Genomic DNA, 288,358 nt, shown 5'->3' with positions numbered 1-288,358 from the left:
CTTTTATCTCGTGGCTGGTCTTTTCCAGCAGGGATCATTTACCTGAAATGTGAATAAAATTCACTAATGTGAAGTTAAAATGTACTGAGCCTATGTATCCCTGATCTCTTTATCCTTGTTTTTTGTTGCATTTCAAGTGGTTAATTCATTTTAGTTTACATTCTCACTAAAATTATCCATCACTTGCTGTTTTTTTCATCTGATAAAGGCTAGTTACCACATTAGCTAGTCGTAAACATTTACACTTGATGGTAGCTTTGCATTAGGCTAAATCTAGATTTATTTCTTTGTATTTGAGTAGTGACATTTATGAAATCTATGAAATCAGGGTCATGGGTAATGTTCTTATAATTGTAAACAACCACGCTAGCAGGCAATAAACAGCAATAAATTAAAATGGCAATAAATTAGAAAATGAATCTGCATTATCAGTTGGTACCGCAGTAACTTTTAACTTGACTCAACCTTATGTATACACATGCAGCAATTGTATAATTATTAGTGTCTTGTTGGTTGTGTTGTCCTGAAAAGCTCCTATTAGTTTCTTGTTTTTTATCCAAGCATACAGTTTTTCTTTTTATATAATTGCAATGCAGCTCAGGTTAAGTACCTATCTCAAGGGTACAACAGCAGGGCCCTCTACTGGCACTTTAAACTAGAACCTTTCCTTCTCAATTCAAGTTCTTTATCTAATATGCTACCTGCTGTCTCTACTGTCGGATTAGCATTCTCTGTGACTCTTTATGTGAAAAGGGAGCAAAAGTCTGAGGGATGGAAAAGACGCTTTCCAGCTCTGTCTCTGCCCTTTAGAGAAGGTTTGAGCTCTCCAAAAACCTTGTATGAGTTGAAGACGTTTTGTTAACACAAGACAGAGATCACAGACAACCCTGGTTACTCTAGTTTTTGTTCCATTCAAATCCCCCCCCCCCCCCCCCACTGTCAGTTTCGCTAAATTATAATGCAGGGGAGACCAGAAATACAATAATATTTAAAAGGCACTGAGACAAGGACAGCAAAAGAGGTGAAGAGCTGCTATCGGAATAGCAGAGAATGGTACATGGGCCCTGTTGGTGGACATGAAAAGCTGCTCAGTCTCAGGTTTGCGTCTTATTAAATATCAGCATGCTGTCTGCTTCTCAAGTCCTGCCTCCTGTGTTGTGAAAATACTTTCATCTCCTGCAGTGAGATGAAAAGGGGCAATTTGAGAATGAGAAAAAATGGATAATTATTTAAGCATAATGAACAACAGCTAATATTTATCTCACTAATGTCTGCACATAGCAAGGCTAAACCTTGCTGATTTTTCTTTTGAGAAAATCAAAAGATGAACATATAAGAAGTAAATGAACATTTAGAAAATAAATTTTGGTTTGGCCAACTGATCTCTATCAGATCTCATTTAATTTTCTCTGTGACAATAGTAATACATTTTTACTTGAAAATAAGCAAGATATACAATGTGCCCTTACGCTTGACAGTGAGCATACTCGTCTGTTACTTACTGTGTAATTGCACTATTGTACTAATAAACTAAATTCATTTATTCACACTTACTGCAAGCCTTTTGGTGTATTTCCTGACTTTGTGGCTACAATAAGTTAAAGTTCAAACAACAGCTTATATTACATCTGATATCTGCTGACAACATAATTTTTTAAACCTGCCTGTTATTTTAATAATATTAATATGGGTATGTGAGATTTTAATTAACAATAGCTTCCCTTTTGAATAACTCTTACAATTTAACACAGCTCAATAACTCAAGAAAAACAGGAATGGAAGTAATTGATGACAAACACAACTATAAATATCCTTACAGCAGAAATACATTTTATTATTATGAAATGTAACAGAGCAACACAGTTAATGGCAGGATAATACTTTGCAAGTGACAGTTTTACTTGCAATGGTTTAAAAACTTGCCAAAAGCTTTCAAGAAGTGACTTCTCACTTTCTTATACAAACCACAGCTAATATATTCAGCCATTTTGTATGTTGTCTAAAAGAACTATACTGGAATCTCCACACATATGCTTACCTCTCCTTTTATTCATCCTTTTGTGCTTTAAAACCCATTCCTGAACCAATTCCAAAAGGACAAACATTCCTCCTTTCACAGGGTATTTTTGAATCACTAATGTAGTTAGTTTAATTACACATGCAGCAACAATTGTACTCTATAAAGCCCATATAGATGCATTTGCGTCCAAAATTTTTTACAGCATGGTACAAATGGTTGCATGGTGTTACTGGGGTCTATCAAATCTACCTAAAATCTGATGAGTTTAGCATATCGTAATCATTACAATTGGGTCGAAGGGCCATTTGCATGCTTACAAGTACTTACATGAGCAACAATCTGCACCCTTAAAACAGGCACCTTTTCATCAAACATGAAGTCAGTCACAGGCATTATTATGCAAATCCTGCTGGTGGTAATCCTGTGCTAAGATTGCTAATTATTGTTAATATGCAAATGAATTACAAAGATGCTTTAATGAACTTGGGCCTCCAATCATCACAAGAGCTACAAATTATGTCAGCTGGACATTAAGTGACAGAACTGAGCAGTGAGTAGTAATGTCTCTGTGATTCAGTGACAAAGCCCATCAGCTTCCAGTAGCTCAGTAGAAAAGCATGTACGGATCTATTAAAAGGGAACACAGCCGCCAAGTGAGCTCTTTGAACCTTCAGTCGTCCTCTTTTATGTCAACTAATTATCTGTAATAAAATTTCACTATAAAATGAGTATTACATCAAATTACACTGACATCAAACTACACAAGCATGATTTTATCTACACAAATCTGGATTAATATGGATTAATTAATATGATGTGCATTCAAAAACTGATTTTCTTTCTTTCTGAGATATATATATATCTTTTATGCTAATTTATAAATCTATTGATTATTATTATTCCATACAACTATTTGTCTTCCAACTTAAGGAACCAGGTACATATAAATAATTATATATGTGTATATATGTGTGTGTGTGTGTGTGTATATTTAGTATGCTGAATTTCTATTTCCATATTGAAATAAATATAGAACTATGTCATGATTTGTCTTTGGTTTATCTTCAAAGGACTAAGAAGCTTTGTGAAATAGCACACAGTGCACTGATCAAAACCATCACACAAAATTAATTTGCATCCCTTGAGTTCTGCAGTCTAGATCTGTGGGAGTGATGAAGAGTGTTGTTGATCTGTAAGTGTTATTACCATACACAACACCTTCGCAGGATTGCATTCAAACAACTTTTTAGGCCAGAAAAGGGATGGGTATTCAAAAAATGAAGACATACAAAAAAATGTATAATTCACAATTTTATTGGCAAAAAAAGCTGTAAATAAATCGCTGATACTGTCTTGAAAGTCAGAGTGTATTAAGTGAAACATAGCAACAAATGGTATAAAATACAAATTAAATATTTTACCTTTAATAGAGTCAGCGTTTGTTTGCACATTAAAAGCAGGCAATTAAAACTGATCGGCAAGTGTATAGAGTGAAGCTCCCATCTGCTCATCTACACAGTTTTTGTACCGAAACACAAGGCCTGAATTACATGTCACAATTACAAAACCTCATCGTCATCCAGCGATGTAAATTAATTATACTTAGACAGCGTCAACGGAAATCCCCTTTTTTTTTTTTTAAAGCTTCAAAAGCCAGACAAACCTTCTGGCTCCCAGAAAGTCTCTGAAGTCCTCTCACTCCATTTACAAAATTATTTTCTTTTCATGTTCTAGAAGCAGTGAATTTCAGTTACAAACACACTGACACATAAAAACATGACGTGAGCCAAATCAAGTAGGATGTTGATAAACTCCAGAGCACAGGCAAGGAAAACAGCTGCCTTTTTTTGGTCTCAGCATTACTGGGTATCTGCGTTTCTTGCTTTTCCCCTGTCTACATTATGTGATAGATGAATAGATATGGGACAAATGGGAACAACAGGAGGTAGCTCTCACACTTACATTCACTCTATTGTTTTCCTTGATATAATTTTTCTCCAGGATATTCTGTTTTGAGATATTATAGGTATGCAGGTTATTGCTCACAATTCATTTACATAAACTAGCCAGATCCTTTCATGTTATAAAGAATGCAAATGTGGACAGTTCCTTATGTGTATAAACATTACCTGTAAAGTCTAGGTTTTAACAAAATGAAAATGTTTAGTGTTTAGACATTAAAGGGAAATTCAGATGGACTATGCTTGTAAATTTAATCATTTGTCTAAAGATCCATCCATTCAGTTTTTTAAAAATATTTGGTATATTTTTATATAGCATCAGAAATCAAAGTAGCCTCTGTGAGTGGAATATTGAGTATATGAGTTTTGCGGAAATCAAATGAAATTGCGACATGGCCAGCCCCCTATTAGCAAGTGGAACAAAGCAATGTAATTGTAGGGAAACCAAAAAGTTGAATTATACCAACAATGTTTCATTAGTATTCCACAGTTTGCACTTAGCGACATATTAAAGGGTAGTTCACAGGAATAATAAAATGTGACGATCGTCAACTGTTAATATTGGTATTTTTGGTTAAGATTAATAGAATGAGAATAACCACCAAAGGTGAGTTTCCTGAAGCCTTCTTAACGCTACGGTGTTCGCAAGTTCTATGTTACAAGATAGAACTTACGAACGACATAGCGTTAAGAAGACTTCGGGAAATTCACCCCAGATCAGTTGTAGGAGACACCCTAGCAGGTTTTGGAAACAGATACTATGTTCTGCATCGTGCATCTGCATACAGTATGTGCTTTTGGCAGAATCTTAGTCAGTGCTGCCTCAAGGCACCACAACCTCTGCCTTTATTTAAATACTGTAGTACACTTGCATGTTAATTCAATTCAATTCAATTCAATTCTTTTATTGTCATGTGTAAAGGTACGAGTGCCGTGTACAATGAAATGCTTGCTTGCATGTGCTCCTGCAGACAGTGAACATAGACAACAGGATGACAAGTTAATGTAAAGATGAAGTGAATTATAAATAAGTAAATAAATAAGACCAGAATCCCAGGAATAAATAAAGACTTAAACAGAGGCTTCTATTCTTACTGGAACAAATAAGGCAAACTAGCTGTATTTCAACATAACCTAAGGCAGCAGTAAGAACCAAAGATTGATGGTTATATTTTGGTTGCAACCAAGATTTCCAGAATCTCCATGTCCAATCATTGAGTTGAATGCAATCATATATTTGTGTATTCGCTCCTCATGTCTAATACAACTAATGCGCTCTTAACAGTAACTTAAACATTAAACTCGCAGAATTTTGCATCAGTATCTAATAGTTTCTTCCAACTTGAGGGTACAATATCATGCACACTGAAATAACAAGGAAATACATACTACAGAAAGGCTGTTTTTATGAATGAGACCATCATATACTGTAAAGAATTGAGCAACTGTCCAAACTATGTGATTTATTGGAAATAAATTAGACAGCAATGCCAATGTCCCTTTGACGATTATAAGACACATCAAGGTTGTCTGCTAAAAACTTTGATATGTCAGGCTAAACTAGAATCAATACCTTGCGCGTGAATTAGTGTCTTCTTGTACAGCCTGGGGAATCCATGTCATTCAAAAAAAAAAAAAAATGCTATGTATAGTTAATGAAAATCTGTTTTAAATTACTACAGTTATTCAATGAGCCTTCGGAGATGGTTGTTATTAATAAATCATATTAACCAAATATGAACTACTTCATATAAAGTATGTCACTGAAATTCAAATATTTATTTCAAATTTTGCATTTAATATAGTGTAAATAATAATTTTCACCAGAATATTAAATCCATAACAAAAAGGATTATATATATATTTTTCTGTTGCTTGCTTTTTTAATTAAGAGACTGTAAATATTATGTTCTAAATATGCAGCTTTTCAGATAATATGGTTCCAAATATTACTAAAGAAAAACAAATACATTAAAAAAACTAACATTGAACAGCCGTCTTACAAACTAGTAACTCATTTATATTTAAAAATAACTGTTCCAAATTGATATAATAACTATTAAAAGTACTCAGGGTTAGTAACTTATGTAAAAACCATTAGAAAACTTTTGTTACCCTGTTGTGTTACCCTAACAAAGGCTGAAATATTCCAGTAACATTAAACGCACACAATTTTCTCAGTATGCCTGTCAAACCTATAGGTAACTGTACCTCACTTTAGATAGCTGTGAAGCTGCTTGGGTTTGGCCCTCTTGGAAAGGCCGACTCTTATTGGCCGACTGCAAGTCTTCAAAGGCTCCAGCCTTCTGGGCTGTTCAGGCAACACTGGAGACAAAAACAATATCAGTTTTAAAAAGCACCTGTGGTACTTGCTCTTGTCATCGAATTTGTAGCTATTTTATATGTCTGAATATATAATTCTAATAACTTGTAACAGCAAAAGTGATGGTAATTATAAAGTATGTAATAGGAAATATAAAGTAAGAGACTGTGTTAAAAAAGGCTTCACTTGCCAAATTTTAATTTATATTTTATTATTACTAAGTAGCTAATGTAATTACCACTCATTAAACATTAAAATAGTTTAATCATTCGTACATAAGATGAGATTTTAGTAACGTCACCTACTTTGATTCTGTCCATTAAAGGAGGCAAGAGATATGAAGGCAGGAGTCCATTTTTTACGTTCATCCAAAACCTTCTTGCATCCTGATACAGAGAATATAATACCGACCATCAACAATGATGGTTCCTGAATAATGGTTGGATGTAGTTTGAACTATTTCTTAATTCCATAATAACCTCATCAGATATAGTACAATTGTAAGAGTAAACATATAAAAACACACCAAACGGATATGACATTTGCTGGTCAAAACTACTGTCAATACCCAATGTAATATATTACAATATAATTTATCTTATTTTATTTATAAGATAAATTATCTTAAACCTATTGATCACTGCATTTATTTCTTGCAAGAGGGATATAACAAGATAAATGTTCATAGACATTTAATCATACACACAGACAAAAATTCTTACAACACAACTAATATTTACCCTTATGCTTGACAGTGGAGTACATTGAATCTTCTAACTCTGTTGTTAGATGGCCACATTCCAAAGGCACCTCCTGCTCATATTCACAGCCATGTCGGTCAGGTGTAGTTTTTTTCTGCCTTCTAAGAGCTGTCATATTACAGCTATTCATCTCTTTATCTGTGCTTTCTTTCTTTTCCTCTACAGGGTTCCTCAACATGGGGTCAATTTGCTGCTCAGAGACTTGCTCCTCAGGCCCTTTAATCAATAACATTTTACAAGGCTTCTGTCTTAATAGCATATGTGTGTCCGTATGTTTTTCTAGAAATTGAAGTGGCCCCTTCTGTACCAAGTCAAAGTTTTCCTTAGCTTCAAATGTAGGTGTGACATTGTCGTCAGATTTTGAAATGCAATTTTTCCCTTCCAACGGTTCTGTTCTACCTTGTCTGACTACCTGCTTCCCCAACCTTATGTCAAAGATGTCATTGTTTAGGGATTTTTCATAATGGACACTTTCAGTGGAGCCCTTATTATTGATGCTGCAAAGGGTGGATCCATCCTGAAAAATAACACACTCATTTTCTGCAACTGTGTTAGTCTTATGTAAATCTACAAGTGGCTTAGTATGATTCTGAATAACCTCTTGTGAAGGCTGAGCTACTTCAGAACGAGACTGTAACATTATGGTACATTCTCTGACAGTTGATTTGTTGAGAAGAGGGCTGGATTCTATTGGTGTTTTAGGAGTCAAGTGGGAATCAAAAATTGCAGGAACCAAGTCAGAGCTGAAAGGCACAGGTAACTGAACATGGTTCTTCAGACTGTTCTCTTGTTCATTCCCTTGACGTGAATCCCACTTAGGTACTACTGCATCATTGGCAGTGGCAGCAGCAAGTAACTCTCCTTCCTTATGTTTGTCAATAGTTATATCTCTGTGTGTTGACAATAAAAGCTGTCTATTTTTTACTATACATCTCTCCACAAAGGACAAACCATCCAATTTATCTTTCTTATTGATACCAGAGATTGTTTTAATTGTCACTATGTCTGACAAAATATGTTTATCCAAATATGTTTTTTCCTGTGTTTTTTTAAACCGATGCTCCATCAACACCACAGTAGAATCTGATGCAACAGGTTTATTTTGTACTATTATGCCAGTTTCACTGTAGATGAGGGACTCAGTTACTTTTGCTACATTCATTGCATCATCTGGAATTTGTGATTCGCTCCAAGAGTCCTTTCCTGGTGCCTGTTCAGTGCATTCAGACAAACTTTCCGTAGCTGTACAAAAAGCATTATCCCATTGCGCTCTAACAACATAGTGCAGATCCACACTGTTTGCACTTTCCTTGCTTTCTAAATTATTTCTTAATCCCACATCAAGAGTTTCAGTAGCATTGTTGATATGGTAAGATGTCTCAGTCACAGTTCTCTCAGGATGCACATTGCAATGGTTAACTTCAGCTTTTGCTTCCAATTTAATTTCTACAATGTCTTTCTTATCAGCCTTCAGTCTAGCTCCATTTCCCTTGTACTGTAATCCATGCTCCTCCATTTTTGAAACACTCCATAGCATATCATTCTCAATGAGAGATGGCAGAGATTTTCTGTGGTCACTAAACAATGTGCTCACCATTGGATACTTTTCAGTCATGTTATACTGATGTACATCAGGCTTCCTATCATCTTTGGCTCTTTGACTCCCTGAAAAGCTTTTGTCCAGACTGGGTATGGCTGCATTTAGAATGACATTTTCAAAAGCACGGTCTGAGGTCTTATTGTCACATCCAGATTTGGAGAGCTTGTTCATCCTTCTGATTGGCTCCACTTCATCCAGAGTCACAATATAATCAGGCTCTAGTAAACCCATTTCAAAATCTCCCACTGTGAAAGTCTCGTTTTTCCTGCCAGCCCTATTGTTAACTATTTCTGAAGTATCTTCTGTATCACGTCCAAAGGGAAACAGATATGGCACATCTATATCCCTCAGAAACGTTTGCTTTTTGGTTTCTAATTCCTGAAAAATATTTGCATTGTTATTTACTACATATAAGCTCAAGCCTGATACCTTATTTATTTGAGTTGAATTCTCGTTAATAAAGTCTGCTGCTTCTACAGTTCCAAATTTGCATCCAGGATATTTAATACTTTTTTGTATTAAATACTGTTCTTCGGAAGTTTCATCTTGCAGGGTATTTTGAAATAAAAGATGCTGATCGTTACAGTCTAGTGGAAAACCATGAAAACTTGGCAATGGAAAATCTGGTATAGTATTTTTGCTTTCAAGATATTTTTCAGGCGCAAGTAACTTTGACCGTTTAGGAAATGATGGTCCACAATCATATTTAAGATAACTATTCTCTGTTATATCTAAGTCTTCCATCTCTTTTGTATTCTATTGTGAACAATCTGTAACATAAAATATAAAAGACAAAATTATTGTCTGAGCTTTCCAGTCCCATAACAAACTTTTTTATACTCAATTACCCTTAAAAATAATGCCTTAATCTTTTTAATCAGATAAAATTAAAAAGCATAAAATAGAATTTAGAAATGCAAATAGAATTCCAACAATATTTGGCACAGTCTGGCACAGAATCAAAGTAAGAAGAAATATTCATAATACCATATCAATATGTTTTTACATTATTAAATTGAATTTTACATGTCTAAAAATCACTATGACCCTCTACTGTATGGACTGTTATGGAAGATAAATGGATCAATAAAAATCCATTGTCGCTTGATTCTTTAATTTCAATTAATCCTTTTTTTTCTCATTGAAAATAAATTTTAAAGACATACTTGAAACTACATGAAATCTTCAACATGAATCCACCTGCAAATAAAAGAAACTTTAATGATTTTAATTTACAGTGTAGATTGTGACATATATTATTACCACACCCTTATAATATAACAGTGGGTGATTATAGTAGCATTATTGTCCATAACACTTAAAACATGGCTAAGGATTTTGAAGACAGTCTCAGAGTCTGCAGATGTCAAGCAGAGAGTTTAATGGGCCTAATGAAGAAGTACCTCATGTTATGTTTTGTGTCAGAATAATGCTAATAGGCTATTGCGATTTCATTAGCCATCTTTTACACTGAGGTTTTGTTTATATGTATAATTTCCGTTGATAACTGCATAAATTTACCAAAACATTGATGTTATATCAAACTACAACTATATATTATGTCTTACGTATAATTTTCGAACTAGAAATGAGGAGAATAGCTTCAACGGATTGGCTATTTGACGATTACTTACGATACTCGAACGTTACAACTCTGTAGAGCTTAAAGTAACTTAAATGTAAAAAAGTATTGTCGTTCTCTCTACTACGCTACAGCTCACTTATAATACCATTATTTAAGTACCAAGCAGCATGTTGTATCTCGTTTATTATTTCAAAATAGCGCTCCGAAGAAGGCGTCACGTGACGTTATCTGCACGAGGATGGTGCTGCTTATTTAATACACTGCGTAAGAGCTTGTCATACAATCAGATTTAGGCAAAATAATGTCTTCCAATGTTTAAATGATTCAAAATGCTTAGTTTTGCTATTCTATATAATAATGTTTGTTTTTATGGACCATATAACACATTTAAAGTATATTTCATGCAAAATAAATAAATACATGGATTCAATATAGAAATTCAACATAATAATGCTATGTTTTTTTTGTTAATGTTATGTTTTTAATGTTATGTTATGTGTTTTTCTGTGATTTAATAAGGTATCGCGTACTTTAGAACCTCCACTTAGTCTAGACTTTTAGACTGTTAGAAATCTCCGTGCATTAGGATGTTCCTCCTTTCCTGCTGATCACCGGTACCCCCTACACGTCTGGTTGCTGGTGTAACTTTGTTTTCATGCTTGGAAATGTAAGGTGGATGCAGAGTAGGAGGCGTATTTTAGCTCGCGCATACGCAAAGGGCACCGCGTCGTGCAACAGCGCTGCTTGGCGAAAATACTGGGTCCGCATGAAACAAACGTGTGATACTGTCTGACGGGGCGCACCATTGTGTCACATACCCTCAAACCGACATCGGATCGCTTCCCGCTGCATCCTTTGGAGCAGATTCTCCACATTTTTTGTTTTCCCCCCCTTTTTTACTTTGAGCATACTAATATATCAAGAGAGCCTTTTCATTCACAAGTATACGCAAAACAGACCGGTCCTCCATTTGCTCCGCTTTCTTTTAAGGTAAGGCGCGACAATTCATTCAAATGTGGGTAAACATGAAGGGGGTGTTTTTACTGTGGTGTTTTTAAATTGATTAATGAACAAGTATTGTGTATTCGCATGTACGACGATTAATGAATCAAATGGGATGCCTTTCTGAAAACTAATCAATGCAGAACCACTTATTAACTTTTATATTTCTGACCACATACCATGAATTACAGGTTATCCAGTGCCAAAAACATTATCAGAGGAATTTGCAGTTGACGTTGTGTGCTGTATATTGTATGGTTAATTAAAACAGAATTATTTCAGGTGCAAACACACCGGAATTTAACACACAATGGATGGGAAAAATCATAGCGAAATGGGATTTCCTTTGAAAACTAAAACCTGCAGTCAGGAACCATTTGCATTACTACCAAAAGAGTAGGAGTTCCTTTGGAGCTTGTTTACGGAATGATGCCCTCGATATGATTTTGGCAACACTTTTGATTTTGCAGAAAGCTCTTTTTCGAACAGTGAATGGGTGGATCGTAAGTTGAAGGACGATTCAATGGCAATTTTCATCTCTGAGCGAAGAGCTAGTGTTTCCCGAACCAGTAAGACGGCAATTTCAATTGGTATGACAGCGGAGCGCAAATCGATTTCCCTGTTCGCACTGTTGCCTGTGTCTTTTTTTCTCTTCTGGCACGCTGACATGCGTGCAACAGTCCTGGCGACCCCGCTGTTATTTTAATGACAGGAATGTAAATTTAACGAGAATCATTATGCAGCAAGATTTGGGGGATATATATTCCATTATTTAATAAGGAAATCATGGAAATGCATTATTCACCAACATTTTTTCTGGTAGCACGTGGTGTCAATTTATACCATGATCTGTTGTGCATTAATCTATTCTTTTGTCGTTTCTTTTAATCAGTAACATATAGCATACATTAAATTACTCTCGTTTTTGACTGTCAAGGTCATTCCCCGGTGGATAATGTTGGGAATAGGACCTTCGCGGGCGTTACATAATGCCCCAGCACAACAGTAAATGGATCTGGTTCATTATGTACTTAGCGACTGTTCAGTAAAGCTTGACCAATCGAATTTAGCCTTATGTATACATGCGGCAGCATTTGTGGAAATACCATTTTATGCATAGCATATCAGGACTCTTCGATCATTCATTAAACGTACGTATTTGACAGACCGAGCTCTTTGGTGCTTCACAGATATTCTTAATTGTTTTGACATTTGATTGTAGTTAAACATTTTGCGTTAAAGTTAGATCATTAAAACGGCAAATTATGAGTATTTTTTATAGGAAACGGCAATTTGCCCGATGTTTTAGCAAAAGAAAATTTGTTTAGTTTAAAAATGTGCCGATTTTGTTTTTCACTTTTGGGATTTGACCATAATAGTGATAGGGTGTATTGTAAATGAATATGTAATGGTATATTTATATATAATCATTTAGATTACTTAGATATTAGACCATATGTAATTACTTGACAATTATGCAGGCAAGGCAAAGATGTGCATTGGTATGGGTTATCTCTGTAATACATAACACATTGGAAAAATACCTCACAACAAAGAACTAAATAGGATTTCCAGTAGCACAAACAAATTATTATGTTGCGTAAATGTTATTATTGTATGGTATGTTGAGTAAACAGTATTGTGCAACAGATGCTTTCCGATACAGTCAGAATGGTTGAGTGCCAGGTTTCCGCATTATGGACAGATGTATGATTAGAGCAGTGTGCAGGCAAATACATAGATGGCACACATGTAGTGCGTACTTGGGAGTGATGCAGCCGGGACTACACAGAAATGTCATGTTTTCATTCGTGTTCTGGAAATTTTCCTCAGATTGTCTACTTTTAGGACTGATTTGAGATTGAACTGCATTTTCTGACTCCAAGCGTTACAAATTTTCTGACTCCAAGCGAGCTCGATGGGCCGAATGGCCTCCTCTCGTTTGTATAGTTCTTATGTTCTTATGTTCTAAATATAAAAATGCTTATTAAATATAAGGTGAAGCGATTCAAAACCAATCCATTCAAATTATACTCAAATTCAATGATTGTACACCAGTAAGAAAAATGTATAATTTGATTGTATTTTTTTGTGATTTAAAGGATGATTTGATTTTAAAATTTGAATATTTAATGTTACGTTTACACATATAATCCATCAGTCGGGATACCACTAAATTCAGTGTGCTTGTATAGCATTTACTTTTGAGTTCAAACTCAAAGTTACAACGTTTGGAAGAGTTATACAGATAAAGGGAACATTTAATGCAGTAATTATACAGTAAGCTAGTCAAACGAAACACAGAATTTTGATCCTGAGAGCAGATGCAAGCTGTTTCTGTGTACACTAAATCACATCTTCTTCCTCTGGGGTCAGTAAAACAAAGACTGTTAACCTTTCCAGGTCCAGCTCCTCAGATCTGTCCTTCTCTGGAAAATGCAGTTCTTCCAACATCCTCTGACAAGCTCTCTGTTTGCTGCAGAAAGAAATCCCCACGCACTTGTCACCATCCTTTGTCTTTCTGTCTGTTTCCATAAGTACAAAAACAAGTCCTTTACATACTGTACCAAAGTAATTGGTACCCATTGAAAAGGAGGAACGAAACATACTGGTTACTGTTGAAAGCCAATTTTATGTATGTTTCTATATTATCATGCAAAAAATACTTTTTATAATGTTATTTGAAATGCTCTCTGTGTTTGGGGAGATTTTTATGGGTTTATTTAGATTGAGATGTTGACTTATGGAAACTACTGCAGGGTTGTCCATTGTTGATTCCACTTCCTTACATCAAGCAAAAAACTTCCTTTTAACAGCAGCTATGAGCAGAGACAGCAGAACTCCTCTTCCTTTTGGGGTGCATGCGCGTGCATTTGTGTCGGGGCAGAGAGCATAAATGATCTCGCAGCAGTGTTCCTCATTACATGTTCATTCATCATGCATTTGATGACTGATGGTGTTTATTTGCTAACAGGAGACTTTAATATAGGTGTTTAGAATGTACTAGAATCTGTTGATTATCCCGCAGCATTGATGCTGTTATTCCATTTAGACTAGACCTTCTGCAGTTTCCATTGCTGCCTGAGGAATCAAAGTTTGATTATCTTGAATTCTTTTGCCTGAAAAATGATAGAAAAGTACATAGCATTGCGATTTGTTTATAATGTGATTGTGTTATAGATGATCTGAATTGTGACATGCAGTTTAAAAATACAGCTCTATATCTTAGCAGGGAAGCTAGATTACTATATGCTTATGGGCCTTGCAGATGCATCCATTTTCTGTACTTGCGTGTCCTATGGAGAGATCCATAGCCTGTAGGACTGTGAATGTCCCGTGATGGGGTGTCAGCTCATTGCAGGGCACTCATGCCATTCACACCTATGGACAATTTGGCAACTCCGAGTCACTGTAGCATGTTTTTGACCTGTACAGGGCAACCCTACAACAACACAGGGAGCCAGGGCAGTGTCTTGAACCCCAGTCCAAGAGGTCTGTGGCAAAAGTGCTAACCACAGCGCCACCATGCTCCTATGGGTTCATATGTACTGATCAAAATGAAATATAACATAAAAAATAAAAGTGGTCCCTGCAAAATTATTTGTTAGCGTGATAACTGGGTTCTATTATTGAATGATGGTTTAATAACAGTAAGGGTCATAGTTAACTTCCATGTTAACTTCCATTACGCTCCAGTAACTTGATATAGTTATTAGTACTCGCATTGCTTTAGTGTAATTCTCCTCAATAATTACTTTGGATTAAATTCTTGGTGATTGATTTCCCAATTATAGAAGCTATTTGTAGCAACAGGTACAAAACACTTTTAAAAAAAGGCCAGACGTACACAAGTCATTGCCAGATACAAGTGCAGTATTTTAAAAATCAATTATATACACTAACTTCTGTTCTCTAAACAACATTAAATCTAATTTAAATACTATGATCTGCGATAATTATTTCCGTTTTTTTCCAGATAAATTCTATCCCTCAGGATGTATGTTTAGTATTTGATTATTCGCACACATAATATAAACTGTATTCCACTGATCTGTCTTGCATAGCTACTTATCCAGTACAAGATCATAGGAACCTGGAGTCTGTCCCAGGAACCACAGCGTACAGGCTGGCTGGGATGTCACTTATGCCAGTCTCTCATGGGGCACATATTCAGCCACCATCACAGACACCGGGCAATCTGGAGATGCCCATTCACCTAACGTCAAGTTTTACAACTGTGGGAAGGAATTGAAGTCCCCAGAGGAAACCCATGTCGACATGTGGAGAATGTGCATGCTGCAAATACAAAGAACATTCTGATTAGGCAGCCGCATTGTTCAGTTGCTTGCCTGACAGATCTATCCTACTAACGTGCTGAGCAACAGCAGTTTGCTCTTTCGTATTTTAATGATAGGTATCCTTCCAAAGAATCCTGCAACTCCTTCATGGGACTCAAACTTTTGGTTTGTCTTGATTCTGATTTCCTGTTGACGTTAGAATTCCTTCAGGTTGTGTCAAATATAGGAAGTAGGAAAGTAAGTACGAAGAGGAAGTGAGGGCCACATCTGAATGATACTCTGCGCATCATTATTCAGCGTTCATTTTCAAATCTTTGGGGGATAGGGATTATCTCATGTCAATTCCTGTCAGGGTTTATGTCAGCCAGCAAAGCCTGCCTTCCAAAGAGCTAACAGTGGACCTTCTCCCAAAGGATGCAAAACACACACCACACCTCATAAATCAGCCAGTGATTTATTCTGTTCCTCAGGACATCTGGGGTTCTCCGAATGAGTAGAGTGAGATAACAGGAGTTGCTACCCTGTTCAGAGGAATTATAGGAGGTCAGACCAAAGAACTGTGATGTGTGTGTGTGTGTGTGTGTGTGTGTGTGTGTGTATATATATATATATATATATATATATATGCAGACAGACAGACACACAAATACACACACATATGTGTGTATGTGTATGTGTGTATTTTTAATTTCTATATTTATTTGTTTATGGGTAGTTTTCATGTTATCCCTGTGTTGCCTGGGATTTTCACTCCAGTTTCCTTGGCCAGTCGAAACACATACAGTTTGGCTAAAGGTGTACCTATATTTCCTGTAGCGTGCATGTGACTGCGTGTGCGTGTGTGTGAGTGTACACACACTGGGTGGACCGACATCCCATTCAGAGTGCGCTGCCAGCCTTTGCAGCCTGACCAGCCTATGTGGATGGAAGGTACATAACGATCACTACGTTGTTAATATGGTTTTCAACTTAGCTTTCCTCTTACAGCATCGTTTATATTTCTAAGTGTGCGTTCCGTCTGCAGTGTTGTTCATATTAGTAAGCTGCTGTACCGCTGGCTTTCTTGGACATAGAGATGTCAGATTCCAACCAGCAGTGATAATACTAATGATGATTTGGCTTGTTGATTTCATCCCGCTATCCGTGATGTTTGGTGGGGATTCAGAGACAGCAGAAAGGAGGTTCAGCAGGCCGACAGGTAGGTAGCTGTACTCGAGGTAGACAGGGATCTTAGAAGTTGGAAACATGGTTTGACAGGATCACAAATAACTTGTGCAGGGACAGAAAAATTGAAGTTGTGCAATTCTTAAAGCTGTGATTCAAGGATACTATCAGAGGGAGAGAGAGTAAACCAATGTAAAGCACGGAGTCCTTACAGTCCCCTTCGAAGAGGTGATGGAAGGCCTTGCTTTATTGTGCTGTCCCAGAATTTTTAAAACAATGTTGATATCTCATCCAGTGGAGGCCTTTATGCCATTTTATGACATTTGTTTTTATTTCGAAGGTAAAATGAGTGAGCTTCCCCCTCCGCTACCTCTCTGTTGCACACACAGGCGCATACATGCATTTTCCACAGCTGAGGGAGTCTCTTCATAGTTTTACTATTCTGCAGGAACAATGGGGAAACAGAACAGCAAGCTGACCCCTGAGGTGATGGAGGACCTGGTGAAGAATACAGAGTTCAATGAGCATGAACTCAAGCAGTGGTACAAGGGTTTCTTGAAGGACTGCCCCAGCGGCCGGCTCAACCTGGACGAATTTCAGCAGCTGTATGTCAAGGTGAGTGCTTGCTGCATGATCTAACACACGGCCAACTTCCAAAGCATCTACCGTTTGCTAACGCAGCATGTAGGTCGAAACATTTGACCAAATATTCCAGGGGAACTGTTGTCTTAAATTTTTTTTTCCTTTCAGCTGCTTAACAGATTGAAGATAGGAACACTGTTTGCAGTCTTATACTGTGCAGGTATCTAACTGAGCATTTACTGGCACGTTCAGCTTAACTTTCTCGAGCCTGCAGAGAGAGAGATCCTTCTGGGACGTGGCCTGCAGTCATTTTGGTGAAAAGTAGTAAGCCAATAGGATTTTTGACCATAGCAATTTCTTTCTAAAGTTAAAATCAAGTAGTATATTAATTACCCTAGAAATAAGAATGGCAAAGAAAATATACTACACTTTTGACATTTCTATTGCCAGAGAGTTATCACAAAATTTCTAGTGTACATTGATTTAAATAAACTGTTAGGATTTCTGAAAACCCTTGAAACTTATGTAAGATGTTTTGAAGCATCATACCCCTACGTTATGCAGAGTTACAGCATATTTTATTCCAACCTCCTGCTCGTCTCAGCTATATTATTGAACCACTGTGAATGAAGTGTTTTGATTCTAATGAAAAAAGTGAAATAGAAAAGCTGCTCTCTGATCTTGATTACAGTAATTATACCCACAAAATCTTAGCAAAGGCAATAACATTTTCATCTACTGAATCCACTGCAGGCAATATCCAAGTGAACATGAGGCATTAAATACCCCAACCAACATTATACCATGAATAACTATATTCTCTCAAACACAGGAATATTTCTATCATCAGTCCAGCAGTCTATTTTGCGGTGGTCAAGTATAATTGGCTTAATTCATTTATTAAATGTTTAAATATTTGGCCAAAAATATTTTTGCCAATCACTGTATTGCTATCATATTTTGCATTTATGCAAATCATCAAGATATGCATTTTTGTTGGTGCCTCCTAAAGAAATATACCTGTGAATAGGCTAGGTAGTATATAGACTTTTTACATTATATTGATATATTTTCAAAAGATATATTGGATGAGACAATAATATTTATATCGATATTATTTTCTTTCATTATTGTGTCACCATACCGAAAGACAAAAATATTGTTATACATTAAAATTAGGGCTGTTGAAGTTAACATAACACAGCACTAATTTTATCAAAATAACGTTGTTATTTCTTTGATCGCGTTAACCCGTGGTATTTTGATACCCACTTTGAGGAAAAAAATTTAATAGAGACTTATCACTGTCCCAGTGCTGTTTGTAAACGCCATGAGAGCTTTGCTTGTTATGTTGCACAGAATTCCAGAATTTACTGCTAAAATCAAAACATTCAATTAATGTCACAGGGGAAACTGATGGAGGGGAAGGAATCATTGGCTCATTTGGCTTTAAAAAACTCACAGACGATTCAGAGGATAAAAATGGTGTCATTTGCAGTATTTTTTTTAATAAAGATGCTTACCTTAAAATTAGGATCTTTCCAGTTCTTAAGTATACTTTCTATGGTTGTCAGTCTTCTGTTTTTAGAGGTAGTTAAATTTAGTTTTTTTGTTCCTAAACCGTCGTGAGAGTGGAGTGCACTTTTATGTCTTGGCTGCTTATTTTGACCCTGTCAACACTGATATAGACATCATTTATTTTTGTCTTTATTTTGAGTTTTCTGTTTGGAACAAATCGGTTTCTATACTGAATAGTTGTGCTTGCATATTTGCAAACAGGGAAGGAAACCATGTATTTACATTTCAATTTGACTACAATCTGTTTTAATAAAAGTGTTTGTCATATGTCACATGTGACAGTTAGCCCACTTTCAAGAAAACATCAAAGATACAATGTGTATTGCTATTCTGCCTAAAAATACAGTGATATGGTTTTTGGTCCAGCTATGCTGGATGTATCTGCTCACGATCTTCGTATACAGACCTGTGTTCCCTGGCAACAGTGTAGCACTGATGTGCTTTTGTTAAAATTCAATGTGCACAGATCACAAAGGTGGAGAGCAACAAATCTGCCGCATCTGAATGGCTTTATTTTCACCATTGCTAATTGAAACCATAATTACAAGCTTGCTTTGCTGAACTTTGTTTGATTTTTGCTCTATCAGTCTCATTTTATTTATGTTTTTCACACTGATGGACTAGATGGTAATTTGGTAATTAGTCTTTCGAACTTCTTGTTTGCTGTATTGGTTTAAACAATTTAACAATGGCATGTCTTCCTAGCTGTGTTAGAGCTGTTGTAGAATGAGAGAAACAGGATTAATTACATATACCAACTAAGGGTTGGTGTATGAGGTGCAGCTAATGCTGCATCCAATTTTGGTGACACATCAGGTCCCCACAAATTGGAAGTAATCTCTGTTAACAGCTTTGCAGAATCCATCCAGTCCTGGTTGATTCTATGGGACAGAACTAAACCAGCCCCATGCTGTTCTTTCACACATTGAGAATTATAGGATGTCGGACGCAAGGGTCAGATTGTCCGCCCTCACGTTTATTGAATGGAACAATGGAAAGTATCCAGAGGAAAGGGGACAGTGTGGCAAGCATGCAAATGCAGGCTGAAAAATGGAAAATGGTTAGGTGTCAGAAGCAGACAGACTGGGAAGAATCGCGAGACATGATTGATAAACACAAAAGCTCGATGCAATCCCCAATAGATTAGGCATTTTTAGCATTACAGAAATTAGAGCTACAAAATCTGCATCTCAGTATCATCTACTTTCCTAAATGTGGTGGGTAATCTGTTTCTAATTCGGTGAGCCATTTTCAGAGTTATTAATAATGCTAATCCAATAGGGCTATTAATAATGCTGAGTGATTAATAATAATATTAATACTGTATTCCAATGTAAATGGATTTGACTCAGGCTCTGCTCGTGTCAGACAACAAGTATGTTGGTTTCTGTTTCTGTTTTGATGTTATTGGTAATTTCATACATTGTGTGCATATTCTTCAAAACAGAAGCATCACAATAATGTTCCAAAGGAAAAAAAAAACAGGCTAGCACCTTAATTTGTATTTATCTACCTGGCCATTGATGATTATAGGACAACATAGGTTTTATAATCTAAAGAATGTACTGGAATGTGTGGGGGGAAAAAACACAACAGTTAATTGGAGAAATAGGTAAGGTCCTGGATATATGGGTATTAGCCAATATGATGGCACTGATGCATAGATGGAATTGGTACCATCTATCAAGCTGTGCAGTAGTCAGGGTGATTCTGTCTGCTCTGGTCTGGGCATCAGAACACATTTCACAAGCCTTTGAACTGTGAAGTCCTTCTCTGTTAAAGGTAATAAGGTCGCTCTGATAAGGTGCTCTGTGGGCACTAACAGTGTTACTGCAGCTGCTGGGCTGCCAGTCGTGTAATTTCTGATGCTGTCGTTGTCTCAAACTGTGAGAAAGAGCAGTGTAACGAACTTGAGGTTTCGTGCTGTTGAAAGCTATTTTGCACTGCGCCACAGGACAAAATGGTGTTGTATGCGGTGAACAAAACACTATGGCCAGTTTTTTATTGTTTTGTTATTTGCCTATAATCTCAGTATGTATTGTCAGCAATAAAATCTCGACACTTGCAGTTATTTTGGACATGGATCTGCAAAACAGTTCTTAACAAATGAAGTCCCTGAAGAGGCCTTACTGTAATACCCATGAGGAAGGTGCTTAATTTGAATATGTGCAGTACAAATAACAGCAGTGCAATTATATGCTGTTTTATATACTGTACATTTGTGTTTATGTGCATACATACTTTATTTGTTCGATTATTTATTGTTGTTCCATGTGACCCTCTACTCAGTCTACTGGATAAGCAGTATGTTCCAGGATAATCAGTCAATACAGGCTATCATGATGTCCCAGATCAGAGATACGTAAACGAACGAGAGACACGGATCCAGGGCTTTGCTTAAAGGCAGGAAGTGCCTAGGGAACGTACACCAGAAACGCGGGATCATAGTGCCACCGTACAGATCCCTGTGAAGGGATGGTTGCATACTTGGGCGGTTGTCTTCCTGTTCCAAGGGTCTAGCCAGCCAAACTGTCCCTGATGCTTAAATTGTTGTCTCTATTTTTACTGCTAGTTAGTGGGGGGGGGGGGGGGGTGACTCATTTGGGCTATATTTGAGTTCATGTGTTGACTGAATTTCATTCAGCATATTTCATGAATTGTTTTCAGCGACAGTAATGTAGTGATGACTACATTATTATTATTATTACTTAATGGTTAATTAAGTTTTAAAGAAAACACAAGAAGACCGTCTGATGACATGCAGCATGTTACATACACACCTTAAGGCAGGGGTGTCAAACTCCAGTCCTGGGGGGCCGGAGCCCTGTGTAGCTTAGTTCTTTCCCTGTTCCACCACAAATGATTCAGCTCAAGAGCTGTGTGGTAATTAGCACAAGGAGTTGAATCAGGTGTGTTAAATGAGGGGAAACCAAAAACTGTGCAGGGCTCCGGCCCCCCAGGACTGGAGTTTGACACCTCTGCCTTAAGGCCTGGTTTCCGGCTGTCAAGCCCAGCAAACATTCAGTGGACTACCTCTGTAACTTTAACATGCAAGTATTTCACAAACCTTGCAGAGGACTGCAAACCTGTGCTCATGAATCGACAGTTTTGCCACAATTACCTTGAGCAAAATTTGACAAAAGAACTGAAAAATGTTATATAATATGTTAGGCATTCAGCCTATGTTGATTAATTGGTTGGCAGAGTTTTATCTGTTGGTGTCCTTCGGAGTGGCACTCTCTATGGGCAATACTGATTTCCTATGATGATCTCTGTGATTGCGAGGTGGTCACTGCCAGTCCAACACCACTCTCCTCAGTGTCATCCCAAGGTCTCCCCTTAGCCCATAGAACAGCTGTGTTATCTGTGCTTCGCGCCCCGAGGGGTTGTCTGTAGGGGATGTGGTAGGGGAGATGATGGGTGTTGGTTACACAGGAAGGAGAATTTGATCATTGTTATGCAATACAGGGAAACCCTTTCTTCAGATTATGCTTCATAAATCAGGATTATACTTTTTTTGTTTTGTTACGGTCTTTACCGTCACTCAAACCACATATTTGTGTGAGGCCCCTGAGACCACGGGCCACAGTCACTGCACTAGGGCCCCATGGGGACAAACCCAGTTGTAGGATCGTATATCTCAGGGGTTGCTGTGTTATCCTGTCAACCGAATTCATTTTCTTTCATCTGAAATCCTTGCTGAACCCATTCATCCTGCCCAGTCCATCACGGGGCTCATACATGCACAGACAGAGACACTAGAGAGACCTTCTGAATGTCTCGGGATTCCAAATTAGCCACAGGAATCCTGCAGCACCCAGGCAGGTCATGCAGACTCCACATTCAAACTGTATAAACTGAAGCAACAGTACAACCAACTGTACTGTGTTGCCCTCTCCTTACTGTGCTCAGTTAAGAAATTTCCATTGAGGATTGAGGCAAAATATTGCTGTGTACCTTTATCAGAATCGGCTTAAAATTGCCGAGTACAAACATATACAAGGAATTTGTTCTGTTGTGTCTGGTCATACATTTTCCACATATTAGTAAACATGTTATTATTATTATTATATTCATTTGTTTGTATAAGCTGCCAATTTGTATACATTACTTCTGTAACTGTTGTGTAGGTGATTATGGCAATTCACGTGAAAGTAATCACACTTTCAATATCCAGTTTCAGTCAAGCGGGTTTGGATACACATATTTATCATTGTTAATCTTTTAGTCTTTCTTGTAAGTGAGGTATTTTGAAATAGATTTTTTTTTTCCGAATAGTCCAATGTGGATATGTTTATAGCAGTATTCACTTCAAGGGAACGGAAAAGCCAGTTACATAATTGTGTTCGAGAAAAGCTGTGCCAGTCAGTGTCAGCCGGGCGTAATTACCCTACAGCAATCTCCCCCATGAGATCGAATCGCTTGAAAAGGGCAGCCGCCTGACCCCGCTAGCTGTAACAAAAATTGTTTGCAGTGCATCATTACTGATGATGGTTCCACTGTGTCCGTCTACTTCACTCTGTAATTCCTCATATTCCTCGTTCGAAGGTGCATTTCCCTCACTCTAATCATCCCACTCCATGCTGGCACAGTGGTGGGGGGTTGGGGGGAGATGTTAATTTGTCATGATTAACTGAAGAGCCTGTTCCTAAATACAGAAGCAACGTCTGCATTTTTAATGGCTGCTGCCAAAAACGCCTGAGCGAAAATTAGTCTGAAAGAGAAGTAGGATAATTATTAAAATTTTGCACACTTGTAATATGGTGCATTGTTATGCTGGGTACTGTAGGCACATATACCTATGAAATTTTCCAGCCAGTGTACCAGACGAAACTGTTCTGTTGATCATTAGCTGATCATGCTTCCTTGTGAACCTGAGAGATGTATGTGACTTTCCCCTGTATAGCCCCCTCTGCTGGGGAATAAGGGGCATTGAAAACAAAAGGAAATGATTCTAAAACCGTCAGAACTCCATATTTCAGTAAAGAAATAATTGTTAATTCATTACTAAACATTAATTATTAAGTAATATAATAGTGCAGTCTGTTTTTATTTGCTCTGCCAAGAAGTCATACTTTTAGCCATATTTTAAACGTATTTATTCTTATATGTACTATATCCTACCGTGACCCTGTGTTGAATATGAGCATATGAAACGGTAGATAGATGCATACTGCTGGTGTCAGGTTCCAGAAGTAGCAAAACTACTTGCGATAGATTTTCTTGGACTGAGACACAAGAAGTCATTTGGAATAGGGAGAGAGCAGTTATGTCATTACAAGAAAGACTACTCAGGTGCAGATGGCTCTGAAAGAGCAGAAGATGGATGGATGTATGGATGGAGGGGGAGGGAAGACCAGATCTGGAAACCTAACGGACTGACCGACGTCCTGTCAGCAGATAGTGAGCAGGATACGAATGCTGGAGAATACGGCAATGCAAAGCTGTCTTAGTAATCTTACTAAGCTAAGTTTTTCTTTAACAACTATCAACCTGCCTTGAGGCACTCTCTGTACGGAGGCCGTGTGCTGAAAAAATTTGGTCACATGGCTACCAGCGGCTGCAAAATTGCAAATGTCATTGCAAGTATCATGACGTTAAAAAAAATCCCAGTAAAAATGAACGTAGATGATTTTGAGACGTAGATGGTTTGAGAAGAATGCTGTTAGGTTGCTTGATGATGAGGTTCAAGGTAGTAGAAGAGATGCATGTCAGAAATATGAGCTGACCTGGATAATATCCTCACCAGGGATAAAATGTTTGTCATAGACAGATGTTGCGTGATGCCAGTTCTGCAGTCTGTTTATGTATTTTGTATTTGTCATGTAACGTCGAGATTTCTTTGAGCTTTCTTAGCCATGTCATTAATTAGTCATTTGTTTGTTCGTCCTGTTTTTTCTGGTAATATCTTAAGCTCCGTTTTGAGATCCTGGATGTGTTTCTACGAGAAATCCATCTATGTCGATCCTGCACATTACAGCGCATCCAACAGTAATGAGGAAAAAAAAAAAAACAATCCACTGAGCAGAATGATTTTAAGCTGCGGGAGAATAGCAATTGTGACCTACAGATCTATGCAAGGGTTTGGAAAATTCTCAGGGTCCAGTATTCAGATCTTACTGGGAGGGGTTATGTATTTGTTTGTTTTTGTAAGCTTTGAACTGGCTTTAATGGACTGTGCTTTAATAGTACTGGGTTAGTAACTGCACACAGCGGTGAAATACACAGCGATACAGTCCTTTAAAAAAACTGCTTAGCTGCCGTATCTGTTGCGTTTGGTTTGATTTCAGTGAAGCGTCCCTAAATTTAATTGGTTTGGCAGTGCTGATTTATAAAATGCAGTGTAATGGGGCTGGAAAAGGAAATGAGGTGCTAGGAACATAGATTTGTTCACTTCAAAAGACCAACCCACATTGCCCGCATACCCACTTCTTTATACACATTGGCTTGCGGTAATGCAGGAATACAGCTGCTTCTTGTGTTTTATTGGTATGTAGTCGAACAAAACTTCATTTGTTCTGTCCCCCGTCAGCATCTTGTTTTGTTCGTTTCGTGTGACTGTCGGGGCAGGATCCAGCAGGCTCCTCTTTAATTAGATCCATTGTTTTGAGACTTTACATCTGTTTTATCTGGTTATTGCAGGCAGCAGCACCCCTGCTCGTTGCGGTGCCGCTTCCGAAGACAGCGTCGGAGGGCTCATTTTCCCAACAGAACTGTTTTGTTTTGTTGGAGCCCCAGCCGCCTGAAATACTGCAAACTGCCGTCGAGTTAGCGGAGAAGCACTCGGTGTATCGCTGCCTTTGCCTGAAGGAGAGCAATGGCTGTCTGCTTCCACTGAATTCACAAAGAGTTATGCGAAAGCAGTAGGTGGTAGGACCTCTCGGAGGTGCTCACCTCACAGCAACGGAACAATTTGTCTTACTGCTGGCTTTATCAACGGGCAGCGATTTGGGAGAGGAGAAAACCCTGGTGAGATTAGCGACTAGCTTTACTGTGCACACTCAGCCCACTGGCTATTATGTCATTTTTCTATTATTACATTTTCTTGGAGGGGCTGGAACCATGATGACTGGGTAACAAAATGGCATGATACACTCTGATGCACATGGAAAATGTTTGATGCCCTCCCAAGAAAATGTGGTAATGCAGGAACAGTAATTGGTGAAGCTCATTACAAGTTAATAGCCTGTAGCAACCACCGTTGCCTTTGGGGAAGCCCTCGGTGAGACTCGAACCATGCTCTCCCACCCAGAAACAGTAAGCCGAACCACCTCATCGACTCCATGGCTTCTAGGATTGCCGTTAGTGTGGATCCTGTTAAGCATTGGCTTAGCTCCTACATATGTCCTGACATATGGTGACTCCTCTGGGAACTGGCTGCATCGAGACTCAAACCCGAGCTACCTGCAGTGTAAGGATCACCACTAACTGCAGTGACATCATTGCCACAAACCTTTGTGCTTAGACTCTCAGAAAAAGAGTAATAATTTGCTGGTCACTGGGGCTGTACCCTCAAAGGTCTGCCAATTGTACCCTTAGCTGTAGGTAATTGTACTTTTTAAGGTACAGAAACGGACTCTGATGAGCATTTCTGTGCCATTGATGGTACTTTAATGCTGTTTGTACCTTTGGAATGTTCCTCAGAGTTCATTTCTGTACCTTAAAAGGTACAATGACAAGGGTACAAACCTGGGGACAAACAAAGGTACAAATTTTCCCCCTTCTTTCTGAGAGGGTAGAGGATGCGACCAAGAAAATCAGTAATTCAGTGTGTATGTTGCAGCCACTGTTTGCCTATCATAATGCACCTGCTGTCAAAAATGCAATGTGTCTTTGGCCAAGGCAGAGCATATTAGATCTTTAAACACTATCTTGATTCCCCGATAAGTTTGCCTTTCTTTGCCAGTACAAAATCAAAGGAAATGTTTCCTTATTCCATCTGGCATGTCACCAGATTACTTCCACTGAAGGTCCGAAGGCTTTGGCAGATGACGTAAGAAGATCACCGCGCTATTGCTGAATGGGAGCCGTTTGGCTGTTCTTAGCGGCTGTTGTATTCCACTTAAATCTGGATGATTTTGGTCGGTACCTGGAGAGCTCTTGGCTTTGCCTTTTGCATTAAATCACCACCCGGGCCCATTGATTGAAGGCTCTCTGCACTTAAGGGGCCAGGTCAGTGCACAGTTAGTATTCATTTGTGGAGACTAGAGGGACACTAAATTAAAATGAATCGCTTATTTATGTGTGCGACAGGTCATGGCATTCAACAGGGTTTGCGCTGGACTTAAGTTAGGTGAGGCTGCTATATGTTTTATCTGGGTTGTTCATCCAAACAGAATAGTGGCATTGAATTTGGAGACATGGATGCTTTTCCCTGTACACGAAACTGAAATGTCCTAAATCACAGCTTCAACAGAATATTTTAACATAAAAAGGGCTCTTTCTTTTGGATTTAGTAATACATGGGTAATGGTAATACAACGTATCTGCGCTAAGTAAAGAAAAAGTAATATATGATCAACATTACATACATTATCATAAACATTTGTGCACAACGATACTGCTTTCTGGGTGCATAGCACTAAACCAGACGCGTAAAAGCGAAATGTAACTTCACTGGCTTGTGGCTAAAGCCTGAATGTTTTTCTAACATCTTTCTCTGCCTTATGTAATGGCATGTTTCGTAAGCCTGACAGATTTTCACGGAGGAACATGGCGCAGAGGACACGCAGCGGCGGCTCGCCTTCATGACGACTTTCCACGTTTTGCCGTGGCCGGGTTGAACAGTGCGACCATATGGCACACAAGTCCCTCCCTGTAAGACAGTCAGGTCACATTTGTGCATCGGACATCAGTGCCCCTGGCAGCGCATGTTGTGTTATGTTTTTGAGTATGTTTAACCAAGACACTTTGGCCCCTTTCAGGGCTACGTAACTCGTTCCCCTTCGGCTGCTAAATCACCGATTTGTCACAGTCACCGTGGGTTCAGGGATACTGTGCAAGGTTGCCAGTCACTGCACTGAAGGCCGTGACTGTCATGGAGCCTTCGCCAGCCAGTCTGGGACTGAATCACTCATTAGCAGGTACAGAGAGGTTAATGCTGCATTAGGGGGCTGCATGTGGTATATTGCTTAAAGTATCGACCCTTTTGCTGGTTCAGGTGACAGGAGGATAATGGAGGAGTCACCCTCCAGTAGACATATAAACCAAAGTACAAGATTAAATCAGCTGGGGAATGTGTCCGTGCCAAACACCTTGGAACAGACTGGGCATCGAAATCAAGCAGCTTTCTATTTTAAATTGTGGTTTCTTCGCCTTTTATCCTTTTTTGTTCTTCGAACAAAAAGGATTTTAAAATCATTTTTAACTGTGTTCAGGGCATGAATTCTTACATGAAAAATAACATTATTACATTTTTTCATGACTAAGAATTTTTTTTTTATATTGTTATAAACTGCTGGCGGGACATAAACAAACTAAAAAAAAAAAAAAAGCATCATCAAATCCCGAAAAGCTTACACCCCCACAGGCGTTTTCCTGTGGGGCTAAAGGTTAAATTCCTTTAAATGGTCCTCCTGCCTTGAGCCCGCGAGCCCCCGCGCATCGTGTGACTTTCAGGTCCGTTTACCCCTGACAGCTGTGTTTTCCCAAGGTCAGTTGGTGCTCACTGACGCTGCTGGAAACATAAGGTGATCGTGTTCGGGCGCGGGATCGTTTTCCATTCCTTCTTTGAATGGAACCCCACAATGGGGCTTAATGGTATCTCAGATACAAGTTGTGAAACTAATGGAAATTAGTCTAATGCAGCTTGCTGGCGTGCGTCCTGCCAAGGAGTGGGGCCAGGAGAAGGTCACCTGCGTATTAATTAGCTGCCTCCAATAGGCTGTTGAGGGAAGCGCTTGGCGGCTTGGCCTCATCAACCTGGGTTAAAATACAAGTACTTCTGTTTGTCCTTGTACACCGTCAATCCAAACAGGAGGGGACAATTCCTGCTTTGTATCAGTGCGCCCCCCCATGAACACAGCATCGACGCAGAGGCAAGGAGCATAAATGGGGGCGTGCCAGTGGCTCAGCAGTGGCCCATGACAGCTCCAGAATTGTAAGTGTGGGCCAGCTGGTTTCTAATGGGTTTGTGTGGAATTCCTCCAATTGCTGGATTGCTTCCCCATCACTGGTGACTCTGGATTGTCCACAGTGTGTAAACAAGTGTGAGTGTGCAGAGATGGAAATATCCTCTGTTGGCCCAGTGTCTCATCAAGGGTGACACAGTGTGCTCTGCCTTATCCCCAGTGCATCCTAATATACACTTCTGATATGTCCTACTCCAGCATAAACAAGTGGTAGTAATGGATGGATGCTTATTAGAGTTTCACTTACACAAAAATGTTCTGAGGACAGAAGGAAAAATGATTGGTTCAGAGAGATAACCAATCAGATTATAGAGGAGGCGGGACTAACAAATCAGATGTCTTGGTCCCACCTCATCTAGTTGCTTAGACCCACCTCCTCTACAATCTGATTGGCTATCTCTCTGTACCATTTTTCCTTCTACCCCCAGAAGATTTTTGTGTAAGTAAAACTCCCACAAGCTGGAAGGATGGATAGACTGAACTCAGGGATCCATTTATCACCTGAAATTTTCTTTTTATATAATATCCTCACAGTGGCCACTATCGTCCATATGAGACAAATAGTCAGGGTCGTGATTCTTTTGTGTGTGCTATACATAGATTTCCAGCCATGTCAATGTGTATGGCTCATGAACAGCTCCAGAAATATTTTACTTGGAATATGGGAAGGTTTAATTTCTGGCACTGTTAATACTTCTGGTTTTCAAATACGAGTGCTTACACCTCGTAAGTAGATTCAGCTGAAACGTGTGGCTAAACAGCATGATCGATACCTGTTGTTTTATATATATTTCTCTTGGTAAAGCATGTCCCCAAAGAAAACATTGCAGATTTCAGGGACTCCAGATCAAATTTATTTCAAAAGCTGGCAAATTTAGAGGAGGGAAAGCGGGAGGGGTGCCCCTCCCCCCCACCTGCCTCTGAGGAGAGGAAGCCCCCACCTGGTGCGAAAGCATCTGAGGGCAGAACCGTGTCCAAGAGAGGAATGTGATTTCCAGGGAAGGTGAACGGCTTGTAGGCCAAGCCTCGGCCCCGGGGGCAGATTCCGCATTGCGGTCGCCGCTGGGTGATTATTCCGAGCCCGCGGCCCTGGATGAAAACACCACGCCACTCACAATAGCTCCCGCGCATTTCCTCGCCTCTAATCTATATCTAACTTCTAATCTTTATGCGCTTGTGTGTTTTCTTTCTTTTGCCCCATTGCAGTTTTTCCCATATGGAGACGCGTCCAAGTTTGCCCAGCACGCTTTCAGGACCTTTGACAAAAACGGAGACGGCACCATTGACTTCCGGGAGTTCATCTGCGCCCTGTCCATCACGTCCCGGGGCAGCTTTGAGCAGAAGCTCAATTGGGCCTTTAATATGTATGACCTAGACGGCGATGGCAAAATCACACGGGTGGAGATGCTGGAGATCATAGAGGTACAGAATTCGGTGCTGCTTTTGCAGCTGACATAGGAGGGGCACATTCAAGAAATATGAGTATATTATTTTGCATTGCGGTTATGCAGATTGACTTAAATTGACATTTGCAAAATAATCTCCATCCATCACCTGACTGCTGGACAGAGTTATAAGTGGCCTGGAGCCATAGGTAGCAAAGGGCACAAGAGATCATTGTGAAGTACAATTAACCACAAGCAATACTTGTAGCATAACCACATTAAGTAAATGTAAGTTTGTGGATGCCTCACATTAAGAATTGATACTTTTAGGCCTTATGTCAATTGGGGTGGAAAAATGGCTTTGAAATTATATTGCCTTTTAACATGAGAAACAATAACCAAACTGAGTGCATTTCTCTGCACAGGCAATTTATAAGATGGTGGGCACTGTAATCATGATGAAGATGAATGAAGATGGCTTAACTCCTGAGCAGCGTGTGGACAAGATTTTCAGCAAGATGGATAAGAACAACGATGACCAGATCACGCTAGACGAGTTCAAAGAGGCAGCAAAGAGTGACCCATCCATTGTACTACTGCTGCAGTGTGACCTCCAGAAATGAAGGGGGCATTCAGGCGGCCATGGACTGCACAGAAGTTTAATGTTCCATCCAGTTTGCAGCTATTTCCACTGAAAAATATTGCTTGGACTATCTTTCAATGGATCTGCTTTTTGTGTTTGAAACACTTGTGTGCATGAGAATGTCATTTACTGAAGAATTTACACATAAACACACACAGATGTGCAGACACAAACTTGCCTAAAATATTTACATGCATCGAATTTCTAATATATATATATATATATGTAATATTTATAAAATGATAAAAAAAATGCCAAAATGTGAAGTGTATAATGTAATTCTCATCCATTTCCCTTCCTCTGGAGCTTCTGCGCATCTTCGATGTGCTACGTTAGATTATGCTATTAATTGTTCATGTTTATTGACGCTAGCTGTGTGTTTCATATACTAAGCAATGTTAACCAAATCAAGTTTCCATGGTAATGTAACTGTTTCTAATCAACCATGTATCCGTTTTCCTACCAATTAGATGCGGACGTACAGGGGCGTGGTTCCCGATTCACCTGAGCGCTCCCTTCAAAACGTGCTTGTGCTGTCGGTGAATATAAATGTGGTTAATTTGCATGCCGTTAGGTTCTGCCTTAAAAACTATTTTGTTTTGCATCGTATAAAATTATTCAAGACAAAGCCTTATCAAACAAATGCAGTTTTAAAAGTTCATGATGAGAAATAAAATAGCAATTGTCACATTGCACTAGGTAATGGCATTAAAAGTTTATAAGTGTAGTTTACAATATTGTATGGGATATATATTTGTGATTTGTAAAGTCACTTTTACTGCTTTAACTGTGGGAGCATGTTTCCATATTGATTCCCGTATGTGACGCTAAAATTATCCTAACACTCCGATTTAAAGTATGTCCCTCTGAACGCCTATATAGCCCACTGGACTAATACAAAAATAGAACTAGTCACGTAACAGAAAACCAGCAGTAGCTGGGTACAGAACACTAGCACAAAAAGGAGGATACACACACTTTGCACATTATGCAAAACTGCCGTGATCAAAGAGCCAAGGATTAAAATGCCTCTTATCAGGGCATAGTCTGTTACGAGGACCAGGTAGAATTCCTCCAAAGGGAGACGAGGAAAAAAAACAGGTGGCTTTTCAGGTTTAACGTTACGTGCTAACCAGTGCTGGCCATCTGATAACCAAGTGCCAGCACTGACCAGCAGGCGGGGTGTACTGCGATCGTGATAAAAACCACAATCATTCATTGCCAGCGAATGGAACACGTGAGAGGAAGCACAGCAGCATGCCTTCGGAGTGCAGCCCCATCCCTATGTTTGTCTCGTTCTTCATTCCAACATGTATAAGGTATCCCGGGCTGAAACACCTGCTGGGCGCCATTCCCCGTTGGCTTCTTACGACGGAAAACTCCACATGCCATTTTATTCTGGTACGCAGCCCGTCCAAATCCTAGTGCGATCTTATTACGTAAGTGTCTATTTTTTCAGTTCCCTTTCTAAGTATTTATATGCGCAACATTACTGTTGGCTCGAAGGAACCATCCAATATCGTAGGAGAGAGTTTAATATTTGGGGGAGGGCATCCGCCCCCCGGGTTCGACGCCCCGGGAATCATCCAAATCATTTTGCAGACCACGGTGTAATGAAAATTAAAGAGTTAAAGATGAAGGATATTACAAGCTTTCCAAATTCTCGGTGAACTGATCAGACCACAGTTACTGCAATTCTCCATGCTCCTTTCGTTTGGTGAAGGATTAATGTTGAGCAAGAGAGAATACTGTCTAGAACGACATACCAGGGATCCAAACCTCATCTATTATCTTTAATTACAACAGTTCGTAAACAAAGCATAACATGAATATTGATACAGAAACAGGCTGATACAAAATGTGAAAAGGTGTATTTTTCAATACAGAATTTCAAATCACAACAGCTATGGGAAATATTTTGTACATTTAGCATGTATTATTGCCCCAGATAACATGACTGAACTATTTCTTGTGTCGTGATTTAAATAAAACATCAACGGGCTGCTTTCTGAGCTGTGTGCATTGAATTTAACTGCATCTTCATACATTAGCCACAAGTGTTTCTCGTCATGGCTTGAGGGACATATTCATTTCTTAATTATTCTTAGTTTATGAAAAACAGGACATACGCCTTTCCTGAGAGTAGCTCATCAGGGGCGGACCATGCATCAAGCTGGAAGAGCTGGGATTGTCACTAGAAATAATGTTTGTGCCATTTCAAAGTAAACTGCAGTATAAAATAACAGATTAAATGTGATCCGTCTTGTACATTAGACATTTGAATTAAAGGCATTAACATCTGGGTTCACTCACAATTTGGTATTTGTTACTGACATTTGTTGGGGACTTTCTGATTAGCTATTCAAAAAGAATTATCACAAATGTGTGTTTTGGCATACAGAGACCCATACAATTTTAAGTGTACAGTTTTGGCCATTTTAAGAAACTTTAAATGTACTGTTACATGCAAATTAGATGAATCACGAAACAGTAAAATGTACCCAAACAGAATTGTTCTGATAACTTAGGGACAAGCATAACATTTTTAAACCAAAAGGAATTCCTGTAATTCCATTATTTGAAAAGCATCCATTACTCTCTATTCCTTGGTCCACATCAAGATTTTCTTGACTAGACGAAAAAGACGCACAATAGAAGAGTTCAAAAACTTTCAGCTGAATTTAGCTCATTTCAAGACATCATTTTATTCTGTTTGCTGACTAATCATTTACATGCAAAAACTATTAAAATTTGGACTGTGACTTAAAAAAACCCCATAGCCTCGGTTGGGAAAAAATGAAGTTTAATACAGAAATTAAATACAGAAAATCAGCAAGACAAGAACACTCATGAGAATCTTTAGAGTAATAAAAAAAAAATGTACAAGTGTCAGGTTTAATTTATACATCCGATCAAATGCTCCCTCAGACGTATCATCATCATCATCACTTTTTACACATTGAAAAATATTACTTACAATAGTGAAATAAGAACATTTCTTACAGGAAACTGTCGTATATAAAACATCAGCTGGTGGGAATGGAGTTTTATAAGATCTACTTCGGTGGGTCTGTGTTGATGCCATATTTTTCCTTGAGAAGTTTCAGTTGTTCTTCTTTCTTCTTTGTGTCCATTTTCTGGAATGCCTGAACCAATGACAATACAAATCATAAATATACAAAAACATATAAACAAATACAGAAGTCTAAGAAAATGTTATTGTTTAGTTACATGTATTTGTCTAAACTTGTCTAAACCTAATACTTACTACCCAGATTCATTGACAGTGAATTAAATGTAGATCTTGAAAACAGATACCACTACCAAAGGAAACTGTACATACCCTGTTTGCGTTGTAATACAAGACAACAAGGTATCTGTTGCAGACATTAAATCCAGACAAGTGGTCACAGGCGTTTTTAGCATCAAATATGTCTTCATACACAACATAGGCAGTTCCTCTGGTCTCTGGTGTGTTTCCACTGGAGGGGAGAACATATTCACAAAAATGGGTTTCACGTGATGCAGTTACTACGATACATGCGCTAAAAACTCATAAATCATTAGATTGATATGTGGACATGTCACTTGAGGTAATACTGCCACATACTGCTCTGAACACTTACACTCTGATTTGCCTTATAGGTCCATATTTTCCAAATATATCATACATTTCTTCCGCGGTAATTTTATAGGGCAGATTCCGGATGTACAGTATTCTGTTCACTTCCGGGGGCAATCGTATCTGGGAAGAAAAAAAAAATCAAGCAGCTCGTTACATCAAACACGTTAAAAGATAGCTCTCAGACTTAAACAGCCACTTAACGCTAATTATCCGTAGTGATATAATAGTCGAATATCCAGTCATATAAATACAGGATAAACGGATAGTTAATCTTTTCAACATATCCGTAAAAGATACCCAGCTGCTTCACCGCATGATAACAATGGGTTTTTAACTTAACTCTATATATCTACACACACTCACGAAATGCAGAATTTTGTGATATATTAGTAACAAAATAAACAACTTATAGCAACTAATATCATTCACATCCAGTGACTAAAGTAGCTCCGCCAGCCGAGGCCTACTATCATGGCGCAATACAGATAAGCCTTTCTATAACGAATAAAAACACTAAATAGAGCATTGTACACGATTACAAACACTTAAAACATACGTTCGCCCGTTTTGCCGCTTGCATAGCCATGGTGAACGGATTCGGGAAGGTTTCCTCTGGGTAACAAAGTAGCTAAGTGGAAGCACGTCTCCACACTAGCTCAAGGGCTGTTAAAATGGCGGCTCATTCCACATTCAGAGGATCCTCTAGCGCCGCTTACTGTACGGGAGGAGTTAAAATATCTGGGGTTTCCGCCTGTTTCTTCGTCCTATGTTCTCCGGTGTCCATTAACTTCAGGGCATTACATTTTGTCCTAACCAAAGAAAACTGCCCTTTGCCTGTCTCAAATGTTTAAATGCCTGGTTGTATAAAATGAACTGAGCAGTTTGTATTAACATTGAACTCTTATTAGCACTAAATTTAACATCAAGCAAGCTATCAGGATACTTCATCTGTAGTTCTATTTGGTTTTAAAAATTAATAAATAAGAATTTAAAAAGTTCCGATTCTCCTGAGGTCTCTTTAATCTGTATACGAGGACTCAGGCATGGCAAACCTTTCTTGGCAGATATTTGCTTGTTTTCAGTGTCACTACGCCTCATAAATAATTATATATTACTACACAACTGAACAAAATGTATTAAGACCGCAATCAATATGATTTTTTCACTCAAATTGTGTTAAGGTATCCATCCAACAGTCAACTGGTGCTATTTATTAAGACGGAGCTCATTAGGTGCAGAAAACACCTTATCTTCAGGAACCTAGGGCAGGTCTTTTGTTGTCTCCTGCTACCCAAAAATGGAAACATTGGTTTTGCTGCACAATGCAGAAGTTAGTCCTTCACATCTAAGCCTATAACAGCTTTTAAAATGTTCTTTGTCATGCCAATAGTACATATGTCAAATTTTGCATTATTGATACATAAATTGAAATAGCTTGTGGTCCACCTGTCTAAAGGCCAGTGGTATCAAAATATATTCTCATACATTTGAATGGTACACATGTGAATGCTTGGTAGAGTGTATTTGCTTGCTTACTCACAAATGGAATATTTGTAGAAATTGTTTCTAATATTTGACCTTATTGTGGACTTGTATTTTAATGCCCTTTTTTTTTGTTTTATAAATTTTTGCATTTTTTAATGTGCCCAATATAACAAAGAGACTTCTTCAAACTTGTTGTGCAAAATGCAGTCAAAAATAAAGTTACTGTTGCTGTTACTGTAAAATCTGTTTTTCACAATTCTTTCCTTTCTGTAATCTCCAGAGCTGGTGTAGGGAGTTGGGAGGTCAGAATTGGAATGATTTAAAGTCATTTTGTTCCGGGAGCATTATTTGATAAGGAAAATTTTACTTTTGAAATATGCTACCCTTAGTGTAATAAGAAAACCTAAATAAATATGTAATTAATCTTGATATAGATTAATCAGGGGGAGTGTGTGGCTCAGTGGGCTAACCCAGCCTCAGCATGTCTTAACCGCCAGCTGCCTGGGTACCGCTATGGGTGGCTGCCCTTCGCGGACAGCTTACTCTACAAAATAGAGCAGGTTGATGGAGGCGTAAAGACAATTTCCCCATGGGGATCAATAAAGTATTGATTATTATTAATTTAAAAAAACTAACAAAATATACTTCCTACACCTTTAGAGTGCATATGTAGTCATGGCCTAAATAGAGACAGTTTGTACTGGAAGGAATATTTGACTACTGAAATATGCTACCTTTGGTGTAATTAGATAACCTAAATAAATACAATACATTATCAAAATATACTTCCCACACTCTTAGAGTGCACATTCAGTCAGATATAGTGTAATACAGTGGTACCTCAGAACTCGAATTTAATCCATTCAGAACTCCGGATCGAATCCTAAAAAGTTCGAGCTGTGATCGAATTTTCCCCATAAGAAGTAATGGAAAATCAATTAATTGGTTCCCGGCCCCAAAAAATTACATTGAAATATGTTGTTTTTTTAGCATTTAAACACAAAATGAACCGGATAAAACAAGAAGAGCCTATACTGTACTAAACACATCTAAGCTCATTTCCCCAGTACAGATACATGGTACTTTGTTATCCAACACCCACTGCATACATTTTTTCTTTGTATAAAGCAACTTGATTCAAATGTGAGGCTTTCAGCCAGGCAAACTACTACTCAAGCAGCATGCTTTATGGCATCATATACAGTAGCAAACCTGCGTTCAGGAAAGCAAGCCTTACTTTTGAGGGTTTAATTAATGTGATTTCTCTTCTCTGAGATGATTTGTTCAGTCTTGGGTCCTGTTTCAGAAAGCAGGATTTATTACTTAACTGGATAACTTATTGGATTTAAGATAGTCTAGGCTAAATGTAATTGAATGAAGTCCATTTATTATCTTAAACATAACAAGTTATCTGGCTTAGCAAGAAATCCTGCTTTCTAAAACAGGTCCCAAGATCTCATCTCTTGTTTTTGTCAAAGCTGCCCAGGTATAAACACCCCAGGAAAGTTCACTAGTCCATTGCAAGGTTTATACTAGTAGTGTCTGTATAATTTTCTCTACTTTCTATAATACATGAAATATTATACAGAAATTGGGTGCAGTATGGGCCTATTGCAAAAAGTATTATTATTTTGGTATAGTATTTTACTATTTGTTTTTAAAACTTTTCTTTAACTTTTCTTTTAATTGTGTATCTGATTTGCACTAAAATCTGTTTTGCACATTTTTTTTTAAATGTTTTCTGATATTAAGTGTTACATGAATTGCATTCAAGGCAAGGCAACTTCATTTACATAATACATTTCTTAATTAGGGTAAATTCAAAATAGTAAATTCATTAACAAAGCAGTATAATATTTACAATGGGATGTTCCACAAAGCAGGATTTCTTGGTCAACCGGACAACTTGTCGCAGATCTCAGCAGGCCTTCAGCTCCATTGTCCTCCTGCTTTTGTTGTGCAAACACACTAATTACCTATGAACCCTGGCACATTTGCATTTATTTACTCAGACTACTAGCTGAAATCCAAGGCAGCCCAAACCTATGTGTGACATGGAAACCTGGAGTTTCACTCCAGGAGAACACATGACCATAGACGAACAGCTGTTCCTGACCAAGGTTCATTGTCCATTCACACAGTATAACGCATCCAAGCTGGACAAATTTGGGATCAAGTTCTGGATGGTGACGGATTTGGAGACCAAATACGTCTGCAATGCGTCCCCTTACTCGGACAAGGACCCCAGTCATCAGAAGGGGGAGAGGCTGGCAGAGAATGTGGTCATGAGTCTGATGGAGCCATTTCTGGACAATGGGAGAAATGTCACAACGGACAATTTCTTCACCTCACTGTCATATAGACCAGGGTTTCTCAACCCGGTCCTCGGGGACCACCAGACGGTCCATGTTTTTGCTCTCTCCCAATTCCCTGCCAATTGGGAGAGAGCAAAAACGTGGACCGTCTGGTGGTCCCCGAGGACTGGGTTGAGAAACCTTGATATAGACTGCTTCAGCGCAACACGACTCTACTGGACACGGTGAATAAAGTTTGCCGTGAACTTCCTCCATCGGCATGCATGTATTCAGTACGAGCAGCAACACGCAGGTGGCCAGTAGCTGTATTTTACAACATGCTGGACCTGGTGGTGGTGAATGCCTCCGTTCTATATAAGGCATGGACAGGGTGGAAAGGCAAAAGAAGATTATTTCTGAGTCTTCTAGCCAAGGAACTCCGTCGCCGATTCATGCTGCAAAAGGCAATGGAGACTGCTGCTGCAGCATTTGCTGCTGCTGTGCCAGGACCTGTACGGACAACTCAGTGCCAGGTACAAGAGAGCTGCAACAGAAATCACAGCTGGTTTGCCTGCGTAAAGTGTCACAAATTCACCTGCGCCAAATGCAGGGAAGATAGTCACTGGGTCTGCAAACGCTGCAAACACAGACTTTGAAACAGACAGACAGACAGAGAGACTGTGTGAGAGTAACCACTGAGACAAAAGGCAGAAAGATGATGAGATGAACACAGATGGGCTGATACATTTTTTTTTATTTTACTTTTTACAATTTTTGCTATTTTTACATGAACAGCCAGAGGAGAGAACATGCAAAGCTGGAGAGATCACACAAAACAAAATTCACTTTTGGTTTTATAATTCAGTGATGGCCAATCAAAATTAAATTAACATTATTTAATTCTGTACGTGTACGAACATGTTATCAACCATGGACCATGACTTCACTCAGCTTATGACATTTGTGTACAAACATACATTGGAGACTGATGTGTTAGCATATTTTCATTCTATTCATTTTATTCTATTAGCAACTTTTCATTCTATTTCCACTCTATTTTTTTGTGTTTCCATATATTTTGTGAATGTGTGTCTTTCATATTTGCAGGTCAGTCAGTGTGTGGGATATTTTGTATAGATATAGCAGGCTTTTGTGAAGGTTTCCATGTCACAAACAGGTTTGGGCTGCCTTGGATTTGAGCTGCCAGTCTGAGTAAATAATTGCGCAAATCTGCGCAGGCTTAGTACGTAGTTCTAAGTATTTTTCATCAAAAAATAAAAAGCTCAGCAGTAGTCTGGGCTAAATTGACTTCATCTTCGTTAGCTTACATTTAGCCCAGACTACCTTAAATCCCAAAAGTTATCCGGCTAAGCAAAAAATCCTGCTTAGTGGAATAACCACATATCTGGCAATGCCAGTAATTTAGTGCTGCAAAACCTAGTCCACATGCGAAATGAAATGATGAAATGTCAGAAGGTGTGAACCCTCTATATCTGTTTACTTCTCTCCTAGCTTTTGTACTCAGATTTTAATACAGTCGAATATCCAATAAAGCTGTTATCATTTACATTTTTCTGTTGTCAGACAATGGAATAAGTATGAAATAGTGACTGATACCTCAACCCATTAAGGCTACATGTTAACCAGAAGTCACTTCCAAACCACCGCCAAGCTACTGTCTACATTGCTAAAATTAGTGATTTTATAACGTCGTCGGACAAAAATCACCGTACATAATTTGAAGACAACTGCTGTGCTGTGATTTCGGCTATATGTACACGTAAAACGTATATGTATGTGATAGTTTTATTTCGTTGTATATAGTCCGTAGGGTTTATTACTCCAATGCTTTTGATGTAGCTAATTTTAGGTTTATAACGGCGATTTGCCGTAAAATGTCTCGCGTTAGCGTCCCGCTAGACGCGTGTTAGCAATTTGCTTAACCCCAGATTGATGGACATCATTGAAGGTAGAGAATGTTAGTATTGTCCAAATAGTCGCTTTTTAGGGATAAATAAATAAATACTTAAATCAGGAAATAAATGGATACTCGCTTAACGGTTTTAAAAAGCGGCTAAGTTGGCGACACTGAAAACAATTCCAACTACGTCGTTGACGTAAAGCGAAAAACGTAAGGGCACGTACCATTCCTAAACTCAACTTAAATAAAAATGTAATTACTTTATGTAGCTGTTGTGTCTGCTTTATTACAATGTGGTGTGGTATTGTAATATTTCGGTTATTTTTCTAATAAACGATTTTGGCAATTATGCTTGTAAAATACATCTGAACCCTCTTTTTTGGGTTGAATGGAATGACCAAAGGCGGTAAAGCAAAATGATCTGGAACGGTTATTTAATTAGTTAGTAGCTATACCTTGTTTCCTTTCCGTGCTATGCGGTGAGTATGTGCGACATTTGCAACACATTGCAACTTTACTTAAAGTTGTAAAATTAGCTATAGGGTGTAGAACCAAATTCGATTTCAATATGTAAACACACATGCTTGCATTTACATTTGTAAAGGAATCATCGTCGGGGACTCTACGTAGTCCTATTTATAGATCCAAATCCGCCGCATAAATACGTTAAAGGCCCGCTTTTCCACATCACACATTGACTTACCTGGAAAATACCTAGAACTGGTGAGTGTTTCTGTAATCCGTTAACTTGTTTATCTCGATCGGTTGCCAGACTGACTGAGGGTTTAACGTGAGTATGTACTAGCTAGCTAGGTCCTAAATCTTTACAGAATGTTTGAAGGAACGATTAATAATTCAAAAATATGTCAGTGTTCCCTCGAAAGCGTTTCAAATAAAAATAAATATGGCAACTGTCTTGGGCATCTAATGAGTAATTAAGTACATTGAGTGGATCCGCAAATGTCGTGATACCGATTTGTTTACTGCCAAATTGTTGTTTTTTTTTTTGTGGTGGATTTAACTACATTTCAGTTTAATTTGTCCGAGATGTTTGATGTTGCAAGTACCTCATTTAATTTTGGAAGTGACTAGATTTTTTTTTTTTTTTGGCGGGGATGGCTGTTCTTACTTGACAGTAATGACTGTGAACCACTAGATGGCGATAAAGACATCTAGGTCGCCTTTGCCAAAGCATACTATCTTTGTATCTTTTGCTTTCTGAAATCTTTGTGACGACCGCTCGTTGCGTTATTTTCTTGGTAGTGGAACTTTTTTGATGTGTGAGACATTAACGTAAATACTCCATTGTGGCTCTCTAAGTCTGGCGGTTATTTTTCATCAGGATTCATGTGTTCAATGTTCATGTGTTTCTTTTAATGACAGCAGTCAATATAACAACTGAACTAAACATCAGAACATTTCTTTTTATGACCGTTATCCACAAAGTGTGCAGCTTTTGTCACTGCAATGTATCTTTCTGGGTACGCAGATATTTTTATCTGCTTTCCAGGTGGTTGACGCGACATATTTTACGACATGCGCCCTCTGTCCGCTGGTGGGAGTGAGCTCACCTGTGTGTACGCGCACGTGTCTGTGTGCGCGCATCGGGGCGGAACTCCGCCGTGCGCGATACAGAGAGCAGAGTATAATTGTAAACGCGCGACCGTGTAGAGACAAAAATGACAAGCTGCTGTGTAAATAAGATAAATAACATAAGGCTATTTAGTTTGTTTAATAAAAGGACAATATATAGACCTGTTCTATAGGAAAGAAACTTAAATTACTTATATTGTAATCTGGCGCTATTTAGAAAATAAAATTAACTTGACCTTCAAGGGGGGGCGGGGGGTGCCGGTGGGGGGGGCGAGGCACCCCCCTAATATAATGGTAGGGGAAACACTGAATTTCTAGTTGTTTATCTTATTTACACAACAGCTTGTCATTTTTCGTCTCTACGCGGTCACGCGTTTACAATTCTCCTCTGCTCTCTGTAGTAAAAATGGAGTTCCGCCCCGATGCGCGCACACAGACACTTGCGCGCACACAGGTCAGCACACTCCCACCAGCGGACAGAGAGCGCGCGTCGGAAAATATGTCGTGTCAACAGGGGCGTCAGAAGCATTTTGAATGTGGGGGTTACACACCGGCATAAAACTAATATTTTATGTTAAATGGGGGGGGGGGTTCCACGTTCCCCTCAGACTTAATGGCGCCGACGCCCATGCGCGTCAACCACCTGGTCAGCAGTGTAAACTGTGAGAGGAATTTCTCAACCATGAACAGGGTAATAAATATGTTTCACAATGGGGTTTTCTACTTTAAACTATCACTATTTTAAGCTATCAGCTATCACTTTTAAAGCCTAACAGTTAATGTACCATCTTGCTGCCTGCATGCGGATCTCAATAAATGGGCCAGACATTTCTGACTTCCCATATCATGAGGCTCTAGAAATGTTCTTCCAGAAGCCCATAAAGATATACTACAGTGACAAAAGCTGCACACTTTGTGGATAATTGTCATAAAAAAAGAAATGTTCTGATGTTTAGTTCAGTTGTTATATTGACTGCTGTCATTAAAAGAAACGCATGAACACCATGAATCCTGTCCGTTTCCATCTGCCCCCCCCCCAAGCTGTAAACCTAGGGGAAACACTGAAATTGATCATATGTTTTTATTAAATTCGACTTTAATTGTAATAATGCCATTCTGTGTTGTCTTCTGCAGTTTATGTGAATGCCTGATCATCCTTGCAGCAAGCAAACTGATTTAATTTGCAAAAATTAATGAGAGTTTTTATTCTGTTTTTAGATATCTGCCTCCTTGGGATTTGATGGAAGGCTACATTTAGAAATTTCTTCACCATGTGCTCTATTCCTGGACTTCCGACACCTGGTGCAAGTGTAACTGTCCTAATTACTAGGGTAAATTTAAACCCACTCTGTATTCTTGTGGAACTCTGGGGTAATTTTTACCAAGAAAGAAAACCTAGTTACCAACTACTGAAAAAAGAAATCCAGTTTCCAAAAGAGCGATTTCGGGAATTTGATGGAAATCCTGGAGATCTGTGTCTGGTTCAGGTTTTTGAGACTTGGTATAGAGGTCGTGTTGTTTCTAGAAATGGATCCAATTATAGTGTGTTCCTTATTGATGAAGGCAGAACCATTGGTGGCACTACCTGCACTTTGGCATGGGGTTCCAATGACTTTTTCCACCTTCCTCCTGAAATTGAGTTCTGTGTTCTAGCTAATGTGCTGCCATTATCTTCTGAAAACAGGTGGTCTCCAATGGCTTTAGAATTCCTGAAATCCCTCTGTGGTAAAACTTTTGACGGATATATCCAAGATGTGTTGGTGCCTCACAGGGCATTCCTTGTTGATATCCCATCCATCTCTAAACAGATGTATGAAATGGGATTTGCTAAAAAACTGTCCATCGAAAAGTTTAAGCTTTTTGTTTCAAGGTCATTGCAGTCCATCAGTGGAGATGTGGATTCTGTTGATTGTCATAAAGAAAATAGGCAAGGAAATGAACAAGTTGGAAATCACACTCAAGATGAGAAATGGCAGTGCTATCTTTATCCAGAGCTGCAAACTGAAACTGTTGAAACTGTAATTGTCACTGAAGTCACCAATCCACTACGTATTTTTTGTCAGCTGAAGGTTTTCTCTCAGGAGCTGAGGAAATTAACTGATCAGATTACTCAGCATTATGAAGGAAGAATCAGAATGGAGACAATGAAAGCGGAAATCTTGGGTCACCCATGTGCTGCTAGAGGAAGTGATGGAAAGTGGTATAGATCGGTCTTGCAGCAGGTCCTTGCATCTAGTAGTTTGGTCGAAGTCCTTCATGTAGATTATGGAAAGAAAGACTTCGTAAAAATTGAGAACATCAAGCCATTGGCAGCGGAGTTCTTTAAAATGCCTGTTGTAACATATGTTTGTTCCCTCTATGGTATTTTTGATAAAGGTGTTGGCTGGACAGCTGCTCAGGTTGAATACCTAAAATCTCTACTTCTGCACCGTACTGTAATTGCTAAATTTGAGTACCAGAGTCTGTCAGAAGGTGTGCACTATGTAACACTCTTTGGAGATGAAAATGCGAATATCAACATTCTGTTTGGTACGAAGGAAAGATGTCTGCTTGAAACTGAAAAATCTTTGGAAGAATTTGCAGTTCAAAAACCAGCCTCTTCACAGATATCTCAGGGTCCACTGGAACGTGAGAAAATGAGTTCTTCAGTCCATGTAAGTGCTTCACAAAACATTGAGACCGAACATCTTATGATGAACTCCTCCCACGTGGGAGTTGTACAGTACATTAATAACCCATCTGAATTCTGGATTCAGACGCAACGATACGGTGCTGAATTTGATAAGCTAATGCAGGATATTGATGATCTTTATAATCATTCAGTAAGTACTGAAGGACTTGTGAATAACCCCACAGTTGGACTTTTTTGTGCGGCCAGGTCGCAGGACAATGATTTTTATAGAGCTGTTGTCCAGGAAGTCATTGGTAAGCACATTAAGGTATATTTTGTGGACTATGGAAACGTGGAGGTGGTTGATCGATACAACTTAAAAGTCCTGCCTGACAAGTACCAAGAGTTGCCGGCGTTGGCACTAAAATGCGCGTTGTCTGGTGTCAAGCCAAAAGATGGGAAATGGAGCCAGAGTGCAATAGTTTTCTTTTCTAAAGCAGTTGAAAACAAGCTGTTACATATACATGTTATGGAGAAGTCTCAAGACGCATTCATTGTGCAGTTAACTGATCCCACTGTACATGGTGAAAGAAATATTGGCAAAATGCTTTGTGGTGCAGGTTTGGCTGAGTGTAATGATTCTAAGAAATCTTCAACAAGATTTGTTAAAAAGCCTGTTGCAGAGGACTCCGTTGTCCATTGCTTTGAAAGGGACAAGATGAAACATGAAGGGACTCCAACTTTTCCCAGAAGTCCTCCAACTACGGTGACTGATGCCAGGTCTGTTTTTAAGGAACACTTGTTTCCAATTGGAAGTTCAGTGGAAGTTAGTGTATCGCACATTAAAAGTCCAAATGACTTTTGGTGCCAAATTGCCCAAAATGCAGGGAGCCTGAAGTTGCTCATGGAAGACCTTCAGAGGCACTATACTAACAGTAAACCTCAGCAGCTTGTGGAAGCTGCATGTGTTGCTAGGCTTCCCGACAGTGGAATGTGGTATCGGGCACTTATAATTTCCAAAGATGCATCTCCACACGTTGATGTGCTCTTTATAGATTTTGGGTGGACAGAGAAGATCCCCATTGAAGACCTTCGTCCAATTAATCCAATCTTTCTAAAACTAAAAGGCCAGGCTTTTCGATGTAGCTTGTACAACTTGATCCATCCCATGGATCATTCTACTTTAGAATGGAGTGATGTAGCTAAGTTAGAGTTTCAAAATTTTGTAGATTCTGCAGCTTCCAGTCACCTGAGCTTGAAGTGCACTATTTATGCTGTGATGTGTGATTCTCAAAATGTTGTTTTCAATGTGGCTGATCTTGAAACTCCCTTTCAAAATGTTTGCAGTTTATTGGTACAGAAGGGATTAGCTAGTCGTGGCCTTCCAAAAAAGGTGCCTCATCCCCCATTCCGCCTGGATACGTACTACTATTCGACACATGATGTCAAAACCGGAGCGGAGGAGATGGTGCAGGTTACCTATGTGAAAAATGTGAACCATTTTTATTGCCAGCTGAGGAGAAATTCAGATATAATCGAGAATCTGGTAGAAAAAGTAAATTGTGTCTGCCGTCAGCTTCAGTGCCTCGACTGTCCTAAAACATTTGGCACTGTCTGCTTTGCCAAGTACACTGACGGACAGTGGTACAGAGGTCAGATTAAGTCTGTACATCCCAGAATACAGGTGCACTTTGTGGACTATGGTGACACATTAGATATGGATAAATCTGACCTGCTTCCCATTCCTATTGAAGCAGGTGAGATAATGTCTGTGCCTGTCCAGGCAATCGAATGCGCCCTCTCTGATGTCCCAGAAGAGGTATCCTGTGAAGTCAATAGGTGGTTTGAGAAAAATGTCACTGACCATTGCTTCACAGCACTAGTGGTGGCAAAAGAGCCATGTGGAAAACTGATTGTGGAGCTTTATAATGGCAAAACGCAATTAAATTTGATGATCAAAGGGAAGTTTCACATTGAGACCCCTAAAAGTGGGTGTTTTTCATTTGATGGATATGAGAAATCTGATCTGCCCTTCAGCTGTAGAGCAACCGGTCAAAAGAGGAGTTACCATAAACAAGTGATTGAGACAAAGTGCAAGTCTGCTAAATGCATGCCAAATATTGGAAGTGGTGATGTAGTAGTTGTACAAAATCAGCAAAAAACAAAAATGTACAATAGTGTTGGAATTCAGTGGGAACCACTTGTTATGACAGAACAGTCAAATTCACTTCAAGAACTGGATTCATACAGTGAATCACCTGCAAGAAATCTTGCTGGAGAATGTGAAAGGAACATCCCTGTATTTTCAAAAATGGAGGGAAAGAGCTTCCCAAAGCTGAATCAACTCCCATTGAAGGCCATTGAAGCAGGTTCGATATCTGAAGTCTACATATCGCACATCAATAATCCATCAAGCTTCTTCGTACAATTAACTGAGGATGAGGAAGAAATATATTCACTTTTGAATAAAATAAATGGTAACCAATCTGCTGTCTACATGGATGCATTGCAGGAAGGTGATCTGGTGAATGCAGTTTTCCCAGATGATGGCTCTTGGTACCGTGGGGTAGTGCAGAATGTGTTTAGAAATGGCACAGTATGCATTGAGTTCATAGACTTTGGAAATACGGCAACTGTTTCACATTCGGAAGTATCAAGAGTTGATGATGAATTACTGGCTCATCCACGGCTAAGCATTCATTGCTCCCTTAGTGCACTTCCTTTTGTCAGCAAAGAGGTAGCGTGGAACCAGGAAGATGTAGCAAATTTTAAAAAAACTGTTGGTGATAATGAGAATAAACTGATGTGCACGTTCATTAAATGGGTGGAATCTGTTTGGGAAGTCTCACTGGAGGATCAGGGTATGGTTCTAGCCGATGTTTTGTTTAAGAATTGTGCTCCTGTGACAGCATGTGACACTGTACTCGAAGACCCACAAACCACCATTACACCTGATAAATCTAAAAAGTCTGAAACTGTGATTTCTTCATACAAACTACCTGAAATCTTTGAAGGGCAAGCCTTTGATGTTTATGCATCCTGTATAACTGGACCTCACTATTTCTGGTGCCAGTATGCAAATACAGATGAGCTTCAGAGAATAGCAAAAGCTGCTGAAGATTTTGGAAAGGCTGCCGAGCAGAAGAACTCTTGGGTTGAGTCTGTTAGTCCAGGAAGCCCATGCCTTGCTTTGTTTGAAGATGAACAGTGGTATCGTGCAGTGGTAATAACAAATACTGATAAGGCCTTATCTGTTCTCTTTGTGGATTATGGGAATGAGTGTGATGTAGATATAAACAAAGTGAAACAAGTGCCACCTGAACTCATGGAAACTCCTCCTCAGGCCTTCTTGTGCCTCCTAAGTGATTTTGATGCCTCATTAGGATCCTGGGATGACAACGCATTGGAGCATTTCACCTTTATGATAGATGATCTGTTGAAAGTCACTATTGTGAAAGCGGACGACTTTGTGGACTATAGAATACCACCATTCCAGGTCAGCCTTGAATGTAAAGGCCAAGTTATAAATGATGCAATGAGACCTTACTGGAAGATTTTCACTTCAGTTGTTGATTCCATGTATACGTGCAGTGAACAGTGCTCTCCTGTAGAAGCTGCAGTTGCACATGTCAGCTCCTCCATAGCATTGCTTGGTATAGAATCGAATGGGGAGAAAACGAATACAGATGCAAGTCCCGAGGAAAACTGTGACAAAAGCAGCATCTCCAGCACAGAGTGTATCCTTTACAGTCAGTCAAATCTAAATGTGCCACCACAATCCCTTCCTGAAAATAAACCTGCCGAAGAACACAAACAGAACCCAAGTATTTTGGTAGAACTTCAGAGTGTAGAGGAACAGAAGGAAGAGAATGACCTGCGTGTAAATAGTTGTCATGAAGAGGATCTTGAAAATAGTTCACCAGTGTTTAGTGTACGGAATAATGAAAAAGGTGAGGAGGGAGAATTTATGGAAGAAAAGGAAACTGAAGAGCCTAAGAAGGTCACAGAGGAAAACCCAAGTGTAGTGTCTGAAGTCCTTTTTGGTCAAGAGGAGCCAGAAATGTCCCCTTTGGAAATGCTTGCTAATGAAGGTGACGTGTGTAGGTGTATTGCACAGATGAAAGCAACCAGTTTTTCTTTAGAGATGAATACAGGGGAAGACACTATGGGTTCTAATTCACCCACCAGTGACTTATTGCAGGACGTAATGGAAGGGGAAAAGTGCCATGCACATGGGAATGAAAATGAGAGTCATATGGAACAGGCTTACCTATTGGATGGACTGAATACTCCAATCTGTCGGGACAATGAAACCGTTCAGTTGGTTGAAGAGGATAAGCAGCCAGACCAAGGGATTTTCAAGGAGAGCTCAAGAGCATTTGGGGAAGATGTGAGACAGCTCTCCATTTCTGCCTGTGAAGATGCTGAAGAGTGCATAGTGACTCAACCGAACTCCAGTAGTCAGTCACGTAAGTAGTCTCAAGTAGTAAGTATCCCCCCCAAACTCCTATTCACAACCTGTTTTACTTATTTTCTGGTGTTTGGTTTCACACAGTCATACTTAAATGCTTATACCATTGATGGAGTAAAATGGCTTTCATATTCTAGCTTTTGGTAGACTGAAAATCTCTGAAGACCAGCCTGTCCTTGGATTGGAGTGCATTATTTGGTCCTATGTACACAACACTTGGTGCAGAGCAAAGGTTTTCGAATTATTTGATGATTCGGTGAAGGTGAGCTCAGCTGGGTATTCTGTATGTTGATTTATAAGCAGTTTTGTTCATTCTCCAGGAATCAGGTGTATGAATGTTGTATGTTTAAACTTATGAATAGTTTTAAATGTATATTTTTGGCTTTTGCTGTGTCTAAAAGACTAGCAATATACCCAAAAGCATAATTACACATGCTTTATGAGTAATTTTTTGTAATGCTACCTTAAAAGACTCCGAGACACACTTCAATAGTAGTTTTATAATAAAACACTCTCATATTTGATATTTTCTAGGTTCTTCTATTGGACCATGATGGTGATGCAATCGTGGACTTGCAGAACATCTTCAGAAAGGCACCCGAAGATGCATCTCAGGTTCCTATTTCTTCTACTGGTCCCTGTTTGTGCTCTTTATATTGTTTCTGTTTTGTTCTACATATAGCATTTTAAAGTGTTTTTGTTTTTTTTATATAATATATATATATATATATATATATATATATATATATATATATATACCTCTGAAATACCCCAGGAATCAAGTGTCCTTGACTCTAATGGACTCCAGCAAGGTAGGCATGCATTCATTTCCACTAACCTTTTTGCAGAAATTGAAAAACCATGTCCCTCGTTCTATGTCCGGACAATTGTTGCACATCCTTATCACATGCCTTGCCACTATAATGATACAGCAACATGTGTTTCACTTCATCAGTAGATTGTTTTAAATACGTGAAAATGTTTCAGCCTGAGCGTTATGCTTCTGCTGATTCGATAGGGCAGCTACTGAAAAATCTGGAGTGTGTAGTCTTTGTGAATGTCAACATAGGAATGCCTGAAACTGTATTGTCAGATATCTTCAGGCAGATCTCAGAAGGTACTAGAAGGATTATAACCTCCAGTAATAATTACAAAATTAAATTCATTAGTATGTTTTCAATCACTTGAGCCTTCTGAACAAGTGATGTTGGCAACTGATGTGTAAAAGAGCACAAATTACTCAATTTGAATTACAAGCTGAATACATCACTGTATAAGCTGGATCTGTAGGGTGGGAACAGTATATTTGTGGATCATGTTGCACTGTATTTTAATAAGGTAATGCGACTAATGGACAAGGCCTTTTTAGCAGGTTGGAGGAGCTTCTTTGACCAACATTGATCATTTTATTTTTATTCTTCCCCCCCGCCCCCAAAGAACCCTGTGATGGGGATGGAACTATGGGTTCTGCCAGTGATCTGTCGACAGCAGCCACTTCCAAGGAAGAAGTGATTATTATTATTTTTTTTTTACTTATTTTTCTTTTTGGTTTTTCCGTTTGTCTGTAAAGACGATGCTTTAATAGTCTGATTTGCAGGTGACGTATGATTCCATTAAAGTGGCTTTATTTGCTGAAAGTGAAGAAACAGGTATGTGTTTTTGCTTAATGCTAAAGTGCTGGTTCCCATTGACGGCATTTAGGATCGCGCCTGGTGCATATCTATAGAGGTGCATGACCTTGCTATGTGTACAGGACTGGAAGAACAAATCGGAAATGACAGGGATGTGACTGCTTTGGATGTCAAATCAATGGTAATTTGTGTTATGCTACTTATTAACCATTTTTGTCTGAATATCTTATTTTCTGTGACATGCAAATTCCAGAAAATTGCACAACTTTCTTGCAGGCTGGAACAAAGCCTGCTGCGTATGGGTCAGGGGACGAGACATTTGGTAAGTCTTTTGGTTGGTCTGTTGGTCATACTCAAAGATACTTTTTTTGTAATGCAATCTTATTTAAAAGAACAGATCTTATAAAATGGTAAATGTCTTTCATGTCGTTTCAGTTCTACCCCAATGCGGTTAAATTTAAATGAATTAAAACGGTCTTTTAGTGCAATGAGGCTCAGAAACACAAATCAGTGTTTAACAGATGCCTTGAGACTGATAAATACTGTAAAGCAAATACTCTGGCAAGAAGTCCTGTTGTTCAGCAGTGTGGAATTTTAGTTCAGATTTGAGTAACACCAGCAGTTTACCTAATAATGTCAATGACGGCTATAACTTAAGGGATGTGTGAAGCCAGTTGGTCAGAGAAGAGTATGATGAGGGGGAAAGAAAATGGTACTCTGGAAATGATATAGTAAATAACGTTCCCCCACCCCTCCAGGTGAACAGCTGTCCAAGGTGATGCATCTAACACTAAAAATCGAAAAGCTGACCGATGATGACGTGTCTGTGAAGGAGAACCGAATGGGTGGTGAAAGGAAGAAGTGACCTGCAGACCAAAGGACTTTACATGCTGTTTTTGAGTATAAGGATCTTTAAACCCATGCTAATTGGTGGGAAATTATTCACCTTGTTGCTTTTTAAGTTTATATAGCGTCCAGCTATCTACAAAAAATGTTTTGTTTGCTGTACTTTCTTGCTTTGGGGAAAAAAAATAAATAACTGTTTCATTGAATGAATTTTTGTAGTCTTTCCAGAGTATTTTCTGTCATCCTCCTGCAGTCTTCAAGGGTTGTTTTACATGTAGTTTGATTTGTGTTGCACAAATTAGTTGGAACAGCAAAGGCACAAGAAGCCAGTAGCTTTGTTAAATTGTGGTGCCGTACGGAAGGCTGCTGGAGAATTTAGCATTTTCAGTTTCACCTGAAATGTATTAGCAGACTTAAGGAAGTTGTGCATAAAAGTAAACATGCATTTATTCAAGTAAAGTACAACCTAGGGATGTGCTGATCTGCATTTTTTGAGTTCTGATCCGATTCCAATACACAACTGCCGATACCGATAGATTGTGATATGAGCTCTTTTTACTTCAGTAATATATAAAGTATAACTATATTATGTATGTGTGCGTGTGTGTGTGTTTTAATATGCTAGTAAATAAATTTAAAAATGTATGCCAAAAAATCTTTTATTATGCTATTAGAAACATGCATATCGTACTGTTCCACCTCACTTGTACATCCTGTTTTAAGCATTTTTGAGGCATTTGCAGTTCAATTTGAATATCTTTTAGGAGAGTATACGTATACGTAAGTGACGAATGCTTAAAATGCCCCACAATGTTTCTCCCACTGGAAACAGTGTCACTTACACTTCGCTGCAATCGCAGCCCCTCATGTATCATAAACTGTAGCGAGTGTGCAGAACAACCCATGCTGGGATGGGGGAAATTGTGGGTGGTAGTTGTACGTTTCCCCAAGGGCTGTGAATTGTTCAACATCAGTCTATTTCAGCTTGTGCTCCATATGAACAAGGAGTAATCCTTAGTGTGTGGTGCTCAATGGGCCAGAAGTATTTCCTTTAGTTTGTCTGAAGGTTGCAGATGGTTTCAAATGCTATATGTCCCTTCCTTCCTCCTTGCTTACCACCAGTGTGATATAGCATGTACAAAACTGCAATTACAGACTGTCCCCAGCTTGCAACCTGTTTTTCACACATTGCTTTTCATATTGATAAACTTGAACTTTTGGCCAGCTGCGTGCCTAGCAATGTCACATTACTTGGTGTGCACTGTATGGCAGGATCTTAAGAACAAAAGAAACAAAGAGAATAAAATGGAAAAACATTTCATTTGAAGGGTAATTTACCATAATTTTAATCACTAATTTCAGCATATTGAATCAGCATTACAGAATACATTACATATGGTAAAAAGTCCATTTTAATTCATGATTGTATTAATCATACCTCAGTTGTTTTGTAATATAGGCCCTTTGCCTATAAGCAAAGTAGGAGAAAAGACTATTAAAGTTAATGCCTTTGAAATTTCGTAAAGAAATGTAGTGTGAATACTTAATTATATAAAGTTATCTGATAGAAAACATACTTTTTAAAAAAGTTGCATGAAATCATTGATTAATCATTGCTTAACCTTTCTGTGCAAGACTTTTTTTTTCCCTCACAGAAGGGGACATTGTGTAAGTGCTGGTGCTGAGAGCATGAAAGTCACGTGTCATTTACTTGGCCGTCATTCAGTGCCACCCGATGCTTATATAGTCACTCGGCTGTCATAAGAAGTATGACCACATACTTGCAGTGTTCTCCAGGCATTGCAATTTGCTGAGTTCTGAACAACATGGAAATATGGCAATATAGCTCAGGACTGACACACTGAAACTGCACGACAGTGTTGTGGCTCATCTCTGCCACGTCAGGTTCCCGTTCACAGTGATGATGGAGGAAGTCAGGTTCCCCTTTACAGTGAAGATGGAGGAATGATGAGGTTGGTGCCTGGAATCAGATTTTCATCCTTTCCATCAATTAGAGGGTCCCACTGATTGAAGTCTTTTTCCAGTGCTGCAAAAAGCAAGAATGCAAATTAACTTAGAAATTCTATTTTCTTACTGTAAAACTACTCACACTCAAAAGCTAGAACTACTACATTTTGCACATTTTACCATTCGTAAAAGTTGCTAATTACTGGTAAGAAAGACGTTTATTCTCAGGTTAGGAAATGTAGATGATTAAAAAAATGACGACATGAGTACTCACACAAGTGTCTCTGAAGGAATGCCAAGGACGCCTTATTAGACAGATCAAGTGCTACGTGGGGGTCAATCTCGCCCTTCAAGTGTATCATCTTTCCGATCCAGTTGCCAGTAAGAAAGGTGAAATCTGGGAAGCTCTGATGAACAGATCCCCTTCAAGAGCAAAATAATGCAAAACATACACTTACAAGCTTTATTTATCAGATGTTTTTTTTTTGTCCAAAGTGAGGATCACAGATCAGGGCTAGTCAGCATTCCTACTCTTACTCAAGGGCCCAGCAGTGATTTGGGTACTGTACCAGCCATGGGATTGGAACCCACAGCCTTCCAGATATGGGCAGCGATCCCAATCCTGCTGAGATACACACCACCCCAAATATCTAGCTTGCTAACTGCCTAGCGATTACAAGGGAATCAATAGAAAACGCTACACCAACATGATGATAAACTAGTCATTCAATGTTTCTCATGTTCTTTTTCACCATTTGCTATCGGAATATCTAAAAGAAAGCATCTCATTTGTGGGCTTGGCACATGAACATGTTTCACGGACCACACCTGATAGTGATCATTTTTCTTTGTACAGTGGTACAGTCCAGTTTCTTCATGCGAATGATGTTCCCTGCCCACTGGAACTTCTCAGAGTTGATGAACAGAATCGGTTGTTTGACCCTAGGGAACATTTCTTCATCTAAGGGGAACATCCAACTATCCAAAGCAATGCCACATCTGTGGAAGGGTAAACATACAAAGGCAAGTTGTCAGCTATAGTTCATCTATATTTACTTGTACTTTGCTCATTCAGTTTTCTAGAACCACTTGTCCGCTATCCAAAGGAGCATAGCATCCAAGATGGGATGCAAGAAAGACACAGGAAGCACAAACAGAGAGAAAGATGCAAGTGTCTTTGTGCGGGAAAAGCACTATTAACATGAGAAGCACACCGAGTTGGGGTAAAACACACAACTCTGGTTGTGTAAGGGTACACTGCTACATCCTGACTCACAAAGCACTTCTTCCAAGTGACAAGTTGAATTTAAAAAGTGTCAGAGAGTGAGGAGAAGAAATACCCAGCTATCCAACACACGACTCCGACCTCCTGATCAGAGAAAGCAGAGTGATATAGTGGGAATGAAATTTGAATTCCCACCTTAATACACAGGTTCCAATTTCATTAAAATGTTGAGGGGAAAAAAAGGTTTTCGAAAGCACAAAAAAGTGCATTAATTACAAGTCAGTTATGCAGAACGTACTTGAAAGTGGGCTCCTTGCTGAGGGTTTCAATCACTGTGGCTCCCCCGAACGAATGGCCCATTATGGCTGTTTTACACAGATCGACAGAGTTCTGTGAAAGAGCACAGACATCTCATGACATACTGTACAGAACGTGTGACAAGGCCACCAAACAAAGACAGAAGTACAAACCAAACTTCTTGCTTATCTCCCTAAGTGCAAAAGGGGAAGTTTAGCCTAACTAGATAATAATCTGCCACTGTAGACATTCTCTTCCTCCTTTCTTCAAGAAAACGAAACCTGTACCAGTTGTATCAAAGGCTTATAGGGTTAATTCTTATTTCCAAACACATTTACTAAAGGCAGACAAAAGTGTCTGTCTTCAAAATATCCACCATATGCATTGAATCTACCAACCATAAAATACCCCAGTAAGGACACTATTTGAACATACATTTTTAAATAAAAATAAGATTGTTATAACGGTTAATACCTTTAATGTTGACCAGTCAAAATGTGACTGCAAGACGTTGTTAACAGTACGTCCCGAGTTCATTTCAGCAATAAGTTTCAAGGCTCTCACACATTCGTCTGCTCTCTGCAGTACCTACAGAAGAAGAAAAGCACAAAAACAAACTACGCTGTTGGCAGTTTTATTGGTCAGATCAGGAAACATGGTTTCCACTTCAAATCAGCAAATCAGAGAGCATATTTCACAAAGGCAGCAGTGCGAGTTTCAGCAGAAAGCATTACCTGTTTGTTCCGAAGAGGAAATTCATTTTCCCTTGGTTTTATAGGTCTGTAGTACATCCAGACCTGCTCCAAGTCGTCAGAGGCCTGGTCATCCTGTTGCTCAGTCTCACACTTTTTATTGAAATAATATGTAGCAGAGGCAGATTCATCCCTAAAAAAGAAGCAAAAAACATAAGTTGTTGTTTCTACAAGTAACTCACAGTTATCAGTGCCTTAAAAGAAAAAAAAAACAAAGAAAAAAAAAAAGAAGACTTATTTTCATTAAAAAACACAAATGTGTAGTTTTTATAGAAAATTTTCCACTGATAACTTCCTTGGTGTACACTAGCTTACACAAAAGGTCTAGTTGATAACTGCATTGTCTTGCAGTTCGAAACAAAAGACGCGCTTGTGACTCATTCATTCCGATGAACGAGCTGAAACAAGCATTACAGCCAAAGGCTGAGCACTTTTACATTGGGGGCAAGTCACTGCCTGTGACGACTGACATTTTCCCTTTATGCTGCCCATGTAGTCTCTCTGGCCCATACAAACAGAAATGTGATGACCTAACCCTACCATTGTTTATTACACCCCTCACATGCTATTGCCTGCATTTCCTTCTCGACCATTAGCCTTAAACAAGAGCTCTCTGCATGTACTGCACATTTCAATGCCCCTCCCCCCCCCAACAAAAGTAGGGTTAACTCTGCCGTACCTGTGTTCCACGGCTGCGACTATGAAGCCCTGGGATGCAATCTCAATACATATGCCCGAGTATAATGTCCTGAAAAGGGAAAAACAACTGCATGGTATGTGATTCCATAAAAGACCAACAAAATGCAATTTAGACAGCCAACATACATGTTTGTAATATGCCAGTTTAATAATTTATACATACCGGAAAGCTCCGAGCCCATGAGAGAAGATAACTAGAGGATACTTCCTGTCAGACTTCAGCGGTGCTTCCCAAAGGGCAGGTATTTTATAGCGTCCTAACAGTGCAAGAGCAATCTTACAAGAACAGAAGGTCATACTTTAAATAAAGGCCCTACAACGGACCTTCATGAATAATCTATAGTTAGTATTTATACAATGGCATATAAGCCTGGCCAGAATCCATTTTTTCATACCGTCATGCCTTCCAGACATTATACCGTGGTACACAGTATTTTGGCAGAAATATTGTACCCCCCCTAGCTTGGCAAAATTTTTTTGCAAAGATTTCAAAATATACTATATAGCTAATTCTGCCCAGCCTAGCAGTATAAATACTAATTGAGTTTCTTAAGACTATATACTGAAATTTAATGGGGTTTATTACTGTTGCATAGCCACAATTGTTTGTGAACAAAACATATAATTTTAAAACAGTGAGCATATATTACCAAACAGATAACTGATAATCCTAGTGCCCACGACCCTGTTCATCTTCATGAAGTCAGAAAGACCGCTGAAATATTCTGTGGCTGGTATCCAGACGGGCTGTTCAGAGTCTGATGACGGTTCACACGGGTAATACAGCCGAAGAAAGGTTCCCTGATCATAAGAACATAAGAAATTTACAAACGAGAGTAAAGGCATTTATTTTTTTAATGGTAAAGTATGCAGAATTACCTTCTACTGCTATGAAGCTAATAAATGGTATTAAACACTCTTCAGTTGAAAATAAAGACAAGAAGATAGCCACTGTTACAAGAAGGCTTTTAATTATAATCTAAAACTGCTAATTCCAGGGGACTGTATCAAGAAACTGGATTTTTTGCCTAACCGGATAACTTGTCGGATTTAAGGTACCCCAGTTTAAATGGACTTTATCTTCATTCACTTACATTTACCCCATCATAAATCTGATCAGTTATCCAGCTAAACAAATGCTTTGTGATACAGGTACAAGGGCAAGTTCTAAAACTTGCAGTGATTGCTCTGTTCACACATTTAACTTAACTTCACTGAACACATGGTTTAAACAAGCAAGATCATTCATGGGGAAAAAGTATGTCAACCCTCATATTTAGCAACTAGTGGAACTTCCTTTATTGATAACCTCAACTAAATGATTTCTGTAACTGCTGGGAATTAGGTCTCTGATTTGGCATTTCTTAAATACAGAATTTCTTCTGTTTAAGTCACTCTAAGGCGTAGGAGAGCAAAGAGTCCATAACGACTTTGCTTCATAGGCGAGTTAAGGCGAGTTAAGGGGAGAATCTCAATACCAAGAACACAAAGATCATACTAGTGATCTTAGCAAGACCGGTCTTGCTAACTTGTCTTCCAAGAGCAAACTTGGGGCACAATGAATCATGGGATCGGTCTCATTTGGCGAGGATGCAACCGATGTACTGTATCCTTGATTTTTAGGATGGAGCAAGACCAACATCCGGGGATTTTTACCGTCCTCTGTACTTGTGTTCTTAATATTGGAAGTGGTCTTCGGCAATGGAAGATGATGTAAAATGGGTTCACGAGAACACAAGTATGGTCAAGTATGCATATTGAGATTCGCCCAGAATTTTCAATAACTTTTGTTTCATCAGTTATACCGGAAAACATCCAGGTTTAAGTCTAGAAATTCACAAACTTTTCCCATCAACGACACTGATCATTTAAACCAGGTGTACCCAGCTGTTTTCCCTATGGACCAAATTCCATCAGCAACACAAAGCCAAGTCCACTGCTTTCCCGGATCATTAAATTACACACAACTGTATTGTACTGGTTCAGATGGAGAAGCATCCTTGTCAGTGTAGGTATTTGACAAGCTTTGAAAGGATAACATATTTAACAAAAAATAAATAAATAACACAGGCATGTGTTTTCTTTCCTTTAAGAACCATGTATCCATTTACCTGTATGGTGTGATCCACCATGAGGTCAGCACACCCAACCTGATTGGGCCCTTTTCCAGCGGGAATCCCCAGGCTGTGGCCGTGATTATTTCCCATGGTTAGTCGTTGCTAACCAGCTCCTTGATTCCAAACAGAAAGGCCACAGGGAATCTACAAAAGAGACTTTTTAAATACTCAGATCAAACTTAAAATGTAGCTTTGAAAAATAATCTTGTTTAATCCTAGACTCCTGCAGGACGCCATGCCCTGGGGGGAAAAAGCGATTTCATTGCAGTTACAGTACAATATGTGAGCACATGAGAACATACAAATGATAACATGTCTAACAGGCTAAATCCCACAGTACTGCAGGGTCCTGAATGTAACCGCCTGCTTTCAGCAGTCGTGCTTAGGACCTATTAGGGACTCGTCTGAAGGTCATTATTGACAGCAACTGTAACGACGTTATGGTACGTTTACACTTAAACGGATGCAAAAGTGAATTATTATTCTTAATAATAATAATATGTCTACCCCAAAAAACATAGAAACTGGTGCGAGAAGGTGAAACCCTACCAAATAAAGAACGGGAATACTGTACTTATAAATGACAGGGTTAACAACTTGCTGACTGGAGAGAAATATTCAATTATTTTATTATTTATTTTTTATTATTTTATTTAATCCGAGACTATTCTGCACACACATGCACGCGCATTTACATGTATGTAAGAGTTTTATTAACTTGTAAATAGTCTGTAGGGTTTGCAAACTACACGTACGCTTTTGATGTATCTTTAGGTTTGTAATGGAAAATTATGGATTTGCGTAAGATTTCTGGCATGCGAGCCTGGCATCGTGAGAGTCACGCCAGATGAGTGAGTTGGCAACTCTGAAATTAAAATGCATTAATATGTGGCGAGAACAATAACAGCGATCAGGTTTATAAATCACTTTTAACTAGGTTACCGATATGGTAACGGATAAGTATTTCGTGCCTGTGTTACACTTGTCTAGTTTACATAAAACGACCGAAGAAAAGCACCCGGAAATATATCCAGGTGTATGCACCGCGGCGGATGTTACTGTCGCACCGGTCGGCGTACCGTCAAGTTCTGCGGGTTGATCGGCTGACGCGGGGCTGAACCGATCGCTCGCCAGCCATCCAGACAGCTTCGCAGCAACAGGCTAGCTTGTAATAATCTGCCGGGAGCGGCCTGTGTGTGTTTTCGGCTTCCTTTTTCAGATGCGCCTGCTTTCACGCGGCGCGGTTTCCTGTGGGAACTTGACGGTTCAGGCAGCCAGACACTGGTGGTTGGATTGAAAGCACGGGAAGGTGCGTAGGCGAATGGACTGGAACGGCCGGCTAAGCAGGGGCGTCGCTTTTTCCTATTATCTAACCCGTTCCCTAGACACTAGATCCAGCGTCGATGTCGCAGGAACGCAACACTAGCTAACAACTAGTGGTTAACAGCAGATCGCTGTTAAACCGCGCTGACATCGCAGTCTTCCTCTGCAACCTACTTTTTCAGTTTCATGCATTTTAAGATGTAGTGTCTCCCCCAGCACTTCTGTCTGAAGGACAGCAGCCCTAGGGATGCATTTCGCCATAATGACAGGTAGATGATCAGGTGTGCGGTATGCGACCAGTCACGCTTTTAGGTCCCGGAAGTGCATCAGGCCATTGCATTGTTTCTAGAACCCGGGACAGGCACCACTTAATTTGACATGAAATGTTCAGCACGTTAACAGCTTTGGAAACATGCGAAGCGACATCGCCATGTTGACCAAGTGAAATGTGCAATGAGAACCGCGCGCCGACTTACAGGATAAAATACGTTTATACTTCACTAATACATTTGCGGCCATGGAGTGAGCAACGCAAATTAATCAGACAAATAAAAATGTAAGTGTAAATGTAAGTCACATTACACCAATTCCGTGAGCCGTCCCATCGGCTACGTAGCGGTGCCACTATTGGACAAAGGCTGATTTCGAGAATCGCGAGCCAATCAAAATGTCTCATTCACAGGCAGTGGGCGGGGCATAAGTGACACTTATTTGCGTATTGTTTAGGAATCACAAAAGCAGTTATTCTGCCCTTATCCGAATTTATGAAGCTGCTGCCGGGTGACTAAGTTAACACTTGACAAAAAGTAAATGAGGAAAGATAAAAACTACTATGATTCGCAGAAGTAAATATCCTTAAATGTTTATTTATCAGTATATCCGAAGTTTAATAATAATAATAGATACTTTATAATTGTTTTTACGCCTCTCTCAACTTGTCCGCGAAGGGCAGCCACTTGTTGGGGCGCCCAGGGAGTTGGGGGTTATGGCCCTTGCTCAAGGACTCACAGACGGGCTGAGGCTGGGTTTGAACCGGCGACCTTACGGGTACACAGGCTTAGCCCACTGAGCCACACGCTGCCCCCCTTAGTTAGTAATTGAAATTACTGTGCACGAGTCTGTTTTTAAAATAGTTTAATCAATTCCTAATTTAATTCAATATAAGAGTCGTTATGGCCAAAATACAAAGAACAATTACATTGGGTTTGGAAATCGTGGGCTGCTGCTCGTTTTGAATGCTTTGGATGGTTGCGCCCTCTTGTGGAGCACCCGTCCATTATGTAGAAGCTTAAAATTACGAAGGGAATTTAATAGTTCCTTGGGCTGCAACTAATTCCGAAATCATACCATAATAAATAGCAATTTGTGTAAATAAGATGCACAATAATAATGCCACATCCTATTTGAAATTTACTCACCGCCTAAGATCTGAAACTAAATTGTTATCTTGTTATGAGTTGTGATTTTGGTCATATGACGCTATAAATTGTTACCGTATTGTTGAAGTACAGGCTTTCTCGTTATAACCTTTGAGATCGTTGTGAGATCATTGGAGTTATAACTGAGATTGCAATCACTATTGTAGTAATTATGTTTTTCTTTCGGTCAAAGGCTGAAGTTCCCTTTGGCTAGTTATTTAAACATAAGTAAAACATTCAACGTTAGTCATTTTCACCATGAGTTCGTTTTGGTTTCTTCTCAGCAGTGGGCTGGTTTTATTCTCCAGTGCGTATACTGTGAGTGTGAAAGTTGTTCAAGTTGTATTCCTTCGGATTTAATATATCGTTTAGATGCAAAATTGAACTAATGTGTAACTATATAAATACAATTATATTATTATACAACTACAGTATATATCTCTTCATGTTTTCCCCTGCAGATCCCTTTGTCATCCCAAAGGACTGGTATGTTTCAACATCCGATGCACATACATATATAAAAAAAAAAGATACTAAAAAAAGTGAATTATAAAAATCTCGTGAAATTACAAGAAAACACTGCGTTGTAATTCATATTTCTGTTCAGATGTGTATACAGACAAACACAGCGATAGATTGGAAAATCCCTACCTTAACTTGGGTAAGTAATACTGATGTTTTGGTATCACAGTTATTGCACATTAGAGGTAATTCAATGCTTTGAAATTTATAAGAGCTTGATACCCTCAAAAAGGTTGCTGTGCTTTAAGAGTGTTTACAACATGCAGAGAGACTGATAGTAGGATGGATTGGACTGTCCCTGGCATATTTTCTCTCTATTAAATCGCAAGTGTGGTTATTCAAGAATATAAACAAATATAAGAAAATAAAGTTCATTTTTATTTCTAATCTAGGAGCAAAAACCCCCCTAATTGAAGGTGACATTGCCATCCCTGTAAGTAAAATTGTTTTATTGATTACTTTGTGTATTGTGCAGTCTAATCAATTGTTCTTGTCAATCAGTTATTTGTAAAACTGTTTTGAAATTTCAAATCCATATGTAATTGCTTTAATTTCTTCAAGCCTGGAAGGAATGCACTCATTAATACTACGTTCAGATGGAAGTTTCCCATACCTTATATTCTGGCTGATAGCCTTGGTAGGTATATGATGTTACATTTTCCTGCAATAACAAAGAGACACGTTTGTAAGAAACGTTTCAGCTTTCAAAGTTTTTGCAGAGGGACTTAATGACTGAAGTATTTGCGTAATGTTTTTTGGGTAGGTTTTCCAAACCACCCCAAATTATTCCAAAATCATACTCAAATAACTTTTGTTTAAATTTTCAGATCTTAATGCCAAGGGGGCCATTTTCCAGGCTTTTGAAATGTACCGCCTTAAGTCTTGTGTTGATTTCAAGCCATATGAAGGAGAGAAGACATACATCAGATTTCAAAAATTAGATGGGTATGGAATATGAAGTTTGTACAGTATTATATGGCATTTTTATATGAATGTGTTCTAATGTTTTTAATGAATTGTTGAAAGTTGGAGCTCTTTAAAAATCTTCAACATCTTTTTATTCCCAATTTTGCTTCAGATTACAAAGAACAGTATTGTAATAATATGTTTTCAGTACATAACTGTTGCTCTTTTGTTAAACGAGTTCCAACAACTAACCAAAAAGGTTTTGGAACGGCCATCTGTTTTTGCCTGGCTTACGTTCGCTTGTTGTTCCTGGGCCGTCAGGTGCTGGTCTATGGTGGGAGATCAGCAGACTGGCCAGACACTGTCCTTGGGAGAGGGATGTGACCACAAGGCCGTGATTGAGCATGAGCTGTTGCATGCGGTGGGCTTCTACCACGAACAGTCCCGCAGTGACCGTGATGACTACGTGGACATTTGGCTGGATGAAGTGCTCCCAGGTGATGCTCATGTCCTGGTGCTCTTGTCCTGGTGTCCTTCTGCCTTGGTAGCTGAGTTCCAGCCTTTTTAATTGCAGATTAGTTGAATCTATAAGTACTTTATTCTGGAAATAATTTAGTCTTCTGTGGATGGTCAAAATTAATACCACTATGACAATATTTTCTTGAATGTTTCCATTCAGATTATTCATTGTTCATTTCTCACAGACATTATGTATGCATTACATTACATTTTCCAAATATTGTTTTTTGATCTTTAATAGTACTGTGTAATGTGTAGAAGTGCAAACAGTGATCATTATAACCTTTGTTACACTTGTCAGGCATGGGTCACAATTTTAATAAATACGACGACAGCTTCGTCACTGACCAGAACACCGCTTATGACTACGAGTCCATCATGCACTACCGTCCATATTCCTTTAACAAGAACGCAAGCTTCCCAACTATTACAACCAAGATCCCTGAGTTTAACAACATCATTGGCCAGTACCTGGATTTCAGTGCCCTCGATGTTCTGAGGCTGAACCGAATGTATAACTGCTGTAAGTGATGTGAGAACTTAAGCATGAGATATTTCGTAGCCTTGGATTTGACTGACAAAAATGTTCACAGGAAGAAATAACATTTGCTATCTCTGTTAATTAAATACTGATTTGTGTGTTATGTTTGCTGTTGCTCTCTGTTCTGCTAGACTTCTTAGCGGTAGCTTCTAGTCACCGTGACGGTTTCCCTCCAAAATCGTGGATCTCCAACCACTCTTTTTTTTTTTAGCATCCTCTCTTACAATGCTGGACCAGTGTGCTTTTGAGTACATCAGCATCTGTGGGATGATCCAACTGCAGGCTGACAATGGGGGCTGGGTCCACACCTTGAGTTCTGTGGGGAAAGAGGACCACACCCTGAACGCACGCTGCAGAGGTGTGTCCTTTTCTGCTACTGCTCTATTGGTTGAACATGTTGAACCTTTGTATTACATCATTTCACACACCATTGGCTCTTATGACACAGTATAATAGTTCTGTATCTTGCTTGTGGAAGAGTGACCCAATCAATTCAGAACAAAAGAAATATTTATTTACACTAAATGGGGTGTAAGTAATTTTGAAAAGGCTTTCTAGTAATATAGAATACAAAATTTCACTGAACATCCACTGCAAAATGTTTATATTACGGAGGTGGCCTGAATGGCTTCTTCTGATTTCACATGTCTCTTGTGTTCTAATTAGCAGTTGCAACCTTCAGATCAAGCTAATTGCTTCATACTGTTACAAGATGTTTACAGCAATGGCCAATCTAATGCATATACTGTTTGCACACCTGTGAAATGACCAAATAGCAGGCTGCCATTTGTTTTTGGCACCAACATCCAGTTGTGTGTTTAATTTCAGATGCGGGCTATTTCATGTATTTTGACACTAGCCTGGGAGCGGCCGAGGAGTCCGCCCTTCTCGAGTCTCGGACTCTGTACCCAAAGAGAAACCTGCAGTGTCTGCAATTCTTCTACAAGATGACTGGGAGCACTAAGGACAGGCTTGTGGTCTGGGTGAAAATGGATGATGGCACGGGGACGGTTCGAAAGCTGAGGAAAATACATACGTTTTTTGGTATGCCATTGAAAATTACTAATGCACTTCGTGAGATGGTTTCGGTGTGCCTGTATATAGAAATGCATTTGAAATTATGACGAATGATTAAGGAAATACTGATAAACTAATGAAATACAAATAAACAGTCAATTTTTAATGGATTTAGAAAAGGAACTAAAGAGACAGTGATTTATACATATATGTCTTCTGTATATATGTGAGAAGGCCATACGACAGCTAGCACCCAGGACTCCAACCCACTGAAGGGTAGATTCGGGTCACCATATCTTTGGGTTATGGACAAAACCTGAAAAGTTGTCAGAGAGTTAATATGTACAGTATGTAAATATAATTATATATAATTCACATTATGCCTATCAGGAGTTGATGCCCAAGACTGGAAGATTGCACACGTGCCCCTAGAGGTTGCCGTGAAATTCCGCTACGCCTTCCAAGGAGTCCGGGGCGACCCTGGCCAATCGCGTGGTGGGATTTCCATCGATGACATCAGCCTGACCGAAACGCGCTGCCCCAGTGGGGTCTGGCAGATTCCAAACATCACTAAGCTCTTGGAGACCTCAGACAACGATACATATTTACAGAGTCCACGCTTCTATAGCCCTGAGGGCTATGGCTATGGGGTCACAATGCAACCAAGGTCCAACCATCAAGATTACACTGGGGACTTCACTGGCTTCTTCTTTCACCTGGCTAGTGGTATAAATGATGGCGCCCTCCAGTGGCCGGTGCTGAACAGGCAGGCCACCATCACAGTGATGGACCAGGACCCTGACATCAAACTCAGAATGTCATCCGCTCGCAGCTTAACCACGGATATGAGGCAGAGTAAGTGACGACAATCTAACATTTTCTAGTCACAAACCATATAAGCAACAATACAATCCAGTAATCAATGCATCTTCCAACAAATTACCTAGAACAGGGACTTAATATCACCACCACCACACCATTTGACATAGCTGCGAAAATGGTATTAATTTTTGCATGCATTAACTGTTTAAGTTTCAGAGGGCAAGCTGTTTTGGGACGACCCTTCCAAGACGGGCACATATGACACGTCATGTGACTGTTATAGAGGAAGTTCTTGGGGCTGGCAGTCCTTCATTCGTCACTATGACCTGCGCCGACGGAGCTACACAAAGAATGACAACCTCATCATTTTCATTGACTTTGAAGGTAAACGGAACCTGGAATAGCCTCACAAACCCTCACAGACCTTTTTGGCACAAAAGTCTGTATTAATATCCTGAATGTGCTTCATTTTAAAGATATAACGAGCCTTATTAAAACTGAAGTGCCTGTTGAACCAGCGGAGTGATTTCAGCAAAATGTTCATGATAACAACCGAAAAGGTAAACGTCAGCTGTTTTTATTAATTTCTCGCCATATATGTTTTTATATTTGAAATCTTTCTTGCTTTTCACATAGCAGTTCAAAGTTGTGAAGATTATTTCAATAGCTGTCCTTTAATAGCTGTTCCAGTTATATACACTTAACCAATTAATTTTAACAATGTAATTTTTTTTTTTTTACTTTTCCTACAGGCAAGTCAGGAAGAGACTTTTACAAGAAAAATAGGAAAACTTTGAAAACTCCAATAGGAGCAAAAATATATGATAGAAACAAATAATTATCGATTTTATTAATAAATAATATTATTATTGAAAAAAAAAAATTTTTTAGTCAGCAAATTAATATACACAATTTAAAGTCTACTTTAACACTTAGAGGTCGCTTCAGTTTTCTCTTCATTGCTATCACATTTTTGCTCTATAGAACGATGTGAGCAATGAACAACAGCAGAACGTTCTTGTCTACAACAGGAAAATAAACAGTGAAAACAGATTCAGAAAATCAGCACAGAACACACAGTAAAACCTGCTATTATTCAATTAAATTTTTATTTGTTGAAAGTCTTCTTTGAAAAGCCTGGAATGTCATGCTGTTGCTGCGTCATGACAATCAAGATGCACTGGGTCTGTTGCTTGTGCTTCGTGAAAGTCATATTTCGTCACAAGAGAAAGCCATCATCTTGTCACATGCCATTTTGAAACGTTCGTGGACGGGGTCTTCGTTCCCATTCTTGGGGCATCTTCTGCAAAAGTCGGTCAGGTTGTTCCGCAGCATCTGGAAGAAGCACTCTGAAAAGGCTCATGGTCTTTGCTGTCACAACTACAGACATTTATTTAGCTACCCACAAGGGAAATTCCAACAGTAATAACAAAAAAGTGAAGCGTGAAATCGTACAATTGACATTACCCTGCTGACATAGGTTTACATGCATAAAATAGCTTAAAACTTAACATCATGTCATTAAATGCTGCCTTCGATTTAGGCTACATCTAACTATGTTTGGGCAGAATTTAACGTTTCATACCGTCTATACATTATAATGCAGTATATAGTATTTTGACAGTATTTATCAAAGCAACGCTATTTATTAACCAAGCGGGGGCTGCCCACGATAAAAATTGCTGGCGAAATGAAGAGTTACAAGACTTTACTTCTTATGGTTTTGGGAATTACTGTATCACCATATTCATCTTCTGATTCCTACATTATTTTACTATTTTTCTTGATAGCTGGTTTCCGCCATTTAGGCCAGCTCATTTAATTTATGGAAGTCTGCCCCTAGTGGCAGATCCCATATTTTACATTAAGGCACAAACTGGGCCAAAACAAAAATGAGGAGATGCGTGTTAGATTACTTAATGGTTGCCTGCATAAATCTACAGAAAACTAGAACTTGGATTTCTGATATCGAATATGCAAATATTTCTAAAATTCGAATGTTATTCGAATAGCAAAGTTTGACTTCCCAGGAGTGTCTTGCAGGGAACTGGGAGGGAGCAAAATCATGGACTGTCTGGCAGGGAGCAAAAACATGGACCGTCTGCGGGCCCAAGGACCAGGTTCAGAAACACTGCCTTAGGCTTACTTGGGGGAAAAAACTCTGGAGGTCCAAGGTTTTCTCTTCTAACCACTTCACATACATGTTTGTTTTGTCAATTTTGTTAATCGTCTTAGGCTAGGAAGTGAAAAACCAATGTGAGCTCTAAACAGTTTTGCTCATTTTGCTAAATAAATGTAGGATTGCAATATAGTGTCAGGTAAATGAATGTTCTGGATTTTGGAATGACCAGAAAGGATACCCTGAAAGATAAACAAGTGTTCATTTACTGAATAAAGCCCCAATGAATCCATCAAAACACTTAATAATCAAAAACTAATTTGAATCAGTTAATCTATGGAAATCTAAAGCGCAAACAATCTAAACAGACCACGAAAGAAACAGGGACATAGTGATGTACTGCAAATACAGTATGTGACTGTTGTGCTGAAACACATTCACAAAATTACATTTAACACAATAAGGAGAGAAGTATTGCGTTGATTTTTATGACGAGTCATGATTTATCATTTTAATCACATTTGCTTTCCTGTTAATTGTGGTTACATTGAGCTCAATGAAAGGGTTTGTATCCAAGCCTGTAGACTCTGTAAACTCTGTAAACTGTGAACTTGCTTACAGGACTTGATTGATATCACAATTTTATTTGTTTTCTTAATAAATGAAAGTTTACATAAATTGTGTTTGTGTTAAAGAATGTTATATATCAGATGTCTTCCAGACTGGCCCAGATTTGCTAAGACACAAGGAAATTGGTTAAAAATGGAAACTGGTTTGGTTGGTACCATGGCGCTTGCTTACTACCTTTCAGGAAGTTCTAGACAAATATGTTTCTCTCACATCATAAGATGTTCCTTCAGACTGGTGTGCTTGCCGTGTTTTTTTCCCCATCAGCATGTGGCAAATATAATTAGCAAGTGAACAGTTCAGCAACACACATCAGGTAAGTAAGGGATTATTTACATCTTTGCAACATGACTTGTGTAAATGTAATAACTACATACTATATGTCTCCATTGCCTGAGCAATGTATATGTACTTTGTTGTCAATGAAGTAATGAAATATTTCTGTTAATAATGCTGTTACTGGGGAATTAATAGAATTAGACATTTCGAATAGTATTTACTACTATTACACTACTACTACTGTTGCTGCTACTATACACTACTACTGCTACTACTACTAACAATAATAAGTAAATACATCTATGAATTTTAAATTGGTATACATTTTATTTAATAAATAATATATAAATACTAGATATATAAGACTTCAAGATTCAGGATTTTTATTTGTCACATGCACTATTGTGCAGTACAATGGCAGTGAAATCTTATTGTGGCAAAACAGCTCTGTTACTTTGCATATACATATATAAAACAAAAGGGAAAATAGTTAAGATAAATAACAAAATATAGAATTAAAAGAAACTATTAGAAAAGGCAAAATAAGTAAAAATATGTATGAATGCATTATAACGCGCAAAGTTAGATGCAAAATCCTTCCACAGCATTAATGTTAAGTGCAAATGCAGTATTCGTGGAGTAATTATCAGAATTTGCAACCTGTCTGTGAACGTGTATAATTTGCACTTTTTCCCTTCTTCACGTGGATTTCCTTCTGCGGTATAAATGCACACATTTCTTTGTAAATTACTGATAAAAACTGATATTCCATAGTGTACAGCCTTGTGCCATTTGCTCCCTGGGATAGATTCCCAGCAGTAGGAAGATGGATGGTTGGGAAATATGGGCACATTTACCAAAATTCAAGGAACTAAGACAGAGGTGTGTCTGCTTGGAGTTTTATTGATTTTGGAGGCCGATTTTGGTAATTGTGACCAAGCAAAGTGTGAGGTAACTGGCAGTGGTGCTGGGTATCTATGATTCTTCCATACTGTTAGAATTGCTTGTGCAGGCTGGTACAGAATCAAATTCACGTGGTATGTTACCAGTATTGAGTTTACAACAAAGCATGGGAGCTTTGCATAGAATTTAGAGCAATTTGAGTCTTTTCTGCTACTTGCAAGCAGCTCGTTGCATTTTCTGCGTAGAATAAACCTGGCAAGATCTCCTCAGCCATTGTTCAAGTGGGAGCCAAAGCCTTCAGCATCTTGTAAGTTTCCAAAGAAATCCAAATCTGTCCGTATCTTTGCCAGAAACGATTGAAGAAACACATGTTAATGTTCCAGTTCTAGAATTTTAATGAACTTTGGGATTCTATCTATAGTATTTGGATAGTCTGCACTGCTCTCTCTCTCTCTCTCTCTCTCTCTCTATATATATATATATATATATATATATATATATATACACTCACCTAAAGGATTATTAGGAATACCTGTTCAATTTCTCATTAATGCAATTATCTAATCAACCAATCGCATGGCAGTTGCTTCAATGCATTTAGGGGTGTGGTCCTGGTCAAGACAATCTCCTGAACTCCAAACTGAATGTCAGAATGGGAAAGAAAGGTGATTTAAGCAATTTTGAGCGTGGCATGGTTGTTGGTGCCAGACGGGCCGGTCTGAGTATTTCACAATCTGCTCAGTTACTGGGATTTTCACGCACAACCATTTCTAGGGTTTACAAAGAATGGTGTGCAAAGGGAAAAACATCCAGTATGCGGCACTCCCGTGGGCAAAAATGCCTTGTTGATGCTAGAGGTCAGAGGAGAATGGGCCGACTGATTCAAGCTGATAGAAGAGCAACTTTGACTGAAATAACCACTCGTTACAACCGAGGTATGCAGCAAAGCGTTTGTGAAGCCACAACATGCACAACCTTGAGGTGGATGGGCTACAACAGCAGAAGACCCCACCGGGTACCACTCATCTCCACTACAAATAGGAAAAAGAGGCTACAATTTGCACGAGCTCACCAAAATTGGACAGTTGAAGACTGGAAAAATGTTGCCTGGTCTGATGAGTCTCGATTTCTGTTGAGACATTCAAATGGTAGAGTCAGAATTTGGCGTAAACAGAATGAGAACATGGATCCATCATACCTTGTTACCACTGTGCAGGCTGGTGGTGGTGGTGTAATGGTGTGGGGGATGTTTTCTTGGCACACTTTAGGCCCCTTAGTGCCAATTGGGCATCGTTTAAATGCCACGGCCTACCTGAGCATTGTTTCTGACCATGTCCATCCCTTTATGACCACCATGTACCCATCCTCTGATGGCTACTTCCAGCAGGGTAATGCACCATGTCACAAAGCTCGAATCATTTCAAATTGGTTTCTTGAACATGACATGAGTTCACTGTACTACAATGGCTCCCACAGTCACCAGATCTCAACCCAATAGAGCATCTTTGGGATGTGGTGGAACGGGAGCTTCGTGCCCTGGATGTGCATCCCACAAATCTCCATCAACTGCAAGATGCTATCCTATCAATATGGGCCAACATTTCTAAAGAATGCTTTCAGCACCTTGTTGAATGAATGCCACGTAGAATTAAGGCAGTTCTGAAGGCGAAAGGGGGTCAAACACCGTATTAGTATGGTGTTCCTAATAATCCTTTAGGTGAGTGTATATATATATATATAGAGGGAGAGAGAGAGAGAGGCTATTCATTTTTTGGCCTTGCAATATTTATAAGCTAAAGTATACACAAAAATAGAGCAATACACTATCCATATTACGTCCTCCGGTTAACAAGAGTTTTTCCCATGTTGTTAGAATTTATAGGTAGATAGCTGTAACCAATTCACATTTTTTATTAATTTAAAGCATTTGCTAGGGGCAGGTCAGTAAACTTATGCATACATTTTATATTAACGTAAGGTGTTGACTAGTGGAACATTTATGAAAAGAGTAATGGTGCATTTTTTTAACCAAATATGGAAAGTACGGTTATCAGGTTTCTCTACGTGCTGAAAACGATTTTTTAAATATGAGACAAACCACATAAAGATAGGTCTAGACAGGTTTATGCAAGCCTGCCTCACGAAGGGCAGCGTTTAGGTTTACAGACACAATTGTTACTTTTGCATCAGAAGACAACAATACATTGTTTTTGCTGTTTCTGGGCTGTATGGAAATCCAAAGAAAATATTTACGAATATTATTATCATCTAAATAGTTGTTAACTTACCAATGATGACAAAGTATGTACCTCAAGGCTATTTTTGCACAGGAATTAGATGTAGTGATAGGTAATAGATTCAATACAAGATTCAAGGTATTTTACTTGAAGTGTATATAACAGTGCATATTCATTACGCAGCTATTCTTTTCTGTAAATTACAATGTTAAATTTCCATTTTCGATTGCATACGGTACAGTGACCGATTTTCGAATCAGGAATAATAACATGAGTAATGTTGTATGAGGCAGAGAGAAAGCCTATAAACTCTTGTACTTGAATTCTGTACTTGTACAATTCTGTAACTAGTTTAAGTTTGAACAATAGGGAAGTAGCAGAATGTCAAAATATTTTTTGTAGTGCATGCAGTGGTGATGCTCATGTGCCACGATGACTGGTCGACCTCCAATCTTTCACTGTTTATTTCCATTTATGCTTAGCTGTTGGGTTTTAAGGGACCTTTCCATGCATTCCCAATGGGCTGCACGTTGGGACATAAATGTTCTTGTTCTTATGTTACTTCACTGTGACTTTTCTCTTGTATGGAAAGGTAATTAAATCATTAAAAATGATTGTCGTCTTTCCCAGGCTTTACGAGTAATATGTGGCTTTTCAAATAGTTGTTCCTGGGGAACTAAACCTTTCACATTCCCTTTGCTTGTCTGACACAGCCTGCATGTTACGCATTTTACAGAACAATATACCCTCTCAACTCCTGTCCGAGAACAACAGGACACATTTAATGATTTCCCTCCAAATTGCAAAGGAATGTCTTATGGATCCGTGAACAAAGTGATATATGTTTGTAACCTCCTTATTTATAGGTACAGGGATGGAAGGTCAGAAACTGTTATTCATAATCCTCCTGATGGTAACATGCACCGTCTTTAAAGCAGGAGAATTTGCTGAAATCCCAGACTACTTTGGCACAGTAAGTCATTTTATTCTCTATGTTACCAAGCCTTTCTTTTATGAAACAATATAATTGTATATTTTGTTTTTTAATGTGTATTTCCCAATTTATATGCTCCTATAAATTTGTGTGTGTATGTATGTGTGTGGGAGGCTTTTAACAGTTATATGCAGAACAAATATTAAGGTAATCAGGGTTGATTGCTGCAGACTGAACTGCTCCAATTAACAAAAGTCAACTAATCTTGAAAAACAGATTTGGTAATGATGATATGAAAAAGCAATAAATCAGTCCAAAGGTCCGAGTTCAGAGTAGACTCTTTAATGGAACAGCAGAGTTCATAAGCAAAAGTTTGAATAAAGCAGTTCGAAAATGGAATAAGACAAAACAAAGGTTCAGAACAACAAGCACAATATCTCACAAAGCAGTGAGAACACATAGTCTTTACATTATATGCCTCTTAATCAGTAAACGAGTTACCATGTGTTCAATGACTGAAGAAGAACTGACACTATTTTCATTTAATCCAATTTATATGAATCAGTAAATAGAACATATTGCTAATTCTTATGTTTATAAAGTAGTATCTGAAAACACTATGCACAGTATCTTAAAGGTAGCTTGCCAATGAAAATAACCTGTACCTGTAATTACTTTTAACCCTTATCTGTCATCAATAAATCACATAAAATAGACTCATTGTTTCAGATGAATAGAGGCTATTTAATGCTGAGCTGTCAGAGTCCCAGAGAGATCATTTCAATGCTGATGTACAGCAATCCGCTGTGCAAAGTGTCGCCCAGAAAGGGTTAATCCTTAGCAGAACTTATTGATATTACGCCACTGGCACCAAATGAAGAATTCACATGGGTGTGCCAAGGAATGCTAGACATCTACTACATTTATATTTGTTAGCTGGTCAAGTTTCACTCTCCTGGAAAAATAGTCAGACTTGGAAATGGTTTATTGTAACACTCTTATTTATTAGTTCATTTCAAATGCTCCAGAAATATCAGAAAAGGCACATCCATATTTTTCTAATGTCAAACATATTCTGCAATAATATTTTACCTAAAGTAAAAAGCATTATAGTGTGTCAAACAAAAGGTTTTGCCTTTTAGATTTGTACCGATTAGTGGGTATTTTTTTTATTTTAGATAGACAACAAGGAGGCAAACTCATCCCAAGTCCAAGTCAGGCAAAAAAGAGTTGGTATGTTTTTATTAATCTTGTCCAGATTACATATAGAAATAACTCTGCTCAGAATAAGTGATTGGAATATGGATGGACTGATACGGAGCCCCCACCTCCTCTTTTACAGAACTAACAACGCTTTGGAACATCTCTTTTGATATTGAAGTTAAGACTTCAGGCCAAGATGACGCTAAAGAAATGAGATCAGCACTGAATGCAAGTATTTTTCTTTTCCAACTTGAAAACACAGTTAACATCACTGAAGTTAACATTACTACAGGTAATTACACTTTTGTGACATTTTGAATTCTGCTTCCGATCTTTGTATGGGGATTTGCATGGTCTCCCCATGATGCATTGGTTCCCCCCCCACACTCAAAAAGACCAGCTGTTAGGATAATTGTGTGCAGTGGTTAAATCAGTTACAGAGCCGTCCTGTTTACTTATCATACATATTTATGATCACACCCTTAAAGATGCAGCACATCCATTTGTTGTTATGTTGTTCTACCATTTCAAAGGCGCACAAAGTAAAATTTAAAATGTGATCAAAAAGTTTTTTTCCCCATATTGGTATTGTACATGTTGCATGGTTAAAATGTACTTGGAAATTTTTTGAAAAATAATGTTTAAATCAAACTTAAAAGTGCATCAAAATCGCTACAAGTATTACGCTTGCTTATTTATTGGCAATGTCCACGTGAAAATGTATTAAAATATCAAGGTACATACACACGTCTTACCTCTAGCAGGGTTTAGCTAGTAAGTGAAGTTTTGACGGCAGACCAGAATAAGTCAACATACAGAAACACAGGACAGAAATCAAGACATCCTGTAGCAATATCTCATTCACCAGCTACTAATGAAAATTAACATTAAGGCTGATGAAAATACATGAATTTTAGCTCAAAATTGACCTTTTATTAAACCATTCACTTGGAGTCTTCCACTAAATTTTGGAGCATCACGTAAAAAAATGGTTAACATTGAAAGGGGAGGATCTGCGCTTCTGCAAGATCCCGTTTAGACATGAGGACTTGGACCTGGGCTGGTTGCATGTATGTGACCTGAGATGGATTACGACTGGCTGCAAGTGACTCTAAGGGGTCAAAAGATGGATGGATTAATTATAGCCTTTCAATTACATTCATACAAGCGGTGTTTGCTTTGTACCCAAATGCTCTCAATTCATCCTCAGTGTGTTACCAGAATGGTACGGGATTCCAGTGCAAGTGTGAAGAACCGCTAACCTGGTCATACAACAGCTGTGTTGCATACACCCCTTGTGATGACATCATTCAAGGTACATGCAGATGCATCAATGCTGTACCGTCTGATGGACATCGCTGCCAACTACAACTATGTAAGTACAATCAATCCTATTTATGTTGTCATGTACAATTATGCAACTAAAACTTCTAAAGAAAATAACATTTATTTTTCAGAATTATTGACTTAAGTATTATATTCTGTTTAGTATATCTTATGCTACCAAATTCCAAAAACTACTTTTGAAATGAGTAGTAGAACTAGACCATACATGACGAAATGAGATGTAATACACCAAATTAAAGGTAAACAGACTTTCTGTACATAACTGACAAAATATAATCAATTGGATGGTTTAACAATTGCTGTTCTATCTTTGGAGCTTTTATCTTTGATGCCATGCACATAGTTGGTTTTTTAGCTTTAATAGTACTTGAAATTCTCCTTGTGTACTTCTTTTTGCTTCTCATACAGCTACCAGAATTGAATTGGACTATGACATTAACATTGAGGTGACCGTGTCAGATATCGCAGTGATAAATGATCTGAGGAACCTGCTTGCAACAACACCATTCCCATATCCACTGACTGATACCATTGAATTAACTGGGGTGAACTTAACAACAGGTAAAAGCAATCGCTCGGAGATTGTTTCTTCACAATTTCTTTCAAATTATCTAACGGAAATTTTAAGATACACTACTGTTCACCATTTAGAAGTTTGGGGTCACTTAGAAATTTCCTTGCTTTTGAAAAAAATCTAGTTTTTTTGTCTGTTAAAATAACATCAGATTGATCAGAAAGACTGTATAGACATTGCTAATGTTGTAAACAACTATCAATAGCTGGAAATGTCTGCTTTGTAATGGAATATCTACACAGGTGTACAGAGGCACATTATCACCAACAATCAGTCCTGTGTTCCAGTGGAATGTTGTGTTTGCTAATGCAAGTTTATCATTTTAAAAGGTTGATTGATCATTAGAAAGCCCCATTGCAGGTATGTTAGCACAGATGAAAATTGTTGTACTGATTAAAAAAGCAATAAAACTGGCCTTCTTTGGACTAGTTCAGTATCTGGAGCATCAGCAATTGTGAGTTCGATTTCAAGCTCAAAATGGTCAGAAACAAAAGAACTTTCTTCTGAAACTCCTCAGTCTCTTGTTGTTCTGAGAAATGAAGGCTATTCCATACAAGAAATTGCCAGGAAACTGAAGATCTCATACAGTGCTGTGTACTACTCCCTTCACAAAGCAGTGCAAACTGTATCTAACCAAAACAGAAAGAGGAGAGGGAGGCCCTGGTGCACAACTAGGCGAGAGGATAAATACATTAGAGTGTGTAGATGGAAAATTAGACGTATCATAGGTCTTAAACTGGCAGCTTCATTAAATAGTACCTGCTTCAGACCAGTCCCAACATCAACAGTGAAAAAGCAACTCCAGGATGCTGGCCTTTCAGAAAGCAGACACATTATTTTCCTTATTTGAATAAAGTGAACCCACTGATTACTTCTGACTATCTCATTCTTGCTTCCTCAGTTTGTTACCCGAATGGTCCTGGATTCCAGTGCATGTGTGAAGAACAGTTTGCCTGGTTGAACGACAGCTGTGTTGCGTACACCCCTTGTGATGACATCATTAATGGCACATGCAGATGCATCAACGGAATACCGGCCGATGGACAGTTCTGCCAACTAACGCCAAGTAACTATCGTTCAAACACTTTTCCTATATGTGCCACATACTAGATCTCATAAAACTTCTTTGCTGTAATAGAAGTATTTGTGTGGGCGGTCCTTAGTCATTCTTGTAGTGATCTTGATTTTATCTAAGGGAAAATATTGAAGTTCCAGTGGATGGAAATGTATGACATAGAAAATAGGAAACAAAAACATATGTCATACATAAATCAAACTAAAGAAGTGACCATACCTTTGACACTTTTGCAACTATAACTGCTCAAATACAATTGGTTGAAGAGATTTTTTTACATGACTAAAACACTCTTTGTTTTCAATCCAGTTCATATTGTAATTCAGTAATTTCCCCACAGTTAGAATAGCTTTGCTATTCTATTATTTATTCTCCTTCTGAAGTAATGAATGTTACATTTACTCTTTTCAAGACACCAAAAGTGCTTTACAGAACCAATGGTGAGCCACTTGAACCACCACCACTGTGTAGCCCCCACCAGGTTGATGTGACAGCAGCCATTCTGCACCAGTACGCTTACCACACAGTAGCTAAGGTGGTGAAGGGACAGGAGAGATTTTAGCAACTAGATACAGGTGATGATTAGTAGGCCGGATTTGATAGGGCCACAGTGGGCAGTTTTAACCAGGGCATTGGGGTACCTCCCCTACTCTTTCAAAGGATGCCCAGGGATTTTTTATGACCTCAGAGAGTCAGGACCTCGGTTTTGCATCTCATCCAAAGGATGGTGCCATTTTTACAGCATAGTGTTCCTGTCACTGCACTAGGGGATCGGGGTCAGTGGTGGGCAGGGTTCTGCTAACTGCTAATTATAAAAGCTCACTTCTTCATTAGCAAAACATTGTTCCTGCTTACTCTGAAAACCATCAACAGACCAGTTAGCTTCCTCTGGATTTATTTCCACTAACTGTAAATCCACTAACGGTGTTTCCCAGGTAAAGTAAATCAAATTTAACCTCAAAAAAAAAACATTTCTAGATCCTAAAATCACACAAATTTACTCCAGTCTGTTGTGAGCTTTCAAAAGTCTATCTGGTATGCTGTTGGCTGACTACATGTAAACACAAAACATGACTGATCGATAACGTGTATTTAAGGTAGTCTGGGCTAAATGTAAGTGAACAAAAGTAAAATCCATTTAAACTGGGGTACCCTGAACTAAGCGGAGAACTGGGCCCTGTATCATGGCACTGGATTTCTTACTTAGTCACACACCTTGTAGGATTTCAGGTACCCAGCTTAAATATACTTTATGTTTCTTCAATTATATTTAGCCCAGTCTACCTTAAATACCACAAGTTATCCAGATCAACAAGGAATCCTGCTTCAGCACCAACACCACTTCCAACCACAACCTAGCTTTCGCAGTTGGTCTCCCATCTAACTACTGGCCAGGGCCAAACCTGTTTAGTTTCAGTATGGATTACCTAGTCCAAGCTGCAGGTGGTATGGCTATGTGTGTCCTTTTCACCCGAAGTTCTCATTATGAATGTATCACTTTAGTTTTCTTCAGGAAATTATGCATTCAAAAAGCACCAATTTACAGTGTAATGTATAGTGGACATCACAATCTTAATTCAGTGACAATTAAGTACTTCTTTTACAACTAAGCCCAAAGGATTTTTACCATTCATTTTATTATAATAAGGTTACTGAAAATTTTAATGTGTTTTTGTGGCCATATCATTATTCCCCTATTTGTTTCAATAGATGAAAATGCTACAATATCATCACATCCAGCTACATTGTTAGGTATTGTGGGTGGTTCATGTGCACATTAATGTATCAAGATCCATCCGTCTATCGTCCATAACCACCATATCACCCAGTGCACAATTGTGGTTAAACCTGGAGGCCGTCCTGGGATGCAGAGGGAATAAGGCAAGGGCTACGCTGGACAGGATGACTTAGCAGGATGGACAAATCAAATGTTAATTTTAATAGTGCAGTATGATGAGCTATAATTCCAGTTGGGTGCTTCCTCGTATGTGGTTATGGAAGATGGATGGATGGAATATATGAAACCCTACACTGCAAGATGGGGCTTCCCTTGAGAATCTGCCCTCCCCCCCGACAAATTTCATTGTGCCCCTCGCACTCCCCCCAACCAATTTTATGTGTAATTTCAATGATCTGATTGTGCCAAGGTATCCATTCCCCTACAACATCCATTTTTTGTGGGGTAGAGATGTTGTCTTATCGAATGGATCATGTAAATGCAGTATCCAACATCAACAATGTAAACACAGTTTAAACTGTTTTTCTTCTACAGATTCTACCACAGTGGGGCTCACAATGCAGAATATAACATCTACCGGTATGTGTATGTGGACACATTTCATGTTGGTTCCAGGGAACTTTATGCCGTAAAGCATTTTTACGTTGCTGTGAACTTATCAAGTACACGAGCCTGATTTTTATCGTGCCTCCTTTGCCTTTACAGATGCTGCCACCACCTACACTGCTGTGTCATCTGGTGCGTACAGCTGATAAACCTTCCGGCTCTTGCTTATGCTGCAGACATATATTCTTTGCTTTTTATTTTCTGTAGATTCTGCCACAACAACGCTCACAACAGGAATGTCCAAGATAGAAGTCCTAGTATGTCCTGGCAATGATTTATAATTAAGTCCCTTTAATAATAATTTCAAGGAGCTCATCATGGTAATTTAATTGTCAACATGCACATAGAGTCAAGAAAGAGCTGTACCCATGTCACTGATACGTAGGCGATAGAGCTGTGTTTGTACTGTATAGTTATATAGCTCAATAACCCACCTTACCTTCTGTGCTAACTGGTATCGCTGTTTAGTCTTGTGTTACCAGTTAACAGTATTGCTCGAATTTTTCATGGAACTATGGGAATTGATACTGGCAAATTGTGCCAGGACATTGCAACTGAATGGACTGTATTAGTGAGTATATCCTGCAAGCTGTTTATAAGTCCTTTGTAACCCAACCCTTTTTGACCAAATTCTTTGTCACCATGGTAGCTGTGACTGGCTCGATTACGTCAAGCTCTACAATGTCACCCATAACCGGCCGTAAGTGCTGTTGTGCCATTTGACTTTGTGTACCTGTTTTTGTTTTATTAGGTCCTATTAATAGAAATATACGCTCCATTACGAAGCTTCTGTCTTTCCTATCTTGGATAAAAATAAGGTTAACCAAAAGGTTAAAAATAAGGTTTATAAAAAAAGTTTATACAGAGCTGGAATTACATTTAATTTATCCTGCATCCTGTATGGACACTTATTTTATGATTTTTTTTTAAATATAGCATTTCAGGGTTTTATATTTTTTGATACAGTGGAATCACCCCAGTTTGGTAATCAAAGTGCATGTATGGGGTAGAATGGCAGACTGGCATCTGGTTAGATGAATACTGGCAGTAAATTTCCTGAGGAAAGCAAGTCACATTAGAAAAACTGTTCAAAACAATCTCAGTCGTTTACCTGCGAACCGCCAGTTGAGAAGCAGTTAGCAAGATAACTAACTACTAGCTAATGCCTGTTGTAGCAGCTGGATAATGTGGTTTGTAAGGATGACCAGGACATTGATGGACTATGATTCTTTTGTAGCTGGGAAGATGTGATGGCTGATGGGCAGGATCAGTGGTAATTTAACTGATGATGTAATCATTTTAGACTGGTCTGAGCCCAGCAGAAGTCGTCTCAGGTCTATCTACAAGTTCCTATATTTTAGTTATTGTTATAAGTGGTATATATACTGAAACTTTTTTTAATCTTTATATTTTTATCTTATTTTTTATAGGATTTAAGCTGCAGATGTCATTTAGCATGTTACGGAATTTCACAGAGGACTTAAAAGACCCCGCAACAATGATGTACAAAAATTTAAAAAATAACATTGAATCAGCAGTAAGTATCAGTAAAAAAACTACTGTACTGTACAACGTTATCATACCTACTGGTTTTATCTTAAACCAATAAAAGAAAAAAATAAATGAAATCACACAAATAAACATAATTTTTTAAATTTTGTGTCATATAGTTGAAGAAAATGTATGATATCACTCTAAATTATTTTATGCTTCCATTGTTAATGCTGTCTCATCCAGCTCTGTGAAAAATACAAAGCTATATCGGGGTTTATTCGAGTAGAGGTAACTAACTTCAGGTAAGTTTGCTCATTTATTTGTTTATTTTTACATTTATTTTCTTGAATCTTAGACTTGGAGACATATTACTACAGATTTTTATGGCTGATGAGCCTGTTCTGTTCTTTGTTTGCCTTTTTTTTTTAAACAGGCCTGGAAGTGTGATTACTGACTTCTTATTACAGACCAACCAACTGAATTCCACTGAAATCGCAACAGCAAATGATAAATTTGTGGCTGATCTTGTAACCAAAGGGTTTAATGCTGACTCTGATTCTTTTCAAGGAGTTCTTCATGGTAAGATGAAAGTGCTATGCCCTTAAAAATTAACTGTAAGAATGGACAGAATACAAAAAATGTTTATTCATAGATAACTAGATGTAGTGTAACTAAACATATACGTATATTTGTTTTCATTTTTACAATACAAAGTGAAGTTAAGAACATTACTTTAAAGGTTTTGACTGAAGTATTCAGTGTGTGTGTGTGTGTCCAGGGGGCTTTCCTCTGGATCCTTCCCACTCCTGAAAGACAATTTAGTTTGGGTGTATTTCTCTCCGTGAATTGACATTAGTCATTTTGTCCATCTTCTCATTCATTTAGCTATATTTCTTGCTGTTCATTTTGATTACCATTTATTCTTATTATTGGAATGTGCTTGTCTGTATATACTGACAGCATATTTCCTCCATTCTTCAAGGACCAGAACCTTTCACAAAGAACTATGAGATGATATATCCTGGTAACACCATGGAGCTGACATGCATGGTCCCAGAATCAATGCAAAAAGGAAGCGTGTCGTGGTTTGTGAATAATGTACCAGTGTATAATGATACAAAGTACACAATCACCAGCTCAACTCTAAAACTTACCGTTAAGGATATAAGCACTGATGACAGTGGTAAGTGGATCATTCATTTATTATCAATCCACCATCCATCCATACAGCCATACATCCATCCTCCAACCAACAAGGAGTTTTTCTCAGGCAACACAGGAAAAACAACAGGGGTACATCCTGGAGAGATGCCAGTCCATCACAGAACATATTTACACACACCCTGTCAAACAGTACAGCTGACTAATTAATATGAGGAGACCATGAAAAAAATGCAAATGGGACTCAAACTCCCAGCCCCAGTGGTGTCATGAGGCTTCCTGCCAACTGAGCCACAGGCTGACCTCCCCCCATTATATATTATTAAAAAGCTTAAAATATCCCAGTCGTGACTGAGTATTAATGCCACGGCGAAGAGCAATGCAACATGTTGGCTCTGTGACACATAAAAATCTGTAGCTCTATTGTTAAGAAAACTGTGATGGTGTAAACGGAGAGGACTGATGGTGAAATAACGCAACTACACTGATAGGGGCTCAGTCATCAGTTGCTTTCTAAATACCATCTTCTACCTTAATTGTAATACATAACTCTCTAATTATCACAAAAGGTAACAAAAAAATATTTCAATGAATGTTTCCAGCATCTGCGTGATTTTTGTAGAATTGCCCAATTTAAAATTATTGTCTGTAGATGATCAGCTGAAACATTAGCCTTCATTCATCCAACCATGTTCTAACTGATGTCCAGTGCAGGATTGCAGTGCCACTGCCTTCAATATGCCCATATTTACTAATTATTTTCAGACATTGTTATACATTCCAACAAATTACGATAAAAAGTTGGTACAGCTTTTTTGGAAAGCACATACACCTTACCACTACTGCCAAATATACTTATGCAAATAATTACTTTTTACAGGGTTGACACAGATGTTATAGCCTTTTGACCTTATTTCCTGTAAGTAAAAGTCATTTTCTTAATGGTTTTCCTCCTTTGAATCTCCTCAAAGGAACATACAGATGCAGCATGAAGGATACGATTTTGATTTTCCTCCATGAAGAACTCATTAAGGTGACGAATGTTGTCGCTCCAATGGTCAAACTCAGCAGATGGCAATTGAACAGCCCGTGTGACAGTACGGAAGAAATTAGCTTGGAGTGCTGTGTCACATACAACAATATCGATGACATTGAGGCCAAATGGATGGCCAGTGTTGAACTCTCAACCAATGGTAATATTTATTTAAGTGTCTTTCCGTGACTGTAAATAACCTTCAGTTTTATTTGCAGCGTGTTGCATTACTCTTATTGTTAAATGCAATTCTCTTATCTCATTCAGAAAAAGGTAAAACTAAGTCTTCCTCAAACTTGCTCATACAGAACATTCTGCTTGAGCTTGTATGACAGAAATTGAACTGGATAATTCATACCCCCCCCCCAATTTATATTTAACTGCAGATTATGAATGTTGTTGAGTAGCTAAAGGCAACTTAATAAGTTACCAATCAGAATGTATATTTCCAGGTTTTCAATACCTGGTCTAGATGATGGATCAGTGTTGGGATATTTGTGCATCTGCATGTACCAATAGCAGTTATATATGCTCTTTTCACAGTTCACCCTGAAAGCAACATAAAATGTTTTGTCCATTCTTTTAACACTGAACAAGGAAAATGTGACCCAAAAACTTTTACCTGCCAAGTAAAAAACAGAGGAAAAATCATCAATGAAATGAAGGCCACAGTGAACTTTTTCTCAGGAGGCAAGTTTTTGATATGTTGGTTTTGGGAATAACTACTGACTCGCAATGAATCCATTAACAGAAATCTGTTCCAGAAAATGCAAAAGTCAAAATCAAAAGTTGCTCATAAAATATGATTTTGATTTCCAAATCAGAGTGAGCCTCTTTCCCCTGTGTTCCCCATGGTGTAGCACTAACGAGCCACACCTGTTCCTCGTTTAACCCCGCCTCTCGTTTCGGCACTCGTGTGGATGATCCCCAGGTGTCTCTCGTCTGCTCCCTCATCTGTGGTATATATAGTGCCTCCTTGTCCTGAGCTCCCCAGTTCGGTCATTGTATTGTTGTGTGTGTGTGTGGTCCTGCTGCTTCTCTGTGCTACCCTTCTGATTACCCTGCCCCCTGTGTTTCCCCCCTGCTCTCCCAGCCTGGTTTTGACCCCTTGCAGTCTGTTTCCTTTTGCCCTTTCTATTGTATTTTGTTGGAATAAAACCCCTTCCACTTTCCCCAACAACTGCCTTCGCCTCCCTCCTTCCCGGGTTGTGATGGTGATCGTATATCTGTTGAAAATTGTACACGTCCCTCTAAGAGTAGAGTAACAGAATCTTCTGGTTTTTAGAAAAAAAACCAGAAGCCATTTGTTGTTACATAACCACCTCTGCATTTGTTCTGTCCATGTAGCGTTTCGCTGAGTGTTAACTTCTTCCATCTGCTCCAGCACCAGAGTGTAACAGCATTCCCTATGGTTCTGGGAAGGAAGGAGACACAGCTGTTGTGTGCTGCAGGGAAAACTTTGAAGGCACCGTAACAGCAAGATGTTTACAAGGAGTTTGGGTGATTGTAGCTGATAACTGCATTTTGAGTGAAATTATCAGACTACAGAATGTATCCAAGGTAATACAGTTAAAATTAAGATAACTGATGTATTAAATTATATGTGTGACCAGCATGAAGTATAGCATCTTTCCAGTGTTAATAGTGGTATTTTTTCAGTGTAAAACTACTTTTTCTATCTGATTAACTGCATTTTTTATTTTTTTTATTTTATAATACAGTAAAACCTCGGATTGTGAGTAACTTGGTTTGCGAGTGTCTTGCTAGATGAGCAAAAATTTGATAAATGAGCAAAGTCTTGCAATACGAGTATTATGTATATGCTTTGTCTGCCGAGCGTCACGTAATCATACCTGAGCCAATGGTTCTTCTCTCTCTCTTACGCTGCTGGATTGTGGGTAACCATTTCCCATGCTCGGTGTCAGTCAGCGTGCCTCACTCGTATAATCAAAATTTAGTAGAAAAGCACTACAAAAAAGGGCTACAAAATAACCCTCCTCTTCTCCTCTCTCTCATCTCCCTCACACCATCCATGATTCTTTTCAATGGTAAAGTGCAGGTTAATTTGTTTTATGTATTTTTACTTTATATTTTGTATTAATCATTTTATATGAATATTTTTTGGGTTGTGGAACGAATCATCTGAGTTTCCATTATTTCTAATGGGAAAATTCGCTTTGATATTCGAGTGCTTTGGATTACAAGCACGTTTCCGGAATGAATTATGCTCGCAGTCTGAGGTTTTACTGTATTTATGACATATGAACGATCAGTGAAATTTATATTTATAATGGATATGTTTATACTTGGGGTGTCACGGTGGTGCAGTGGTTAACACTGTTGTCTCACTGTTGTCTTCACCAAGTTTGTATGTTCTCCCTGTGTCATTATGGGGTTTCCTCCAGCTACTGAAGTTTCCTCCCACAGGCCGAAGACATGCTGAGGCTCATTGGAGTTACCGAATTGCCCATAACATGGTTATGTGAGTGAATGGTGTGTGATTGTGCCCTGCGATGGGTTGGCGCCCCATCCTGGGTTGTTCTCTGCCTTGCGGCCATAGTCTCTGGGATCGGATGGACTGTGCTGCCTGGACATGGCAAGATGTTTAGAATCCATCCCTGTAGAGCCACATCCCAGCTGGCATCAGTGCACACACTTCCACAAAAAAGCTCCATCATTTTTGAATGTCCTCTTTTCTTTGCTCCTCTATTTCTCCCTGAAGAACCTCAATGAGATAACTGTACCAGTGTTTTTGGAAGAACTGAAAAACACCACAGAAAACCTTCAAAACGAAATAGAGAATTCAACTGCCACTATTTCTGCTATTGTCGACATTCTGAGCAGAATTTCTGCCATTACACAAACCATCAACAGTGACGTGATGACAGTAAGTGGAACTTAATACGTTTTGGGGATATAAGGGCAGATACATCTAAAGAGAAAACTGGATGGTTTCATTCAAAAGAGAAATGAAAAAATTTCATATTACATGAAATATGTTAAATCAGTTTTTATTTTTCAAGGAAAAAATCCTATTAAATTTCACTCAGATTTTTGTGTTTTTTTTTCCAGAATGTTTTGAAAACAGTGACAATTTTAGTTTCAGACCAATCTGACAAATCCTGGGCAGAACTGAACAGCGATACCAAAACCCAAAATACAAGCTCTGCTTTGCTGGAATCAGTAGAAAAAATTGCAGAAAATCTTTTAAGTGACTCCTTTAAAATAAGTACAAAAAACATTGAGTTAAGCAAAACAACATTTACAAGCACTTTCAGTACAAGTTTGAACTCATCTCAGATATTCATCCCAAGACAAGGTCTTCCCATCAACACGGGTATCACAGTTATCGTCTTTACGACTCTTGAGTTTGTCTTACCTCCACGGAGCACTGGAAACAGAAAGAATGACTCCATCAATGGAATTGTCATGTTAGTTTATGTAAATGAAACCATTAATAACATTTCAATGACGTTCGACAAAATAAGTAAAACAAAAGGAAACAACCAGTGTGTTTTTTGGAACTTCAAACTTTTTCAAGGCATTGGAGGCTGGGACGCTACTGGATGTGAACTGCAATCTGAAACGAATGACAGCATCACCTGTTCCTGTAACCACCTGACTTCCTTTTCGATGTTAATGTCACCTTTTGTACCTGAATCCATTGAGGTTGCTCTAAATTACATCACGTACTTTGGAGTCGGCATATCAATGGGATGCCTGGTCTTATGCCTTATAATTGAAGCATTTGTATGGAGAGTTGTCACTAAGAACAGCACGTCACACATGCGACACGTCGCTATAGTGAACATTGCTCTGTCTCTGCTGATTGCTGACATATGGTTCATCATTGGAGCAGCAGTGTCAGACGTAGGCCAGAGCACACCGAAGAATGCATGCAGTGCTGCAACCTTCTTCATTCACTTCTTTTACCTTGCCTTGTTCTTCTGGATGCTGATCTCAGCTCTCTTCCTCTTCTACCGTACCATGATGGTTTTCTCCCGCATGTCAAAGCGCACTATGATGGCCATTGCCTTCATGGTGGGTTACGGAGCACCATTCATCATTGCTATAATCACCATTGCAGTCACTGCTCCCAAAAATGGCTACTTTAGGCAAGATGATGCATGTTGGCTGAACTGGTACCAGACTGATGCCCTCTTGTCATTTGTGATTCCGGCCTTGATCATTGTTGTTGTGAACCTGTTGATTCTAATTGTGGTTCTATATAAACTACTGATGAGGGGTGTTGGTGAGAACCGTCAGTCTGAGGAGAAGAATGCTCTGGTGGTCATCGCAAGGTGTGTCGCTGTTTTAACTCCCATCTTTGGCATCACCTGGGGACTTGGCGTAGGGACCATGGTGGCACCTGCTAATCCCGGAGTCCACATTGCATTTTCAGTCCTCAATTCACTTCAGGTATGAATAATGGGTAATGTAATTTTGTTCCACAGCTTTTATATATTCAGTCTTCTGTAATTTGAGTCTATTGACATACACTACAACTACTAAATTTAATTGATCAAGGTTTTTACTCTTAACACTTTCACCTGAATCTACTGATCCTCTTTGTGTTGTTTAATAAGTCCAGAAATGCACAATCATTCTTGCCACCTGTACTTAAGACATACTTTTTAATATTTACATTTTCAAGGGATTCTTCATTTTAATATTTGGGACTCTCCTAGACAGCAGTGTAAGTATTGACATTTTTTCCCCATAAATGCAATTTTTGTGCTAATTCAGTGACTGTTATAGTTAATTAAGTTTTGCGACCTTGCCAGTCCATGTTTGTTTCATTGCATACAGGTTCGAACAGCCATCATGGGAAAAATTTTGTTTCTGCCAAAAACATGTAACAGAATAAGGGTATGTGCTCATTTGTACTTTTAAACAATACTTGCATAGCAAAGTTTTACCTAAAATTAAATGTAGCTTTACATTTCCTATAGCTGTCTATAAAAAAAATCACATTTATGAGGAAGATTTTTTGCAAAAATATCTACATATTTGTTTTGAATGTAACAGATTAATTGTGGCCAACTGTGACATTTTCTTTTTCAAAAAAATTGTAATGCATGTTATTTGTTATATAGAGTACAGGTGCAGGTGCATCTTCTTGGGCTGCCCATTTTAGAAGAGGAAGAAAAAGTGAGCAACCATGTACATTCTGTTCTCAACACTTGTGTGTACAACGTTTTTAAAAATGGAGATATTTTAGATGAAAACAGTCTGATAGTTCAATGATGAACATTTGGTCATGTGAGATGCATTTACATGCTTATTAATGAATGGAAAATTTGCTTTGCTGTTTACCTGTAAAGTATTGAAAACTTTATATAAAAATATTTGTATCAATGTATTTTCAGACTTCTACAATGTTTCAGAAGCTACAAGTTCAAGCCAGTCATCAGAATCATTCATTAATTTGTAAATATTTCTGAGGTATTTGAGTATTTGAAAATCAAAATTTTAAAACAATGTCTCTGTAGTGTCATTGTAGATGGTAGTGTAACTTATTGAACTATTATGAAATAGGCTGAGATTTAAATGTTTATGCTATGTAATGATCCATTGATGCTTGTAAATTGAAATACAAATTAAGGACGGAATGTTCTTAATTTGCTAACATACAACACTCTCAAGTGGTTGAATAGATGTGACTGTTTGAGTGAATGCAAAATTTGCTTAAAGACAAATCAGTTTTTTTGTACTTTTCAACTTATATCCTGGAAAGAGTTTAGCTTTGAGAAAATGTGATGAAGAATATTAGGTTTAAAGTTATGTTTTTTTTATTTTATTAATTTAGATTAAGTTTATTCATTTAGGGGCTGTGCAACATTAAACATAATAAATAAACCAATTTTATGGTCATGCATAAATGTGCAAATTACCATTTTTAAAAGTATATTTTTCTTTTTAGTTTCTTAGTACTTTGGTAATTTGACTGTTTAGTTATGAAACTTTGCAGCTGAAACAGTGGTTGAAAAGCATTGCTGTTTATTGTTAAAGAATCATTCATACACCTCCATTAACAGGCCCTGCTGTTAGTTTTGTTCTGCTTTCTTAAATAAAAGTTACAAGAACCACATTAAGTGTATGAGTTTTTTAAGGGTTGGCATGGGATGGGCGTCGGAGGTATGGTCTATTGATGGTTGTCCTGATCACATAATTATGGTGAGGCAGTGATTCTTTTCAACAATCTAACATCAGGTCTTGTGTAAGTAGCTGTTATAGTATATTCAGTATTTCATTTATTTTAGGGTCTGTTGTCAAACATCTTATTTCAGTTATTCTAATGATAAAACTTTACAAGCTCAACCGATATCAGAAAATATGATCTCTAAATAGATATTTCCTCATTCACATTGCATAATGTATGTCAGCCATATGTTCATTTAGGATTTTTTGGGGAGCAGGAGGTGATGTTACTTGTCAAGAGCTGGTTTATAAGAAAGCCTTTGTGTAAGAAATAGCATATCATTCATCATATATTGTAGTACTCTATTTTTAGATAATTCACCAACTATAGCCTGATTTAGAGAATGTGGCAAAACGGTTCATATTGTTTGATGGCATCTAACTAAAGCTTCATAGCTTATTAATTTCTAACAAACAAACCACCGAGATGGTGATGTATTATTGTTTATTTTCTATTCAGTATTAATCCAAAATGGACAGAAATTAATGGCATGTTTTGTGATCTTTACCTGTAGCATGTGAGAGAACAGTTATCATTTCTTATCTGCATTGCTGTATCTTTTATCACAGTCATAAGTGGTCAAAGGATGGATACGTAACATTGATGTTATTATTGATGCCGAAATTTATTCAATGACATGCAGCCCAAACTCCAGCCTCTTTCAAAATGACACTGTTCAGTCTCTTTTGTGTGGTGGGACTCAGTTCACTTTCATCCACATGCACGGTATTAAGGAGTGAAAGTTTTATATCTTATGTACAGATAAAGTGTCACATTGTTGTAAAATAAAATAAGTACCGGCGTGCGGGCGAGAGAGCGGTAAAATGCGGGTAGAACGGGGTTTAATTGTGCAGACAGGACTCAGGGAAGCACACGGCGAACTCACGTTACACTACGACAATGACAGATCTGGGGAATACTGACTCAGACGCGGACTAAATACACAAGACAAGCAGAAAATAACAGGCAACAGGTGATCACAATCGGGGTAACACGCGTAGGTAATGAGGGGGCGTGGCACACACGAGGATCGTACGAGCAGGTCATGACACAAATGTATTTACTTTCCATCAAATGTTGATTAATGATACACTTCAAAGAAATTGTGAGAAGTGTAATCAGTGTTTACTTGCCTTGATAAAAATGCTATGAATGATACTTTCCTGTGTATTTTCCTATGTAATTCTGCAACGTTATACTGACATTTATGTCATGTTTTATTACCTTGTATATACTGTACTTTAGGGTTTGCAAACTACCCCAACGATTTTGACGTAGCTATTTTTCGGTTTATAATAGAATAGTATAGATTTGCCATAGGATTTCTTGCCTGAGCGCAAGTCTGAACACGTGAGTGTCACGGGAGATGCGTGAGAGCTGGCAGCCCTGTGAATAAATAAAGTCCATGGTTGAGTAATACATCCCAGATAGCAAAATGACTCCGCGCCAGACGTATCACGAGCTCCGGAACAGATCCGCACAACAGGTCCGGAACAGAGTCCACTTGCACAACGGGACGGATCCGGAACAGCTAAAAATCACGGATTCAAACCGGATCCGGTACAGACTCGCCCCATATCCGCCAATATATTGATTCATTTAAAAAATGAGACTTCAAATTGTACAAACATAATTTATTTAAGAATCAGAACTTCATATTTAAACATATAACATAGCTTTATTTTAACAACAAAAACAATTACTGGGCACTCAGACATTTTGAGGCACAGGCACAGTCTTCCTATTCATTTTATCTAAAAGAAATATACAACACAAAAGACATGTTCATGTTGTACGTCAAGGAATGCTGGCAGCATCGTTTGATATATTTCAGGCTAATGTACGTGCTAAATCACGACCAGTTTACCACACTGTACGTAAATTAACTTACATTTTAAACAAATTTTAAAGCAAAAAGTCGCGTTCAGTTGTTTAATTATTACCGCCACAATCTGTGGCTGATCCCATGCAGTTTCGGAGCGGTCACGATACCCAATTCCTCCTCACAGAGATTCAGCTACCTCCCCTTAGCCAATTATGTTAGCGTTAACGTACCTGTCTGATAATGTAGCGGCCCGTTTACCAATTTGAACTTTAAAAATGTATTTTAATGAAGTTGATGTTACGTTTAGTTAAGTTATTTAAGTAATAATTAAGTAACTTTAAGTATATTTAACGGCATTTACTTCACTGCGTTTGTGCCTGCAGATGAATCTTCAGTGAAGCTTCAAAATGAAAAACGCGCGTTAGGTGTGTTGATCCGCCCAGCTTCTGTAACGAGTCCGTGTTTGGACTGGGTGTTTTCTGTGGGCGGGGCCTCACTCTGGCAGGTTAATAAAATTGAATGCGACTGTCAGGCGGATCTGCCGACTTGAGGGCGGATCCGCCCCGCAGTCCGCTGCTATCTGGGATGCTTGTAATTGCCATTAAAGAATACAATTTATGACAGCCTGGATGCAATGCTCTTGTGGTTGCAGGAATTAAGCTGGTGGAAATTCCCAATACCTTACATATGCATACATAGTGAGATGAGACAGCATTTCTCTATGGACAGTGATGCAACATACAACAACATATAACAAGATACAATACAATGTGCGCCAGGACAAAAGAACACTAAACAGTGTAACACTATACAATAGGGCTTGCTGTACAGAAATTTAATATATAACTAGCATAATGAACAGCATGTTGGCCGTCAATTATTGCACAAATGGAAATATTAGCAGCTTTTGTTGAGTGTTATAGGTATAGTGCATGTGCCATTGAGATTATAATGGATCTATTGGGAACTGTCACGCCCACTCGGGCGGGACCAAGCACATACGGGCGATCAACACCTGATCGCTCCACTATTTAACACCGGCGTAGCATGCAGTGCGATGTATTGTTGCCATTTCCTAATGCGCCGTACAGTACCAAGCACTTTCTTTGTCTTGTGTCCTCCCGGTTTGTCCTACCCGCTGTCTCCTGCCTGCCCGTCCTGCCTGCCCTGTCCTGATCCGCTCCCTCATCGGTCCCGTTCCTCCCGTCCCATCGGAACTCCGTCTCGTCCGTCTGTGTAGGACTGATCCCCCCGGCTCCCGACCAACGCCTGTGACCCGACCACGATTTTGGAACATCCCTTTCGCACTGTCTGCTCCCGGCTTGTTAAATAAACAAGTTTGCTTCCGCATTCCGGGGTCTGCCTCCACCGTTATAGCCTGTCATTACAGGAACCACTCAATGAGGTAGTGTACTGGAATGCATTTGACTAGGCAGAGACTTTAACATACATGAACGTTAAAAATTCTGACTTAAAGGCAAGGTTATATGACTAGCCAGTAAGCTACCATGTAATCTGTCCTTATCTTTCCAAGATATAAGCAAAGGAAGAATGCTGACAAGTATGAGATCACAGAGCAGTACCAGCCTCTGCCAGCATGGCAAAGTGAGAAGGGTTACATAAAAAAATCGCCTCTGGTAAGAATTATTGCCTGGAAAAACTAAAGTCCAAAGTATCATCTAGCCCCTAGATTTATGGCAATGTTTGGAGTCTCAGAGAAAGGTGTCTTGTATTGCTGGATCTAAGATGGGCTCCTTCAGCTCGCCGTTAATGACGATAGTTTTCATCACTCTGCTCTGTCACCTAGAGGTGTGTTACCTTTCAAGGAATTTTAATTTTAAATTCGTGTTTTTAACCTGAATTTTTTGTTCTTTGTGTGTGTATAGAATGTAAATTGTCTCTTTTTTAATATTGTAGGTGCATGCCATTCCAGCTGTTTTTGGTATGAAAAACTGTTTGGACATTACATTATGCAGCTTGAATCCCATAACAGTAACAGTTATAAGCATTAAATGATCTAAAATGATTATATACATAAGTATATTATATTTTAAAAATATTCAGGTTTTTTTTTTTTGATGAATAGGAAATGATGTTGATTCTGGAGAGCTTCGAGAAGATATTCTGGAAATCAATCTTGGTAATGTTTCCTCTGTTTTTACCAGCTGTTAACTTGATTAATTTGGTAAATTAGGTATTAAAGCAAATGTATTGAAATGCATGAAGCGTCTTCTGCGTTGAAAAAACACATGCCAAGCTGGATTCTCCTGTTACAGAATCGGAAAGAGCATTGTTTGAAGGGGATATTGCAGGTGATGTAAGTGATCATTTCAAAATGAATAAATATATGTGCATGTAGACAATACTGGAGGAGCTTTATGTCTGTTTTTGTTTTCATAGCCAAAAAGAAATGCACTTCTGGATGAGACATCAAGGTGGAAGTTTCCGATTCCCTACATTTTAACAGACTCTTTGGGTATGAATAATATTTCGAAAACACATTGCTGTATTAAAAAGAAATAACAAAACTAAAGAAATGCACTTTTCATGATTTTTGGTTACATGAGATGATTGCTTTTCATGTTTTTTGTTCATTCTGTACATTTTTTAGATTTGAATGCAAAAGGTGTGATTCTTCAAGCATTTGAGACGTATCGCCTGAAATCCTGTGTGGACTTCAAGCCCTACAATGGAGAGGAGACCTACCTTTCCTTCACCAAGCTGGATGGGTAACCATTTATGGAATCAGTGACTTTATGGCATCATTTAACTACAAAGTCTTTAGGATAACAGATAAGATTATGATGAGCTAAGGCTGGTCATGGTATTGTTTTAAAAAAAAAATTCACGGTGCCCTACCATATGTATCCTATATCTAAATATTTTCTAAATTTGTCATGCCAGACTACCAGTCTTCACACACTGTATTTTTACATTTAAAAATATATTGTTGCTTTGCAATGCAATGCACGGTGTCTTGAAAAAGTATTCAGGCCCAAATCCAGTACTCCACCACTCACAACTGTTTTAGAAAGTGCTCTTTTTGGACAAGTGTCTATTTTGCACAACATGAGAAATATTTGAACATTTCAAATATGCTATGCTAAGCATATTTGCATATGCTAAGCTATGTCAGGTTAATGAGGGAGTGGGGGACAGACAGCAACTTTTAGGTCTCACCACAAACATTTCATGAGTCACGCCTGGAAAGAGGGACGATCTGAAGAGCTGCATTCTGATATCATAGAGGCTTTATTGAACACCAAGCATTAAACCATGCAAGAAACAAAACAACAACACCAAATTTATGTTTGTATAGCACGTTGTCACAACATTACATCGTCTCAAAGTGCTTTACAGCATCCCCGCCCAAAGCCCCCCAGTGAGTAAGCCATAGGCGACAGTGGCAAGGAAAAACTCCAGAGAAGGAGTTAAAACCTTGGGAGGGACCAGACTCAAAGCGGGAGCCCATCCTCCAGGGTTCGGCAGGGAGAGTCAAATTGGAGAGATGGCTAAATGCCAAGTCACACTGCCTAAGTCATAAGATGCAACGTACAACCGGGGAGCAGGGAGGTGATGACAAGCCGGTGCCGACGCTCCGTCAGATCACCAGGCAACCAGTAGTAAGCAGCGGGTCATACATGGAGGATGACACAGGCAGAACGGCAAGCTGGATGCAAGGACGTCATGGGTAGTGGCGACATCACATGTAGCCGGGTGTGCTGGATATCTTGATAGATTCTGATCTCCAGGCAGCACATCCCAGGAGGAGCAGGGGAAATAAAATGTGCAATTAGTCGAAGTAGGGGAGACTATAGGCAGCGCTAACAGTTAGGTGAGTGCAATATGAAGTGCAATGTGCAAGCTCCAGCAGATATGGCTATGGCAGCATAAGTAGGAGGGAGAGGCAAGTGGGAATGCAGGCATGGGGAGTCCCTGAAATATTAGCACTCCAATTCCACAAGGGGGCGAGAAGCTAGAGTTACAGCACTGATAGCTCAGTTTATCCAAAGCCAATGGCACCGATCCCCCCCCAGCTCTACACCTCACACTATAGGTCTAACTGGGAGTGAGGAGTTAGCTAGAGCTAGAACTAGTGTCCCTATAAGCTAAACTAAACAGGTGTGTTTTTAGTTTAGACTTGAATATTGAGAGTGAGCCTGAATCCCGCACATTCGGTGGAAGACCGTTCCACGGCAGAGGAGCTCTATAGGAAAAAGCTCTGCAGCCTGCCCTAGGTACTAACAGATATTCTGCGCCCTGAAAGGACCACGAGGGGTCAAAATACAGGCAGGAGGGTGATTTTAAACTTACAGGGGCTGGAACTTAACAAACAGGGAGCTACAAAGAAAACAAAACTACAATGCAGAAATGGATAGCCAAAACATGATGGGACTGGCAAGGGCAGGTCTTCAAGTCATTCCGTAAATCTGCGGCAGCATCCTCTGCATGTTTCATCACTAGCAAGCACCCCCCCCCCCCCCCCACCCCAACCTACCTGACGCTCAACACGTGGCTCAGATGTTATCAGTCAAAATACATATCTGTTATCTGTAGCTCACTACTTACAATATGATCATTACTGAAGTGGAACTGTCACATGAAAGGGCCCACTCCTGCTTTTTAGCAAAATGTATATACACATAACACATCGACACATAACCCTCATTTGCTCTTTATTATCATAACTGTTTTTTCCCCCCTCTTTCTGTCACGTGGTGTAAAGTGATCCTGTCCTTTATTGATGCAGCAGAGGAGGATTATGGGAGCACTTGGTTTGTTGCAATGGTTCTCTTGGCTAATGTTACTAGTCATATGATAATATAGTAAATAAAAAAGATTGACTTGTAATCAAATTTAGAAATGCATTCTTGTAATGATTCTTCTATTGGTCACTTTGAAGTGCTTATTTTTTCTATGAATAAAAAAACCCTTCATTTTCTTCAGGAAGTAACATTTTAATATTTACATTAACAGATGTTGGTCATTTGTGGGGGACTTACATGAGGGCCAGAATGTCTCAATTGGTGACAGATGTGACACCAGGGCAATTGTTGAACATGAGCTTCTTCATGCCCTGGGGTTTTACCATGAACAGTCGAGGTCTGATCGGGATGACTACGTGAAAATCTGGTGGGACCAAATCATACCTGGTGGGTGCTATTCCAAACCCAAATTCTGCATTTGACAAAGTGACGCACAAAGAAAAGCAATCTCAACATCCAGTTTCTGATAATGTTTGGATGACAAATGTAATCTTTTGCAGGGAAGGAACACAACTTTAACAAGTATGCAGATGACGTCATCACTGACCTGAACACGCCATACGATTATGAGTCAATAATGCATTACAGGCCACTGTCCTTCAACAAGAATGCCACTGTGCCTACCATCACTACTACCATCCAGGCATTCAGTGACATAATTGGACAACGCCTAGACTTCAGTGCCATCGACCTGGTCAAACTGAATCGCATGTACAACTGCAGTGAGTAGCAATTCACATGAATTGGTCATGAAAAGACTGGAATTGTTTCTGCCTTTGGATGGTCATGTGTCTTAGCATGTGCAATCATGCTATAATTAAACTAGCATGTTCACCATAACTGCTACCTGTGTCTTTAATCAGTCATCTTTCATTGTACATTTACACTGTATATCATGTTCCTTTACTGCCATGATCTGTACACATGTCTATCATGTCACCTTTATGTAGACATTGTTCCCATGTACATTTGCATTGCTGTATTGGCTCACTCATTTTCCAGCTGATACATATACCTTGCTGGACCAGTGTTCATTTGAACTGATAAACATCTGTGGCATGATCCAGAATGAGCAAGATGATGCAGACTGGGTTCAAACTCTAAGCAGCCCAGGGACAGAAGACCAAACCCTTGTGGGTCAGTGTAAAGGTAAGACAGACATTCAGACAATAAAAGGCAGGCGAATTTGTTTCCGAGGCATTATGAATCACAATAAGAAACGACTTTTTTCACAAATTTTGTGAAAATTTGTCTTTCTGCCATAAAAATATTAAACGTAAAATTTTGTAAATTTAACCATTCTTTATTTAGCAAATGAGTTCCATTCCAGTGACCAGGTTGTTGAGCAAAATGGTCGCTATGTGGAAATCATGGTAGCCAAAGCATGACCACGACTGTCCATTCGATTTTGCTTCAGCCTCTTAATACACAATTTCATTCTTCATTAAGTGAACATTTTAAATAACATTTTATACATTCTACTTCAAAATTCTCTCTTACTCTGGCATCCATTGTTGTGAGCGTATGAAATTTGGTGCGCACATGGGTTTTTATTAATTCCGTATTTGCAAATGGTTGCTAATCAAGTTAGTTGCAAAATGGTTAGTGTTTGCATAAGGTTAGTGGCCATAGTGCACCACGTGTAGCTGGTGTGAACAAAGCGATTCTCCAGCCAACCATATAACGTTAAATAAACATAATATTTGATAACGATAAGAAACCTCTATGTATTGCATTTATGTATTTACTTTACTGTACTTTTTATTATGTACTCTTTTTGTATTGTATCCATTAGTCTCATGAAGCTTGACTATTTAGGCAGTACTGGTACAGTAGAGGTACAGTACAGGTACAGTATATCATAGTATTGGTTTGTATACAGTATATATGATGATCACATACTGTGCAAGTCACCTAACATCCTATTGGGCAAAATGCAACCTGGATGTTAAGCGCACATACCTGTATATTGTTTCAGACTGAGGTTCCAAAACTGTCACATGTAGTGTTTTAATATGTAACATGAGGCTTTGTTTCTTTAGCACCATAGTGTAATGTATTTAAAGGAATACAGACCCTAAGTAGCCCAGGAATATTAGGACAATAGACAGAGTGTGTGTAGCTGTTTTTGCAATCAGTTATTGGCTGAAATATTTTGTTTAGTGTTTTTTTCGTTTAACTCAGTTATGTTCTTTACACGTTTAGTCAGATCTGCCCCAGACTGAAACCAGTCCACATTTTTTTTGTAGACGCTGGCTATTTCATGTACTTTGACACCTCTGAAGCAGAAGTGGGAAAGAGCGCTATGCTGGAATCTCGTATCCTCTACCCCAAAAGAAACCAACAGTGCCTTCAGTTCTTTTACAAGATGACAGGAACCACTGCTGATAATCTGGTCATCTGGATGAAAACAGACGATGGGACTGGAAATGTCCGTAAAATGAAAAAAGTCTATACCATCCAAGGTGTTTCCAATTTCTTTTACTTCCTACTTTACTTTTGTGCCTACAGTTTAATTCACATAATATTCCAAATAGAAATAATTAAAAAACAGTGCAACTTCTGTTGTGTTTATGCTTTGTATATTTACCTTTAATTTTTTTACTGCTTTTCCATTGAAATGCATGTCTGCCATGTTGATTCTGGATTTTCATTCATGCTGGATAATGTTGTCTTTCAGGTGGTAGCAGTGAAACATGGAAAATTGCTCATGTGACCTTGAATGGAAAAGACAAATTCCGCTACATCTTCCAGGGCATAGTGGGATCAAACAAGATGGATGGTGGAATTTACATTGATGACATCTCCCTCACTGAAACCCCGTGTCCCAGTACCACCTGGCAGCTAAGCAACTTCACACACATTCTCCAAACCAGTCCTACTGGACACAACATCACAAGTGAACGGTTTTATAGTGCAGAGGGCTATGCCTATGGGGTTCGTGTCTACCCTAATGGCAAGGACAGCTCCACGCAGGGCTACCTAGGTGTATACTTCCATCTTTGCAGTGGGGAAAATGATGGGGTGCTGGAGTGGCCTGCACAGAACAGGCAGGTCACCGTCACTGCTATGGACCAAGACCCTGATGTGAAACTAAGAATGTCTTCCAGCAGGAGCTTTACAAGCGGTAATTTCCTGATCTCCCCGTAAGAAATAGGTTCTACAGTACCAGTCAAAAGTTTGGAAATGCCTACCGATAGAAAGATTTCTTTATACTATCCTTTACATTTTAGTATAAAGACATAAAAACTACAAAATAACATATATGGAATTATGGACTGGCCAAAAAACTTCAAACAATTAAATAGGATTTTAATTGTTGGGGGCAGAGTGATTCCACCATTGGGTACTTAAGCAAGGCCTTTTAACCCCAATTGCTCCAGGGACTGGATAACCCAACTGTCTCCTCTAAGGCAGTTTGATGAGGTGGCCAACCTGCGATGCCTTTCCAGCTGTCCATATATGCTGAGCACTCATAGGCCACTTTTCCTTCACACGCTGGTCAAACTCCTCCACACTACAGTGCTTCGGTCAGGTGGCCAGGTCATGTGATGTGATACTATTACTCTCCTTTGTAGACAGCTTGGTGTGTCCAAACTGTTGACTGGTACTGCACATTTTTTCAATGCAAAGTATTGTTTAATGCATTGATATTGGACTGACATTATTTAGCTGGGCGTGGCATCAGTGAGTATCATTTTCAATCCCACCTCTGAGTATGGAGTTTGCATGTTCTCCCTCAGGTTTACAGGGTACTCTGATTTTATTCTGCAGTCCAAAACATGCAATTAGGTTAAGAGGTATCTCCAAATTGCCTGTAATATATACTTGTATGTATGAGTCTGTATGCCCCATGGAATGGTATCCTGTTCAGGTACACCTGCCTTGTGTCACCTGAAATGCCCCCGCATCACCTGGACCAGAACAATCAGCTGGAAGATGGAGGCCTATTTAGTTGCTAGTTGTGTCCAAATTAAATTTAATTCAGGAACTTGAAATAGTATTAGTTTCATCTCAGCTGTAGACCGTATTAATATACACATTCTCTAATTAAAATTCATATATGTTAATAGCATGATGAACTTACGTAAGGTACTGTAACTGAATAGTACATAAACTGTAAACAGTAATAGGACTGTAGCTGTTTTATATCTGTATGGATCTCTGTGTTGTGTGTCAGAGGATGATTTTGCATTGGGAAGAACAACTGTGGATCTTTTTTAATGACCAGATAACACGTGGGTCAAACCAATCACTAACGGAGAGTGGGATGACTCCTGTGAGTGCTTCAGAAGTCAGGAATTTGGATGGAGCACCTTCATCTCACATCAGCAGCTACTGAGGAGAAATTTCCTTAAAAACAACAACCTTATACTGTCCATTGACTTTAATGGTAAATACCTTGTCTCAACACATTGCAATGAATTTAAAGTAATGGAAATGTGGAAAAAACATATTTATCTGTTTTTTTTAAGATTTGACAAAATTGATTAGGTCTGAAGTCCAGGTCAGTCTGAAATCTACTGAGACAGTGAAGGAGATCCAGGAAGGACCCGGCATATCTGACAGAAGCTTTGCTGAAACGCCCAAACTCCGTGTGGCCAGGTCGGCTTCGGGCAGCCCTTGTCAGCCTAATCCCTGTCGCAATGGAGGAGCTTGTGTAGACAGACATGGGAAAGCAGTCTGCAGGTTACCTGCCGCAGCCATAATACTGAGAATATTTTTTTAAATTTCCACTTAAAAAAATAAAAATAACAAATTTTGGCATTATTCAAATTGCACATTTCACTGCTAATAATGTATTTTGAGCAGTGAAGCTTTTGCACAGCTGAGAGCTAAACCTGACATATTTTCCCATTCAGGTGTGCGTCTGGAAAGGCCATTTTCTACACTGGCATGAGCTGTGAGACACAGCGGATAAGTGGAGGTATGGCAGGCGTTCTGATTGGTGGAGTGGCAGGCGCTCTTGTTTTTGCTGTAATTATAACAGTAATTACGAGACGCCAAGCACATAAACCTGGACTCTAAGCTAACATATGCCCAAAGTCTAGCAACAGTTAGAAATGTCTATTTCATGTTGAGGTTGTATAGGTTTATTACTAGGCTTCTGACACTAAGGTCGAACATACCTTCATTTATTTCTTTTTATGTCCAAACAATTTATCGTCAGGTTCCCATGGTTTGTAACAGAAAACACATTGTTTACAAACTGCATAAGTCTCAAAAATTGTACATTTGGTATTTTTATTTGCTTTACTTTCCTACCATTTTTGCTATTACAAATATATTAATCTAAATATTTCATGGTTTTCACCAGTTTGCACTTCATAGAAATACCCTCATAATTTCATTTGATTTTATTCCCTAATATTCATGTATTCAGATATTATTTCCCTTCTAAGCATATTTGGATAGTACAGTACATAAGAGTTCTGACAAAATGGGCTATATCATGCATCATTGTATAATTCTATGGATAATTTCTTTGTCAAAAAATATATAATTGATTTTTGCCTTCATAACATGTAATAAAAAAACTTTTTATAAATGGTAATATGTTCATCTGGAGCATTGATCTGTAGTTGAGAAAGTGGTACATTTTTAGAAATAACACGATTCTATACATTAATAATGTTTTCAGATTTCTCTTGTTATTCATATAGAAATATGAAAAGAGACATTCAGACATTTGAATGGTAATCATTTTATTATGTATAATGTTACACAGCCCAAAATATGAAAAAGAAAATTGCTTATTTTATTGTTACTATATTACACTATTAAAATATGCTGAATAATGACCGCAATGAGATGAACAAGACAGAATTATACATATTTCATTGTACTTCATCAAGACGTTTCTTTTTGCAGAATTTCCATTTTAGAAATCTAGACAGAATAACATTGCTGCTAAAATAAGTGATTGAATAGTGTTTATGTTCACAGAAAAAATAGATAAATCTGTAACTGACTTAAAGTAATAAAAAAAACAAAACCCATATAAAATCCTATTTAATTAAGAGCTGGTGGGGGAAAAAAAATCTAAAAATCCTTTTATGTTATATGTTAAATCATTGTTATTATTTTTTAGCTATTATCTATTATATTTTGAAAAACCATTTCAGATATTCACAGCATCAGTTGACCAGCCAGGCAGCTAAGCACTGATAAACGCCTCAGAAGCCCTCAGACTTGTTGAAGAATCAGAAGCAAAAACATCTGAAAAATAAAGAGAATTGTTTGTTTTGCTCAAAATGGCAAATTACACAGATTATAGTTCACATGTAGCACCAGCATAACAAATGAGTTGTTTGCTAGAACCCAATGAAACTCTTTTATTAAACCCTGGTGTAAACGCAACATAAAAATATTTCAATGTCGTTATAAAGAAAAGCATCCTAATCAGAAAGCAGAGTATATCTCAATAAAAACATTTATAAAATAATACAGCAGAGCAGTTTAACTTACTTTGTCTCCTTCGCCTAAAACGTTCAGCCAAAGAGGACAAAGATGGACCAGCACTTGTGCTCTGTTAGAGAGACAAACCACACATCATTTATCATCTCTGATACTGGAAATTGCTAATTGTGTCATATTTACCTAAAGCCATACGATTTCTCAGTTAAATAGAATACTTGTTGTTCTGAAAATGTATTATATACAGTATCATTTATGGTTAAAAACATATCTGCTACAGCCACATAAAATCCCCTGAAAAAATGTACTGTTTATATGAAAAAAAAAATCATAGTGTAAGTGGTTTTGCGTGTCTGTGGAACATTTCAAACGAAAAAGGGAAAAAAAAAATGATGCAAAAAGTGTCTGCTGAAAACTGCAATCGAGAGGCGGAATACAAAGATGAACATACCCTTGTTCGGCTAGATAATGAACGCAAAAATGAAAATCTTCCAACAACTGCTGATCGAATCTGTGCACAAAGAAAAGGGATGTATGATGGTGGCTGGTACAATGTAACATGTGTTTGCGTTACAATGTATAATAATACACAGCCAACAATATTCCAAATACAATATTAGTACTTACTTTGCTGTCTAAAAGAGTCCCAAATACTAAAATGAAGAACCCCTTGAAAAAAAGTAAAAAGAATTATTAGTATTTACTTCAAAACTTCAAAATAATTTCATTCTGAGAAATATTTTGTTATTCTACTTTTCAATATTGTTCTCTATCACGTTACAACTATGAGTGAATTATGAAAGTGTAGATCCAAAGAATTGTCACAATGAAAAAAAGGATGGTGAACTGGCTTTTTTGTTTGGGGGGTCGTCCACCAGAGGCTACCAAATCGCTCTCTGCCGTCATACCCAACACTTCCTGTTGTGGGTGCAGAGGTGTTTGCGTCAATGTGTGTGATGTGTGCTTGTATTTCTTTCTTTCCATTTTATGAGACTTAACAGGGTGAATGCTTTTTAAGTTAACTTTTCTCCTGTTTTTGTTTAGGAAAGGGAGCTGCAGTTGTATAATACTTTTTGTTTCGCTTAGAGAGGTTGTTTTCATCTAGTTAGTACGATTTTTGGTTTGCTGTTTTGGCTTCACTGACCCCCCGAACACCTGGATTCCCTTGACTAAAATAAAACTCTTTTTGTTACTTATAATTAAACATTGCATGGTCTGACAGCTGGGAAGTGAGGGAATAGAAAACATTATTCATAACCTTTTCATTCTGACCTCCACTACACAAGTCATACCACATTTAAATTTGATACCAAATTTTATTTCAGAAAATAGAAACAGCAGAAAGTACCTAATTTTTACTCATACCTGAAGTGAATTGAAGATTGAAAATGTAATGTGGATTCCGGGATTTGCGGGTGCCACCATGGTCCCTATGCCAAGTCCCCAGGTGATGCCAAAGAAGGGAGTCAAAACGGCGACACACCTTGCGATGACCACCAGAGCATTCTTCTCCTCAGACTGACGGTTCTCACCAACACCCCTCATCAGTAGTTTAAACAGAATCACGATTAGAATGAACAGGTTCACAATGACAATAGTCAAGGCTGGAATCACAAATGCCAGGAGGGCCTTAGTCTGGTACCAGTTCAACCAACATGCATCATCTTGCCTGAAGTAGCCATTTTTGGGGGCAGTGACTACAATGGTGATTATGGCAATGATGAGTGGTGCCCCGTAGCCCACTGAGAAGGCGATGGCCATCATAGTGCTCTTTGACATGTGGGAGAAAACCATCATGGTACGGTAGAAGAGGAAGAGAGCTGAGATCAGCATCCAGAAGAACAAGGCAAGATAAAAGAAGTGAATGAAGAAGGTTGCAGCACTGCATGCTTTCTCCGGTGTGCTCTGGCCTACGTTTGACACCGCTGCTCCAATGATGAACCATATGTTAGCAATCAGCAGAGACAGAGCAATGTTCACTACAGTGACGTGTCGCATGTGTGACGTGCTGTTCTTAGTGACAACTTTCCATACAAATGCTTCAATTATAAGGCATAAGACCAGACATCCCATTGATATGCCGACTCCAATGTACGTGATGTAATTCAGAGCAACCTCAATGGATTCAGGTACGAAAGGTGACATTAATATCGAAAAGGAAGTCAGGTGGTTACAGGAACAGGTGACACTGACATTCGTTTCAGAATCCAATTGACATCCAGTAGAGTCCCAGCCTCCGGTGCCTTCAAAAAGTTTGAAGTTCCAAAAAACACACTGGTTGTTTCCCTTTGTTTTGTTTGTTTTATCAAATGTCAGCGAAACATTATTTATGGTTTCGTTTATATAGGCTAACATGACAATTCCATTGATGGAGTTATTCATACTGTTTCCAGTGGTCCTTGCAGGTAAGACAAAGTCAAGAGTCGTAAAGACGATTGTTGTGATAGTCGTGTTGTTTGGAAGACCTTGACTTGGGATGAATACTTGAGATGAATTCAAGATTTCATTGAAAGGGAATGTTAATGTTGTTTTGATTAACTGAATGTTTGTTGTACTAATTGTAAAGGAATTGCTTGATAAACCATGTGTAATGTTTTCTATTGATTCCAGTAAAGTAGAGCTTGTGCTTTGGGTTCTGTTGTTACTGTTCAGTCCTGCCCAGGATTGCTGAGTTTGGGGTGACACCAAAATTGATACTGTTTCCAAAACATCCTACAAAAAAGAAAAAAAAACAGAATATAGATGGATAAAATGTAATAATTATATCAAACAGTAGACATGATTTTAGGATTTAGGGTATACTTTTTTCCTGGAATATTTTTCTCAATCTGAAGTTCAGATGTTATAGCTGATAAACAGTATCTTTTTAATTAGACCTTGAAATCATATTTTTATTAAACAACACAACAGAGCATATTTGTAAGTAAGATGGTGCTAATTGTTAAATTAATAATGTATGGTCATTACAAAACAAATAACTAAGAAAGTCTAAACCTTAAATTCCAATACGATCCCCCCCACACACACACATTGGCATTTCAACATACTTGCATTGAAGTTTTGCTTAAATTTTCTGAAACTTTTGCAGTGTTGTCAAGTATGTTCACAATAGAGGAAATGGTGGCTGATGACTGTGTTATGCTTGATTTAAAACTGGTAGTGGTTGTCTTAAGGTCATTCACAAATGATGATACATTAGTTGAACTCAGATTCTGTGGACAGGTAAACAAGAATTAAAAATGAACAGAAGAATTTTAGACAGATTTTTTTTTAAACAAATGTTCTTACCAAGATACCAAGTACCAATGCTTTGAAATAGTCAGTAATTTCCAATTAATTGTGTACAAATAGTATGATTTGTTGAAAACAACACAGACTTACAAATTGCTAACTCACTCTGAATTTGTTGATAATGAACACATTGTAATTTTTCTATAATTTATATCTAGAATTTTATATGATTTTAAGTTTTATGATTTGATGACAGATAACAGATAAGCAAGTGGTCTAACACGTGGTCTAACAATATAGCTAGTTCCTTTAAACTGAGTTTTAGACAAAACATCAAGGTCTTTCCCTATAAATAGTTTCCTTGAAATGCAATATATAATGTAAGCTTAACCTATATGAAATGACACGGTGGCTGAGTGGATAGTACTGCTACTTCACATCTACAGGGCTGGGAAATCAAATCACATCTACGCCCTGTGTGTGTGGAGTCTGCATGTTCTCCTTATCACTGTATTATCATGCATGATGTGTGGAAACATATTGTAGTTCTTCAGAATGACACAATGTATATATGATTAATGTACTCTATCACCTTATACTGGCTAAGCAGTATGACAACAGGTGGGTGGATGGATGATTAGTATTCAAAATGTGCTACCTCAGAAAACAACGCTAGTGTCACTATTGGGCTGAAGACACAATTGTCCTCCTGAAGGTTCCAATTCCCATTTTCACAAACTGCAGTCCTGTTTCCTGTAAAACTGGCTGGGCAAAGCACAGTAGCCGTATTTCCATTCATACCAGCACCGTATGTTGTGTCATCACAGTTAGTCGCTAGAATAAATAAATGTGAAGTTGGATTAGTGCTTTAAGTTGAAAAGCAAACACATGCGTCGCACTGTGCATTTTTAACAAAGGGAATGAAAATTAATTTTGAATAGGGCTGCAATCTGAATAGGGCCTCTTGTTTTTAAACACTCATTAACCTCGTACCTCCACTGAAAAACATTAGCGTTACATCATCTGTGAATGTTTGAGTTGTAGATGCTTTCTTGACAATCACTTGGCATGTGAGTTCCTTTGTATTGCATTGCTTTGGTACTGGGTATGCAGCACTGACACATAGCATGTTTGTTGTGGTCTGTACTGTAAAATGAAAAACATCAAATGTACAATATTCAGCTGCAATGTTCAACAGATCGAATATTCAAACTGGATATTAAATCAATTTAATCTTTTAAAGAAAATGATGCATACACTAATATCAAATAATTACTGCTTATGTAAATTATATATCTGTAGGACAATGTACAGGAACTTGACAAAGGACAATAAAACATATTGTAAAATAAATTAGACATTTATTTTAAGTAATAAAAATTACCAGAGGGTATTTCGACAGAACCGTCCATCCATTTTGCTGTAATGTTTTTAATTAGGTAGTATGTAACACAACACTCCAATGGGATATTTTCATTTGCTCCACATGGAACATTAGTTGCTAACATGTTCAGCTGAATAATGGGAGGAACAACATCTGTCACTGAAATGGATTCCGTGCGGGTGAATGTCAAGGTCGACTGAGTCATTGTGAACGTGTATATTCCTAGATTATAAAGAGAAAAACAACGGCAAAAAACATGGATATTATTCACAATTGACAGCAGGATAAAAGTATTACCAAGCACCTTAGCCAAGGAGCTCATTTATAAAATATAAATTTCAACTTTTCACATTGATGTATTCCTGAATGTCAGGTTTCCAAACCAGCTTTTTATTTCATAATGCTTCTTTTCATAATAATGGTGCACTCTGTCAGTCACTTTCAGGGGGGTGGAATTGAGCTTGTGATTGGATAAAGGTCTCTCGAGGAAACATTGGTTGAAATTTTTCCCAAATTTTGAGTTTAAGTGGTTATGATTAAAAGGTGAAATATCAATATAATGCAGTACAGATTGAACCCTTGAATAGATTAGCATTAGTCTGTTTATCTTAGTACTGAAAGACCTTTTTTACATGTGCATGTGTTGACACAGTACTAAAATGCATATCTACACGGGTTTTTTAAACAGGAATGTTTACTGTGTCTAGTGGGTGAAAAATGCCATATGGAGACAAATAGAGGGGAAAATGCCATGTGAAGGTATTCGTAGAAAAGTTGGTTCATAGAACTGTCATTGAGAAATACAGCTGCAGAAAAAATTAAGAGACCACAGCACAATTTTTTCTCTCATTTCTCAATTTATGGGTGTGCATCTGTGAATAATGGTTTTTTTTATTTTGCAAACTGCAGCCTGGTTCTTCTCTGTTTCTCATTAATGAACGACTTCTTTCTTGTGTTTTGGGACTTCAGTCCTGCTTCTAGGAGCCTCATACGAACTGTCCTAGCAGTGCACTTCCCACTTGCACTTAATGTTTTCCATTCCTTTTAAAGGTCACTTGATGCCGTCCTATGATTCATGAGAACCTGTTGGACAAGCTAACGGTCATCTCTAGCATTAGAAAGTCGCTTCTACCCTTTAACTGTCTGGTTTGTGGTTGTTCCCAGTGTCTCCTGCTTCACCTTATTCTTGTGTACTGCTTTTGAACCTTGAAGCATCCTGCTGCTCAGCGTAGCTTTCCGCCAGCAGAACCAGAATTAAACTGGGATTTAAGAATGCAAAGTTATTTAAAAATATCGAGTGGTCTCAATTTTTTCCACAGCTGTTCATCAATGTAAAAAGCTGACCTTTATTGTGAAATACAGTTTGAATGATTGAAGTAATCACATTTGCATTATGTAAAATAATACAATAATTAATATATATGCAAAGTTTTGAAATACAGAGTATACCATGTTACTCATTATTAAATACCATCACTGTTGGCACTCTTTACTGTGCATTAATACTCATCTGATTTATTTTAACCTAAATATCATAAGTTAGTAATCTACTGTACTTACCGCTGTCGTCACCGCTCATGTCCTGAACAGTCAGTGTGGGAGGTGAATTGGTGATTGAATACTTTGCATTGTTTGACACCGGCAGACCATTCACGGACCATGACCCAGTTCCCATTTGCATAGTTACTGGAACCACACAAGTCAGCTGCAAAGTGGTACCAGGATATATAATATCATAGTTCTTAATAAAAGGCTGATTTCCTTAAAGAAATAAGGAGGGGAGAAGCTGTTAGCATGCAATCATACAGTAACAATCAGAGCTGCTGGTGCGTCGCACAAACCCCCCAGCATCCAGCATCCCTGGAGTAGCTGGGGTTAATGGCCTCGCTCAAAGGGTCGACAGTGATATGGTTACTCTGTTGGACATGGGATCCAAACCAACAACCATCTGGACACAAGCATTGACCTGCCATAAGTAAAATATTACTGCACTGTTTCTCAGTCCATTTCTTGTTCCCTCTCAGCTCCTAACACACCTGTACTGTACCAGGTACTTTGTGTTCTTCATTGGCTGGGAGCTGGAAGGGAGCAAAAATGTGGGCTGTCTGGGGCCCCCCAAGGACTCGGTTGGGAGACATTGGCAGACTTTATTCTAGAGCCCCCACAGGTCTGAAATGTCAGCTTGAACCCATCCCAGCCCCATGGTATGTCTGTCTGACCCGAGCCTGAACATTAATGGAATGAATGTAAATTTTATCTGATAGTTTGATTTTATATATTTATTCATTGGGAAGGGAAGTATGACAAAATCCAGGAGATTCCATTACTTTTTATGAATGTGCATTGTGTTTTATGGGGAGGAGGACAAGAGAGTGTGAGAGCGGGTGAGGGAGAGAAGAGCGAGCAAGAGGAGTCGAAAGAGTGGACAAAGGAGAAGATTGAGGGATAAAATCATAAAGACAACAAAACCTTAGTCTTAAAAGTAAAAATAGATGAATTTGGTAAATTAAACTGAAAAGGGTCTATTGTCATCAATAACAAAATTAAATCACTGTAATTATTGTGATCCCCGTAATCAACAGCTTTTCTTTAAATTATCATTTCAGTGTGGATTGCATTATGGACCAGCTAAATGGAAAAATTGTCTAAGGTGAAGCAGTTTCAATTGTTTCAAGTGAAACTTCGTATATCTGTCTGCAGTGACAAACCATTTAGTGCCTGTGATTTTCATCCTACCTTGAACAACTCCACCGAAGGAACTTCGGTCAACACTGTAACCCTGGGCCTGAAGATCCACTGCAACCTTACTGTTCATTGTGGCAATCTCAGTGGGACTCACACTGTTTGCCTCCAGTACAAAGTCTGTAATCACACTGCCACTCCTGTCAAACAAAATTCAGGAATATCGTCTAAATTACAGAAATAATGATTAATAATGTGTTCTGAGTATTTAGAAAATGTATGTTATTTTTCTTAAATTCCCTACTGCTATATTTGCACTAATAGTATTAGTACTACTGTTGAAAATTTTACTATTACTACTACTATTCTACTAATAATAATGATAAAGAACAGCAAAAACAAGCAGACTACCTAAATATACTGTGTTTAAAGGGGAAAACTTACCTGAAGCGAATGACATAGACTCTAACAAAACCATTTAAATTCTTGTAATTTGCAGTGAGCTGGGTAAAAGAACAAATTTTATGTTAATCAAAATGCCTGCTTAGTTAACTGCTTTTGGCAGCCTCTTCAAACAGTAAATTGATATGTACTATGCTGATAACATGCTGCTCTTCAGTTGTATAGCAGAGTAATACACAGAATTATAAACTGAAAGGTTTGTTTAAAAAAATTGAAAAAATATAAATTACATTTAAAATTATATTTAAGGCAATGTGTGTATTGCATGTATCTGAATGTTGGAAGTATTTTAAGAATGTATACTTACAATTGCTTCCATTTCTGTTTTTAATGATTTGAATTTTAAGCTTGATGAATTAGCCAAATCTTGGTCAAAGGTGAGTAGAATTTTAAATGACATCGCCAGTGCAAATTCTTTAAAAAGATGAAAGACAAATGGTAATTCATTGAGAATTAATTATTTTTTTATGATTAAATTGTTCTCCGTAATCACTGATCATTAGGAAATGCATACATGCAGTATTGTAGGAGAGAGTTTGAGGTCCCTCATGATGCACTACGACATTTTGCCAACTGGGAAAGCCCCCCCCCCCCCGAGATTGCAAACAATCTTTGACTTTTACTGGACACAGCAAAACTGGCCTAAAACCATGAGTTTCATGGGCAAAATACAGAAGCCTACACAATAAAAACATTTAAACAAAGCTGTTGTTCATTCACAGTTTTTTTCTCATTCCAATAGCAGAAAGCTATTAGTTTGTTCACTTAAAACAGATTTTTTTTACATTGGGGAGAACATACTTAAGAGCAGAAAATTATGCTGATACTGACATTTCTGAAAGTAACACTAAGCCGAGGGGATATTTCAGGCAATAGAAACACAAAATACAGAAGCCTACACAATAAAAACATTTAAACAAAGCTGTTGTTCATTCACAGTTTTTTTCTCATTCCAATAGCAGAAAGCTATTAGTTTGTTCACTTAAAACAGATTTTTTTTTACATTGGGGAGAACATACTTAAGACCAGAAAATTATGCTGATACTGACATTTCTGAAAGTAACACTAAGCCAAGGGGATATTTCAGGCAATAGAAACACAAACAAAATGAAATTCCCTTTAATTGACAATGTTCTCAAATCCTTCATACCCAATGTTTCACTTTCTTTAAATTTAATCGCTAAGGAAAAAATATTTGCATATGGTGAATGATGGTACATACCAGCATTAGGACTTGGGGTCACGGGAGAAACTACAAATGGAAGGAATAATGTCAAATTTGGCAGGACTAACCATTCATGTTTCTTAAATACAATCATTCAAATTAATAAGGGAAAGAATCAGAGAATGTGTGTGTATTTCAGTGGGGAAAAATAGGGAAGATTGAAATGAGACAGTGATATTTAAGAAGTTACAAAGTGACATAGACAAAAGGGGATATTTCAGCCCATAGCCATTCTTGCAAACAAAACTAAATTTCTGCTTAACTGAAAATGATTAGCTAGTAGGAAATTCTAGGTAGTTTAAATGGATGTGGATGGAAAAGAACAAGTCTGGTTAGCTAATAACATTCTCATACATACAGAAGACATGAATAAAAAGCTGATACTGAGGCTTTCTGAAAGTGACACAAGGTCAAGGGAATATTTCAGGGAACAAAAATGTCTGTCTAGTCTGTCTACATGTCTGTCTAGTTAAGAGCGTTCTTAAATCCTGTATGCTTCACTTTTTAGATTTCTTAAATGTAAATATTTCAAATTATCCTAGAGTCAATGAGAGGATGTGAAGAATGACATACATACCAGATGTTGATAGGGTTGGAATCGGTGTTGCTATTGGTGAAGGTACAGAAGACAAAAACAACAACTGGAAAATTAGCTCAGAGGAAATCCTAGGTAATTTAAATGCTTGGCAAGAAATAAAACAAAAGGTCTGGCTAACTTAGAGCATTCTCAGATACTGGGCAAGAAATATTTCACATTGCACAAAAAAGAAAAACAGTACTACTTTAAGTTATAATGAGGGGTACTTTAGCGGGAGAACATATAGAAGACAGGATTATTTTGCTAACACTGAGGCCTTTAGAAAGTGACGCAAAACCACGTGGATGTTCCAAGTTGAAAGAATCGAAAGCTGAAGCTATCAGATATGTTTTTCTTGTATTCACAGTCAATCATTCTAAAAATCATAAGCCAAGAAGTAATATTCCAGTTGTATAACAAAAACATGTAAAGATCAGAAGACACAACAGATATTGTTTGCTATGCTATGCCACTGGAAACAGGATGCGAGTTATATTCACAAAGCCTGTTTTGGGTTAAATTGGTTTAAGGGGACATATAGTGGTTTATTGTATTCGGGATCTTATTTGGGGGACTTTTATTTTGATGGGTGTGCTTCCTGAGAGGGCTGAGGTTATCGAGGTTATCGGTCTCCCGCATGTATAAATAACCCGGAAGTGTAATGGATAAGGGAGTTCGGCCGAGCTTTCTGTTTTTGGAGATGAGCGCTGGTAAGACGCGGTTAAAATGGCCAGGTAAAGGACTTCACAGACCAAACACGGCGCGCACTGTGCTGCGCTCGGAAACCTATTATTTCCTATGGATTGCGCCGCGCAAGGACGATTTCGCGCTGCGCCGAGCAAAATCGCAAGCGCAGCGCCAGTGCGGTACCGCGCGCCACTAGGGGAGCTTGTGCGAGCACCGCGGTCAAAGTTGAATTTTGTTGAAAAGCGCGCATGACGCATTGTCGCGCGATCAATAGAAACAAGGCACCGAACCGGGCACAGATATCGAAATGGAGGAGCAACTGATTTTTAGTGCTAGTGCTTTTTTTTTTTAGCATGCGACATATTCATCAGCATGACTGACCCCCGGTGCAACAACAAAATGAAAGGAGAATGTTCTGAAAACCACGCTCACTTTCCCCGCTGAAGCCCCGCAGCGAGCGCGACGCATTGAGCGGACACCGCTGTTGTTTTGACTGGATGCGCAAACCTCGCGGCGTGCACAACGCATGCCGCGTTTGGTCTGTGAAGCCCTTAACGCATCTGATTGGAATTGGCGGATGTTTTTCCAGCTCTTATTCTCGTCTATGGTGAAAAATGTTTTTTTTTTTTTTTTTTTTAACTGTTGTAATTGTGAGTCTATAGAGAGAGTGTTTGGAACACCATTGCATGGTATTGCTGTGTTTTAATGACTAATCCTATGTGTGTGCGTGTATCATTGACTTTACTGTGTTATCAGTAGTCTTGTGTATTTGTAATTAAGTGGTTTATTCGTAAATGGTTATGGTTTGGTTTTATCGAATGTGCATATATATTAAATGGCACGGATGCTGCGTGCGAGTGCCTGTGTGGGTTGCCTAATGGTGTTCAAATAAACGCAGCTGTGTTTTAAGTTTTTGTTGTGTCCTTCCTCACCATATCTGCATTGTCTCCCAAGTTGGTGGAACGAATTTATGTAGTGGGGGTATATGCTTGTATCGGGAATAATTAGCTTTTATATCTTTTATTCGAGTGATTTACATTGCATGGTGTAGTAGCTCTAATTTAATCAAGAAAAGTCTAGGATTCCTTTTCATTTCAATTCTGCTTCTATTTATAAAATATGCAACATTACAATACGAAAATGTTGTACAAAGTGAATTTCAGTCATTTTTAAAGTGGGAAGCCAATAAATAACATTGTCAGTTGTATCCAAGGGCATAACTTTGGCTGGAACATTAGGGGAGGGGGGTTTATATTAGCTGGTTTTGATTTATTGGGGGGGGGGGGCTACAACCCCCCATCCCACCCGTAATTTACACCCATGATTGTATCATCAGGAATTCTGAAGGTCGGAATAACCAAAGACATATTTTTGCCTATGCTATACTGTTCATAACAGAATACTAGTTATGGTTTGAAATTCTGTTTAGAATAACTTTGCTGCACTACACTGTAAAAAATTATTTTTTTGTGATTGTAAATAAAGATAGTATAATTTAAGTACATTTTACAAACAAATTCTGTTTTGTCCTTTTATTTGAAAATGTTACATTTAATTCAATAAACTATTTGAGGTTTTGATGTAACTTTTTTGCACTTGAATACATAGTATTCAAATAGAGTCAACTCAAATGGAAATTCCCAAGCATTATTTACTTTGTATTTTGTCATTTAATGAACTAATGCAAAAATGGCAAACTGAAGTAAAGCTTACTCCACGAAGCCAGGCAATCTATGCACATGCTCCCTTGGGTCAGAAGTGGCGCGCAGAAGCAAAGAAAATCAACAGATCTTTTCTCGAAGAAGGTTTATACACGGTAAGTTATGAAATATTTGTTTATTGATCAATTTAGTTACGGTTACGGTTGCAGTAAAGTATAGAGCTATTAAGCTGGTTAAAGATTTAGCCATAGACTGTAAATTAGCGCATTGATAAAGTTGAGTTTGCTAAACAACCGATTTGCACAAACATAAGTTATTAGCAAATAGCATCTGTGTCGAAAACAATTGTCTTGTATTTTACATGTAATCTACGGAGAACTTTAATGTACAGTGAACTTTGAAATTAACTTTGCCGGATGCGAGCGGAGCGGCGCATCATGACAAACGGCAATACAACCCAATTGCTTGTGTGTTCACCTGTGTGAATAAATAATCTATTAATTATAATATTAAGACCTGCTAAGGACCAGATTATTTTCTATGGTGTCCTGATACATAAAACCTTAGAATTGAGAAACTTTATTTTTCACACGACTGCACCTATAAATAGTAAAACCAGAGAAACTGATAATTTGCAAAGTAAAAACCACAACATAACTTTAATTCTTAAGTTATGTTGTGGTTTTTACTTTGCAAATTTTTGTAATTTTACTTGTCTTTTCTGAGTGAAAATTGTTTCCAAGCTTTTTCAAGTAAATCCTACTCCAAATTTTTTTCAGTGTATACTTCGTATTTGACCAAGTAAGTCTATAGGCCCATTAAAAAAGGAAGAAATAAAAAATATCAAATTCGACGCGACTAACCATTCCTGATTCTTAAAAAAAAATAATTCAGACTAATAAGGGAAAGAAAATGTGTATTTCAATGGGATAACATACAGAAGATCGAAATGAGACAGTGCTATTTAAGATGTTACAAAGCCACGAGAGTACTTCAGGCAATGTAAATACAAAAACAACGTAAAATTCTGTTTAATTGACAATACAAATATTGCATACCTGATATTTCAGTTGCTTTAAATTTAAAGACTAAGGAAAAATTATTGCACATGAGAAATAATAGTAAATACCAGGTTTTGGTCTTGGGGTCGTAGGAGAAACTGCAAAAGAAAGGAATAGAAATGATATAAAATTCTTGTTTGTCATAGGATATACAAAAGACAAAATGGACAACTGGATGATCAGCTATGAGGAAATTCTGGGTTGTTTTGGAGGGAACAGAAAAGTCTGACTGACATTCTCAGATACTGATTACTTAATATTTCATATAGTAATAATGACAACATTGCTACATATTATATGGTGTATTTAGGGTTACATTTGGGAGAAAATACAGGAATAATTTCCTTTAGGATTTCTTTAGGTTCTGATTTTTTTGGATTCTGATTTTAAGTTTGCAATATAAAGAAAGTTGATATTTTACGCCATAGGATTTTCTATAAACAAAAGCACATTTCTCAGAAACATTACATTCTCGACGCATAATGTTTTATAATTCTGAAATGTAATGATTCAGACAGGTCTGAAAATCAGTGACAGGATCTGATGTAGACTGATACATACCAGTTGCTCCTTTAGCTGCTGGAGTGGTGCTGTTTTTTATGGAACCTAAGAAGACCGAAAGGACAACTGGATGATTAGCTAAGAGGAGATTATAGGTAGCTTAAAAGTTTGCGGAGAGAAGAGAAAAAGTCTCGGTAGCTAAGAACATTCTCGGACATTAAAGGGTATATTTTAGGCCGAACATACAGAAGACATGAACAATAAGCTGATATTGAGGCTTTCTGAAAGTGACACCAAGCCAAAGGGATATTTCAGGCAATAGAAATACAAAGAAAAGAACTGTCAGTTTAGTTAAGAGTATTATCAAATTTGGCATATCCAACGCTTCAGTTTCTTTAAATTTAATAACTATGGCTTGTGAAGGAAATGACAAAGGAAGAATATGAAGAATAATGATAAATAGTGAATTTTAGACTTGAGGTCATGGGAGACCCTACAGAAGGAAGGAATGAAAATATAAAATTCTGTTGATTGTTACAGAACCTACAGAAGGCAGGAATAACATCTGAATGATTAGCTAAGAGGAAATATTGGGTAGTTTTGGAGGGAACAGAAAAAGTCTGGTTAGTAGATCACCTGTAGATCTAACCAATTACATTGGCATTGTTTTTTTGCACCATCACACTAATTTGTGGTGCTGAAAAATGATACGAATTCAGATGATCTGGGAATCAATAATAGTATCAAATGAAGACTGATACATACCAGCTGTTGTAATAGCTGTTGTAGTTGTGCTCTTTGTTACAGAACCTATAATAAAGAAAGGACAACTGGATGATTAGCGATGAGGAACTTTTAGGTACTTTTGGAGTGAATAGGAAGAATCTGGTTAGCAAATCACCCAGAGATCTGGCCAATTCCATTGGCGCTTTTTGAATTGTGCCACCAATTTATGCTGCTTAGGAAATATACAAATTTAGATGATCTGAGAATCAATGATATTGATCTGTTGAAGACTGTTACATACCTGTTGTTACATGAACTGGCGGACTGGTGCTGTTTCTTGCAAAACCTACAAAAAACAAAAGTAAGCAAGGATGATAAGCTATGAGGAAATTCTAGATACTTCTGGAGAGAAAAAAAGAATCTGGTTAATAGATCACCTGCAGACCTGGTCAATTCCACTGGTGCTTCATTTTTATACTGCCCGCTTGCTAATTTACTCTGCTTAGTTAATGTACAGATTCAGATGATCTGGGAATCAATCACAGAATCTGATAAAGACTGATACATACCAACTGTTGTACTAGGTGTTGAAGTGGTGCTGCTTGTTGCAAAACCTACGAAAAAGATAAAGTAAACCAGGATTATTATCTATGAGGAAATTCTAGGTAGTTTCACATGTAGATCTAGCCAATCCCATTGGCATTTGTTTTTTTTTTTTGCATGCTCACGCTAATTTGTGGTGCATAGTAATGGCACAAATTACGATCTGGGAATCAATGGAAACATCAAATGACGACTGATACATACCAGCTGTGGTATTAGCTGTTGGAGTTGTGCTCTTTCTTGCAAAAGCTACAAAAAAGAGAAGAGTCTGGTTAACAGATCAACCGTAGACCTGCCGAATTGCACTGGTGCTTTATTTTTATTGAGCCCGCATGCTAATTTACGTTGCTTAGTAAATGAACATATTCAGATGATCTGGGAATCAGTGAAGGCATCAGATGAAGACTGATACATACCAGCTATGGTTTTGGCTGTTGGGGTTGTGCTGTTTGTTACAAAACCTACAAAAAAAGAGTGAGTAAACCAGGATTCTTAGCTACAGTATAAGGAAATTCTAGGTAGTTTCAGAAGAGAAAGAGAGAAGAGAAAGTCTGATTAACAGATCACCTGTAGATGTAGTCAATCGCATTGGCATTTTTTTTGCACTCTCACGTAATTTTGTGGTTCTTAGTCATAGCACAAATTAAGATGATCTGCGAATTAGTGACAGCATCAGATGATGACTGATACATACCAGCTGTTGTATTAGGTAGCAAAGTGGTGCTGCTTGTTACCAAACTTATGAAAAAGAGAATGTAAACCAGCATTCTTAGCAAGGAGGAAACTGTAGGTAGTTTTGGAGGGAATAGAAAAAGTCTAGTCAATAGATCAACTGTAGATCTAGCCAATCACACTGGTGCTTTATTTTTACTGTGCCCGTATGCTAATTTATGTTGATTAGTAAATGAACGGAATCAGATGATCTGGGAATAAATGACAGAATCAGATGATGACTGACACATACCAGCTGTTGTGTTACGTATATAAGTGGTGCTGCTTGTGGCTAAACCTACAAAAAAGAGAAAGTAAACCAGGATTCTTAGCTAAGAGGAAATTCTATGCTGTTTTGGAGGGAATAGAAAGAGCCTTGGTAGGAGATTACTTGTAGATGTAGCCAATCCCAATGGCATTGTTATTTTTTTGCACCCTCAAGTTTCTGCTGCTTAGTCATGGCATGAATTATGGTGATCTGGGAATCAATGAAAGCATCAAATGAAGAAAGATACATACCAGCTGTTGTAATGGCTGTTGGAGTTGTGCTGTTCATTGCAAAACCTACAAAAATAAAAAGTAAAGCAGGATTCTTAGTTATGAGGATATTCTATGCAGTTATGGAGGGAATAGAATCAGTATGGTCAATAGATCAACCATAGACCTGGCCAATCGCAGTGGTGCTTTATTTTTACTGTGCCCACATTCTAATGCTTGCTGCTTAGTAAATGAACGGATTCAGATAATCTGGTAATAAATTATAGAAACTGATGATGACTGACACATACCAGCTGTCCTCTTAGGTATAGAAGTGGTGCTGCTTGTTGCTAAACCTACAAAACAGGGAAAGTAAAGGAGGGTGATTAGGTAGTAGGAAATTCTATGGAGTTTGGGAGTCAATAGAAAGAGTGTGGTCAATAGATCAACTGTAGATCTAGCCAATCACACCGGTGCTTTATTTTTACTGTGCCCGCATGTTAATTTATGCTGATTAGTAAATGGTTGGATTCAGATGATCTGGGAATAAATGACAGAATCTGATGATGACTGACACATACCAGCTGTCGTGTTAGGTATTGAAGTGGTGCTGCTTGTTGCCAAACCTACAAAAAAGAGAATGTAAACCTGGATTCTTAGCAAGTAGGAAACTGTAGGTAGTTTTTGAGGGAATAGAAAAAGTCTAGTTAGTGGATCATCTGTAGATCCAGCCAATCCCATTGGCATTGTTTTTTTTTCTTTGCACCCGCACTCAAATTTGCGGTGTTTTGTTGTGGCACAACTTAAAATTAATTGGGAATCAGTGACAGCATCAGATGATGACTGATACATACCAGTTGTTGTGGGAGCTGTTGCAGTTGTGCTATTTGTTACAAAAGCTACAAAAAACAGAAGATAAACCAAGATGATTAGCTATAAGGAAATTCTAGGTACCTTCAGAAGGATCAGAAAGCAATGAGCCTTGGTAGGAAATTACTTGTAGATGTAGCCAATCCCAATGGCATTGTTATTTTTTTGCACCCTCAAGTTTCTGCTGCTAAGTCATCTCATGAATTATGGTGATCAGGGAATCAATGAAAGCATCAAATGAAGAAAGATACATACCAGCTGTTGTAATGGCTGTTGGAGTTGTGCTGTTCATTGCAAAACCTACAAAAATAAAAAGTAAAGCAGGATTCTTAGCTATGAGGATATTCTATGCAGTTATTGAGGCAATAGAAACAGTGTGGTCAATAGATCAACCATAGACCTGGCCAATCGCAGGTGGTACTTTATTTTTACTGTGCCCACATGCTAATGCTTGCTGCTTAGTAAATGAACGGATTAAGATGATCTGGGAATAAATGACAGAATCTGATGATGACTGACACATACCAGCTGTTGTGATAGGTATAGAAGTGGTGCTGCTTGTTGCTAAACCTACAAAAAAGGGAAAGTAAAGGAGGGTGATTAGGTAGTAGGAAATTCTATGGAGTTTGGGAGTCAATAGAAAGAGTGTGGTCAATAGATCAACTGTAAATCTAGCCAATCACACCGGTGCTTTATTTTTACTGTGCCCACATGTTAATTTATGCTGATTAGTAAATGGTTGGATTCAGATGATCTGGGAATAAATGACAGAATCTGATGATGACTGACACATACCAGCTGTTGTGATAGGTATTGAAGTGGTGCTGCTTGTTGCCAAACCTACAAAAAAGAGAATGTAAACCAGGATTCTTAGCAAGTAGGAAACTGTAGGTAGTTTTGGAGGGAATAGAAAAAGTCTAGTTAATAGATCATCTGTAGATCCAGCCAATCCCATTGGCATTGTTTTTTTTTTTTTTGCACCCGCACTCAAATTTGTGGTGTCTTGTTGTGGCACAACTTAAAATGAATTGGGAATCAGTGACAGCATCGGATGATGACTGATACATACCAGTTGTTGTGGGAGCTGTTGCAGTTGTGCTATTTGTTACAAAAGCTACAAAAAACAGAAGGTAAACCAAGATGATTAGCTACAGTATAACGAAATTCTGGGTACCTTCAGAAGGATCAGAAAGCAATGAGTCTTGGTAGGAGATTACTTGTAGATGTAGCCAATCCCAATGGCATTGTTATTTTTTTGCACCCTCAAGTTTCTGCTGCTTAGTCATGGCATGAATTATGGTGATCAGGGAATCAATGAAAGCATCAAATGAAGAAAGATACATACCAGCTGTTGTAATGGCTGTTGGAGTTGTGCTGTTCATTGCAAAACCTACAAAAATAAAAAGTAAAGCAGGATTCTTAGCTATGAGGATATTCTATGCAGTTATTGAGGCAATAGAAAGAGTGTGGTCAATAGATCAACTGTAGATCTAGCCAATCACACCAGTGCTTTATTTCAACTGTGCCCGCATGCTAATTTATGCTGATTAGGAAACGAACGGATTCAGATGATCTGGGAATAAATGACAGAATCTGATGATGACTGACACATACCAGCTGTTGTGTTACGTATAGAAGTGGTGCTGCTTGTTGCCAAACCTACAAAAAAGAGAATGTAAACCAGGATTCTTAGCTAAGAGGAAATTCTAGGCTGTTTTGGAGGGAACAGAAAGAGCCTTGTTGGGAGATCTCTTGTAGATGTAGCCAAACCCACTGGCATTGTTATTTTTGTTGCACCCTTACATTTCTTCTGCTTAGTCATGGCATGAATTATGGGTGATCTGAGAATCAATGAAAGCATCAAATGTAGACTGATATATACAGTACCAGCTGTTGTAATAGCTGTTGGAGTTGTCCTGTCCGTTGCTAAACCTACAAAAAAGAGAAAGTAAAGGAGGGTGATTAGGTAGTAGGAAATTCTATGGAGTTTGGGAGTCAATAGAAAGTGTGTGGTCAATAGATCAACTGTAGACTAGCCAATCACACCGGTGCTTTATTTTTACTGTGCCCGCATGTTAATTTATGCTGATTAGTAAATGAATGGATTCAGATGAACTGGGAATAAATGACAGAATCTGATAATAACTGACACATACCAGCTGTCGTGTCAGGTATTGAAGTGGTGCTGCTTGTTGCCAAACCTACAAAAAAGAGAATGTAAACCAGGATTCTTAGCAAGTAGGAAACTGTAGGTAGTTTTGGAGGGAATAGAAAAAGTCTAGTTAATAGATCATCTGTAGATCCAGCCAATCCCATTGGCATTGTTTTTTTTTTTTGCACCGGCACTCAAATTTGTGGTGTTTTGTTGTGGCACAACTTAAAATGAATTGGGAATCAGTGACAGCATCAGATGATGACTGATACATACCAGTTGTTGTGGGAGCTGTTGCAGTTGTGCTATTTGTTACAAAAGCTACAAAAAACAGAAGGTAAACCAAGATGATTAGCCATAAGGAAATTCTAGGTACCTTCAGAAGGATTAGAAAGCAATGAGTCTTGGTAGGAGATTACTTGTAGATGTAGCCAATCCTAATGGCATTGTTATTTTTTTGCACCCTCAAGTTTCTGCTGCTTAGTCATGGCATGAATTATGGTGATCTGGGAATCAATGAAAGCATCAAATGAAGAAAGATACATACCAGCTGTTGTAATGGCTGTTGGAGTTGTGCTCTTCATTGCAAAACCTACAAAAATAAAAAGTAAAGCAGGATTCTTAGGTATGAGGATATTCTATGCAGTTATGGAGGCAATAGAAACAGTGTGGTCAATAGATCAACCATAGACCTGGCCAATCGCAGTGGTGCTTTATTTTTACTGTGCCCACATGCTAATGCTTGCTGCTTAGTAAATGAACGGATTCAGATGATCTGGGAATCAATGAAAACATCAAATGTAGACCGATATATACCAGCTGTTGTAATAGCTGTTGGAGTTGTGCTGTCCGTTGCTAAACCTACAAAAAAGAGAAAGTAAAGCAGGATGATTAGGTAGTAGGAAATTCTATGGAGTTTGGGAGTCAATAGAAAGAGTGTGGTCAATAGATCAACTGTAGATCTAGCCAATCACACTGGTGCTTTATTTTTACTGTGCCCGCATGCTAATTTATGCTGATTAGTAAATGAATGGATTCAGATGATCTGGGAATAAATGACAGAATCTGATGATGACTGACACATACCAGCTGTTGTGATAGGTATTGAAGTGGTGCTGCTTGTTGCCAAACCTACAAAAAAGAGAATGTAAACCAGGATTCTTAGCTAAGAGGAAATTCTAGGCTGTTTTGGAGGGAACAGAAAGAGCCTTGGTAGGAGATCACTTGTAGATGTAGCCAAACCCACTGGCATTGTTATTTTTTTGCACCCTCAAATTTCTGCTGCTTAGTCATGGCATGAATTATGGTGATCTGAGAATCAATGAAAGCATCAAATGTAGACTGATATATACCAGCTGTTGTAATAGCTGTTGCAGTTGTCCTGTCCGTTGCTAAACCTACAAAAAAGAGAAAGTAAAGGAGGGTGATTAGGTAGTAGGAAATTCTATGGAGTTTGGGAGTCAATAGAAAGAGTGTGGTCAATAGATCAACTGTAGACTAGCCAATCACACCGGTGCTTTATTTTTACTGTGCCCGCATGTTAATTTATGCTGATTAGTAAATGAACGGATTCAGATGATCTGGGAATAAATGACAGAATCTGATGATAACTGACACATACCAGCTGTCGTGTTAGGTATTGAAGTGGTGCTGCTTGTTGCCAAACCTACAAAAAAGAGAATGTAAACCAGGATTCTTAGCAAGTAGGAAACTGTAGGTAGTTTTGGAGGGAATAGAAAAAGTCTAGTTAATAGATCATCTGTAGATCCAGCCAATCCCATTGGCATTGTTTTTTTTTTTTGCACCGGCACTCAAATTTGTGGTGTTTTGTTGTGGCACAACTTAAAATGAATTGGGAATCACTGACAGCATCAGATGATGACTGATACATACCAGTTGTTGTGGGAGCTGTTGCAGTTGTGCTATTTGTTACAAAAGCTACAAAAAACAGAAGGTAAACCAAGATGATTAGCTATAAGGAAATTTTAGGTACCTTCAGAAGGATCAGAAAGCAATGAGTGTTGGTAGGAGATTACTTGTAGATGTAGCCAATCCCAATGGCATTGTTATTTTTTTGCATCCTCAAGTTTCTGCTGCTTAGTCATGGCATGAATTATGGTGATCTGGGAATCAATGAAAGCATCAAATGAAGAAAGATACATACCAGCTGTTGTAATGGCTGTTGGAGTTGTGCTGTTCATTGCAAAACCTACCAAAAAAAAAGTAAAGCAGGATTCTTAGGTATGAGGATATTCTATGCAGTTATGGAGTCAATAGAAACAATGTGGTCAATAGATCAACCATAGACCTGGCCAATCGCAGTGGTGCTTTATTTTTACTGTGCCCACATGCTAATGCTTGCTGCTTAGTAAATGAACGGATTCAGATGATCTGGGAATCAATGAAAGCATCAAATGTAGACCGATATATACCAGCTGTTGTAATAGCTGTTGGAGTTGTGCTGACCGTTGTTAAACCTACAAAAAAGAGAAAGTAAAGCAGGATGATTAGGTAGTCAGTGAGTGTGGTCAATAGATCAACTGTAGATCTAGCCAATCACACCGGTGCTTTATTTCAACTGTGCCCGCATGCTAATTTATGCTGATTAGGAAACGAACGGATTCAGATGATCTGGGAATAAATGACAGAATCTGATGATGACTGACACATACCAGCTGTTGTGTTACGTATAGAAGTGGTGCTGCTTGTTGCCAAACCTACAAAAAAGAGAATGTAAACCAGGATTCTTAGCTAAGAGGAAATTCTAGGCTGTTTTGGAGGGAATAGAAAGAGCCTTGTTAGGAGATCACTTGTAGATGTAGCCAAACCCACTGGCATTGTTATTTTTGTTGCACCCTTACATTTCTTCTGCTTAGTCATGGCATGAATTATGGGTGATCTGAGAATCAATGAAAGCATCAAATGTAGACTGATATATACCAGCTGTTGTAATAGCTGTTGGAGTTGTCCTGTCCGTTGCTAAACCTACAAAAAAGAGAAAGTAAAGGAGGGTGATTAGGTAGTAGGAAATTCTATGAAGTTTGGGAGTCAATAGAAAGTGTGTGGTCAATAGATCAACTGTAGATCTAGCCAATCACACCGGTGCTTTATTTTTACTGTGCCCACATGTTAATTTATGCTGATTAGTAAATGAACGGATTCAGATGATCTGGGAATAAATGACAGATTCTGATGATAACTGACACATACCAGCTGTCGTGTTAGGTATTGAAGTGGTGCTGCTTGTTGCCAAACCTACAAAAAAGAGAATGTAAACCAGGATTCTTAGCAAGTAGGAAACTGTAGGTAGTTTTGGAGGGAATAGAAAAAGTCTAGTTAATAGATCATCTGTAGATCCAGCCAATCCCATTGGCATTGTTTTTTTTTTTTGCACCCGCACTCAAATTTGTGGTGTCTTGTTGTGGCACAACTTAAAATTAATTGGGAATCGGTGACAGCATCAGATGATGACTGATACATACCAGTTGTTGTGGGAGCTGTTGCAGTTGTGCTATTTGTTACAAAAGCTACAAAAAACAGAAGGTAAACCAAGATGATTAGCTATAAGGAAATTCGAGGTACCTTCAGAAGGATCAGAAAGCAATGAGTCTTGGTAGGAGATTACTTGTAGATGTAGCCAATCCCAATGGCATTGTTATTTTTTTGCACCCTCAAATTTCTGCTGCTTAGTCATGGCATGAATTATGGTGATCTGAGAATTAATGAAAGTTTCAAATGAAGAAAGATACATACCAGCTGTTGTAATGGCTGTTGGAGTTGTGCTGTTCATTGCAAAACCTACAAAAATGAAAAGTAAAGCAGGATTCTTAGGTATTAGGATATTCTGTGCAGTTATGGAGGGAATAGAAACAGTGTGGTCAATAGATCAACCATAGACCTGGCCAATCGAAGTGGTGCTTTATTTTTACTGTGCCCACATGCTAATGCTTGCTGCTTAGTAAATGAATGGATTCAGATGATCTGGGAATCAATGAAAGCATCAAATGTAGACCGATATATACCAGCTGTTGTAATAGCTGTTGGAGTTGTGCTGTCCGTTGCTAAACCTACAAAAAAGAGAAAGTAAAGCAGGATGATTTGGTACTAGGAAATTCTATGGAGTTTGGGAGTCAAAAGAAAGAGTGTGGTCAATAGATCAACTGTAGATCTAGCCAATCACACTGGTGCTTTATTTTTACTGTGCCCGCATGCTAATTTATGCTGATTAGTAAATGAACGGATTCAGATGATCTGGGAATAAATGACAGAATCTGATGATGACTGACACATACCAGCTGTTGTGATAGGTATTGAAGTGGTGCTGCTTGTTGCCAAACCTACAAAAAAGAGAATGTAAACCAGGATTCTTAGCTAAGAGGAAATTCTAGGCTGTTTTGGAGGGAACAGAAAGAGACTTGGTAGGAGATCACTTGTAGATGTAGCCAAACCCACTGGCATTGTTATTTTTGTTGCACCCTTAAATTTCTGCTGCTTAGTCATGGCATGAATTATGGTGATCTGAGAATCAATGAAAGCATCAAATGTAGACTGATATATACCAGCTGTTGTAATAGCTGTTGCAGTTGTCCTGTCCGTTGCTAAACCTACAAAAAAGAGAAAGTAAAGGAGGGTGATTAGGTAGTAGGAAATTCTATGGAGTTTGGGAGTCAATAGAAAGTGTGTGGTCAATAGATCAACTGTAGATCTAGCCAATCACACCGGTGCTTTATTTTTACTGTGCCCACATGTTAATTTATGCTGATTAGTAAATGAACGGATTCAGATGATCTGGGAATAAATGACAGAATCTGATGATAACTGACACATACCAGCTGTCGTGTTAGGTTTTGAAGTGGTGCTGCTTGTTGCCAAACCTACAAAAAAGAGAATGTAAACCAGGATTCTTAGCAAGTAGGAAACTGTAGGTAGTTTTGGAGGGAATAGAAAAAGTCTAGTTAATAGATCATCTGTAGATCCAGCCAATCCCATTGGCATTGTTTTTTTTTTTGCACCCGCACTCAAATTTGTGGTGTTTTGTTGTGGCACAACTTAAAATGAATTGGGAATCAGTGACAGCATCAGATGATGACTGATACATACCAGTTGTTGTGGGAGCTGTTGCAGTTGTGCTATTTGTTACAAAAGCTACAAAAAACAGAAGGTAAACCAAGATGATTAGCTATAAGGAAATTCTAGGTACCTTCAGAAGGATCAGAAAGCAATGAGTCTTGGTAGGAGATTACTTGTAGATGTAGCCAATCCCAATGGCATTGTTATTTTTTTGCATCCTCAAGTTTCTGCTGCTTAGTCATGGCATGAATTATGGTGATCTGGGAATCAATGAAAGCATCAAATGAAGAAAGATACATACCAGCTGTTGTAATGGCTGTTGGAGTTGTGCTGTTCATTGCAAAACCTACAAAAATAAAAAGTAAAGCAGGATTCTTAGGTATGAGGATATTCTATGCAGTTATGGAGGCAATAGAAACAGTGTGGTCAATAGATCAACCATAGACCTGGCCAATCGCAGTGGTGCTTTATTTTTACTGTGCCCACATGCTAATGCTTGCTGCTTAGTAAATGAACGGATTAAGATGATCTGGGAATAAATGACAGAATCTGATGATGACTGACACATACCAGCTGTTGTGATAGGTATAGAAGTGGTGCTGCTTGTTGCTAAACCTACAAAAAAGGGAAAGTAAAGGAGGGTGATTAGGTAGTAGGAAATTCTATGGAGTTTGGGAGTCAATAGAAAGTGTGTGGTCAATAGATCAACTGTAGATCTAGCCAATCACACTGGTGCTTTATTTTTTCTGTGCTCGCATGCTAATGCTTGCTGCTTAGTAAATAAATGGATTCAGATGATCTGGTAATAAATGACAGAATCTGATGATGACTGACACATACCAGCTGTTGTGATAGGTATTGAAGTGGTGCTGCTTGTTGCCAAACCTACAAAAAAGAGAATGTAAACCAGGACACTTAGCAAGTAGGAAACTGTAGGTAGTTTTGGAGAGAATAGAAAAAGTCTAGTTAATAGATCATCTGTAGATCCAGCCAATCCCATTGGCATTGTTTTTTTTTTTTGCACCCGCACTCAAATTTGTGGTGTCTTGTTGTGGCACAACTTAAAATTAATTGGGAATCAGTGACAGCATCAGATGATGACTGATACATACCAGTTGTTGTGGGAGCTGTTGCAGTTGTGCTATTTGTTACAAAAGCTACAAAAAACAGAAGGTAAACCAAGATGATTAGCTATAAGGAAATTCTAGGTACCTTCAGAAGGATCAGAAAGCAATGAGTCTTGGTAGGAGATTACTTGTAGATGTAGCCAATCCCAATGGCATTGTTATTTTTTTGCATCCTCAAGTTTCTGCTGCTTAGTCATGGCATGAATTATGGTGATCTGGGAATCAATGAAAGCATCAAATGAAGAAAGATACATACCAGCTGTTGTAATGGCTGTTGGAGTTGTGCTGTTCATTGCAAAACCTACAAAAATAAAAAGTAAAGCAGGATTCTTAGGTATGAGGATATTCTATGCAGTTATGGAGGCAATAGAAACAGTGTGGTCAATAGATCAACCATAGACCTGGCCAATCGCAGTAGTGCTTTATTTTTACTGTGCCCACATGCTAATGCTTGCTGCTTAGTAAATGAACGGATTAAGATGATCTGGGAATAAATGACAGAATCTGATGATGACTGACACATACCAGCTGTTGTGATAGGTATAGAAGTGGTGCTGCTTGTTGCTAAACCTACAAAAAAGGGAAAGTAAAGGAGGGTGATTAGGTAGTAGGAAATTCTATGGAGTTTGGGAGTCAATAGAAAGTGTGTGGTCAATAGATCAACTGTAGATCTAGCCAATCACACTGGTGCTTTATTTTTTCTGTGCTCGCATGCTAATGCTTGCTGCTTAGTAAATAAATGGATTCAGATGATCTGGTAATAAATGACAGAATCTGATGATGACTGACACATACCAGCTGTTGTGATAGGTATTGAAGTGGTGCTGCTTGTTGCCAAACCTACAAAAAAGAGAATGTAAACCAGGATTCTTAGCTAAGAGGAAATTCTAGGCTGTTTTGGAGGGAACAGAAAGAGCCTTGGTAGGAGATCACTTGTAGATGTAGCCAAACCCACTGGCATTGTTATTTTTTTGCACCCTCAAATTTCTGCTGCTTAGTCATGGCATGAATTATGGTGATCTGAGAATCAATGAAAGCATCAAATGTAGACTGATATATACCAGCTGTTGTAATAGCTGTTGCAGTTGTCCTGTCCGTTGCTAAACCTACAAAAAAGAGAAAGTAAAGGAGGGTGATTAGGTAGTAGGAAATTCTATGGAGTTTGGGAGTCAATAGAAAGTGTGTGGTCAATAGATCAACTGTAGATCTAGCCAATCACACCGGTGCTTTATTTTTACTGTGCCCACATGTTAATTTATGCTGATTAGTAAATGAACGGATTCAGATGATCTGGGAATAAATGACAGAATCTGATGATAACTGACACATACCAGCTGTCGTGTTAGGTTTTGAAGTGGTGCTGCTTGTTGCCAAACCTACAAAAAAGAGAATGTAAACCAGGATTCTTAGCAAGTAGGAAACTGTAGGTAGTTTTGGAGGGAATAGAAAAAGTCTAGTTAATAGATCATCTGTAGATCCAGCCAATCCCATTGGCATTGTTTTTTTTTTTTGCACCCGCACTCAAATTTGTGGTGTCTTGTTGTGGCACAACTTAAAATTAATTGGGAATCAGTGACAGCATCAGATGATGACTGATACATACCAGTTGTTGTGGGAGCTGTTGCAGTTGTGCTATTTGTTACAAAAGCTACAAAAAACAGAAGGTAAACCAAGATGATTAGCTATAAGGAAATTCTAGGTACCTTCAGAAGGATCAGAAAGCAATGAGTCTTGGTAGGAGATTACTTGTAGATGTAGCCAATCCCAATGGCACTGTTATTTTTTTGCAGCCTCAAGTTTCTGCTGCTTAGTCATGGCATGAATTATGGTGATCTGGGAATCAATGAAAGCATCAAATGAAGAAAGATACATACCAGCTGTTGTGATAGGTATTGAAGTGGTGCTGCTTGTTGCCAAACCTACAAAAAAGAGAATGTAAACCAGGATTCTTAGCTAAGAGGAAATTCTAGGCTGTTTTGGAGGGAACAGAAAGAGCCTTGGTAGGAGATCACTTGTAGATGTAGCCAAACCCACTGGCATTGTTATTTTTTTGCACCCTCAAATTTCTGCTGCTTAGTCATGGCATGAATTATGGTGATCTGAGAATCAATGAAAGCATCAAATGTAGACTGATATATACCAGCTGTTGTAATAGCTGTTGCAGTTGTCCTGTCCGTTGCTAAACCTACAAAAAAGAGAAAGTAAAGGAGGGTGATTAGGTAGTAGGAAATTCTATGGAGTTTGGGAGTCAATAGAAAGTGTGTGGTCAATAGATCAACTGTAGATCTAGCCAATCACACCGGTGCTTTATTTTTACTGTGCCCACATGTTAATTTATGCTGATTAGTAAATGAACGGATTCAGATGATCTGGGAATAAATGACAGAATCTGATGATAACTGACACATACCAGCTGTCGTGTTAGGTTTTGAAGTGGTGCTGCTTGTTGCCAAACCTACAAAAAAGAGAATGTAAACCAGGATTCTTAGCAAGTAGGAAACTGTAGGTAGTTTTGGAGGGAATAGAAAAAGTCTAGTTAATAGATCATCTGTAGATCCAGCCAATCCCATTGGCATTGTTTTTTTTTTTGCACCCGCACTCAAATTTGTGGTGTTTTGTTGTGGCACAACTTAAAATGAATTGGGAATCAGTGACAGCATCAGATGATGACTGATACATACCAGTTGTTGTGGGAGCTGTTGCAGTTGTGCTATTTGTTACAAAAGCTACAAAAAACAGAAGGTAAACCAAGATGATTAGCTATAAGGAAATTCTAGGTACCTTCAGAAGGATCAGAAAGCAATGAGTCTTGGTAGGAGATTATTTGTAGATGTAGCCAATCCCAATGGCATTGTTATTTTTTTGCATCCTCAAGTTTCTGCTGCTTAGTCATGGCATGAATTATGGTGATCTGGGAATCAATGAAAGCATCAAATGAAGAAAGATACATACCAGCTGTTGTAATGGCTGTTGGAGTTGTGCTGTTCATTGCAAAACCTACAAAAATAAAAAGTAAAGCAGGATTCTTAGGTATGAGGATATTCTATGCAGTTATGGAGGCAATAGAAACAGTGTGGTCAATAGATCAACCATAGACCTGGCCAATCGCAGTGGTGCTTTATTTTTACTGTGCCCACATGCTAATGCTTGCTGCTTAGTAAATGAACGGATTAAGATGATCTGGGAATAAATGACAGAATCTGATGATGACTGACACATACCAGCTGTTGTGATAGGTATAGAAGTGGTGCTGCTTGTTGCTAAACCTACAAAAAAGGGAAAGTAAAGGAGGGTGATTAGGTAGTAGGAAATTCTATGGAGTTTGGGAGTCAATAGAAAGTGTGTGGTCAATAGATCAACTGTAGATCTAGCCAATCACACTGGTGCTTTATTTTTTCTGTGCTCGCATGCTAATGCTTGCTGCTTAGTAAATAAATGGATTCAGATGATCTGGTAATAAATGACAGAATCTGATGATGACTGACACATACCAGCTGTTGTGATAGGTATTGAAGTGGTGCTGCTTGTTGCCAAACCTACAAAAAAGAGAATGTAAACCAGGACACTTAGCAAGTAGGAAACTGTAGGTAGTTTTGGAGAGAATAGAAAAAGTCTAGTTAATAGATCATCTGTAGATCTAGCCAATCCCATTGGCATTGTTTTTTTTTTTTGCACCCGCACTCAAATTTGTGGTGTCTTGTTGTGGCACAACTTAAAATTAATTGGGAATCAGTGACAGCATCAGATGATGACTGATACATACCAGTTGTTGTGGGAGCTGTTGCAGTTGTGCTATTTGTTACAAAAGCTACAAAAAACAGAAGGTAAACCAAGATGATTAGCTATAAGGAAATTCTAGGTACCTTCAGAAGGATCAGAAAGCAATGAGTCTTGGTAGGAGATTACTTGTAGATGTAGCCAATCCCAATGGCACTGTTATTTTTTTGCAGCCTCAAGTTTCTGCTGCTTAGTCATGGCATGAATTATGGTGATCTGGGAATCAATGAAAGCATCAAATGAAGAAAGATACATACCAGCTGTTGTGATAGGTATTGAAGTGGTGCTGCTTGTTGCCAAACCTACAAAAAAGAGAATGTAAACCAGGATTCTTAGCTAAGAGGAAATTCTAGGCTGTTTTGGAGGGAACAGAAAGAGCCTTGGTAGGAGATCACTTGTAGATGTAGCCAAACCCACTGGCATTGTTATTTTTTTGCACCCTCAAATTTCTGCTGCTTAGTCATGGCATGAATTATGGTGATCTGAGAATCAATGAAAGCATCAAATGTAGACTGATATATACCAGCTGTTGTAATAGCTGTTGCAGTTGTCCTGTCCTTTGCTAAATCTACAAAAAAGAGAAAGTAAAGGAGGGTGATTAGGTAGTAGGAAATTCTATGGAGTTTGGGAGTCAATAGAAAGTGTGTGGTCAATAGATCAACTGTAGATCTAGCCAATCACACCGGTGCTTTATTTTTACTGTGCCCACATGTTAATTTATGCTGATTAGTAAATGAACGGATTCAGATGATCTGGGAATAAATGACAGAATCTGATGATGACTGACACATACCAGCTGTTGTGATAGGTATTGAAGTGGTGCTGCTTGTTGCCAAACCTACAAAAAAGAGAATGTAAACTAGGATTCTTAGCAAGTAGGAAACTGTAGGTAGTTTTGGAGGGAATAGAAAAAGTCTAGTTAATAGATCATCTGTAGATCCAGCCAATCCCATTGACATTGTTTTTTTCTTTTTTTGCACCCGCACTCAAATTTGTGGTGTCTTGTTGTAGCACAACTTAAAATTAACTGGGAATCAGTGACAGCATCAGATGATGACTGATACATACCAGTTGTTGTGGGAGCTGTTGCAGTTGTGCTATTTGTTACAAAAGCTACAAAAAAACAGAAGGTAAACCAAGATGATTAGCTATAAGGAAATTCGAGGTACCTTCAGAAGGATCAGAAAGCAATGAGTCTTGGTAGGAGATTACTTGTAGATGTAGCCAATCCCAATGGCATTGTTATTTTTTTGCACCCTCAAATTTCTGCTGCTTAGTCATGGCATGAATTATGGTGATCTGAGAATCAATGAAAGTATCAAATGAAGAAAGATACATACCAGCTGTTGTAATGGCTGTTGGAGTTGTGCTGTTCATTGCAAAACCTACAAAAATAAAAAGCAAAGCAGGATTCTTAGGTATTAGGATATTCTGTGCAGTTATGGAGGGAATAGAAACAGTATGGTCAATAGATCAACCATAGACCTGGCCAATCACAGTGGTGCTTTATTTTTACTGTGCCCGCATGCTAATTTATGCTGATTAGTAAAAGAACGGATTCAGATGATCTGGGAATAAATGACAGAATCTGATGATGACTGACACATACCAGCTGTTGTGTTAGGTATTGAAGTGGGGCTGCTTGTTGCCAAACCTACAAAAAGAGAAAGTAAACCAGGATTTTTACCTGTGGGGAAATTCTAGGTAGTTTTTGGAGGGAATAAAAAAAGTCTGAGTTGGAGATCTCTTGTAAATCTAGCTAATCCCTTTGGCATTGGTCTTTTTCTACCCTCACTAATGTTTGTGGTGCTTAGGAATGGTATGAATTCAGATGATCTGGGAATCAAAGACAGCATCAGATGAATACTGATACATACGAGATGTTGCAAGAGCTGGTGCAGTGGTGCTGTTTGTTGCAAAACCTACAAAAAGAAAATGTAAACAAGAATGATTAGCTATGAGGAAATTCTAGGTACTTCTGGAGAGAATAGAAAGAGTCTGATTAAGAGAAAGTAACCCAGAATGATTAGGTATGAGGGAATACAAAGAGTCTGGTTTATAGATTACCTGTAGATTTAGCCAATCCTATCCTGATGTTTATTTATGACACAAATTAAGATGATCTGGGAATCAATTAAAGCATTAGATGAAGTCTGATACATACCAGCTGTTGTAATAGCTGTTGAAGTTGTGGTGTTTGTTAAAGAACCTAAGAAAAGAACGGACAACTGGGTGATTAGTAGTGAGGAATTTCTAGGTACGTCTGGAGAGAATGGAAAGAGTCTGGTTAATAGATCACCCTTAAGACCTGGCCAATAGTTTCCCCAATTCCTTGTCTCCTTGCTCCTACCTTCCTGCTTCCCTGGTCCGTGCTCACGTCCACTTGTGACACCTGCCTTTTGTTAGTCTTGTTACTTGTGTATTTTAGTGCCTGCCTTTGTCTTGTTTCTGAGTCTGCCACTATGAATATTACTGAGCATTTGTTCCTCTCTTCCACTGCCTCTTCCTATTCTCTGTGTTTTTGCTTGGCTTCTTAGTTGTGCTTTGTTTTATGGTTTTAGTTAATTCAGTATTATTGCCTTTTTGTTATTTCACCCCCCATGGTCCTCTTGTTTTTTACACTGTGTGTCCAGTTTCTTCAATAAACCCTTGTTTGTCTTGGGACCGCAAGTGGATCGTCACCTTCTGTTCCCCGCCTGCACCATGGCCTGTGTCCATAACACCCTCACAGTAATTTATGCTGCTTAGTAAATGTACCGATTCAGATGATCAGGGAACAAATTACAGGATCTGATGAAGAGCGATACATACCAGCTGTTGTATTAGGTGTTGAAATGGTGGTGCTTGTTACAGAACCTATGAAAAAGAGAAAGTAAACCAGGATGATTAGGTAAGAGGAACTTCTAGGTAGTTTAAATGTTCGTGGAGGGACGATAAAAAGTTTGGTTAGGACAAGAACATTCTTAGACATTAAGGGGTATATTTTAGGCCGAACATACAGAAGACATGAAAAATAAGTTGATACTGAGGATTTCTGAAAGTGACACAAAGCCAAGGGGATATTTCCGACAACAGAAATACTCAGAGACAAAACTAAATGTTGGTTCAGTTATGGATGTTCTTGAATTGTGCAAACCCAGTGCTTTAAATTTAACGACTAAGGCTTGTGAATGAAACAACTAGGGAAGAAAATGATGGCTAATGTGACATGCTGGGATTGGGACTTGGGGTTGTGGGAGAAACTAGAGAAGGAAGGAATAAAAATGATATCAGAACATGCATAAGACAGACGAATTAAGCAGATTCAAAGGCTTTCTCAAAGTGAGAAAGGAGAGAGAACATTTAAAAGACGGGAAGAGTAAAGTGTTGTTATGAAATCTGAAAGTGACACAAACGCAAGGATACATATCAGGCCATCCCATTGTTGCAAACAAAACGAAATTTCTGCTTATCTGAAAATGTTCTTGAATTGTAGATGGACAGTATTTTACAATTATTAAATGTAATTATTCTGACTAATCTGGGAGCTACTGACAGAATATACTGAAAACCGATACATACCAGGTGTTGTATTAGCTGTTGGAGGGGTGCTGTTTGTCACAGAACCTAGAGAAGATCGATGAGACAACAGGACAAAGGACAAAAGTATGCAACTTACAATCTGAAATTCTGATTAGGGTACATTTGGGGTAATGCTTCATATTTGATCAAGGAAAGTCTAGTATGCATTTTAATTACAAATCATGTAATCATGTAATTTTTATAAGATAGATAATGTTGTGATCATGAAACAATCCAAACATTGCAAGTTGATTTATATATGGAATGGCAAAAAATTATAGCCACAGGTGGACTTTACCAAATACCTGGAGAGAACAAAATTAGGAGAAGACACAAAGCATACTTACGTGGCTGTGGTTGGCAAAACTGTCCATCAGACGGTATTCCATTGATGCATCTGCATGTGCCTTGAATGATGTCATCACAAGGGGTGTACGCAAGACAGCTGTCGTTCAGCCAGGCAAACTCTTCTTCGCACACGCACCGGAATCCAGTACCATTCGGGTAGCAAACTGAGGACGCAAGAATGAGATAGTCAGCTGAAAGCAGTGGGTTGAATTTATTCATATCAGCAAAGTTATGTTTTTCCTTTGGTGATGAAAAGAAGAATTTTTTCAAATGTTTGTAAACCATCAAAATTATTCCTAAGTGCAGATAGAAGAACATGTTTCCTCCCACTTAGAAAAAGTATCTCAAAATATCCGTTGGATCACTTGAAAGAAATTGTGAAGAAACAATCTCCGAGCGATTGCTTTTACCTGTTGTTAAGTTCACCCCAGTTATTTCAATGGTATCAGTCAGTGGATATGGGAATGGTGTTGTTGCAAGAAGGTTCCTCAGATCATTTATCACTGCGATATCTGACACGGTCACCTCAATATCAATGTCATAGTCCAATTCAATTCTGGTAGCTGTATGATAGGCAACACGAAAAAGTTACACACACAGAACGTCGATTATACTTGAAAACAGAAGCCAAAAAGTAACCGTCCGTTATGTCATGAGGAATTCTACACAGCGGAGGACACTAAGGCTACTTTTTGATTTGCCATGCTACTGAGAACAGGAAGGCAGTTCGGGTCTGAAATTGTCTTTAGTCTAGGTTTGCCGTCACAAGACATGTTTGATTACGAGACGTCTACTATGCCCATTCATTTCCCATCTTCTTCTTCTCATGCAATATTGAAACCATAAAAGATCCTAAATGTTACAGGGCATTTACGAAAGTATTACCCAGAAATGCCTGTGATTCAACAACTGGAAAGAACGATATTAGAATAAAGAAGGATCGTTCTTACGTGGCTGTGGTTGGCAAAACTGTCCATCAGACGGTATTCCATTGATGCATCTGCATGTGCCTTGAATGATGTCATCACAAGGGGTGTACGCAAGACAGCTGTCGTTCAGCCAGGCAAACTGTTCTTCGCACACGCACCGGAATCCAGTACCATTCGGGTAGCAAACTGAGGACGCAAGAATGAGATAGTCAGCTGAAAGCAGTGGGTTGAATTTAATCATATCAGCAAAGTTATGTTTTTCCTTTGGTGATGAAAAGAAGAATTTTTTCAAATGTTTGTAAACCATCAAAATTATTCCTAAGTGCAGATAGAAGAACATGTTTCCTCCCACTTAGAAAAAGTATCTCAAAATATCCGTTGGATCACTTGAAAGAAATTGTGAAGAGACAATCTCCGAGCGATTGCTTTTACCTGTTGTTAAGTTCACCCCAGTTATTTCAATGGTATCAGTCAGTGGATATGGGAATGGTGTTGTTGCAAGAAGGTTCCTCAGATCATTTATCACTGCGATATCTGACACGGTCACCTCAATATCAATGTCATAGTCCAATTCAATTCTGGTAGCTGTATGATAGGCAACACGAAAAAGTTACACACACAGAACGTCGATTATACTTGAAAACAGAAGCCAAAAAGTAACTGTCCGTTATGTCATGAGGAATTCTACACAGCGGAGGACACTAAGGCTACTTTTTGATTTGCCATGCTACTGAGAACAGGAAGGCAGTTCGGGTCTGAAATTCTCTTTAGTCTAGGTTTGCCGTCACAAGACATGTTTGACTACGAGACGTCTACTATGCCCATTCATTTCCCATCTTCTTCTTCTCATGCAATATTGAAACCATAAAAGATCCTAAATGTTACAGGACATTTACGAAAGTATTACCCAGAAATGCCTGTGATTCAACAACTGGAAAGAACGATATTAGAATAAAGAAGAATCGTTCTTACGTGGCTGTGGTTGGCAAAACTGTCCATCAGACGGTATTCCATTGATGCATCTGCATGTGCCTTGAATGATGTCATCACAAGGGGTGTACGCAAGACAGCTGTCGTTCAGCCAGGCAAACTCTTCTTCGCACACGCACCGGAATCCAGTACCATTCGGGTAGCAAACTGAGGACGCAAGAATGAGATAGTCAGCTGAAAGCAGTGGGTTGAATTTATTCATATCAGCAAAGTTATGTTTTTCCTTTGGTGATGAAAAGAAGAATTTTTTCAAATGTTTGTAAACCATCAAAATTATTCCTAAGTGCAGATAGAAGAACATGTTTCCTCCCACTTAGAAAAAGTATCTCAAAATATCCGTTGGATCACTTGAAAGAAATTGTGAAGAGACAATCTCCGAGCGATTGCTTTTACCTGTTGTTAAGTTCACCCCAGTTATTTCAATGGTATCAGTCAGTGGATATGGGAATGGTGTTGTTGCAAGAAGGTTCCTCAGATCATTTATCACTGCGATATCTGACACGGTCACCTCAATATCAATGTCATAGTCCAATTCAATTCTGGTAGCTGTATGATAGGCAACACGAAAAAGTTACACACACAGAACGTCGATTATACTTGAAAACAGAAGCCAAAAAGTAACTGTCCGTTATGTCATGAGGAATTCTACACAGCGGAGGACACTAAGGCTACTTTTTGATTTGCCATGCTACTGAGAACAGGAAGGCAGTTCGGGTCTGAAATTCTCTTTAGTCTAGGTTTGCCGTCACAAGACATGTTTGACTACGAGACGTCTACTATGCCCATTCATTTCCCATCTTCTTCTTCTCATGCAATATTGAAACCATAAAAGATCCTAAATGTTACAGGACATTTACGAAAGTATTACCTAGAAATGCCTCTGATTCAACAACTGGAAAGAACGATATTAGAATAAAGAAGAATCGTTCTTACGTGGCTGTGGTTGGCAAAACTGTCCATCAGACGGTATTCCATTGATGCATCTGCATGTGCCTTGAATGATGTCATCACAAGGGGTGTACGCAAGACAGCTGTCGTTCAGCCAGGCAAACTCTTCTTCGCACACGCACCGGAATCCAGTACCATTCGGGTAGCAAACTGAGGACGCAAGAATGAGATAGTCAGCTGAAAGCAGTGGGTTGAATTTATTCATATCAGCAAAGTTATGTTTTTCCTTTGGTGATGAAAAGAAGAATTTTTTCAAATGTTTGTAAACCATCAAAATTATTCCTAAGTGCAGATAGAAGAACATGTTTCCTCCCACTTAGAAAAAGTATCTCAAAATATCCGTTGGATCACTTGAAAGAAATTGTGAAGAGACAATCTCCGAGCGATTGCTTTTACCTGTTGTTAAGTTCACCCCAGTTATTTCAATGGTATCAGTCAGTGGATATGGGAATGGTGTTGTTGCAAGAAGGTTCCTCAGATCATTTATCACTGCGATATCTGACACGGTCACCTCAATATCAATGTCATAGTCCAATTCAATTCTGGTAGCTGTATGATAGGCAACACGAAAAAGTTACACACACAGAACGTCGATTATACTTGAAAACAGAAGCCAAAAAGTAACTGTCCGTTATGTCATGAGGAATTCTACACAGCGGAGGACACTAAGGCTACTTTTTGATTTGTCATGCTACTGAGAACAGGAAGGCAGTTCGGGTCTGAAATTCTCTTTAGTCTAGGTTTGCCGTCACAAGACATGTTTGACTACGAGACGTCTACTATGCCCATTCATTTCCCATCTTCTTCTTCTCATGCAATATTGAAACCATAAAAGATCCTAAATGTTACAGGACATTTACGAAAGTATTACCCAGAAATGCCTGTGATTCAACAACTGGAAAGAACGATATTAGAATAAAGAAGAATCGTTCTTACGTGGCTGTGGTTGGCAAAACTGTCCATCAGACGGTATTCCATTGATGCATCTGCATGTGCCTTGAATGATGTCATCACAAGGGGTGTACGCAAGACAGCTGTCGTTCAGCCAGGCAAACTCTTCTTCGCACACGCACCGGAATCCAGTACCATTCGGGTAGCAAACTGAGGACGCAAGAATGAGATAGTCAGCTGAAAGCAGTGGGTTGAATTTATTCATATCAGCAAAGTTATGTTTTTCCTTTGGTGATGAAAAGAAGAATTTTTTCAAATGTTTGTAAACCATCAAAATTATTCCTAAGTGCAGATAGAAGAACATGTTTCCTCCCACTTAGAAAAAGTATCTCAAAATATCCGTTGGATCACTTGAAAGAAATTGTGAAGAAACAATCTCCGAGCGATTGCTTTTACCTGTTGTTAAGTTCACCCCAGTTATTTCAATGGTATCAGTCAGTGGATATGGGAATGGTGTTGTTGCAAGAAGGTTCCTCAGATCATTTATCACTGCGATATCTGACACGGTCACCTCAATATCAATGTCATAGTCCAATTCAATTCTGGTAGCTGTATGATAGGCAACACGAAAAAGTTACACACACAGAACGTCGATTATACTTGAAAACAGAAGCCAAAAAGTAACCGTCCGTTATGTCATGAGGAATTCTACACAGCGGAGGACACTAAGGCTACTTTTTGATTTGCCATGCTACTGAGAACAGGAAGGCAGTTCGGGTCTGAAATTCTCTTTAGTCTAGGTTTGCCGTCACAAGACATGTTTGATTACGAGACGTCTACTATGCCCATTCATTTCCCATCTTCTTCTTCTCATGCAATATTGAAACCATAAAAGATCCTAAATGTTACAGGGCATTTACGAAAGTATTACCCAGAAATGCCTGTGATTCAACAACTGGAAAGAACGATATTAGAATAAAGAAGGATCGTTCTTACGTGGCTGTGGTTGGCAAAACTGTCCATCAGACGGTATTCCATTGATGCATCTGCATGTGCCTTGAATGATGTCATCACAAGGGGTGTACGCAAGACAGCTGTCGTTCAGCCAGGCAAACTGTTCTTCGCACACGCACCGGAATCCAGTACCATTCGGGTAGCAAACTGAGGACGCAAGAATGAGATAGTCAGCTGAAAGCAGTGGGTTGAATTTAATCATATCAGCAAAGTTATGTTTTTCCTTTGGTGATGAAAAGAAGAATTTTTTCAAATGTTTGTAAACCATCAAAATTATTCCTAAGTGCAGATAGAAGAACATGTTTCCTCCCACTTAGAAAAAGTATCTCAAAATATCCGTTGGATCACTTGAAAGAAATTGTGAAGAGACAATCTCCGAGCGATTGCTTTTACCTGTTGTTAAGTTCACCCCAGTTATTTCAATGGTATCAGTCAGTGGATATGGGAATGGTGTTGTTGCAAGAAGGTTCCTCAGATCATTTATCACTGCGATATCTGACACGGTCACCTCAATATCAATGTCATAGTCCAATTCAATTCTGGTAGCTGTATGATAGGCAACACGAAAAAGTTACACACACAGAACGTCGATTATACTTGAAAACAGAAGCCAAAAAGTAACTGTCCGTTATGTCATGAGGAATTCTACACAGCGGAGGACACTAAGGCTACTTTTTGATTTGCCATGCTACTGAGAACAGGAAGGCAGTTCGGGTCTGAAATTCTCTTTAGTCTAGGTTTGCCGTCACAAGACATGTTTGACTACGAGACGTCTACTATGCCCATTCATTTCCCATCTTCTTCTTCTCATGCAATATTGAAACCATAAAAGATCCTAAATGTTACAGGACATTTACGAAAGTATTACCTAGAAATGCCTCTGATTCAACAACTGGAAAGAACGATATTAGAATAAAGAAGAATCGTTCTTACGTGGCTGTGGTTGGCAAAACTGTCCATCAGACGGTATTCCATTGATGCATCTGCATGTGCCTTGAATGATGTCATCACAAGGGGTGTACGCAAGACAGCTGTCGTTCAGCCAGGCAAACTCTTCTTCGCACACGCACCGGAATCCAGTACCATTCGGGTAGCAAACTGAGGACGCAAGAATGAGATAGTCAGCTGAAAGCAGTGGGTTGAATTTATTCATATCAGCAAAGTTATGTTTTTCCTTTGGTGATGAAAAGAAGAATTTTTTCAAATGTTTGTAAACCATCAAAATTATTCCTAAGTGCAGATAGAAGAACATGTTTCCTCCCACTTAGAAAAAGTATCTCAAAATATCCGTTGGATCACTTGAAAGAAATTGTGAAGAGACAATCTCCGAGCGATTGCTTTTACCTGTTGTTAAGTTCACCCCAGTTATTTCAATGGTATCAGTCAGTGGATATGGGAATGGTGTTGTTGCAAGAAGGTTCCTCAGATCATTTATCACTGCGATATCTGACACGGTCACCTCAATATCAATGTCATAGTCCAATTCAATTCTGGTAGCTGTATGATAGGCAACACGAAAAAGTTACACACACAGAACGTCGATTATACTTGAAAACAGAAGCCAAAAAGTAACTGTCCGTTATGTCATGAGGAATTCTACACAGCGGAGGACACTAAGGCTACTTTTTGATTTGTCATGCTACTGAGAACAGGAAGGCAGTTCGGGTCTGAAATTCTCTTTAGTCTAGGTTTGCCGTCACAAGACATGTTTGACTACGAGACGTCTACTATGCCCATTCATTTCCCATCTTCTTCTTCTCATGCAATATTGAAACCATAAAAGATCCTAAATGTTACAGGACATTTACGAAAGTATTACCCAGAAATGCCTCTGATTCAACAACTGGAAAGAACGATATTAGAATAAAGAAGGATCGTTCTTACGTGGCTGTGGTTGGCAAAACTGTCCATCAGACGGTATTCCATTGATGCATCTGCATGTGCCTTGAATGATGTCATCACAAGGGGTGTACGCAAGACAGCTGTCGTTCAGCCAGGCAAACTCTTCTTCGCACACGCACCGGAATCCAGTACCATTCGGGTAGCAAACTGAGGACGCAAGAATGAGATAGTCAGCTGAAAGCAGTGGGTTGAATTTATTCATATCAGCAAAGTTATGTTTTTCCTTTGGTGATGAAAAGGAGAATTTTTTCAAATGTTTGTAAACCATCAAAATTATTCCTAAGTGCAGATAGAAGAACATGTTTCCTCCCACTTAGAAAAAGTATCTCAAAATATCCGTTGGATCACTTGAAAGAAATTGTGAAGAGACAATCTCCGAGCGATTGCTTTTACCTGTTGTTAAGTTCACCCCAGTTATTTCAATGGTATCAGTCAGTGGATATGGGAATGGTGTTGTTGCAAGAAGGTTCCTCAGATCATTTATCACTGCGATATCTGACACGGTCACCTCAATATCAATGTCATAGTCCAATTCAATTCTGGTAGCTGTATGATAGGCAACACGAAAAAGTTACACACACAGAACGTCGATTATACTTGAAAACAGAAGCCAAAAAGTAACTGTCCGTTATGTCATGAGGAATTCTACACAGCGGAGGACACTAAGGCTACTTTTTGATTTGCCATGCTACTGAGAACAGGAAGGCAGTTCGGGTCTGAAATTCTCTTTAGTCTAGGTTTGCCGTCACAAGACATGTTTGACTACGAGACGTCTACTATGCCCATTCATTTCCCATCTTCTTCTTCTCATGCAATATTGAAACCATAAAAGATCCTAAATGTTACAGGACATTTACGAAAGTATTACCCAGAAATGCCTCTGATTCAACAACTGGAAAGAACGATATTAGAATAAAGAAGGATCGTTCTTACGTGGCTGTGGTTGGCAAAACTGTCCATCAGACGGTATTCCATTGATGCATCTGCATGTGCCTTGAATGATGTCATCACAAGGGGTGTACGCAAGACAGCTGTCGTTCAGCCAGGCAAACTCTTCTTCGCACACGCACCGGAATCCAGTACCATTCGGGTAGCAAACTGAGGACGCAAGAATGAGATAGTCAGCTGAAAGCAGTGGGTTGAATTTATTCATATCAGCAAAGTTATGTTTTTCCTTTGGTGATGAAAAGGAGAATTTTTTCAAATGTTTGTAAACCATCAAAATTATTCCTAAGTGCAGATAGAAGAACATGTTTCCTCCCACTTAGAAAAAGTATCTCAAAATATCCGTTGGATCACTTGAAAGAAATTGTGAAGAGACAATCTCCGAGCGATTGCTTTTACCTGTTGTTAAGTTCACCCCAGTTATTTCAATGGTATCAGTCAGTGGATATGGGAATGGTGTTGTTGCAAGAAGGTTCCTCAGATCATTTATCACTGCGATATCTGACACGGTCACCTCAATATCAATGTCATAGTCCAATTCAATTCTGGTAGCTGTATGATAGGCAACACGAAAAAGTTACACACACAGAACGTCGATTATACTTGAAAACAGAAGCCAAAAAGTAACTGTCCGTTATGTCATGAGGAATTCTACACAGCGGAGGACACTAAGGCTACTTTTTGATTTGTCATGCTACTGAGAACAGGAAGGCAGTTCGGGTCTGAAATTCTCTTTAGTCTAGGTTTGCCGTCACAAGACATGTTTGACTACGAGACGTCTACTATGCCCATTCATTTCCCATCTTCTTCTTCTCATGCAATATTGAAACCATAAAAGATCCTAAATGTTACAGGACATTTACGAAAGTATTACCCAGAAATGCCTCTGATTCAACAACTGGAAAGAACGATATTAGAATAAAGAAGGATCGTTCTTACGTGGCTGTGGTTGGCAAAACTGTCCATCAGACGGTATTCCATTGATGCATCTGCATGTGCCTTGAATGATGTCATCACAAGGGGTGTACGCAAGACAGCTGTCGTTCAGCCAGGCAAACTCTTCTTCGCACACGCACCGGAATCCAGTACCATTCGGGTAGCAAACTGAGGACGCAAGAATGAGATAGTCAGCTGAAAGCAGTGGGTTGAATTTATTCATATCAGCAAAGTTATGTTTTTCCTTTGGTGATGAAAAGGAGAATTTTTTCAAATGTTTGTAAACCATCAAAATTATTCCTAAGTGCAGATAGAAGAACATGTTTCCTCCCACTTAGAAAAAGTATCTCAAAATATCCGTTGGATCACTTGAAAGAAATTGTGAAGAGACAATCTCCGAGCGATTGCTTTTACCTGTTGTTAAGTTCACCCCAGTTATTTCAATGGTATCAGTCAGTGGATATGGGAATGGTGTTGTTGCAAGAAGGTTCCTCAGATCATTTATCACTGCGATATCTGACACGGTCACCTCAATATCAATGTCATAGTCCAATTCAATTCTGGTAGCTGTATGATAGGCAACACGAAAAAGTTACACACACAGAACGTCGATTATACTTGAAAACAGAAGCCAAAAAGTAACTGTCCGTTATGTCATGAGGAATTCTACACAGCGGAGGACACTAAGGCTACTTTTTGATTTGTCATGCTACTGAGAACAGGAAGGCAGTTCGGGTCTGAAATTCTCTTTAGTCTAGGTTTGCCGTCACAAGACATGTTTGACTACGAGACGTCTACTATGCCCATTCATTTCCCATCTTCTTCTTCTCATGCAATATTGAAACCATAAAAGATCCTAAATGTTACAGGACATTTACGAAAGTATTACCCAGAAATGCCTCTGATTCAACAACTGGAAAGAACGATATTAGAATAAAGAAGGATCGTTCTTACGTGGCTGTGGTTGGCAAAACTGTCCATCAGACGGTATTCCATTGATGCATCTGCATGTGCCTTGAATGATGTCATCACAAGGGGTGTACGCAAGACAGCTGTCGTTCAGCCAGGCAAACTCTTCTTCGCACACGCACCGGAATCCAGTACCATTCGGGTAGCAAACTGAGGACGCAAGAATGAGATAGTCAGCTGAAAGCAGTGGGTTGAATTTATTCATATCAGCAAAGTTATGTTTTTCCTTTGGTGATGAAAAGGAGAATTTTTTCAAATGTTTGTAAACCATCAAAATTATTCCTAAGTGCAGATAGAAGAACATGTTTCCTCCCACTTAGAAAAAGTATCTCAAAATATCCGTTGGATCACTTGAAAGAAATTGTGAAGAGACAATCTCCGAGCGATTGCTTTTACCTGTTGTTAAGTTCACCCCAGTTATTTCAATGGTATCAGTCAGTGGATATGGGAATGGTGTTGTTGCAAGAAGGTTCCTCAGATCATTTATCACTGCGATATCTGACACGGTCACCTCAATATCAATGTCATAGTCCAATTCAATTCTGGTAGCTGTATGATAGGCAACACGAAAAAGTTACACACACAGAACGTCGATTATACTTGAAAACAGAAGCCAAAAAGTAACTGTCCGTTATGTCATGAGGAATTCTACACAGCGGAGGACACTAAGGCTACTTTTTGATTTGCCATGCTACTGAGAACAGGAAGGCAGTTCGGGTCTGAAATTCTCTTTAGTCTAGGTTTGCCGTCACAAGACATGTTTGACTACGAGACGTCTACTATGCCCATTCATTTCCCATCTTCTTCTTCTCATGCAATATTGAAACCATAAAAGATCCTAAATGTTACAGGACATTTACGAAAGTATTACCCAGAAATGCCTCTGATTCAACAACTGGAAAGAACGATATTAGAATAAAGAAGGATCGTTCTTACGTGGCTGTGGTTGGCAAAACTGTCCATCAGACGGTATTCCATTGATGCATCTGCATGTGCCTTGAATGATGTCATCACAAGGGGTGTACGCAAGACAGCTGTCGTTCAGCCAGGCAAACTCTTCTTCGCACACGCACCGGAATCCAGTACCATTCGGGTAGCAAACTGAGGACGCAAGAATGAGATAGTCAGCTGAAAGCAGTGGGTTGAATTTATTCATATCAGCAAAGTTATGTTTTTCCTTTGGTGATGAAAAGGAGAATTTTTTCAAATGTTTGTAAACCATCAAAATTATTCCTAAGTGCAGATAGAAGAACATGTTTCCTCCCACTTAGAAAAAGTATCTCAAAATATCCGTTGGATCACTTGAAAGAAATTGTGAAGAGACAATCTCCGAGCGATTGCTTTTACCTGTTGTTAAGTTCACCCCAGTTATTTCAATGGTATCAGTCAGTGGATATGGGAATGGTGTTGTTGCAAGAAGGTTCCTCAGATCATTTATCACTGCGATATCTGACACGGTCACCTCAATATCAATGTCATAGTCCAATTCAATTCTGGTAGCTGTATGATAGGCAACACGAAAAAGTTACACACACAGAACGTCGATTATACTTGAAAACAGAAGCCAAAAAGTAACCGTCCGTTATGTCATGAGGAATTCTACACAGCGGAGGACACTAAGGCTACTTTTTGATTTGCCATGCTACTGAGAACAGGAAGGCAGTTCGGGTCTGAAATTCTCTTTAGTCTAGGTTTGCCGTCACAAGACATGTTTGATTACGAGACGTCTACTATGCCCATTCATTTCCCATCTTCTTCTTCTCATGCAATATTGAAACCATAAAAGATCCTAAATGTTACAGGGCATTTACGAAAGTATTACCCAGAAATGCCTGTGATTCAACAACTGGAAAGAACGATATTAGAATAAAGAAGGATCGTTCTTACGTGGCTGTGGTTGGCAAAACTGTCCATCAGACGGTATTCCATTGATGCATCTGCATGTGCCTTGAATGATGTCATCACAAGGGGTGTACGCAAGACAGCTGTCGTTCAGCCAGGCAAACTGTTCTTCGCACACGCACCGGAATCCAGTACCATTCGGGTAGCAAACTGAGGACGCAAGAATGAGATAGTCAGCTGAAAGCAGTGGGTTGAATTTATTCATATCAGCAAAGTTATGTTTTTCCTTTGGTGATGAAAAGGAGAATTTTTTCAAATGTTTGTAAACCATCAAAATTATTCCTAAGTGCAGATAGAAGAACATGTTTCCTCCCACTTAGAAAAAGTATCTCAAAATATCCGTTGGATCACTTGAAAGAAATTGTGAAGAGACAATCTCCGAGCGATTGCTTTTACCTGTTGTTAAGTTCACCCCAGTTATTTCAATGGTATCAGTCAGTGGATATGGGAATGGTGTTGTTGCAAGAAGGTTCCTCAGATCATTTATCACTGCGATATCTGACACGGTCACCTCAATATCAATGTCATAGTCCAATTCAATTCTGGTAGCTGTATGATAGGCAACACGAAAAAGTTACACACACAGAACGTCGATTATACTTGAAAACAGAAGCCAAAAAGTAACTGTCCGTTATGTCATGAGGAATTCTACACAGCGGAGGACACTAAGGCTACTTTTTGATTTGCCATGCTACTGAGAACAGGAAGGCAGTTCGGGTCTGAAATTCTCTTTAGTCTAGGTTTGCCGTCACAAGACATGTTTGACTACGAGACGTCTACTATGCCCATTCATTTCCCATCTTCTTCTTCTCATGCAATATTGAAACCATAAAAGATCCTAAATGTTACAGGACATTTACGAAAGTATTACCCAGAAATGCCTGTGATTCAACAACTGGAAAGAACGATATTAGAATAAAGAAGAATCGTTCTTACGTGGCTGTGGTTGGCAAAACTGTCCATCAGACGGTATTCCATTGATGCATCTGCATGTGCCTTGAATGATGTCATCACAAGGGGTGTACGCAAGACAGCTGTCGTTCAGCCAGGCAAACTCTTCTTCGCACACGCACCGGAATCCAGTACCATTCGGGTAGCAAACTGAGGACGCAAGAATGAGATAGTCAGCTGAAAGCAGTGGGTTGAATTTATTCATATCAGCAAAGTTATGTTTTTCCTTTGGTGATGAAAAGAAGAATTTTTTCAAATGTTTGTAAACCATCAAAATTATTCCTAAGTGCAGATAGAAGAACATGTTTCCTCCCACTTAGAAAAAGTATCTCAAAATATCCGTTGGATCACTTGAAAGAAATTGTGAAGAAACAATCTCCGAGCGATTGCTTTTACCTGTTGTTAAGTTCACCCCAGTTATTTCAATGGTATCAGTCAGTGGATATGGGAATGGTGTTGTTGCAAGAAGGTTCCTCAGATCATTTATCACTGCGATATCTGACACGGTCACCTCAATATCAATGTCATAGTCCAATTCAATTCTGGTAGCTGTATGATAGGCAACACGAAAAAGTTACACACACAGAACGTCGATTATACTTGAAAACAGAAGCCAAAAAGTAACCGTCCGTTATGTCATGAGGAATTCTACACAGCGGAGGACACTAAGGCTACTTTTTGATTTGCCATGCTACTGAGAACAGGAAGGCAGTTCGGGTCTGAAATTCTCTTTAGTCTAGGTTTGCCGTCACAAGACATGTTTGATTACGAGACGTCTACTATGCCCATTCATTTCCCATCTTCTTCTTCTCATGCAATATTGAAACCATAAAAGATCCTAAATGTTACAGGGCATTTACGAAAGTATTACCCAGAAATGCCTGTGATTCAACAACTGGAAAGAACGATATTAGAATAAAGAAGGATCGTTCTTACGTGGCTGTGGTTGGCAAAACTGTCCATCAGACGGTATTCCATTGATGCATCTGCATGTGCCTTGAATGATGTCATCACAAGGGGTGTACGCAAGACAGCTGTCGTTCAGCCAGGCAAACTCTTCTTCGCACACGCACCGGAATCCAGTACCATTCGGGTAGCAAACTGAGGACGCAAGAATGAGATAGTCAGCTGAAAGCAGTGGGTTGAATTTATTCATATCAGCAAAGTTATGTTTTTCCTTTGGTGATGAGAAGAAGAATTTTTTCAAATGTTTGTAAACCATCAAAATTATTCCTAAGTGCAGATAGAAGAACATGTTTCCTCCCACTTAGAAAAAGTATCTCAAAATATCCGTTGGATCACTTGAAAGAAATTGTGAAGAGACAATCTCCGAGCGATTGCTTTTACCTGTTGTTAAGTTCACCCCAGTTATTTCAATGGTATCAGTCAGTGGATATGGGAATGGTGTTGTTGCAAGAAGGTTCCTCAGATCATTTATCACTGCGATATCTGACACGGTCACCTCAATATCAATGTCATAGTCCAATTCAATTCTGGTAGCTGTATGATAGGCAACACGAAAAAGTTACACACACAGAACGTCGATTATACTTGAAAACAGAAGCCAAAAAGTAACTGTCCGTTATGTCACGAGGAATTCTACACAGCGGAGGACACTAAGGCTACTTTTTGATTTGCCATGCTACTGAGAACAGGAAGGCAGTTCGGGTCTGAAATTCTCTTTAGTCTAGGTTTGCCGTCACAAGACATGTTTGACTACGAGACGTCTACTATGCCCATTCATTTCCCATCTTCTTCTTCTCATGCAATATTGAAACCATAAAAGATCCTAAATGTTACAGGACATTTACGAAAGTATTACCCAGAAATGCCTCTGATTCAACAACTGGAAAGAACGATATTAGAATAAAGAAGGATCGTTCTTACGTGGCTGTGGTTGGCAAAACTGTCCATCAGACGGTATTCCATTGATGCATCTGCATGTGCCTTGAATGATGTCATCACAAGGGGTGTACGCAAGACAGCTGTCGTTCAGCCAGGCAAACTCTTCTTCGCACACGCACCGGAATCCAGTACCATTCGGGTAGCAAACTGAGGACGCAAGAATGAGATAGTCAGCTGAAAGCAGTGGGTTGAATTTATTCATATCAGCAAAGTTATGTTTTTCCTTTGGTGATGAAAAGGAGAATTTTTTCAAATGTTTGTAAACCATCAAAATTATTCCTAAGTGCAGATAGAAGAACATGTTTCCTCCCACTTAGAAAAAGTATCTCAAAATATCCGTTGGATCACTTGAAAGAAATTGTGAAGAGACAATCTCCGAGCGATTGCTTTTACCTGTTGTTAAGTTCACCCCAGTTATTTCAATGGTATCAGTCAGTGGATATGGGAATGGTGTTGTTGCAAGAAGGTTCCTCAGATCATTTATCACTGCGATATCTGACACGGTCACCTCAATATCAATATCATAGTCCAATTCAATTCTGGTAGCTGTATGATAGGCAACACGAAAAAGTTACACACACAGAACGTCGATTATACTTGAAAACAGAAGCCAAAAAGTAACTGTCCGTTATGTCATGAGGAATTCTACACAGCGGAGGACACTAAGGCTACTTTTTGATTTGCCATGCTACTGAGAACAGGAAGGCAGTTCGGGTCTGAAATTCTCTTTAGTCTAGGTTTGCCGTCACAAGACATGTTTGACTACGAGACGTCTACTATGCCCATTCATTTCCCATCTTCTTCTTCTCATGCAATATTGAAACCATAAAAGATCCTAAATGTTACAGGACATTTACGAAAGTATTACCCAGAAATGCCTGTGATTCAACAACTGGAAAGAACGATATTAGAATAAAGAAGAATCGTTCTTACGTGGCTGTGGTTGGCAAAACTGTCCATCAGACGGTATTCCATTGATGCATCTGCATGTGCCTTGAATGATGTCATCACAAGGGGTGTACGCAAGACAGCTGTCGTTCAGCCAGGCAAACTCTTCTTCGCACACGCACCGGAATCCAGTACCATTCGGGTAGCAAACTGAGGACGCAAGAATGAGATAGTCAGCTGAAAGCAGTGGGTTGAATTTATTCATATCAGCAAAGTTATGTTTTTCCTTTGGTGATGAAAAGAAGAATTTTTTCAAATGTCTGTAAACCATCAAAATTATTCCTAAGTGCAGATAGAAGAACATGTTTCCTCCCACTTAGAAAAAGTATCTCAAAATATCCGTTGGATCACTTGAAAGAAATTGTGAAGAGACAATCTCCGAGCGATTGCTTTTACCTGTTGTTAAGTTCACCCCAGTTATTTCAATGGTATCAGTCAGTGGATATGGGAATGGTGTTGTTGCAAGAAGGTTCCTCAGATCATTTATCACTGCGATATCTGACACGGTCACCTCAATATCAATGTCATAGTCCAATTCAATTCTGGTAGCTGTATGATAGGCAACACGAAAAAGTTACACACACAGAACGTCGATTATACTTGAAAACAGAAGCCAAAAAGTAACTGTCCGTTATGTCATGAGGAATTCTACACAGCGGAGGATACTAAGGCTACTTTTTGATTTGCCATGCTACTGAGAACAGGAAGGCAGTTCGGGTCTGAAATTCTCTTTAGTCTAGGTTTGCCGTCACAAGACATGTTTGACTACGAGACGTCTACTATGCCCATTCATTTCCCATCTTCTTCTTCTCATGCAATATTGAAACCATAAAAGATCCTAAATGTTACAGGACATTTACGAAAGTATTACCCAGAAATGCCTCTGATTCAACAACTGGAAAGAATGATATTAGAATAAAGAAGAATCGTTCTTACGTGGCTGTGGTTGGCAAAACTGTCCATCAGACGGTATTCCATTGATGCATCTGCATGTGCCTTGAATGATGTCATCACAAGGGGTGTACGCAAGACAGCTGTCGTTCAGCCAGGCAAACTCTTCTTCGCACACGCACCGGAATCCAGTACCATTCGGGTAGCAAACTGAGGACGCAAGAATGAGATAGTCAGCTGAAAGCAGTGGGTTGAATTTATTCATATCAGCAAAGTTATGTTTTTCCTTTGGTGATGAAAAGAAGAATTTTTTCAAATGTTTGTAAACCATCAAAATTATTCCTAAGTGCAGATAGAAGAACATGTTTCCTACCCACTTAGAAAAAGTATCTCAAAATATCCGTTGGATCACTTGAAAGAAATTGTGAAGAGACAATCTCCGAGCGATTGCTTTTACCTGTTGTTAAGTTCACCCCAGTTATTTCAATGGTATCAGTCAGTGGATATGGGAATGGTGTTGTTGCAAGAAGGTTCCTCAGATCATTTATCACTGCGATATCTGACACGGTCACCTCAATATCAATGTCATAGTCCAATTCAATTCTGGTAGCTGTATGATAGGCAACACGAAAAAGTTACACACACAGAACGTCGATTATACTTGAAAACAGAAGCCAAAAAGTAACTGTCCGTTATGTCATGAGGAATTCTACACAGCGGAGGACACTAAGGCTACTTTTTGATTTGCCATGCTACTGAGAACAGGAAGGCAGTTCGGGTCTGAAATTCTCTTTAGTCTAGGTTTGCCGTCACAAGACATGTTTGACTACGAGACGTCTACTATGCCCATTCATTTCCCATCTTCTTCTTCTCATGCAATATTGAAACCATAAAAGATCCTAAATGTTACAGGACATTTACGAAAGTATTACCCAGAAATGCCTCTGATTCAACAACTGGAAAGAACGATATTAGAATAAAGAAGAATCGCTCTTACGTGGCTGTGGTTGGCAAAACTGTCCATCAGACGGTATTCCATTGATGCATCTGCATGTGCCTTGAATGATGTCATCACAAGGGGTGTACGCAAGACAGCTGTCGTTCAGCCAGGCAAACTCTTCTTCGCACACGCACCGGAATCCAGTACCATTCGGGTAGCAAACTGAGGACGCAAGAATGAGATAGTCAGCTGAAAGCAGTGGGTTGAATTTATTCATATCAGCAAAGTTATGTTTTTCCTTTGGTGATGAAAAGAAGAATATTTTCAAATGTCTGTAAACCATCAAAATTATTCCTAAGTGCAGATAGAAGAACATGTTTCCTCCCACTTAGAAAAAGTATCTCAAAATATCCGTTGGATCACTTGAAAGAAATTGTGAAGAGACAATCACCGAGCGATTGCTTTTACCTGTTGTTAAGTTCACCCCAGTTATTTCAATGGTATCAGTCAGTGGATATGGGAATGGTGTTGTTGCAAGAAGGTTCCTCAGATCATTTATCACTGCGATATCTGACACGGTCACCTCAATATCAATGTCATAGTCCAATTCAATTCTGGTAGCTGTATGATAGCCAACACGAAAAAGTTACACACACAGAACGTCGATTATACTTGAAAACAGAAGCCAAAAAGTAACTGTCCGTTATGTCATGAGGAATTCTACACAGCGGAGGACACTAAGGCTACTTTTTGATTTGCCATGCTACTGAGAACAGGAAGGCAGTTCGGGTCTGAAATTCTCTTTAGTCTAGGTTTGCCGTCACAAGACATGTTTGACTACGAGACGTCTACTATGCCCATTCATTTCCCATCTTCTTCTTCTTATGCAATATTGAAACCATAAAAGATCCTAAATGTTACAGGACATTTACGAAAGTATTACCCAGAAATGCCTCTGATTCAACAACTGGAAAGAACGATATTAGAATAAAGAAGAATCGTTCTTACGTGGCTGTGGTTGGCAAAACTGTCCATCAGACGGTATTCCATTGATGCATCTGCATGTGCCTTGAATGATGTCATCACAAGGGGTGTACGCAAGACAGCTGTCGTTCAGCCAGGCAAACTCTTCTTCGCACACGCACCGGAATCCAGTACCATTCGGGTAGCAAACTGAGGACGCAAGAATGAGATAGTCAGCTGAAAGCAGTGGGTTGAATTTATTCATATCAGCAAAGTTATGTTTTTCCTTTGGTGATGAAAAGAAGAATTTTTTCAAATGTTTGTAAACCATCAAAATTATTCCTAAGTGCAGATAGAAGAACATGTTTCCTCCCACTTAGAAAAAGTATCTCAAAATATCCGTTGGATCACTTGAAAGAAATTGTGAAGAAACAATCTCCGAGCGATTGCTTTTACCTGTTGTTAAGTTCACCCCAGTTATTTCAATGGTATCAGTCAGTGGATATGGGAATGGTGTTGTTGCAAGAAGGTTCCTCAGATCATTTATCACTGCGATATCTGACACGGTCACCTCAATATCAATGTCATAGTCCAATTCAATTCTAGTAGCTGTATGATAGGCAACACGAAAAAGTTACACACACAGAACGTCGATTATACTTGAAAACAGAAGCCAAAAAGTAACCGTCCGTTATGTCATGAGGAATTCTACACAGCGGAGGACACTAAGGCTACTTTTTGATTTGCCATGCTACTGAGAACAGGAAGGCAGTTCGGGTCTGAAATTCTCTTTAGTCTAGGTTTGCCGTCACAAGACATGTTTGACTACGAGACGTCTACTATGCCCATTCATTTCCCATCTTCTTCTTCTCATGCAATATTGAAACCATAAAAGATCCTAAATGTTACAGGACATTTACGAAAGTATTACCTAGAAATGCCTCTGATACAACAACTGGAAAGAACGATATTAGAATAAAGAAGAATCGTTCTTACGTGGCTGTGGTTGGCAAAACTGTCCATCAGACGGTATTCCATTGATGCATCTGCATGTGCCTTGAATGATGTCATCACAAGGGGTGTACGCAAGACAGCTGTCGTTCAGCCAGGCAAACTCTTCTTCGCACACGCACCGGAATCCAGTACCATTCGGGTAGCAAACTGAGGTCGCAAGAATGAGATAATCAGCTGAAAGCAGTGGGTTGAATTTATTCATATCAGCAAAGTTATGTTTTTCCTTTAGTGATGAAAAGAAGAATTTTTTCAAATGTTTGTAAACCATCAAAATTATTCCTAAGTGCAGATAGAAGAACATGTTTCCTCCCACTTAGAAAAAGTATCTCAAAATATCCGTTGGATCACTTGAAAGAAATTGTGAAGAGACAATCTCCGAGCGATTGCTTTTACCTGTTGTTAAGTTCACCCCAGTTATTTCAATGGTATCAGTCAGTGGATATGGGAATGGTGTTGTCGCAAGAAGGTTCCTCAGATCATTTATCACTGCGATATCTGACACGGTCACCTCAATATCAATGTCATAGTCCAATTCAATTCTGGTAGCTGTATGATAGGCAACACGAAAAAGTTACACACACAGAACGTCGATTATACTTGAAAACAGAAGCCAAAAAGTAACTGTCCGTTATGTCATGAGGAATTCTACACAGCGGAAGACACTAAGGCTACTTTTTGATTTGCCATGCTACTGAGAACAGGAAGGCAGTTCGGGTCTGAAATTCTCTTTAGTCTAGGTTTGCCGTCACAAGACATGTTTGACTACGAGACGTCTACTATGCCCATTCATTTCCCATCTTCTTCTTCTCATGCAATATTGAAACCATAAAAGATCCTAAATGTTACAGGACATTTACGAAAGTATTACCCAGAAATGCCTCTGATTCAACAACTGGAAAGAACGATATTAGAATAAAGAAGGATCGTTCTTACGTGGCTGTGGTTGGCAAAACTGTCCATCAGACGGTATTCCATTGATGCATCTGCATGTGCCTTGAATGATGTCATCACAAGGGGTGTACGCAAGACAGCTGTCGTTCAGCCAGGCAAACTCTTCTTCGCACACGCACCGGAATCCAGTACCATTCGGGTAGCAAACTGAGGACGCAAGAATGAGATAGTCAGCTGAAAGCAGTGGGTTGAATTTAATCATATCAGCAAAGTTATGTTTTTCCTTTGGTGATGAAAAGAAGAATTTTTTCAAATGTTTGTAAACCATCAAAATTATTCTTAAGTGCAGATAGAAGAACATGTTTCCTCCCACTTAGAAAAAGTATCTCAAAATATCCGTTGGATCACTTGAAAGAAATTGTGAAGAGACAATCTCCGAGCGATTGCTTTTACCTGTTGTTAAGTTCACCCCAGTTATTTCAATGGTATCAGTCAGTGGATATGGGAATGGTGTTGTTGCAAGAAGGTTCCTCAGATCATTTATCACTGCGATATCCGACACGGTCACCTCAATATCAATGTCATAGTCCAATTCAATTCTGGTAGCTGTATGATAGGCAACACGAAAAAGTTACACACACAGAACGTCGATTATACTTGAAAACAGAAGCCAAAAAGTAACTGTCCGTTATGTCATGAGGAATTCTACACAGCGGAGGACACTAAGGCTACTTTTTGATTTGCCATGCTACTGAGAACAGGAAGGCAGTTCGGGTCTGAAATTCTCTTTAGTCTAGGTTTGCCGTCACAAGACATGTTTGACTACGAGACGTCTACTATGCCCATTCATTTCCCATCTTCTTTTTCTCATGCAATATTGAAACCATAAAAGATCCTAAATGTTACAGGACATTTACGAAAGTATTACCTAGAAATGCCTCTGATTCAACAACTGGAAAGAACGATATTAGAATAAAGAAGAATCGTTCTTACGTGGCTGTGGTTGGCAAAACTGTCCATCAGACGGTATTCCATTGATGCATCTGCATGTGCCTTGAATGATGTCATCGCAAGGGGTGTACGCAAGACAGCTGTCGTTCAGCCAGGCAAACTGTTCTTCGCACACGCACCGGAATCCAGTACCATTCGGGTAGGAAACTGAGGACGCAAGAATGAGATAGTCAGCTGAAAGCAGTGGGTTGAATTTATTCATATCAGCAAAGTTATGTTTTTCCTTTGGTGATGAAAAGAAGATTTTTTTCAAATGTTTGTAAACCATCAAAATTATTCTTAAGTGCAGATAGAAGAACATGTTTCCTCCCACTTAGAAAAAGTATCTCAAAATATCCGTTGGATCACTTGAAAGAAATTGTGAAGAAACAATCTCCGAGCGATTGCTTTTACCTGTTGTTAAGTTCACCCCAGTTATTTCAATGGTATCAGTCAGTGGATATGGGAATGGTGTTGTTGCAAAAAGGTTCCTCAGATCATTTATCACTGCGATATCTGACACGGTCACCTCAATATCAATGTCATAGTCCAATTCAATTCTGGTAGCTGTATGATAGGCAACACGAAAAAGTTACACACACAGAACGTCGATTATACTTGAAAACAGAAGCCAAAAAGTAACTGTCCGTTATGTCATGAGGAATTCTACACAGCGGAGGATACTAAGGCTACTTTTTGATTTGCCATGCTACTGAGAACAGGAAGGCAGTTCGGGTCTGAAATTCTCTTTAGTCTAGGTTTGCCGTCACAAGACATGTTTGATTACGAGACGTCTACTATGCCCATTCATTTCCCATCTTCTTCTTCTCATGCAATATTGAAACCATAAAAGATCCTAAATGTTACAGGACATTTACGAAAGTATTACCCAGAAATGCCTGTGATTCAACAACTGGAAAGAACGATATTAGAATAAAGAAGGATCGTTCTTACGTGGCTGTGGTTGGCAAAACTGTCCATCAGACGGTATTCCATTGATGCATCTGCATGTGCCTTGAATGATGTCATCACAAGCGGTGTACGCAAGACAGCTGTCGTTCAGCCAGGCAAACTGTTCTTCGCACACGCACCGGAATCCAGTACCATTCGGGTAGCAAACTGAGGACACAAGAATGAGATAGTCAGCTGAAAGCAGTGGGTTGAATTTAATCATATCAGCAAAGTTATGTTTTTCCTTTGGTGATGAAAAGAAGAATTTTTTCAAATGTTTGTAAACCATCAAAATTATTCCTAAGTGCAGAAAGAAGAACATGTTTCCTCCCACTTAGAAAAAGTATCTCAAAATATCCGTTGGATCACTTGAAAGAAATTGTGAAGAGACAATCTCCGAGCGATTGCTTTTACCTGTTGTTAAGTTCACCCCAGTTATTTCAATGGTATCAGTCAGTGGATATGGGAATGGTGTTGTTGCAAGAAGGTTCCTCAGATCATTTATCACTGCGATATCTGACACGGTCACCTCAATATCAATGTCATAGTCCAATTCAATTCTGGTAGCTGTATGATAGGCAACACGAAAAAGTTACACACACAGAACGTCGATTATACTTGAAAACAGAAGCCAAAAAGTAACTGTCCGTTATGTCATGAGGAATTCTACACAGCGGAGGACACTAAGGCTACTTTTTGATTTGCCATGCTACTGAGAACAGGAAGGCAGTTCGGGTCTGAAATTCTCTTTAGTCTAGGTTTGCCGTCACAAGACATGTTTGACTACGAGACGTCTACTATGCCCATTCATTTCCCATCTTCTTCTTCTCATGCAATATTGAAACCATAAAAGATCCTAAATGTTACAGGACATTTACGAAAGTATTACCCAGAAATGCCTCTGATTCAACAACTGGAAAGAATGATATTAGAATAAAGAAGAATCGTTCTTACGTGGCTGTGGTTGGCAAAACTGTCCATCAGACGGTATTCCATTGATGCATCTGCATGTGCCTTGAATGATGTCATCACAAGGGGTGTACGCAAGACAGCTGTCGTTCAGCCAGGCAAACTCTTCTTCGCACACGCACCGGAATCCAGTACCATTCGGGTAGCAAACTGAGGACGCAAGAATGAGATAGTCAGCTGAAAGCAGTGGGTTGAATTTATTCATATCAGCAAAGTTATGTTTTTCCTTTGGTGATGAAAAGAAGAATTTTTTCAAATGTTTGTAAACCATCAAAATTATTCCTAAGTGCAGATAGAAGAACATGTTTCCTACCCACTTAGAAAAAGTATCTCAAAATATCCGTTGGATCACTTGAAAGAAATTGTGAAGAGACAATCTCCGAGCGATTGCTTTTACCTGTTGTTAAGTTCACCCCAGTTATTTCAATGGTATCAGTCAGTGGATATGGGAATGGTGTTGTTGCAAGAAGGTTCCTCAGATCATTTATCACTGCGATATCTGACACGGTCACCTCAATATCAACGTCATAGTCCAATTCAATTCTGGTAGCTGTATGATAGGCAACACGAAAAAGTTACACACACAGAACGTCGATTATACTTGAAAACAGAAGCCAAAAAGTAACTGTCCGTTATGTCATGAGGAATTCTACACAGCGGAGGACACTAAGGCTACTTTTTGATTTGCCATGCTACTGAGAACAGGAAGGCAGTTCGGGTCTGAAATTCTCTTTAGTCTAGGTTTGCCGTCACAAGACATGTTTGACTACGAGACGTCTACTATGCCCATTCATTTCCCATCTTCTTCTTCTCATGCAATATTGAAACCATAAAAGATCCTAAATGTTACAGGACATTTACGAAAGTATTACCTAGAAATGCCTCTGATTCAACAACTGGAAAGAACGATATTAGAATAAAGAAGAATCGTTCTTACGTGGCTGTGGTTGGCAAAACTGTCCATCAGACGGTATTCCATTGATGCATCTGCATGTGCCTTGAATGATGTCATCACAAGGGGTGTACGCAAGACAGCTGTCGTTCAGCCAGGCAAACTGTTCTTCGCACACGCACCGGAATCCAGTACCATTCGGGTAGCAAACTGAGGACGCAAGAATGAGATAGTCAGCTGAAAGCAGTGGGTTGAATTTATTCATATCAGCAAAGTTATGTTTTTCCTTTGGTGATGAAAAGAAGAATTTTTTCAAATGTTTTTAAACCATCAAAATTATTCTTAAGTGCAGATAGAAGAACATGTTTCCTCCCACTTAGAAAAAGTATCTCAAAATATCCGTTGGATCACTTGAAAGAAATTGTGAAGAGACAATCTCCGAGCGATTGCTTTTACCTGTTGTTAAGTTCACCCCAGTTATTTCAATGGTATCAGTCAGTGGATATGGGAATGGTGTTGTTGCAAGAAGGTTCCTCAGATCATTTATCACTGCGATATCCGACACGGTCACCTCAATATCAATGTCATAGTCCAATTCAATTCTGGTAGCTGTATGATAGGCAACACGAAAAAGTTACACACACAGAACGTCGATTATACTTGAAAACAGAAGCCAAAAAGTAACTGTCCGTTATGTCATGAGGAATTCTACACAGCGGAGGACACTAAGGCTACTTTTTGATTTGCCATGCTACTGAGAACAGGAAGGCAGTTCGGGTCTGAAATTCTCTTTAGTCTAGGTTTGCCGTCACAAGACATGTTTGACTACGAGACGTCTACTATGCCCATTCATTTCCCATCTTCTTCTTCTCATGCAATATTGAAACCATAAAAGATCCTAAATGTTACAGGACATTTACGAAAGTATTACCCAGAAATGCCTGTGATTCAACAACTGGAAAGAACGATATTAGAATAAAGAAGGATCGTTCTTACGTGGCTGTGGTTGGCAAAACTGTCCATCAGACGGTATTCCATTGATGCATCTGCATGTGCCTTGAATGATGTCATCACAAGGGGTGTACGCAAGACAGCTGTCGTTCAGCCAGGCAAACTCTTCTTCGCACACGCACCGGAATCCAGTACCATTCGGGTAGCAAACTGAGGACGCAAGAATGAGATAGTCAGCTGAAAGCAGTGGGTTGAATTTATTCATATCAGCAAAGTTATGTTTCTCCTTTGGTGATGAAAAGAAGAATTTTTTCAAATGTTTGTAAACCATCAAAATTATTCCTAAGTGCAGATAAAAGAACATGTTTCCTCCCACTTAGAAAAAGTATCTCAAAATATCCGTTGGATCACTTGAAAGAAATTGTGAAGAGACAATCTCCGAGCGATTGCTTTTACCTGTTGTTAAGTTCACCCCAGTTATTTCAATGGTATCAGTCAGTGGATATGGGAATGGTGTTGTTGCAAGAAGGTTCTTCAGATCATTTATCACTGCGATATCTGACACGGTCACCTCAATATCAATGTCATAGTCCAATTCAATTCTGGTAGCTGTATGATAGGCAACACGAAAAAGTTACACACACAGAACGTCGATTATACTTGAAAACAGAAGCCAAAAAGTAACTGTCCGTTATGTCATGAGGAATTCTACACAGCGGAAGACACTAAGGCTACTTTTTGATTTGCCATGCTACTGAGAACAGGAAGGCAGTTCAGGTCTGAAATTCTCTTTAGTCTAGGTTTGCCGTCACAAGACATGTTTGACTACGAGACGTCTACTATGCCCATTCATTTCCCATCTTCTTCTTCTCATGCAATATTGAAACCATAAAAGATCCTAAATGTTACAGGACATTTACGAAAGTATTACCTAGAAATGCCTGTGATTCAACAACTGGAAAGAACGATATTAGAATAAAGAAGAATCGTTCTTACGTGGCTGTGGTTGGCAAAACTGTCCATCAGACGGTATTCCATTGATGCATCTGCATGTGCCTTGAATGATGTCATCGCAAGGGGTGTACGCAAGACAGCTGTCGTTCAGCCAGGCAAACTGTTCTTCGCACACGCACCGGAATCCAGTACCATTCGGGTAGCAAACTGAGGACGCAAGAATGAGATAGTCAGCTGAAAGCAGTGGGTTGAATTTATTCATATCAGCAAAGTTATGTTTTTCCTTTGGTGATGAAAAGAAGAATTTTTTCAAATGTTTGTAAACCATCAAAATTATTCTTAAGTGCAGATAGAAGAACATGTTTCCTCCCACTTAGAAAAAGTATCTCAAAATATCCGTTGGATCACTTGAAAGAAATTGTGAAGAGACAATCTCCGAGCGATTGCTTTTACCTGTTGTTAAGTTCACCCCAGTTATTTCAATGGTATCAGTCAGTGGATATGGGAATGGTGTTGTTGCAAGAAGGTTCCTCAGATCATTTATCACTGCGATATCCGACACGGTCACCTCAATATCAATGTCATAGTCCAATTCAATTCTGGTAGCTGTATGATAGGCAACACGAAAAAGTTACACACACAGAACGTCGATTATACTTGAAAACAGAAGCCAAAAAGTAACTGTCCGTTATGTCATGAGGAATTCTACACAGCGGAGGACACTAAGGCTACTTTTTGATTTGCCATGCTACTGAGAACAGGAAGGCAGTTCGGGTCTGAAATTCTCTTTAGTCTAGGTTTGCCGTCACAAGACATGTTTGACTACGAGACGTCTACTATGCCCATTCATTTCCCATCTTCTTCTTCTCATGCAATATTGAAACCATAAAAGATCCTAAATGTTACAGGACATTTACGAAAGTATTACCTAGAAATGCCTCTGATTCAACAACTGGAAAGAACGATATTAGAATAAAGAAGAATCGTTCTTACGTGGCTGTGGTTGGCAAAACTGTCCATCAGACGGTATTCCATTGATGCATCTGCATGTGCCTTGAATGATGTCATCACAAGGGGTGTACGCAAGACAGCTGTCGTTCAGCCAGGCAAACTGTTCTTCGCACACGCACCGGAATCCAGTACCATTCGGGTAGCAAACTGAGGACGCAAGAATGAGATAGTCAGCTGAAAGCAGTGGGTTGAATTTATTCATATCAGCAAAGTTATGTTTTTCCTTTGGTGATGAAAAGAAGAATTTTTTCAAATGTTTGTAAACCATCAAAATTATTCTTAAGTGCAGATAGAAGAACATGTTTCCTCCCACTTAGAAAAAGTATCTCAAAATATCCGTTGGATCACTTGAAAGAAATTGTGAAGAGACAATCTCCGAGCGATTGCTTTTACCTGTTGTTAAGTTCACCCCAGTTATTTCAATGGTATCAGTCAGTGGATATGGGAATGGTGTTGTTGCAAGAAGGTTCCTCAGATCATTTATCACTGCGATATCTGACACGGTCACCTCAATATCAACGTCATAGTCCAATTCAATTCTGGTAGCTGTATGATAGGCAACACGAAAAAGTTACACACACAGAACGTCGATTATACTTGAAAACAGAAGCCAAAAAGTAACTGTCCGTTATGTCATGAGGAATTCTACACAGCGGAGGACACTAAGGCTACTTTTTGATTTGCCATGCTACTGAGAACAGGAAGGCAGTTCGGGTCTGAAATTCTCTTTAGTCTAGGTTTGCCGTCACAAGACATGTTTGACTACGAGACGTCTACTATGCCCATTCATTTCCCATCTTCTTCTTCTCATGCAATATTGAAACCATAAAAGATCCTAAATGTTACAGGACATTTACGAAAGTATTACCTAGAAATGCCTCTGATTCAACAACTGGAAAGAACGATATTAGAATAAAGAAGAATCGTTCTTACGTGGCTGTGGTTGGCAAAACTGTCCATCGGACGGTATTCCATTGATGCATCTGCATGTGCCTTGAATGATGTCATCACAAGGGGTGTACGCAAGACAGCTGTCGTTCAGCCAGGCAAACTGTTCTTCGCACACGCACCGGAATCCAGTACCATTCGGGTAGCAAACTGAGGACGCAAGAATGAGATAGTCAGCTGAAAGCAGTGGGTTGAATTTATTCATATCAGCAAAGTTATGTTTTTCCTTTGGTGATGAAAAGAAGAATTTTTTCAAATGTTTGTAAACCATCAAAATTATTCTTAAGTGCAGATAGAAGAACATGTTTCCTCCCACTTAGAAAAAGTATCTCAAAATATCCGTTGGATCACTTGAAAGAAATTGTGAAGAGACAATCTCCGAGCGATTGCTTTTACCTGTTGTTAAGTTCACCCCAGTTATTTCAATGGTATCAGTCAGTGGATATGGGAATGGTGTTGTTGCAAGAAGGTTCCTCAGATCATTTATCACTGCGATATCCGACACGGTCACCTCAATATCAATGTCATAGTCCAATTCAATTCTGGTAGCTGTATGATAGGCAACACGAAAAAGTTACACACACAGAACGTCGATTATACTTGAAAACAGAAGCCAAAAAGTAACTGTCCGTTATGTCATGAGGAATTCTACACAGCGGAGGACACTAAGGCTACTTTTTGATTTGCCATGCTACTGAGAACAGGAAGGCAGTTCGGGTCTGAAATTCTCTTTAGTCTAGGTTTGCCGTCACAAGACATGTTTGACTACGAGACGTCTACTATGCCCATTCATTTCCCATCTTCTTCTTCTCATGCAATATTGAAACCATAAAAGATCCTAAATGTTACAGGACATTTACGAAAGTATTACCCAGAAATGCCTGTGATTCAACAACTGGAAAGAACGATATTAGAATAAAGAAGGATCGTTCTTACGTGGCTGTGGTTGGCAAAACTGTCCATCAGACGGTATTCCATTGATGCATCTGCATGTGCCTTGAATGATGTCATCACAAGGGGTGTACGCAAGACAGCTGTCGTTCAGCCAGGCAAACTCTTCTTCGCACACGCACCGGAATCCAGTACCATTCGGGTAGCAAACTGAGGACGCAAGAATGAGATAGTCAGCTGAAAGCAGTGGGTTGAATTTATTCATATCAGCAAAGTTATGTTTCTCCTTTGGTGATGAAAAGAAGAATTTTTTCAAATGTTTGTAAACCATCAAAATTATTCCTAAGTGCAGATAAAAGAACATGTTTCCTCCCACTTAGAAAAAGTATCTCAAAATATCCGTTGGATCACTTGAAAGAAATTGTGAAGAGACAATCTCCGAGCGATTGCTTTTACCTGTTGTTAAGTTCACCCCAGTTATTTCAATGGTATCAGTCAGTGGATATGGGAATGGTGTTGTTGCAAGAAGGTTCTTCAGATCATTTATCACTGCGATATCTGACACGGTCACCTCAATATCAATGTCATAGTCCAATTCAATTCTGGTAGCTGTATGATAGGCAACACGAAAAAGTTACACACACAGAACGTCGATTATACTTGAAAACAGAAGCCAAAAAGTAACTGTCCGTTATGTCATGAGGAATTCTACACAGCGGAGGACACTAAGGCTACTTTTTGATTTGCCATGCTACTGAGAACAGGAAGGCAGTTCAGGTCTGAAATTCTCTTTAGTCTAGGTTTGCCGTCACAAGACATGTTTGACTACGAGACGTCTACTATGCCCATTCATTTCCCATCTTCTTCTTCTCATGCAATATTGAAACCATAAAAGATCCTAAATGTTACAGGACATTTACGAAAGTATTACCTAGAAATGCCTGTGATTCAACAACTGGAAAGAACGATATTAGAATAAAGAAGAATCGTTCTTACGTGGCTGTGGTTGGCAAAACTGTCCATCAGACGGTATTCCATTGATGCATCTGCATGTGCCTTGAATGATGTCATCACAAGGGGTGTACGCAAGACAGCTGTCGTTCAGCCAGGCAAACTGTTCTTCGCACACGCACCGGAATCCAGTACCATTCGGGTAGCAAACTGAGGACGCAAGAATGAGATAGTCAGCTGAAAGCAGTGGGTTGAATTTATTCATATCAGCAAAGTTATGTTTTTCCTTTGGTGATGAAAAGAAGAATTTTTTCAAATGTTTGTAAACCATCAAAATTATTCTTAAGTGCAGATAGAAGAACATGTTTCCTCCCACTTAGAAAAAGTATCTCAAAATATCCGTTGGATCACTTGAAAGAAATTGTGAAGAGACAATCTCCGAGCGATTGATTTTACCTGTTGTTAAGTTCACCCCAGTTATTTCAATGGTATCAGTCAGTGGATATGGGAATGGTGTTGTTGCAAGAAGGTTCCTCAGATCATTTATCACTGCGATATCCGACACGGTCACCTCAATATCAATGTCATAGTCCAATTCAATTCTGGTAGCTGTATGATAGGCAACACGAAAAAGTTACACACACAGAACGTCGATTATACTTGAAAACAGAAGCCAAAAAGTAACTGTCCGTTATGTCATGAGGAATTCTACACAGCGGAGGACACTAAGGCTACTTTTTGATTTGCCATGCTACTGAGAACAGGAAGGCAGTTCGGGTCTGAAATTCTCTTTAGTCTAGGTTTGCCGTCACAAGACATGTTTGACTACGAGACGTCTACTATGCCCATTCATTTCCCATCTTCTTCTTCTCATGCAATATTGAAACCATAAAAGATCCTAAATGTTACAGGACATTTACGAAAGTATTACCTAGAAATGCCTCTGATTCAACAACTGGAAAGAACGATATTAGAATAAAGAAGAATCGTTCTTACGTGGCTGTGGTTGGCAAAACTGTCCATCGGACGGTATTCCATTGATGCATCTGCATGTGCCTTGAATGATGTCATCACAAGGGGTGTACGCAAGACAGCTGTCGTTCAGCCAGGCAAACTGTTCTTCGCACACGCACCGGAATCCAGTACCATTCGGGTAGCAAACTGAGGACGCAAGAATGAGATAGTCAGCTGAAAGCAGTGGGTTGAATTTATTCATATCAGCAAAGTTATGTTTTTCCTTTGGTGATGAAAAGAAGAATTTTTTCAAATGTTTGTAGACCATCAAAATTATTCTTAAGTGCAGATAGAAGAACATGTTTCCTCCCACTTAGAAAAAGTATCTCAAAATATCCGTTGGATCACTTGAAAGAAATTGTGAAGAGACAATCTCCGAGCGATTGCTTTTACCTGTTGTTAAGTTCACCCCAGTTATTTCAATGGTATCAGTCAGTGGATATGGGAATGGTGTTGTTGCAAGAAGGTTCCTCAGATCATTTATCACTGCGATATCCGACACGGTCACCTCAATATCAATGTCATAGTCCAATTCAATTCTGGTAGCTGTATGATAGGCAACACGAAAAAGTTACACACACAGAACGTCGATTATACTTGAAAACAGAAGCCAAAAAGTAACTGTCCGTTATGTCATGAGGAATTCTACACAGCGGAGGACACTAAGGCTACTTTTTGATTTGCCATGCTACTGAGAACAGGAAGGCAGTTCGGGTCTGAAATTCTCTTTAGTCTAGGTTTGCCGTCACAAGACATGTTTGACTACGAGACGTCTACTATGCCCATTCATTTCCCATCTTCTTCTTCTCATGCAATATTGAAACCATAAAAGATCCTAAATGTTACAGGACATTTACGAAAGTATTACCTAGAAATGCCTCTGATTCAACAACTGGAAAGAACGATATTAGAATAAAGAAGAATCGTTCTTACGTGGCTGTGGTTGGCAAAACTGTCCATCAGACGGTATTCCATTGATGCATCTGCATGTGCCTTGAATGATGTCATCGCAAGGGGTGTACGCAAGACAGCTGTCGTTCAGCCAGGCAAACTGTTCTTCGCACACGCACCGGAATCCAGTACCATTCGGGTAGCAAACTGAGGACGCAAGAATGAGATAGTCAGCTGAAAGCAGTGGGTTGAATTTATTCATATCAGCAAAGTTATGTTTTTCCTTTGGTGATGAAAAGAAGATTTTTTTCAAATGTTTGTAAACCATCAAAATTATTCTTAAGTGCAGATAGAAGAACATGTTTCCTCCCACTTAGAAAAAGTATCTCAAAATATCCGTTGGATCACTTGAAAGAAATTGTGAAGAAACAATCTCCGAGCGATTGCTTTTACCTGTTGTTAAGTTCACCCCAGTTATTTCAATGGTATCAGTCAGTGGATATGGGAATGGTGTTGTTGCAAGAAGGTTCCTCAGATCATTTATCACTGCGATATCTGACACGGTCACCTCAATATCAATGTCATAGTCCAATTCAATTCTGGTAGCTGTATGATAGGCAACACGAAAAAGTTACACACACAGAACGTCGATTATACTTGAAAACAGAAGCCAAAAAGTAACTGTCCGTTATGTCATGAGGAATTCTACACAGCGGAGGACACTAAGGCTACTTTTTGATTTGCCATGCTACTGAGAACAGGAAGGCAGTTCGGGTCTGAAATTCTCTTTAGTCTAAGTTTGCCGTCACAAGACATGTTTGACTACGAGACGTCTACTATGCCCATTCATTTCCCATCTTCTTCTTCTCATGCAATATTGAAACCATAAAAGATCCTAAATGTTACAGGACATTTACGAAAGTATTACCCAGAAATGCCTGTGATTCAACAACTGGAAAGAACGATATTAGAATAAAGAAGGATCGTTCTTACGTGGCTGTGGTTGGCAAAACTGTCCATCAGACGGTATTCCATTGATGCATCTGCATGTGCCTTGAATGATGTCATCACAAGGGGTGTACGCAAGACAGCTGTCGTTCAGCCAGGCAAACTCTTCTTCGCACACGCACCGGAATCCAGTACCATTCGGGTAGCAAACTGAGGACGCAAGAATGAGATAGTCAGCTGAAAGCAGTGGGTTGAATTTATTCATATCAGCAAAGTTATGTTTTTCCTTTGGTGATGAAAAGAAGAATTTTTTCAAATGTTTGTAAACCATCAAAATTATTCCTAAGTGCAGATAGAAGAACATGTTTCCTCCCACTTAGAAAAAGTATCTCAAAATATCCGTTGGATCACTTGAAAGAAATTGTGAAGAGACAATCTCCGAGCGATTGCTTTTACCTGTTGTTAAGTTCACCCCAGTTATTTCAATGGTATCAGTCAGTGGATATGGGAATGGTGTTGTTGCAAGAAGGTTCCTCAGATCATTTATCACTGCGATATCCGACACGGTCACCTCAATATCAATGTCATAGTCCAATTCAATTCTGGTAGCTGTATGATAGGCAACACGAAAAAGTTACACACACAGAACGTCGATTATACTTGAAAACAGAAGCCAAAAAGTAACTGTCCGTTCTGTCATGAGGAATTCTACACAGCGGAGGACACTAAGGCTACTTTTTGATTTGCCATGCTACTGAGAACAGGAAGGCAGTTCGGGTCTGAAATTCTCTTTAGTCTAGGTTTGCCGTCACAAGACATGTTTGACTACGAGACGTCTACTATGCCCATTCATTTCCCATCTTCTTCTTCTCATGCAATATTGAAACCATAAAAGATCCTAAATGTTACAGGACATTTACGAAAGTATTACCTAGAAATGCCTCTGATTCAACAACTGGAAAGAACGATATTAGAATAAAGAAGAATCGTTCTTACGTGGCTGTGGTTGGCAAAACTGTCCATCAGACGGTATTCCATTGATGCATCTGCATGTGCCTTGAATGATGTCATCACAAGGGGTGTACGCAAGACAGCTGTCGTTCAGCCAGGCAAACTCTTCTTCGCACACGCACCGGAATCCAGTACCATTCGGGTAGCAAACTGAGGACGCAAGAATGAGATAGTCAGCTGAAAGCAGTGGGTTGAATTTATTCATATCAGCAAAGTTATGTTTTTCCTTTGGTGATGAAAAGAAGAATTTTTTCAAATGTTTGTAAACCATCAAAATTATTCTTAAGTGCAGATAGAAGAACATGTTTCCTCCCACTTAGAAAAAGTATCTCAAAATATCCGTTGGATCACTTGAAAGAAATTGTGAAGAGACAATCTCCGAGCGATTGCTTTTACCTGTTGTTAAGTTCACCCCAGTTATTTCAATGGTATCAGTCAGTGGATATGGGAATGGTGTTGTTGCAAGAAGGTTCCTCAGATCATTTATCACTGCGATATCCGACACGGTCACCTCAATATCAATGTCATAGTCCAATTCAATTCTGGTAGCTGTATGATAGGCAACACGAAAAAGTTACACACACAGAACGTCGATTATACTTGAAAACAGAAGCCAAAAAGTAACTGTCCGTTATGTCATGAGGAATTCTACACAGCGGAGGACACTAAGGCTACTTTTTGATTTGCCATGCTACTGAGAACAGGAAGGCAGTTCGGGTCTGAAATTCTCTTTAGTCTAGGTTTGCCGTCACAAGACATGTTTGACTACGAGACGTCTACTATGCCCATTCATTTCCCATCTTCTTCTTCTCATGCAATATTGAAACCATAAAAGATCCTAAATGTTACAGGACATTTACGAAAGTATTACCCAGAAATGCCTGTGATTCAACAACTGGAAAGAACGATATTAGAATAAAGAAGGATCGTTCTTACGTGGCTGTGGTTGGCAAAACTGTCCATCAGACGGTATTCCATTGATGCATCTGCATGTGCCTTGAATGATGTCATCACAAGGGGTGTACGCAAGACAGCTGTCGTTCAGCCAGGCAAACTGTTCTTCGCACACGCACCGGAATCCAGTACCATTCGGGTAGCAAACTGAGGACGCAAGAATGAGATAGTCAGCTGAAAGCAGTGGGTTGAATTTATTCATATCAGCAAAGTTATGTTTTTCCTTTGGTGATGAAAAGAAGAATTTTTTCAAATGTTTGTAAACCATCAAAATTATTCTTAAGTGCAGATAGAAGAACATGTTTCCTCCCACTTAGAAAAAGTATCTCAAAATATCCGTTGGATCACTTGAAAGAAATTGTGAAGAGACAATCTCCGAGCGATTGCTTTTACCTGTTGTTAAGTTCACCCCAGTTATTTCAATGGTATCAGTCAGTGGATATGGGAATGGTGTTGTTGCAAGAAGGTTCCTCAGATCATTTATCACTGCGATATCTGACACGGTCACCTCAATATCAATGTCATAGTCCAATTCAATTCTGGTAGCTGTATGATAGGCAACACGAAAAAGTTACACACACAGAACGTCGATTATACTTGAAAACAGAAGCCAAAAAGTAACTGTCCGTTATGTCATGAGGAATTCTACACAGCGGAGGACACTAAGGCTACTTTTTGATTTGCCATGCTACTGAGAACAGGAAGGCAGTTCGGGTCTGAAATTCTCTTTAGTCTAGGTTTGCCGTCACAAGACATGTTTGACTACGAGACGTCTACTATGCCCATTCATTTCCCATCTTCTTCTTCTCATGCAATATTGAAACCATAAAAGATCCTAAATGTTACAGGACATTTACGAAAGTATTACCTAGAAATGCCTCTGATTCAACAACTGGAAAGAACGATATTAGAATAAAGAAGAATCGTTCTTACGTGGCTGTGGTTGGCAAAACTGTCCATCAGACGGTATTCCATTGATGCATCTGCATGTGCCTTGAATGATGTCATCACAAGGGGTGTACGCAAGACAGCTGTCGTTCAGCCAGGCAAACTGTTCTTCGCACACGCACCGGAATCCAGTACCATTCGGGTAGCAAACTGAGGACGCAAGAATGAGATAGTCAGCTGAAAGCAGTGGGTTGAATTTATTCATATCAGCAAAGTTATGTTTTTCCTTTGGTGATGAAAAGAAGAATTTTTTCAAATGTTTTTAAACCATCAAAATTATTCTTAAGTGCAGATAGAAGAACATGTTTCCTCCCACTTAGAAAAAGTATCTCAAAATATCCGTTGGATCACTTGAAAGAAATTGTGAAGAGACAATCTCCGAGCGATTGCTTTTACCTGTTGTTAAGTTCACCCCAGTTATTTCAATGGTATCAGTCAGTGGATATGGGAGTGGTGTTGTTGCAAGAAGGTTCCTCAGATCATTTATCACTGCGATATCCGACACGGTCACCTCAATATCAATGTCATAGTCCAATTCAATTCTGGTAGCTGTATGATAGGCAACACGAAAAAGTTACACACACAGAACGTCGATTATACTTGAAAACAGAAGCCAAAAAGTAACTGTCCGTTATGTCATGAGGAATTCTACACAGCGGAGGACACTAAGGCTACTTTTTGATTTGCCATGCTACTGAGAACAGGAAGGCAGTTCGGGTCTGAAATTCTCTTTAGTCTAGGTTTGCCGTCACAAGACATGTTTGACTACGAGACGTCTACTATGCCCATTCATTTCCCATCTTCTTCTTCTCATGCAATATTGAAACCATAAAAGATCCTAAATGTTACAGGACATTTACGAAAGTATTACCCAGAAATGCCTGTGATTCAACAACTGGAAAGAACGATATTAGAATAAAGAAGAATCGTTCTTACGTGGCTGTGGTTGGCAAAACTGTCCATCAGACGGTATTCCATTGATGCATCTGCATGTGCCTTGAATGATGTCATCACAAGGGGTGTACGCAAGACAGCTGTCGTTCAGCCAGGCAAACTCTTCTTCGCACACGCACCGGAATCCAGTACCATTCGGGTAGCAAACTGAGGACGCAAGAATGAGATAGTCAGCTGAAAGCAGTGGGTTGAATTTATTCATATCAGCAAAGTTATGTTTTTCCTTTGGTGATGAAAAGAAGAATTTTTTCAAATGTTTGTAAACCATCAAAATTATTCCTAAGTGCAGATAAAAGAACAGGTTTCCTCCCACTTAGAAAAAGTATCTCAAAATATCCGTTGGATCACTTGAAAGAAATTGTGAAGAGACAATCTCCGAGCGATTGCTTTTACCTGTTGTTAAGTTCACCCCAGTTATTTCAATGGTATCAGTCAGTGGATATGGGAATGGTGTTGTTGCAAGAAGGTTCTTCAGATCATTTATCACTGCGATATCTGACACGGTCACCTCAATATCAATGTCATAGTCCAATTCAATTCTGGTAGCTGTATGATAGGCAACACGAAAAAGTTACACACACAGAACGTCGATTATACTTGAAAACAGAAGCCAAAAAGTAACTGTCCGTTATGTCATGAGGAATTCTACACAGCGGAGGACACTAAGGCTACTTTTTGATTTGCCATGCTACTGAGAACAGGAAGGCAGTTCGGGTCTGAAATTCTCTTTAGTCTAGGTTTGCCGTCACAAGACATGTTTGACTACGAGACGTCTACTATGCCCATTCATTTCCCATCTTCTTCTTCTCATGCAATATTGAAACCATAAAAGATCCTAAATGTTACAGGACATTTACGAAAGTATTACCTAGAAATGCCTCTGATTCAACAACTGGAAAGAACGATATTAGAATAAAGAAGAATCGTTCTTACGTGGCTGTGGTTGGCAAAACTGTCCATCAGACGGTATTCCATTGATGCATCTGCATGTGCCTTGAATGATGTCATCGCAAGGGGTGTACGCAAGACAGCTGTCGTTCAGCCAGGCAAACTGTTCTTCGCACACGCACTGGAATCCAGTACCATTCGGGTAGCAAACTGAGGACGCAAGAATGAGATAGTCAGCTGAAAGCAGTGGGTTGAATTTATTCATATCAGCAAAGTTATGTTTTTCCTTTGGTGATGAAAAGAAGATTTTTTTCAAATGTTTGTAAACCATCAAAATTATTCTTAAGTGCAGATAGAAGAACATGTTTCCTCCCACTTAGAAAAAGTATCTCAAAATATCCGTTGGATCACTTGAAAGAAATTGTGAAGAGACAATCTCCGAGCGATTGCTTTTACCTGTTGTTAAGTTCACCCCAGTTATTTCAATGGTATCAGTCAGTGGATATGGGAATGGTGTTGTTGCAAGAAGGTTCCTCAGATCATTTATCACTGCGATATCCGACACGGTCACCTCAATATCAATGTCATAGTCCAATTCAATTCTGGTAGCTGTATGATAGGCAACACGAAAAAGTTACACACACAGAACGTCGATTATACTTGAAAACAGAAGCCAAAAAGTAACTGTCCGTTATGTCATGAGGAATTCTACACAGCGGAGGACACTAAGGCTACTTTTTGATTTGCCATGCTACTGAGAACAGGAAGGCAGTTCGGGTCTGAAATTCTCTTTAGTCTAGGTTTGCCGTCACAAGACATGTTTGACTACGAGACGTCTACTATGCCCATTCATTTCCCATCTTCTTCTTCTCATGCAATATTGAAACCATAAAAGATCCTAAATGTTACAGGACATTTACGAAAGTATTACCTAGAAATGCCTGTGATTCAACAACTGGAAAGAACGATATTAGAATAAAGAAGAATCGTTCTTACGTGGCTGTGGTTGGCAAAACTGTCCATCAGACGGTATTCCATTGATGCATCTGCATGTGCCTTGAATGATGTCATCACAAGGGGTGTACGCAAGACAGCTGTCGTTCAGCCAGGCAAACTGTTCTTCGCACACGCACCGGAATCCAGTACCATTCGGGTAGCAAACTGAGGACGCAAGAATGAGATAGTCAGCTGAAAGCAGTGGGTTGAATTTATTCATATCAGCAAAGTTATGTTTTTCCTTTGGTGATGAAAAGAAGAATTTTTTCAAATGTTTGTAAACCATCAAAATTATTCTTAAGTGCAGATAGAAGAACATGTTTCCTCCCACTTAGAAAAAGTATCTCAAAATATCCGTTGGATCACTTGAAAGAAATTGTGAAGAGACAATCTCCGAGCGATTGCTTTTACCTGTTGTTAAGTTCACCCCAGTTATTTCAATGGTATCAGTCAGTGGATATGGGAATGGTGTTGTTGCAAGAAGGTTCCTCAGATCATTTATCACTGCGATATCTGACACGGTCACCTCAATATCAACGTCATAGTCCAATTCAATTCTGGTAGCTGTATGATAGGCAACACGAAAAAGTTACACACACAGAACGTCGATTATACTTGAAAACAGAAGCCAAAAAGTAACTGTCCGTTATGTCATGAGGAATTCTACACAGCGGAGGACACTAAGGCTACTTTTTGATTTGCCATGCTACTGAGAACAGGAAGGCAGTTCGGGTCTGAAATTCTCTTTAGTCTAGGTTTGCCGTCACAAGACATGTTTGACTACGAGACGTCTACTATGCCCATTCATTTCCCATCTTCTTCTTCTCATGCAATATTGAAACCATAAAAGATCCTAAATGTTACAGGACATTTACGAAAGTATTACCTAGAAATGCCTCTGATTCAACAACTGGAAAGAACGATATTAGAATAAAGAAGAATCGTTCTTACGTGGCTGTGGTTGGCAAAACTGTCCATCAGACGGTATTCCATTGATGCATCTGCATGTGCCTTGAATGATGTCATCACAAGGGGTGTACGCAAGACAGCTGTCGTTCAGCCAGGCAAACTGTTCTTCGCACACGCACCGGAATCCAGTACCATTCGGGTAGCAAACTGAGGACGCAAGAATGAGATAGTCAGCTGAAAGCAGTGGGTTGAATTTATTCATATCAGCAAAGTTATGTTTTTCCTTTGGTGATGAAAAGAAGAATTTTTTCAAATGTTTTTAAACCATCAAAATTATTCTTAAGTGCAGATAGAAGAACATGTTTCCTCCCACTTAGAAAAAGTATCTCAAAATATCCGTTGGATCACTTGAAAGAAATTGTGAAGAGACAATCTCCGAGCGATTGCTTTTACCTGTTGTTAAGTTCACCCCAGTTATTTCAATGGTATCAGTCAGTGGATATGGGAATGGTGTTGTTGCAAGAAGGTTCCTCAGATCATTTATCACTGCGATATCCGACACGGTCACCTCAATATCAATGTCATAGTCCAATTCAATTCTGGTAGCTGTATGATAGGCAACACGAAAAAGTTACACACACAGAACGTCGATTATACTTGAAAACAGAAGCCAAAAAGTAACTGTCCGTTATGTCATGAGGAATTCTACACAGCGGAGGACACTAAGGCTACTTTTTGATTTGCCATGCTACTGAGAACAGGAAGGCAGTTCGGGTCTGAAATTCTCTTTAGTCTAGGTTTGCCGTCACAAGACATGTTTGACTACGAGACGTCTACTATGCCCATTCATTTCCCATCTTCTTCTTCTCATGCAATATTGAAACCATAAAAGATCCTAAATGTTACAGGACATTTACGAAAGTATTACCCAGAAATGCCTGTGATTCAACAACTGGAAAGAACGATATTAGAATAAAGAAGGATCGTTCTTACGTGGCTGTGGTTGGCAAAACTGTCCATCAGACGGTATTCCATTGATGCATCTGCATGTGCCTTGAATGATGTCATCACAAGGGGTGTACGCAAGACAGCTGTCGTTCAGCCAGGCAAACTCTTCTTCGCACACGCACCGGAATCCAGTACCATTCGGGTAGCAAACTGAGGACGCAAGAATGAGATAGTCAGCTGAAAGCAGTGGGTTGAATTTATTCATATCAGCAAAGTTATGTTTCTCCTTTGGTGATGAAAAGAAGAATTTTTTCAAATGTTTGTAAACCATCAAAATTATTCCTAAGTGCAGATAAAAGAACATGTTTCCTCCCACTTAGAAAAAGTATCTCAAAATATCCGTTGGATCACTTGAAAGAAATTGTGAAGAGACAATCTCCGAGCGATTGCTTTTACCTGTTGTTAAGTTCACCCCAGTTATTTCAATGGTATCAGTCAGTGGATATGGGAATGGTGTTGTTGCAAGAAGGTTCTTCAGATCATTTATCACTGCGATATCTGACACGGTCACCTCAATATCAATGTCATAGTCCAATTCAATTCTGGTAGCTGTATGATAGGCAACACGAAAAAGTTACACACACAGAACGTCGATTATACTTGAAAACAGAAGCCAAAAAGTAACTGTCCGTTATGTCATGAGGAATTCTACACAGCGGAGGACACTAAGGCTACTTTTTGATTTGCCATGCTACTGAGAACAGGAAGGCAGTTCAGGTCTGAAATTCTCTTTAGTCTAGGTTTGCCGTCACAAGACATGTTTGACTACGAGACGTCTACTATGCCCATTCATTTCCCATCTTCTTCTTCTCATGCAATATTGAAACCATAAAAGATCCTAAATGTTACAGGACATTTACGAAAGTATTACCTAGAAATGCCTGTGATTCAACAACTGGAAAGAACGATATTAGAATAAAGAAGAATCGTTCTTACGTGGCTGTGGTTGGCAAAACTGTCCATCAGACGGTATTCCATTGATGCATCTGCATGTGCCTTGAATGATGTCATCACAAGGGGTGTACGCAAGACAGCTGTCGTTCAGCCAGGCAAACTGTTCTTCGCACACGCACCGGAATCCAGTACCATTCGGGTAGCAAACTGAGGACGCAAGAATGAGATAGTCAGCTGAAAGCAGTGGGTTGAATTTATTCATATCAGCAAAGTTATGTTTTTCCTTTGGTGATGAAAAGAAGAATTTTTTCAAATGTTTGTAAACCATCAAAATTATTCTTAAGTGCAGATAGAAGAACATGTTTCCTCCCACTTAGAAAAAGTATCTCAAAATATCCGTTGGATCACTTGAAAGAAATTGTGAAGAGACAATCTCCGAGCGATTGCTTTTACCTGTTGTTAAGTTCACCCCAGTTATTTCAATGGTATCAGTCAGTGAATATGGGAATGGTGTTGTTGCAAGAAGGTTCCTCAGATCATTTATCACTGCGATATCCGACACGGTCACCTCAATATCAATGTCATAGTCCAATTCAATTCTGGTAGCTGTATGATAGGCAACACGAAAAAGTTACACACACAGAACGTCGATTATACTTGAAAACAGAAGCCAAAAAGTAACTGTCCGTTATGTCATGAGGAATTCTACACAGCGGAGGACACTAAGGCTACTTTTTGATTTGCCATGCTACTGAGAACAGGAAGGCAGTTCGGGTCTGAAATTCTCTTTAGTCTAGGTTTGCCGTCACAAGACATGTTTGACTACGAGACGTCTACTATGCCCATTCATTTCCCATCTTCTTCTTCTCATGCAATATTGAAACCATAAAAGATCCTAAATGTTACAGGACATTTACGAAAGTATTACCTAGAAATGCCTCTGATTCAACAACTGGAAAGAACGATATTAGAATAAAGAAGAATCGTTCTTACGTGGCTGTGGTTGGCAAAACTGTCCATCGGACGGTATTCCATTGATGCATCTGCATGTGCCTTGAATGATGTCATCACAAGGGGTGTACGCAAGACAGCTGTCGTTCAGCCAGGCAAACTGTTCTTCGCACACGCACCGGAATCCAGTACCATTCGGGTAGCAAACTGAGGACGCAAGAATGAGATAGTCAGCTGAAAGCAGTGGGTTGAATTTATTCATATCAGCAAAGTTATGTTTTTCCTTTGGTGATGAAAAGAAGAATTTTTTCAAATGTTTGTAAACCATCAAAATTATTCTTAAGTGCAGATAGAAGAACATGTTTCCTCCCACTTAGAAAAAGTATCTCAAAATATCCGTTGGATCACTTGAAAGAAATTGTGAAGAGACAATCTCCGAGCGATTGCTTTTACCTGTTGTTAAGTTCACCCCAGTTATTTCAATGGTATCAGTCAGTGGATATGGGAATGGTGTTGTTGCAAGAAGGTTCCTCAGATCATTTATCACTGCGATATCCGACACGGTCACCTCAATATCAATGTCATAGTCCAATTCAATTCTGGTAGCTGTATGATAGGCAACACGAAAAAGTTACACACACAGAACGTCGATTATACTTGAAAACAGAAGCCAAAAAGTAACTGTCCGTTATGTCATGAGGAATTCTACACAGCGGAGGACACTAAGGCTACTTTTTGATTTGCCATGCTACTGAGAACAGGAAGGCAGTTCGGGTCTGAAATTCTCTTTAGTCTAGGTTTGCCGTCACAAGACATGTTTGACTACGAGACGTCTACTATGCCCATTCATTTCCCATCTTCTTCTTCTCATGCAATATTGAAACCATAAAAGATCCTAAATGTTACAGGACATTTACGAAAGTATTACCTAGAAATGCCTCTGATTCAACAACTGGAAAGAACGATATTAGAATAAAGAAGAATCGTTCTTACGTGGCTGTGGTTGGCAAAACTGTCCATCGGACGGTATTCCATTGATGCATCTGCATGTGCCTTGAATGATGTCATCGCAAGGGGTGTACGCAAGACAGCTGTCGTTCAGCCAGGCAAACTGTTCTTCGCACACGCACCGGAATCCAGTACCATTCGGGTAGCAAACTGAGGACGCAAGAATGAGATAGTCAGCTGAAAGCAGTGGGTTGAATTTATTCATATCAGCAAAGTTATGTTTTTCCTTTGGTGATGAAAAGAAGATTTTTTTCAAATGTTTGTAAACCATCAAAATTATTCTTAAGTGCAGATAGAAGAACATGTTTCCTCCCACTTAGAAAAAGTATCTCAAAATATCCGTTGGATCACTTGAAAGAAATTGTGAAGAAACAATCTCCGAGCGATTGCTTTTACCTGTTGTTAAGTTCACCCCAGTTATTTCAATGGAATCAGTCAGTGGATATGGGAATGGTGTTGTTGCAAGAAGGTTCCTCAGATCATTTATCACTGCGATATCTGACACGGTCACCTCAATATCAATGTCATAGTCCAATTCAATTCTGGTAGCTGTATGATAGGCAACACGAAAAAGTTACACACACAGAACGTCGATTATACTTGAAAACAGAAGCCAAAAAGTAACTGTCCGTTATGTCATGAGGAATTCTACACAGCGGAGGACACTAAGGCTACTTTTTGATTTGCCATGCTACTGAGAACAGGAAGGCAGTTCGGGTCTGAAATTCTCTTTAGTCTAGGTTTGCCGTCACAAGACATGTTTGACTACGAGACGTCTACTATGCCCATTCATTTCCCATCTTCTTCTTCTCATGCAATATTGAAACCATAAAAGATCCTAAATGTTACGGGACATTTACGAAAGTATTACCCAGAAATGCCTGTGATTCAACAACTGGAAAGAACGATATTAGAATAAAGAAGGATCGTTCTTACGTGGCTGTGGTTGGCAAAACTGTCCATCGGACGGTATTCCATTGATGCATCTGCATGTGCCTTGAATGATGTCATCGCAAGGGGTGTACGCAAGACAGCTGTCGTTCAGCCAGGCAAACTCTTCTTCGCACACGCACCGGAATCCAGTACCATTCGGGTAGCAAACTGAGGACGCAAGAATGAGATAGTCAGCTGAAAGCAGTGGGTTGAATTTATTCATATCAGCAAAGTTATGTTTTTCCTTTGGTGATGAAAAGAAGAATTTTTTCAAATGTTTGTAAACCATCAAAATTATTCTTAAGTGCAGATAGAAGAACATGTTTCCTCCCACTTAGAAAAAGTATCTCAAAATATCCGTTGGATCACTTGAAAGAAATTGTGAAGAGACAATCTCCGAGCGATTGCTTTTACCTGTTGTTAAGTTCACCCCAGTTATTTCAATGGTATCAGTCAGTGGATATGGGAATGGTGTTGTTGCAAGAAGGTTCCTCAGATCATTTATCACTGCGATATCCGACACGGTCACCTCAATATCAATGTCATAGTCCAATTCAATTCTGGTAGCTGTATGATAGGCAACACGAAAAAGTTACACACACAGAACGTCGATTATACTTGAAAACAGAAGCCAAAAAGTAACTGTCCGTTATGTCATGAGGAATTCTACACAGCGGAGGACACTAAGGCTACTTTTTGATTTGCCATGCTACTGAGAACAGGAAGGCAGTTCGGGTCTGAAATTCTCTTTAGTCTAGGTTTGCCGTCACAAGACATGTTTGACTACGAGACGTCTACTATGCCCATTCATTTCCCATCTTCTTCTTCTCATGCAATATTGAAACCATAAAAGATCCTAAATGTTACAGGACATTTACGAAAGTATTACCCAGAAATGCCTGTGATTCAACAACTGGAAAGAACGATATTAGAATAAAGAAGGATCGTTCTTACGTGGCTGTGGTTGGCAAAACTGTCCATCAGACGGTATTCCATTGATGCATCTGCATGTGCCTTGAATGATGTCATCACAAGGGGTGTACGCAAGACAGCTGTCGTTCAGCCAGGCAAACTGTTCTTCGCACACGCACCGGAATCCAGTACCATTCGGGTAGCAAACTGAGGACGCAAGAATGAGATAGTCAGCTGAAAGCAGTGGGTTGAATTTATTCATATCAGCAAAGTTATGTTTTTCCTTTGGTGATGAAAAGAAGAATTTTTTCAAATGTTTGTAAACCATCAAAATTATTCTTAAGTGCAGATAGAAGAACATGTTTCCTCCCACTTAGAAAAAGTATCTCAAAATATCCGTTGGATCACTTGAAAGAAATTGTGAAGAGACAATCTCCGAGCGATTGCTTTTACCTGTTGTTAAGTTCACCCCAGTTATTTCAATGGTATCAGTCAGTGGATATGGGAATGGTGTTGTTGCAAGAAGGTTCCTCAGATCATTTATCACTGCGATATCCGACACGGTCACCTCAATATCAATGTCATAGTCCAATTCAATTCTGGTAGCTGTATGATAGGCAACACGAAAAAGTTACACACACAGAACGTCGATTATACTTGAAAACAGAAGCCAAAAAGTAACTGTCCGTTATGTCATGAGGAATTCTACACAGCGGAGGACACTAAGGCTACTTTTTGATTTGCCATGCTACTGAGAACAGGAAGGCAGTTCGGGTCTGAAATTCTCTTTAGTCTAGGTTTGCCGTCACAAGACATGTTTGACTACGAGACGTCTACTATGCCCATTCATTTCCCATCTTCTTCTTCTCATGCAATATTGAAACCATAAAAGATCCTAAATGTTACAGGACATTTACGAAAGTATTACCTAGAAATGCCTCTGATTCAACAACTGGAAAGAACGATATTAGAATAAAGAAGAATCGTTCTTACGTGGCTGTGGTTGGCAAAACTGTCCATCAGACGGTATTCCATTGATGCATCTGCATGTGCCTTGAATGATGTCATCACAAGGGGTGTACGCAAGACAGCTGTCGTTCAGCCAGGCAAACTGTTCTTCGCACACGCACCGGAATCCAGTACCATTCGGGTAGCAAACTGAGGACGCAAGAATGAGATAGTCAGCTGAAAGCAGTGGGTTGAATTTATTCATATCAGCAAAGTTATGTTTTTCCTTTGGTGATGAAAAGAAGAATTTTTTCAAATGTTTGTAAACCATCAAAATTATTCTTAACTGCAGATAGAAGAACATGTTTCCTCCCACTTAGAAAAAGTATCTCAAAATATCCGTTGGATCACTTGAAAGAAATTGTGAAGAGACAATCTCCGAGCGATTGCTTTTACCTGTTGTTAAGTTCACCCCAGTTATTTCAATGGTATCAGTCAGTGGATATGGGAATGGTGTTGTTGCAAGAAGGTTCCTCAGATCATTTATCACTGCGATATCTGACACGGTCACCTCAATATCAATGTCATAGTCCAATTCAATTCTGGTAGCTGTATGATAGGCAACACGAAAAAGTTACACACACAGAACGTCGATTATACTTGAAAACAGAAGCCAAAAAGTAACTGTCCGTTATGTCATGAGGAATTCTACACAGCGGAGGACACTAAGGCTACTTTTTGATTTGCCATGCTACTGAGAACAGGAAGGCAGTTCGGGTCTGAAATTCTCTTTAGTCTAGGTTTGCCGTCACAAGACATGTTTGACTACGAGACGTCTACTATGCCCATTCATTTCCCATCTTCTTCTTCTCATGCAATATTGAAACCATAAAAGATCCTAAATGTTACAGGACATTTACGAAAGTATTACCTAGAAATGCCTCTGATTCAACAACTGGAAAGAACGATATTAGAATAAAGAAGAATCGTTCTTACGTGGCTGTGGTTGGCAAAACTGTCCATCAGACGGTATTCCATTGATGCATCTGCATGTGCCTTGAATGATGTCATCACAAGGGGTGTACGCAAGACAGCTGTCGTTCAGCCAGGCAAACTGTTCTTCGCACACGCACCGGAATCCAGTACCATTCGGGTAGCAAACTGAGGACGCAAGAATGAGATAGTCAGCTGAAAGCAGTGGGTTGAATTTATTCATATCAGCAAAGTTATGTTTTTCCTTTGGTGATGAAAAGAAGAATTTTTTCAAATGTTTTTAAACCATCAAAATTATTCTTAAGTGCAGATAGAAGAACATGTTTCCTCCCACTTAGAAAAAGTATCTCAAAATATCCGTTGGATCACTTGAAAGAAATTGTGAAGAGACAATCTCCGAGCGATTGCTTTTACCTGTTGTTAAGTTCACCCCAGTTATTTCAATGGTATCAGTCAGTGGATATGGGAGTGGTGTTGTTGCAAGAAGGTTCCTCAGATCATTTATCACTGCGATATCCGACACGGTCACCTCAATATCAATGTCATAGTCCAATTCAATTCTGGTAGCTGTATGATAGGCAACACGAAAAAGTTACACACACAGAACGTCGATTATACTTGAAAACAGAAGCCAAAAAGTAACTGTCCGTTATGTCATGAGGAATTCTACACAGCGGAGGACACTAAGGCTACTTTTTGATTTGCCATGCTACTGAGAACAGGAAGGCAGTTCGGGTCTGAAATTCTCTTTAGTCTAGGTTTGCCGTCACAAGACATGTTTGACTACGAGACGTCTACTATGCCCATTCATTTCCCATCTTCTTCTTCTCATGCAATATTGAAACCATAAAAGATCCTAAATGTTACAGGACATTTACGAAAGTATTACCCAGAAATGCCTGTGATTCAACAACTGGAAAGAACGATATTAGAATAAAGAAGAATCGTTCTTACGTGGCTGTGGTTGGCAAAACTGTCCATCAGACGGTATTCCATTGATGCATCTGCATGTGCCTTGAATGATGTCATCACAAGGGGTGTACGCAAGGCAGCTGTCGTTCAGCCAGGCAAACTCTTCTTCGCACACGCACCGGAATCCAGTACCATTCGGGTAGCAAACTGAGGACGCAAGAATGAGATAGTCAGCTGAAAGCAGTGGGTTGAATTTATTCATATCAGCAAAGTTATGTTTTTCCTTTGGTGATGAAAAGAAGAATTTTTTCAAATGTTTGTAAACCATCAAAATTATTCCTAAGTGCAGATAAAAGAACAGGTTTCCTCCCACTTAGAAAAAGTATCTCAAAATATCCGTTGGATCACTTGAAAGAAATTGTGAAGAGACAATCTCCGAGCGATTGCTTTTACCTGTTGTTAAGTTCACCCCAGTTATTTCAATGGTATCAGTCAGTGGATATGGGAATGGTGTTGTTGCAAGAAGGTTCTTCAGATCATTTATCACTGCGATATCTGACACGGTCACCTCAATATCAATGTCATAGTCCAATTCAATTCTGGTAGCTGTATGATAGGCAACACGAAAAAGTTACACACACAGAACGTCGATTATACTTGAAAACAGAAGCCAAAAAGTAACTGTCCGTTATGTCATGAGGAATTCTACACAGCGGAGGACACTAAGGCTACTTTTTGATTTGCCATGCTACTGAGAACAGGAAGGCAGTTCGGGTCTGAAATTCTCTTTAGTCTAGGTTTGCCGTCACAAGACATGTTTGACTACGAGACGTCTACTATGCCCATTCATTTCCCATCTTCTTCTTCTCATGCAATATTGAAACCATAAAAGATCCTAAATGTTACAGGACATTTACGAAAGTATTACCTAGAAATGCCTCTGATTCAACAACTGGAAAGAACGATATTAGAATAAAGAAGAATCGTTCTTACGTGGCTGTGGTTGGCAAAACTGTCCATCAGACGGTATTCCATTGATGCATCTGCATGTGCCTTGAATGATGTCATCGCAAGGGGTGTACGCAAGACAGCTGTCGTTCAGCCAGGCAAACTGTTCTTCGCACACGCACTGGAATCCAGTACCATTCGGGTAGCAAACTGAGGACGCAAGAATGAGATAGTCAGCTGAAAGCAGTGGGTTGAATTTATTCATATCAGCAAAGTTATGTTTTTCCTTTGGTGATGAAAAGAAGATTTTTTTCAAATGTTTGTAAACCATCAAAATTATTCTTAAGTGCAGATAGAAGAACATGTTTCCTCCCACTTAGAAAAAGTATCTCAAAATATCCGTTGGATCACTTGAAAGAAATTGTGAAGAGACAATCTCCGAGCGATTGCTTTTACCTGTTGTTAAGTTCACCCCAGTTATTTCAATGGTATCAGTCAGTGGATATGGGAATGGTGTTGTTGCAAGAAGGTTCCTCAGATCATTTATCACTGCGATATCCGACACGGTCACCTCAATATCAATGTCATAGTCCAATTCAATTCTGGTAGCTGTATGATAGGCAACACGAAAAAGTTACACACACAGAACGTCGATTATACTTGAAAACAGAAGCCAAAAAGTAACTGTCCGTTATGTCATGAGGAATTCTACACAGCGGAGGACACTAAGGCTACTTTTTGATTTGCCATGCTACTGAGAACAGGAAGGCAGTTCGGGTCTGAAATTCTCTTTAGTCTAGGTTTGCCGTCACAAGACATGTTTGACTACGAGACGTCTACTATGCCCATTCATTTCCCATCTTCTTCTTCTCATGCAATATTGAAACCATAAAAGATCCTAAATGTTACAGGACATTTACGAAAGTATTACCTAGAAATGCCTGTGATTCAACAACTGGAAAGAACGATATTAGAATAAAGAAGAATCGTTCTTACGTGGCTGTGGTTGGCAAAACTGTCCATCAGACGGTATTCCATTGATGCATCTGCATGTGCCTTGAATGATGTCATCACAAGGGGTGTACGCAAGACAGCTGTCGTTCAGCCAGGCAAACTGTTCTTCGCACACGCACCGGAATCCAGTACCATTCGGGTAGCAAACTGAGGACGCAAGAATGAGATAGTCAGCTGAAAGCAGTGGGTTGAATTTATTCATATCAGCAAAGTTATGTTTTTCCTTTGGTGATGAAAAGAAGAATTTTTTCAAATGTTTGTAAACCATCAAAATTATTCTTAAGTGCAGATAGAAGAACATGTTTCCTCCCACTTAGAAAAAGTATCTCAAAATATCCGTTGGATCACTTGAAAGAAATTGTGAAGAGACAATCTCCGAGCGATTGCTTTTACCTGTTGTTAAGTTCACCCCAGTTATTTCAATGGTATCAGTCAGTGGATATGGGAATGGTGTTGTTGCAAGAAGGTTCCTCAGATCATTTATCACTGCGATATCTGACACGGTCACCTCAATATCAACGTCATAGTCCAATTCAATTCTGGTAGCTGTATGATAGGCAACACGAAAAAGTTACACACACAGAACGTCGATTATACTTGAAAACAGAAGCCAAAAAGTAACTGTCCGTTATGTCATGAGGAATTCTACACAGCGGAGGACACTAAGGCTACTTTTTGATTTGCCATGCTACTGAGAACAGGAAGGCAGTTCGGGTCTGAAATTCTCTTTAGTCTAGGTTTGCCGTCACAAGACATGTTTGACTACGAGACGTCTACTATGCCCATTCATTTCCCATCTTCTTCTTCTCATGCAATATTGAAACCATAAAAGATCCTAAATGTTACAGGACATTTACGAAAGTATTACCTAGAAATGCCTCTGATTCAACAACTGGAAAGAACGATATTAGAATAAAGAAGAATCGTTCTTACGTGGCTGTGGTTGGCAAAACTGTCCATCAGACGGTATTCCATTGATGCATCTGCATGTGCCTTGAATGATGTCATCACAAGGGGTGTACGCAAGACAGCTGTCGTTCAGCCAGGCAAACTGTTCTTCGCACACGCACCGGAATCCAGTACCATTCGGGTAGCAAACTGAGGACGCAAGAATGAGATAGTCAGCTGAAAGCAGTGGGTTGAATTTATTCATATCAGCAAAGTTATGTTTTTCCTTTGGTGATGAAAAGAAGAATTTTTTCAAATGTTTTTAAACCATCAAAATTATTCTTAAGTGCAGATAGAAGAACATGTTTCCTCCCACTTAGAAAAAGTATCTCAAAATATCCGTTGGATCACTTGAAAGAAATTGTGAAGAGACAATCTCCGAGCGATTGCTTTTACCTGTTGTTAAGTTCACCCCAGTTATTTCAATGGTATCAGTCAGTGGATATGGGAATGGTGTTGTTGCAAGAAGGTTCCTCAGATCATTTATCACTGCGATATCCGACACGGTCACCTCAATATCAATGTCATAGTCCAATTCAATTCTGGTAGCTGTATGATAGGCAACACGAAAAAGTTACACACACAGAACGTCGATTATACTTGAAAACAGAAGCCAAAAAGTAACTGTCCGTTATGTCATGAGGAATTCTACACAGCGGAGGACACTAAGGCTACTTTTTGATTTGCCATGCTACTGAGAACAGGAAGGCAGTTCGGGTCTGAAATTCTCTTTAGTCTAGGTTTGCCGTCACAAGACATGTTTGACTACGAGACGTCTACTATGCCCATTCATTTCCCATCTTCTTCTTCTCATGCAATATTGAAACCATAAAAGATCCTAAATGTTACAGGACATTTACGAAAGTATTACCCAGAAATGCCTGTGATTCAACAACTGGAAAGAACGATATTAGAATAAAGAAGGATCGTTCTTACGTGGCTGTGGTTGGCAAAACTGTCCATCAGACGGTATTCCATTGATGCATCTGCATGTGCCTTGAATGATGTCATCACAAGGGGTGTACGCAAGACAGCTGTCGTTCAGCCAGGCAAACTCTTCTTCGCACACGCACCGGAATCCAGTACCATTCGGGTAGCAAACTGAGGACGCAAGAATGAGATAGTCAGCTGAAAGCAGTGGGTTGAATTTATTCATATCAGCAAAGTTATGTTTCTCCTTTGGTGATGAAAAGAAGAATTTTTTCAAATGTTTGTAAACCATCAAAATTATTCCTAAGTGCAGATAAAAGAACATGTTTCCTCCCACTTAGAAAAAGTATCTCAAAATATCCGTTGGATCACTTGAAAGAAATTGTGAAGAGACAATCTCCGAGCGATTGCTTTTACCTGTTGTTAAGTTCACCCCAGTTATTTCAATGGTATCAGTCAGTGGATATGGGAATGGTGTTGTTGCAAGAAGGTTCTTCAGATCATTTATCACTGCGATATCTGACACGGTCACCTCAATATCAATGTCATAGTCCAATTCAATTCTGGTAGCTGTATGATAGGCAACACGAAAAAGTTACACACACAGAACGTCGATTATACTTGAAAACAGAAGCCAAAAAGTAACTGTCCGTTATGTCATGAGGAATTCTACACAGCGGAGGACACTAAGGCTACTTTTTGATTTGCCATGCTACTGAGAACAGGAAGGCAGTTCAGGTCTGAAATTCTCTTTAGTCTAGGTTTGCCGTCACAAGACATGTTTGACTACGAGACGTCTACTATGCCCATTCATTTCCCATCTTCTTCTTCTCATGCAATATTGAAACCATAAAAGATCCTAAATGTTACAGGACATTTACGAAAGTATTACCTAGAAATGCCTGTGATTCAACAACTGGAAAGAACGATATTAGAATAAAGAAGAATCGTTCTTACGTGGCTGTGGTTGGCAAAACTGTCCATCAGACGGTATTCCATTGATGCATCTGCATGTGCCTTGAATGATGTCATCACAAGGGGTGTACGCAAGACAGCTGTCGTTCAGCCAGGCAAACTGTTCTTCGCACACGCACCGGAATCCAGTACCATTCGGGTAGCAAACTGAGGACGCAAGAATGAGATAGTCAGCTGAAAGCAGTGGGTTGAATTTATTCATATCAGCAAAGTTATGTTTTTCCTTTGGTGATGAAAAGAAGAATTTTTTCAAATGTTTGTAAACCATCAAAATTATTCTTAAGTGCAGATAGAAGAACATGTTTCCTCCCACTTAGAAAAAGTATCTCAAAATATCCGTTGGATCACTTGAAAGAAATTGTGAAGAGACAATCTCCGAGCGATTGCTTTTACCTGTTGTTAAGTTCACCCCAGTTATTTCAATGGTATCAGTCAGTGAATATGGGAATGGTGTTGTTGCAAGAAGGTTCCTCAGATCATTTATCACTGCGATATCCGACACGGTCACCTCAATATCAATGTCATAGTCCAATTCAATTCTGGTAGCTGTATGATAGGCAACACGAAAAAGTTACACACACAGAACGTCGATTATACTTGAAAACAGAAGCCAAAAAGTAACTGTCCGTTATGTCATGAGGAATTCTACACAGCGGAGGACACTAAGGCTACTTTTTGATTTGCCATGCTACTGAGAACAGGAAGGCAGTTCGGGTCTGAAATTCTCTTTAGTCTAGGTTTGCCGTCACAAGACATGTTTGACTACGAGACGTCTACTATGCCCATTCATTTCCCATCTTCTTCTTCTCATGCAATATTGAAACCATAAAAGATCCTAAATGTTACAGGACATTTACGAAAGTATTACCTAGAAATGCCTCTGATTCAACAACTGGAAAGAACGATATTAGAATAAAGAAGAATCGTTCTTACGTGGCTGTGGTTGGCAAAACTGTCCATCGGACGGTATTCCATTGATGCATCTGCATGTGCCTTGAATGATGTCATCACAAGGGGTGTACGCAAGACAGCTGTCGTTCAGCCAGGCAAACTGTTCTTCGCACACGCACCGGAATCCAGTACCATTCGGGTAGCAAACTGAGGACGCAAGAATGAGATAGTCAGCTGAAAGCAGTGGGTTGAATTTATTCATATCAGCAAAGTTATGTTTTTCCTTTGGTGATGAAAAGAAGAATTTTTTCAAATGTTTGTAAACCATCAAAATTATTCTTAAGTGCAGATAGAAGAACATGTTTCCTCCCACTTAGAAAAAGTATCTCAAAATATCCGTTGGATCACTTGAAAGAAATTGTGAAGAGACAATCTCCGAGCGATTGCTTTTACCTGTTGTTAAGTTCACCCCAGTTATTTCAATGGTATCAGTCAGTGGATATGGGAATGGTGTTGTTGCAAGAAGGTTCCTCAGATCATTTATCACTGCGATATCCGACACGGTCACCTCAATATCAATGTCATAGTCCAATTCAATTCTGGTAGCTGTATGATAGGCAACACGAAAAAGTTACACACACAGAACGTCGATTATACTTGAAAACAGAAGCCAAAAAGTAACTGTCCGTTATGTCATGAGGAATTCTACACAGCGGAGGACACTAAGGCTACTTTTTGATTTGCCATGCTACTGAGAACAGGAAGGCAGTTCGGGTCTGAAATTCTCTTTAGTCTAGGTTTGCCGTCACAAGACATGTTTGACTACGAGACGTCTACTATGCCCATTCATTTCCCATCTTCTTCTTCTCATGCAATATTGAAACCATAAAAGATCCTAAATGTTACAGGACATTTACGAAAGTATTACCTAGAAATGCCTCTGATTCAACAACTGGAAAGAACGATATTAGAATAAAGAAGAATCGTTCTTACGTGGCTGTGGTTGGCAAAACTGTCCATCGGACGGTATTCCATTGATGCATCTGCATGTGCCTTGAATGATGTCATCGCAAGGGGTGTACGCAAGACAGCTGTCGTTCAGCCAGGCAAACTGTTCTTCGCACACGCACCGGAATCCAGTACCATTCGGGTAGCAAACTGAGGACGCAAGAATGAGATAGTCAGCTGAAAGCAGTGGGTTGAATTTATTCATATCAGCAAAGTTATGTTTTTCCTTTGGTGATGAAAAGAAGATTTTTTTCAAATGTTTGTAAACCATCAAAATTATTCTTAAGTGCAGATAGAAGAACATGTTTCCTCCCACTTAGAAAAAGTATCTCAAAATATCCGTTGGATCACTTGAAAGAAATTGTGAAGAAACAATCTCCGAGCGATTGCTTTTACCTGTTGTTAAGTTCACCCCAGTTATTTCAATGGAATCAGTCAGTGGATATGGGAATGGTGTTGTTGCAAGAAGGTTCCTCAGATCATTTATCACTGCGATATCTGACACGGTCACCTCAATATCAATGTCATAGTCCAATTCAATTCTGGTAGCTGTATGATAGGCAACACGAAAAAGTTACACACACAGAACGTCGATTATACTTGAAAACAGAAGCCAAAAAGTAACTGTCCGTTATGTCATGAGGAATTCTACACAGCGGAGGACACTAAGGCTACTTTTTGATTTGCCATGCTACTGAGAACAGGAAGGCAGTTCGGGTCTGAAATTCTCTTTAGTCTAGGTTTGCCGTCACAAGACATGTTTGACTACGAGACGTCTACTATGCCCATTCATTTCCCATCTTCTTCTTCTCATGCAATATTGAAACCATAAAAGATCCTAAATGTTACAGGACATTTACGAAAGTATTACCCAGAAATGCCTGTGATTCAACAACTGGAAAGAACGATATTAGAATAAAGAAGGATCGTTCTTACGTGGCTGTGGTTGGCAAAACTGTCCATCGGACGGTATTCCATTGATGCATCTGCATGTGCCTTGAATGATGTCATCGCAAGGGGTGTACGCAAGACAGCTGTCGTTCAGCCAGGCAAACTCTTCTTCGCACACGCACCGGAATCCAGTACCATTCGGGTAGCAAACTGAGGACGCAAGAATGAGATAGTCAGCTGAAAGCAGTGGGTTGAATTTATTCATATCAGCAAAGTTATGTTTTTCCTTTGGTGATGAAAAGAAGAATTTTTTCAAATGTTTGTAAACCATCAAAATTATTCTTAAGTGCAGATAGAAGAACATGTTTCCTCCCACTTAGAAAAAGTATCTCAAAATATCCGTTGGATCACTTGAAAGAAATTGTGAAGAGACAATCTCCGAGCGATTGCTTTTACCTGTTGTTAAGTTCACCCCAGTTATTTCAATGGTATCAGTCAGTGGATATGGGAATGGTGTTGTTGCAAGAAGGTTCCTCAGATCATTTATCACTGCGATATCCGACACGGTCACCTCAATATCAATGTCATAGTCCAATTCAATTCTGGTAGCTGTATGATAGGCAACACGAAAAAGTTACACACACAGAACGTCGATTATACTTGAAAACAGAAGCCAAAAAGTAACTGTCCGTTATGTCATGAGGAATTCTACACAGCGGAGGACACTAAGGCTACTTTTTGATTTGCCATGCTACTGAGAACAGGAAGGCAGTTCGGGTCTGAAATTCTCTTTAGTCTAGGTTTGCCGTCACAAGACATGTTTGACTACGAGACGTCTACTATGCCCATTCATTTCCCATCTTCTTCTTCTCATGCAATATTGAAACCATAAAAGATCCTAAATGTTACAGGACATTTACGAAAGTATTACCCAGAAATGCCTGTGATTCAACAACTGGAAAGAACGATATTAGAATAAAGAAGGATCGTTCTTACGTGGCTGTGGTTGGCAAAACTGTCCATCAGACGGTATTCCATTGATGCATCTGCATGTGCCTTGAATGATGTCATCACAAGGGGTGTACGCAAGACAGCTGTCGTTCAGCCAGGCAAACTGTTCTTCGCACACGCACCGGAATCCAGTACCATTCGGGTAGCAAACTGAGGACGCAAGAATGAGATAGTCAGCTGAAAGCAGTGGGTTGAATTTATTCATATCAGCAAAGTTATGTTTTTCCTTTGGTGATGAAAAGAAGAATTTTTTCAAATGTTTGTAAACCATCAAAATTATTCTTAAGTGCAGATAGAAGAACATGTTTCCTCCCACTTAGAAAAAGTATCTCAAAATATCCGTTGGATCACTTGAAAGAAATTGTGAAGAGACAATCTCCGAGCGATTGCTTTTACCTGTTGTTAAGTTCACCCCAGTTATTTCAATGGTATCAGTCAGTGGATATGGGAATGGTGTTGTTGCAAGAAGGTTCCTCAGATCATTTATCACTGCGATATCCAACACGGTCACCTCAATATCAATGTCATAGTCCAATTCAATTCTGGTAGCTGTATGATAGGCAACACGAAAAAGTTACACACACAGAACGTCGATTATACTTGAAAACAGAAGCCAAAAAGTAACTGTCCGTTATGTCATGAGGAATTCTACACAGCGGAGGACACTAAGGCTACTTTTTGATTTGCCATGCTACTGAGAACAGGAAGGCAGTTCGGGTCTGAAATTCTCTTTAGTCTAGGTTTGCCGTCACAAGACATGTTTGACTACGAGACGTCTACTATGCCCATTCATTTCCCATCTTCTTCTTCTCATGCAATATTGAAACCATAAAAGATCCTAAATGTTACAGGACATTTACGAAAGTATTACCTAGAAATGCCTCTGATTCAACAACTGGAAAGAACGATATTAGAATAAAGAAGAATCGTTCTTACGTGGCTGTGGTTGGCAAAACTGTCCATCAGACGGTATTCCATTGATGCATCTGCATGTGCCTTGAATGATGTCATCACAAGGGGTGTACGCAAGACAGCTGTCGTTCAGCCAGGCAAACTGTTCTTCGCACACGCACCGGAATCCAGTACCATTCGGGTAGCAAACTGAGGACGCAAGAATGAGATAGTCAGCTGAAAGCAGTGGGTTGAATTTATTCATATCAGCAAAGTTATGTTTTTCCTTTGGTGATGAAAAGAAGAATTTTTTCAAATGTTTGTAAACCATCAAAATTATTCTTAACTGCAGATAGAAGAACATGTTTCCTCCCACTTAGAAAAAGTATCTCAAAATATCCGTTGGATCACTTGAAAGAAATTGTGAAGAGACAATCTCCGAGCGATTGCTTTTACCTGTTGTTAAGTTCACCCCAGTTATTTCAATGGTATCAGTCAGTGGATATGGGAATGGTGTTGTTGCAAGAAGGTTCCTCAGATCATTTATCACTGCGATATCCGACACGGTCACCTCAATATCAATGTCATAGTCCAATTCAATTCTGGTAGCTGTATGATAGGCAACACGAAAAAGTTACACACACAGAACGTCGATTATACTTGAAAACAGAAGCCAAAAAGTAACTGTCCGTTATGTCATGAGGAATTCTACACAGCGGAGGACACTAAGGCTACTTTTTGATTTGCCATGCTACTGAGAACAGGAAGGCAGTTCGGGTCTGAAATTCTCTTTAGTCTAGGTTTGCCGTCACAAGACATGTTTGACTACGAGACGTCTACTATGCCCATTCATTTCCCATCTTCTTCTTCTCATGCAATATTGAAACCATAAAAGATCCTAAATGTTACAGGACATTTACGAAAGTATTACCTAGAAATGCCTCTGATTCAACAACTGGAAAGAACGATATTAGAATAAAGAAGAATCGTTCTTACGTGGCTGTGGTTGGCAAAACTGTCCATCAGACGGTATTCCATTGATGCATCTGCATGTGCCTTGAATGATGTCATCGCAAGGGGTGTACGCAAGACAGCTGTCGTTCAGCCAGGCAAACTGTTCTTCGCACACGCACCGGAATCCAGTACCATTCGGGTAGCAAACTGAGGACGCAAGAATGAGATAGTCAGCTGAAAGCAGTGGGTTGAATTTATTCATATCAGCAAAGTTATGTTTTTCCTTTGGTGATGAAAAGAAGAATTTTTTCAAATGTTTGTAAACCATCAAAATTATTCTTAAGTGCAGATAGAAGAACATGTTTCCTCCCACTTAGAAAAAGTATCTCAAAATATCCGTTGGATCACTTGAAAGAAATTGTGAAGAAACAATCTCCGAGCGATTGCTTTTACCTGTTGTTAAGTTCACCCCAGTTATTTCAATGGTATCAGTCAGTGGATATGGGAATGGTGTTGTTGCAAGAAGGTTCCTCAGATCATTTATCACTGCGATATCTGACACGGTCACCTCAATATCAATGTCATAGTCCAATTCAATTCTGGTAGCTGTATGATAGGCAACACGAAAAAGTTACACACACAGAACGTCGATTATACTTGAAAACAGAAGCCAAAAAGTAACTGTCCGTTATGTCATGAGGAATTCTACACAGCGGAGGACACTAAGGCTACTTTTTGATTTGCCATGCTACTGAGAACAGGAAGGCAGTTCGGGTCTGAAATTCTCTTTAGTCTAAGTTTGCCGTCACAAGACATGTTTGACTACGAGACGTCTACTATGCCCATTCATTTCCCATCTTCTTCTTCTCATGCAATATTGAAACCATAAAAGATCCTAAATGTTACAGGACATTTACGAAAGTATTACCCAGAAATGCCTGTGATTCAACAACTGGAAAGAACGATATTAGAATAAAGAAGGATCGTTCTTACGTGGCTGTGGTTGGCAAAACTGTCCATCAGACGGTATTCCATTGATGCATCTGCATGTGCCTTGAATGATGTCATCACAAGGGGTGTACGCAAGACAGCTGTCGTTCAGCCAGGCAAACTCTTCTTCGCACACGCACCGGAATCCAGTACCATTCGGGTAGCAAACTGAGGACGCAAGAATGAGATAGTCAGCTGAAAGCAGTGGGTTGAATTTATTCATATCAGCAAAGTTATGTTTTTCCTTTGGTGATGAAAAGAAGAATTTTTTCAAATGTTTGTAAACCATCAAAATTATTCTTAAGTGCAGATAGAAGAACATGTTTCCTCCCACTTAGAAAAAGTATCTCAAAATATCCGTTGGATCACTTGAAAGAAATTGTGAAGAGACAATCTCCGAGCGATTGCTTTTACCTGTTGTTAAGTTCACCCCAGTTATTTCAATGGTATCAGTCAGTGGATATGGGAATGGTGTTGTTGCAAGAAGGTTCCTCAGATCATTTATCACTGCGATATCTGACACGGTCACCTCAATATCAACGTCATAGTCCAATTCAATTCTGGTAGCTGTATGATAGGCAACACGAAAAAGTTACACACACAGAACGTCGATTATACTTGAAAACAGAAGCCAAAAAGTAACTGTCCGTTATGTCATGAGGAATTCTACACAGCGGAGGACACTAAGGCTACTTTTTGATTTTCCATGCTACTGAGAACAGGAAGGCAGTTCGGGTCTGAAATTCTCTTTAGTCTAGGTTTGCCGTCACAAGACATGTTTGACTACGAGACGTCTACTATGCCCATTCATTTCCCATCTTCTTCTTCTCATGCAATATTGAAACCATAAAAGATCCTAAATGTTACAGGACATTTACGAAAGTATTACCTAGAAATGCCTCTGATTCAACAACTGGAAAGAACGATATTAGAATAAAGAAGAATCGTTCTTACGTGGCTGTGGTTGGCAAAACTGTCCATCAGACGGTATTCCATTGATGCATCTGCATGTGCCTTGAATGATGTCATCACAAGGGGTGTACGCAAGACAGCTGTCGTTCAGCCAGGCAAACTGTTCTTCGCACACGCACCGGAATCCAGTACCATTCGGGTAGCAAACTGAGGACGCAAGAATGAGATAGTCAGCTGAAAGCAGTGGGTTGAATTTATTCATATCAGCAAAGTTATGTTTTTCCTTTGGTGATGAAAAGAAGAATTTTTTCAAATGTTTGTAAACCATCAAAATTATTCTTAAGTGCAGATAGAAGAACATGTTTCCTCCCACTTAGAAAAAGTATCTCAAAATATCCGTTGGATCACTTGAAAGAAATTGTGAAGAGACAATCTCCGAGCGATTGCTTTTACCTGTTGTTAAGTTCACCCCAGTTATTTCAATGGTATCAGTCAGTGGATATGGGAATGGTGTTGTTGCAAGAAGGTTCCTCAGATCATTTATCACTGCGATATCCGACACGGTCACCTCAATATCAATGTCATAGTCCAATTCAATTCTGGTAGCTGTATGATAGGCAACACGAAAAAGTTACACACACAGAACGTCGATTATACTTGAAAACAGAAGCCAAAAAGTAACTGTCCGTTATGTCATGAGGAATTCTACACAGCGGAGGACACTAAGGCTACTTTTTGATTTGCCATGCTACTGAGAACAGGAAGGCAGTTCGGGTCTGAAATTCTCTTTAGTCTAGGTTTGCCGTCACAAGACATGTTTGACTACGAGACGTCTACTATGCCCATTCATTTCCCATCTTCTTCTTCTCATGCAATATTGAAACCATAAAAGATCCTAAATGTTACAGGACATTTACGAAAGTATTACCTAGAAATGCCTCTGATTCAACAACTGGAAAGAACGATATTAGAATAAAGAAGAATCGTTCTTACGTGGCTGTGGTTGGCAAAACTGTCCATCGGACGGTATTCCATTGATGCATCTGCATGTGCCTTGAATGATGTCATCGCAAGGGGTGTACGCAAGACAGCTGTCGTTCAGCCAGGCAAACTGTTCTTCGCACACGCACCGGAATCCAGTACCATTCGGGTAGCAAACTGAGGACGCAAGAATGAGATAGTCAGCTGAAAGCAGTGGGTTGAATTTATTCATATCAGCAAAGTTATGTTTTTCCTTTGGTGATGAAAAGAAGATTTTTTTCAAATGTTTGTAAACCATCAAAATTATTCTTAAGTGCAGATAGAAGAACATGTTTCCTCCCACTTAGAAAAAGTATCTCAAAATATCCGTTGGATCACTTGAAAGAAATTGTGAAGAAACAATCTCCGAGCGATTGCTTTTACCTGTTGTTAAGTTCACCCCAGTTATTTCAATGGAATCAGTCAGTGGATATGGGAATGGTGTTGTTGCAAGAAGGTTCCTCAGATCATTTATCACTGCGATATCTGACACGGTCACCTCAATATCAATGTCATAGTCCAATTCAATTCTGGTAGCTGTATGATAGGCAACACGAAAAAGTTACACACACAGAACGTCGATTATACTTGAAAACAGAAGCCAAAAAGTAACTGTCCGTTATGTCATGAGGAATTCTACACAGCGGAGGACACTAAGGCTACTTTTTGATTTGCCATGCTACTGAGAACAGGAAGGCAGTTCGGGTCTGAAATTCTCTTTAGTCTAGGTTTGCCGTCACAAGACATGTTTGACTACGAGACGTCTACTATGCCCATTCATTTCCCATCTTCTTCTTCTCATGCAATATTGAAACCATAAAAGATCCTAAATGTTACAGGACATTTACGAAAGTATTACCCAGAAATGCCTGTGATTCAACAACTGGAAAGAACGATATTAGAATAAAGAAGGATCGTTCTTACGTGGCTGTGGTTGGCAAAACTGTCCATCAGACGGTATTCCATTGATGCATCTGCATGTGCCTTGAATGATGTCATCACAAGGGGTGTACGCAAGACAGCTGTCGTTCAGCCAGGCAAACTCTTCTTCGCACACGCACCGGAATCCAGTACCATTCGGGTAGCAAACTGAGGACGCAAGAATGAGATAGTCAGCTGAAAGCAGTGGGTTGAATTTATTCATATCAGCAAAGTTATGTTTTTCCTTTGGTGATGAAAAGAAGAATTTTTTCAAATGTTTGTAAACCATCAAAATTATTCTTAAGTGCAGATAGAAGAACATGTTTCCTCCCACTTAGAAAAAGTATCTCAAAATATCCGTTGGATCACTTGAAAGAAATTGTGAAGAGACAATCTCCGAGCGATTGCTTTTACCTGTTGTTAAGTTCACCCCAGTTATTTCAATGGTATCAGTCAGTGGATATGGGAATGGTGTTGTTGCAAGAAGGTTCCTCAGATCATTTATCACTGCGATATCCGACACGGTCACCTCAATATCAATGTCATAGTCCAATTCAATTCTGGTAGCTGTATGATAGGCAACACGAAAAAGTTACACACACAGAACGTCGATTATACTTGAAAACAGAAGCCAAAAAGTAACTGTCCGTTATGTCATGAGGAATTCTACACAGCGGAGGACACTAAGGCTACTTTTTGATTTGCCATGCTACTGAGAACAGGAAGGCAGTTCGGGTCTGAAATTCTCTTTAGTCTAGGTTTGCCGTCACAAGACATGTTTGACTACGAGACGTCTACTATGCCCATTCATTTCCCATCTTCTTCTTCTCATGCAATATTGAAACCATAAAAGATCCTAAATGTTACAGGACATTTACGAAAGTATTACCCAGAAATGCCTGTGATTCAACAACTGGAAAGAACGATATTAGAATAAAGAAGGATCGTTCTTACGTGGCTGTGGTTGGCAAAACTGTCCATCAGACGGTATTCCATTGATGCATCTGCATGTGCCTTGAATGATGTCATCACAAGGGGTGTACGCAAGACAGCTGTCGTTCAGCCAGGCAAACTGTTCTTCGCACACGCACCGGAATCCAGTACCATTCGGGTAGCAAACTGAGGACGCAAGAATGAGATAGTCAGCTGAAAGCAGTGGGTTGAATTTATTCATATCAGCAAAGTTATGTTTTTCCTTTGGTGATGAAAAGAAGAATTTTTTCAAATGTTTGTAAACCATCAAAATTATTCTTAAGTGCAGATAGAAGAACATGTTTCCTCCCACTTAGAAAAAGTATCTCAAAATATCCGTTGGATCACTTGAAAGAAATTGTGAAGAGACAATCTCCGAGCGATTGCTTTTACCTGTTGTTAAGTTCACCCCAGTTATTTCAATGGTATCAGTCAGTGGATATGGGAATGGTGTTGTTGCAAGAAGGTTCCTCAGATCATTTATCACTGCGATATCCGACACGGTCACCTCAATATCAATGTCATAGTCCAATTCAATTCTGGTAGCTGTATGATAGGCAACACGAAAAAGTTACACACACAGAACGTCGATTATACTTGAAAACAGAAGCCAAAAAGTAACTGTCCGTTATGTCATGAGGAATTCTACACAGCGGAGGACACTAAGGCTACTTTTTGATTTGCCATGCTACTGAGAACAGGAAGGCAGTTCGGGTCTGAAATTCTCTTTAGTCTAGGTTTGCCGTCACAAGACATGTTTGACTACGAGACGTCTACTATGCCCATTCATTTCCCATCTTCTTCTTCTCATGCAATATTGAAACCATAAAAGATCCTAAATGTTACAGGACATTTACGAAAGTATTACCTAGAAATGCCTCTGATTCAACAACTGGAAAGAACGATATTAGAATAAAGAAGAATCGTTCTTACGTGGCTGTGGTTGGCAAAACTGTCCATCAGACGGTATTCCATTGATGCATCTGCATGTGCCTTGAATGATGTCATCACAAGGGGTGTACGCAAGACAGCTGTCGTTCAGCCAGGCAAACTGTTCTTCGCACACGCACCGGAATCCAGTACCATTCGGGTAGCAAACTGAGGACGCAAGAATGAGATAGTCAGCTGAAAGCAGTGGGTTGAATTTATTCATATCAGCAAAGTTATGTTTTTCCTTTGGTGATGAAAAGAAGAATTTTTTCAAATGTTTGTAAACCATCAAAATTATTCTTAACTGCAGATAGAAGAACATGTTTCCTCCCACTTAGAAAAAGTATCTCAAAATATCCGTTGGATCACTTGAAAGAAATTGTGAAGAGACAATCTCCGAGCGATTGCTTTTACCTGTTGTTAAGTTCACCCCAGTTATTTCAATGGTATCAGTCAGTGGATATGGGAATGGTGTTGTTGCAAGAAGGTTCCTCAGATCATTTATCACTGCGATATCCGACACGGTCACCTCAATATCAATGTCATAGTCCAATTCAATTCTGGTAGCTGTATGATAGGCAACACGAAAAAGTTACACACACAGAACGTCGATTATACTTGAAAACAGAAGCCAAAAAGTAACTGTCCGTTATGTCATGAGGAATTCTACACAGCGGAGGACACTAAGGCTACTTTTTGATTTGCCATGCTACTGAGAACAGGAAGGCAGTTCGGGTCTGAAATTCTCTTTAGTCTAGGTTTGCCGTCACAAGACATGTTTGACTACGAGACGTCTACTATGCCCATTCATTTCCCATCTTCTTCTTCTCATGCAATATTGAAACCATAAAAGATCCTAAATGTTACAGGACATTTACGAAAGTATTACCTAGAAATGCCTCTGATTCAACAACTGGAAAGAACGATATTAGAATAAAGAAGAATCGTTCTTACGTGGCTGTGGTTGGCAAAACTGTCCATCAGACGGTATTCCATTGATGCATCTGCATGTGCCTTGAATGATGTCATCGCAAGGGGTGTACGCAAGACAGCTGTCGTTCAGCCAGGCAAACTGTTCTTCGCACACGCACCGGAATCCAGTACCATTCGGGTAGCAAACTGAGGACGCAAGAATGAGATAGTCAGCTGAAAGCAGTGGGTTGAATTTATTCATATCAGCAAAGTTATGTTTTTCCTTTGGTGATGAAAAGAAGAATTTTTTCAAATGTTTGTAAACCATCAAAATTATTCTTAAGTGCAGATAGAAGAACATGTTTCCTCCCACTTAGAAAAAGTATCTCAAAATATCCGTTGGATCACTTGAAAGAAATTGTGAAGAAACAATCTCCGAGCGATTGCTTTTACCTGTTGTTAAGTTCACCCCAGTTATTTCAATGGTATCAGTCAGTGGATATGGGAATGGTGTTGTTGCAAGAAGGTTCCTCAGATCATTTATCACTGCGATATCTGACACGGTCACCTCAATATCAATGTCATAGTCCAATTCAATTCTGGTAGCTGTATGATAGGCAACACGAAAAAGTTACACACACAGAACGTCGATTATACTTGAAAACAGAAGCCAAAAAGTAACTGTCCGTTATGTCATGAGGAATTCTACACAGCGGAGGACACTAAGGCTACTTTTTGATTTGCCATGCTACTGAGAACAGGAAGGCAGTTCGGGTCTGAAATTCTCTTTAGTCTAAGTTTGCCGTCACAAGACATGTTTGACTACGAGACGTCTACTATGCCCATTCATTTCCCATCTTCTTCTTCTCATGCAATATTGAAACCATAAAAGATCCTAAATGTTACAGGACATTTACGAAAGTATTACCCAGAAATGCCTGTGATTCAACAACTGGAAAGAACGATATTAGAATAAAGAAGGATCGTTCTTACGTGGCTGTGGTTGGCAAAACTGTCCATCAGACGGTATTCCATTGATGCATCTGCATGTGCCTTGAATGATGTCATCACAAGGGGTGTACGCAAGACAGCTGTCGTTCAGCCAGGCAAACTCTTCTTCGCACACGCACCGGAATCCAGTACCATTCGGGTAGCAAACTGAGGACGCAAGAATGAGATAGTCAGCTGAAAGCAGTGGGTTGAATTTATTCATATCAGCAAAGTTATGTTTTTCCTTTGGTGATGAAAAGAAGAATTTTTTCAAATGTTTGTAAACCATCAAAATTATTCTTAAGTGCAGATAGAAGAACATGTTTCCTCCCACTTAGAAAAAGTATCTCAAAATATCCGTTGGATCACTTGAAAGAAATTGTGAAGAGACAATCTCCGAGCGATTGCTTTTACCTGTTGTTAAGTTCACCCCAGTTATTTCAATGGTATCAGTCAGTGGATATGGGAATGGTGTTGTTGCAAGAAGGTTCCTCAGATCATTTATCACTGCGATATCTGACACGGTCACCTCAATATCAACGTCATAGTCCAATTCAATTCTGGTAGCTGTATGATAGGCAACACGAAAAAGTTACACACACAGAACGTCGATTATACTTGAAAACAGAAGCCAAAAAGTAACTGTCCGTTATGTCATGAGGAATTCTACACAGCGGAGGACACTAAGGCTACTTTTTGATTTTCCATGCTACTGAGAACAGGAAGGCAGTTCGGGTCTGAAATTCTCTTTAGTCTAGGTTTGCCGTCACAAGACATGTTTGACTACGAGACGTCTACTATGCCCATTCATTTCCCATCTTCTTCTTCTCATGCAATATTGAAACCATAAAAGATCCTAAATGTTACAGGACATTTACGAAAGTATTACCTAGAAATGCCTCTGATTCAACAACTGGAAAGAACGATATTAGAATAAAGAAGAATCGTTCTTACGTGGCTGTGGTTGGCAAAACTGTCCATCAGACGGTATTCCATTGATGCATCTGCATGTGCCTTGAATGATGTCATCACAAGGGGTGTACGCAAGACAGCTGTCGTTCAGCCAGGCAAACTCTTCTTCGCACACGCACCGGAATCCAGTACCATTCGGGTAGCAAACTGAGGACGCAAGAATGAGATAGTCAGCTGAAAGCAGTGGGTTGAATTTATTCATATCAGCAAAGTTATGTTTTTCCTTTGGTGATGAAAAGAAGAATTTTTTCAAATGTTTTTAAACCATCAAAATTATTCTTAAGTGCAGATAGAAGAACATGTTTCCTCCCACTTAGAAAAAGTATCTCAAAATATCCGTTGGATCACTTGAAAGAAATTGTGAAGAGACAATCTCCGAGCGATTGCTTTTACCTGTTGTTAAGTTCACCCCAGTTATTTCAATGGTATCAGTCAGTGGATATGGGAATGGTGTTGTTGCAAGAAGGTTCCTCAGATCATTTATCACTGCGATATCCGACACGGTCACCTCAATATCAATGTCATAGTCCAATTCAATTCTGGTAGCTGTATGATAGGCAACACGAAAAAGTTACACACACAGAACGTCGATTATACTTGAAAACAGAAGCCAAAAAGTAACTGTCCGTTATGTCATGAGGAATTCTACACAGCGGAGGACACTAAGGCTACTTTTTGATTTGCCATGCTACTGAGAACAGGAAGGCAGTTCGGGTCTGAAATTCTCTTTAGTCTAGGTTTGCCGTCACAAGACATGTTTGACTACGAGACGTCTACTATGCCCATTCATTTCCCATCTTCTTCTTCTCATGCAATATTGAAACCATAAAAGATCCTAAATGTTACAGGACATTTACGAAAGTATTACCCAGAAATGCCTGTGATTCAACAACTGGAAAGAACGATATTAGAATAAAGAAGGATCGTTCTTACGTGGCTGTGGTTGGCAAAACTGTCCATCAGACGGTATTCCATTGATGCATCTGCATGTGCCTTGAATGATGTCATCACAAGGGGTGTACGCAAGACAGCTGTCGTTCAGCCAGGCAAACTCTTCTTCGCACACGCACCGGAATCCAGTACCATTCGGGTAGCAAACTGAGGACGCAAGAATGAGATAGTCAGCTGAAAGCAGTGGGTTGAATTTATTCATATCAGCAAAGTTATGTTTTTCCTTTGGTGATGAAAAGAAGAATTTTTTCAAATGTTTGTAAACCATCAAAATTATTCTTAAGTGCAGATAGAAGAACATGTTTCCTCCCACTTAGAAAAAGTATCTCAAAATATCCGTTGGATCACTTGAAAGAAATTGTGAAGAGACAATCTCCGAGCGATTGCTTTTACCTGTTGTTAAGTTCACCCCAGTTATTTCAATGGTATCAGTCAGTGGATATGGGAATGGTGTTGTTGCAAGAAGGTTCCTCAGATCATTTATCACTGCGATATCTGACACGGTCACCTCAATATCAACGTCATAGTCCAATTCAATTCTGGTAGCTGTATGATAGGCAACACGAAAAAGTTACACACACAGAACGTCGATTATACTTGAAAACAGAAGCCAAAAAGTAACTGTCCGTTATGTCATGAGGAATTCTACACAGCGGAGGACACTAAGGCTACTTTTTGATTTGCCATGCTACTGAGAACAGGAAGGCAGTTCGGGTCTGAAATTCTCTTTAGTCTAGGTTTGCCGTCACAAGACATGTTTGACTACGAGACGTCTACTATGCCCATTCATTTCCCATCTTCTTCTTCTCATGCAATATTGAAACCATAAAAGATCCTAAATGTTACAGGACATTTACGAAAGTATTACCTAGAAATGCCTGTGATTCAACAACTGGAAAGAACGATATTAGAATAAAGAAGAATCGTTCTTACGTGGCTGTGGTTGGCAAAACTGTCCATCAGACGGTATTCCATTGATGCATCTGCATGTGCCTTGAATGATGTCATCACAAGGGGTGTACGCAAGACAGCTGTCGTTCAGCCAGGCAAACTGTTCTTCGCACACGCACCGGAATCCAGTACCATTCGGGTAGCAAACTGAGGACGCAAGAATGAGATAGTCAGCTGAAAGCAGTGGGTTGAATTTATTCATATCAGCAAAGTTATGTTTTTCCTTTGGTGATGAAAAGAAGAATTTTTTCAAATGTTTGTAAACCATCAAAATTATTCTTAAGTGCAGATAGAAGAACATGTTTCCTCCCACTTAGAAAAAGTATCTCAAAATATCCGTTGGATCACTTGAAAGAAATTGTGAAGAGACAATCTCCGAGCGATTGCTTTTACCTGTTGTTAAGTTCACCCCAGTTATTTCAATGGTATCAGTCAGTGGATATGGGAATGGTGTTGTTGCAAGAAGGTTCCTCAGATCATTTATCACTGCGATATCCGACACGGTCACCTCAATATCAATGTCATAGTCCAATTCAATTCTGGTAGCTGTATGATAGGCAACACGAAAAAGTTACACACACAGAACGTCGATTATACTTGAAAACAGAAGCCAAAAAGTAACTGTCCGTTATGTCATGAGGAATTCTACACAGCGGAGGACACTAAGGCTACTTTTTGATTTGCCATGCTACTGAGAACAGGAAGGCAGTTCGGGTCTGAAATTCTCTTTAGTCTAGGTTTGCCGTCACAAGACATGTTTGACTACGAGACGTCTACTATGCCCATTCATTTCCCATCTTCTTCTTCTCATGCAATATTGAAACCATAAAAGATCCTAAATGTTACAGGACATTTACGAAAGTATTACCTAGAAATGCCTCTGATTCAACAACTGGAAAGAACGATATTAGAATAAAGAAGAATCGTTCTTACGTGGCTGTGGTTGGCAAAACTGTCCATCAGACGGTATTCCATTGATGCATCTGCATGTGCCTTGAATGATGTCATCACAAGGGGTGTACGCAAGACAGCTGTCGTTCAGCCAGGCAAACTGTTCTTCGCACACGCACCGGAATCCAGTACCATTCGGGTAGCAAACTGAGGACGCAAGAATGAGATAGTCAGCTGAAAGCAGTGGGTTGAATTTATTCATATCAGCAAAGTTATGTTTTTCCTTTGGTGATGAAAAGAAGAATTTTTTCAAATGTTTGTAAACCATCAAAATTATTCTTAAGTGCAGATAGAAGAACATGTTTCCTCCCACTTAGAAAAAGTATCTCAAAATATCCGTTGGATCACTTGAAAGAAATTGTGAAGAGACAATCTCCGAGCGATTGCTTTTACCTGTTGTTAAGTTCACCCCAGTTATTTCAATGGTATCAGTCAGTGGATATGGGAATGGTGTTGTTGCAAGAAGGTTCCTCAGATCATTTATCACTGCGATATCCGACACGGTCACCTCAATATCAATGTCATAGTCCAATTCAATTCTGGTAGCTGTATGATAGGCAACACGAAAAAGTTACACACACAGAACGTCGATTATACTTGAAAACAGAAGCCAAAAAGTAACTGTCCGTTATGTCATGAGGAATTCTACACAGCGGAGGACACTAAGGCTACTTTTTGATTTGCCATGCTACTGAGAACAGGAAGGCAGTTCGGTCTGAAATTCTCTTTAGTCTAGGTTTGCCGTCACAAGACATGTTTGACTACGAGACGTCTACTATGCCCATTCATTTCCCATCTTCTTCTTCTCATGCAATATTGAAACCATAAAAGATCCTAAATGTTACAGGACATTTACGAAAGTATTACCTAGAAATGCCTCTGATTCAACAACTGGAAAGAACGATATTAGAATAAAGAAGAATCGTTCTTACGTGGCTGTGGTTGGCAAAACTGTCCATCAGACGGTATTCCATTGATGCATCTGCATGTGCCTTGAATGATGTCATCGCAAGGGGTGTACGCAAGACAGCTGTCGTTCAGCCAGGCAAACTGTTCTTCGCACACGCACCGGAATCCAGTACCATTCGGGTAGCAAACTGAGGACGCAAGAATGAGATAGTCAGCTGAAAGCAGTGGGTTGAATTTATTCATATCAGCAAAGTTATGTTTTTCCTTTGGTGATGAAAAGAAGATTTTTTTCAAATGTTTGTAAACCATCAAAATTATTCTTAAGTGCAGATAGAAGAACATGTTTCCTCCCACTTAGAAAAAGTATCTCAAAATATCCGTTGGATCACTTGAAAGAAATTGTGAAGAAACAATCTCCGAGCGATTGCTTTTACCTGTTGTTAAGTTCACCCCAGTTATTTCAATGGTATCAGTCAGTGGATATGGGAATGGTGTTGTTGCAAGAAGGTTCCTCAGATCATTTATCACTGCGATATCTGACACGGTCACCTCAATATCAATGTCATAGTCCAATTCAATTCTGGTAGCTGTATGATAGGCAACACGAAAAAGTTACACACACAGAACGTCGATTATACTTGAAAACAGAAGCCAAAAAGTAACTGTCCGTTATGTCATGAGGAATTCTACACAGCGGAGGACACTAAGGCTACTTTTTGATTTTCCATGCTACTGAGAACAGGAAGGCAGTTCGGGTCTGAAATTCTCTTTAGTCTAAGTTTGCCGTCACAAGACATGTTTGACTACGAGACGTCTACTATGCCCATTCATTTCCCATCTTCTTCTTCTCATGCAATATTGAAACCATAAAAGATCCTAAATGTTACAGGACATTTACGAAAGTATTACCCAGAAATGCCTGTGATTCAACAACTGGAAAGAACGATATTAGAATAAAGAAGAATCGTTCTTACGTGGCTGTGGTTGGCAAAACTGTCCATCAGACGGTATTCCATTGATGCATCTGCATGTGCCTTGAATGATGTCATCACAAGGGGTGTACGCAAGACAGCTGTCGTTCAGCCAGGCAAACTCTTCTTCGCACACGCACCGGAATCCAGTACCATTCGGGTAGCAAACTGAGGACGCAAGAATGAGATAGTCAGCTGAAAGCAGTGGGTTGAATTTATTCATATCAGCAAAGTTATGTTTTTCCTTTGGTGATGAAAAGAAGAATTTTTTCAAATGTTTGTAAACCATCAAAATTATTCCTAAGTGCAGATAGAAGAACATGTTTCCTCCCACTTAGAAAAAGTATCTCAAAATATCCGTTGGATCACTTGAAAGAAATTGTGAAGAGACAATCTCCGAGCGATTGCTTTTACCTGTTGTTAAGTTCACCCCAGTTATTTCAATGGTATCAGTCAGTGGATATGGGAATGGTGTTGTTGCAAGAAGGTTCCTCAGATCATTTATCACTGCGATATCCGACACGGTCACCTCAATATCAATGTCATAGTCCAATTCAATTCTGGTAGCTGTATGATAGGCAACACGAAAAAGTTACACACACAGAACGTCGATTATACTTGAAAACAGAAGCCAAAAAGTAACTGTCCGTTATGTCATGAGGAATTCTACACAGCGGAGGACACTAAGGCTACTTTTTGATTTGCCATGCTACTGAGAACAGGAAGGCAGTTCGGGTCTGAAATTCTCTTTAGTCTAGGTTTGCCGTCACAAGACATGTTTGACTACGAGACGTCTACTATGCCCATTCATTTCCCATCTTCTTCTTCTCATGCAATATTGAAACCATAAAAGATCCTAAATGTTACAGGACATTTACGAAAGTATTACCTAGAAATGCCTCTGATTCAACAACTGGAAAGAACGATATTAGAATAAAGAAGAATCGTTCTTACGTGGCTGTGGTTGGCAAAACTGTCCATCAGACGGTATTCCATTGATGCATCTGCATGTGCCTTGAATGATGTCATCACAAGGGGTGTACGCAAGACAGCTGTCGTTCAGCCAGGCAAACTCTTCTTCGCACACGCACCGGAATCCAGTACCATTCGGGTAGCAAACTGAGGACGCAAGAATGAGATAGTCAGCTGAAAGCAGTGGGTTGAATTTATTCATATCAGCAAAGTTATGTTTTTCCTTTGGTGATGAAAAGAAGAATTTTTTCAAATGTTTGTAAACCATCAAAATTATTCCTAAGTGCAGATAGAAGAACATGTTTCCTCCCACTTAGAAAAAGTATCTCAAAATATCCGTTGGATCACTTGAAAGAAATTGTGAAGAGACAATCTCCGAGCGATTGCTTTTACCTGTTGTTAAGTTCACCCCAGTTATTTCAATGGTATCAGTCAGTGGATATGGGAATGGTGTTGTTGCAAGAAGGTTCCTCAGATCATTTATCACTGCGATATCCGACACGGTCACCTCAATATCAATGTCATAGTCCAATTCAATTCTGGTAGCTGTATGATAGGCAACACGAAAAAGTTACACACACAGAACGTCGATTATACTTGAAAACAGAAGCCAAAAAGTAACTGTCCGTTATGTCATGAGGAATTCTACACAGCGGAGGACACTAAGGCTACTTTTTGATTTGCCATGCTACTGAGAACAGGAAGGCAGTTCGGGTCTGAAATTCTCTTTAGTCTAGGTTTGCCGTCACAAGACATGTTTGACTACGAGACGTCTACTATGCCCATTCATTTCCCATCTTCTTCTTCTCATGCAATATTGAAACCATAAAAGATCCTAAATGTTACAGGACATTTACGAAAGTATTACCTAGAAATGCCTCTGATTCAACAACTGGAAAGAACGATATTAGAATAAAGAAGAATCGTTCTTACGTGGCTGTGGTTGGCAAAACTGTCCATCAGACGGTATTCCATTGATGCATCTGCATGTGCCTTGAATGATGTCATCACAAGGGGTGTACGCAAGACAGCTGTCGTTCAGCCAGGCAAACTGTTCTTCGCACACGCACCGGAATCCAGTACCATTCGGGTAGCAAACTGAGGACGCAAGAATGAGATAGTCAGCTGAAAGCAGTGGGTTGAATTTATTCATATCAGCAAAGTTATGTTTTTCCTTTGGTGATGAAAAGAAGAATTTTTTCAAATGTTTGTAAACCATCAAAATTATTCTTAAGTGCAGATAGAAGAACATGTTTCCTCCCACTTAGAAAAAGTATCTCAAAATATCCGTTGGATCACTTGAAAGAAATTGTGAAGAGACAATCTCCGAGCGATTGCTTTTACCTGTTGTTAAGTTCACCCCAGTTATTTCAATGGTATCAGTCAGTGGATATGGGAATGGTGTTGTTGCAAGAAGGTTCCTCAGATCATTTATCACTGCGATATCCGACACGGTCACCTCAATATCAATGTCATAGTCCAATTCAATTCTGGTAGCTGTATGATAGGCAACACGAAAAAGTTACACACACAGAACGTCGATTATACTTGAAAACAGAAGCCAAAAAGTAACTGTCCGTTATGTCATGAGGAATTCTACACAGCGGAGGACACTAAGGCTACTTTTTGATTTGCCATGCTACTGAGAACAGGAAGGCAGTTCGGGTCTGAAATTCTCTTTAGTCTAGGTTTGCCGTCACAAGACATGTTTGACTACGAGACGTCTACTATGCCCATTCATTTCCCATCTTCTTCTTCTCATGCAATATTGAAACCATAAAAGATCCTAAATGTTACAGGACATTTACGAAAGTATTACCTAGAAATGCCTCTGATTCAACAACTGGAAAGAACGATATTAGAATAAAGAAGAATCGTTCTTACGTGGCTGTGGTTGGCAAAACTGTCCATCAGACGGTATTCCATTGATGCATCTGCATGTGCCTTGAATGATGTCATCGCAAGGGGTGTACGCAAGACAGCTGTCGTTCAGCCAGGCAAACTGTTCTTCGCACACGCACCGGAATCCAGTACCATTCGGGTAGCAAACTGAGGACGCAAGAATGAGATAGTCAGCTGAAAGCAGTGGGTTGAATTTATTCATATCAGCAAAGTTATGTTTTTCCTTTGGTGATGAAAAGAAGATTTTTTTCAAATGTTTGTAAACCATCAAAATTATTCTTAAGTGCAGATAGAAGAACATGTTTCCTCCCACTTAGAAAAAGTATCTCAAAATATCCGTTGGATCACTTGAAAGAAATTGTGAAGAAACAATCTCCGAGCGATTGCTTTTACCTGTTGTTAAGTTCACCCCAGTTATTTCAATGGTATCAGTCAGTGGATATGGGAATGGTGTTGTTGCAAGAAGGTTCCTCAGATCATTTATCACTGCGATATCTGACACGGTCACCTCAATATCAATGTCATAGTCCAATTCAATTCTGGTAGCTGTATGATAGGCAACACGAAAAAGTTACACACACAGAACGTCGATTATACTTGAAAACAGAAGCCAAAAAGTAACTGTCCGTTATGTCATGAGGAATTCTACACAGCGGAGGACACTAAGGCTACTTTTTGATTTTCCATGCTACTGAGAACAGGAAGGCAGTTCGGGTCTGAAATTCTCTTTAGTCTAGGTTTGCCGTCACAAGACATGTTTGACTACGAGACGTCTACTATGCCCATTCATTTCCCATCTTCTTCTTCTCATGCAATATTGAAACCATAAAAGATCCTAAATGTTACAGGACATTTACGAAAGTATTACCTAGAAATGCCTCTGATTCAACAACTGGAAAGAACGATATTAGAATAAAGAAGAATCGTTCTTACGTGGCTGTGGTTGGCAAAACTGTCCATCAGACGGTATTCCATTGATGCATCTGCATGTGCCTTGAATGATGTCATCGCAAGGGGTGTACGCAAGACAGCTGTCGTTCAGCCAGGCAAACTGTTCTTCGCACACGCACCGGAATCCAGTACCATTCGGGTAGCAAACTGAGGACGCAAGAATGAGATAGTCAGCTGAAAGCAGTGGGTTGAATTTATTCATATCAGCAAAGTTATGTTTTTCCTTTGGTGATGAAAAGAAGAATTTTTTCAAATGTCTGTAAACCATCAAAATTATCCCTAAGTGCAGATAGAAGAACATGTTTCCTCCCACTTAGAAAAAGTATCTCAAAATATCCGTTGGATCACTTGAAAGAAATTGTGAAGAGACAATCACCGAGCGATTGCTTTTACCTGTTGTTAAGTTCACCCCAGTTATTTCAATGGTATCAGTCAGTGGATATGGGAATGGTGTTGTTGCAAGAAGGTTCCTCAGATCATTTATCACTGCGATATCTGACACGGTCACCTCAATATCAATGTCATAGTCCAATTCAATTCTGGTAGCTGTATGATAGGCAACACGAAAAAGTTACACATACAGAACGTCGATTATACTTGAAAACAGAAGCCAAAAAGTAACTGTCCGTTATGTCATGAGGAATTCTACACAGCGGAGGACACTAAGGCTACTTTTTGATTTGCCATGCTACTGAGAACAGGAAGGCAGTTCGGGTCTGAAATTCTCTTTAGTCTAGGTTTGCCGTCACAAGACATGTTTGACTACGAGACGTCTACTATGCCCATTCATTTCCCATCTTCTTCTTCTCATGCAATATTGAAACCATAAAAGATCCTAAATGTTACAGGACATTTACGAAAGTATTACCTAGAAATGCCTCTGATTCAACAACTGGAAAGAACGATATTAGAATAAAGAAGAATCGTTCTTACGTGGCTGTGGTTGGCAAAACTGTCCATCAGACGGTATTCCATTGATGCATCTGCATGTGCCTTGAATGATGTCATCGCAAGGGGTGTACGCAAGACAGCTGTCGTTCAGCCAGGCAAACTGTTCTTCGCACACGCACCGGAATCCAGTACCATTCGGGTAGCAAACTGAGGACGCAAGAATGAGATAGTCAGCTGAAAGCAGTGGGTTGAATTTATTCATATCAGCAAAGTTATGTTTTTCCTTTGGTGATGAAAAGAAGATTTTTTTCAAATGTTTGTAAACCATCAAAATTATTCTTAAGTGCAGATAGAAGAACATGTTTCCTCCCACTTAGAAAAAGTATCTCAAAATATCCGTTGGATCACTTGAAAGAAATTGTGAAGAAACAATCTCCGAGCGATTGCTTTTACCTGTTGTTAAGTTCACCCCAGTTATTTCAATGGTATCAGTCAGTGGATATGGGAATGGTGTTGTTGCAAGAAGGTTCCTCAGATCATTTATCACTGCGATATCTGACACGGTCACCTCAATATCAATGTCATAGTCCAATTCAATTCTGGTAGCTGTATGATAGGCAACACGAAAAAGTTACACACACAGAACGTCGATTATACTTGAAAACAGAAGCCAAAAAGTAACTGTCCGTTATGTCATGAGGAATTCTACACAGCGGAGGACACTAAGGCTACTTTTTGATTTTCCATGCTACTGAGAACAGGAAGGCAGTTCGGGTCTGAAATTCTCTTTAGTCTAGGTTTGCCGTCACAAGACATGTTTGACTACGAGACGTCTACTATGCCCATTCATTTCCCATCTTCTTCTTCTCATGCAATATTGAAACCATAAAAGATCCTAAATGTTACAGGACATTTACGAAAGTATTACCTAGAAATGCCTCTGATTCAACAACTGGAAAGAACGATATTAGAATAAAGAAGAATCGTTCTTACGTGGCTGTGGTTGGCAAAACTGTCCATCAGACGGTATTCCATTGATGCATCTGCATGTGCCTTGAATGATGTCATCGCAAGGGGTGTACGCAAGACAGCTGTCGTTCAGCCAGGCAAACTGTTCTTCGCACACGCACCGGAATCCAGTACCATTCGGGTAGCAAACTGAGGACGCAAGAATGAGATAGTCAGCTGAAAGCAGTGGGTTGAATTTATTCATATCAGCAAAGTTATGTTTTTCCTTTGGTGATGAAAAGAAGAATTTTTTCAAATGTCTGTAAACCATCAAAATTATTCCTAAGTGCAGATAGAAGAACATGTTTCCTCCCACTTAGAAAAAGTATCTCAAAATATCCGTTGGATCACTTGAAAGAAATTGTGAAGAGACAATCACCGAGCGATTGCTTTTACCTGTTGTTAAGTTCACCCCAGTTATTTCAATGGTATCAGTCAGTGGATATGGGAATGGTGTTGTTGCAAGAAGGTTCCTCAGATCATTTATCACTGCGATATCTGACACGGTCACCTCAATATCAATGTCATAGTCCAATTCAATTCTGGTAGCTGTATGATAGGCAACACGAAAAAGTTACACACACAGAACGTCGATTATACTTGAAAACAGAAGCCAAAAAGTAACTGTCCATTATGTCATGAGGAATTCTACACAGCGGAGGACACTAAGGCTACTTTTTGATTTGCCATGCTACTGAGAACAGGAAGGCAGTTCGGGTCTGAAATTCTCTTTAGTCTAGGTTTGCCGTCACAAGACATGTTTGACTACGAGACGTCTACTATGCCCATTCATTTCCCATCTTCTTCTTCTCATGCAATATTGAAACCATAAAAGATCCTAAATGTTACAGGACATTTACGAAAGTATTACCTAGAAATGCCTCTGATTCAACAACTGGAAAGAACGATATTAGAATAAAGAAGAATCGTTCTTACGTGGCTGTGGTTGGCAAAACTGTCCATCAGACGGTATTCCATTGATGCATCTGCATGTGCCTTGAATGATGTCATCACAAGGGGTGTACGCAAGACAGCTGTCGTTCAGCCAGGCAAACTCTTCTTCGCACACGCACCGGAATCCAGTACCATTCGGGTAGCAAACTGAGGACGCAAGAATGAGATAGTCAGCTGAAAGCAGTGGGTTGAATTTATTCATATCAGCAAAGTTATGTTTTTCCTTTGGTGATGAAAAGAAGAATTTTTTCAAATGTTTGTAAACCATCAAAATTATTCCTAAGTGCAGATAGAAGAACATGTTTCCTCCCACTTAGAAAAAGTATCTCAAAATATCCGTTGGATCACTTGAAAGAAATTGTGAAGAGACAATCTCCGAGCGATTGCTTTTACCTGTTGTTAAGTTCACCCCAGTTATTTCAATGGTATCAGTCAGTGGATATGGGAATGGTGTTGTTGCAAGAAGGTTCCTCAGATCATTTATCACTGCGATATCCGACACGGTCACCTCAATATCAATGTCATAGTCCAATTCAATTCTGGTAGCTGTATGATAGGCAACACGAAAAAGTTACACACACAGAACGTCGATTATACTTGAAAACAGAAGCCAAAAAGTAACTGTCCGTTATGTCATGAGGAATTCTACACAGCGGAGGACACTAAGGCTACTTTTTGATTTGCCATGCTACTGAGAACAGGAAGGCAGTTCGGGTCTGAAATTCTCTTTAGTCTAGGTTTGCCGTCACAAGACATGTTTGACTACGAGACGTCTACTATGCCCATTCATTTCCCATCTTCTTCTTCTCATGCAATATTGAAACCATAAAAGATCCTAAATGTTACAGGACATTTACGAAAGTATTACCTAGAAATGCCTCTGATTCAACAACTGGAAAGAACGATATTAGAATAAAGAAGAATCGTTCTTACGTGGCTGTGGTTGGCAAAACTGTCCATCAGACGGTATTCCATTGATGCATCTGCATGTGCCTTGAATGATGTCATCACAAGGGGTGTACGCAAGACAGCTGTCGTTCAGCCAGGCAAACTGTTCTTCGCACACGCACCGGAATCCAGTACCATTCGGGTAGCAAACTGAGGACGCAAGAATGAGATAGTCAGCTGAAAGCAGTGGGTTGAATTTATTCATATCAGCAAAGTTATGTTTTTCCTTTGGTGATGAAAAGAAGAATTTTTTCAAATGTTTGTAAACCATCAAAATTATTCTTAAGTGCAGATAGAAGAACATGTTTCCTCCCACTTAGAAAAAGTATCTCAAAATATCCGTTGGATCACTTGAAAGAAATTGTGAAGAGACAATCTCCGAGCGATTGCTTTTACCTGTTGTTAAGTTCACCCCAGTTATTTCAATGGTATCAGTCAGTGGATATGGGAATGGTGTTGTTGCAAGAAGGTTCCTCAGATCATTTATCACTGCGATATCCGACACGGTCACCTCAATATCAATGTCATAGTCCAATTCAATTCTGGTAGCTGTATGATAGGCAACACGAAAAAGTTACACACACAGAACGTCGATTATACTTGAAAACAGAAGCCAAAAAGTAACTGTCCGTTATGTCATGAGGAATTCTACACAGCGGAGGACACTAAGGCTACTTTTTGATTTGCCATGCTACTGAGAACAGGAAGGCAGTTCGGGTCTGAAATTCTCTTTAGTCTAGGTTTGCCGTCACAAGACATGTTTGACTACGAGACGTCTACTATGCCCATTCATTTCCCATCTTCTTCTTCTCATGCAATATTGAAACCATAAAAGATCCTAAATGTTACAGGACATTTACGAAAGTATTACCTAGAAATGCCTCTGATTCAACAACTGGAAAGAACGATATTAGAATAAAGAAGAATCGTTCTTACGTGGCTGTGGTTGGCAAAACTGTCCATCAGACGGTATTCCATTGATGCATCTGCATGTGCCTTGAATGATGTCATCGCAAGGGGTGTACGCAAGACAGCTGTCGTTCAGCCAGGCAAACTGTTCTTCGCACACGCACCGGAATCCAGTACCATTCGGGTAGCAAACTGAGGACGCAAGAATGAGATAGTCAGCTGAAAGCAGTGGGTTGAATTTATTCATATCAGCAAAGTTATGTTTTTCCTTTGGTGATGAAAAGAAGATTTTTTTCAAATGTTTGTAAACCATCAAAATTATTCTTAAGTGCAGATAGAAGAACATGTTTCCTCCCACTTAGAAAAAGTATCTCAAAATATCCGTTGGATCACTTGAAAGAAATTGTGAAGAAACAATCTCCGAGCGATTGCTTTTACCTGTTGTTAAGTTCACCCCAGTTATTTCAATGGTATCAGTCAGTGGATATGGGAATGGTGTTGTTGCAAGAAGGTTCCTCAGATCATTTATCACTGCGATATCTGACACGGTCACCTCAATATCAATGTCATAGTCCAATTCAATTCTGGTAGCTGTATGATAGGCAACACGAAAAAGTTACACACACAGAACGTCGATTATACTTGAAAACAGAAGCCAAAAAGTAACTGTCCGTTATGTCATGAGGAATTCTACACAGCGGAGGACACTAAGGCTACTTTTTGATTTTCCATGCTACTGAGAACAGGAAGGCAGTTCGGGTCTGAAATTCTCTTTAGTCTAGGTTTGCCGTCACAAGACATGTTTGACTACGAGACGTCTACTATGCCCATTCATTTCCCATCTTCTTCTTCTCATGCAATATTGAAACCATAAAAGATCCTAAATGTTACAGGACATTTACGAAAGTATTACCTAGAAATGCCTCTGATTCAACAACTGGAAAGAACGATATTAGAATAAAGAAGAATCGTTCTTACGTGGCTGTGGTTGGCAAAACTGTCCATCAGACGGTATTCCATTGATGCATCTGCATGTGCCTTGAATGATGTCATCGCAAGGGGTGTACGCAAGACAGCTGTCGTTCAGCCAGGCAAACTGTTCTTCGCACACGCACCGGAATCCAGTACCATTCGGGTAGCAAACTGAGGACGCAAGAATGAGATAGTCAGCTGAAAGCAGTGGGTTGAATTTATTCATATCAGCAAAGTTATGTTTTTCCTTTGGTGATGAAAAGAAGAATTTTTTCAAATGTCTGTAAACCATCAAAATTATTCCTAAGTGCAGATAGAAGAACATGTTTCCTCCCACTTAGAAAAAGTATCTCAAAATATCCGTTGGATCACTTGAAAGAAATTGTGAAGAGACAATCACCGAGCGATTGCTTTTACCTGTTGTTAAGTTCACCCCAGTTATTTCAATGGTATCAGTCAGTGGATATGGGAATGGTGTTGTTGCAAGAAGGTTCCTCAGATCATTTATCACTGCGATATCTGACACGGTCACCTCAATATCAATGTCATAGTCCAATTCAATTCTGGTAGCTGTATGATAGGCAACACGAAAAAGTTACACATACAGAACGTCGATTATACTTGAAAACAGAAGCCAAAAAGTAACTGTCCGTTATGTCATGAGGAATTCTACACAGCGGAGGACACTAAGGCTACTTTTTGATTTGCCATGCTACTGAGAACAGGAAGGCAGTTCGGGTCTGAAATTCTCTTTAGTCTAGGTTTGCCGTCACAAGACATGTTTGACTACGAGACGTCTACTATGCCCATTCATTTCCCATCTTCTTCTTCTCATGCAATATTGAAACCATAAAAGATCCTAAATGTTACAGGACATTTACGAAAGTATTACCTAGAAATGCCTCTGATTCAACAACTGGAAAGAACGATATTAGAATAAAGAAGAATCGTTCTTACGTGGCTGTGGTTGGCAAAACTGTCCATCAGACGGTATTCCATTGATGCATCTGCATGTGCCTTGAATGATGTCATCGCAAGGGGTGTACGCAAGACAGCTGTCGTTCAGCCAGGCAAACTGTTCTTCGCACACGCACCGGAATCCAGTACCATTCGGGTAGCAAACTGAGGACGCAAGAATGAGATAGTCAGCTGAAAGCAGTGGGTTGAATTTATTCATATCAGCAAAGTTATGTTTTTCCTTTGGTGATGAAAAGAAGATTTTTTTCAAATGTTTGTAAACCATCAAAATTATTCTTAAGTGCAGATAGAAGAACATGTTTCCTCCCACTTAGAAAAAGTATCTCAAAATATCCGTTGGATCACTTGAAAGAAATTGTGAAGAGACAATCACCGAGCGATTGCTTTTACCTGTTGTTAAGTTCACCCCAGTTATTTCAATGGTATCAGTCAGTGGATATGGGAATGGTGTTGTTGCAAGAAGGTTCCTCAGATCATTTATCACTGCGATATCTGACACGGTCACCTCAATATCAATGTCATAGTCCAATTCAATTCTGGTAGCTGTATGATAGGCAACACGAAAAAGTTACACACACAGAACGTCGATTATACTTGAAAACAGAAGCCAAAAAGTAACTGTCCGTTATGTCATGAGGAATTCTACACAGCGGAGGACACTAAGGCTACTTTTTGATTTGCCATGCTACTGAGAACAGGAAGGCAGTTCGGGTCTGAAATTCTCTTTAGTCTAGGTTTGCCGTCACAAGACATGTTTGACTACGAGACGTCTACTATGCCCATTCATTTCCCATCTTCTTCTTCTCATGCAATATTGAAACCATAAAAGATCCTAAATGTTACAGGACATTTACGAAAGTATTACCTAGAAATGCCTCTGATTCAACAACTGGAAAGAACGATATTAGAATAAAGAAGAATCGTTCTTACGTGGCTGTGGTTGGCAAAACTGTCCATCAGACGGTATTCCATTGATGCATCTGCATGTGCCTTGAATGATGTCATCACAAGGGGTGTACGCAAGACAGCTGTCGTTCAGCCAGGCAAACTCTTCTTCGCACACGCACCGGAATCCAGTACCATTCGGGTAGCAAACTGAGGACGCAAGAATGAGATAGTCAGCTGAAAGCAGTGGGTTGAATTTATTCATATCAGCAAAGTTATGTTTTTCCTTTGGTGATGAAAAGAAGAATTTTTTCAAATGTTTGTAAACCATCAAAATTATTCCTAAGTGCAGATAGAAGAACATGTTTCCTCCCACTTAGAAAAAGTATCTCAAAATATCCGTTGGATCACTTGAAAGAAATTGTGAAGAGACAATCTCCGAGCGATTGCTTTTACCTGTTGTTAAGTTCACCCCAGTTATTTCAATGGTATCAGTCAGTGGATATGGGAATGGTGTTGTTGCAAGAAGGTTCCTCAGATCATTTATCACTGCGATATCCGACACGGTCACCTCAATATCAATGTCATAGTCCAATTCAATTCTGGTAGCTGTATGATAGGCAACACGAAAAAGTTACACACACAGAACGTCGATTATACTTGAAAACAGAAGCCAAAAAGTAACTGTCCGTTATGTCATGAGGAATTCTACACAGCGGAGGACACTAAGGCTACTTTTTGATTTGCCATGCTACTGAGAACAGGAAGGCAGTTCGGGTCTGAAATTCTCTTTAGTCTAGGTTTGCCGTCACAAGACATGTTTGACTACGAGACGTCTACTATGCCCATTCATTTCCCATCTTCTTCTTCTCATGCAATATTGAAACCATAAAAGATCCTAAATGTTACAGGACATTTACGAAAGTATTACCTAGAAATGCCTCTGATTCAACAACTGGAAAGAACGATATTAGAATAAAGAAGAATCGTTCTTACGTGGCTGTGGTTGGCAAAACTGTCCATCAGACGGTATTCCATTGATGCATCTGCATGTGCCTTGAATGATGTCATCACAAGGGGTGTACGCAAGACAGCTGTCGTTCAGCCAGGCAAACTGTTCTTCGCACACGCACCGGAATCCAGTACCATTCGGGTAGCAAACTGAGGACGCAAGAATGAGATAGTCAGCTGAAAGCAGTGGGTTGAATTTATTCATATCAGCAAAGTTATGTTTTTCCTTTGGTGATGAAAAGAAGAATTTTTTCAAATGTTTGTAAACCATCAAAATTATTCTTAAGTGCAGATAGAAGAACATGTTTCCTCCCACTTAGAAAAAGTATCTCAAAATATCCGTTGGATCACTTGAAAGAAATTGTGAAGAGACAATCTCCGAGCGATTGCTTTTACCTGTTGTTAAGTTCACCCCAGTTATTTCAATGGTATCAGTCAGTGGATATGGGAATGGTGTTGTTGCAAGAAGGTTCCTCAGATCATTTATCACTGCGATATCCGACACGGTCACCTCAATATCAATGTCATAGTCCAATTCAATTCTGGTAGCTGTATGATAGGCAACACGAAAAAGTTACACACACAGAACGTCGATTATACTTGAAAACAGAAGCCAAAAAGTAACTGTCCGTTATGTCATGAGGAATTCTACACAGCGGAGGACACTAAGGCTACTTTTTGATTTGCCATGCTACTGAGAACAGGAAGGCAGTTCGGGTCTGAAATTCTCTTTAGTCTAGGTTTGCCGTCACAAGACATGTTTGACTACGAGACGTCTACTATGCCCATTCATTTCCCATCTTCTTCTTCTCATGCAATATTGAAACCATAAAAGATCCTAAATGTTACAGGACATTTACGAAAGTATTACCTAGAAATGCCTCTGATTCAACAACTGGAAAGAACGATATTAGAATAAAGAAGAATCGTTCTTACGTGGCTGTGGTTGGCAAAACTGTCCATCAGACGGTATTCCATTGATGCATCTGCATGTGCCTTGAATGATGTCATCGCAAGGGGTGTACGCAAGACAGCTGTCGTTCAGCCAGGCAAACTGTTCTTCGCACACGCACCGGAATCCAGTACCATTCGGGTAGCAAACTGAGGACGCAAGAATGAGATAGTCAGCTGAAAGCAGTGGGTTGAATTTATTCATATCAGCAAAGTTATGTTTTTCCTTTGGTGATGAAAAGAAGATTTTTTTCAAATGTTTGTAAACCATCAAAATTATTCTTAAGTGCAGATAGAAGAACATGTTTCCTCCCACTTAGAAAAAGTATCTCAAAATATCCGTTGGATCACTTGAAAGAAATTGTGAAGAAACAATCTCCGAGCGATTGCTTTTACCTGTTGTTAAGTTCACCCCAGTTATTTCAATGGTATCAGTCAGTGGATATGGGAATGGTGTTGTTGCAAGAAGGTTCCTCAGATCATTTATCACTGCGATATCTGACACGGTCACCTCAATATCAATGTCATAGTCCAATTCAATTCTGGTAGCTGTATGATAGGCAACACGAAAAAGTTACACACACAGAACGTCGATTATACTTGAAAACAGAAGCCAAAAAGTAACTGTCCGTTATGTCATGAGGAATTCTACACAGCGGAGGACACTAAGGCTACTTTTTGATTTTCCATGCTACTGAGAACAGGAAGGCAGTTCGGGTCTGAAATTCTCTTTAGTCTAGGTTTGCCGTCACAAGACATGTTTGACTACGAGACGTCTACTATGCCCATTCATTTCCCATCTTCTTCTTCTCATGCAATATTGAAACCATAAAAGATCCTAAATGTTACAGGACATTTACGAAAGTATTACCTAGAAATGCCTCTGATTCAACAACTGGAAAGAACGATATTAGAATAAAGAAGAATCGTTCTTACGTGGCTGTGGTTGGCAAAACTGTCCATCAGACGGTATTCCATTGATGCATCTGCATGTGCCTTGAATGATGTCATCGCAAGGGGTGTACGCAAGACAGCTGTCGTTCAGCCAGGCAAACTGTTCTTCGCACACGCACCGGAATCCAGTACCATTCGGGTAGCAAACTGAGGACGCAAGAATGAGATAGTCAGCTGAAAGCAGTGGGTTGAATTTATTCATATCAGCAAAGTTATGTTTTTCCTTTGGTGATGAAAAGAAGAATTTTTTCAAATGTCTGTAAACCATCAAAATTATTCCTAAGTGCAGATAGAAGAACATGTTTCCTCCCACTTAGAAAAAGTATCTCAAAATATCCGTTGGATCACTTGAAAGAAATTGTGAAGAGACAATCACCGAGCGATTGCTTTTACCTGTTGTTAAGTTCACCCCAGTTATTTCAATGGTATCAGTCAGTGGATATGGGAATGGTGTTGTTGCAAGAAGGTTCCTCAGATCATTTATCACTGCGATATCTGACACGGTCACCTCAATATCAATGTCATAGTCCAATTCAATTCTGGTAGCTGTATGATAGGCAACACGAAAAAGTTACACATACAGAACGTCGATTATACTTGAAAACAGAAGCCAAAAAGTAACTGTCCGTTATGTCATGAGGAATTCTACACAGCGGAGGACACTAAGGCTACTTTTTGATTTGCCATGCTACTGAGAACAGGAAGGCAGTTCGGGTCTGAAATTCTCTTTAGTCTAGGTTTGCCGTCACAAGACATGTTTGACTACGAGACGTCTACTATGCCCATTCATTTCCCATCTTCTTCTTCTCATGCAATATTGAAACCATAAAAGATCCTAAATGTTACAGGACATTTACGAAAGTATTACCTAGAAATGCCTCTGATTCAACAACTGGAAAGAACGATATTAGAATAAAGAAGAATCGTTCTTACGTGGCTGTGGTTGGCAAAACTGTCCATCAGACGGTATTCCATTGATGCATCTGCATGTGCCTTGAATGATGTCATCGCAAGGGGTGTACGCAAGACAGCTGTCGTTCAGCCAGGCAAACTGTTCTTCGCACACGCACCGGAATCCAGTACCATTCGGGTAGCAAACTGAGGACGCAAGAATGAGATAGTCAGCTGAAAGCAGTGGGTTGAATTTATTCATATCAGCAAAGTTATGTTTTTCCTTTGGTGATGAAAAGAAGAATTTTTTCAAATGTTTGTAAACCATCAAAATTATTCCTAAGTGCAGATAGAAGAACATGTTTCCTCCCACTTAGAAAAAGTATCTCAAAATATCCGTTGGATCACTTGAAAGAAATTGTGAAGAGACAATCTCCGAGCGATTGCTTTTACCTGTTGTTAAGTTCACCCCAGTTATTTCAATGGTATCAGTCAGTGGATATGGGAATGGTGTTGTTGCAAGAAGGTTCCTCAGATCATTTATCACTGCGATATCCGACACGGTCACCTCAATATCAATGTCATAGTCCAATTCAATTCTGGTAGCTGTATGATAGGCAACACGAAAAAGTTACACACACAGAACGTCGATTATACTTGAAAACAGAAGCCAAAAAGTAACTGTCCGTTATGTCATGAGGAATTCTACACAGCGGAGGACACTAAGGCTACTTTTTGATTTGCCATGCTACTGAGAACAGGAAGGCAGTTCGGGTCTGAAATTCTCTTTAGTCTAGGTTTGCCGTCACAAGACATGTTTGACTACGAGACGTCTACTATGCCCATTCATTTCCCATCTTCTTCTTCTCATGCAATATTGAAACCATAAAAGATCCTAAATGTTACAGGACATTTACGAAAGTATTACCTAGAAATGCCTCTGATTCAACAACTGGAAAGAACGATATTAGAATAAAGAAGAATCGTTCTTACGTGGCTGTGGTTGGCAAAACTGTCCATCAGACGGTATTCCATTGATGCATCTGCATGTGCCTTGAATGATGTCATCACAAGGGGTGTACGCAAGACAGCTGTCGTTCAGCCAGGCAAACTGTTCTTCGCACACGCACCGGAATCCAGTACCATTCGGGTAGCAAACTGAGGACGCAAGAATGAGATAGTCAGCTGAAAGCAGTGGGTTGAATTTATTCATATCAGCAAAGTTATGTTTTTCCTTTGGTGATGAAAAGAAGAATTTTTTCAAATGTTTGTAAACCATCAAAATTATTCTTAAGTGCAGATAGAAGAACATGTTTCCTCCCACTTAGAAAAAGTATCTCAAAATATCCGTTGGATCACTTGAAAGAAATTGTGAAGAGACAATCTCCGAGCGATTGCTTTTACCTGTTGTTAAGTTCACCCCAGTTATTTCAATGGTATCAGTCAGTGGATATGGGAATGGTGTTGTTGCAAGAAGGTTCCTCAGATCATTTATCACTGCGATATCCGACACGGTCACCTCAATATCAATGTCATAGTCCAATTCAATTCTGGTAGCTGTATGATAGGCAACACGAAAAAGTTACACACACAGAACGTCGATTATACTTGAAAACAGAAGCCAAAAAGTAACTGTCCGTTATGTCATGAGGAATTCTACACAGCGGAGGACACTAAGGCTACTTTTTGATTTTCCATGCTACTGAGAACAGGAAGGCAGTTCGGGTCTGAAATTCTCTTTAGTCTAGGTTTGCCGTCACAAGACATGTTTGACTACGAGACGTCTACTATGCCCATTCATTTCCCATCTTCTTCTTCTCATGCAATATTGAAACCATAAAAGATCCTAAATGTTACAGGACATTTACGAAAGTATTACCTAGAAATGCCTCTGATTCAACAACTGGAAAGAACGATATTAGAATAAAGAAGAATCGTTCTTACGTGGCTGTGGTTGGCAAAACTGTCCATCAGACGGTATTCCATTGATGCATCTGCATGTGCCTTGAATGATGTCATCGCAAGGGGTGTACGCAAGACAGCTGTCGTTCAGCCAGGCAAACTGTTCTTCGCACACGCACCGGAATCCAGTACCATTCGGGTAGCAAACTGAGGACGCAAGAATGAGATAGTCAGCTGAAAGCAGTGGGTTGAATTTATTCATATCAGCAAAGTTATGTTTTTCCTTTGGTGATGAAAAGAAGATTTTTTTCAAATGTTTGTAAACCATCAAAATTATTCTTAAGTGCAGATAGAAGAACATGTTTCCTCCCACTTAGAAAAAGTATCTCAAAATATCCGTTGGATCACTTGAAAGAAATTGTGAAGAAACAATCTCCGAGCGATTGCTTTTACCTGTTGTTAAGTTCACCCCAGTTATTTCAATGGTATCAGTCAGTGGATATGGGAATGGTGTTGTTGCAAGAAGGTTCCTCAGATCATTTATCACTGCGATATCTGACACGGTCACCTCAATATCAATGTCATAGTCCAATTCAATTCTGGTAGCTGTATGATAGGCAACACGAAAAAGTTACACACACAGAACGTCGATTATACTTGAAAACAGAAGCCAAAAAGTAACTGTCCGTTATGTCATGAGGAATTCTACACAGCGGAGGACACTAAGGCTACTTTTTGATTTTCCATGCTACTGAGAACAGGAAGGCAGTTCGGGTCTGAAATTCTCTTTAGTCTAGGTTTGCCGTCACAAGACATGTTTGACTACGAGACGTCTACTATGCCCATTCATTTCCCATCTTCTTCTTCTCATGCAATATTGAAACCATAAAAGATCCTAAATGTTACAGGACATTTACGAAAGTATTACCTAGAAATGCCTCTGATTCAACAACTGGAAAGAACGATATTAGAATAAAGAAGAATCGTTCTTACGTGGCTGTGGTTGGCAAAACTGTCCATCAGACGGTATTCCATTGATGCATCTGCATGTGCCTTGAATGATGTCATCGCAAGGGGTGTACGCAAGACAGCTGTCGTTCAGCCAGGCAAACTGTTCTTCGCACACGCACCGGAATCCAGTACCATTCGGGTAGCAAACTGAGGACGCAAGAATGAGATAGTCAGCTGAAAGCAGTGGGTTGAATTTATTCATATCAGCAAAGTTATGTTTTTCCTTTGGTGATGAAAAGAAGAATTTTTTCAAATGTCTGTAAACCATCAAAATTATTCCTAAGTGCAGATAGAAGAACATGTTTCCTCCCACTTAGAAAAAGTATCTCAAAATATCCGTTGGATCACTTGAAAGAAATTGTGAAGAGACAATCACCGAGCGATTGCTTTTACCTGTTGTTAAGTTCACCCCAGTTATTTCAATGGTATCAGTCAGTGGATATGGGAATGGTGTTGTTGCAAGAAGGTTCCTCAGATCATTTATCACTGCGATATCTGACACGGTCACCTCAATATCAATGTCATAGTCCAATTCAATTCTGGTAGCTGTATGATAGGCAACACGAAAAAGTTACACATACAGAACGTCGATTATACTTGAAAACAGAAGCCAAAAAGTAACTGTCCGTTATGTCATGAGGAATTCTACACAGCGGAGGACACTAAGGCTACTTTTTGATTTGCCATGCTACTGAGAACAGGAAGGCAGTTCGGGTCTGAAATTCTCTTTAGTCTAGGTTTGCCGTCACAAGACATGTTTGACTACGAGACGTCTACTATGCCCATTCATTTCCCATCTTCTTCTTCTCATGCAATATTGAAACCATAAAAGATCCTAAATGTTACAGGACATTTACGAAAGTATTACCTAGAAATGCCTCTGATTCAACAACTGGAAAGAACGATATTAGAATAAAGAAGAATCGTTCTTACGTGGCTGTGGTTGGCAAAACTGTCCATCAGACGGTATTCCATTGATGCATCTGCATGTGCCTTGAATGATGTCATCGCAAGGGGTGTACGCAAGACAGCTGTCGTTCAGCCAGGCAAACTGTTCTTCGCACACGCACCGGAATCCAGTACCATTCGGGTAGCAAACTGAGGACGCAAGAATGAGATAGTCAGCTGAAAGCAGTGGGTTGAATTTATTCATATCAGCAAAGTTATGTTTTTCCTTTGGTGATGAAAAGAAGATTTTTTTCAAATGTTTGTAAACCATCAAAATTATTCTTAAGTGCAGATAGAAGAACATGTTTCCTCCCACTTAGAAAAAGTATCTCAAAATATCCGTTGGATCACTTGAAAGAAATTGTGAAGAGACAATCACCGAGCGATTGCTTTTACCTGTTGTTAAGTTCACCCCAGTTATTTCAATGGTATCAGTCAGTGGATATGGGAATGGTGTTGTTGCAAGAAGGTTCCTCAGATCATTTATCACTGCGATATCTGACACGGTCACCTCAATATCAATGTCATAGTCCAATTCAATTCTGGTAGCTGTATGATAGGCAACACGAAAAAGTTACACACACAGAACGTCGATTATACTTGAAAACAGAAGCCAAAAAGTAACTGTCCGTTATGTCATGAGGAATTCTACACAGCGGAGGACACTAAGGCTACTTTTTGATTTGCCATGCTACTGAGAACAGGAAGGCAGTTCGGGTCTGAAATTCTCTTTAGTCTAGGTTTGCCGTCACAAGACATGTTTGACTACGAGACGTCTACTATGCCCATTCATTTCCCATCTTCTTCTTCTCATGCAATATTGAAACCATAAAAGATCCTAAATGTTACAGGACATTTACGAAAGTATTACCTAGAAATGCCTCTGATTCAACAACTGGAAAGAACGATATTAGAATAAAGAAGAATCGTTCTTACGTGGCTGTGGTTGGCAAAACTGTCCATCAGACGGTATTCCATTGATGCATCTGCATGTGCCTTGAATGATGTCATCACAAGGGGTGTACGCAAGACAGCTGTCGTTCAGCCAGGCAAACTCTTCTTCGCACACGCACCGGAATCCAGTACCATTCGGGTAGCAAACTGAGGACGCAAGAATGAGATAGTCAGCTGAAAGCAGTGGGTTGAATTTATTCATATCAGCAAAGTTATGTTTTTCCTTTGGTGATGAAAAGAAGAATTTTTTCAAATGTTTGTAAACCATCAAAATTATTCCTAAGTGCAGATAGAAGAACATGTTTCCTCCCACTTAGAAAAAGTATCTCAAAATATCCGTTGGATCACTTGAAAGAAATTGTGAAGAGACAATCTCCGAGCGATTGCTTTTACCTGTTGTTAAGTTCACCCCAGTTATTTCAATGGTATCAGTCAGTGGATATGGGAATGGTGTTGTTGCAAGAAGGTTCTTCAGATCATTTATCACTGCGATATCTGACACGGTCACCTCAATATCAATGTCATAGTCCAATTCAATTCTGGTAGCTGTATGATAGGCAACACGAAAAAGTTACACACACAGAACGTCGATTATACTTGAAAACAGAAGCCAAAAAGTAACTGTCCGTTATGTCATGAGGAATTCTACACAGCGGAGGACACTAAGGCTACTTTTTGATTTTCCATGCTACTGAGAACAGGAAGGCAGTTCGGGTCTGAAATTCTCTTTAGTCTAAGTTTGCCGTCACAAGACATGTTTGACTACGAGACGTCTACTATGCCCATTCATTTCCCATCTTCTTCTTCTCATGCAATATTGAAACCATAAAAGATCCTAAATGTTACAGGACATTTACGAAAGTATTACCCAGAAATGCCTGTGATTCAACAACTGGAAAGAACGATATTAGAATAAAGAAGGATCGTTCTTACGTGGCTGTGGTTGGCAAAACTGTCCATCAGACGGTATTCCATTGATGCATCTGCATGTGCCTTGAATGATGTCATCACAAGGGGTGTACGCAAGACAGCTGTCGTTCAGCCAGGCAAACTCTTCTTCGCACACGCACCGGAATCCAGTACCATTCGGGTAGCAAACTGAGGACGCAAGAATGAGATAGTCAGCTGAAAGCAGTGGGTTGAATTTATTCATATCAGCAAAGTTATGTTTTTCCTTTGGTGATGAAAAGAAGAATTTTTTCAAATGTTTGTAAACCATCAAAATTATTCCTAAGTGCAGATAGAAGAACATGTTTCCTCCCACTTAGAAAAAGTATCTCAAAATATCCGTTGGATCACTTGAAAGAAATTGTGAAGAGACAATCTCCGAGCGATTGCTTTTACCTGTTGTTAAGTTCACCCCAGTTATTTCAATGGTATCAGTCAGTGGATATGGGAATGGTGTTGTTGCAAGAAGGTTCCTCAGATCATTTATCACTGCGATATCCGACACGGTCACCTCAATATCAATGTCATAGTCCAATTCAATTCTGGTAGCTGTATGATAGGCAACACGAAAAAGTTACACACACAGAACGTCGATTATACTTGAAAACAGAAGCCAAAAAGTAACTGTCCGTTATGTCATGAGGAATTCTACACAGCGGAGGACACTAAGGCTACTTTTTGATTTGCCATGCTACTGAGAACAGGAAGGCAGTTCGGGTCTGAAATTCTCTTTAGTCTAGGTTTGCCGTCACAAGACATGTTTGACTACGAGACGTCTACTATGCCCATTCATTTCCCATCTTCTTCTTCTCATGCAATATTGAAACCATAAAAGATCCTAAATGTTACAGGACATTTACGAAAGTATTACCTAGAAATGCCTCTGATTCAACAACTGGAAAGAACGATATTAGAATAAAGAAGAATCGTTCTTACGTGGCTGTGGTTGGCAAAACTGTCCATCAGACGGTATTCCATTGATGCATCTGCATGTGCCTTGAATGATGTCATCACAAGGGGTGTACGCAAGACAGCTGTCGTTCAGCCAGGCAAACTGTTCTTCGCACACGCACCGGAATCCAGTACCATTCGGGTAGCAAACTGAGGACGCAAGAATGAGATAGTCAGCTGAAAGCAGTGGGTTGAATTTATTCATATCAGCAAAGTTATGTTTTTCCTTTGGTGATGAAAAGAAGAATTTTTTCAAATGTTTGTAAACCATCAAAATTATTCTTAAGTGCAGATAGAAGAACATGTTTCCTCCCACTTAGAAAAAGTATCTCAAAATATCCGTTGGATCACTTGAAAGAAATTGTGAAGAGACAATCTCCGAGCGATTGCTTTTACCTGTTGTTAAGTTCACCCCAGTTATTTCAATGGTATCAGTCAGTGGATATGGGAATGGTGTTGTTGCAAGAAGGTTCCTCAGATCATTTATCACTGCGATATCCGACACGGTCACCTCAATATCAATGTCATAGTCCAATTCAATTCTGGTAGCTGTATGATAGGCAACACGAAAAAGTTACACACACAGAACGTCGATTATACTTGAAAACAGAAGCCAAAAAGTAACTGTCCGTTATGTCATGAGGAATTCTACACAGCGGAGGACACTAAGGCTACTTTTTGATTTGCCATGCTACTGAGAACAGGAAGGCAGTTCGGGTCTGAAATTCTCTTTAGTCTAGGTTTGCCGTCACAAGACATGTTTGACTACGAGACGTCTACTATGCCCATTCATTTCCCATCTTCTTCTTCTCATGCAATATTGAAACCATAAAAGATCCTAAATGTTACAGGACATTTACGAAAGTATTACCTAGAAATGCCTCTGATTCAACAACTGGAAAGAACGATATTAGAATAAAGAAGAATCGTTCTTACGTGGCTGTGGTTGGCAAAACTGTCCATCAGACGGTATTCCATTGATGCATCTGCATGTGCCTTGAATGATGTCATCGCAAGGGGTGTACGCAAGACAGCTGTCGTTCAGCCAGGCAAACTGTTCTTCGCACACGCACCGGAATCCAGTACCATTCGGGTAGCAAACTGAGGACGCAAGAATGAGATAGTCAGCTGAAAGCAGTGGGTTGAATTTATTCATATCAGCAAAGTTATGTTTTTCCTTTGGTGATGAAAAGAAGATTTTTTTCAAATGTTTGTAAACCATCAAAATTATTCTTAAGTGCAGATAGAAGAACATGTTTCCTCCCACTTAGAAAAAGTATCTCAAAATATCCGTTGGATCACTTGAAAGAAATTGTGAAGAAACAATCTCCGAGCGATTGCTTTTACCTGTTGTTAAGTTCACCCCAGTTATTTCAATGGTATCAGTCAGTGGATATGGGAATGGTGTTGTTGCAAGAAGGTTCCTCAGATCATTTATCACTGCGATATCTGACACGGTCACCTCAATATCAATGTCATAGTCCAATTCAATTCTGGTAGCTGTATGATAGGCAACACGAAAAAGTTACACACACAGAACGTCGATTATACTTGAAAACAGAAGCCAAAAAGTAACTGTCCGTTATGTCATGAGGAATTCTACACAGCGGAGGACACTAAGGCTACTTTTTGATTTTCCATGCTACTGAGAACAGGAAGGCAGTTCGGGTCTGAAATTCTCTTTAGTCTAGGTTTGCCGTCACAAGACATGTTTGACTACGAGACGTCTACTATGCCCATTCATTTCCCATCTTCTTCTTCTCATGCAATATTGAAACCATAAAAGATCCTAAATGTTACAGGACATTTACGAAAGTATTACCTAGAAATGCCTCTGATTCAACAACTGGAAAGAACGATATTAGAATAAAGAAGAATCGTTCTTACGTGGCTGTGGTTGGCAAAACTGTCCATCAGACGGTATTCCATTGATGCATCTGCATGTGCCTTGAATGATGTCATCGCAAGGGGTGTACGCAAGACAGCTGTCGTTCAGCCAGGCAAACTGTTCTTCGCACACGCACCGGAATCCAGTACCATTCGGGTAGCAAACTGAGGACGCAAGAATGAGATAGTCAGCTGAAAGCAGTGGGTTGAATTTATTCATATCAGCAAAGTTATGTTTTTCCTTTGGTGATGAAAAGAAGAATTTTTTCAAATGTCTGTAAACCATCAAAATTATTCCTAAGTGCAGATAGAAGAACATGTTTCCTCCCACTTAGAAAAAGTATCTCAAAATATCCGTTGGATCACTTGAAAGAAATTGTGAAGAGACAATCACCGAGCGATTGCTTTTACCTGTTGTTAAGTTCACCCCAGTTATTTCAATGGTATCAGTCAGTGGATATGGGAATGGTGTTGTTGCAAGAAGGTTCCTCAGATCATTTATCACTGCGATATCTGACACGGTCACCTCAATATCAATGTCATAGTCCAATTCAATTCTGGTAGCTGTATGATAGGCAACACGAAAAAGTTACACATACAGAACGTCGATTATACTTGAAAACAGAAGCCAAAAAGTAACTGTCCGTTATGTCATGAGGAATTCTACACAGCGGAGGACACTAAGGCTACTTTTTGATTTGCCATGCTACTGAGAACAGGAAGGCAGTTCGGGTCTGAAATTCTCTTTAGTCTAGGTTTGCCGTCACAAGACATGTTTGACTACGAGACGTCTACTATGCCCATTCATTTCCCATCTTCTTCTTCTCATGCAATATTGAAACCATAAAAGATCCTAAATGTTACAGGACATTTACGAAAGTATTACCTAGAAATGCCTCTGATTCAACAACTGGAAAGAACGATATTAGAATAAAGAAGAATCGTTCTTACGTGGCTGTGGTTGGCAAAACTGTCCATCAGACGGTATTCCATTGATGCATCTGCATGTGCCTTGAATGATGTCATCGCAAGGGGTGTACGCAAGACAGCTGTCGTTCAGCCAGGCAAACTGTTCTTCGCACACGCACCGGAATCCAGTACCATTCGGGTAGCAAACTGAGGACGCAAGAATGAGATAGTCAGCTGAAAGCAGTGGGTTGAATTTATTCATATCAGCAAAGTTATGTTTTTCCTTTGGTGATGAAAAGAAGATTTTTTTCAAATGTTTGTAAACCATCAAAATTATTCTTAAGTGCAGATAGAAGAACATGTTTCCTCCCACTTAGAAAAAGTATCTCAAAATATCCGTTGGATCACTTGAAAGAAATTGTGAAGAGACAATCACCGAGCGATTGCTTTTACCTGTTGTTAAGTTCACCCCAGTTATTTCAATGGTATCAGTCAGTGGATATGGGAATGGTGTTGTTGCAAGAAGGTTCCTCAGATCATTTATCACTGCGATATCTGACACGGTCACCTCAATATCAATGTCATAGTCCAATTCAATTCTGGTAGCTGTATGATAGGCAACACGAAAAAGTTACACACACAGAACGTCGATTATACTTGAAAACAGAAGCCAAAAAGTAACTGTCCGTTATGTCATGAGGAATTCTACACAGCGGAGGACACTAAGGCTACTTTTTGATTTGCCATGCTACTGAGAACAGGAAGGCAGTTCGGGTCTGAAATTCTCTTTAGTCTAGGTTTGCCGTCACAAGACATGTTTGACTACGAGACGTCTACTATGCCCATTCATTTCCCATCTTCTTCTTCTCATGCAATATTGAAACCATAAAAGATCCTAAATGTTACAGGACATTTACGAAAGTATTACCTAGAAATGCCTCTGATTCAACAACTGGAAAGAACGATATTAGAATAAAGAAGAATCGTTCTTACGTGGCTGTGGTTGGCAAAACTGTCCATCAGACGGTATTCCATTGATGCATCTGCATGTGCCTTGAATGATGTCATCACAAGGGGTGTACGCAAGACAGCTGTCGTTCAGCCAGGCAAACTCTTCTTCGCACACGCACCGGAATCCAGTACCATTCGGGTAGCAAACTGAGGACGCAAGAATGAGATAGTCAGCTGAAAGCAGTGGGTTGAATTTATTCATATCAGCAAAGTTATGTTTTTCCTTTGGTGATGAAAAGAAGAATTTTTTCAAATGTTTGTAAACCATCAAAATTATTCCTAAGTGCAGATAGAAGAACATGTTTCCTCCCACTTAGAAAAAGTATCTCAAAATATCCGTTGGATCACTTGAAAGAAATTGTGAAGAGACAATCTCCGAGCGATTGCTTTTACCTGTTGTTAAGTTCACCCCAGTTATTTCAATGGTATCAGTCAGTGGATATGGGAATGGTGTTGTTGCAAGAAGGTTCTTCAGATCATTTATCACTGCGATATCTGACACGGTCACCTCAATATCAATGTCATAGTCCAATTCAATTCTGGTAGCTGTATGATAGGCAACACGAAAAAGTTACACACACAGAACGTCGATTATACTTGAAAACAGAAGCCAAAAAGTAACTGTCCGTTATGTCATGAGGAATTCTACACAGCGGAGGACACTAAGGCTACTTTTTGATTTTCCATGCTACTGAGAACAGGAAGGCAGTTCGGGTCTGAAATTCTCTTTAGTCTAAGTTTGCCGTCACAAGACATGTTTGACTACGAGACGTCTACTATGCCCATTCATTTCCCATCTTCTTCTTCTCATGCAATATTGAAACCATAAAAGATCCTAAATGTTACAGGACATTTACGAAAGTATTACCCAGAAATGCCTGTGATTCAACAACTGGAAAGAACGATATTAGAATAAAGAAGGATCGTTCTTACGTGGCTGTGGTTGGCAAAACTGTCCATCAGACGGTATTCCATTGATGCATCTGCATGTGCCTTGAATGATGTCATCACAAGGGGTGTACGCAAGACAGCTGTCGTTCAGCCAGGCAAACTCTTCTTCGCACACGCACCGGAATCCAGTACCATTCGGGTAGCAAACTGAGGACGCAAGAATGAGATAGTCAGCTGAAAGCAGTGGGTTGAATTTATTCATATCAGCAAAGTTATGTTTTTCCTTTGGTGATGAAAAGAAGAATTTTTTCAAATGTTTGTAAACCATCAAAATTATTCCTAAGTGCAGATAGAAGAACATGTTTCCTCCCACTTAGAAAAAGTATCTCAAAATATCCGTTGGATCACTTGAAAGAAATTGTGAAGAGACAATCTCCGAGCGATTGCTTTTACCTGTTGTTAAGTTCACCCCAGTTATTTCAATGGTATCAGTCAGTGGATATGGGAATGGTGTTGTTGCAAGAAGGTTCCTCAGATCATTTATCACTGCGATATCCGACACGGTCACCTCAATATCAATGTCATAGTCCAATTCAATTCTGGTAGCTGTATGATAGGCAACACGAAAAAGTTACACACACAGAACGTCGATTATACTTGAAAACAGAAGCCAAAAAGTAACTGTCCGTTATGTCATGAGGAATTCTACACAGCGGAGGACACTAAGGCTACTTTTTGATTTGCCATGCTACTGAGAACAGGAAGGCAGTTCGGGTCTGAAATTCTCTTTAGTCTAGGTTTGCCGTCACAAGACATGTTTGACTACGAGACGTCTACTATGCCCATTCATTTCCCATCTTCTTCTTCTCATGCAATATTGAAACCATAAAAGATCCTAAATGTTACAGGACATTTACGAAAGTATTACCTAGAAATGCCTCTGATTCAACAACTGGAAAGAACGATATTAGAATAAAGAAGAATCGTTCTTACGTGGCTGTGGTTGGCAAAACTGTCCATCAGACGGTATTCCATTGATGCATCTGCATGTGCCTTGAATGATGTCATCACAAGGGGTGTACGCAAGACAGCTGTCGTTCAGCCAGGCAAACTGTTCTTCGCACACGCACCGGAATCCAGTACCATTCGGGTAGCAAACTGAGGACGCAAGAATGAGATAGTCAGCTGAAAGCAGTGGGTTGAATTTATTCATATCAGCAAAGTTATGTTTTTCCTTTGGTGATGAAAAGAAGAATTTTTTCAAATGTTTGTAAACCATCAAAATTATTCTTAAGTGCAGATAGAAGAACATGTTTCCTCCCACTTAGAAAAAGTATCTCAAAATATCCGTTGGATCACTTGAAAGAAATTGTGAAGAGACAATCTCCGAGCGATTGCTTTTACCTGTTGTTAAGTTCACCCCAGTTATTTCAATGGTATCAGTCAGTGGATATGGGAATGGTGTTGTTGCAAGAAGGTTCCTCAGATCATTTATCACTGCGATATCCGACACGGTCACCTCAATATCAATGTCATAGTCCAATTCAATTCTGGTAGCTGTATGATAGGCAACACGAAAAAGTTACACACACAGAACGTCGATTATACTTGAAAACAGAAGCCAAAAAGTAACTGTCCGTTATGTCATGAGGAATTCTACACAGCGGAGGACACTAAGGCTACTTTTTGATTTGCCATGCTACTGAGAACAGGAAGGCAGTTCGGGTCTGAAATTCTCTTTAGTCTAGGTTTGCCGTCACAAGACATGTTTGACTACGAGACGTCTACTATGCCCATTCATTTCCCATCTTCTTCTTCTCATGCAATATTGAAACCATAAAAGATCCTAAATGTTACAGGACATTTACGAAAGTATTACCTAGAAATGCCTCTGATTCAACAACTGGAAAGAACGATATTAGAATAAAGAAGAATCGTTCTTACGTGGCTGTGGTTGGCAAAACTGTCCATCAGACGGTATTCCATTGATGCATCTGCATGTGCCTTGAATGATGTCATCGCAAGGGGTGTACGCAAGACAGCTGTCGTTCAGCCAGGCAAACTGTTCTTCGCACACGCACCGGAATCCAGTACCATTCGGGTAGCAAACTGAGGACGCAAGAATGAGATAGTCAGCTGAAAGCAGTGGGTTGAATTTATTCATATCAGCAAAGTTATGTTTTTCCTTTGGTGATGAAAAGAAGATTTTTTTCAAATGTTTGTAAACCATCAAAATTATTCTTAAGTGCAGATAGAAGAACATGTTTCCTCCCACTTAGAAAAAGTATCTCAAAATATCCGTTGGATCACTTGAAAGAAATTGTGAAGAAACAATCTCCGAGCGATTGCTTTTACCTGTTGTTAAGTTCACCCCAGTTATTTCAATGGTATCAGTCAGTGGATATGGGAATGGTGTTGTTGCAAGAAGGTTCCTCAGATCATTTATCACTGCGATATCTGACACGGTCACCTCAATATCAATGTCATAGTCCAATTCAATTCTGGTAGCTGTATGATAGGCAACACGAAAAAGTTACACACACAGAACGTCGATTATACTTGAAAACAGAAGCCAAAAAGTAACTGTCCGTTATGTCATGAGGAATTCTACACAGCGGAGGACACTAAGGCTACTTTTTGATTTTCCATGCTACTGAGAACAGGAAGGCAGTTCGGGTCTGAAATTCTCTTTAGTCTAGGTTTGCCGTCACAAGACATGTTTGACTACGAGACGTCTACTATGCCCATTCATTTCCCATCTTCTTCTTCTCATGCAATATTGAAACCATAAAAGATCCTAAATGTTACAGGACATTTACGAAAGTATTACCTAGAAATGCCTCTGATTCAACAACTGGAAAGAACGATATTAGAATAAAGAAGAATCGTTCTTACGTGGCTGTGGTTGGCAAAACTGTCCATCAGACGGTATTCCATTGATGCATCTGCATGTGCCTTGAATGATGTCATCGCAAGGGGTGTACGCAAGACAGCTGTCGTTCAGCCAGGCAAACTGTTCTTCGCACACGCACCGGAATCCAGTACCATTCGGGTAGCAAACTGAGGACGCAAGAATGAGATAGTCAGCTGAAAGCAGTGGGTTGAATTTATTCATATCAGCAAAGTTATGTTTTTCCTTTGGTGATGAAAAGAAGAATTTTTTCAAATGTTTGTAAACCATCAAAATTATTCTTAAGTGCAGATAGAAGAACATGTTTCCTCCCACTTAGAAAAAGTATCTCAAAATATCCGTTGGATCACTTGAAAGAAATTGTGAAGAGACAATCTCCGAGCGATTGCTTTTACCTGTTGTTAAGTTCACCCCAGTTATTTCAATGGTATCAGTCAGTGGATATGGGAATGGTGTTGTTGCAAGAAGGTTCCTCAGATCATTTATCACTGCGATATCCGACACGGTCACCTCAATATCAATGTCATAGTCCAATTCAATTCTGGTAGCTGTATGATAGGCAACACGAAAAAGTTACACACACAGAACGTCGATTATACTTGAAAACAGAAGCCAAAAAGTAACTGTCCGTTATGTCATGAGGAATTCTACACAGCGGAGGACACTAAGGCTACTTTTTGATTTGCCATGCTACTGAGAACAGGAAGGCAGTTCGGTCTGAAATTCTCTTTAGTCTAGGTTTGCCGTCACAAGACATGTTTGACTACGAGACGTCTACTATGCCCATTCATTTCCCATCTTCTTCTTCTCATGCAATATTGAAACCATAAAAGATCCTAAATGTTACAGGACATTTACGAAAGTATTACCTAGAAATGCCTCTGATTCAACAACTGGAAAGAACGATATTAGAATAAAGAAGAATCGTTCTTACGTGGCTGTGGTTGGCAAAACTGTCCATCAGACGGTATTCCATTGATGCATCTGCATGTGCCTTGAATGATGTCATCGCAAGGGGTGTACGCAAGACAGCTGTCGTTCAGCCAGGCAAACTGTTCTTCGCACACGCACCGGAATCCAGTACCATTCGGGTAGCAAACTGAGGACGCAAGAATGAGATAGTCAGCTGAAAGCAGTGGGTTGAATTTATTCATATCAGCAAAGTTATGTTTTTCCTTTGGTGATGAAAAGAAGAATTTTTTCAAATGTCTGTAAACCATCAAAATTATTCCTAAGTGCAGATAGAAGAACATGTTTCCTCCCACTTAGAAAAAGTATCTCAAAATATCCGTTGGATCACTTGAAAGAAATTGTGAAGAGACAATCACCGAGCGATTGCTTTTACCTGTTGTTAACCCCCTGGGCCCTGAGGCCTTTTTTCCACTTTCGAGGTAGTCTGACATGCCTTGACATTTTAAAATATTTCACCTATCTAAAAAACATTTATCCCAAAGTGATACATTTGCTTTTATTCAGCACAAACTCAGCACCAATAATCTGAGACTTCTTAGAATGTTATTATTCTATTTTTTGTTAAAATCAACTTTAAACATATACTTTTCAAAAACCTATTTTCAGACATGCTGAGAAATTGTAAAAAATCACATTATAGACATTTCTAGGTAAGACTTTTGAGCTCTGAAGCTTATAGACACAGGGGTTGGCTACACATAGGTGAAAGTGACATTCAGAAATTTTATATGGTTTGATTACTAAAGTGTTAGAACTTTGGAGTGACACTCTTTTTCTCAAAGTCAGTGGTCTTCACAATGAATATTGATGAGATAGGTGTCCTCACACCTGTAGTAGTTTGCATACTGTCAATGGCCCATCAGTCTGGAATGTCACTGCACCCCACACCCATCACTTTGGAAAGGCAGTTTGAAACGCAAGAAAAGTAGCAACAATAAAATCCCTTTCACAGTTTATTGATAGATGGAATGAAAAATGAAAAACTGTGACTATATAAATATAGAAAGCGATAAATATGATGCAGTGACTATTATTGACGCTCTGGGGACGAGGGCATCATCGACTGCGTATCTTTCTCGTGTATTTCAGTTTATATCTCGCTGAAATCATTATGTAGAATCCTGAAAAAAACACTGACTAAATCCGTTATCTGTCTTCTTTTCAAAACTTCCATTGTCAGAAGTATTAAAGTTTTTTAAATTAGGTTAAATAGGCAAAAAAGCAAATCGTGTCACCTTTCTTGGTTTTACTTGCGTCGGGAGCGTTTAGGACCGCTCTCAGCGTAAGATCGCTATTCACGTTCTAAATACGCTGCGTTTGAATCGGCGACCACGTGATTGCAGGCACACAGGCTTAGCCCACTGAGCTATGAACACAGGTATGAGCTTCGCTGCTGAAAGTGGCAACACTGGCGCAAAGCTTCAGCGGCAGAGACGTATCCGTGTGCTATATTGTAGCCGATCAGTGTAAACACTACCCAGACATGTGCTCTTGTTTATTTCGGTCACAATGGGCGTATTCACATATTTCTTTACCCAATACTAACTGTCGGATTATCATGTTATTATCATGCGAATAGCGCGATTTGCAAGTGGGTGGGCGATCAGAGCCGCTTCGAGACGCAGACCCTTAAGTCAGTCACTCTTGTTCTTTCAATTCATATCACGAAGCTGTAAAAATATATTTAGTTTCTACCTATATATATTTGAAAAGTAGACCGTCCAAGGTTTCTGAGAGTATTTTTAAAATGTGTATATGACAAAAACTCGCGGAGTTATTTAAACGGTTTTGCGAAATTTCTGTCAGATCCCGCCGGCGGGATCGCCGGTCCCAAGGGGTTAAGTTCACCCCAGTTATTTCAATGGTATCAGTCAGTGGATATGGGAATGGTGTTGTTGCAAGAAGGTTCCTCAGATCATTTATCACTGCGATATCTGACACGGTCACCTCAATATCAATGTCATAGTCCAATTCAATTCTGGTAGCTGTATGATAGGCAACACGAAAAAGTTACACACACAGAACGTCGATTATACTTGAAAACAGAAGCCAAAAAGTAACTGTCCGTTATGTCATGAGGAATTCTACACAGCGGAGGACACTAAGGCTACTTTTTGATTTGCCATGCTACTGAGAACAGGAAGGCAGTTCGGGTCTGAAATTCTCTTTAGTCTAGGTTTGCCGTCACAAGACATGTTTGACTACGAGACGTCTACTATGCCCATTCATTTCCCATCTTCTTCTTCTCATGCAATATTGAAACCATAAAAGATCCTAAATGTTACAGGACATTTACGAAAGTATTACCTAGAAATGCCTCTGATTCAACAACTGGAAAGAACGATATTAGAATAAAGAAGAATCGTTCTTACGTGGCTGTGGTTGGCAAAACTGTCCATCAGACGGTATTCCATTGATGCATCTGCATGTGCCTTGAATGATGTCATCACAAGGGGTGTACGCAAGACAGCTGTCGTTCAGCCAGGCAAACTCTTCTTCGCACACGCACCGGAATCCAGTACCATTCGGGTAGCAAACTGAGGACGCAAGAATGAGATAGTCAGCTGAAAGCAGTGGGTTGAATTTATTCATATCAGCAAAGTTATGTTTTTCCTTTGGTGATGAAAAGAAGAATTTTTTCAAATGTTTGTAAACCATCAAAATTATTCCTAAGTGCAGATAGAAGAACATGTTTCCTCCCACTTAGAAAAAGTATCTCAAAATATCCGTTGGATCACTTGAAAGAAATTGTGAAGAGACAATCTCCGAGCGATTGCTTTTACCTGTTGTTAAGTTCACCCCAGTTATTTCAATGGTATCAGTCAGTGGATATGGGAATGGTGTTGTTGCAAGAAGGTTCTTCAGATCATTTATCACTGCGATATCTGACACGGTCACCTCAATATCAATGTCATAGTCCAATTCAATTCTGGTAGCTGTATGATAGGCAACACGAAAAAGTTACACACACAGAACGTCGATTATACTTGAAAACAGAAGCCAAAAAGTAACTGTCCGTTATGTCATGAGGAATTCTACACAGCGGAGGACACTAAGGCTACTTTTTGATTTTCCATGCTACTGAGAACAGGAAGGCAGTTCGGGTCTGAAATTCTCTTTAGTCTAAGTTTGCCGTCACAAGACATGTTTGACTACGAGACGTCTACTATGCCCATTCATTTCCCATCTTCTTCTTCTCATGCAATATTGAAACCATAAAAGATCCTAAATGTTACAGGACATTTACGAAAGTATTACCCAGAAATGCCTGTGATTCAACAACTGGAAAGAACGATATTAGAATAAAGAAGGATCGTTCTTACGTGGCTGTGGTTGGCAAAACTGTCCATCAGACGGTATTCCATTGATGCATCTGCATGTGCCTTGAATGATGTCATCACAAGGGGTGTACGCAAGACAGCTGTCGTTCAGCCAGGCAAACTCTTCTTCGCACACGCACCGGAATCCAGTACCATTCGGGTAGCAAACTGAGGACGCAAGAATGAGATAGTCAGCTGAAAGCAGTGGGTTGAATTTATTCATATCAGCAAAGTTATGTTTTTCCTTTGGTGATGAAAAGAAGAATTTTTTCAAATGTTTGTAAACCATCAAAATTATTCCTAAGTGCAGATAGAAGAACATGTTTCCTCCCACTTAGAAAAAGTATCTCAAAATATCCGTTGGATCACTTGAAAGAAATTGTGAAGAGACAATCTCCGAGCGATTGCTTTTACCTGTTGTTAAGTTCACCCCAGTTATTTCAATGGTATCAGTCAGTGGATATGGGAATGGTGTTGTTGCAAGAAGGTTCCTCAGATCATTTATCACTGCGATATCCGACACGGTCACCTCAATATCAATGTCATAGTCCAATTCAATTCTGGTAGCTGTATGATAGGCAACACGAAAAAGTTACACACACAGAACGTCGATTATACTTGAAAACAGAAGCCAAAAAGTAACTGTCCGTTATGTCATGAGGAATTCTACACAGCGGAGGACACTAAGGCTACTTTTTGATTTGCCATGCTACTGAGAACAGGAAGGCAGTTCGGGTCTGAAATTCTCTTTAGTCTAGGTTTGCCGTCACAAGACATGTTTGACTACGAGACGTCTACTATGCCCATTCATTTCCCATCTTCTTCTTCTCATGCAATATTGAAACCATAAAAGATCCTAAATGTTACAGGACATTTACGAAAGTATTACCTAGAAATGCCTCTGATTCAACAACTGGAAAGAACGATATTAGAATAAAGAAGAATCGTTCTTACGTGGCTGTGGTTGGCAAAACTGTCCATCAGACGGTATTCCATTGATGCATCTGCATGTGCCTTGAATGATGTCATCACAAGGGGTGTACGCAAGACAGCTGTCGTTCAGCCAGGCAAACTCTTCTTCGCACACGCACCGGAATCCAGTACCATTCGGGTAGCAAACTGAGGACGCAAGAATGAGATAGTCAGCTGAAAGCAGTGGGTTGAATTTATTCATATCAGCAAAGTTATGTTTTTCCTTTGGTGATGAAAAGAAGAATTTTTTCAAACGTTTGTAAACCATCAAAATTATTCCTAAGTGCAGCTTAACAACAAAAACTTTTATCTGTGTCTTTCAAAATTTCTTTTAGGTAATTTGAAAGAAATTATAATGGACTAATATCTGAACCATTGCTTTTACCTGTTGTGATGTCGACCTCAGATATTTTAATGGTATTTGTGAGTGGATGTGGGAATGGTGTTCCTCTTAGAAGGTCCCTCATATCATTTACCATGGCAATATCTGAAACTGTCACTTCAATATCAATGACATAGTCCACTTCAATTTCGATAGCTGTAAGAAAAAAGAGAATTACTGAGTGATTAATTCATCCATTACTTATTTGAAGATCAAGGGCGGCTGGCGTTTACAAAATCCTGGATGTTTGAAGGTACATTTTACAATATGAGAAGAATAGTGATCATTCAAATATTAAATAAAATCTATCTTTATGTAAATATAAAATTTTAGGAATTAGTTATTTTAGCACTTTTTTTTTTTTTTTTTTAAAGAAGTATAGTTTTTCTTAAGAATACAGAAAGTACTATTGTATAAGTTGCCTTTGATTTTACTCCATACCGAGAAATCCATTTATATTTATCTAAATTTATTGAATGTTGAAAGCTCAGAAAACAGAATCTTTTACAGCATGCATGTGAGATAATGTCTGTGTTATAAAAATGAATAAAGGCGTGATTTGTATTGCTCCATCATCTCTTGATACATATTTTCATTTCTCTATCATCTCTTGTGACACAGGCTAACATTTCAGAATCCCTTTCCTTTGAGTGAGGGAGTACAGTATTATCTTACCGTGTGAAAATCAATTATATATGGGGTCCACAGATGGTGTCCCATTATCCGTGGTTTCAACCATTCACGGTAGTAAAACGCATCACCCATGGATAAAGGGGGACTTTCATAAATTATGCTTATAATGTCTTATTAAGGTTAATTTTGGTGTACTGTGTTCATGTGGGTTATTATACGACTTAACATTTTTATAGGCTTCTGCTGGAAATGAAGCTGGTAGAATAAAATGCACCAAACATCAAACTTTCATTAAGCAAAAAAAAATTTAATATAATAAATATTATCTGGCGAAATGTCTCTGCATACATGCTCCCCAATTTTTCCCAGAACCGTACTTCAGAAATTATGTCTTTAATGATCATTGAATCTCATTTATAATGGTCAGTGTGTACACATGTCCTTACCTTGTCTGTTTTGCCTGAATTCCTCTGTTGGAATGCTGACATCCAAGTTTGTTACCTAAAATGTATACATTTGGTTTATGCTTCAAAACACAAATCCTTTCTTAATGATAATCCGGTAACACTTTACTTGAAGCAGTCTACATAAGGGTGACATGTAACCTCCATAAGAATGACATGACACATGTCATGCACATTAATGACACATTATTGATGTTTATGACTGTTGTCATAAACATCACTGTTGTCATAATGTGTCATTCGGTTTTTGGACCTGAGTGACACATTATGACAACAGTCAGAAGCATTATTAATAGTTTTTATTTGGTTAACATTTTTTTTTTGGTTGGTTGGCTGGTTGTTTTTTTATCTTAGTTATTTATTTCAATTTATGAAAATGTTTCCTTTCAGTTTTAGTTTTTGTTGACCATAATAACCCTGCTCAGCTCTGAGGGAAATAATCGAATCCTTTACTCTGAAGATCACCCAATTAGCCAATTAATATAGTATTAAATATCACTAGCGTCAGCAAGTTCCCTATAACGCATTGACGTATTACATTTGTATAATACCAAAAGACAAAAAGAAAGGATGATCCTAAGATATTCTCTGAGTATTGATTCTATACTTTCATCTACAGGCTTGTGGCTGAAACTTGACTGTTGACAGGACACAGCTCACAGTTTTCCACACCCCTCAGTTCCAGCTGGCAGAGTCAGTTTTCAAATAGCACTGCAGGGCAACGGCTGTTCTCTGCCTTGACCTCACTGTGGCACTTATACATTTACTTACTTCTTATTTAAAGTTTTATTATTATTTTGAGGAATAATTCTAAAATGAATGCATTTAGTGTAAGAGAATTCTTTAGTGTAAAGATCACTTACCCGGGAAAGATAATCTGGGCTTTCCATGAGTTCCTCAGTTCCAAAAATTTTGCATATTACCATCAAGATGGTGATTAATGACAACTTTTGTATTGCCATCTCTAGATCAAAATAGAAACAAAGTGTTTTACATTTTTTTTCAAAGCTTAGTCATTTTGAAGTTAAATCTTCAGCAATTAAAATTCACAGAAGTTTTCTTTAGTACTGCTTTCACATTATATTTGATGATTTTTTTTTGTATTTCTTGTCCTCTTAATCTCTGTCCAGTAAGGAAGATAGATGTTTATCTGTATGAATCTTTACTGAAACATCTTCACTCTAATCATAGAATGAATGATAAGGTCACCGCACGTCACCCCTGATCAAGGTCTATCAAGGTATTTGTCTTGACATCTGCTTCCTGAATATTTCTTACACAGCTGTCATTTCTATGTTCACTGAACAACAGGAAGCAGATGATACAGTAGATTAGGAACTAGACTTTCAGATAAAAATGTGTCATAACAGGTCATATGCATGCTTAGGCTTCTTGTGCTATTAGGAAGGTGTGTTACATCAGTACATCAGGAAAAGTTATGACGAAAATTCTAAATGTATGTAAAATGTAGCTGTCGGATATTTAATGAGACAGATGGAATTTGAGAAAGTTTGAGCTCGAGTTCAATTGTCTTGCAGACCTTAATACCTAGTTATATGATTTAATTTAAGGCACAGATTGTCTTCAACAAATCCACAGTTTTATATATAAAAGTGTGGCATTCATTATACACTATATGGACAAAAATACAGTGACACCCATAGTAATTACAGGAAGAGGACACTTAAGCCACACCCACTGCTGACACACTGGTGTATAATTAATCACACAGCCATGCATTCTCCAGTATTAAACAATGGCGGCAGAATGGATGGTCATACAGAAGATGTTCGTCAACCTGGCACCATAATTGGATGCCATTGGACACCTTTCCAACAAGTCAGTTCTCCACATATCTGTCCTGCTAGAGCTGCCTGGGTCACCCACAAGTAAAGTGACTGTGAAGTGGAAACATCTGGGAGCAAGTTCAGCTGTGAAGTGGTAGGACACACAAACTCACAGAAAGGGACCTGATCACCTAACATCAATACCCAAACGTGAATGGCAGCAAATCCCACCAGCAATATTCCAGTATCTAATGGAAAGCCTTCCCTGAAGAGTACAGGCTATTACAGCAACTAAAGGGTTAACCAGCTTCATATTATTGTCCTTTGATTCAGAGTTAGATGTTGGACAAGCTGGTGTCTTGCTACTTTTGTCTATATACTATATATTTATACATTTCTGTGTGATTTATTGTGATGTTTGAAATGCATCATATAGCTCTTGTTCTGTTACTACACACACCTTGGAAACTCAGCTTAGTTGACACCTTCACTTGCATGGCTCTATTATGCTATTTGTCACACTTGTGACGCATCGCTTTGGACACATGCATCTGTTAAATAATTGTAAATGTACATTTACATCCAAGAACGGTTACTGTGTCCACATATTTAGCTGTCTATTACAAGTTCATATTCCAAAAGTCATACTGCTGCTTCCTTGCTTTGAAAAGCTTGGGGGATTGGCCCTGGGTATTTCTGCCAGTGACAGTTAGCTATGAGAGAAACACGGCAATTAACTAAGAGGGGATGTATTGGTAGAAGTGCACCTAACCTTAGAGGCATCCAGTTGGGCATGGAGAGGAGTCCTGGAGTAGTCTTGACATATACTGATGTGGATAATACCTAAATTAAAGAGTAAAGATATGAAATGTTGATATACCAAATTAACCATACTTTTGATACAAAAATTCATAATCTGAGAGATTTTATAGGTGGTATAACTGCTGTTGTCAGATGTGGTGGTTCCAGTGCTTTAGAAATAGCCACTCCCCCTTACATTTTCAGAAACTACAGCACTTTACAGAGATTGGTGCAATCAAATATATAAATAAATAAACACTTTCATTCAGTGATGAATATATGATTGAAAACACCTTGTTAATGAGAGGTCAGAAGACAATGGCCAGAATGATTAAAGGAAATTCAAGTTTATTTGTATGGCATCTCTCATGCAATTTAAAGTTCTTCACATTAGAAGAGACTGAAAGATACTAAGTCCAATGCTCAAAAAATAACTTATAATGAAAAATATGGCATAGAAGAAAAAACATATAAAGTATATTACAATTGAAAGAGAAAAAAAAACAAAAGCTACATAAAATATAAACAAATTGAATAAAGTGCAACTTAATTGTGCTCGATAATGAATGCAAGAAAGAGGGATGTTTTCAGTTTTAATTTGAAAGTCTCTAAAGTAAGAAAACATCCAGGATCTTATGGAAGTTGTTTCCAACAATAAGTGGGATGATATCAGTACAGGACCTACTGTAGCCAATACGATGCCCTAGGTGAGCATCACTGCTGGCGCCACCTATCTGAGGCCAAGTGAAAGTGGCTGGCAAGTCAGTGCATCCTCAGGAGTCAGCGTCCTAGGCGGTCACCTATAGGATTGTCCAGTCCTGCATAAAAGCTAAATGCAGCTTCACTACATTGCGTTCTGACCCTGGTTACTGCTAGCTGACACGTCCATGTTGATCTTAGACGGCTAGTGGGTTATTCAAATTTTCAGTGTATTTTGGTCTTGGCCAGTTGACTGAGTTTTAATCAAAGAACAATACTTTAAGGTCACCTCCATAACTAATTAGGAGCATGTGGAAAGGTCAATTGTATGGAGAAATGTGCAGTGCTTAATCTGTAAACTCTGATGTGCCAGAGTTCATAAAGAGAACAGGCAGGCCACTGTAACCATCATTATTAGGACCTGGAGCACACTGACTTTGAGTGCAGTTACTAGTGCTGCTAACTAATTTTCAGGGGCAGTTGCTAGAGGCAGCTCAATTTGTTGCTAAAAGTTGCTAAATGACATCATGATATCAGTACATGTTGGCGTCATTACGCAATGATGCAATATCGTAGCATTATGTATATTACTGACATTCAAATTGATTGGTCATTTTGATGAAAAACATGATTTAAAATTTGTTAAATATTCTTTTGTATGTTTATCACTTTTTATCTTTTAAAAATAATAATACTCAAAAAGAAAGTGTGTGGCTATGTTAATCATTGTTAATCAACTTTTGTTGTATATTTGCAACATTTTTACAGAATTAAGGAAGCAGCAAAAGACTTTCTATGAACACTGTTTTATTTTATTTTTATTTTAGGTTTTCACAATTGTATTTCTAGGGATACACTGAAACTTAGCTAGCTAATACAAAATGTTGCGATGTAGTGCTGTTCACTATTTCCATGGTTAAAGTGCAGTGCACAAGAAGTCCAAAGATAACCAAATCATTCATTTAGCTAAACAATATTTTAAAACAGTAAAGTATTTATTTTATTTCGGTATTTTGGAAGCAATATTTATTGGGTAAAGCTTTACATTAACTGCACCTTCATAATGCTTTTATATTGCATTCATAAAATATTCAGTGCACCTTCATAATTGTATTCATTAAATATTCATAAAACATTCATAAACATCAGGTATGTATACCTTAACATCCTAACATCCCTTAACAGCTGTAATATAATAATAATAAACATTATAGTTGTATAAACATGTAATGTTTGTTATTAATGTATATTAAAGCTGTTAAGGGATGTTAGGATGTTAAGGTGTACTTGCATGCTGCTTATGAATGTACTATGAATGCATTATGAAGGTGCATTTAATGTAAAGTGCTACCATTTATTGTTCTCATCTGGTTGTAGTTTTATTTTATTTTCGTGTCTTTTATTTAATTTTATGGAAATGTTTAATGATAATGACGATGCTTTGTGTACTGGATGTATATATTGCATACTTTTGTTAAAATTCTTATTGCCACACTTGACAAGTATGACTTCTAACAGCAGCTTTGCACTACAGCGCTACCCCAAGCCTGACATCAAAGTGCACGATCGCCTGGTGGTTTGGCACTAGAAGTATGAAAATTCAGCATCACAGACGCTCCAGCACCATGGTGAGCCCACTATGAAGTTAAGCATGAACTATGGTTCTGGCAGCAGCGGACTTGTACTGTGCCTTTAAAATTAAACCTGCGAGGATGTGACCAACTGGAAATAATAATTGCTCATTACAGTATGCAATCATCAACCACTGGTGGTTGCATATAATTTCTCAATAACCCCCTCAAAATCAGTTTTGATCTTTCATTTTCATTATTCAGTCCCTTGAGATTTTAACGATAACAACTTTGCTGTTTTCTATTTTTGTAAATTTTAGAGATTTTCGCTAACCCTAATTTTATTACTGAACTTATGAAGAAAATGTTAGTCTGATTTTTTTTGTTTATAACTTTCACTGAAACATCTTCCCATTATTATTATTTTATTACTGGTATAACTATTTTTTTATTAGTGTGTGGTCAAAAATAATAGCAAAAACAGGTTACTGGGTAAACTTTAAATTAACTGCACCTTCATAATGCCTTTATAATCTGCATTCATAGAACATTCATAAGCAGCATGTATGTGCACCATAGCACCATAACATTCCTTAACACCTTAGATATACATTGATGTATATGATTTTATAATCAAATAATTATGTTATTATGGACATTTAAGCTGTTAAGTATGTTTGGATGCTAAAGTATACTTACATGGTGCTTATGAATGTTCTCTGAATGCACAATAAAGGTGAGGTTAATGTAAAATGTTACTGATTATTGTAATAAAAATTCAAAATGAGCAGACTGCTCCCTGTCTTAAAATCTGAAGGAAAATGTAAATATTCTTTGAGGAAACACAGAATGCTTTAATTTATTTATCACATAAGTAACAGAAACCAGAACATGTGCAGCATTAAATGTTTCTCCTTTTGACTGGAAACTGAATTGGTGGCACAAGTTGGCCTCAGATGACATGGTATGTTGATGAAGACTAATGATGTTAAGAAGCTTTTCTTACCTTTCCTGTGCTCTTGATGTACTGTACTGCACTGTAATCTCACTTATGACACCTGTTGCAGGCTGTGAAGAGCACAGAAAGGAGACACGTGATTTTGTAACAGAGAGATGTGAATGACACAGAAAAAAACTTCCTCAAAAACTTCCTGAAACACAATAAGTATATGCCAAGAACCCATCCAAACTGGTTTTGTCATGGAGAGTTCCTGTCTGACCCCGGCCCTTCCTCCTCTTCGTTTGGCCAGCGGGTGTTGCTGGCCAATTTGCCTTTTCCCCTCTCCATAATACAATCCTTCTACCCTTGTATTTCCCTGTTCCCCAGACTGCTGAGTAGCCCAGTGGGCTGAGTGTGGTTGAGAGCCTGTGGACCTGTGGGTTTGAGGCTGGCTTTCCTTCATGTTTACTGTTTTCTGTTTTGGTTTTTGCATTGGGCCTTAGTCATTATGTATTACTTGTCTTTGTTATCTTACTAGTGTTAGATTCTATCTCCTAGCTTCCCTGCTAGTCTCTTAGTTCCATAATTAAGTTTCATAGTTCTGCCTATCTCCTGTTCCTGCGCCCTCTCTGATTGGTTAATTGTTTCACGTTTTGCTCATATTTACCCAGTTCAGTTTAGTTCAGTTCCTGCCTGCATTCATTTCATCAGTAGGTTGTTGTGTTAGAATGTGTGCGAGTAAGTTCGAGTTTCTGATGTGCTGCATTTGCCTGTGTCAGTTTATAGTTCTGTTGAGAATGTTTGGGGATGGCAAGGGAAGTTTACAAAAATGGATGTCAGCTGCAGACCTTGGATGCCCTTCATGAAGCCGTCTTCACCACATGGAGCAACGTTCCCCCCAGACTCTTTGAAACACTCGCATCAAGCATGCCTAAATGAATTATTGAAGTGATCATCAAGAACTGTGGGGCTACTCACTACTGGGTCCATTTTTGACACTTTTAGTTCTGTCTTTGGGTTTTTTTTGGGCTACGGTCTTAAACTTTTCATCAGCTGATGAGCAGCCTGTATGAGTTTAAATTCAGTTTTCAATAAATTGCCTCTATTTTTTGTGTCATGCTCGTGTTTCTATGGGCTGATATTTGTGCCACTACAAACTGAATATGAATAGTGTATATCTGACGTTGTTGCATTAAAAAACTGAATCTGAATTTATTAGTTTGAATCTGAATTCCAATAACTTGAAACTGCATTTATCCTACCTGGAAAATTTTCAGTTCGCAAATTCAATTTCAATTTATTGAGAAAAATAATCGACCGCAGGATCATAACGCAACTCATTTCCATGATTATGACAATTCTGCAGGTCGAGTAAAGTGGAGCGTGTGCCTGTTGTACATCTGCTTTTGTTTTTAATCTTGTTTAATGTTATCTTTTATGTCAATATTTAATTGTATATTGTCATGACCTGCTCGTTCGATACTCGTGTGTGCCACGCCCACCTCGTTACCTCATGTTGATTCCCGATTGTCATCACCTGTTGCCTATTGTTTTCTGCCTATCCTATGTATTTAGTCCGCATCTGAGTCAGTATTCCCCAGTCCGATCATTGACGTTGTCTGCTGTGAGCTTTCCTGTCTGCCTGGTTACCAAGAATAAACCCTCGTTTACTTGTATGCACGGCTCTGTCGCTTGCTTGACCGCCCGCAGTCGTAACATATATTCTGTATTTTATTTATTTTCTATTTTATTGTCTATTTTTGTTCTAGGTATTCCTCTTATTTCATTTTATTTCTTTCGTCTCTTTTTATCTCAAAACCGATCGTCCACTCCTTCCGTGTGCCACACCCCCCCCATTAACCTCGTGTGGAATCCCCGTGTGATCATCTGTTTCTGGTTGTTGTCATTAGTCCTCTGAATTTAGTCTGCGTTTCAGTTTGTTTCCCCAGTCTGGTCATTGTATTGTCCGTCTGCATTTTACCTACCGTACCTATAATTAAACGACGTATTTCCTGATTTTCCGTCTCTGCTCATGCTTCCCTGGTTTAATGCATAACAATTTCTGTAAAGGACTTTGGGCTACATGTATATATGAAAGGTGCTCTATAGATAAAAGCTGTTATTGTTGTAATGTATGCTTGGTGTTAATTCTAAAGATATTTATATTTACAGACCCTGTGTTTGTATGAACAAAGTCTAACATTTCTGTAATTTTGTGGACTGGCTTTTTTTTAGAAGTTGTGCTAAATTACATTTAATAATACAAGGCCAAGGTAGTCAGGCTTCAGTGAATATTATAGTGCAACACAAAATCCTTTTGCCTGCTTACAAATATAGATTTTCTAAATGGGGTAGTGAAATTATTTACCTGGTTTTCAGGTAGTAATAGGCTTTCATTCATTTGTCGTTGCCACTAACAAATGGTTCATAGATTACGATTTTTTTAGTTAGGTGGCTGAGTTCCCCAAGTTTATCGTTTTCTGTTAATTGGGTAGGACTGATAGGCGTAGCATTTATGAAGAAATGAAGACTCTAAATTTAGCTAGGTAATGGCCCACACTGTGAGTTTGGAATGAGGCGTTAGATTTAAGTTGTGATACACCGATGAGCAAAACATTATCGACATGAATTTCGTTGGCTATGTAAAAATAGTGTATGTCAACGTCTGAGATGTATTATACAGTAAACTAATATTTGTTACTTATACTTGACATGAAGAATGCAGAAGAAATGGGCAGGCATAAAGATCTGAGTGACTTTGACAAGGGCTAAATAATTCTGGTCAGACTGGCTCAGAGCATATAGGGTGTTCTTGGTCAGCCATGGTCTGAGGAGGGAAGAACCACAAATTGCTATCAAGGTGTTGGGCAGCTAAGAGTCGTTTAAGTGAGACGTGCATATCGGTTAGTCGATATGGTACAAACCAACAGAATGGCTATTGTGGCAGAAGATGGCAGCTAATTTTAATGATGATGACTCCAGTAAACCTTTCTTGGCCCAGGAGAGATAAGGATCTTCAAGTTCAGTTATAGGTGCTCCAAAGACCCAGTGGGCTACTACTGCCAGTAAAACTAATATTAATTAATAAAATAAAAAGTATAATGGAAAAATAAAAGGAAGACAATTTTCACTATAGTGCTTGACATATCCAAATGCAAGTATGCTCTGTGGAGTAGGTAGAGGGTGGTATGTTCCACACCAATTTACGCACGGTAAGAAAACAATGTGTCGAGGAAGCCTTATACATGTCGTCTGAGGGGTTTAGAACCAGCCCTTATAAAGTCTTCATAATGCCAAATACCAGTGCCACTGGCCTTAAATCATTGGTGGTGCTTGGCTACTATTCAGGTGGTTTTCAAATGGGGAGGGACCCTTTGTACTTGTAGGGACAGATTCTGAAAAAAACTCTCCCAGCTGATATGCACAGGCTCACAGCCACATTTTCCTCATGTTAATACTATTCTAACGCTGTTCTAATCTGACCATCAGAGATAAGCAGCCTGTTCGTGAAGGAACAATATAAACGTTCTGTGGAATCCATGGCGGAAGGTTGACTGTGATTTTTTTGACTGTCCATCTGGGCTGAAAGCCCCTGTGTCAAAGTTTTTATAAACGAGTTAAACTTGTATGACTTCTGATTTCCAGTTAGTAGGAAGAAAATGGCCGAGTACCTGCCACACTGGCTGAACGATCAAAAATTACCCAATTTCTCATCATGGGGAATCGCTCCCTCCATATTCTCCTATCTTGTCAAGCACTTTACAAACAGGTACATTTACAGGCATTATACAAGTCACTTGAGATGGCCATAAGGCGCAGGGATGTTGAATGTGAAGTTGTTAAGCAGCTGAGTGCATGATGTCACATGCTGCCTTTGCTGATGGAGGAATGTAACCAGCGGCAGCTTCCGGAGAACTCTTACGGTAGTAGAACGGTTTCAGACACATAGCCAACAGTTCAATATCTAGGCAGCAGATTTGTTCTTTCCCAGTAACATGCTTTGTATTACACAATCAGCAGATGATAAAAACAGCTATCCCACCTGATTTCGGTTTCTCCTTGTTTATTCCGTTCAGCATGCACAAACTTCTAGAATTGCTAGAAAATCAGCGGTCTGGTCGGCAGGTGTTATAACAAAAAATTAACATTGAATCACAATTGAACTAAAGAAATGATCCTGGATTAAGGAGAGCATAAACCATTCAGGGGGCAACACTGGACAGAGTGGACAATTTTGACACTGTTAAGATGATAACTCAATAAGTTTTATGAAATCTTTTTCAAACTTTGCAAAGGAATTTTATGGGTACCAAACTGCAATTGATTAATTTTTGAGACAGATCACCTCAAAATCCAATTCAATTTATTTTATATAGCACCTTTCACCCAGGAGTCACCCCAGAGTTCTCTAAGTGTTTGTGTTGCGATACATCCCTGCATCATTTATACAGAATAATTCAAAATCAGTATAAAGGGAGACAAGGAAATGCAATAGAGGCCAGATGAGAACAGAGGAGAGGAACAAAAAAATACCCCAAGCCTGCACCTCTTGCATACACTGTGCATACACTGATCAACCATAACATTAAAACCACCTGCTGAATATTGTGTAGGTCCCCCTTGTGCTGCCCAAACAGCTCTAACCCATTGAGGCATGGACTCCACAAGTCCTCTAAAGGTGTCCTGTGGTATCTGGCACCAAGGGATTAGCAGCAGATCCTTTAAGTCCGTCAAGCTGCGAGGTGGGACCTCCATGGGTCGGAATTAGTTGTCCAGCACATCCCACAGATGCTCAGATTGAGATCTGGGGAATTTGGAAGCCAAGTCAACATTATCAACATTATCTGTTTTTTTATGTTCCTCAAACCATTCCTGAACAATTCTTGCAATGTGGCAGAGTACACTATCCTGCTGAAAGAGGCCATTGCAATGCTGTACTGTTGCCATGAAGGGGTGGTCTGCAATAATGTTTAGGTAGGTGGTACATGTCAAAGTAACATCTACATGAATGCCAGGACCTATATTTACTCAGCAGAATATTGCCTGGGTCATCACACTGCCTCTGGTGGTTTGCATTCTTCCCATAGTGCATCATGGTGGAATTATTTATTTACTTGGCCAGCTGCAACAAATATTAAACTCACGTGCTTATTGTGCAATGAATGCATTGCTAAAATAAAAGAACAAACTGATATGTGCAAATGCTACATATTCCTCACCTGCTGAATTAAATTCCCACAAAACTTTTTTTTATTTTCAGGTGCTGCTAGTTGCTACAATATATTATATTTAATAGAGTTATTCATATGTGAAGTCTGATTTACTTTTATACAGGTCTGAGCTAGTGATGGTCCAATTATTATCGATGCTCTGAAGCATGTGTAGAGTACAGATGATGGCTTTTGCTGAAACCCCTTATCGATGCACGTATCGTTTCAAGGAGAATCACATGACCGATACAACTGAGGTGCCAGTCTGAAGTGAAACTTCATGTACCCTTGCGTGTCAGAGGTGTGTTGAGAGAGTTGTTGTTGGATTTCAGTGTCGAGAAATGGGGCCTACCAGCAAGACGAGAAGTTATCTTGTTTGGGAACTATTTGAAATTATATAACCTGATAAGGTAAATGTTGTTTGCAAATAAGTTTCCATCTGTTTTGCACTGCATAATTTTTCTGTAGTCACCAAGCATTAATTAAGTATCCTCATTTTCACATATATGTTATTTATATGGTCCTCAAAGTCATAATGGTGGAATGCAGCAAGGGATGGCGACTTGGACTTGATCAGCTCAGTTAGTATAGTAAAGGTCGTAACCCTTCAGATAAAAAGTAAAATCTTATTTCAAAGAGGCATGATGGCAGATGTTTTTCTTTAATCTAAAATTTGAGTAACATTATCTCCTAATCGCCATTTCACTGGCTAGAAACAGAGTGTGTGCTATCCTGGATGATGACTTAGAGGTGAAATATTAGATCTACTGCGGTTAAATCTGAAAATCTAAAGACTGTTCCACCAGCAAATCGTTGAAGTACTTTTTCAACTGCAAAGGCCATAAAGCAGTAATGGCATGGGTACTTTAGTTTATGTAGGTACTTCAATAGCAAAGGAAGGCCAGAAAGAAAACACAGAATGATGCATCTGAACACAAGAGCTGTGTTATGCAGGAAAGCAAACTGCGGAGTGACATATAAAATTAACCATCCCAGGGCGTGTTGTTGAGGACTTGACAAAAGCAGAAAACCAATAGTGCTTTTCTGAGACAAGGCTTTAAAGGGGACTTTGTGGCATTAAACAATTGAGGTACAAGAAAGAATCGTCAGTTACACAAATTAGAACGAGTGATTATACAGTAGATGGAATATTGAAAGTAGGTGGTAGACTTAGCAAGTTATTTTTACTTATTCAAGCAAGCACCTTTTTGTGCCTTGCACTGGTGCAAAGTCTGTTTTTTTGTGCTGTCAAAATAGTAAAATGGATTTGGACATGCCCATAAATGTTAATGGTATATGCGCTTTGCATTAGATCGTCAAAATAGAGCCCAGGGCGTCCAATGCATTTCCCCGACAGCATAGACCTGAAAAAAGCAGAAGTTCACCTTGCTAGTGACAGCCTGGTTCATTACTGCATTAAACTCACTAATGCCATTCAGTCTGCCTTTCAACAGGTATCTGACACATGGGAAGAACCGGTTGACAGAGGTCACACTTTGGTTCCTGGGGCAGACAGGATGCAGGCAGACTCTGTACCTGCCGTGTGTTGACATCTTTCTGTAATCTTTTTGTTTCAAGAAACTGCTTAATCTTCATCATTCGACTCTAAAAGAACCAAAAGGTTTCACTGAAGAAACCTAGTAACCCTATCATTAAAGGAGATCCCTGCATTATCGCCAGGGTTGGTCCAAATACAGAATTGAAGTTCTGGATGAGAGGCTTTTGGTTGCCTAGAAGTCACGCTTGGTTTCTTTTGTGACCTTGTGGACAATCACATACCTTGCCCTTGGAGTGATTTTGTTGGTCGATGACTCCTGGGGAGAGTAACAATAGTCTTAAACTTCTTCCATTTGTACCCAGTCTGTCTGACTGTGGATTTATGCAGTCCAAACCCTTTACAGATGGCTTTGTAGCCTTTCCCAGCACTACAAGCATCAACCGTTCTTTTTCTGAGGTACTCTGAAATGTCCTTTGTCCACAGCATGATACACTGATACTGCGCTTGATAGAACCCTGTTCTTTTAATATAAACAGGATGCCCATTCACATCTGATTGTCATCACGTTGATTGACAACCATGACATTGATTGACAACACCTGACACTAATCTCACCTTCAAACTAGGTTCACATACTTTTGCCACTCACGGATTTCTGACATTGGATCATTTTTCTTAATAAATAAATGACCAAGTATGATATTTTTGTCTGATTTGTTAAATTGTGTTCTCTTTACCTACTTTTAGTACATGAAGTTCTGATGGTGTTGTGTTTCGTTAAATATATGCCATGTTGTTTTTGACTCAAATGTTACCTAGTGCTACAGCACCACCTTGTGGGCTGTCTTATTATAACATGTAAACTGTTCGATAGGAATTTGATCGCTGCATGAGCATCAATTGTGGACAGATGGTATTAGCTGCACTAAGCTCCATCTCTGGTTATTTCTTTTTGTTAAAGCAACATCTGTAAGTATTTGGTTCTATTACCATTTGTTGACATGTTGAGACAGATATTTTGATACATTTTGTTGATTATGGTATAGGTCACGAAACAGGCTCGCTACAATATTTACCTGCATGTTAATATTACTTGCATGTTAAAGCTTGCTTGTTGGTTGCTGTAATTTATTTTAATGTAGTGTTTGTTAATGTAGACTGTGCTTATTTGTATCGTTTCAGTTTCACACTTGTACCAGTAAACTTCACGAAAGATATTGATGTGTTGGTGGAGTTTCTGTGATGGTGTTTAGCTGTTTGGATAGCTAGCCATGCTCATCTAGTGAGACCAAAACAGATGGTGTTTTAAGTCATGTTTATGCAGGAATATAGAAAATTCTGAAGGGTACACTAATTTTCAAGCACCTACAGTACAACATGGCCAAGCTCATGTTGTTGGCGAAAATCTTTGGCGAGCTAGAAGACACTTTTATTAGGTCGATTCTTCACGCTGGGGCTAAGTTTAACTGCACGGACCTCATTTTCGACACTCATTCGGACACTTGAATGGTAATAATTTTATTATGCATAGCATTACACAGCCCAAAATATGAAACAGAAAATTGCTTATGTTATTGACGCCATATTTCACTATGAAAATATGCTGAACAATTACCACAATGAGATAAACATATTTCATTATACTTCATCAGGAGTGTTCTTGCAGAATTTCCTTAAAAAATGGAGAGAGACTAACATTGCAGCTGGAAGCATAAGTGATTGAATACAGTGTTTGTGTTCACAGAAAAAAAAATAGATAAATTTATAAATATCCAAAGACTCGAAAGTGACAAAAAATGCTAATTAATTAAGAGCTGATGGAAAAATGTTTATTATATATATATTTATTATCAGGATTCCCACGCACCCTTGAAAACCTGGAAATTAGTCAACCAATTTTCCAGTCATGGAAAAAACATGTAAATTGAGAATAATCAATTTATTATTCTTTTGTAAAACCACATAGCTGTCTCTGAGAAATATTCACAGCATCAGTTGAGCAGCCAGGCAGCGAAGAAGTGATAAATGCATCAGAAGCACTCAGACTTTTTGAAGAATCAGAAACATTATAAAAATCTGAAAAATAAAGCGCATTGGATGTTACTGCAAATGGCAAATTACACAGATTAAAGTTCACATGTGGCACCAGCATAACAAATAAGATGTTTGCTAGAAACCACTCAAACTGTGTGATTTTCTTTCATTAAACACTGGTGTAAACTGGACATAAGAAGGGATATCTTCTACATCATTATCATACAGACACAAAGCATCCCAATCAGACTATGGAGTAAATCTCAGTAACATTATTACACAGATTATGTAGCAATTTAACTTACTCTTTCCCCTTCGCCTCATACGGTCAGCCAGAGAGGACAAAGATGGACCAGCATTTGTGCTCTGTTAGAGAGACAAACCACACATCATTTATCTTGTCTCTGATACTTGAAATTGCAAATTTTGTAACATTAACTTAGAGTAATCCAATTTCTAAATCAAGTATAATAGAGCACTTGGTTTTGTTCTGAGTATATCTCCTCCAGCCATACGAAGTGAGTACAGTATTAAAAAATGTGATTTTGCATATCTAAGAAACACAAAATGGGACAAGTGAACATTACACTCGAAATGCAATGATGGTGTTACCTTTGTTCGGGAAGACAGCAAAGGCAAAAATGAAAATCTCCCAACAATAGCTGATCGAATCTGTCCATAAAGAAAAGGGCTCTATCATGTGTGTGTCATATATGCCAATGTATAATAAAGCTCAAATTTCCAATAGTATTCCAAATACAGAAATGTAAGTACTTACTCTGCTGTCTATAAGCATCCCAAACACTAAAATGAAGCAGCCCTTAAAATAAGTTTTAAAAATAATTGTTAGTATTTACAGGATGCATATGAAAAAAACATGGATTTGTATGAATATTTCAGTTAATGACTTGGCTTCTAACTAAAAAAAGTTCCATTGTTTTTGCAGATTTTTGTAAAGTTCATACCATTTAAATGTAATGTAAGAAATCAATAATTGCAGGTATCAATTACTATTTCCACATACCTGAAAGGCATTGAAGACTGTAAATACAATCTGGATTCCAAGATTATCAGGTGCCACCATGGTCCCTATGCCAAGTCCCCAGGTGATGCCAAAGATGGGAGTCAAAACAGCGACACACCTTGCGATGACCACCAGAGCATTCTTCTCCTCAGACTGACGGTTCTCACCAACACCCCTCATTAGTAGTTTAACCAGAATCACAATTAGAATGAGCAGGTTCACAACGACGATGATCAAGGCCGGAATCAGAAATGCCAGGAGGGCCTTAATCTGGTACCAGTTCAACCAACATCCGCTATCTTGCCCAAAGTAGCCATTTTTGGGGGCAGTGACTGCAATGGTGATTATGGCAATGATGAGTGGTGCCCCGTAGCCCACTGAAAAGGAAATGGCCATCATAGTGCGCTTTGGTATGTGGGAGAAAACCCACATTGTATGGTAGAAGAGGAAGAGAGCTGAGATAAGCATCCAGAAGAACAAGGCAAGGTAAAAGAAGTGAATGAAGAAGGTTGCAGCACTGCATACATTCTTCAGTGCGCTCTGGCCTGACACTGCTGCTCCAATGATGAACCATATGTCAGCAATCAGCAGAGACAGAGCAATGTTCACTATAGCGACGTGTCGCATGTGTGACGTGCTGTTCTTAGTGACAACGCTCCACACAAATGCTTCAATTATAAGGCATAAGACCAGACATCCCATTGATATGCTGACTCCAATGTAGGTGATGTAATTCAGAGCAACCTCAATGTATTCAGGTACGTAAGGTGACATTAATATCGAAAAGGAAGTCAGGTGGTTACAGGAACAGGTGACACTGACATTCGTTTCAGAATCCAGTTTGCATCCAGTAGAGTCCCAGCCTCCGGTGCCTTCAAAGTTCCAAGAAACACAATGGCTGTTTCCCTTTGTTTTGTTTGTTTTATCAAATGTCAGCAAAACATTATTAATGGTTTCGTTTATATAGGCTAACATGACAATTCCGTTGATGGAGCTGTCCATACTGTTTCCAGTGGTCCTTGCAGGTAAGACAAAGTCAAGAGTCGTAAAGACGATTGTTGTGATACTCGTGTTGTTGGGAAGACTTTGACTGGGGATGATTATCTGAGATGAATTCAATGTTTCATTGAAAGGGAATATTAATGTTGTTTTGATTAGCTCAATGTTTGTTGTAATAATTGTAAAGGAATTGCTTGATAGGCTGTGTGTAATGTTTTCTATTGACTCCAGTAAAGCAGAGCTTGTGCTTTGTGATCTGTTGTTACTGTTCAGTCCTGCCCAGGATTCCTTAGCTTGGGCTGACACCAAAATTGATACTGTTTCCAAAACACCCTGAATGTATGGGTAAAATCCAATAATTATGTAAAATACATACATGTGTAAATACATATGTTAAGTACATGACTTTAAGATGTAGGGTATACTACTTTTTTCCTGGATTTTTTATGTTATAGTTAAGCACAGTATTTTTTTTATCAGGGTTTGAAATCCTATTTGTATTAAATAAACATCATTTCCTTCATATTTACACAACAGACCATATATGAAAGTAACATGGTGCTAATTATAAAATTAATAATGCGGCGTAGCCATTACAAACCAAATAACTAAGACAGTCTAAACTTACATCCCAATATGATGCCCCCCCCCCAACAAAAAACATTGCTGCTTCAACATACCCGCATTGAAGTTTCGCTTATATTTTGTGAAACACTTGCAACTATGCCAAGTATGTTCACAATAGAGGAAATGGTGGCTGATGACTGTGTTATGTTTGATTTATAACTGGTAGTGGTTGTATTAAGGTCATTCACAAATGATGATACACTAGCTGGACTCAGAATCTGTGGACAGGTAAATAAGAACTTTAAATTAACAGAAGAATTTTAGACAGATTTTTTTTAGACAAATGTTCATACCAAGATACCAAGGACCAATGCTTTGGAATAGTCAGTAACTACCAATTAATTGAGTGTGTACAAATAGTATGATTTGTAGCAAACAACACAGACTCACATATTGCTACAGTAACTCACACTTGTTGATAACTCAATTTGTTGATAAGGACATTATAATGTTTCCATAACTTTAAACTTGGAATTTTAAATGACCATTTTCTAAATTGATAATAGATAACAGAAAAGTCAGTGCACTACCAATATATCAATTAGTTCCTTTAAACTGAATTTTAGACAAAACATCAGATTCTTTCCCTATAATTAGTTTCCTTGAAATGCAATATATAATGTAAACTTAACCTATATGAAATGACACAGTGGCTGAGTGGATAGTACTGCTACTTCACATCTACAGGGCTGGGAAATCAAATCACACCTACGCCCTGTGTGTGTGGAGTCTGCATGTTCTCCTTATCGCTGTATTATCAGGCATGACGTGTGGAAACATATTGTAGTTCTTCAGAATGACACGATGTATATATGATTAATGTACTCTATCACCTTATACTGGCTAAGCAGTATGACAACAGGTGGGTGGATGAATGATTAGTATTCAAAATGTGCTACCTGAGAAAACAACGCCAATGTATTTACTGGGCTGAAGACACAGTTGTCCTCCTGAATGTTCCAATTTGTCTTTGGCCATCTGGCACAAACTGCAGTCCTGTTGCCCGTAAAATTGGCTGGGCAAAGTACAGTTGATATATTTCCATTCATACCAGTACCGTATGTTGGGTCATTACAGTCAGGCACTGGAATAAATACATGTGAAGATGGATTAGGGCTTTAAGATGCTTAAAGTTGGATTAGTGTTTTAAGATTAGTGAAGCAAAGGCATGTTTCCACTGGGACTACATAATTTTTTACAAATGCAGCCAATGGACAAAATGCATTTCATTGTGCAATTTTAACAAAGGGAATGAAAATTCATTTTGAATAGGGCTGCATTCTGAATAGGGCCGCTTGTCTTAAAACACTCATTAACATCGTACCTCCAGGGAAAAACGTTAACGTTACATTTTTTGTCAATGTTTGAGTTGTAGATGCTTTCTTGACAATCACTTGGCATGTGAGTTCCATTGTATTCCATTGCTTTGGTACTGGGTATGCAGCGCTGATACATAGCATGTTTGTTGTGGTCGGTACTGTAAAACGAAAAACATCAAATGTACAATATTCAACCGCAATATTAAGCATATAAAATATTCAAACAAATACTTTTGTCACATTTACATTAATTTTTAAACTTTCTGAGTGACACAATGTCTTTTTTCCATTTACATTATTAGAGTTCATTTGTTACTGTTTAAAAGGATAATTTTCTCATTGAAAATTAATTATCTAGATGCAGACCAGCTTTACATGCAGAGTACCTGGATATTAAATCAGTTGAAACATCTTTTAAAGAAATTTATGCATACAATAATGTAAAATAATATTGATGCCCATGTAAATTACATGTCCATAGAGCAATGTACAGGAACTTGCCAAGGGACAATAAAACAAATATATATTTATTTGAAATTGTAAAAATTACCAGAGGGTATTTCAACAGATCCGTTCATCCATTTTGCTGTAACGTTGTTAATTAGGTAGTATGTAACACAACACTCCAATGAGATATTTTCATTTGCTCCATATTGAACATTAATTACATATTTATTCAGCTGAATAATGGGAGGAATTACATCTGTCACTGAAATGGATTCCTCGTGGGTGAATGTCAAGAATGACTGAGTCATTTTGAACGTGTATATTCCTAGATTATAAAGAGAAAAACAACAGCAAAAAACATGGATATTATTCACAATTGACAGCAGATAAAAGTATTACCACATATCTTAGCCAAGGAGCTCATTTATAAAATATAAAGTTCAACTTTTCACATTGATGTATTCCTGAATGTTGCGTTTCCAAACCAGCTTATTATTTCATAATGCTTCTTTTCATAATAATGGTGCACTCTGTCAGTCACTGTCAGGGGGGTGGAGTCGAGCTTGTGATTGGATAAAGTGTTTCTGCGAAAACAGTTTAAATTTACACAAATTTTTAGTTTCATTGGTTATGATTAAAATTTGAAATATTAGGCAACCAATATAATGCAGTACAGACTGAACCCTTGAATAGATCAGTATTAGTCTGGGTATATCTTAGTACTGAAAGACCTTTTTTAACATGCACATTTGTACCATGTAGATGCGATATAGAAAATGCATGTCTACATGGGTTTTTTTTAAAAGGGAATGTTTACCATGTCTAGAGGGTGAAAAATGCCATATGAAGATGTATCTCGATGTATACCCCAATGGCATTTCATAGGGGTAAGAGGTTTGGCATGACAGAGCCTCTTTCCTGCATTTGCTCTGCTACTCTACACATCCAACTACTGACTTCCTTTACATCCTCTACAGCTTCCCAGGACTTTTCAAACCACTCCCTATATCTGCTACGCTGAGTAATGAATCACAAAGGATTAGCAAATCACAGGCTCAGTCCCACCAACCTCAAAGTGATTGACAGGACACTCTGGCATCATGAAATAAACAGCTGGTTCATAGAACCGTCATTCAGAAATACATCAATGTGAAAAGCTGAACTTTATTGTGAAATATAGTTTGAATTATTTAAGTTGAAATATAATATCTAATGACAATCACAAAATTATTGCAAAATACAATTTAATGATTATACGTAGAAGACACACATTATTATGAAATGTAATAACTTTTATTTAATTATTTAAAAATAAAATGACATTAAATTATTGAAATTATTGAGCCTGAAAGATTTTTTTTGAATTGTGTTTTTTATTCCAGTTTGATTCCACATCTGTATGTAAATGAGTTGGGCAGCCTTAAGCCTTTTTTCTAAAGCACTATTGCCCAGGGGGGACTTTGCTGATCTCTGCTCCATTACCTTTTAACATGTTCATCAACATGAACAGTACACATATTGACATAGTTTTGGCACCTTAAATATGAACGGTATAGAAATCTCACGACTTGGAAAGTCATGTAGTGCGAACTTTGCATTACTAACATGTCAGCTAAAACTTCTACTCATCCAAACAAGGCCAAGGTCATGGAGTGCAGATCAGCTTAGTCTGCTGGCCAGTAGTGCCTTAGAGAAAGGATTAGGGCTGCCCAACTCATTTACAAAGAGATGAATAAAAAAAAGAAAAACACATAAATTCATACAAATTCATACATTTTTCTATTGATTGATTTATTTATGATTATGTCACGTTTCATCCTCCATAGCTGAGCCCATGCAATCTGGAAAATGGGTTATTGGATGTTTCACAGCAACATAAAAGTAAATGAAAAGTTTTGGTAGACAGAGTATACCGGGTTAGTCACCATTTAATACCATCACTATTGCCACTCTTTATTGTACATTAATACTCACTGATGACTCACTGATTTATTTTAACCTAAAAATAATAAGTTGGTTATCTGCTTACCATTGTCACCACCGCTCATGTCCTGAACAGTCAGTGTGGGAGGTGAATTGGTGATTGAATACTTTGCATTGTTTGACACCGGCAGACCATTCACGAACCATGATCCAGTTTCCATTTGCATAGTTACTGGAACCACACAAGTCAGCTGCAAAGTGGAACCAGGATATATAATATCATAGTTCTTTATAAAAGGCTGATTTCCTTAAAGAAATAAGGAGGGGAGAAGCTGTTAGCATGCAATCATACAGTAACAATCAGAGCTGCTGGTGCGTCGCACAAACCCCCCAGCATCCAGCATCCCTGGAGTAGCTGGGGTTAATGGCCTCGCTCAAAGGGTCGACAGTGATATGGTTACTCTGTTGGACATGGGATCTAAACCAACAACCATCTGGACACAACATACCTCTGAATAATTAAGAGAATTATGACAACTGTTCTGCGCCTTGTGCTAACACAGAGTCTTTTTTCTGCCATCAAAATAGCAAAATGGATTTGGACATGCCCATAAATGTTTCTTGCATCTTGGCTTTATGCTTTGCTTTAGATTGTCAGATAGAGACAGGCTTAGGGCGTTAGATAGAGCCCTAAGTCTTCACCTTAGTCAACAAAGTTCCAATTACTTCAAGTGAAACTTGGTATATGTCTGCTGTGACAAACCATTTAGTGCCTGTGATTTTCATCCTACCTTGAACAACTCCACCGAAGGAACTTCGGTCAACACTGTAACCCTGGGCCTGAAGATCCACTGCAACCTGACTGTTCAGTGTGGCAATTGCAGTGGAATTCACACTGTTTGCCTCCAGTACAAAGTCTGTAATCACACTGCCACTCCTGTCAAACAACATATAGGAATATCGTCTAAATTACAGAAATAATAATGTGTTTTGAGTATTTATAAAAATGTATGTTATTTTTCTTAAATCGCCTACTGCTATATTTGCACTAATAGTATTAGTATTTTCAACTACTATTGAGACTATTACTATTACTACTACTATTCTACTGATAATAATGATAAAGAACAGCAAAAACAAGCAGCCTACCTAAATATATTGTGTTTTAAGGAGAAAACTTACCTGAAGCCAAGGACATAGACTCTAACAAAACCATTTAATTTTTTGTAATTTGCAGTGAGCTGGGTAAAAGAACAAATCTTATGTTAATTAAAATGCCTGCTTAATAAACTGCTTTTGGCAGCCTCTTCAAACAGTAAATTGATATGTACTTTGCTGATAACATGCTGCTCTTCAGTTGTATAGCAGAGTAATACACAGAATTATAAACTGATAGGTTTGCTTAAAAATGGATAAAATATAAATTACACCAAAAATTATATTTAAGGTAATGTGTGTATTGTATATATCTGAATGTTGGAACTATTTAAGAACATATACTTACAGTTGCTTCCATGTCTGATTTAAATATGTTGAACATTGAGCTTGAAGAATTAGCCAAATCTTGGTTAAAGTCACGTAGAATTTTAAACAACATTTTCAGGGTAAATGCTTTAAAAGGATGAAAGACAAATGGTAATTAATTAATTGAGAATAAATACTTTTTTATTTTTTTAAATCAAGAAATTGTTTTGCGTGATCAGCTACCATTAGGAAATGCATACATGTAATCAGAGTAGATAGAGTTTGATGTTTGGGGTGGGGAGCACCTTAAAAATTTAAATGTCAATTTTTTGGGAGGTGGGGGGGCAAGAAAGGCAAATTAAATGTTGCGGGTACATGTCCCCCTGTCCCTCATGGTTCCTAAATCATTTACACTTACATTTACATTTACAGCATTTGGCAGACGCCCTTAGCCAGAGCGACTTACATCCCTGCGTTAAGTTTAACCTAACGGTAAAACCTGAAAAATGACAAAGAATTGGGGTCTCCTTAAACTTGCCAAGCAGGGAAAGGGTCCCCCATGATACACTATGACATTTTGCTGACTGGGAGAGGAATTCCCCCAAAGATTGCAGATAACCTGTATCATTTGCTGTCATGGCAAAACTGGACAAAAATCAAGAGTCTCATGGGTAAAACAGAGATGAGTAGGCAAATAACATTTAAACAAAGCTGTTGCTCATTCATTTTGTTATTATCTAAAGATTCAAGTTTTTTGTCACATTGAACAGTTAAACACGTACTACATGCAATGAAATGTAACACTGAATCACTGCTGAGACTGCAGTGGTTTAAATAAAAACAAGTAACTAAAAAGCTAAAATTAAAATGAATACTCAAGAAGAATAATGGTACATACCAGGATTTGGACTTGTGGTGGAGGGCAAAACTCCAGAAAGAAGGAAAAAAATGATATCAAGTGACGTTGCTTGATTTACGATATACATAGACAAGAAGGATAACTGTATGATTAGCGAGAAGGAAATTCTAGGTAGTTCTGTTGGGAATAGAAGAAGTCTAGATAGTAGTGGCCTGTGTCTGTCTCAATCACTTTGCACATTTTAGTAGATCACCCACAGAACTGGGAAATCCCACTGGAGCTTTTATTTTGATTGCGTCCTCACTCTAATCGCCACTCTTTAGTATATCTGGCCTTAAAGGGACAGATTCAGATGTTATGGGAATCAGTGACAGGATCTGATGATGAGTGATACATACCACCTGTTGTACTTGGTGTTGTAGTGGTGCTGGTTGTCACAGGAGCTACACAATACAGAAAGGACAACTGGATGATTAGCTAAGAGGAAATTCTAGGTAGTTCAATGGTTGTGGGGGGAAGAGAGAAGTTCAGGTTAGCTATGAACATTATCAGTCATCACATGCTGAAAACGTTTAGTGGTAGAAAGGCATTGACATGTAATATTGTGACCGAGCATATTGTATATGCATTTGCAAGAGTTGTCTTTCAAAGCTCAAAATATGGGGAAGAGAGTCTTTAATTGAATCACACAACCTGATTTACTAACGTTTGCGGTAGGCAATTTACTGCAAAGTGCGCCATTATTGAACGGCAAATAAAACATGACTTATTTTTCGTTTCCCTTGGTAGATTGGGCGTCTCATTATTTAAATGAACTGCCTGTGTCTGTCTCCATCAGATTGTGCATTTTAGTAGGACATGTGTAGTACTGGCCATTCCCACTGGAGCTTTTATTTTGATTGCGTCCTCACTCTAATCTCCACTATTTAGTATATCTGGCCTTAAAGGGACAGATTCAGATGTTATGGGAATCAGTGACAGGATCTGATGATGAGTGATACATACCACCTGTTGTACTTGGTGTTGTAGTGGTGCTGGTTGTCACAGGAGCTACACAATACAGAAAAGACAACTGGATGATTAGCTAAGAGGAAATTCTAGGTAGTTCAATGGTTGTGGGGGGAAGACAGAAGTTCCGGTTAGCTATGAACATTATCAGACATCATATGCTGAAAAAGTTTAGTGGTAGAAAGGCATTGACATGTAATATTGTGACCGAGCATATTGTATATGCATTTGCAAGAGTTCTCTCGCAAAGCTCAAAATATGGGGAAGAGAGTCTTTAATTGAATCACACAACCAGATTTACTAAGGTTTGCAGTAGGCAATTTACTGCAAAGTGCGCCATTATTGAACGCCAAATAAGACATGACTTATTTTGTGTTTCCCTTAGTAGATTGGGCGTCTCATTATTTAAATGAACTGCTTGCGTCTGTCTCCATCAGATTGTGACTAATAGTAGGACATGCGTTGTACTGGCCATTTCCACTGAAGCTTTTATTTTGATTGTATCCTCACTCTAATCTCCACTGTTTAGAAAATCTGGCCTTTAAAGGGACAGATTCAGATGTTATGGGAATCAGTGACAGGATCTGAGGAAGAATGATACATACCAACTGTTGAACTTGGTGTTGTAGTGGTGCTGGTTGTCACAGGAGCTACAGAAGACAGAAAGGAGAACTGGATGATTAGCTAAGAGGAAATTCGAGGTAGTTTAATGGTTGTGGGGGGAAGAGAGAAGTTCAGGTTAGCTATGAACATTATACCACCTGTTGAACTTGGTGTTGTAGTGGTGCTGGTTGTCACAGGAGCTACAGAAGACAGAAAGGAGAACTGGATGATTAGCTAAGAGGAAATTCGAGGTAGTTTAATGGTTGTGGGGGGAAGAGAGAAGTTCAGGTTAGCTATGAACATTATCAGTCATCACATGCTGAAAACGTTTAGTGGTAGAAAGGCATTGACATGTAATATTATGACTGAGCATATTGCATATGCATTTGCAAGAGTTCTGTCGCAAAGCTCAAAATCTGAGGAAAGAGAGCAATTTCAGAAAGCATTTTGTGACTGAGCATACTGCATATACTTTTGCAAGACGACGCTTTCAAAGCTCAAAATATGGTGAAGAGAGTCATTAAATGAATCACTCAACCTGATTTACTAAGGTTTGCAGTAGGCAATTCAGATGTTATGGGAATCAGTGACAGGATTTGATGAAGAATGATACATACCAACTGTTGAACTTGGTGTTGTAGTGGTGCTGGTTGTTTCAGGAGCTACAGGAGACACAATGGACAACTGGATAATTAGCTAAGTGGAAATTCTAGATAGTTCAATGGTTGTGGGGGGAAGAGAGAAGATCAGGTAAGTAATGAACATTATCAGTCATCACATGCTGAAAAAGTTTAGTGGTAGAAAGGCATTGACATGTAATATTTTGTCCGAGCATATTGCAGATGCAATTGAAAGAGTTCTCTCGCAAAGCTCGAAATCTGGGGAATGAGAACAATTTCAGAAAGCATTTTGTGACTGAGCATATTGCATATACATTTGTAAGACAGCTCTTTCAAAGCTGAAAATATGGTGAAGAGAGTCTTTAAATGAATCACTCAACCTTATTTACTAAGTTTTGCAGTAGGCAATTCAGATGTTATGGGAATCAGTGACAGGATCTGATGATGAGTGATACATACCACGTGTTGTACTTGGTGTTGTAGTGGTGCTGGTTGTCACAGGAGCTACAGAAGACAGAAAGGAGAACTGGATGATTAGCTAAGAGGAAATTCGAGGTAGTTTAATGGTTGTGGGGGGAAGAGAGAAGTTCAGGTTAGCTATGAACATTATCAGTCACCACATGCTGAAAAAGTTTAGTGGTAGAAAGGCATTGACATGTAATATTGTGACCGAGCATATTGTATATGCATTTGCAAGAGTTCTCTTTCAAAGCTCAAAATATGGGGAAGAGAGTCTTTAATTGAATCACACAACCTGATTTACTAAGGTTTGCGGTAGGCAATTTACTGCAAAGTGCGCCATTATTGAACGCCAAATAAAACATGACTTATTTTGCATTTCCCTTGGTAGAATGGGCGTCTCATTATTTAAATGAACTGCCTGCGTCTGTCTCCATCAGATTGTGCATTTTAGTAGGACATGTGTAGTACTGGCCATTCCCACTGGAGCTTTTATTTTGATTGTATCCTCACTCTAATCTCCACTATTTAGTATATCTGGCCTTAAAGGGACAGATTCAGATGTTATGGGAATCAGTGACAGGATCTGATGATGAGTGATACATACCACCTGTTGTACTTGGTGTTGTAGTGGTGCTGGTTGTCACAGGAGCTACACAATACAGAAAGGACAACTGGATGATTAGCTAAGAGGAAATTCTAGGTAGTTCAATGGTTGTGGGGGGAAGAGAGAAGTTCAGGTTAGCTATGAACATTATCAGTCATCACATGCTGAAAACGTTTAGTGGTAGAAAGGCATTGACATGTAATATTGTGACCGAGCATATTGTATATGCATTGGCAAGAGTTGTCTTTCAAAGCTCAAAATATGGGGAAGAGAGTCTTTAATTGAATCACACAACCTGATTTACTAACGTTTGCGGTAGGCAATTTACTGCAAAGTGCGCCATTATTGAACGCCAAATAAAACATGACTTATTTTTCGTTTCCCTTGGTAGATTGGGCGTCTCATTATTTAAATGAATTGCCTGTGTCTGTCTCCATCAGATTGTGCATTTTAGTAGGACATGTGTAGTACTGGCCATTCCCACTGGAGCTTTTATTTTGATTGCGTCCTCACTTTAATCTCCACTATTTAGTATATCTGGCCTTAAAGGGACAGATTCAGATGTTATGGGAATCAGTGACAGGATCTGATGATGAGTGATACATACCACCTGTTGTACTTGGTGTTGTAGTGGTGCTGGTTGTCACAGGAGCTACACAATACAGAAAGGACAACTGGATGATTAGCTAAGAGGAAATTCTAGGTAGGTCAATGGTTGTGGGGGGAAGAGAGAAGTTCCGGTTAGCTATGAACATTATCAGACATCATATGCTGAAAAAGTTTAGTGGTAGAAAGGCATTGACATGTAATATTGTGACCGAGCATATTGTATATGCATTTGCAAGAGTTCTCTCGCAAAGCTCAAAATATGGGGAAGAGAGTCTTTAATTGAATCACACAACCAGATTTACTAAGGTTTGCAGTAGGCAATTTACTGCAAAGTGCGCCAGTATTGAACACCAAATAAGACATGACTTATTTTGTGTTTCCCTTAGTAGATTGGGCGTCTCATTATTTAAATGAACTGCTTGCGTCTGTCTCCATCAGATTGTGACTAATAGTAGGACATGCGTTGTACTGGCCATTTCCACTGAAGCTTTTATTTTGATTGTATCCTCACTCTAATCTCCACTGTTTAGAAAATCTGGCCTTTAAAGGGACAGATTCAGATGTTATGGGAATCAGTGACAGGATCTGAGGAAGAATGATACATACCACCTGTTGAACTTGGTGTTGTAGTGGTGCTGGTTGTCACAGGAGCTACAGAAGACAGAAATGAGAACTGGATGATTAGCTAAGAGGAAATTCGAGGTAGTTTAATGGTTGTGGGGGGAAGAGAGAAGTTCAGGTTAGCTATGAACATTATACCACCTGTTGAACTTGGTGTTGTAGTGGTGCTGGTTGTGACAGGAGCTACAGAAGACAGAAAGGAGAACTGGATGATTAGCTAAGAGGAAATTCGAGGTAGTTTAATGGTTGTGGGGGGAAGAGAGAAGTTCAGGTTAGCTATGAACATTATCAGTCATCACATGCTGAAAACGTTTAGTGGTAGAAAGGCATTGACATGTAATATTGTGACCGAGCATATTGTATATGCATTTGCAAGAGTTGTCTTTCAAAGCTCAAAATATGGGGAAGAGAGTCTTTAATTGAATCACACAACCTGATTTACTAACGTTTGCGGTAGGCAATTTACTGCAAAGTGCGCCATTATTGAACGCCAAATAAAACATGACTTATTTTTCGTTTCCCTTGGTAGATTGGGCGTCTCATTATTTAAATGAATTGCCTGTGTCTGTCTCCATCAGATTGTGCATTTTAGTAGGACATGTGTAGTACTGGCCATTCCCACTGGAGCTTTTATTTTGATTGCGTCCTCACTTTAATCTCCACTATTTAGTATATCTGGCCTTAAAGGGACAGATTCAGATGTTATGGGAATCAGTGACAGGATCTGATGATGAGTGATACATACCACCTGTTGTACTTGGTGTTGTAGTGGTGCTGGTTGTCACAGGAGCTACACAATACAGAAAGGACAACTGGATGATTAGCTAAGAGGAAATTCTAGGTAGGTCAATGGTTGTGGGGGGAAGAGAGAAGTTCCGGTTAGCTATGAACATTATCAGACATCATATGCTGAAAAAGTTTAGTGGTAGAAAGGCATTGACATGTAATATTGTGACCGAGCATATTGTATATGCATTTGCAAGAGTTCTCTCGCAAAGCTCAAAATATGGGGAAGAGAGTCTTTAATTGAATCACACAACCAGATTTACTAAGGTTTGCAGTAGGCAATTTACTGCAAAGTGCGCCAGTATTGAACACCAAATAAGACATGACTTATTTTGTGTTTCCCTTAGTAGATTGGGCGTCTCATTATTTAAATGAACTGCTTGCGTCTGTCTCCATCAGATTGTGACTAATAGTAGGACATGCGTTGTACTGGCCATTTCCACTGAAGCTTTTATTTTGATTGTATCCTCACTCTAATCTCCACTGTTTAGAAAATCTGGCCTTTAAAGGGACAGATTCAGATGTTATGGGAATCAGTGACAGGATCTGAGGAAGAATGATACATACCACCTGTTGAACTTGGTGTTGTAGTGGTGCTGGTTGTCACAGGAGCTACAGAAGACAGAAATGAGAACTGGATGATTAGCTAAGAGGAAATTCGAGGTAGTTTAATGGTTGTGGGGGGAAGAGAGAAGTTCAGGTTAGCTATGAACATTATACCACCTGTTGAACTTGGTGTTGTAGTGGTGCTGGTTGTGACAGGAGCTACAGAAGACAGAAAGGAGAACTGGATGATTAGCTAAGAGGAAATTCGAGGTAGTTTAATGGTTGTGGGGGGAAGAGAGAAGTTCAGGTTAGCTATGAACATTATCAGTCATCACATGCTGAAAACGTTTAGTGGTAGAAAGGCATTGACATGTAATATTGTGACCGAGCATATTGTATATGCATTTGCAAGAGTTGTCTTTCAAAGCTCAAAATATGGGGAAGAGAGTCTTTAATTGAATCACACAACCTGATTTACTAACGTTTGCGGTAGGCAATTTACTGCAAAGTGCGCCATTATTGAACGCCAAATAAAACATGACTTATTTTTCGTTTCCCTTGGTAGATTGGGCGTCTCATTATTTAAATGAATTGCCTGTGTCTGTCTCCATCAGATTGTGCATTTTAGTAGGACATGTGTAGTACTGGCCATTCCCACTGGAGCTTTTATTTTGATTGCGTCCTCACTTTAATCTCCACTATTTAGTATATCTGGCCTTAAAGGGACAGATTCAGATGTTATGGGAATCAGTGACAGGATCTGATGATGAGTGATACATACCACCTGTTGTACTTGGTGTTGTAGTGGTGCTGGTTGTCACAGGAGCTACACAATACAGAAAGGACAACTGGATGATTAGCTAAGAGGAAATTCTAGGTAGGTCAATGGTTGTGGGGGGAAGAGAGAAGTTCCGGTTAGCTATGAACATTATCAGACATCATATGCTGAAAAAGTTTAGTGGTAGAAAGGCATTGACATGTAATATTGTGACCGAGCATATTGTATATGCATTTGCAAGAGTTCTCTCGCAAAGCTCAAAATATGGGGAAGAGAGTCTTTAATTGAATCACACAACCAGATTTACTAAGGTTTGCAGTAGGCAATTTACTGCAAAGTGCGCCAGTATTGAACACCAAATAAGACATGACTTATTTTGTGTTTCCCTTAGTAGATTGGGCGTCTCATTATTTAAATGAACTGCTTGCGTCTGTCTCCATCAGATTGTGACTAATAGTAGGACATGCGTTGTACTGGCCATTTCCACTGAAGCTTTTATTTTGATTGTATCCTCACTCTAATCTCCACTGTTTAGAAAATCTGGCCTTTAAAGGGACAGATTCAGATGTTATGGGAATCAGTGACAGGATCTGAGGAAGAATGATACATACCACCTGTTGAACTTGGTGTTGTAGTGGTGCTGGTTGTCACAGGAGCTACAGAAGACAGAAATGAGAACTGGATGATTAGCTAAGAGGAAATTCGAGGTAGTTTAATGGTTGTGGGGGGAAGAGAGAAGTTCAGGTTAGCTATGAACATTATACCACCTGTTGAACTTGGTGTTGTAGTGGTGCTGGTTGTGACAGGAGCTACAGAAGACAGAAAGGAGAACTGGATGATTAGCTAAGAGGAAATTCGAGGTAGTTTAATGGTTGTGGGGGGAAGAGAGAAGTTCAGGTTAGCTATGAACATTATCAGTCATCACATGCTGAAAACGTTTAGTGGTAGAAAGGCATTGACATGTAATATTGTGACCGAGCATATTGTATATGCATTTGCAAGAGTTGTCTTTCAAAGCTCAAAATATGGGGAAGAGAGTCTTTAATTGAATCACACAACCTGATTTACTAACGTTTGCGGTAGGCAATTTACTGCAAAGTGCGCCATTATTGAACGCCAAATAAAACATGACTTATTTTTCGTTTCCCTTGGTAGATTGGGCGTCTCATTATTTAAATGAATTGCCTGTGTCTGTCTCCATCAGATTGTGCATTTTAGTAGGACATGTGTAGTACTGGCCATTCCCACTGGAGCTTTTATTTTGATTGCGTCCTCACTTTAATCTCCACTATTTAGTATATCTGGCCTTAAAGGGACAGATTCAGATGTTATGGGAATCAGTGACAGGATCTGATGATGAGTGATACATACCACCTGTTGTACTTGGTGTTGTAGTGGTGCTGGTTGTCACAGGAGCTACACAATACAGAAAGGACAACTGGATGATTAGCTAAGAGGAAATTCTAGGTAGGTCAATGGTTGTGGGGGGAAGAGAGAAGTTCCGGTTAGCTATGAACATTATCAGACATCATATGCTGAAAAAGTTTAGTGGTAGAAAGGCATTGACATGTAATATTGTGACCGAGCATATTGTATATGCATTTGCAAGAGTTCTCTCGCAAAGCTCAAAATATGGGGAAGAGAGTCTTTAATTGAATCACACAACCAGATTTACTAAGGTTTGCAGTAGGCAATTTACTGCAAAGTGCGCCATTATTGAACACCAAATAAGACATGACTTATTTTGTGTTTCCCTTAGTAGATTGGGCGTCTCATTATTTAAATGAACTGCTTGCGTCTGTCTCCATCAGATTGTGACTAATAGTAGGACATGCGTTGTACTGGCCATTTCCACTGAAGCTTTTATTTTGATTGTATCCTCACTCTAATCTCCACTGTTTAGAAAATCTGGCCTTTAAAGGGACAGATTCAGATGTTATGGGAATCAGTGACAGGATCTGAGGAAGAATGATACATACCACCTGTTGAACTTGGTGCTGTAGTGGTGCTGGTTGTCACAGGAGCTACAGAAGACAGAAAGGAGAACTGGATGATTAGCTAAGAGGAAATTCGAGGTAGTTTAATGGTTGTGGGGGGAAGAGAGAAGTTCAGGTTAGCTATGAACATTATACCACCTGTTGAACTTGGTGTTGTAGTGGTGCTGGTTGTCACAGGAGCTACAGAAGACAGAAAGGAGAACTGGATGATTAGCTAAGAGGAAATTCGAGGTAGTTTAATGGTTGTGGGGGGAAGAGAGAAGTTCAGGTTAGCTATGAACATTATCAGTCATCACATGCTGAAAACGTTTAGTGGTAGAAAGGCATTGACATGTAATATTATGACTGAGCATATTGCATATGCATTTGCAAGAGTTCTGTCGCAAAGCTCAAAATCTGAGGAAAGAGAGCAATTTCAGAAAGCATTTTGTGACTGAGCATACTGCATATACTTTTGCAAGACGATGCTTTCAAAGCTCAAAATATGGTGAAGAGAGTCATTAAATGAATCACTCAACCTGATTTACTAAGGTTTGCAGTAGGCAATTCAGATGTTATGGGAATCAGTGACAGGATTTGATGATGAGTGATACATACCACGTGTTGTACTTGGTGTTGTAGTGGTGCTGGTAGTTTTAGTAATTGTGCTGGTTGTTTCAGGAGCTACAGGAGACACAATGGACAACTGGATAATTAGCTAAGTGGAAATGCTAGATAGTTCAATGGTTGTGGGGGGAAGAGAGAAGATCAGGTAAGTAATGAACATTATCAGTCATCACATGCTGAAAAAGTTTAGTGGTAGAAAGGCATTGACATGTAATATTTTGTCCAAGCATATTGCAGATGCAATTGAAAGAGTTCTGTCGCAAAGCTCGAAATCTCGGGAATGAGAACAATTTCAGAAAGCATTTTGTGACTGAGCATATTGCATATACATTTGTAAGACAGCTCTTTCAAAGCTGAAAATATGGTGAAGAGAGTCTTTAAATGAATCACTCAACCTTATTTACTAAGTTTTGCAGTAGGCAATTCAGATGTTATGGGAATCAGTGACAGGATCTGATGATGAGTGATACATACCACGTGTTGTACTTGGTGTTGTAGTGGTGCTGGTTGTCACAGGAGCTACAGAAGACAGAAAGGAGAACTGGATGATTAGCTAAGAGGAAATTCGAGGTAGTTTAATGGTTGTGGGGGGAAGAGAGAAGTTCAGTTTAGCTATGAACATTATCAGTCATCACATGCTGAAAACGTTTAGTGGTAGAAAGGCATTGACATGTAATATTGTGACCGAGCATATTGTATATGCATTTGCAAGAGTTGTCTTTCAAAGCTCAAAATATGGGGAAGAGAGTCTTTAATTGAATCACACAACCTGATTTACTAACGTTTGCGGTAGGCAATTTACTGCAAAGTGCGCCATTATTGAACGCCAAATAAAACATGACTTATTTTTCGTTTCCCTTGGTAGATTGGGCGTCTCATTATTTAAATGAACTGCCTGTGTCTGTCTCCATCAGATTGTGCATTTTAGTAGGACATGAGTAGTACTGGCCATTCCCACTGGAGCTTTTATTTTGATTGCGTCCTCACTCTAATCTCCACTATTTAGTATATCTGGCCTTAAAGGGACAGATTCAGATGTTATGGGAATCAGTGACAGGATCTGATGATGAGTGATACATACCACCTGTTGTACTTGGTGTTGTAGTGGTGCTGGTTGTCACAGGAGCTACAGAAGACAGAAAGGACAACTGGATGATTAGCTAAGAGGAAATTCTAGGTAGTTTAATGGTTGTGGGGGGAAGAGAGAAGTTCAGGTTAGCTATGAACATTGTCAGACATCACATGCTGAAAAAGTTTAGTGGTAGAAAGGCATTGACATGTAATATTGTGACCGAGCATATTGTATATGCATTTGCAAGAGTTCTCTTTCAAAGCTCAAAATATGGGGAAGAGAGTCTTTAATTGAATCACACAACCTGATTTACTAAGGTTTGCGGTAGGCAATTTACTGCAAAGTGCGGCATTATTGAACGCCAAATAAGACATGACTTATTTTGTGTTTCCCTTAGTAGATTGGGCGTCTCATTATTTAAATGAACTGCTTGCGTCTGTCTCCATCAGATTGTGACTAATAGTAGGACATGCGTTGTACTGGCCATTTCCACTGAAGCTTTTATTTTGATTGTATCCTCACTCTAATCTCCACTGCTTAGAAAATCTGGCCTTTAAAGGGACAGATTCAGATGTTATGGGAATCAGTGACAGGATCTGAGGAAGAATGATACTGTACATACCACGTGTTGAACTTGGTGTTGTAGTGGTGCTGGTTGTCACAGGAGCTACAGAAGACAGAAAGGAGAACTGGATGATTAGCTAAGAGGAAATTCGAGGTAGTTTAATGGTTGTGGGGGGAAGAGAGAAGTTCAGGTTAGCTATGAACATTATCAGTCATCACATGCTGAAAACGTATAGTGGTAGAAAGGCATTGACATGTAATATTATGACTGAGCATATTGCAGATGCATTTGCAAGAGTTCTGTCGCAAAGCTCAAAATCTGAGGAAAGAGAGCAATTTCAGAAAGCATTTTGTGACTGAGCATACTGCATATACTTTTGCAAGACGACGCTTTCAAAGCTCAAAATATGGTGAAGAGAGTCATTAAATGAATCACTCAACCTGATTTACTAAGGTTTGCAGTAGGCAATTCAGATGTTATGGGATTCAGTGACAGGATTTGATGAAGAATGATACATACCACCTGTTGAACTTGGTGTTGTAGTGGTGCTGGTTGTCACAGGAGCTACAGAAGACAGAAAGGAGAACTGGATGATTAGCTAAGAGGAAATTCGAGGTAGTTTAATGGTTGTGGGGGGAATAGAGAAGTTCAGGTTAGCTATGAACATTATCAGTCATCACATGCTGAAAAAGTTTAGTGGTAGAAAGGCATTGACATGTAATATTATGACTGAGCATATTGCAGAGGCATTTGCAAGAGTTCTGTCGCAAAGCTCAAAATCTGAGGAAAGAGAGCAATTTCAGAAAGCATTTTGTGACTGAGCATATTGCATATACTTTTGCAAGACGACGCTTTCAAAGCTCAAAATATGGTGAAGAGAGTCTTTAAATGAATCACTCTACCTGATTTACTAAGGTTTGCAGTAGGCAATTCAGATGTTATGGGAATCAGTGACAGGATCTGAGGAAGAATGATACATACCAACTGTTGAACTTGGTGCTGTAGTGGTGCTGGTTGTCACAGGAGCTACAGAAGACAGAAAGGAGAACTGGATGATTAGCTAAGAGGAAATCCGAGGTAGTTTAATGGTTGTGGGGGGAAGAGAGAAGTTCAGGTTAGCTATGACCATTATCAGTCATCACATGCTGAAAAAGTTTAGTGGTAGAAAGGCATTGACATGTAATATTATGACTGAGCATATTGCAGATGCATTTGCAAGAGTTCTGTCGCAAAGCTCAAAATCTGAGGAAAGAGAGCAATTTCAGAAAGCATTTTGTGACTGAGCATATTGCATATACATTTGCAAGACGACGCTTTCAAAGCTGAAAATATGGTGAAGAGAGTCTTTAAATGAATCACTCAACCTGATTTACTAAGTTTTGCAGTAGGCAATTCAGATGTTATGGGAATCAGTGACAGGATCTGATGATGAGTGATACATACCACGTGTTGTACTTGGTGTTGTAGTGGTGCTGGTTGTCACAGGAGCTACAGAAGACAGAAAGGAGAACTGGATGATTAGCTAAGAGGAAATTCGAGGTAGTTTAATGGTTGTGGGGGGAAGAGAGAAGATCAGGTAAGTAATGAACATTATCAGTCATCACATGCTGAAAAAGTTTAGTGGTAGAAAGGCATTGACATGTAATATTTTGTCCGAGCATATTGCAGATGCAATTGAAAGAGTTCTCTCGCAAAGCTCAAAATCTGGGGGACGAGAGCAATTTCAGAAAGCATTTTGTGACTGAGCATATTGCATATACATTTGTAAGACAGCTCTTTCAAAGCTGAAAATATGGTGAAGAGAGTCTTTAAATGAATCACTCAACCTGATTTACTAAGTTTTGCAGTAGGCAATTCAGATGTTATGGGAATCAGTGACAGGATCTGATGATGAGTGATACATACCACGTGTTGTACTTGGTGTTGTAGTGGTGCTGGTTGTCACAGGAGCTACAGAAGACAGAAAGGAGAACTGGATGATTAGCTAAGAGGAAATTCGAGGTAGTTTAATGGTTGTGGGGGGAAGAGAGGAGATCAGGTAAGTAATGAACATTATCAGTCATCACATGCTGAAAAAGTTTAGTGGTAGAAAGGCATTGACATGTAATATTTTGTCCGAGCATATTGCAGATGCATTTGAAAGAGTTTTCTCGCAAAGATCAAAATCTGGGGGAAGAGAGCAATTTCAGAAAGCATTTTGTGACTGAGCATATTGCATATACATTTGCAAGACAGCTCTTTCAAAGCTGAAAATATGGTGAAGAGAGTCTTTAAATGAATCACTCAACCTGATTTACTAAGTTTTGCAGTAGGCAATTCAGATGTTATGGGAATCAGTGACAGGATCTGATGAAGAATGATACATACCAACTGTTGAACTTGGTGTTGTAGTGGTGCTGGTTGTCACAGGAGCTACAGAAGACAGAAAGGAGAACTGGATGATTAGCTAAGAGGAAATTCGAGGTAGTTTAATGGTTGTGGGGGGAAGAGAGAAGTTCAGGTTAGCTATGAACATTATACCACCTGTTGAACTTGGTGTTGTAGTGGTGCTGGTTGTCACAGGAGCTACAGAAGACAGAAAGGAGAACTGGATGATTAGCTAAGAGGAAATTCGAGGTAGTTTAATGGTTGTGGGGGGAAGAGAGAAGTTCAGGTTAGCTATGAACATTGTTAGACATCACATGCTGAAAAAGTTTAATGGTAGAAAAGCATTGACATGTAATATTGTGACCGAGCATATTGTATATGCATTTGCAAGAGTTGTCTTTCAAAGCTCAAAATATGGGGAAGAGAGTCTTTAATTGAATCACACAACCTGATTTACTAACGTTTGCGGTAGGCAATTTACTGCAAAGTGCGCCATTATTGAACGCCAAATAAAACATGACTTATTTTTCGTTTCCCTTGGTAGATTGGGCGTCTCATTATTTAAATGAATTGCCTGTGTCTGTCTCCATCAGATTGTGCATTTTAGTAGGACATGTGTAGTACTGGCCATTCCCACTGGAGCTTTTATTTTGATTGCGTCCTCACTCTAATCTCCACTATTTAGTATATCTGGCCTTAAAGGGACAGATTCAGATGTTATGGGAATCAGTGACAGGATCTGATGATGAGTGATACATACCACCTGTTGAACTTGGTGCTGTAGTGGTGCTGGTTGTCACAGGAGCTACAGAAGACAGAAAGGAGAACTGGATGATTAGCTAAGAGGAAATTCGAGGTAGTTTAATGGTTGTGGGGGGAAGAGAGAAGTTCAGGTTAGCTATGAACATTATCAGTCATCACATGCTGAAATCGTTTAGTGGTAGACAGGCATTGACATGTAATATTATGACTGAGCATATTGCATATGCATTTGCAAGAGCTCTGTCGCAAAGCTCAAAATCTGAGGAAAGAGAGCAATTTCAGAAAGCATTTTGTGACTGAGCATATTGCATATACTTTTGCAAGACGACGCTTTCAAAGCTCAAAATATGGTGAAGAGAGTCTTTAAATGAATCACTCAACCTGATTTACTAAGTTTTGCAGTAGGCAATTCAGATGTTATGGGAATCAGTGACAGGATCTGATGAAGAGTGATACATACCACGTGTTGTACTTGGTGTTGTAGTGGTGCTGGTTGTTTCAGTAATTGTGCTGGTTGTTTCAGGAGCTACAGGAGACACAATGGACAACTGGATAATTAGCTAAGAGGAAATTCTAGATAGTTCAATGGTTGTGGGGGGAAGAGAGAAGATCAGGTAAGTAATGAACATTATCAGTCATCACATGCTGAAAAAGTTTAGTGGTACTGTAGAAAGGCATTGACATGTAATATTTTGTCCGAGCATATTGCAGATGCAATTGAAAGAGTTCTCTCGCAAAGCTCAAAATCTGGGGGACGAGAGCAATTTCAGAAAGCATTTTGTGACTGAGCATATTGCATATACATTTGTAAGACAGCTCTTTCAAAGCTGAAAATATGGTGAAGAGAGTCTTTAAATGAATCACTCAACCTGATTTACTAAGTTTTGCAGTAGGCAATTCAGATGTTATGGGAATCAGTGACAGGATCTGATGATGAGTGATACATACCACGTGTTGTACTTGGTGTTGTAGTGGTGCTGGTTGTCACAGGAGCTACAGAAGACAGAAAGGAGAACTGGATGATTAGCTAAGAGGAAATTCGAGGTAGTTTAATGGTTGTGGGGGGAAGAGAGAAGATCAGGTAAGTAATGAACATTATCAGTCATCACATGCTGAAAAAGTTTAGTGGTAGAAAGGCATTGACATGTAATATTTTGTCCGAGCATATTGCAGATGCAATTGAAAGAGTTCTCTCGCAAAGCTCAAAATCTGGGGGACGAGAGCAATTTCAGAAAGCATTTTGTGACTGAGCATATTGCATATACATTTGTAAGACAGCTCTTTCAAAGCTGAAAATATGGTGAAGAGAGTCTTTAAATGAATCACTCAACCTGATTTACTAAGTTTTGCAGTAGGCAATTCAGATGTTATGGGAATCAGTGACAGGATCTGATGATGAGTGATACATACCACGTGTTGTACTTGGTGTTGTAGTGGTGCTGGTTGTCACAGGAGCTACAGAAGACAGAAAGGAGAACTGGATGATTAGCTAAGAGGAAATTCGAGGTAGTTTAATGGTTGTGGGGGGAAGAGAGGAGATCAGGTAAGTAATGAACATTATCAGTCATCACATGCTGAAAAAGTTTAGTGGTAGAAAGGCATTGACATGTAATATTTTGTCCGAGCATATTGCAGATGCATTTGAAAGAGTTTTCTCGCAAAGATCAAAATCTGGGGGAAGAGAGCAATTTCAGAAAGCATTTTGTGACTGAGCATATTGCATATACATTTGCAAGACAGCTCTTTCAAAGCTGAAAATATGGTGAAGAGAGTCTTTAAATGAATCACTCAACCTGATTTACTAAGTTTTGCAGTAGGCAATTCAGATGTTATGGGAATCAGTGACAGGATCTGATGAAGAATGATACATACCAACTGTTGAACTTGGTGTTGTAGTGGTGCTGGTTGTCACAGGAGCTACAGAAGACAGAAAGGAGAACTGGATGATTAGCTAAGAGGAAATTCGAGGTAGTTTAATGGTTGTGGGGGGAAGAGAGAAGTTCAGGTTAGCTATGAACATTATACCACCTGTTGAACTTGGTGTTGTAGTGGTGCTGGTTGTCACAGGAGCTACAGAAGACAGAAAGGAGAACTGGATGATTAGCTAAGAGGAAATTCGAGGTAGTTTAATGGTTGTGGGGGGAAGAGAGAAGTTCAGGTTAGCTATGAACATTGTTAGACATCACATGCTGAAAAAGTTTAATGGTAGAAAAGCATTGACATGTAATATTGTGACCGAGCATATTGTATATGCATTTGCAAGAGTTGTCTTTCAAAGCTCAAAATATGGGGAAGAGAGTCTTTAATTGAATCACACAACCTGATTTACTAACGTTTGCGGTAGGCAATTTACTGCAAAGTGCGCCATTATTGAACGCCAAATAAAACATGACTTATTTTTCGTTTCCCTTGGTAGATTGGGCGTCTCATTATTTAAATGAATTGCCTGTGTCTGTCTCCATCAGATTGTGCATTTTAGTAGGACATGTGTAGTACTGGCCATTCCCACTGGAGCTTTTATTTTGATTGCGTCCTCACTCTAATCTCCACTATTTAGTATATCTGGCCTTAAAGGGACAGATTCAGATGTTATGGGAATCAGTGACAGGATCTGATGATGAGTGATACATACCACCTGTTGAACTTGGTGCTGTAGTGGTGCTGGTTGTCACAGGAGCTACAGAAGACAGAAAGGAGAACTGGATGATTAGCTAAGAGGAAATTCGAGGTAGTTTAATGGTTGTGGGGGGAAGAGAGAAGTTCAGGTTAGCTATGAACATTATCAGTCATCACATGCTGAAATCGTTTAGTGGTAGACAGGCATTGACATGTAATATTATGACTGAGCATATTGCATATGCATTTGCAAGAGCTCTGTCGCAAAGCTCAAAATCTGAGGAAAGAGAGCAATTTCAGAAAGCATTTTGTGACTGAGCATATTGCATATACTTTTGCAAGACGACGCTTTCAAAGCTCAAAATATGGTGAAGAGAGTCTTTAAATGAATCACTCAACCTGATTTACTAAGTTTTGCAGTAGGCAATTCAGATGTTATGGGAATCAGTGACAGGATCTGATGAAGAGTGATACATACCACGTGTTGTACTTGGTGTTGTAGTGGTGCTGGTTGTTTCAGTAATTGTGCTGGTTGTTTCAGGAGCTACAGGAGACACAATGGACAACTGGATAATTAGCTAAGAGGAAATTCTAGATAGTTCAATGGTTGTGGGGGGAAGAGAGAAGATCAGGTAAGTAATGAACATTATCAGTCATCACATGCTGAAAAAGTTTAGTGGTACTGTAGAAAGGCATTGACATGTAATATTTTGTCCGAGCATATTGCAGATGCAATTGAAAGAGTTCTCTCGCAAAGCTCAAAATCTGGGGGACGAGAGCAATTTCAGAAAGCATTTTGTGACTGAGCATATTGCATATACATTTGTAAGACAGCTCTTTCAAAGCTGAAAATATGGTGAAGAGAGTCTTTAAATGAATCACTCAACCTGATTTACTAAGTTTTGCAGTAGGCAATTCAGATGTTATGGGAATCAGTGACAGGATCTGATGATGAGTGATACATACCACGTGTTGTACTTGGTGTTGTAGTGGTGCTGGTTGTCACAGGAGCTACAGAAGACAGAAAGGAGAACTGGATGATTAGCTAAGAGGAAATTCGAGGTAGTTTAATGGTTGTGGGGGGAAGAGAGAAGATCAGGTAAGTAATGAACATTATCAGTCATCACATGCTGAAAAAGTTTAGTGGTAGAAAGGCATTGACATGTAATATTTTGTCCGAGCATATTGCAGATGCATTTGAAAGAGTTCTCTCGCAAAGATCAAAATCTGGGGGAAGAGAGCAATTTCAGAAAGCATTTTGTGACTGAGCATATTGCATATACATTTGCAAGACAGCTCTTTCAAAGCTGAAAATATGGTGAAGAGAGTCTTTAAATGAATCACTCAACCTGATTTACTAAGTTTTGCAGTAGGCAATTCAGATGTTATGGGAATCAGTGACAGGATCTGATGAAGAGTGATACATACCACGTGTTGTACTTGGTGTTGTAGTGGTGCTGGTTGTTTCAGTAATTGTGCTGGTTGTTTCAGGAGCTACAGGAGACACAATGGACAACTGGATAATTAGCTAAGAGGAAATTCTAGATAGTTCAATGGTTGTGAGGGGAAGAGAGAAGATCAGGTAAGTAATGAACATTATCAGTCATCACATGCTGAAAAAGTTTAGTGGTAGAAAGGCATTGACATGTAATATTTTGTCCGAGCATATTGCAGATGCATTTGAAAGAGTTCTCTCGCAAAGATCAAAATCTGGGGGAAGAGAGCAATTTCAGAAAGCATTTTGTGACTGAGCATATTGCATATACATTTGCAAGACAGCTCTTTCAAAGCTGAAAATATGGTGAAGAGAGTCTTTAAATGAATCACTCAACCTGATTTACTAAGGTTTGCAGTAGGCAATTCAGATGTTATGGGAATCAGTGACAGGATCTGATGAAGAATGATACATACCAACTGTTGTACTTGGTGTTGTAGTGGTGCTGGTTGTTTCAGTAATTGTGCTGGTTGTTTCAGGAGCTACAGGAGACACAATGGACAACTGGATAATTAGCTAAGTGGAAATTCTAGATAGTTCAATGGTTGTGGGGGGAAGAGAGAAGATCAGGTAAGTAATGAACATTATCAGTCATCACATGCTGAAAAAGTTTAGTGGTACTGTAGAAAGGCATTGACATGTAATATTTTGTCCGAGCATATTGCAGATGCATTTGAAAGAGTTTTCTCGCAAAGCTCAACATCTGAGGAAAGAGAGCAATTTCAGAAAGCATTTTGTGACTGAGCATATTGCATATACTTTTGCAAGACGACGCTTTCAAAGCTCAAAATATGGTGAAGAGAGTCTTTAAATGAATCACTCAACCTGATTTACTAAGGTTTGCAGTAGGCAATTCAGATGTTATGGGAATCAGTGACAGGATTTGATGAAGAATGATACATACCAACTGTTGTACTTGGTGTTGTAGTGGTGCTGGTTGTTTCAGTAATTGTGCTGGTTGTTTCAGGAGCTACAGGAGACACAATGGACAACTGGATAATTAGCTAAGTGGAAATTCTAGATAGTTCAATGGTTGTGGGGGGAAGAGAGAAGATCAGGTAAGTAATGAACATTATCAGTCATCACATGCTGAAAAAGTTTAGTGGTACTGTAGAAAGGCATTGACATGTAATATTTTGTCCGAGCATATTGCAGATGCAATTGAAAGAGTTCTCTCGCAAAGCTCAAAATCTGGGGGACGAGAGCAATTTCAGAAAGCATTTTGTGACTGAGCATATTGCATATACATTTGTAAGACAGCTCTTTCAAAGCTGAAAATATGGTGAAGAGAGTCTTTAAATGAATCACTCAACCTGATTTACTAAGTTTTGCAGTAGGCAATTCAGATGTTATGGGAATCAGTGACAGGATCTGATGATGAGTGATACATACCACGTGTTGTACTTGGTGTTGTAGTGGTGCTGGTTGTCACAGGAGCTACAGAAGACAGAAAGGAGAACTGGATGATTAGCTAAGAGGAAATTCGAGGTAGTTTAATGGTTGTGGGGGGAAGAGAGAAGTTCAGGTTAGCTATGAACATTGTTAGACATCACATGCTGAAAAAGTTTAGTGGTAGAAAGGCATTGACATGTAATATTGTGACCGAGCATATTGTATATGCATTTGCAAGAGTTCTCTCGCAAAGCTCAAAATATGGGGAAGAGAGTCTTTAATTGAATCACACAACCTGATTTACTAAGGTTTGCGGTAGGCAATTTACTGCAAAGTGCGCCATTATTGAATGCCAAATAAAACATGACTTATTTTGCATTTCCCTTGGTAGAATGGGCGTCTCATTATTTAAATGAACTGCCTGCGTCTGTCTCCATCAGATTGTGCATTTTAGTAGGACATGTATAGTACTGGCCATTCCCACTGGAGCTTTTATTTTGATTGCGTCCTCACTCTAATCTCCACTATTTAGTATATCTGGCCTTAAAGGGACAGATACAGATGTTATGGGAATCAGTGACAGGATCTGAGGAAGAATGATACAGTACATACCACCTGTTGAACTTGGTGCTGTAGTGGTGCTGGTTGTCACAGGAGCTACAGAAGACAGAAAGGAGAACTGGATGATTAGCTAAGAGGAAATTCGAGGTAGTTTAATGGTTGTGGGGGGAAGAGAGAAGATCAGGTAAGTAATGAACATTATCAGTCATCACATGCTGAAAAAGTTTAGTGGTAGAAAGGCATTGACATGTAATATTTTGTCCGAGCATATTGCAGATGCATTTGAAAGAGTTCTCTCGCAAAGATCAAAATCTGGGGGAAGAGAGCAATTTCAGAAAGCATTTTGTGACTGAGCATATTGCATATACATTTGTAAGACAGCTCTTTCAAAGCTGAAAATATGGTGAAGAGAGTCATTAAATGAATCACTCAACCTGATTTACTAAGTTTTGCAGTAGGCAATTCAGATGTTATGGGAATCAGTGACAGGATTTGATGAAGAGTGATACATACCAACTGTTGTACTTGGTGTTGTAGTGGTGCTGGTTGTTTCAGTAATTGTGCTGGTTGTTTCAGGAGCTACAGGAGACACAATGGACAACTGGATAATTAGCTAAGTGGAAATTCTAGATAGTTCAATGGTTGTGGGGGGAAGAGAGAAGATCAGGTAAGTAATGAACATTATCAGTCATCACATGCTGAAAAAGTTTAGTGGTACTGTAGAAAGGCATTGACATGTAATATTTTGTCCGAGCATATTGCAGATGCAATTGAAAGAGTTCTCTCGCAAAGCTCAAAATCTGGGGGACGAGAGCAATTTCAGAAAGCATTTTGTGACTGAGCATATTGCATATACATTTGTAAGACAGCTCTTTCAAAGCTGAAAATATGGTGAAGAGAGTCTTTAAATGAATCACTCAACCTGATTTACTAAGTTTTGCAGTAGGCAATTCAGATGTTATGGGAATCAGTGACAGGATCTGATGATGAGTGATACATACCACGTGTTGTACTTGGTGTTGTAGTGGTGCTGGTTGTCACAGGAGCTACAGAAGACAGAAAGGAGAACTGGATGATTAGCTAAGAGGAAATTCGAGGTAGTTTAATGGTTGTGGGGGGAAGAGAGAAGATCAGGTAAGTAATGAACATTATCAGTCATCACATGCTGAAAAAGTTTAGTGGTAGAAAGGCATTGACATGTAATATTTTGTCCGAGCATATTGCAGATGCATTTGAAAGAGTTCTCTCGCAAAGATCAAAATCTGGGGGAAGAGAGCAATTTCAGAAAGCATTTTGTGACTGAGCATATTGCATATACATTTGCAAGACAGCTCTTTCAAAGCTGAAAATATGGTGAAGAGAGTCTTTAAATGAATCACTCAACCTGATTTACTAAGTTTTGCAGTAGGCAATTCAGATGTTATGGGAATCAATGACAGGATCTGATGATGAGTGATACATACCACGTGTTGTACTTGGTGTTGTAGTGGTGCTGGTTGTCACAGGAGCTACAGAAGACAGAAAGGAGAACTGGATGATTAGCTAAGAGGAAATTCGAGGTAGTTTAATGGTTGTGGGGGGAAGAGAGAAGATCAGGTAAGTAATGAACATTATCAGTCATCACATGCTGAAAAAGTTTAGTGGTAGAAAGGCATTGACATGTAATATTTTGTCCGAGCATATTGCAGATGCATTTGAAAGAGTTCTCTCGCAAAGATCAAAATCTGGGGGAAGAGAGCAATTTCAGAAAGCATTTTGTGACTGAGCATATTGCATATACATTTGCAAGACAGCTCTTTCAAAGCTGAAAATATGGTGAAGAGAGTCTTTAAATGAATCACTCAACCTGATTTACTAAGTTTTGCAGTAGGCAATTCAGATGTTATGGGAATCAGTGACAGGATCTGATGAAGAGTGATACATACCACGTGTTGTACTTGGTGTTGTAGTGGTGCTGGTTGTTTCAGTAATTGTGCTGGTTGTTTCAGGAGCTACAGGAGACACAATGGACAACTGGATAATTAGCTAAGAGGAAATTCTAGATAGTTCAATGGTTGTGAGGGGAAGAGAGAAGATCAGGTAAGTAATGAACATTATCAGTCATCACATGCTGAAAAAGTTTAGTGGTAGAAAGGCATTGACATGTAATATTTTGTCCGAGCATATTGCAGATGCATTTGAAAGAGTTCTCTCGCAAAGATCAAAATCTGGGGGAAGAGAGCAATTTCAGAAAGCATTTTGTGACTGAGCATATTGCATATACATTTGCAAGACAGCTCTTTCAAAGCTGAAAATATGGTGAAGAGAGTCTTTAAATGAATCACTCAACCTGATTTACTAAGTTTTGCAGTAGGCAATTCAGATGTTATGGGAATCAATGACAGGATCTGATGATGAGTGATACATACCACGTGTTGTACTTGGTGTTGTAGTGGTGCTGGTTGTCACAGGAG

At 39.0% G+C, this 288,358-nt stretch overlaps 11 protein-coding genes, 1 long non-coding RNA gene and 1 other non-coding gene across 23 annotated transcripts; 7 read left to right on the top strand and 6 right to left on the bottom strand.

The window, feature by feature from the left end:
- Positions 1-5,758: 5,758 nt before the first annotated feature.
- On the bottom strand, positions 5,759-10,474 carry LOC111856551 (uncharacterized). Of its 2 annotated transcripts, none has more exons than XR_011984053.1 (5): positions 10,410-10,474; positions 9,832-9,865; positions 7,045-9,435; positions 6,610-6,690; positions 5,759-6,306 (listed from the first exon to the last, which is right to left on the bottom strand). It is a non-coding gene; the product is annotated as an uncharacterized protein (transcript). The 2 variants fall into 2 exon arrangements; XR_011984052.1 differs by having other exon boundaries at positions 10,300-10,467.
- A 398-nt stretch (positions 10,475-10,872) lies between these two features.
- On the top strand, positions 10,873-33,034 carry vsnl1a (visinin-like 1a). Of its 3 annotated transcripts, none has more exons than XM_023836645.2 (4): positions 10,873-11,240; positions 17,163-17,329; positions 30,211-30,426; positions 30,815-33,034. In XM_023836645.2, exons 2-4 carry the CDS (start codon positions 17,168-17,170, stop codon positions 31,010-31,012), a joined length of 576 nt encoding a protein of 191 aa, XP_023692413.1. In that variant the 5' UTR covers positions 10,873-11,240; positions 17,163-17,167; the 3' UTR covers positions 31,013-33,034. The 3 variants fall into 3 exon arrangements, with proteins under 3 accessions (XP_023692413.1, XP_023692404.1, XP_023692421.1); XM_023836636.2 differs by lacking the exon at positions 10,873-11,240 and adding an exon at positions 11,587-11,842; XM_023836653.2 differs by lacking the exon at positions 10,873-11,240 and adding an exon at positions 12,221-12,403.
- A 784-nt stretch (positions 33,035-33,818) lies between these two features.
- sf3b6 (splicing factor 3b, subunit 6) lies at positions 33,819-35,370 on the bottom strand. Its single transcript, XM_023836666.2, has 4 exons — positions 35,214-35,370; positions 34,659-34,777; positions 34,376-34,514; positions 33,819-34,178 (listed from the first exon to the last, which is right to left on the bottom strand). The coding sequence occupies exons 1-4, from the start codon at positions 35,241-35,243 to the stop codon at positions 34,089-34,091; spliced, it is 378 nt and encodes a 125-aa protein (XP_023692434.1). The 5' UTR covers positions 35,244-35,370; the 3' UTR covers positions 33,819-34,088.
- Positions 35,371-40,726: 5,356 nt separating this feature from the next.
- Positions 40,727-51,719, top strand: tdrd6a (tudor domain containing 6a). Of its 3 annotated transcripts, none has more exons than XM_023837218.2 (10): positions 40,727-40,836; positions 43,169-49,030; positions 49,170-49,294; positions 49,567-49,647; positions 49,808-49,844; positions 50,470-50,540; positions 50,630-50,681; positions 50,786-50,844; positions 50,940-50,985; positions 51,422-51,719. In XM_023837218.2, exons 2-10 carry the CDS (start codon positions 43,222-43,224, stop codon positions 51,526-51,528), a joined length of 6,387 nt encoding a protein of 2,128 aa, XP_023692986.2. In that variant the 5' UTR covers positions 40,727-40,836; positions 43,169-43,221; the 3' UTR covers positions 51,529-51,719. The 3 variants fall into 3 exon arrangements, with proteins under 3 accessions (XP_023692986.2, XP_023692971.2, XP_023692979.2); XM_023837203.2 differs by having other exon boundaries at positions 50,618-50,681; XM_023837211.2 differs by lacking the exon at positions 40,727-40,836 and adding an exon at positions 40,962-41,080 and having other exon boundaries at positions 50,618-50,681.
- Positions 51,720-52,810: 1,091 nt separating this feature from the next.
- Positions 52,811-59,786, bottom strand: pla2g7 (phospholipase A2, group VII (platelet-activating factor acetylhydrolase, plasma)). The gene is made up of 11 exons (XM_023837074.2): positions 59,647-59,786; positions 58,562-58,711; positions 57,101-57,251; positions 56,614-56,707; positions 56,431-56,499; positions 55,734-55,884; positions 55,474-55,587; positions 55,001-55,092; positions 54,306-54,476; positions 53,752-53,900; positions 52,811-53,556 (listed from the first exon to the last, which is right to left on the bottom strand). The coding sequence occupies exons 2-11, from the start codon at positions 58,655-58,657 to the stop codon at positions 53,456-53,458; spliced, it is 1,188 nt and encodes a 395-aa protein (XP_023692842.1). The 5' UTR covers positions 58,658-58,711; positions 59,647-59,786; the 3' UTR covers positions 52,811-53,455.
- Positions 59,738-67,067, top strand: mep1a.1 (meprin A, alpha (PABA peptide hydrolase), tandem duplicate 1). 4 transcript variants are annotated; one of them, XM_023837040.2, is made up of 15 exons: positions 60,666-60,735; positions 61,593-61,626; positions 61,770-61,794; positions 61,916-61,969; positions 62,223-62,263; positions 62,392-62,467; positions 62,658-62,775; positions 63,058-63,233; positions 63,557-63,778; positions 64,008-64,154; positions 64,625-64,840; positions 65,204-65,668; positions 65,846-66,019; positions 66,112-66,195; positions 66,388-67,067. In XM_023837040.2, exons 1-14 carry the CDS (start codon positions 60,701-60,703, stop codon positions 66,159-66,161), a joined length of 1,833 nt encoding a protein of 610 aa, XP_023692808.2. In that variant the 5' UTR covers positions 60,666-60,700; the 3' UTR covers positions 66,162-66,195; positions 66,388-67,067. The 4 variants fall into 4 exon arrangements, with proteins under 4 accessions (XP_023692815.2, XP_023692831.2, XP_023692825.2 ...); XM_023837047.2 differs by lacking the exons at positions 60,666-60,735; positions 61,593-61,626 and adding an exon at positions 59,738-59,876; XM_023837057.2 differs by lacking the exon at positions 61,593-61,626 and having other exon boundaries at positions 60,651-60,735.
- An 8,092-nt stretch (positions 67,068-75,159) lies between these two features.
- LOC140577631 (adhesion G protein-coupled receptor F5) lies at positions 75,160-79,558 on the top strand. The gene is made up of 5 exons (XM_072703097.1): positions 75,160-75,181; positions 75,693-75,845; positions 76,760-76,924; positions 79,206-79,250; positions 79,377-79,558. Exons 1-5 carry the CDS (start codon positions 75,160-75,162, stop codon positions 79,421-79,423), a joined length of 432 nt encoding a protein of 143 aa, XP_072559198.1. The 3' UTR covers positions 79,424-79,558.
- A 2,231-nt stretch (positions 79,559-81,789) lies between these two features.
- Positions 81,790-83,642, top strand: LOC111856504 (uncharacterized). The gene is made up of 3 exons (XR_011984094.1): positions 81,790-81,954; positions 82,904-83,125; positions 83,509-83,642. It is a non-coding gene; the product is annotated as an uncharacterized lncRNA (long non-coding RNA).
- Positions 83,643-84,934: 1,292 nt separating this feature from the next.
- On the top strand, positions 84,935-89,056 carry LOC111856784 (adhesion G protein-coupled receptor F5-like). Its single transcript, XM_023837014.2, has 6 exons — positions 84,935-85,852; positions 86,038-87,384; positions 87,620-87,661; positions 87,775-87,834; positions 88,062-88,116; positions 88,335-89,056. Exons 1-6 carry the CDS (start codon positions 85,559-85,561, stop codon positions 88,397-88,399), a joined length of 1,863 nt encoding a protein of 620 aa, XP_023692782.2. The 5' UTR covers positions 84,935-85,558; the 3' UTR covers positions 88,400-89,056.
- A 1,597-nt stretch (positions 89,057-90,653) lies between these two features.
- On the top strand, positions 90,654-102,014 carry mep1a.2 (meprin A, alpha (PABA peptide hydrolase), tandem duplicate 2). 3 transcript variants are annotated; one of them, XM_072702718.1, is made up of 17 exons: positions 90,654-90,727; positions 92,233-92,397; positions 92,527-92,629; positions 92,910-92,934; positions 93,079-93,132; positions 93,269-93,309; positions 93,393-93,468; positions 93,604-93,721; positions 95,970-96,145; positions 96,259-96,480; positions 96,761-96,907; positions 98,008-98,223; positions 98,439-98,885; positions 99,990-100,151; positions 100,234-100,447; positions 100,621-100,685; positions 101,884-102,014. In XM_072702718.1, exons 2-17 carry the CDS (start codon positions 92,393-92,395, stop codon positions 101,901-101,903), a joined length of 2,091 nt encoding a protein of 696 aa, XP_072558819.1. In that variant the 5' UTR covers positions 90,654-90,727; positions 92,233-92,392; the 3' UTR covers positions 101,904-102,014. The 3 variants fall into 3 exon arrangements, with proteins under 3 accessions (XP_072558819.1, XP_023692767.1, XP_023692753.1); XM_023836999.2 differs by lacking the exon at positions 101,884-102,014 and having other exon boundaries at positions 100,621-101,312; XM_023836985.2 differs by lacking the exons at positions 90,654-90,727; positions 92,233-92,397; positions 92,527-92,629; positions 101,884-102,014 and adding an exon at positions 92,658-92,801 and having other exon boundaries at positions 100,621-101,312.
- Positions 101,447-118,495, bottom strand: LOC111856760 (adhesion G-protein coupled receptor F1-like). The gene is made up of 24 exons (XM_072702717.1): positions 118,475-118,495; positions 118,206-118,250; positions 117,392-117,436; positions 117,180-117,224; positions 116,942-116,986; positions 116,674-116,718; positions 116,412-116,456; positions 115,707-115,751; positions 115,214-115,243; positions 111,737-111,766; positions 111,157-111,186; positions 110,242-110,348; positions 109,917-109,975; positions 109,527-109,672; positions 108,351-108,551; positions 106,791-107,012; positions 106,400-106,552; positions 106,065-106,240; positions 105,223-105,387; positions 103,541-104,887; positions 102,803-102,844; positions 102,627-102,686; positions 102,227-102,287; positions 101,447-101,977 (listed from the first exon to the last, which is right to left on the bottom strand). The coding sequence occupies exons 2-24, from the start codon at positions 118,240-118,242 to the stop codon at positions 101,916-101,918; spliced, it is 3,198 nt and encodes a 1,065-aa protein (XP_072558818.1). The 5' UTR covers positions 118,243-118,250; positions 118,475-118,495; the 3' UTR covers positions 101,447-101,915.
- Positions 118,496-125,185: 6,690 nt separating this feature from the next.
- Positions 125,186-260,559, bottom strand: LOC111836379 (adhesion G protein-coupled receptor F4-like). The gene is made up of 27 exons (XM_072703096.1): positions 260,536-260,559; positions 259,877-260,041; positions 258,198-259,529; positions 257,952-257,993; positions 257,786-257,845; positions 257,479-257,539; positions 241,540-241,692; positions 133,971-134,015; positions 133,324-133,368; positions 133,037-133,081; positions 132,769-132,813; positions 132,500-132,544; positions 132,188-132,272; positions 131,953-131,997; positions 131,417-131,461; positions 130,874-130,918; positions 130,604-130,648; positions 129,523-129,567; positions 129,257-129,301; positions 128,444-128,488; positions 128,178-128,222; positions 127,908-127,952; positions 127,096-127,140; positions 126,826-126,870; positions 125,745-125,789; positions 125,478-125,522; positions 125,186-125,252 (listed from the first exon to the last, which is right to left on the bottom strand). The coding sequence occupies exons 1-27, from the start codon at positions 260,557-260,559 to the stop codon at positions 125,186-125,188; spliced, it is 2,799 nt and encodes a 932-aa protein (XP_072559197.1).
- On the bottom strand, positions 260,251-268,531 carry LOC111836374 (adhesion G protein-coupled receptor F5-like). The gene is made up of 9 exons (XM_072702789.1): positions 268,526-268,531; positions 265,875-265,904; positions 265,017-265,123; positions 264,695-264,753; positions 264,304-264,449; positions 263,619-263,819; positions 261,693-261,914; positions 261,148-261,300; positions 260,251-260,907 (listed from the first exon to the last, which is right to left on the bottom strand). Exons 3-9 carry the CDS (start codon positions 265,107-265,109, stop codon positions 260,702-260,704), a joined length of 1,080 nt encoding a protein of 359 aa, XP_072558890.1. The 5' UTR covers positions 265,110-265,123; positions 265,875-265,904; positions 268,526-268,531; the 3' UTR covers positions 260,251-260,701.
- Positions 268,532-288,358: the final 19,827 nt, after the last annotated feature.

The sequence above is a fragment of the Paramormyrops kingsleyae genome, chromosome 19, assembly GCF_048594095.1.
Source record: "Paramormyrops kingsleyae isolate MSU_618 chromosome 19, PKINGS_0.4, whole genome shotgun sequence".
Classification (NCBI taxonomy): Eukaryota; Metazoa; Chordata; class Actinopteri; order Osteoglossiformes; family Mormyridae; genus Paramormyrops; species Paramormyrops kingsleyae.
The sequence above is the reverse complement of the archived record's forward strand: the minus strand, read 5'-3'. Positions and strand labels throughout refer to the sequence as shown.

What these genes read in the sequence shown, in the direction of transcription:
- LOC111836374 (XM_072702789.1), bottom strand. Translation starts at nt 265,109, where the DNA reads ATGTTGTTTAAAATTCTACGTGACTTTAACCAAGATTTGGCTAATTCT. An exon ending in AATCAGACATGGAAGCAACT is followed by an intron (nt 264,754 to 265,016) that starts GTAAGTATATGT and finishes TCTTTTACCCAG; the next exon opens with CTCACTGCAAATTACAAAAA. An exon ending in ATCTGTTGAAATACCCTCTG is followed by an intron (nt 261,301 to 261,692) that starts GTAATTTTTACA and finishes TTCGTTTTACAG; the next exon opens with TACCGACCACAACAAACATG.
- tdrd6a (XM_023837203.2), top strand. Translation starts at nt 43,222, where the DNA reads ATGTGCTCTATTCCTGGACTTCCGACACCTGGTGCAAGTGTAACTGTC. An exon ending in TGCTGAAAGTGAAGAAACAG is followed by an intron (nt 50,682 to 50,785) that starts GTATGTGTTTTT and finishes CTATGTGTACAG; the next exon opens with GACTGGAAGAACAAATCGGA. An exon ending in GTCAGGGGACGAGACATTTG is followed by an intron (nt 50,986 to 51,421) that starts GTAAGTCTTTTG and finishes CCACCCCTCCAG; the next exon opens with GTGAACAGCTGTCCAAGGTG.
- LOC111856784 (XM_023837014.2), top strand. Translation starts at nt 85,559, where the DNA reads ATGGCAAGATGTTTAGAATCCATCCCTGTAGAGCCACATCCCAGCTGG. An exon ending in CAGTCCTCAATTCACTTCAG is followed by an intron (nt 87,385 to 87,619) that starts GTATGAATAATG and finishes TACATTTTCAAG; the next exon opens with GGATTCTTCATTTTAATATT. An exon ending in AAACATGTAACAGAATAAGG is followed by an intron (nt 87,835 to 88,061) that starts GTATGTGCTCAT and finishes TTTGTTATATAG; the next exon opens with AGTACAGGTGCAGGTGCATC.
- pla2g7 (XM_023837074.2), bottom strand. Translation starts at nt 58,657, where the DNA reads ATGGGAAATAATCACGGCCACAGCCTGGGGATTCCCGCTGGAAAAGGG. An exon ending in GATTATCAGTTATCTGTTTG is followed by an intron (nt 56,708 to 57,100) that starts GTAATATATGCT and finishes TTGCACTGTTAG; the next exon opens with GACGCTATAAAATACCTGCC. An exon ending in AGAAAAATGATCACTATCAG is followed by an intron (nt 53,901 to 54,305) that starts GTGTGGTCCGTG and finishes TTGCTCTTGAAG; the next exon opens with GGGATCTGTTCATCAGAGCT.
- mep1a.2 (XM_023836999.2), top strand. An exon ending in TATTCTGGAAATCAATCTTG is followed by an intron (nt 93,133 to 93,268) that starts GTAATGTTTCCT and finishes CTCCTGTTACAG; the next exon opens with AATCGGAAAGAGCATTGTTT. An exon ending in CATGGGAAAGCAGTCTGCAG is followed by an intron (nt 100,448 to 100,620) that starts GTTACCTGCCGC and finishes TTTCCCATTCAG; the next exon opens with GTGTGCGTCTGGAAAGGCCA.
- LOC111836379 (XM_072703096.1), bottom strand. Translation starts at nt 260,559, where the DNA reads ATGCAGACTCCACACACACAGGGC. An exon ending in AATACCTATCACAACAGCTG is followed by an intron (nt 130,919 to 131,416) that starts GTATGTATCTTT and finishes TCTTTTTTGTAG; the next exon opens with GTTTGGCAACAAGCAGCACC. An exon ending in AATACCTATCACAACAGCTG is followed by an intron (nt 125,253 to 125,477) that starts GTATGTGTCAGT and finishes TCTTTTTTGTAG; the next exon opens with GTTTAGCAACGGACAGCACA.
- mep1a.1 (XM_023837040.2), top strand. Translation starts at nt 60,701, where the DNA reads ATGAGGAAAGATAAAAACTACTATGATTCGCAGAA. An exon ending in AACTACTATGATTCGCAGAA is followed by an intron (nt 60,736 to 61,592) that starts GTAAATATCCTT and finishes GTTTCTTCTCAG; the next exon opens with CAGTGGGCTGGTTTTATTCT. An exon ending in CATTTTCATTGACTTTGAAG is followed by an intron (nt 66,020 to 66,111) that starts GTAAACGGAACC and finishes TTCATTTTAAAG; the next exon opens with ATATAACGAGCCTTATTAAA.
- LOC140577631 (XM_072703097.1), top strand. Translation starts at nt 75,160, where the DNA reads ATGGTACGGGATTCCAGTGCAA. An exon ending in GGTACGGGATTCCAGTGCAA is followed by an intron (nt 75,182 to 75,692) that starts GTGTGAAGAACC and finishes CTTCTCATACAG; the next exon opens with CTACCAGAATTGAATTGGAC. An exon ending in GCAGAATATAACATCTACCG is followed by an intron (nt 79,251 to 79,376) that starts GTATGTGTATGT and finishes TTGCCTTTACAG; the next exon opens with ATGCTGCCACCACCTACACT.
- LOC111856760 (XM_072702717.1), bottom strand. Translation starts at nt 118,242, where the DNA reads ATGAACAGCACAACTCCAACAGCCATTACAACAGCTG. An exon ending in AACACCTAGTACAACAGTTG is followed by an intron (nt 116,719 to 116,941) that starts GTATGTATCAGT and finishes TGTTTTTTGTAG; the next exon opens with GTTTTGCAAGAAACAGCACC. An exon ending in CAATCTTCAATTCACTTCAG is followed by an intron (nt 102,845 to 103,540) that starts GTATGAGTAAAA and finishes CTTTTTTTCAAG; the next exon opens with GGGTTCTTCATTTTAGTATT.
- vsnl1a (XM_023836636.2), top strand. Translation starts at nt 11,776, where the DNA reads ATGGCAATTTTCATCTCTGAGCGAAGAGCTAGTGTTTCCCGAACCAGT. An exon ending in TAAGACGGCAATTTCAATTG is followed by an intron (nt 11,843 to 17,162) that starts GTATGACAGCGG and finishes ACTATTCTGCAG; the next exon opens with GAACAATGGGGAAACAGAAC. An exon ending in AGATGCTGGAGATCATAGAG is followed by an intron (nt 30,427 to 30,814) that starts GTACAGAATTCG and finishes TTCTCTGCACAG; the next exon opens with GCAATTTATAAGATGGTGGG.
- sf3b6 (XM_023836666.2), bottom strand. Translation starts at nt 35,243, where the DNA reads ATGGCTATGCAAGCGGCAAAACGGGCGAAC. An exon ending in AAGCGGCAAAACGGGCGAAC is followed by an intron (nt 34,778 to 35,213) that starts GTATGTTTTAAG and finishes TTTTCTTCCCAG; the next exon opens with ATACGATTGCCCCCGGAAGT. An exon ending in TGTATTACAACGCAAACAGG is followed by an intron (nt 34,179 to 34,375) that starts GTATGTACAGTT and finishes TCATTGGTTCAG; the next exon opens with GCATTCCAGAAAATGGACAC.